The sequence below is a fragment of the Hippoglossus hippoglossus genome, chromosome 21 (assembly GCF_009819705.1).
Source record: "Hippoglossus hippoglossus isolate fHipHip1 chromosome 21, fHipHip1.pri, whole genome shotgun sequence".
Classification (NCBI taxonomy): Eukaryota; Metazoa; Chordata; class Actinopteri; order Pleuronectiformes; family Pleuronectidae; genus Hippoglossus; species Hippoglossus hippoglossus.
The window spans coordinates 8,077,985-8,334,498 of NC_047171.1; the positions used below are offsets into that span (position 1 = coordinate 8,077,985).

Below are 256,514 nucleotides of genomic sequence, written 5' to 3' on the forward strand. Positions count from 1 at the left end.
GATTCAAATTTGTGCTTGAGTCCTGTGATGCTGCCATTAGCTCCTGATAAGGGAACACCGTTGTACTGCCTCTCTTAATCTCTGACGGACACGTTTGCAGGATCAATAGTCTTTTACTTTTTTTTGGCTGCAAAGACAAGATTGATTGCCAGTAGTTGCCTCGTGCTCAATTTCTCTTCTCACGCTCCTCATTATTGTTTCACTTAGGGATTCTCTAGAGACCTTATCGGGGGGGTGGCATTAAAAACCGGCGACCCCTGTGATTTTCCTCAAACACCGCATGTTTGGAAGGAAAACCTTTCACTTCAACTTTATTCAGGTCAAGAAGTAAAAGCACCGTCCAAACATGTGGATTAAGCAGGAAGGGGGGGGGGGGGGGGGGGGGGGGTGCTGTCTGCGGGAGGCATGTGGATGACCGGGGGAAGTTGTGACTCGCGTCAGTGAGGAGGAAATAATCACAATGCTACCTTCTCATGAATTATTAAGTGCCCTGTGTCTATTTTAGCCCGTCTCAAAATGCTGCATCTCTTTCCGTGGGTCTGAGGCAGCGTGGAAGGCTTTTTTTTTTTGACAGCTGTATTAATGCTGATAAGCGAGAGTGTGTGAGCCGATCAAGTAGTGAGACAAGCGTTCGGAGCAGTAGCAGCACAGCACAGCACAGCAGCAGCAGCAGCAGCAGCAGCAGCAGCAGCGCTCTAGTCACTAGGAGCCGCGGCGGTAGAAGCAGCAGCAGCACTATCAGTCAGAGCACAGGCAGCAGCGGCAGCGGCAGCAGCAACAAACTCTCTCCTGTCTCTTTCTCTTCTTTGTGGAGTTGTTTCCTGCTCGGAGGACAAAAGCCAAGGAAGTGGGAGTGAAGTGATCCGGGGCTGATAGCTGCCATTAAAATAATACCAAAACGCAGACCTGGCTGCCCCCATGCCTATCGAATTTGTTTGCAAAATCAAATTTGCAGAGGAGGATGAGAAGCAGAAAAGCAAGCAGGATGGGGACAAGGAGAGCCTGATCGAGGAGAGCTGCACGCCTCCAGCCAAGGACTTGGCCGGGTTTGCTAACTCCTGCTCCCTCCATGGGATTAACCACATCTTTGTGTCTGGTCGCCTGGGCATCCGGCAGACTCTCTGGGCTCTCGCCTTTTTGACTTCCCTGGCACTGTTTCTGTACCAAGCAGCTAAGTGTGCCATCTCTTACCTGGAGCACCCTCATGTCACAGCTCTCAACGAGGAGGCAACCCCCGAGATGGTTTTCCCTGCTGTGACCATCTGCAACATCAACCGCTTTCGCTTCTCCGCACTCACTGATGCCGACATCTACCACCTGGCAAACTTGACAGGTCTGCCCCCCAAAAACAGGGATGGGCACAAACCCACTGATTTAATGTATCCTGCCCCTGATATGCAGGACATCTTCAACAGGACGGGACATCAGCTAGAAGAGATGCTCATGAGCTGCAATTTCAGCGGACAGAACTGCTCGGCCGAGGACTTCTCTGTGGTGAGTGGAAAAGTTTCTCAAAGTTCACATGATCTGATTTCTCCTGCACCGTCATTGGTTCCATCAAAGCTTTAGTTGACAGAACAAGTCTTGTATAAGTAAAAATTCAAAAATGTTAACATTCAGCTGAAGCATGTGTGCATAACTTTACAAGGTTGAGCTGGTTGATACAAAACTACAGAGGAGCATGAAAGTAGAATGAACACTCACGCAAGAGGGATTGAAATTCTCTCTGTGCCTGCACTCATCTCCCGGGTCCATGTGGTTCCCACGATACATTTCTACATGCAACATTCATGGCTTCGGCTCAGTCATTGAGCTGAATCTCTCTTCAACCTAAGTTCTTTGCAGCAACAGTGTTGCTCTCCAGCCGAGTGTTTCAGCCTGAACCAGAATCTATTATGTCAAAGAACAAAGGCTACTCCCAAGCCAGAGAAACAGAGAGCTGTCATATGTGGTCGTACACTTTTCCCAGGCAAACTGTGCTTTAATGCTGCCTCACACTCTGTTTGCTCAGAGTGCATCATGGCAACAAAATTGTCATCGAAAATAGCAGAGTCTCGTCTTCCTCTCTTTTCCCTCTCTCCCTGTTGCTCCCCCTCTCGCTCTTTCTGTCATTGCAGAGCAGCTGCCTCTCTCTCTCACTCTCTCTCTCTCTCTGAGCTCTTGTACCTTTCAGGAGAGAAGGAGTAATGCCTCTTCAACGTTGTATTTCAATCTTGCTGCTGTTAAGATTAAATATTTAAAGACAGACATACATGATTTTTGCATTAGCCAGATTGACTAAAAGGAATGAAACAATCTCCATCAGAGGGAAGATGTGTGTCTCTGTGTGTGTGTGTCTGTGTGTATGTGTGTGTTTGAGAGAGAGAGAGAGAGAGAGAAAGACAGCGAGAAAGAGGGAGCAAGGGATCAGGTGAAAGAGGGAGAGTTTGTGCCTGTGTTCTGTGCACTATTTATTAAAGGCACTGTCCTTGCAGGAGATGGATTTCCCCATCTCTCCTACAGGAAAAGGAATATGCAATTGCTTTTGTGATGATAAAGTGCAGGTGTCAAGTCTTAATAGGGTATGTTGAACATTGATATGCTCACCTTCCTGAGACCTAAAGATTCTGTCTTATCACATGGATGGCACTACATTACCTGTGATCTGCCAAATTAGACCAGAAAAGAGACGCATCACGGCCTCTGGTTCGGTTTCTCTAACGACAGACCGATGTATTTATTTCTCCCAGTTGTCTTCAAAGGCAGCCTCTCACATGCGGGACATCAAATCACCTGTGACATGAGAATGGATCCCCCCTCCAAGAAATTCTCAGTTGCTCTCTCAGGCTCCTCAGGGGAGCCAGAAAATCCAAAAAGCAACTCCATGACTCGAAAAGTTTATAATGTGCTTCGAGCAAGTTTGACAGCAATGTCCTCTGACACTTTGACACTCGGCCCTCCCTGAGTACATTAATTAGCGGGCAATTCTGACATCCAGGAAATGTCTGTCCCGTGTCAGTGCATGAAACGTCCGGTAGCTCTCCGTGGACGGTAGGTGACTTCATCACAGATTAGGATCCCGTTTAAAGTTCCCTAAGCTGCTGTTTTGTCTCAGTCGGCGATGTGATCTGCATTTTCTGGGGCTGTCAGTTAGATTTGTTACAGGCTACTTGCTGCCGCCGTGCATGACAAATCACTTAGTCTGCGGATGCACTTCTGGGAGTGCATGGGGAGGAAGCACTGGGAGTCCTGGGAACAGAATGTAAGAGTCGCGGTGCAAATGAAACACGCAACTGTTTGTGTTTGCATACGTGTGTGTCGTATCTTTAAATCCCACATCATTTAGTACAGCAAAGAAAAGCCAATATTACAGGTGTTGTGCTATCAATCACGTATCATGTACAAGCCCACATACAAAACCCTCTGTCATTTTTCCTTCCTTCCACATCGGCTTCTTGTAATGTGTTTTCTTTCCATTGATCAATCTGGGAGATGATGAAATATAATTGAAATATTATAGACATTATAGATTTTCTGTAAATGGACCATGTTGGGGGGGGGGGGCATTAGATCTCAGGTTTGCATTTTGCCGTCTTTTACTCGTAACTGATTGCTTATAATTTAATGAATCATTGCATTTGAATGTGATATGAAGAAATGTTTTATGCTTTAAATACTTCAATTTCAAGAGATACATGTATGGGTTTTTATACGTATATTTAAAATGTATTAGTTTATTCCCACTATGCATTCAGTCACAGTTCAAAAGGCTTAAATGAATACTTACAGCGCCAAAATCGTCTGGCTGCTCTAATTTAAGGCAGGAAAATACAGAAACCACACAGCAGTGAAATTTGTTTTCCTCTCTTCAGCATGCTGGACTAGCGTGATTATTTGACGTCGGTAATAAGGCCATTCTTTATAATTAAAGATTACATTATTGACTTGAATTAATCACAGAAGATAAAGCTGATTCAACAAGCCATGAATAAATAGATTAATATTTTTCTCCTAGTCTGACTCTGAATAATTGTTCATCTATTGTGCGGTGCTGTCGCTGAGATGAGCAGTGAGCCCTTTGGCTTTTTTCTTTTTAAACAGAGCTCTGAATTGGTTTGCTCTGACTCTCAGCTGTGTTTGCTGCTGCATTATCAGATTTTGCTCTCAGCAAGGACAGATCCCTTCTGCATATATTCATGGAGATAGCTAAACAGCTATAGGGAAGCATGTGAGGTGATCTATAAAAACACGGGTTAACGGGGACAACAGTGAGCAGCTCTCCGCCTGCAGTCTGTCATTGTACCGAAGCCCCTATTGTGTGTTTTATAGATAATTGAATGTTTAATAGTATAAGTCACGGATGATGTTGACCCTGCTCAGCTGTGAAATCTAAAACTACATTTATGTGAATCAATACTTTGAATAAATGGCACAAAAAGAGACATTATTGAGATGATCTCAACAAATATTCTGCCCTTGTGTGGTTCATGTGGGGAAGAAAAAAACATTTGGTGAGCAAAGGAAAAATATTGCACTCATACGGAGATGAGTCACCGAAACTACATGTCGGCTACGGTTTCCAGCTTTATTTCCACTGGGAAACAAGTTTTGCATTTGGCTGGCATGTTGACACATGCACACGGCAGAGGGTGCAAGGTCACACTATTTGTCACGTCTCTTACCCGGGCCTGCCGTGGTGTGTAAGATGTGGTTTTTCGAGCCGATGCGTCTGTAAAAAGATACAAGAGTGTGGTCCTCCCTGTTATGTGCAGATGACTGTGAGAGTGACATCCACTTCCCCAGTGAGTCAAAGCCTGTACATCCCTTAATAGTGCACCCACCCACCAACACACACACACTCGTATACACGTACACACACAAACACACACTGACACGTCTCGCACAGCCATCCTCCTTCCCCCTGGTGGAGAGCGAGGAGTGTGGGAGCGTGAAAGTGACTGGCTATCTGGACTGGCTTCGTCTCCAACAGGCTGTCAATTACCCGTCTGCAGTTCCACTGCTGTGGGTGTCCCTGCAGCTTAGCATGCCGTCTGATATCTGATCCTCACACCCAACCCTGAGGCCAGCGCCGTGCATTGCTACACCACATCCCATAAAACAAACAAAATACCTGCTCCTTTTCTCTATTTGACCCTTCTTTACCCTTCCTAATATGCAAAAAAAACTGAAACTGATTCCATATCTTGTCTACACCATGAAGGCAAAAGGTGGACTGCTGCTTTCACAAGCCACTTTCTTCCCTCTCTACTGCTTCCCCAGCTTCTCCTCCTCCTCCTCCTCCAGCGTATCAGAGGAAGATGAATTACGGTGCAGTTGGTCGGCTGCTCCTCCTGATATGCATCACCACTGTCTAATCAGATGAAACCCACCTGTGACCAGCCGCTGGATAACACCAATATGCAAACAGTTTATATCTGGGGGAAGATTTACCTTTTCTATCACTCCCTGAGCCGGTTTTAAAACCCCTCACCGTGCCACGCTTTGCAGCGCTGGGTTTGATGAGGGGAATCTGTGGCTAAGGCATGGCTTTTAACTCAACGATAAAGGCTTCCGATGTTGTGGTACAGCTAAACCCCCTCCCCCCCTCTCTAACCCCTGGGAGTCTTTTACTCACACAGACATTTGTCTCTTTCTGACAAGTCATACACCAGGCCGTCGGTAGTGTTAATGTGGCTGCACACACACACAAACATGTGTATTCAGAGTGTGTAGAGTGTAGATGGAATGCTTCCCCATACAAACACACACAGGTTTCATCACAGATTGAGAGAGCCGGGCTTGCAAGATTGATCATGACTCCTGACTGGGTGCCCCTCCCTCTCAGAGGGATCAATACATCCTTCAGTCAGATTGCTTCCCTGCCCTTCCTACTCCGAGCCTGGTGTGACTAATTATCCTGTGCCTGTGTTTTGGGCCCGGTCTCAGCTGCATTTGTTAATGCCGCCAGAGTTAGTGAAGAATTTGATCTTTAGAACAAGATATCTGTTTGTTTTAGCGTATATCCAGCCCAAATCAATCAATATACACTGTCTACCTTTTCCCTAAAGGGCGCTGAAATTATCGAGCAGCGCGAGATGACTCACAGCCTGGTCTCTGCACGGAGGGATGGGGAGGAATGAGTGTTTTGATGGAGTGAAGTCAAATTTAAAGTCGGATCCGAAAGTCAAAATGGAGGTTTTTTCATACGGGAGTTGATCGATGTCTAGCAGTGCGAGAAATGTATGTTTTCCCCAAAGCAGCTCTGCCTGAGTTAGGATCTACCTAATAAAGAACAAACAGGAATAGATGAAGAATGCATTTATTTGCCTGATTAGATTTACTCTAATAAAAGAAGTGTATATGTCGCAGGATTGTTTTTTCCTCCTCGATATAAATGTTTCTGATGTTCTCCTACAGCAACAGAGCTATTAAATGGTTGTGAGGGGGTCATTTTCAAAGTTGCTATATTATCAGTGTGAAAGGTTTCAGTTGCAGCTCCTTTGCTTCGGTGACCCAAATACACCCAGCTAAAGCCACTGCCCACAGTACTGCTGTCCGTACCCTGCTTTAAGACCGACTCATTAACCAGTGGATGTAGCAAAAGACTTTGATCTCTTTTCTGGTGAAGCTAAGAAATTATTTTAGTAGAGAACATGCATTTTTCTTAAAAATATAATTGACTCAAACTTCATTTAGCCTTTTTTTTCCCTTTAAATTGTACGTGCGTTCGCCGTGCAGATAGCTACGATTATACGAAAGCCTTCGGCCAAGCACACTTTCCTTCTGAGTTCCAATGTGAGCTTTTTATTTTGTCATGTTTCCCAGTCTCTGAATACATTAGTGGAAAATTCCTCTGAAAAATTAACCAAGCTTGCTTTTAGACCAGCGCCACATAATGGGTTCGTGCTTGTTCATTCCTCGTGCTCGTAAGGTTTAATTACTTTGGGGGAGATAGAGCATGCTGGAGATGGACAAAAAAATAGAGACACCTTACGGTGTAATTCAGTTCCATGCAGGAGTGCAAAAAAATAGATACCGAAACAACGATAATGAAATGCTCCGGGTAGTGACATAAACTGATACAAAGAAAAGTCAGCGTGCTTTCTTCTGCGTTTATTACTCTTTATTGACTCCGACTGCACAGAAGTAACTCATAGACGGAGGGCACATTCCAGATCATGGACTTGAGCCACTAAATTAGAGGTGTCAAACGAGAGAGCAATGTGTGGGATGATTTTGAGTTCAAACCAGAATTACTTACTTTAAAAGCTTAATGTCGTCTTGCAGCCAGTTTGTAAATTTAAACTAATTGGCAAAAAAAAAAATCTCTGCAAATATTACCCAGCTGTCAAAAGTGAAGATTAAAGATTTTAAATGAGGAAATGTCAGTAAGATAACCAACAATACCAGGGTTAACGTGAATGAGAGAAAAGCGGTTAGCTAGCAGTGTAATGTCACGCTTCAATGAAGCTGCTGTGGGCCGAGCGGTCTGCAGAATACAATAGAGAGAGGGGGGGGGGGGGGAGCAGCAGTGGTGACTTTATAAGTTAAATCAAGGGTGTCTGCAAGATTATTTGAGTCATTCACCTTCAAAAAGGTGAACTGAGCTGAGCTTGACCCAACATTTATAGTAATAGTGTGCTGGTTTATTGTTACGACCAAATGGAGGCAAAACTGAAGTAAAATACATTTCTAATTAAAAGTCAGTTGATATAATCCAGAGAAAAGCTCAAGAGACTCACTGTTAATTCACATCTGTGGATATTTCAGATTTTCATCAAACAACACCTCACATTGCACTGCTCCGTGTCCCCACTCGTTGTTTGCCACCCCCTGTGTATCTGATGTTTTCAATAGATTTGAAATGTAGAAATCATGGCCGTGGATGAAAATGTCAGTTGGCTCCAACTCCGCCGATGGAAATAGCATAGAGCAGAAATGTCATAGTGAATATTTACCCCTGGCGTAGTCTGAACATGAGGGTCTCGTCTGTCCGCTTGGCTGGACACTTGGCCTTTATTCTGAATTATATCTTGTCACACACTTGGCTGTGGCCCTTGCTGTTTTTCTTTAGTTTTTTTTTTTTATCTGAGTTTGTAACCACACACATTTCACATAATGTTGTCTCAACAAACGTGCTTTTTAACATCCATTTTCTGTCTCTCTTTCCTCTCTCTTTCCTCTCTCTCTTTCCTCTCTCTCTCTCTGGGCACTCCTGGCTACGGTTAATGAAAACAGGGTTTGAGCTACAGTACATAAACACTAAAGTGTCATGACAGGTGTGATATTTTGTCTGGATCTGTATGGTTTTTTAGGGTGAACCACCATGAGCAGGCCGTCCTCATGATGATGTTTGGCATACCTTGTAGCTTCCTCTCGGGAGATGCATGCCATGATTTGTCAAATGGCTCTGAGGTTGGGTCAGCAGCAAACGTACCAAATGCTTTTTTTTCTCCTCCCTTCCTGCGTAATGTTTGTACAGACGGAAAAACCCTGACATTCTAAATTGCTTAATAATGCACACAGAGCTTATGGAACAATATGCTATGATAGAAAGCGTTAAATAATTCAAACTAATGCCTTCCTAATGTTGCAAGCTCCTACTGGGCGTCTTTGAGGCCAGTGGCTGTGGAAGGGATCTTGGTTATGTCTTTACACTGTTTGGTAAAGCTTAGAGGAATCAATGTTGGGTTAAGAATTTCCATCAAAATTGAATTTACATCGTCTTTTTACCATTGCTGTTCGAGAGCTACTGCACTGTTGCAGATAATGCTTATAGCCTTAGTCAGAGCCTCTTTAATCACAATATGACCAACAAAATTAGAAGAGTTTATCCTGAGCAAGAAGTCCTGGTTGTTCAGTTGGCTACACTTCTAATAAGGCTGAACAATTTGAGAAAATACATGATTTTTCTGACCAATATATTATTATTTTATATTATTATTTTTATTTTTCCGCATGAACAAGACTAATTTGTATGCAGAGTGTTTTATACCCTTGGTGTTATTATGGTGCAGAATTAAGTTTATGTTCATCTTATGTTTTTTATCTGCAGTGAAGCTGTTGTGCATCCATTATCAACTGTATTCTGGGTTTTTTTACACTGGATTTATAGTTAATGTTTTTCACAAAATAAAACCGAATATGCTTTATTACTGCTCATATCTAACTTTAAAATCTTTACTTAACCAGTGTTATCTCAGAGGTCTGTTAAAAGATCTACACAATTTTCTAACCTGAGTTATTTTCAAAATAAAAGCTTTGTAATTATGCTCGGTATAAAGCATTGCAGCTACAAAATAAATGTGCTATTACTTTGTAGATAAATTACTAAAGAGTAAGTGATTTCTGTCACCAGGATGGAGATCAGCGCCCACAACACTCGTGAATGTCTGTGTCAGTCCAAAATGGAGAAATACGAATAATGAAATGATCACAATGATCTGGTGGGACAGATATTATTGCTGGAGGGCCAGTTTTTTATCAGAGGATGTAGAAGAAGAGGATTTCAACTCGGTCTGTAGACTGACTGTTAAGGCCCAGCCCCCACTGACTGCAAGGCGCTGGCCAATGAGATGAACGCTTCACGAGATATATACGTTCCACATACAGACTGACACTTCAGCTCCTGTTGTTGATACCTCACAACCTTCTCTCTAAAATCATTCCTAAAATAAACCAATAGCTCACATTTGATAGCTTTAAGGCTAAAATTACCCTAAAATATTCCAATAAGTCACAACATGAAGAAGTGGTTTTATTTTGATTGATAAAATCTGCACAGTGGCCCACGTATGGTAACGACAAACTGCTGTTGAGTCACATCAGACAGTGTTGTTTTCATTTGGGCTGGCAACAATGTTGACAGCGCCGCTCTGCATCAGCTGGAGCTGACATTAGCTTCACAGACTGACAGGAGACGCTGTTTTTTTACAGCTCCGCGTTCTGAGGGTCCTGATTCAAAGCTTTTAAGGTGATGAAACAAAGATATTGTTTGCTCCAAATTTCCCCGCGCAGATTCCAGCAGCTCTGCTTGTTTCTGTCTCCGACACTCGACAACCCACCGATTTTTAGATTAGTAGCTTAGCCGTGAGCTGCTAATCTGAAATTGGTGTCACCTACATTTTTTGTGGGTGTTTGTATCTTTTTTTTGAAGAGCAAGAGAAACCCACAACTCGCCACGAAAAATATAAGCCTTGTTTTGGCATATACAGAGAGCAGCATAGAGAAAGTGTATTTCAACAGATTTGTGCTTTATAGTTTCACTACTTTACTTATGATTACATATGACGATGCATAAACTGCTGTCTTTCAAACTGGGATTTAGATTAAAAAACAATCAATCATTCAAATCTATTGCAACGCGGTTTCATCCCGTTCTTCACTGTTTGTCTTCTCCCTCTACATGTGTCTGGTTTTACAACTATCAATCTTTTTTTCACTCTGAGATTTCAATTTGCACATTCACACTTCACAAACTGAAATACAGAGCATTACTTTCTTTACACATACACGCTGCAACATTCTAAGAGTCTACATGCAAACCTCCACTGCAGTGTAAGTGTACCTTTTCCCTCAACCTCCCGTTCTCCAGCATTTTCCCCTCCTCTCGGAAACGTTCACGCCTTGCTTGGATAACATGTGGACAGTAAATCTTTCACCTGATGTTGGCAGCTTTGTTGCCAGGCTCTGTCCACCCTGACAAAACACTTGACCTTCAGGAGCAGTGAAATGTCAGCTGATTTAGCACACCCAGTTTGAATTGCCACCACTTATTTTGTCATCCGAGCATTTCATTTTGCTTAGGAGGCGTCAGAGCAAATCCATTACGGCGAGATGAGCTTGCATGAAGGGGGAGAATCACGCGCGACAGAATTTGTGATATAATTTGCACATACAAAGCTTTCACTTTATACCCGGGTCCCTCATTCTATGCAATTTTAAAGAATTTGAACATAGATGAATATCCATTATAGGGGCCTAGCAATTTTTGGGTGAAAAAACATTTTCGAAACATCACAGATCGTAGATCACAAACCTGTGAGGTGGCACTCGTGCTGAAAATCAAGATTTTATCCCAAACGACGAGGAGGGAGGCCGTGATGCACCGAGGTCCTGAAAAAGTAAATATGATATTGTGCATTGCTTTATCATCATACTTGTATAGTGCAATGTTTCATTTATATTTAGAAAAAAGTCTTCCTCTTCAGCTCATCTCTTTTTTTCCTCTTTATTTTTAATTCATGCGTCCCCCTTCGGTAGCTCAGTAGCTTTTTGTCCAGTGTAACATCTGTCATGCCTTATTTACCCACATCCCTTTTGTCCCCTCCTCGCGTGATCGCCCAGCCACACCGGGCGTTTGTTTGTTTAAACAAGCGCAAACTGTAGTCATGTTCCCCAATGGTGTTGTCAAGATTAATTACGTGTTTTCCTAATGCATGCTAATGAGAAAGTTGTGTGCATTTGATTGTCAATAACGTGAAATACGGGCCTGCTCCCTAAATGCTGGCTCCGTTCAATAACCTATTAAAGTTGAATCACAGATAACTTGGCGCGCATCAGGAAAGCAATCTGAAATTTGTGCTGACATTGATCCAGCAGGAAGGAGACCTATTGCTCCGATTAACACTGTTGCCCCAGGAGAGAAGTACCTTGGCCATTAATAGCCCACTGTCCTAGATTTTACTTAGACCATATAAAATACTTTTATTTATGAGGCGTATAGGGGTAAAACATCATGGACATGGTAGAATGGTCCTAACTTTTTTCCTGCTCCTCTGGAAGCTGTGTTGTTGATCACAGGGTGTTTCATTTCCAGGTTTTACTCTAGCGCACACTACTTTTAATCTGTTAATGTAACGTAGTTTGCAGAGTGCACACTATGCTACAATGATTACTCTGGTGCACATAGATAAATCTAAACTGCACTTATGATAGCCGACAGTGTTGTACCTTAAGGTGTGTGTGTGTGTGTAACAGATAGAGAGGGAGAGAGAGGGAGAGAGGGAGAGAGAAAAATGTGTTGGGGGATATTTTGATGCAGTACTTTATGGGGCGGCACAGTGTTGCAGTGGTTAGCATTGTAACCTCACAGCAAGAAAGTTCCTGGTTCAATTCCTGGGTCGGGTGGGGTATTTGTGTAAAGGTTAGGGTTAGTGGGTACTCCAGCTTCCTCCCACAGTTCCACAGGCATTCAGAGTAGGGTTTGGTTAATTGAAGACCATAAGTGTGAATAGTTGTTTCTCCAGTCCTGCACGGGTCCATTTTTGCAAAACCGCATAGCTCCATACGGGAACTGAACCGTTACCCTCTATTCAAATAGGGACCTGCCTGGACCTGTTAGTAAGTCCCGCTCATTATTAAACAGATATGCTACATAAATACTCACGCTCATCAAATGGGTGTTGGCCTCCTTGTCCTCTCGTTTTGGTGGCTGAGTTGTGTTCTTGAAAAGAAGTATCTGTGAATTGTTGCAGCACCTGATGCTCCTTGCAGCTGTTTTGCTTTGTTTCCTCAGTGACGACGTACCCAGCTTGTGGCTTTTAAAAGCTAATGCATTGTGTCTTCTTTTTACGAGCAGTAAAGCCACTGAGGACATATTCACCACTAGAAGCAGTATCCGTGAAATTATACAAATATATCTTTTACCCATTACCCAATTTTTTCCCTGGTCACTTGGTGCAGGATTCAACTCTGTTTGTCCCCCTGACCCTCAAAGAATAAGAGGTGTTGATGATGGATGGATAGATGTTCGTGCTCTACATCTTGTTTGTCTGAGAAAATTGTTCTCATAGTCGCAATGGGGGAATGTATCTACTAATTGATGTAATTCTAGTCAAAGTAGTGTCAGACATTATTGCAAAGTAGAAAGTAATAATAATAATAATAAAAGTAATAAATGTCATCATTGTCATGTCTGCACATTATGGTAAAAAATCCTCTTAACCTCCTTCTGGTAAAGTAATAACTGCCTCTTCTCTCTTCGATTAAATTAATCCTTTTCTTTTTCAGCTTTTTCCAGCCTGGTCCCTCTGCGTGTGCTAAATGAACTGTATTTTTTCTAACTCATCCGCCAACTGCTAAACCCCCATGACAATTGCAGCTCTTTCTTGTTGTTGATGTCTCACCAACGGTTCCTGATCTGGAGGATGTGGCATTTGAGGTGCCCTTAACACCAGAATGAGCAATTTGAAGTCAGGGGGTTTGGATCCCCAGTCACTTTGGGTGTCATCTCAGAACCAGCTATTGGGTGTCTTGACACATTTTTAACCGTGCACAAGAACATCTGTAAAATGCCATGGACCCTTTCTAAGCGTGCCAATTATTTGAATACCAGATGCCTGCGTGCTGCTGTAGTTTAATGCCAACTCATGGGAGGCTTCTATAATTAGACCTACTCAAACCGTGATTGTCTGATCTTACTGCGAAATGAAAAGCATATAACATGCATCACGACCGGAAAAGACAAATAGCTCATCCATTAAACAGCCCCCGAGGAAGTTGGAGGGAGAAAATGACAGATCTTTTCAAAATTGCGGTCTCATCCATTTAATTATAAACACTGTGATAAGGGCATCTCCTCAGAATAAATATGACCAGTAATGAGGTATGGCATTGCTGTTTATCTGTGTCCTTGACATTCACTTTGAGAATAAAGAAAAGGGGTAATAGCATCCTTCTAAACAGATCTTGAAAGTCCACGCGAAGGGATAAATGTCAGTGGGCTTCACTCACAAATCACAGTTTTTCCTCCTTCTCTGACCTTCACTATATGTTCTCTACAGAGAATTAGCAACATATTAATAAATAACTCTATACTATGATGAAAGTGATCCCCGGAGACACGCTGAATATGCCCTCAAACTCATAATTAATTGTTTAGTTTAGGTAATGATAATTAATTAATTAGCATGACATTGAGAAACTGGATATATTAGCGAGCTTCAACGCGAGCTGAACAAGCCTGAGTCTGCGGCACAGGCCACATAAATCCATTGTGTATTTGAATATCAGCGTAATCTAATTGGTGTCATCATATCTCTCTTGGCAAGAGCTTCGCCTAAGGATACCATTTGGCTGCTCCGCTGGAAGTGTACTGTGAACAGATCAATAGATGTAGTGGGCATGATTATGTTACGATTATACACTGGAGAGAGCCTTGTAAAGCCCGGAGAAAGGTGATTTGAAGAGAGGTACCACACCTCTTGGCACAGTTCCTGCGGCTGGGGAAAGCTCAGTGGGGAACAGAGTGGTCAGTGAGATTGGCTGAGGCCCCGGCTTCAGGACCAGCTGGCTCGAGAGCGAAATTGCAGCCTCCCCCCTTGTTTCCACCTGGCGTATGCCGCTCAAGTGTTCCAATTCAAGCCATTATTTGCTTCATTTACTTTCTGTCTAACGCAGCATGCAAGTGAGCCGACTGCCGGCTCCTATAGCACGATCTGCATGCTTATGTCTAAAATAAGAGTTGCACTTATTCAACCAATACATCCCGGATAATTAGCATGAGAAGGATGTTTTTTTAAGCAGCATACCAATGAGAACGACTTGTCAACACGAATTTCACCCTTCAAATTTCCTTTCAAATATGAGCACAACAAAGCCAGTTTTTTTTTTTATTCCAATGCTTCTGAATAATTGAACTTACCACTCCCAGAATTCAGTTGTGATGTGCAAAATAAATCAGCGCCGATCCTCATCGAGCTCTCAATGATACTCGGAAGAGGTCACCTTTAACCGGGCCTCTTTCTATTGCAGGTTATGCAAGACTTTGGCCTGATCTCATCAGACATTGCCTGTGTACAGAGTGGATGCCACTGAATAAATAAAACCCTCACCCTTCCACACAGCAGCGTAAGACGCCAGGATTAGCATCTCATTAGACCCTTCGTGTGCTCGTGGTTTGTGGATAAAGGGGTGAGAAATGGAGCAAAAGAGGGACTGTGTTAGGTCCTTTTCCTAAGAGGGCAGAGATTTGGGCTGCTGGATACTGTGAGCTTGTTATGAGGCATGATCACCTGCTCTGTTACACAAACTGCATCATTACAGAATACTGTGGCAGAGACGGTAGTGGGGGTACAAGCAATCTCACAGAAGCAAAAATTCACCCCTGTGATTGTTAAAAACTGTAAGATAATTGCTAAAAAAGAATCCTGGCACCCAGTAAAAACGGTGTAATGGAGAGAATACTTGCACTGGAAAAACTTGGTGACAGACTGCTCCTGAGATAAATTGGCTTCAGCAAAAGTGTCTCCTGCTGGTGACCAGTCTGTGTTATCTGTGCAATGAACATGCAATTTCCCCTTGATTGTGTTCCCCACGGACAAGTAAACACATTCAGCAGAGCAGTAAACTACAAAAGACAAGAGCCTGAAAGACCGTAGTAATAATCTGCCTGCAGAGACGGACTCCAACGTTAATATAGGGACATTATGAGGATTTCAGATCGTCAGGTGGCAGTAAACGTGTGATCCTCGGTGGAGTATCTGTTTATTTAGATAAAGCCCCGAAATACAAAGCAAAATAAAAATAAAAACTTTATATCCACACTGATTTCCTTGATGTCTCAGAGAGATGTTGGCATACCCGACTGATATGAATGAAATATGAAATGTCTGGATTGCCTGCACAGCCCAGACTGTCCCGCACCAGCACCTCAATTTAGCTGCACAAACAGCACTTTGCAGCACTGGATGTCCGGGTTAATGCTGCAGCCTTGCATGGGACAAAGTTTAAAAGGGAGGTTAATGTAGGTATGTAAATGCCATCCTCAGGTGTGCTGTTCGGCAAGTTGAGCCAGAGCGTTGTTATTCCCGTACGGATTGTGAAACATACATTTCCATATCTTGGGTGAAACCATATCCCTTCCTTTTAAAGATGCCCTAAATGGAGGCTGCAGTGTGTATTTTGATTGAAATGGCAGCGTTTTGTGTTTTCCTCTGGCTGGTGATAGTCCCATAATCTCTTTCCAACTCGGAAGACCGTTCCTCGTTAGTGCGCGGCGCTATCAGAGAGATCTTCACGTCACTATGAGCGGTGCAGGAACTCACACTGAGAATTTTACTGAAGGTAAAACGCCTCGCCTCGCCATCATGACATGTAGGCAATGTCTGAAATTAACTTTTTAGTTCACTGCCAAGGGCTGTAAACTAAAAGATTATACCTGCCAAGAATACTGGCCCCTTATCAGCCAAAATATTTTTATTCCAGGGAAATATATTACCCTGTACGCTCTGAGCCTTTTTTGGAACCGACTCAGCTATACTGCATGTGCATGAGTTTTAATACTCGGTCACATATTCATTTGTTTACATATTTATTTAGCATTAATCTTCTAATGTGTCACATCTGATATGTATCATTGTGGACTCGGGAGATGGCATTCATTTAATCAACTATCCAGACAATTGTACTTGATGATCGCTGAACACTTGGCTTCCAGTTGTTTGAAATGTCTCATGAGTGGATTTCATTGTGAGGCATACCCCCCCCCCCCCCCCACCACCACCACCCCCACCACCACCACCACCCCCCCTTCCTGCTGAAAGGTTAGAAAAGCTTTTCTATTCAGGCATCTTGTGAACAGTCTATTAAAGGTTTTTGAAGCTGGTGCAAAAGGGCAAACATGACATGGATGTAAGCAAAAACACAAACTGTAGCAGGTGTGGATGCCGTGGACCACTGTGTGTGTGTTGATAAAAACATATGCACTGTGATTTAAACATTAAAGGGCATAAACACTTTTACCAGAGAGCAAATAACAAAACACTGGAACCTTTAAAGCTGTAAAAAACACATTTTGACACGATTTTCATTTCATATGTTGCAAAAAGAGAAATGAAAGGCCTGTGAAAATATACAGCCAAATAGTCCCCCTGCTAAAATACAACATATTTACACATACACCAGCTTCTCAGACAAAGTGAGGACCACACCACCTTCTCTGCCCACAGTAAGGAGGCCCCAGCTGTGACTTATCGGTTGGAACAACCACAACAAAAATGATGCATCGCTGTGCTTGAGTCACGTCCATTTTTGGGGTCAGAGAGACATAGTAGAAACCAAGTGAGCAAAACTGAAAGTCACATGGACTGACAGGTAGCCCGTTCATTGGACAGATTTGGTGGCTTGTCATCCTGCATCATCGGCACCTGCAGGGGGGAAATCAAAACACAGTCTATTTTGTTGAGTGACAGAGAGTCTGTGCTCTGTGCTTTTATTTATTTTCCGTGGTGGTCACCACTGAAGTCACAGGGAAACGGATGGCAGTAGGTGTTATTAAAGGAGTGCTGCAAATGGACTTCATGCGTCAGGAATAATGACAACCATACAAAGCTCGCAACTTCGACATTGAAGACTGAATCCTGAGTCCTCACAACAGACACGGGAATAACAAATGACCAGTGTCGTCATCTTCTTTGGACCAAACCATCCAAAGGAATCCAGGAAAATAACCTAGAAACCTCAGGGGGAGTCGCATGTGAGGGATCACTCTCTCAGGACGGACAGAAGTGCAATAGATGTCATGTGCAACACAGCACATCAACAAAATTATTTATTTTATTTTCAATTACAACATTGATGAGAGACGCCAGTGTCTAACATAGATGGAGAGGTGCATCACTTTTTAAGGATTTATACAAAAGAAAATGTCGTGATGAAGGGAGCAGCAATGATAATTGTAATGATAGGGGTATTGTCCTAGTTTAAGGAATGATAATTAAGTAGTCCAACCTCAATCCTTACCTTAGACCTTTGACAAATGGTGATAACTAATTAAAAATAACCCCAAATTTGTTATACTTAAACAGTCTCTACGTTGAAGATGCTGATGTTTATTTCTCAGAAATTATATATTTATATACACACATTAGGCAAAGTCGAACACTCTAAACAACCCGAGTAACTCCTCCTGTGAAATATTGAGAAGCGTGTCTGGGAACTACCGCACCAGCACTCTCCCCACGCCGGAGAGACATCCGCAGCAGTGATTTACTCCCTGTTTTTTATTTTATATTTTATCCAGCCGATCATCTATCTCAGCCAGGCACACGGAGCTGGGATTTGCCCTCTGTATTCATTCTTCCAGATTACAACAGGTTCAGCAGCCTGTCCGCCGCCCACCATTCAGCTGAAACCTTTTGTGAGGCCTGTGGGACGATCCTGAGATGTTGCTGCAGGTTTAATCCCCACTATGTGAGAAATGACGTTCTCCTGCGCTCCCTCCTGCAACTTTGATCAAGCCCTAATGTGATTAGGCAGTGACCCTGACATGACTGGTCCCAGAACTTGTTAAAGATGCCGGTTGGGGAGGGGGTTGGGTGCTCTGATCTGACCAGTAAACCAAGAGAAGAAAGGAATTATTCTGAAGGTTGCAGCTGTGCCTTGTGGGTAATAAAGGTTTCATGTATTCGTTTTACACCGGCAAAAAATGCGATCTATAATGACCTGACATTTCTTTTTTAAAACTAGCCAAGAAGCTCATGATTTGAATGTTAACCAGGGTTCGACTTGATGTAAGGTGCAGTCTGCTAGGAGGAAGCTTCCTTTGAATCCTACGGGATCTTGCCTCCTCTCAGTTAAGTCTTCATGGTATATTTATGTAAATCTACCACTGCTTTAGTTACAGAGCAAAATGGTTGTAAACACATGCTGTCATTGCAGTGCATCTGCCGGAATAACAGTCGCGACGGGCACATGAGACCCCCCCCCCCCCCCCCCCCACAGACACCTCTTGTTCAGCATCATGCGCTGAGCCTGTTTACTGTGTCGTGCACTGGACTGCTCCCATATGCGCCGCACATTATTCCTGCCGTCAACTCGCTGATGATGTGTGGGGTGAAACGCGGTGCCTTAACTACAGAGGCCAAATGTGTCAAGTCTCGATATGTTAACTTCACTCTAATGGACTTTATCAGCCATAGTGCAGAAAGTCATGGAGATTAGAGTGAGAGGGAGTGGATGTTTGATTATTCTTTGCCTTCTGTTCGGTTCCCCGCACCATGCAAGCAATTGCTGGGGATACTCAGAATGCCTTTTGGAATCTGTTGAACATGGCTTCATACTTTTCTTTTCCAGGTGCCTACATTTTGTGTGCTGATACAGAGGCTGGCCACAGCTCTGTAATCCTCACTTGTAATAAGCCCACGGTGATTTAAGGCTTTGTTTTCTCTGTATGGAGCCCAAGGGTTTCCCAAACAATACATGTATGATGGAATATGCAAATGGGCATGTTCAATCACGAAAGAACATGCCCTACAAGTACAGAAATACATTTTTAAATGTACACCGTGCTTTTAATAAGTATTTCAGTCAGCTACTTGCTTGAGGATCCGCCTACGTGTTGCGTATTCCTTGCTTGCTTTGGCAACCCAAAAGGGACAATGTCAAACAAGAGACAGAATGTGAAAGATGTCCTGTACAATTGGCAGTGAGATGGAAAAAGAAGCTGCACCACAAGGGATCCTTTGCCATTAGTCTGAACGAGGGAGCTGGTGTGGAATGGAAATGGGCTGATTTGCAGACGTGATGGTGCTTTGGATCAAGAAAGATGTGTCGGGCCACTTGCATTGTTGATTTCATCCAGCGTTCTGACCGAGCATGAAAAAAGTAAACATGATATTATTTGGCAGGAAAACATAAATGGGGCTCTAACAAAGCCTCATAATTTACTGACACCGCATAATTACATTTGATAAAGTTTACCCTAACATCAGGGTTTTACTTTCAAATTGAATCTTATAATGGTGTTTCTGTGACTCTATATAGGTATGTGAAGCTGCCTGACAAGAGAAAAAACAAACAGCTCAACAGAGATAAATCACTCATTTGCACTGATTAACTACTGTGCAGATACTGTTATGGTTATTTTTGTTCTGGGGGGGGATACATTTACTGTGAAATTGACTCTTAAACACTAAGTGTTATCTGCAGATACGTTGACATGCCTCAGTTAAATGAGCCTAATTAAGATATCCAGAGTTTTCATTTTATAGAGAATGAAAAATGATTAGAGGGGAAAAACATCTACACACTTATCTCTTTTGCAATTTGTTTATATTTAGTGTAAAGGTGATAAAGCATGTATTTTCATGGTGTTTTTTTTAAATTTATTTCGCTGTAAAAATTCTTTATTTACACTCGCTATCTAATCAGTGTTATTTGGAAAACAAATGCATCCATTCTTTTTACAGATCTTTCATTTTAAATGTATAAGTGACACAGGTGACGTGTTTATCACTTTCCTGTAAATAAGAAATCTTATTTTTATGTATGTGTTTTATAAACTTTGTGTTAACACCCAGACATAGTCACGTGTATCGTTGTGCTAACTTACCCAAGTCCAGTGTAGTTTGAACTACGCTGTATATGTTTATAGCCTCACAAAGATTTTGACACGTTTGTCTTTGGAAATTGAGAAGAATGACAGAATAAAACCCTGCATGTCGGCTCGCTCCGGGGCCATGATGATACATTTACCACAAAGGTCAGAATACATGTGCACTGAAAAGCTGTTGGTTTGACAGCAGAGATGTTACAGTCACTTTGTGCTGCACCTGATGGTATGTAGACTCAAAACTGTAGCGACTGATATATTTGCAGATCCTTAATGGCAGCAAAAACCCAGACTGAGTTAGAACTGAAGACTTGTCTGTATTTGTTCAGCTCTTGGAGGAAAATAATGAGCATTTTCAGCCTTTATTATGTGTTTACGGATTTGTCTATACATTCACGATCTGTCTATGAATTTAAAGATTTGTCTCAGTTGAGATATACAAATTCAATATACTTGGAAATATGAATACAGATTTAGAGATTTGTATGTTTGAGAGAAAACAAGTTAAGGAACTGGTCGTATGTCGCATTAAGACGTATTTTAACCCAAGCCTTGATCCAAAAAACCAAACCAAATAATCCAGGACTATAGGGACCTCAGAGGTTATTTTATTTGGAGGACTTGATGAAAAATTAGAATGAGTTTGAACTGTAACTCGAACTATAGCTCGGTTGACTCGCAGTGAGCAATCAACCGTTGTAGCAGCTGAGAAGTGACATTTTTCCAACAGGATTTAAATTAAAGCTAAGAATAGCACATCACTGAAAAATCCATTCATCAGTCAATCATCAATACTGCTTATCGTTTTGAGAGTCACCCGGGAGCTGGAGCCAATCCCAGCGGACATTGGGGGAGAGGCGGAGGGCTCTCTGGACAGGTCGCCAATCCATCACAGGGCTGACGTATGGAAACAACCATTCTCACTCACATTCACAACTCAAGGCAATTTAGAGTCTCTAATTAACATGCATGTGTTTGGGCTGAGGGAGGAAGCAGGTGCACTCAGAGGTAACCGGGAGAACACACTACACACAGAAAGGACCCTGCCAGCCTGCGTAACCTCAACCTAATCACACGTCCCAGATCAGCACAAAATTACAAATTATCTTCAAAGAAATTATTTAGTTTATTTGGACAAAAGCTGTCATCGGGTTCCATCAACTCTTACCTTGCTACAACAAAGAGCAGAGACCCTGCCTGCCTCACTGCATTTGGATTTTACAAGCGTTATCCGAGGCCGTGTTGGGTCGAACAGGAACATGAACCAACACAGCTGACTGATGGACTCATTTATAAAACAGTGCGTAGGATTCATACTAAAAGTTTAAAATACTAAAAGCACGCAACCCTGAAGGCAATGTTCACTTTATAAATCACAGTCCACCTGGAAACGTGCGTCCATGGATCTGCCTCATATTCCGCCTTCTACACGCCCACATTCAACCAGAAATGGTCAATGCAAATCACCTCATGAATATTAAATGATCCTGCTGACCAATGGGTTTCTATGGTGAGTCACGGCATCAAGCGATGAAAAGAAGGAGCGCAACTTTCTGACACCTACATGGAGGAGCTTGTTAGTGAGGTGGAGGTGAAGAAAGACCGACTGTCTGGGGGCCACAGCAGTGATGTCATTATTAAAGAAAATACACTGGTACACTGCTGCTGCTCCTGTTAATACAGTGAGAGAGAGTGAGTACGATAGAAGGTACGGTGCCTGGAACTAAATCAAATCTAATTCAAAGGTGGTGGCAAAAAGATTATAGCTTCACACTGTCAGAATGTGAGGGAACTTCTTGTATCGCCTGTACGGATTTTAATAATCTAAAAGTAAAGGATTTTTTAAATTCAGAGACAGCTGTGATATCCCCTATCTATAACATTTAACAGAATTATGTTTTCAAAATGATTAAAAGAGGCTCTACATAGAAAAGTAAATATTATACATATACAGTGTTAATCATACCACACACATACCTGTCGGCCTCCGTCGGGTGGATCTGTGTAATACTGGACTCAGATCAGCACAAAGATATAAGATCACAGATCTATAGAATCTATATCAGCTCAGGGTCATCATCATCTTGGGACAGGAAATTCCAGTGCGCTCTGTGCGCCTGATGGTACAGTCACGTTCACTGCAGCGATTTTAAACACACACGGAAAATAAAGTCGTACTTGATGATACACACACACATGGTTAGAAGATATTATTAAAAACTAAAAGAAGAATAAATGAAAAGAAGATCACCAGTTCAAAGTGTCTCTGTTAGTAAGTGCGTGTTGTACTGTAGTGTTTATTTTGCAGCTCATCTCCCAGAGTTCAATTGTCAACTGTTTGCTATGAACAGAGGCTTTTATGTAATGTTTTCTCTATTGCTCCTGTAGAGCCATTCAATGAACAGAACAGCTTCAGGCATATTTCAAACCTTCACTAAAGAAAATACACAAAACCTGAAGCTCCTCTGACATGCGGTGATGAAGACCCTCTGAACGGGACTTTTCCTTGAAAAGGATATTTAAAACGATAAATAGTGTTGTACAGAACATTAGAACATTTATATATATATTCTATGAAATTATAAAATATATACTTGCATCCTAAGTACAGCTTGGCTAAAAGGACTTGTGATCATAAAGGGAAAGGTTAACTTTAGGGTTATCCACACTGTTTTGCATTGATGCTTAGATTCCTGGCCTGTACGTGAGTCACGTGGCTTTTCCTCAAAGTGGCTTTGTCTGTCAAAGATAGAAAGGAGCACGAGGGAGCAGTTATTTTTAAGAGATGGTAGCAGATTATTGGAATTAGAAACGCTATAACTCTCCTTATGTTAATTGAGTTGAGTCGAGGTTCTGTGCTTTCGTTAAGAACTATACTGATTTCTCATGCGTAGAGCCGGGGCCAGAGTGGACAGATAACATTCACTGGATTTAATACTTATCCAAACTTGTGTGATGAGTTTCCAGAAATTTGAAGATTTCTTAAGCATATATATATTAATATTTACTCACATTGGATTTCATATGTCATAAAGTCACAATAAAAGTATAAATGTGTCTCCAGATTTGAGGAAAATTGCAGCAATCAGGGTACTGAGGGTTTCCCTGAGCCTTGAGTTGTGTGTTTCAGCCACTGCTGCAGTTCCAGCTGCTGACTGTGTTGATAAGCAAGTCAAACCAATGCACTAAACAACAACTAACTTCCTTTTCCCCTCACTTAATATCTTCATGTTTCCTCCTCCACGCCACCGTGCCACTTTCCTTTTCCTGTGCCCTGCAACGCTTCACAGTTTGAAACTCCTGCCTCATAGAACGTAAAAAAAAAAAGAAAAGGCCAAAAGAAAAGCTACGTTGCATCAGTTTGACTATACTGTGCCATATTGATTATCGATAGTAAGCATTCCTCATATGGTGTTAGTCATCTCTTTACCTTGGACAAACTTCTATCTCAACACTTTTTCTCTTCTTTCCTGCAACGCTTTTACTTTACACGTTGGATCTCTCAACTCGAAAGTGGAGCACAAAGCCTTCCACTCTACCCAGAATAGAAAACAAGTACTGTAGTTTACATCCCACACAGAGTGGGTCAGGCATCCCACCTTCTCCTGTGTTGGCCTTTGGTTAGTCCTCTTCTTCAACATTACATACATACACACATACAGTACCTGCTGTCCTCTCAACTGCATCAAGGAGTACATGCAGTACATCAACAGAGACCTCGAAGTAGATCCAAGACAGTGTCCTCCCCAAGGGAAGTCAATCAAAGCCTCCCAGTGGTGTTCCATTTGTCCAGGCCCAGCTGATCATTTTCCCTCTAATACCCCCGGTACCGGCAGCTCGGAGGCTGATCAATGTTGCTGAAAACCGAAAACTGTCTGGCAGCGGTGGGGGAAGTGAAAAACACACTGAATTGATGACTTTGTAAATGGGAGCCAGGGTAGACTCTGTGACACCCACGGTTTCCCCCCCTCAAAACCCATTCTCCGTCGTCCTCATCACAAACGAATTAGCAATTCAGAGCGTGGCCCTGGGGTTGCCGAGTGTTTATGTGGATGCCCGGTGTGATGAAGGCTCACATTTGTTTCCTGTCACTGACCTGTCACTCACTCGGCCATTACAGGCTGAAGGCAACACTGATTTTAACCTCAAATAGTCGGAAAGATGTTGGCTGTGACCAAACAGAGGAGGACGGAGAGAGGGAAAACAGACGAGAGGAGAAATGTTTACCAAGCCCTTACGCTTCCCCTAATCATCCACACACGCACGCACGCGCACGCACGCGCGCGCTCAAGCTCAAACAAAACCAATGTTATACCATCAAAGCTTTCAGGGAGCACTGCCCTTCACAAAAGTGGTGAGCTGGCACACCGCGTCTCACAGTAGATTACATGGTGAGAGACAGGCTCCCTGTTCTTAAACATTATTATATGGGATCGATATTCCTAATTAGCACTTCTAAAGGAGCGGAAAAGTATTTGTCAGATTTTCAGATTATATTTTCCGATGCACAGATCAATTAGCTGTTTGAAGCGTCGTCTCTTGTGATACGGTAATTCTCACCCTTGTAGTCGGCCGGAAGGTGCAGCGCTGTCTTTTAAAAGGAAACCTAACTTAGTAACTTTGCTTTGACTTTGAGTCGCAAGGTGTGGCGGAGACTCGAGGCGAGCATCTCCTGTTGTGTGATGCAGATTAGCAGCGACTCAATAGCATTTAATGCTGCACGTCCCACTGATTCAAAATACCAACAGCAGGTGCTAAATGAGATTCAGTGCAAGGAACGCCAGTAGGTTGATGAAGGTGTAAATAACGCCTTGTTATGCAAAGGGGGGGTTTTATATTCAGCCTTCACAGAATTACTGTAAGCTTTGGGTCTGACACTATCTGCCAAATGCATGGACATTTGCCAGGTGCATAAATTCAAAAATGGGGTTTAAGATTATTTGTCAGCTAAATCTGTCTTACATTTTCATTCATTTTTAAAATTTTTATGACACGATTATTGATGTTAAAAGAATTTTATTATAATAATAATAAATCATAATTACTCCATCAGTCAATTTCATCTTTAACGTAGTCCTTTTCTGTGTTTTTTCAAATTTCTAAGTGAAATATGCTCAAAACACTAACCTGCACACACCAGTGTCAACACATTTGCCATGTTTTCCAATCAATGCATCGTTGTTGTGTCAAATCAATATCAAAATGAATTTGACCCACTATAGTTTCACATCCATATCTCCTGCTTATAACTCACATTCAAGACAACAATGCACGTATCAAGCTAGCACACACAGACACACAGGTAGGTGCCCCTGCTGAGGCAGCTGACAGTGTGCTTACTTTTCGTTTTCATGGTTGTGAAAAAAAACCTCCAGCCCTAATACCAAGTGAATGGACAATCAACAATAGGGAGAGAGAAATAAACAGATTTTTCAAAGAGGAGAAAGTTTCTAAGAGGGAGAGAGAGTCTGCTGAGCACATACAGGAGAAAATATTATCATCTCTTATACCTCAAAGAAATGGAAATTTGACTATTTACACAATAGCATATGATTATGTATTTTAACTGTAGTTAAACTGTAGCAATAATAAAAAATAAATAATATTAAGGTTATTTTAATATCGCTATGCTGCAACACCCTTAATAATTGTTAATAGTCATGTTTGTTGTTAACATCCATTCTTGCATGATAGCAATCCTCTTCTTTTTTGCCATTATGGAAACATTCCTGGATTTTTTATCTCCACCACTTTCTTTGAAAAAGCAAGAAACCATTGGCAGGACTGTGAATAACATCAGCCCAGTTGTTTGTAGGTGCAAGAGATGCAAAGAAAACTATTTCTCTATAGTTCTGTGTTTAAAAACGTTGCATTTTAAAGTAACATATTTTATTCTTCCTATATTTTAATTTCAAGAGTAGCGAGTGGATCAGCAGGAAAAGGAGCAGTCTACCTTTCTGTTGCCGCCAGACCAGGTGGAGTTTTGAATGTGATTGATCGGGACTGGAGATGACAGCCTGGCAGTGACATTAAGGACATTAAGTCAATGGAGGGAATGTCTACCGGTGATGTTTATTGGGAAATTATAGCTGAAATATGTTTTGCTTGGGCAGCAGCTATGGAGACAAAGCCAGGAAGCAGATCATTTTTTTGGGGGGCTAGGAATCCAGGCGGCGGATTTAATCCCTTAACTGTGAAAAGCCAAATTAGCCGTCCACTTAGAGCCAAATAATGACAGCTGATTTTTAGATGCAAGATGTAATTACTCCAATGAACTGTAGAACGATAATGTTACAAAGATAAAAAGCAACAAAGATGGGGTGGATTGAGAGGCCAAATAAACAATTTATAGAGGTCAAATAAAACATATATACACATACATAGATGTAATATATGAATGGGTGAATGGCAAAAACTTGTCATGTTAATGGCTTTGAATGGTCGTCAAGACTAGAAAAGCGTTATATAAATAAAGACCATTTACCATTTAAAACTAGAGCTGAAGAAAACTGCAGCAGAGTCAAGAGACAGGTTTTTTTTAAGTGCGAGCGACACCATTCACATTTGATAAATTATTAAACTGAGCACTTTTATGAAACAATCTGTTCTGATTCCTTAAAAAACACACAACCTCAACAAAAGCCTTTCCTGAGCAAGACCAGAGCCACAGAGCCGGAGCCACTCAACACACCTCTTAACAGTAAGTCGTTATATCTTTTCATACACCACCAATGTTGGATTAGTCAATACCAGAAAATACAAAAATTATGAGACTGATTATATATAATATTACAGTATTTTAAGGTATATAATCTCACATTTTTTTTATCATTTACCTTTTCTTAAATAGCTGATTGGTGGAATCGTCCATGGATCAATAAACTATAGGAAAACTCAGTCGTACATCCTGCAATTTGATGTTCATACCTATAACCTGTTCTTACACGTTGCAATAACAGAGGCTTTTACTTGAGTTTCCCGGTTAAGCTTCCTGATAAAGGAGAATTACTGCATGCAGATTTATTTATTTATTCTTACAACGCTAACTAACCACTCACGTAAATTAATAGCATTCGGTGCATGTGGGCTGTGATAAAGCGTAATGATGCTGGCTGCATAAAACCGGCTAATCAGCATGTTATTTGCCACCACATTTTTTATTCACCAGTTCCATATAGGATAACAGCTCATTGTGGCTGCGTCGTCTTATTAAATTCAATAGTGGTCGCGAGTCAGCTCGGGTTTTATATATGTGGTGTTTGTCCATTGCTGACCCTAATTATTTAAATGTAGCATTAATCCTCCGAATCCGGGGGATTGTGAAGCTGAATTAGGGTCAGCCAGAGGTTAATGATGGTCAGAATTATCTGGGTGGTTCTCAACAGACGCTTTTCCATTTAGTACAGCCGCTGTTGTTCGTGTCCTGCTCTGCTCATGTTTGTGGGACCCGTTTTAAAAAATTGTATTGAAATATTCCCCGGTACATATATAGACCCACTGTCGAATGGTTCTTTTATTTGACTTTTTATGTTTGTCCAACAGTACCGGCCATACAGTGGCCCCATCAGAAAGGGCTGTTTAATAATACAGATCCCAGTGGTTTAAGAGTCAAGGTTTGACTGCTTTTGATTTCTGTCAAAGGACTGTAAGTGTCGGCCTTTCAGTGTGGTGCTATAGCCCAATCAATAAGAACTTGGGTGGCCACTTACATGTTCTGCATGAAAGCGTTCGCTCGGGTGCAGTTCTTTGCAAACAAAACACTGAGGAAATTGAGTGAAATGAATAGTGGAAAAAAAAACAATGACGCTACTTTAAGTGTTGAAAATACTAATTCAATACCTCTTGAAAGCTTTTGATGTCGTTTTGATGTGAGTTTTTCTTCAGGCTAAACAAGAATCTCTTCACATAGATTACTGGAAAGAAGTCGGGATGTGAAGTGCTGCTTATACAGTCATATTCTAAATAATCACAGTTCTGTTCTCTGGTGAAGTAACTGGTTGTCTCCTCTTCTACAGCCTTAAAGTCTGAATGTGTCGGGATGCAGCATAGACTGTATATAAAGATGGACGACATGACAGATCCTTAAAATTGAAGCCAAGGCGTCTCGATCGCCACCTGCTGTTCATCTCATCCATGTTAGTGGATTGGACAAAATAAAAACTGTATAATGTATAGAGCGAGTACATTTTTTCTCAAAGATGGTTTCTGTCATGTGAGGTAGTTCTTATCACACTTGTGTATTTTCAAGTGCTATTTTTCTGGTGAACGTCATGATTGACGGCTGAAACTGACGCATTATTGGTCAAGCGTGTGGATCGGTGGGGCCTTGCTACCACGGCTCCATCCCCAAGATACTTTCCTCCAACTCTGACTCCTAATGCACAAAATAGCAGCGTTCATATCAGGGATATTTTGGCTTCATATGTGGACAGTGGGAGGATGTTGAGACATGTCGTCCATCTTTAAATACACTTCGTAGTTCAGACTGAATTATCTCAAGAACTATTAGACGGCATTGAAATTGAATACAGACATTCAAGGTCCCCATAAGATGAACCGTAATGCAGCTGGTAATTCTCCAGTATTTACCTTCAAAGACCTTCAAATTTATTGATGATGAAGTGGTGAAGTATTGAATTATTGGTGATAATGATATTCCCATTAGCCTGTGCTTTTGCGCTAATTAGCAAACATCATCATTGAAACAGGTTACACCAAGATTCACACGGATGGCGTCCATCTTTATATTCAGTGTATGGGATGCACCTCATCATAAAACACAATGGTGATGGGAATACTAAACACAGCTAATCAAGATCATCCACTTCCAGTGTGCAGTTCATACGTTTCTGAATAACCCCACAGAAATGACTTGTAATGAATCCTAAATGAGACTCTCCACACTTAAATCCGCAGCACAACTTATAAGCGTATGCGTCCAAAAGTTTGAGACCAATTCCCTTCCACTTTTTCTGTAAACACAACCTACAAAAAAACATTGACTTCACAAACGGTTTGTCATCAAGGTTTCGTCTTTTAAACTGTGAGAAACCAAAGTTGTGTTTGAACTCGGATGCTTTCAGCTGTTGCTCGCGGTCGTGTTTCTCTGGCATATCATTACCTTCTTTCATGTGTGTTTTCGCTTCTCGTCGAGCCTACACTTGTTGTTGTCTTGTTGTCTCAGCCCTGCACTCAGTGTTTTTTGCCCTGATTTAAACAGAATAAAAACAATAATTCAACGGCTCAAATATTCAGACAAAAGTATAGATCATACAGCCATTTTGTCAAGAGAGAAGTTGCTGAAAATGACATAGCAATTTGTAACTGAATCATTTTTCTCCATCTCTAACATGGTGATGTTTTAGGAAAACTCTGTTTATCAGGTCAGTGCACACCGAGTGCACTCACCATGCTCGGAATGGGTGAAGGAGGCTGAAGCATCACCTGTGTGTGATCCTAATGAGATCAGGCAGCCTGACAGGGAGGGCTTTAACTTAATTAATAACATTTCATGGCTTAGCTGGCATACATGTAGTATGAGAAGCCCTGCAGCTCTCATCAGGTCTAACATGAAGGCACTGGTAGCCCGTGACTCGGCATAAGCAGTATCTAAGGAGGAGTGCATGGGGCCCAGGGGTGCACTTGATTTGGTCATCAACATAATGAGGTAATTTTAAACAGATTGCCACTGAGAGAGATAATAGGCACATCATCAATGTGCCGGCCTGACCTTTACTAACAAAGCATAAAACTGTCTTGCTCCGGCTTGACGTTCATGTTCTCAGGGTAGTAACCTTTGGTTTCCAGACGTTTTTTACTTATTTGATCTATTTAGAAATTATAGCAAATAATATATATTGATTAGTATTTTCTTTCCAGTCATGACACATGATTATTTCTTTATTATTATGATGTAACAGAGCAGTAAATGCAAACAGAAAAGCCATACAACTGAAATTAAAACCAAATTGATTCCCAGTTGCCATTTACACGTGGACAGACTGGTTTAAAAGAGATGTTATGACAGATTGCTACATGTTTTAAATAATGTTATTGTTTTTATATTAATTCTATAAGTGAAACCCTTTATGTATTTTAGAAAATACAGGTGTCTATCCTGACATAGTTTTAATTTTAATTTCTATTTAATGTTTTCAAATTGCAACTGTATCAATATGCAGGAAAGCTTCAGAATAACAGCCTCATAAGTAACTCTAGTACTTCTTAAGTCAAACGGAGTTCAGCACCAAAATGTGTCAACATGTTTCAATCGACCACACAGTTATGGACCCACCTCCCAAATGAACTTTCATTTTCACTATCAATCTTTTAAAAATACTTACATGTTTAAAATGTGCTCGGATCCTCTTTGCACTGCAGCTGCTGTACATTTTAACGGTGGAACTAGTGCAAGCCAGATATTTACTTGGTGCTAACTGACAGTCTCAAATAGAAACGGTGTCTTGACTGATGTTCTCATCTAACCTTCCTACTCAATGAGAAACGTAGCACTCTATCTGTGGTCAGTGAAAAACTGCGGAGTGCTTTCGGGCAGATATGTCACCTGTGCACTGTCGAGTCTCTGCAGGGCTTAGACTGATCTGGTGGAGCCGCAGGATTTCATTTTCAGGATCCTTGTGATTTTATGTATCTTATTTATTTATTTAATTTGACCTCATGTGCACTCTCCTGACAGTGTTACCAAACTGGATCAATTAAACACAGTTTGAAATTGATCCGCCAATGAAGCAGCTCATCCTGGACCTTTTGGCTTTGTGATTGATCTCCGTACTGACCGTACTGATTTCAATCAGCATCACATCATGTCAAATAATTTTCAAATGCACAGCATAACTAATCAAATTGCCAGAAGCACAAATATAATAACACAGCATAACGGTCCACATGCATCACAGGTCGTTACGATGCCTGCTATCAACGTCTCAGTCATTAGTCATCATAGACAAATGTTCACTGTTTCTGGCAACAGACATTAGAGATGGAGAACAGCAGAATGTACAATCCATCCATTCTTCTTCCAACAGTGAAGAGTGTTTTCTTTTCTTTCTTTGCCTAATTAAACCTTTTAGTTTAAGTCTCAAGAGATGTAACCATTAAAGCTTCTTTTGTGTAAATATGACTGAATTCTTTTGCATACAAATCCTAAATTCTTTTAAGCATTATGTTACATCTGAGATGTAATTACCTGCCATCATTTTGTCCCACAGGTAGGGAATTTAGTATTGCTCTTGCAAACTTGAAAAAACATTGTTGTTTTTTTTTTAAATGTTTTTAATATCGATGTGTTTGTTAGATTAATGTCTGCTCCTCTCAGACCATGTCAACAGTACAGTAGATCACATCATGGGGAGAGGCACTGCAGATTAAAAATGTCAATTTCAAACGTCACAGTCTGCTCCATGATATACAGCCCGGCCCGAGGAACGCACCCAGGAATCTGAACAAGGACTCGTGTGCTTGAATGTCACAGAGAAAACACCTGCTCCAGCCACAATCATGTGCACACGCACACACACCCAGGACGTGACTGCCCTGACTCCTGGTGACATTACTACACACCCTAATCTCGGCCAGGGTTCACCCAGTGTGCTGCGTGCTTCAGACTGAATAATGTTTCTTCATCTTCTGCCTTCTAAGCCAGGCTGGCCTTTGACTTGTTTACAGAGATTAAAGATGTGATGTTGAAACATGCGCTGGATCAAACAGCGGCTCTGCCGAGGCGTAACAAATGTCAGCATGATGAAGGTGAGGACTCTAATGTTGTATTATCTCTGCTACATTGTTTAGCAGATACGAGAGGGGGGAAGCAGGTGTGATGAATGTCCAGCAGAGACACACGCACGTTTCTACCTGTCTTCACCTGTCTGTGGTGGGGGGGGCAGCAATCTATTTAGCCTGGGGGGTGGGGGGCGATGAGGGGGGGGGGGGGTTGGGTCAGGCAATCCAATCTGAAGACGTTTGCTGGTTGACAGGGTGGAAGCAGTGAACAGACGTGGCACAGTTTGGCCCTGGGAGATTTCCGTCTGACACTGCCAGGGAGGATAGACAGGAGCGGGTCGAGGACAAAATGGGAAGGTCAGCGCAGGACGGGCAGGTGTCACCTGATGCATTGTGGGTTAACAGTCTCTGAATGATGTCGCCATCGGCTCAGGAGACAACCGAGACATCTATGAGACAAGGCTGAATCCCACTCGTCTTCTCTGCATTCCTCTGATGTTATGCAACTCTTGTCTTTTCTATATTTGTTGATTAATGACATATTTAACACATTATTCTATAAAATGAAGACAAGAAATAATCACAAACAATTAAAGAAACCATTGGATTTAATGAAGTGATGTAAAATAGCCTTTAAAGATTTAAATCACCAGCTCAATACAAGTCTTCGAGTCCTGTTGTTCATCGAACCTCCAAAATAAGACATATGAGCTTTTTTTTATATGAAGAAACCTGTGGATTGTGGGTTTTTTATGGTTCATAAAAAAGTAAACATTAACTGCAGTTCTGTGAGGGGACACAAACTCCAGGCTCCTGTGTGAAAACCAAACAAGACAAACTCACTTCCTGCCAGGCCACATATAGGACACACTAATTCCTGCACTGGCACAGAACATTGGATTATAATGGGATAGAAAAGAATTGCATCAATAAAAGCTTGACACTGTTTGTTTCCCCTTTCTTGTTTTGTAGTTTTATTAGCCAACCCTCATGATATTTCCTTAAAGGACTTGTTTGATATTTGCTAAAGATTTGTTTTCTTGCCTAAAGTCTCCGCTTGTTGCTTAGCAACCTCACAGAAATGGCAAAAAGTCACTGTTCCCTGACAAGAAAGAGTCCAGCACCTAACCTAACCAAGTGTTTAACTGACCTGATCTTAGTCTCCCCCTACTTAACCCACAATCTTAATTATAGTTTGGAACATTTTGGCATTGGACATAAAAAGTACCATCACAGAATCATCCAATTATCACTGTCCTTGTCTGGTGATGGGTTTGGAGCCACCTCAGCCTGACGACAATTTGTTTTCTTCTCTGTCACGATACTTCCCGCTTCTCTCAAGCGTCATATCTCATACTGCAGATCCTTGTCAACTAAACATAGGTCCTATCTGTGTCTTTTGAACAAATGACAAATGCTGTTGTTTTTCTCACGGCACAGCGTCATACAACAATAAATAATAGTTTCCATCAGTGAAATAATAAAAGATGAATTTCCCCAGTCCACAGCTAATATTTAAAAAAAAATCCATCCATCACAAAGGTTGTATGAGTCAACAGTCCGTCAAGTACGGTAAATTGCTTTTTCAGACACTTCAGTTTTAGATAATGAATCCCAGATACAGACGTGTGTGTGCTTAAAACTCCCTCCTCCATTATGTAGCCAGGCTAATACCACACTGGAAAAAATAAAGATTATGAGATCGTGTTGGTGTCAGGTTTCTCAGAGAAAAATCTGGCTTCGGTTTATAGATGTAAAATAATTATAATAAAGCACACTGACCCTTTCTCTGACCCTCTTTTTTAAAAAGGCTGTTCTGCTGACAGGCTCTAATTAACATTAGCCAGCTGACCAGTGTCTTCTGGGAAGCAGAGAACAATCCTGGCCGGGCTGTAGTCCTGTAAAACACAGCAAAAAGCCAGGGGTTCATCTGTTCAGCCCCCCCTCCCTCGCCGCTGCTCACCCTCACCCTCTCGCTCGAGTGAAAAAGACAGCTGGAAAAGATGCTCATTGATGCGCCTATTAGAGATGCTTTCTCTCTGTTTTTACATTTAATCTCTTCGCTCCATATTTACAGTCACGTCGCTGACTGACAGCTCGCAGCGAGTACTTAAGGATGCAGAGGAAGTGGGCAAGTTCAAATGGGCTCGGATGGAGGGAGTGACACGCTGGTGATTTCACAGCCTGTTGAGTGGTGGTGGTTGAAATGGTGGTTCCCGGCACATGATCATTATCAGGAGAGATATTTAGGAATAGTTTAGAGAATGAACATCATGCAGCAATTCATGTCAGTTTGGCAAGTAGTTATTGAGATGTTCTCGGCACCTGTTGTTTTCTGTGTAAGCCCACACACCAGCAGCAATCTAGACTCTGTCCCACGTCTGACAGTAGGTTATGTCTTATTTAGTTTTCTACCTTACTTGCGCTCACTATTTTGAGTGCACAAGTGTGTTTACACTGACAACTCGAATGCTACATCCCTCCGCCAAGGTCCAACAGTCCCCTTATGAAACCCCTTTATAATTCAGTAGATCCAGATTTTTATTCAGATCATAAATATCAGTCTCCTAAATATGCCATATTTTCTACATCTATGAATTGTTCCCTGAGAAATCAGGTAAAAAGTTGAAAGGTCCCTATCTCACAAAGAAGGTGAACAAGAAAGTCGCCCCCTGATCCAGAGCCACACCAAAGTTTTATGGGTTGTTCCCTTTTCCCCTCCACGAAATGTCATGGAAATCAATTGAGCAGTTTTTGCTTAATCCAGTTGACCAACAAACATCAAACACATCATTGTGTCTGTTATCCTGCAATCAGGATTATGCAAAAACTAATGGATGGATTACAATGAAACCTGGTGGACAGATGTGGTATCTGTTAGGGAATAACCATTTAAAATTTGGTGAGGATTCGGATGAGAGGACGGATCAAGTAATTTTTTTCCACAGTTTTTAACATTGGGAGAAAGGGCTGCTTTTCTTTTTTTACATTTTCTTGATTTCTCAGAATAATTCATGGATCTTGATGTATAATCAGCTTTTCTATGTTTTTTCTTATCTTTTTTCTGTCAACTGTCTGTACTACAGAGATCAGAGAGAGCAACAATACACAATGCAGCCCTTAAGGCCCTTGTGTTCGCAAGACAAATACAGAAGTAGTTTAAAATTAAAACCTCCCTTATTTTGTACATTTTAACACTATAATTAAGACGTCAAAGCTCCAGACTGTTTTCAAAGCAAAGGCTGGAGATCAATGAACGTGGTCCAGTCTCTTTTCCCTCTGAAGTTTGATTTATTAAAACTGAGAAACATGTAAAGATGTAAGAAACGATCCTTTTCACCTCGTTTCTGGCTAAAGGTTTGGTAGTTCTGGTTTACCACAGAAATCCTCTCTATGTGGTTTTCATGCTGTTAACTTCTGTTAACCCTTACTCACATAGGCAGTCGTATCAGTGTCACCTTGGTGTCTAGATATCTCTGAATAGCAGCTGAAGCACAATGAGCTCTGTGGATCCTTTTCCCTTAACTACATGTCTGTGATATTTCTTTATACTTTTTCTTTCTCAAATGCTAAAGTCCAGAGTGAGTTTTGTAATCTTTGATTGGCTCAGATTTTCCCCGTCAAGGTCAACACTGCAGCTCATCTCAAGGCGTACAGTGTTTTCCCTGCCTCCCTGAGATAAATTCAGCTTCTGTGAGAATACCAAGTAAAAACGATTCCCCATACCCTCTGCGATTTGTGTAGTGCCTACAAGTACTCCTTCCGCACTCGCCATTTTTCACGGAAAAAAATCAATCAGCTGCATCAGGGGGGCTCATTTCCATCATCACTTCATTGACTTTCTCCCGGGCTAAATTTTATTTTACAACCACCTAGTGATACAGCTGGAGGCCGGCAGGATCACGGTACGTCTTAATGAGCTTGGGCGTGCGTGCGCTTCTGTGTGCACTTCTTCCTCATTTAGCCTTGTTAGCTGACATTTGGTGAAGGCGCTCACATGTTGCTGACAAAAGCATCCTTAGTAATGCACTTGCTAGGTGAGGCACGTATGGATCTGTCCTTGATCTCTGCAGCTCAGAGGCCTGATCATCACACAGGCGGTCAGGAGAACAAACCAGGTGACACAGGAGCTCCCTGCTGAGATCTGGTGCTGATTTAGCTACTTTATGAAAGTCTTTCATGTTGCTGCTCATGACAGGAGCGGTGGAGCTGGATAAAGGATAAAACTACAGAAGTGTCTATGTCGTTTTATAGTTCATGTTTATGAATGAGAGACCGTATTTCAGTACATACACTGAAACTGAATACTGCACTATACTACACAAAATTAGTAACTGATGTACATTAATATCACTGATTCAACTCATGAGTGAAAGACATCAGGTACAAAAACAGAGATAGAAACTTGCTGTATGTTTTATTTACGTATATTGTTCTTTTGTAAATTATTTAAGGACTTACAGGCCTAATGAATTCTACATGTAGGTATTGACATTTAATTAATACAATTATCAGACGGCCCAATTTTTAACACAATCCCCAAAGTAAGGTCCTTATTTCAAATTATATATTTATTTCAACCTTTGAAAGTTAAATTACATTTTTTATTATTACCATTGATTACCAATACTTTAGTATTATTATTACAGAGAATTAATGCAATGTGGTGAATAACCCCAAAACATTACAATTATTTGATTCATATCCATGTATTATATCTACATGTTAGTGCCTCGTTTGTGAACGAGAGGCTCTAATACAGAGGAAATGTTTGTTTTGCAAATGATCTGCAGTAGTAGTGTGGGCAGGGTGTGAAACACTCTAGTGAGGGAAAGGCAGCAGGACACGTGTGAAACGAATCAGGGCTGGAAAGACCATCACAGGCGGGAAAAGTCAAAAACAGCAACTCAGACAATGATAAATGAACAAGGAAAGACATTTTTTTATTATATCTGAGATTAAGCAGGAATGAAGTCACTCGAGGTGCAAATGGTGACTTGCAGAAGCAGAAACATTTCCTGAGTAAAACTGTCTTTACTCTGGAGGCAGCTGGGGTCATCTAATATTCCCCCGTCTTAACTCAGATTCGTCCTTGTAGCCACTGAAGTCGTCCTCGCTTTTTGATGTTGACCTTATTCCCAGTAACTGTGATGTGATCCAACATGACATTCAAGTATATCCCCTGGACCACCGAATGGCTCTTAGTGCTCATCGTGTTCAGAAGATGCCTCGCTCTCTCGTTCCCTCCGCTATCCTACGGGGAACGATCCGATCGTCTTGGGCTTTTCCAAATGGCCGTTATAGGTTTTTGCACTGGCAGCAGGAGCACCACTGCAGCGCTGCTCCTCAGGTCGTCAGGTAGAAGGGAAAAGGGTGAACGAATGTCACCGAAGAGAACAAACATGTCCGATTTTTTTAAATATACATCCGCTCAGTTGAAGAAAGGGACACCGAAGTGCACCGAAGGACGACGTGATTTCCTACAGTGCTGGAGTGTGTTTAACAATCCGAACATTTAAATATCCTGACCAGCACAGCCACGGCCTCTCCCAGGGGATGTGACCCACACTAATGGAAATCAATAAAACCGCTGGCATTTCAAATGTGCCTTGATGAGATGTGTGAAGTAACCAAGAGAAAAGGAATACATTGATCCAAAGAATAAATTGATACAGGCTGAAGTGATAAGCCGCTCGCTGCTGTTGTGTAATGTTTGTCAGAGGGCTCCGGCCGAGAGCTCACACAGAGCTGATGCCACAGAAGTAATCACAGGTACATAACACCAGCGGGAACAAAAGACAAAGCATCAGGGCAGGATTCTGTGAAACGTTAGTGTGTGATGTTACTTGCCAAGGTGCAGATCTTAAATCGAACTTAGGTGGGTGTTGGATGTGCTTTAGAAGGTTGCCCCATGAGAACAGCAGTGAAAAATGTTCTTTGCCGAAGGAAAGAAAGAGAGAGAAAATATGTGTTTTTACCGCTTTTGTCATAGATGCGCAGTTCAAAGGTGAACGGTCTCCTCGCCGCCGTCGTGATTTTATAACAAATAACATTCTCGACAAGCCAAAACACGAAAATACAACATTTCACTAGTTTTTTTTCCCTTTATGTAACACCAGTGATTTACAGTGCAATGCACATTTATCATGCTCATTTATTTTTCAAATGAATGTGTCCTGAAGGCATGCCTGCATCAGAATCTGTTGGTTTTGAATTCCCATTTGGAAATATGCTGAATGAAAAGAGGACTAATATATACAATACAGTCACAATTCTTTGTTTTGCTCTGATAAAACCTTTTTTCTCCGAGTATACTGTAAATACGCTGATGGCTGATTATATTAGCAGTCACTCCTAATTATTGAAAACTGCTCTTATCAGCATGTTGCAGGGTCTGAATCAGATAACAGGGATTAATGGATTTCATTAGCTCGCTGATAAACTAATAGACATCGTGCTTCGCTGCATAAATATGTGCACATCGTTCCCCGTAGTCTTCGGGCTGGAGAAACCGAGAATGGCAGGCTTGTTGAAAGTGCTTTGATAGAAAAATTACACCGCGCCCCTGTGAACAATGGAACAAATGCACTATAAAGCTAAATGTGTAGGTTGTGCAGTTGGTTGAAGAGAATGAAGTCAAAGCACAAAGCTGCCCATTTGGCAGACAGACAGCTGCTGCTGCAGCTCCCAGCAGCTTTCTGTTAGACTCTGCTTTTGACAGCCAGGGATAAGTGGCCATTAAAGTCTCATGATCACTTAATACACCTGTCATTAGCCATCAACTGTGCATTAACACTGCCAGCCGGGGCTCGCCACACACGGAGAAATACAGTCTTGCCACAATTAAAAACTAAAACACAGTCCCACATTTTGCCAATTTGTCTGGTCTAGTGCTCTCTTAAGTGCTCTCAGGTAAGGTAAAATAAATTTGTATGTTCAGGACTTCCCACATAAGTGAGAATCCAACGATAGTGAATTCACATTCAGTCGGCTCGACTTAACATATTCAGCATTCGTCGTTTGAGGACACAAATTTGTCTTTATGCTTGAAAAAAGGACGACGAAATCATTAAGCAACAGTTTTCAGCGCTGATTTGTGGACACGCAAACGAGGAATGAGTCGTAGACCACAAACCTCACCACTGCTACAACATGCATTCATTCCTTCAGACAACCGCTGAATACTGTTATCAACATCAGGACTAGGAATGGGTTCTTCTTTACCTCAAGTACGATTCATCATTAAAATGACTCAAAATGATTGGACCCATATTTTATATTTTGTTCATTTGTGTAGATCCAAACGTTTTCAAATCCTGACAAATCCACAATTTTAGTCAAGGTAACAAGATGTTTCTGTTACACTGCTAGCTACTTAGCCAGTTAGCTAGTCAGCTAATACTGTTTGTATTGTATCACATAATGTGAATAAATGTGAGAAGTAATAACGTGAATAAATCTTTAACATGCTACGTCCTGTGTCAACATGTTTCGCACAAAGCTCGCCTCAGGTCGATTCTCCTCAGCAATGGTGGTGAAGACAAAAACTCCCATGATGCCAAGCGTCTGCAGGACGTTACATATTGTACATTTAAATTGAATTATATGAATCATTTGTTACGTCCTTTCAAAACAAGATTATGAAAAAAATTTCCTCTGACCTTATTGCAATCGGATTTTGTTAAATTTAGCTAAATCCACACAGTAAAACCTTTGGGCAAATATCGAAAGTTATAGAGAATGAACAACCTGGCTGCCGTTCTCTGGTAAAAGCAGTGGAGACGACTCTGTCTGCTTTTTCCCTTTCCACCTCTTCCCGTCTCCTGTCTAAAGAACATATTGATGCCTCTGTTGTTGTTGTTGTTGTTTCATCAGGTGCAAAAATTGCTCCTCAGAACATCAATACACTTCAGTCACATTTTAAGATGAGAACAGTCTCATTTGCCCAATTTTCAGTTTGTAGATGCATTGGAAAGAGCTCCTGAAGTTTACTCCTCCTAGATCTGTTTGTTTCAAAATGGACACAGACAGAACCACGGGGGGGACGGGGGGGTTCAGGACAGTGGACATATTTTCATATCTACAAATCTCATTTTTATGAAGAGTCTCAGCGACTCTGATCCTGTAGCTGTCCTGATTCTGACATTTGGATGAAGTTGTCTGTGTCGTAAACACAGTATTGACTGGGCCGTCCAGAATCTCAGACATTCTGATGCATGGCTGCGGTTTTTATTGCAGATCTGCTCTGTAAAGACAACAGGCAGTTTCCATCTAAACTGTCTTTTCTCTCATTTTGCTCCATAAGAATAAACACAATGGACAATAGAGCCGGGGCCTTGGCCAGTCATTTCAGTGTTATCATTAATAGAGTCATTAAAAGAATAGGAGGCTCAGAATGTATAAATGGATGTTCTGGTAATTGTTTTTGTTGCCCGAGGCGCGGGATGCGGATTTGTTTAGTTGGTCTGTTTGTTTCCCTCAGTATCAAAGCTAAGAGTTGCCCATTTTCTGCATGAATATACTGTTTTTGAAAAGCACAAGGATCGGCCCATTTTAATTAGGTCCAAAAGTCCAAAACACGCCACCTCTCCTGCCAACATTCGTAACTCTTCCTCTTGTTCTGTCAGAAACCGATATGCAAAATAGAAAGGGCCCATCTAACTGCTGATCCAAACTCCACAGAGTCTCTTAACATTTGGCAGTGGTACAGATGCTGTAAATTAAAAAAATTGCTAAAACGAGCCATGAGTTATTAATTTCCGATGGTTTCTGGCCGCGCTATTGTCAAAGTTTCAGGAACTTTCCCCCCCAGCTTGACAAAACACAATGACCGTCTGTGCTGCAGTATATTTGATGTGGCGTATTTCAATTTGTCGTCTGGGAAGGATAATAATTTACTGAGTGTGTGGGATTTGTGGGAAGGGAATTTAAATACGTGGAATTGAGCTGCTAACACAATGGAAATAAGACCCAACCCAAATAAAAAAAAGCACCACATACAAAGGAAAGACTTTATTAATTTATTTTACATGGTTTAATGAATTGGTGATTTTAAGGAGATGGACCTTTTGATGTTTTCTCGCTCTTTCTGCTGATTGTTATAATCATAATGCCAATCAGTGACTGCAGTAAAAAACCTCTCTGCATTTTCATTTTCCTGTTTCTCATGTGGAGCCCTGCAGGGGAGTTTGTTGAATACTGGGCTGAAGCCTAAATGGTGGTGGTGGGGTCAAGTGGAGGTCGACATCAAAAGCTGTGTGTAAGTGCAGGTCAGTTGTTTTGTGCTGTTAATGACGATTGTGTTGAGGTTGCTGTAGGCCCAGAGTACGAGCCGCCCTTGTGCGTATTGCACTGTTTCTAATTAGAGCCGTGGACTAAACTGCAGTGAGATGTGGTTTCTTGATGAATATGAATATGCTTGTTTCTGGTTTTTTTACACGCTTGCTAAGATTTATGCCCATGTGGGATATTTCGTGTTTCTTTTCCGCCTCGGGGTATTGGACAGCTGGTTCTCCAACAGTCTTGTCAGTTTGCAGGCCAATGAGCTGCACCATATCTTCGCCGGTGTCTCCTCTCGCCGCAGTTTCACCGAAACAAATATGGAAATGAAGGTTGTCTGGGGTGTGTGGGCGCCGTGTGGGCGCCGCTCCTGCCAGGGGGGTAGCATTGGTACTTAATGTAGCTGCCGTTAGCTCGTCTTCCCTCTCTCCCTTTGGTCCGCCTTACCTCCACCACCCAAAGCCCCATCACCGCCACCACCGCCACCCAGTGCTGAGTGATGTCAGACAGTCAGGGATGCTGGATGCTGAAGGAGAGCACAACGGCAGCAGGCGGCAGAGATAAGCCCCCCCCCCATACCTCCACAGATTAAACAGCAGGATTAACCTCTCTACTCCACCACTGCCACAACGATGTCTTTCACCCCCTTATCTACACCCACCTCCCCCTTTTCTCCTCCAACATTTGCCACCATACATTTGTACAGTTGTCATGATGTGGGAAATTGCTTTTTAACCCTATGTGGCTTTACCCTGTCCTTGGCAAATGAAACATAAGAAAATGGAGCGGGCCCTGTCGGGGTGGGGGGGGAGGGGCTGAATTGTTTCCCCACAAATGCTTGTGGTCTTGTCTTAACGTCGTGACTTGAAATAGCATGTCTGCAGAAATAAGGAGAAAAGTAAACCTTGTCTTCCTCTTCTTTTCTTTTCACTTCCCAGATTTAATAACTTGGCGATTCAGTTGCAACATTTGAGTTATTCATGTTCAAGAAAATAAGAGAAAGCAGAAGCACCAATAAATACTCCAACAGATAATGTCCTCAGCTGTGCCACCCTGAAGCAACACTCGGCAAGTGATTTGCAGATATTTATTCATTTCGTGCTCGAGTGTTCAAGGTTCCAACACACGATTCTGACTATACGAGCTCAGATCTCAGGTTTCAGGGTTATTGGACAGCAATCAAAAAAACATATATATTTTACGACTTCAGTAAAATGAAATGACATACAGTATATTTCCATAAATTGTTTGACCCACCATCGCCTCAGCTGGTATCCAATCAGGAGTGAATACATTTCAGCTATCTTTGCCCAAGGCTTTTTTTGCAATTATATAAAAACTGCAATTTAAAACACCTTAGTTTTGTTTCTTTTGCTATTTGTATTCTTATACATTTTCTAATCTAGCCTCTGGGAGCAGGATTGAGTTGTCTGGGCGCATTTTCCAGGACAAATTGGATTGAATTAGAATTTTCTCCCGTTTGCATGAACAGTTTCAAATAAAAGGTACTTGGCAGTTCACTGAAGAAATTATTCTTTGTAAACAGCACAATGCGTCAAGTGAACAGTCCGTCTTCACACCTTTAGGCTTTTGTTTGGCAGGAAACAACCATAATCAATCATATTGAATGTTTTGCTCAGGCCAAGATGGACCGAATGTAGATGCTCGGCTCTCCAAATCAGCCAATTAGCATAGCATCCCTCTGCCTTAGGTACCTGCGATAAGAGGCTACTGACCAAGTGAGCTATGACATTCCATTGATCCAGAAAATTGCTGCAGAGCCAGCCTTGAAATTAGTTTAAATTGCTGAATCAAAAAACGTTTTCCTGGATTCTGGCAAGGCCAGCGTAAACCTTAGGCCTCTAATCCCCAGACTGATGTGGAAAGTTGTCGCGGATCGTGTCGGCCACCGTCACGACTGATGGGGGAATCTGGTTTCTGTGTGACAGAGAGAGGCACATGCAAGCAACCGGGATTTGACTTGGATGGCACTTATGGCTACCAGGGTCGTGACTTGGTTTCAAATCTGCAGGCTTTGGGAATTTCCAGTGTGACCTACCTCTGGCTTTGTGCTTTTCAATTCAATTACACGCCAACACTTTACTCTGGGACACTGTCGGATCTCAAGCTCTCTTGGATGTGAGTAGAGTCATAAATCTGAGCGTTGATGCACAGTTCAAGGATTGTGGGGAATAATTTACCATCAGTCGGGTGCCTCATTTTGTCCTCTTTCGATACTCAAAATAGCTACGAACAGCAGCATTGGAGTTGTAGATTGACAGAAGGAGGGATCAGGCAGGAATGTGTCAACTCTAAACGCCCTTAATGTGGAATAAGTTCTGGTAAGAGGATCACTGCAGCAAACACAGCAGTGGATTTAAGTCAAATATATTCTGTTACAAGCATAATCACTCCTCCTCCCAGAGCCAGCGCTTGACCGAGAAAACTACCTGTAGTGTAGGAAATTGTAGATCACGTTTTTTTGCTTTTTCGGACAAGAAAATTAACTCAGGCTCACGGTGATGGGAATATTAGTGTGTCAAACTCAGAGGGAAGTTGTAATTTGAATTTTGAGGACTCGCCCACACATTGGATGGCACATTATATTTTTCTCACATCTTTCCCAGGTGAGAGCGCTTGAGGATGAACACCGCTGGTGCACAGCAGTATGTTGAAACCAGTTCGTACAGTGGAGTTATATGGTTAAAATACAACACTGTCCACCCTCTGCGGAACACCACTGCAGCCCACTCCTCATTTATTTAATGTGTCTGTCAGTTATTTGTTGGCAGGATTATGCAAAAACTACTAAACTGATTTCTACCAAACTTGGTGAAGGGGCGGGGCCTGGGTCTGGGCCCGGGAAGCCATTACATTTTGGTAGATGCACAATCAGGGGTGGACGCCAGGTGGATATGTGCTCTACTAAGTGCCAGTCTAGCTTCTTTATTTATTTATTGTTAAAGTGGACCGTTGACGATTTAGTTTCACATTTAAATCATTTCCTTTGTCTCCACCACAGAGTTTGGAAAAACCAGAAGCCATTTTATCTGCCTCTTTGATGGGGCAGTATTTGCCTCGCCCCTGTTCTTGGGTTTATTTTTTACCTCCCACTAAGTCAGCAAATGTAAAACTGTCCTTTTTTAACTTGGTCTTTTTTGCCTGGTGGAAAAAAGTTAAACTCTAAGTAGGTGAAGCTTTAAGTATTGTACATAATCCCTCTTACGTCTGACAGGAATAAGAAACTCGGCCTAAAGACCACTCACCGGATTTTTAAGTTGGTGTGTGAAAATCCAGCAGGATAAGAGAATGCCCCACTGGATACAGCGGGATTAGTATATCTATTGATTTGTGTCATCGTGAGGGACATGCAGTATATTACAAGCACATTAGAAGACAGTATCTCTCCACATTAAAATGTAAAGCAAGGGGAATGGGCAAATAAGGCACTTCAAACAGCTGCTTAGCAGCTTTACTGATTTGCTGAATGTGTTGCTTCCCAACAGGTGGGTAATACTGTGTTCTCATTAGAGCTGAACATCAAAGCCACAAACGCAAAACTCCACGTATAGTAACTCATAAGTGCTGAGGACGTTCACAGATAAAACATTTAAAGCTTCAGATCACATGATGGGCTGAAATGGCATCTTAGTGACCAGTGCTGTAACTCTTGCAGTCATCAGGGCTTTGTCATTTTTAAAATCTCCCACTGGGGAGCAGAAGCCACGAGGCCTGACGGTGTGTCGACTCTGCAGTGTGTTGACTCAGTACCGTATGTCACACCAGCACAGATGCTGAACTAGAGCAAAAATAGCCATGATGGCATGGTCAATGTCCAGCAAAGCTAAATAATTACTCTCCTCATCCCAGTGTTCCCTATGGCCTGAAAACCTTTTTCATGGGCGACTAACACAGCTCACACCAGCACATTCTACTGTGAAAGGTGAAAAAAATACAAGTTAATACAAAAATTCATATGTGGTGAAATAAAATCCCACGCATAGCTAAATCATGAGCTGCCGATCTTCAGCTTGTCCCTAATAGAATTAATACCCCAGCATTAAAACACAGCTCACACACTTCAGGCAGTTGCCCAGTGGCTTGTAATTGATTTATAACTCCGCCACTGATAATCCTGAACACACGGTGCAAGCAGAAAAGCCCAAATGTTGAGTAATACAATAAAGTTTTAAATGACGTTTTGATTTATGTCGTTACGAAAGTGGATGACCATCGACGATATATAAAGATAGATGACATGTGTCTTTATCACCCCCTGGTGGCTTGCTGTAATATAGAACATAATCCATCCTCCACGTTAGCAGATGGGACAGGGGCCAAAGTAAAAAGTCAAAATACACATCAAATACATTTTTCTCAAAGATGGTTTCTGTCATTTTAGGTACTTCTTATCACTGCACAGGCTCTGCCTCCAGACGACATCATGGGCACAAGATATCAGCATTCAAATTCTACATATTTGGTCCAAAGCTCTGCACAGCGGGAGGAAGTGGAAACACGTCCTCCGTCTTTATCAACAGTCTCTGTTGATGACCCACAGCAGGTTGTCGGTGCGATAACCAAACTGAGCGAACTCAATGTATCTCTGCCTGGTTAAGAATGAGGTTTGTAGTTTTATAAGCAAGGTCAGACTGTGGGGGGAGAGATGTGAGGATGGAAATGTGAGCTCTTTCATATCATGCCGTACCCACAGCCTCAGATAGGCCGAGCTCCTGTGGTGACACCGTGTGTCTCTCTGAGCTCAACGTTAAATCGTATCTGAGTGATATTGACAGGACATCTGTTAAACTGGACTGCTGGAGGAACCCTTTCAGTGGGCCTGAGAGCAGCAGGCTGCGGGAACAGATGATGGATGTGTCTTCAGACTCTGCGCTAAAGATGAAACACAAAGACAAGACATTATCACGGTTTCCAGACCTTAACCAACCCCCATGGGGATCTAGGTTTTTGTGTGAAGTTACTATCAAATCTGAATGAATCGGAGGAACAGACTGGATGTGGAGAACAGCCTGATTATAGCTGTGGTTACTCTACAGTCACGTTGGGTTTGTCTCATTAAAGCGATGCAAGATTCGCAATACTGAGTCTCCCCCTACAGGTGGGATGCGTAATTTACTGACGCAAATACATTTGCGGTCCGAGCATGATGTGTATCGGATCACATCGAATTGTTTGACTAACTTGCTAAACCTCTATCGAAATGGATTTACCTGGCTACTGATGATAAACTTCATGACTTCACTAACACAGCTCTACATCAAGCAAGCAGAACAACACAACGCAAAGCAAACAAGCAAGAAATGTGACTTACTTGTCCAATAACAACAAGGCCAGGTCAGAATCCGTCCTGCATCTTTTGGCTTCTTTTAGCTCTGGCCAACAATGTTGTTCGGATTCTTACTCTTACTGACTTTCACCCGACGATGTCCTCTGCGGTTTCTTCTGTGGCTCTGCCATGATGTCCACACTGAGAATGTCGAGCTAATTGTCTCTTGCAGCGCTTGTTGTTTGTGTGCGACGTTTGCCGTAAAGCAGGTCATACAAAGTGTGGTTCCAGGCGGCCCTGTGGCAATGACACGTTCTATTCTCCCTATTATAAGTGGGTGTACCATAAAAATGAATTTGAAGCTGTTATTTTCATGTGTAAAAACTACCTAGTGTTGCTTTAAAGAGAGACGAAGCTAGACGGTTAATATATGTTTTTTCTTCCATTGTTAATTCTTTAGGTTTTTAGATAACTTGCTGTGTTGATAATGTTGTCAGCAACGGCTCAAAGTAACTTTATTTCTCTTTTGTTGTTGACAAGTGGAGCCTTACTGATATGAGAATAACTAGGGTGCCACTGGGAAGGACAACTGCATGAGCACCAAATTGACTGGAAAGTCAGCGATCTGACTAACCTTGAATCTTTTTTTCAGTCACTTCCTTTTTTTTAGCTTGAAAAAATATTTGAAGGCTGTTGCAATTTTCTGTTTTTATGTTGCTTTGACGGCTCTATATGTTAACGGCTTGAAGGTCTACGTCCCCGAAGGAAGACAAACTACAGGTGACAAACTCTCCGAACCCGTTGGGCGTTGTGTTGGGTTTGAACATCATCTTGTAAAAAAGCAACTGGAGTAGCTCAGGTTTTTACCCTTGAAGGACAGAGGCGTACAGCCACAACACGGTGTGGTACATAATATTTATAACAGAGAATCTTAAAGATCACTCTCGAAGGCTGAGCTGTACGGTCTAACAGCAACATAATACCTGTTCCTGTGAGTTCTATCATGCTAGTTAGATTTGTTTTTAATTTGTTATTAGATTTCCAATCATGATGATACTGATATTTATGGTAAAGCATTAGTCTAAAGCCTATTTTAAAGCCAGACTTTCTTTTTGAACGGTTCCCCTCCATTAATAAAATAAAAATTCCCTCCACACGACCGTCGTTTAACAATATATTTCCGACCAAATGAGAACACAAAACGACCACAAGCCTGCTGGGCCAGCAGGTGGCAATGAAGTGTCCATCAACGATCTGAGAAGCTCAGTGAGCTCAGGTCAAAGTCATACAGACTTAAAACGTTGTTTGCCTGTGAAAGAGTGCAGAGTAAAAGTTTGTTTTGCTAAATAACTTCATTCGTGTGGACCGGGTCTAAATGATCAAGTAACATCTGGTTCATCAGCATGATCAGATTCTTCCATCTCAGTCTAAACTGCATGAAAACCAACAAGTCTAATGTTCACATTCTTTTTTTCAATGCATGCAAATAGTTCCTTATCTCCACCATCAAACCAGCTAATGGTTGCAAAGATCTACTTAAGAAAAACAAACCCAAGTCGTGTTTTTGTTATATTTATATAAAGGACAACAGAGGAAATAAGTCTTGTAGATTTGTGTGATTTGATTCTTTTCATAATGTTAAAACCCTGAGCTAAAATCACCTTCTTTCAGTGTTTAATGTCAGTTGTGTGAAAATCTGCTTATCTCATAATTAAACGTCAAAGAATTACAAATGAAGTTATCAGAACGCAGCGTCTCCGAGATAAAAACAGTAGCGTGTGATTTCCATTTGATAGAAGCTGTGGCATTGATTCAGCAGCACTTGAGTGCGTGTCCCAGCGGAGGGCAAATAGAAGAAAGTAATACACAGCTTTGAAGAAGAGCAAGTGTGGACCATGCAAACAGGCAGAATATATCATGTTAGGGCCAGTCATAATGACAAAAGACGAAGAAGAAAAAAAAGCATACCTTTTAGTTTCATTCAGCAAAGCCGCTCCGTCGTTAAATAGTTGCTGTGCCAGGACCTCCTGGGAAATTAAAAACATATTGTGCCACAATTTCCCTGCGACTCCCGGGATCCCAGGGGAGAGTGCTTTTAAAATTTCTAATAAAGGAGACTTCAAATTACAGAGAGGGGACCTGGCATTAATTAAACTGGGGATTTCTGTAGGGTCAACGTCTCATATTTATCTGTTTACAGCCTTGGTTTGGTCTTCGGTAAAGACTGTTAAGAGTATTGAGGTCACAGCTCATGGGTAAAACAAACATGTGGGTGTTCACAAGTATGATACAGAGATGATTTATGTGTTACAATAAACTAAAATCATAAGGTGATAAAAAATGTGTTGCAGTGGAGAGGGGGGGGGGTGACACAGTTCTATTATTTCTCTTCTTTGACATTTCATTAAGGAGCTTTTAACTGTAGGAAAAGTACTGGTTGCTTTTTTAATTGTCAGACTTTAATGTCGTCACCTCAGTTGTCAGATTAACCTTTTCCATAAGAGTGTGTGTGTAGAGGATGTGTGATTTAACAAGGTTTCTCTCGCTCTGCGAAATGACCTGCACCACTTTGAATCCACCATTATTTCTGCTGCACCAACCTACAGGTGATCACTCACCAACACTCTGCAAACGCCAGTAAATTACTGTCCCAGCACTGCAGACTGCTGTGAATCTTTTTTATTTAGTGTATTAAACATGCAGCGGATGCAGACTGGTTTGCAGGCAGCACAGAGAGGATATATACTGTGTTGGATCCGACTAATAATCTACTTCCTGTTATAAACGGTGCATGTTTTTTTGGCCCACTGGTCATGGAAAATAAACTCAAAAATGATATTTAGTTCCCTTTAGACGATTTCAAATTATTTTAGTGATCCATACTCCTGTAGTTCCACTGTCGTATCAAAATCCTCTAGTACCACTCATCCCACTAAAGACCAATAATGTTTTTAGGGGTAGTTATTGTCTTCAGAATCCTTATCTTTGAATCATCAGATATGTTGTCTTTTCCTTTTCCTATTGAACTCTGCAATTGTAAAACACTCATGTTCCGCACCTAGCTCATCATTTTCATTCCTCCATGAATCTACTTGTGTTTACGTTCAATCTTAATGTAAAAGTTTCAATAACGGACAACTCTGCAAAAACCTCTCACTACATTCAGTTACATTTTAAAGCTGCTCTGATCAATATTGTTTGTTTCAATGGATTTAATGAAAAAAGTGTCGGGTCTTTTTTTGCTGAGACAAACCAAAGACTTTATATAAAGATGGACAACATGACAGCCCCAAAAGATGAAGCCAAATCATCTTGATCACCCCCTGGTGGTGGGCTGCAGTACAGACCACAAACCCTGCCTCCTCCATGTTAGTGAATAGGGAATGGGCCACACTAAAAATTCAAACTCTGGCTCTGACTGGTGTTAGAATTGCAAGATGGCAGCTCCGCATATCTGAGATATGTTGGCTTCATTTTGCTCATTGAGAGGAGGTGGAAATGCATTGTCCATCTTCATTTAGAGTCTTTGTGACAAACACGTCGAGTATTAGCACCCAGTTCTGTTTGTTTTGGTTTTATGCCTCACAACTCAGCCGTCCTCCTTCACTGTCCCCACTGTCATGAGACCTCGCGGCAGGAGGCTGTTTGGACCTGTACACGTCCTGCCCATCACCAAAATACACTCGAACTCTGTGACAAGCTGGTGAGAGAAGCTTTTAGCAGATATGGAGCTCGACATTGTTTGGGCCCCGCTTTCATCTTATTGTGTGTGTGCGTGCGTGCGTGTGTGTGTGTGTGTGTGCGTGGATGAAAATACAAGGATTTAGCCTGGACTTTGTTTTACATCATAACTAGTGATCCCAATCAGTAATTTCCTGTGTTCCCACAGCGTTGCCCCACTGGAGGCTTTAGTCAGTCTGGTTTTATAGATTTCCTGATGAACTACCATGAATTCAGAAATTTAAAGCCTCCTGCATGGCTTATTTTAAATTATATGGCTGAGTAAATAATTGATTTAAAAAATCTAAATAGAAACTAAATCAAAACATTGTGTTTCCATGTTGTCGAGTATTTCAGGTTGTAAACGTTGAGACGAATCAGATATGTACTGCATTCTCAAATGTCACTTTTAAACAATCAGTGTTGTCTCGCAGAAACAAAACAATGGAGAGTCTGTCTCTCGGCACACAGCAGAGTGGCCAGAGACGAAGGACGTGGCTACATGGGCCTCAGTTATGGTACAAACCATGGTTGCATGACTTTAATTATATTGTCTGTTTGGCAGAGCAGTGGCACATCAATCTTATCTGCTCAGCTGCTTGCGACAATCCCAAACCCCAACAAAACCCTCTCAGCTGACACATGACCCACAGAGGTACAGCAGATATGATGCTCTGCGCTCTGCTGTTATAAAATGAAAACATTTATATTATTCCACGGCATATAATGTGAGGGGATAAAGTGATCATGGTGTCCATCTGGCCATCCGTAAAACAATTTCATTTCTGGAGCAGAACTCAAAAAACATTGACAGTTTTTCATAAAATTTCATAGTTATGTTATTCATGTAGTTAAATGATGCCTCTTGATATTTTGGATTTGTTGGGGGGGATACGTCATCTCCTCATCAACAAACAGTTTTTCCAAATTATTTATTTATAGATTTAGATTTTCATACAAATAAGGTAAAAGAACACAAGACGGCAGATATTTTTTCGAAAGGGATATTTTCCCCATTTTTTTAACATGTACATACAGATACACCGAAACCAGAGTTTTTGAAAATCTTCACTTCTGTAAAAACCTCTGTTTTAGTGATGCAGTTTGAATGTGGACAAAAGGTAAAAGTACATTTTACTAACTATCCACATTAGTTAGGACAGGGCGTTTATCTATACATAAGAGAAACTTGGCTACAGCAGAAAAATTAGGACAAATACATGTGACCAGTTTCATTTCCTCCTGAGTACAGTATTGTTGATAAAGTTGCATCAGGATTTTACTGCAGGATAATAAAGTTGCAATTTTCGATGTGTTCCTTTGACAGTAACGAATGTCCTGCTTGTGTTGTTTAGCATAACAGATTGGACCTAAACAATGTTTGATCCTTCCTAATTGACGATAAGGCCAAACCTTATCTCCATCTCAGCAAACAGCGGGGTAGAGCCAAGTAGGAGTGATGGATGGCCCCTCCTAGCTTCTCGTGTTGTTTGTTTCATCCCTCGCTGTGTTTAAAAATGACCCTTCAAAACAGTACCAAGGGGGGAAACTAGTGTTCTCGGCTGTGCTGAAGGAGGACATGCTTGCTTGGGTGATCCTTTACAAGGGCTTTTACAAGGGCCTTTCTTGGCACCAAGGCAACCCTTCAAACAAAAAATATCTGTAACCCTTTGGGTAGGTTCGGTTGATGGCTTTCCATCCTTACGAGTACGAGTGCTCGCTGGCAGAGATGGAAGCGCCACGGGAATGCACTGACATTGATTTCTTCATCCCAATGCACACGCTGATGTATTGACTGCCATGCCAATCAGTTAGAGACATTCTGTTTGCCGCTGTTTGGTGGAGCTGAAAGACAGTGAACAGAGTTTTAGCAGGCCGAGCCACAGAGTCAAACGCCGTATTCATTTCATTTGGCCGCAGCAGCGCAGTCTCCCGCTTTTTCTGTTTTCTTTCCGACAATTTTCTGCCTGTGAAATGTTGCCTGAGTCAGTTTAGAGAAGAAGTCTTGACTTTCTGTTCAAGCCATGATGGCAACCATTGTGATTATGCTGAGGGGTGTCTGAGTGCAAACAGTGCGGCCCGTTCTTCTCTGTTGCACTTACTGTCATTCACATGCAGTCAGCGGCTCGTGTGCAAAACGTCGAGGAAGCGCCATGGAGCGCTTTCTGTGCAGTCGGATGATTCTTCCCTCTTCTATCCTCATAATGCAGGAGACTTTGAAATCGTGATTAAGTCGTCTCAATGGTGTCTCCTCGCGCTAATGATAAGTAATGCACCGTGCAGAATTCCCAGCCCGCAGGACGTTCAGACGTCTGAGGTCTTCAGAGGTACATTTTGCAGCTTGTTGTCACCGCGCACCTAAAATAAACATGCTCCGCTTCTGACATCTGTCAAAGTGAATTATAGATCCCGAGAAGAAGTCACAATTCCTCTTCTTGCTTTACAGCCTTGTTTTTTTTTCTAATAATAAATCATGTGTTTTTTTACTGCATGGCTGGAATCTGACTTAAACAACACGTGTTCTAGAGGCAGAATTCACGAGGAAAACACTGCAGCTGCTTCCTCACCTCAAGGTAATAGAGCAGATAGTGTGTGTGTGTGTGGGGGGGGGGGGGGGGGGGTTAGGGGGTTAGGAAACAAATAACCTTGTAGCAAGAGAAATATTAATGCATATATCAAAATGCAAATGATAAATTAATTATATGTACTCGATCATGACCCTGAATCTTTTAAAGCCTTGTAATTGAAATAGTTTGTTATCAATTCAAATTGCAGTGATCCCCAGTGGTGATAGATATGTAAAGTGTTTGGATTATATCATCTCACTTTCCACCTGCAGCAGCACTCATCGCTGGACGTATTCAGGTTGGCTTTGTGTCTGTTAAATGCAGGGAAATTGCCCCGACTTGGGTTAATGGAACTGAGTCACAGCTCTGGACAAGGTCAAAGTCGAGGCCACCACCTTTGGAATTGATTTGACACAGATTCAAGCACGTGGAGCTAATGTGTGTTTAAAAAATGCATGCCTTTTGATATTTTTATATCGTAAATGTTGGAGCCACAGTCACCTGTGACACGGTGAAGAAATAAACACATTTATCTCTTTACTCGTGGGAGAGACATTTTATTAATACCTCCATCTGCAAGACAGACAAAAAAAAAAGTGTTTATCTGTTTATTTTGAAAAAAAGATGTATCTGCAGCCTTATGGATGACAAAAATAAATAAATGTAACTGTTGACTTAGAGTTTTCAGTCTCTAAAAAAACATTTGCTTTTCTCTTATTTCTGCAAACGTTGAGAAAGGTGTGTGTGTGTGTATATATATATATATATATATATTTAAACTTCTCAATATAACATATATATACATTATTCTAATTTGTTCTTAACACCAGGGGGATATATAAAGTCAGAAGGAAAACATCACACAAGTTGTAACAAACAATATAAACTTGAAACCTATTGATTTACATGATTTTTTTTTTTTACATGTTCCTGATTCATTGATAAAAACAAACTAGCTACATGTCACATTCAGTTACACGTTAATAACCAAAAGCCATATCTGCCCAGTCAAGGTGAAAAGACTATGATGCTCTGTGAGGCTGTGAAATGAAACTGAACTAAGTTAAATGGATTTTAAAAAGTCTACTTTTCAAGATAAAGTGTTTATCTTGTCGTAGGCATGAAGATGTAAAGACATCAAGTCATTAGAGAGATTTAATGATATAGTGTTGGATGAGCAAAGATGTGATGCAGAGAGATGAAGGTAATACAACCGTTCTGTTCTGTTTTGTGTTGAGTATGAAAGTATTAAGTGTTTATAACACGAAGCACCTGAATCATTATCACTGTCACTGTCTTCATGTGACTCGTGTTGATGTTTGCTAATCAGCACAGAGCTGCAGACGAGACTGATGGGAATAACATTATCATCGTTATAATAATCTCTCATTATATATATTATATATTTTATTTTATTTATTACCTATATCAGCCAGCCACCAGGTGGCGATCCAGACGCATTGACTTCACTTTTCACGTCATCCATCTTTATATACAGTCTGTAGTTTTGACAATGGCGATGGACTAACTGACCAACCACATTGACATATTGAGCAAAGTCTCATGATTTATTCTATTAAATCTGGTAAATCTTGTGACTTCGGTGTCACACTGTCACAGAAGAGTTAAGGTCAAAGTCATGTGAGGATGTGACCCTGTGACCACCTTTCATTGAATGTGTGTTGGTCTCTGGTCTCACTCGGAGGCTCTGGCTGTATAAGAACAAACAAACTTCAGTGTAGGTAAACTTGGAGGAGAGGAAATGCACATTGACAGTCCGGGCTGAGACCACAGGAAGCCTTCCTATATTTTGAGGCCCCATCACGAGCGAGTCCTTTAACTGACAGTCAGAGCCCAGGCAACAGGCACAGCAACATCAACGCCTTCTAATCCACACTGAGCTCCGTGGCCTCTGATGCAGGATATCAAAAGTGCCTGTTATATTCATAGAAAATTAAAATTTAAAAGTGAGGCGGCTGTGTCATCAACTTCTGAAGGCTTCTCGAGCACATGCAGTAACCTTGTTAGCAAGGTGTTAAATTTATCTTTTGAAAACTGTTCTATAAAACATTAACATGGAGCTTGAACAGCATACATATTCCACAAATATACAAGGATGGAGAGATTTTTCAAGAAACTTATAATAAAATCCAAATAGATAAATGACTGCAGGCTTGTCCTTGAAGTTTGGGAGCCTCGGATGCTTCCTGGAAGGCGTCCTGTGGTCTCATGATCCCCATTTGGCAGAACTGGAGTCCACATGCCAAACATCTGGGCAGGTGGCATGCAGCCACCGGGCTAATGGCAGTCCAGATATCTGCTCCTGTCTTTGATGTGCAGATGGGTATTACTGAGGTCCTCTGCCCTCACTCTTAACAACCTGGTATAAAAAGGAAAGGGGCATCAAAATCATCTATAATCTGAATCGGCCTCCATTGGCGAACAGTAGGGGTTGCAACAACATTGCTAGTTGAGCCTCAGGCTCACAGAGACGGAGACGAGTGAACCAGACACACTTTTTTAGTGAAGAAGAGTAATTACACAGCAGAGTTACATTTTTTTGCAAGGGTGTTTAGTTTAAATGAAATGTGTCGTCGACAATGCAGGGATGCGTTTGTCTGCGATGTGCGGGTGGGTCAGTGGTTGAACTATCTTGTGGACTTTTTTTGTTCAGGAAAAGAATAAGCACAAGACAGTGAGTTTATAATGTGAGAAATGTCACCACTTAAAATGTAAATATTAATTCACTGAAATTAATCACCCACTCTATCAGTCCCCTGCAGATACAGTGCGCGCTGCAGGAATGTGGTGATTTTGTCCGGTGGAACGTTTCTTACACTGCGACTTTGATCAGTCAGTCAAGGACGGGAACAGTGGGTCCGGGCTTTTCAATTCCTCTTCGATCTGCCGCTCCTTTGTGGCATCGCTGCATTATCGCCTTTTCCTAATTCAAACATTTGGGAGGATTGTGATTAGAGGCCAAATGAAACTGGGTGTGTTTAGGTGTGCAGTTTAAACCTCTGTCTCACCCACACTTCCTTAGGCTCTGGCTCTAGATCCAGCTTAGTCTAATGGACTGTGAGATCTGCTTTTGACTCAAAACACGCTCTTTCGCATGAGCAAAAGCACTAATCAGACTTGTTTACTTGGATGATTTATGTAGCATGAAAAACACAAATCCCCGCGCTCATAAATGTTACACGGTTGAGAGGCAAATATTGTTTCAGTGTTGCACTCAGCGAAAGGAAAAGGTTTGGATAAGTGAGTCAATAAGTTGGTAAGTAAGTGCACTTATTGCACCATCTTGTGAAGAAAGCAAGTGTTGCATGTCGTTGGGAGTCCCAGGACAACAGACATGTTGCAATGTGGAACAGATGGAGAAAGAAAAACATAAATTTTTTATTATCTTGTCATATTTGCTAAAAGAAAACATGCAATTTCAATCATTTGTATGTGTCGATTAATGCATACGTATGAATAATATGTCACTGAATGACAAGAGCTAGCAGCTGACTTTTATGTGTATCTGTATTTCTCCCATATCCCTGAAGGGATGTCATATTTTATAGTTATGATTCATGTCAGGAGATAGTGGATCCTGCGCTTTTCCTCTCCACAAGTTTCATCAACCTGAACATGTGGCTTCAATCCAACAGATATCATTTCCCCCCGCAGTTCCCCTGCAAAAGAATAAAAAACAACAGCAAAGCAGGTGTCTCAGTTATGATGAATACTAAATAAAAGGTTGGCCAGGGAACTGTGACGGCTTCTCTTCAGTGGCGTTGCAAGCGCTTCAGGGCGGGTGCCAGCGCCTGAGAGAGAGGGACGCAGTGTGGTTTGCAAGACTGAGAGCTTAGGAAATTAAATCCTGTGTTAATGACAGAGGTACCTTAATTAAACCTGAATATCTAAATGACCGGAGGAAAACAAAGTCGACAGTAAGACAAATGCCTGAGGCGGGACTGTTTGCTGGTGCGGTGCCCAGGGCGGATTTCTCCTCGGCTGTATCAGTGTCTGCCATGCAGAATGACTGATCAGACCTGTGGGCAAAATGAGGTGAATTGTAAAGCACACTTGGCTCTTGTGTGGCAGAGGCAATATGCTCCTCTGATATCATGAGAGCAGCATTATATCTTACATTCAGCATGACTGTACTGTATCCCCCCCCTCCTTTGAGGCATGACCTTAAGCTCTGTAGTGGAATAAACAGCCCGGCAATGTTCCCAAACCACCCAGTTCACACAACATAAATACGAAATACAATGTGAATATAAGTGTGGGGTGTGGTAGAAACCAGTACCAAGCCTACACCAAAACATAACAAAAATTTAAAACATACAAAATCTTTAATACAGTTTATATATTAGTATGAAAGAGAAACAGACATGGACATATATTAGTAGAACAAAAAAATACAGAGATGGAAGAATATGTGCAATAAATACAGTATGAGTAACAGAATCTAAAAGAGCTCATTGTCCTTGCAAATCAAATGTTGAAGCAGCAGAGCATTTGTAAGTCTCTGACACAGAGGAATTCAGTAAATGTAAGTCATCTTCATCCCTTTTTCCAGCCAAGAAGTCGTCTTTAGAAACTAAAAGCCACGACCCCGGGCTCGATATGTAGACAAATCCAATAGTTACAGAGTCCAACATCTTCGGCGTAAAGTACAGTAGAATAAACTGTGTTGGTGTTTCTCCAGATTAGCAGCCAAGTGGAGATATTACAGAGGATTGAGTTGATTTTAGGTGGATCGTCTCAAGGCCGAACTCTAAGGAAGGCACAGTGGCTCTCCTGGTGTTTCAAGGTTTTCACGGAGAGTCCTGAAAAGCTGCCTCGAGACATGCTCTGATCTGCAGATAATGAGCCGATGTGAGAGTACAGCAGGAGATCCTCTGGAGGGTTCACCGTGAGCGAGTGGGTGGGTTTGTGATGTTTCTAACACGCGACCATACACGTAGGAGACACCGCCAAGATGTCAAGAGAGCGTTGGTGATGACGGCGTCGATGTGCTGTAAACAAAAACACGTGATCGCCGCAGCTGAGATCCTTCTGCCTGCTGCACCACCTCTGTGTGTGTTTCTGTGTGTTCGTGTCTGAAAACGACCAATGTCGCACACGTCTCACATCACACACCAGGGCTATTACCAATTGTCTTGAGGGGTTAAGTCTAAAAATCACAGGTTGACTCACTTAAACCAAGAGAGATGGATCATGGCAGCTGCAGTATTTCCCCCTCTGGAGCATAATTAACATGCCATGTTCTGTTTGGCTTTTTAGATCAAGAATTACTTGACCATTTTTGTTGGAGCCGGGCACAAGCTCCAGCTGCTGGAAATGAATCATCTCAATTACACGTAAAGACTGATTTGGGACCTGCCTCTCCACGGTGATCCAAATGAATTATCCCCATTATGACAGTAGTTTCTAATCACACTTATAAAACAGTGGCTTTATGGGCCCGTAGCCGTGCTGTTAGTGCACAGTGCGCTCAAAGGAAGCTTTCACATCTCAGTCCTGGATGGGGCGCACAGTTCTATTCATGTGTTGCTGCATTGTGCTGAAGAGTCTGTCCATTTTCAACCTCAACCTTTCTTTTTTTTTTTTTTTAAGAGCATCTCTCACTGCTCCATTAGCTGAGTACGCTCGGATGTGCGGGGAATAGCAGCATGAGAGGAGGAAAAAAAAAAAAAAGGGGAATACTAACATTTGAAGAGATAGAGGTTTGCTGAGTGCAGTGTTCTGACTTTGGTGCTCCACTTATTTTTGACGCTCCGTTGCAGGAAACCGGAAAGAGGGCAGCGGGGGGAGAGAGAGGAGATGAGTCAGAACTCCTACACTAATGACTGAAACAAGCCCTGCAGGTTTACATCCCAGATCATCGTTTTAATGTATGGTATTTAGCGGAATATAGGGGGACGCGTAAAACCATAACCCACACAACGGTCAGGACAATAAAACCTACCTCAGACTTTAATCCGGAAAATGGGGATGTAAAATGAATAGGTTATACTTTTTCTTATTATTAATCAGAGGGTCTGCGGGGAGCGCTCATTACTCACCCGGCATTCATTTACATGTCTTGTGACAGTTCGAGGAAATCACCCCTTATTTATTAAACATGTTATTCCAGCCGGCAGCGAGAGCGAGACAAACCGTGATGACACCCCGCTGATTACACAGTATTTACCTCACTTGAATGACTGTAATAAACTAACATGGAGATCTCGCCACTCAGTTGTGTAATGAAGGCTGGAATTCATATACAATAACTGTAATGTGTTGAATGGCACTCCAGAGTACGTGTCCCCGCCGCCGCCGCCGCCACCGCCACGTTTCTTCAGGGGCCGACATTGAGACGGCTGGGTTAATGGTGCAAAACTTGTGTGCCTCACATTCCAGTCTGCGTGTGTGGGGGCCTCCTCTGTTTAGTCAGACTGTTATTCGCTCATTATATCTAAAAGGAGAAGGGGGGGGGGGGTTAGGATGTTAGTCAGATTTGTATTTACTCCCTGCTGTCTGTATGCAGAGATTTCAAAGTGCTGACCGACGATAAAAGTAATCTGCTTGACATTTGATTGAGGATTATTTATGAATTATGCAGCTTAACTGTGATGCACGAGAAGATGAAAGATTTAGCAGTGACTTCTTATCACTCCGTGGCAGTTTCTCAGACACGACTGTGAGTTAACACATCGCCGTCATTCTTCTTGTCTAATCTCGAGCTAAACAATGCGCGGAACATCTGCGACCTCGCTTTTAGCCTTGTGCCTGACGTCTGAAGATTCCTGACGGTTTTTTAAGAGGGATGGGTTTTTTATGTAGTTTTTGTTTGAGGGGAAAACACAGGGAGGTATCACACGTCTAATACAATGCAGTGGCCCAATAAGACATCCTATCTTAAGCTGTTTTCAGAGCCCCGGAGAGTCGTGGAGATTCTCAGGTCAGACATCTGCAGGGCTTTAGGTGTGGGGGGGGTTCAGTGTGTGCAGGCAGGACGTAACGCATCAATTCCACTGTGAAGATCACGTGATTTTTGTTTACAGCAAATCAACACCAGGATCTCCTGCTGTGTTCTCACATGGGCTCATTTGGACGTCATGCACAGTTTTTACTGCGGGGCTGGCCAGAGAAACTCCTGATAATGTTCAGAGCTTCTGACTTGGAGATTTGTGTTCCCACATACAGCCCCTCCAGAGAATCTGGAGTTCAATGCGTGGCTAAAGCAGATAACTTTATTTTTCCCTTTTTTTTTTTCTTTTTTTTTTAAACTCCTTCCTCACATTCTTGTTCTTCGCTGCAGATAGGGAACCGAAGATAAAGACATCACATCGTATTTGTGTTTACCTTCTAATGCCCGTCGGCAGCAACGGTTATGACTGAGCCGAGGTGTCTCCTCGAGTCCTTTTCAAGTCCGCTATGTGGCTCTCCTTTCACCGTTATGTCTGTGTCTTGTCCTCCAGTGCAGGTCGGGCATAGAAATGATGACACTGTCCCAGAGGCATTATGTAAGATTTATATACTGTTGTGCCGTCGCTGATTTATTCATTTGTTTGGTTGTTCGTCGAGGACATTTCAGCATCAAAATACAGTCACCTGTCCGTACAGTGCAGATTAAGAGCAGACGAGATGAGGCTCCATGTTTCTCTTTGCTGTTTGACCATTTGAAAACATCGGCACATGTGTAAGGGAAGAGAAATGTGAACGAGGATCCTCTTAGCTGCGATGTGAATGTGCCTTTGTGGCGGAGAAGAAAGGAATGTTTTCTCTCATTCTCCCTCATGCTCACGGCTTGTGTTGAAACTAAATTATGGTCAATTTACTCTCCTGTGTATGTGCCATAAGTAGTTAGTGCCCTTTTTCCGAAAACAAGAAAAACACATCACTATATATTCTCCATCTTTTTTTAATGTTTAGGAAGTTGAAAAAATAAATAATGGTTGACAGAAAGATTATTTCTCTGATTGGCAGCCTTGTGTCACAAACCCTTGGTCCTTAGAAAACATCCAGAAATCTGAATATGTAAATATTCAGATTCGGGGGGGGGGTGGGTGTAAATGAAGCCATTAAATCAAGGAACGCTCCGTCTCACCCCTAAACCTGCGTGAGCCGGCCTTAATGGTTCTCAACTGCCAATCAGCGCTCCCGCATATTCTACCACCCTCCGCAAATGAATTCAAATCCTCGGTCGTCGTACTCTGAAAAGCTTCCCGATGACATGCAGGCTCTCTGGAAATGGATGTCCTCCGGAGAGGCACTCAAGTGATTCCTGCACGTTATTGAAAGGGAAAAGTGCCACGGGACTGTAAGGTCACAGTCATAAAGAGTTCACCTCACCAGGGCTTATGTATTACATGGTAACGTATTGGTTTCTTAATGCGTTTAGCATGGGGAGACAAAGAATGAGGAGAGGCACTTTGGAAAGAAAGACATAATTAAGTGACATTTAAGACAGTTAAGTTATGAATAGTAAGATACAATAACATAGATAAGGGTTTCATCTCTTATACTTTCACTGGAGAGTCGAGTCGAGATGAGCTAACTGTTTTTATGTCGCCCGGAGTCACAGATTTGTCACAGTGTGAACAGAAGACACCCTCTATTCTTCGACCCTTGATTTGAATGGGCAAACATATATTCAACAATAATTTTTAAAGGTTTTACGAGAACAAAAAACCTAAAGGAGAGAAACCATCTTCCAAGACAGATCCAGTAGATCATATATTAAATGTAAGTAGCAGACAGAAGTAGCACTCGCACCGGGAATGAAATAGAGACCCCTGTTCTTCCCTCTTTTGATCCTGTGTGTATCCTGTATGGTGCAATCTATTTATTCTCTAAAGTCGTGAGGGCAAAACCGATACTAACAAGGGAGAATTTCTGCTTCGCACCTTCCTTACACGATGCTCAACACCACCCGAGAGTCGCTCGCTTGTCAAGTTAAACTTTGAGACTTTGGAGGCAGGGACAGTGGCTGATGCTCCCCTCCTTCGATCGGTCACGTTAACCCTTCCAGTTCCCACGCTAAGGGCCCAGTCACACATACAAGAATGTGAAGCGAATATCGCGTGTCAAAGTTCACCAAAGTTGAACACCACCGTGAAGCCATGCTGCGATTCGCCTCGCCACAGAAAGCGAATGTGTTTATATCCTCCTGGCTCTCACAGATTGAACGGAAGGCGGCGGTTTGCCTCTGAAATATTTACGTGTGACCGGGCCCCAAACTCTGATCTTCTAACCTTCTTCCCCTTTTTGCAAGAATTGTAAACTTCTGTCGCTTGCAGAGTAGAAATGCTCCTTGGTGAGTAATAGTTTTGCTCTCGCGCTGGTGTGGTTTCTCTACGTGTGCATATTTTGAGACTAATGAACGCCATCATCCTGTCAAGTGCCCATCGTGTACAGTGCACACAGCAGACTGCACATGGCAGCCTCATTACACTTTATCCAGGGAGGGAGAAACCAACCGCTTATCTTATTCTGAAATATTGTCCCTCTCTGCAGCTGCATCAGCGAAGGTGTTGGAACCACATTTCAACATGGGGCGCCTCTGTCAGACTGACCTGAACCTGACACTTGCTCCTCAGTGTTCACCAGCTCTACTCACTAATTGTGCCAGGTAGCATACACTGGGGGTTCGGAGGGGTTTGATGGCAGGGTAACGAAATGGTCCAAACAATAGTCCTGTTTCAAAGACAACTTTTCAACATGTCACAGTAGAAAAGCTTCAGTGTTAATAATCAAATTATTTATGGTATAAATGGTTAAAGGATTGTATTTCTACAGCGCTTATCTTGTCTTTAACCGCCATTCAAAGAGCTTTACACTACGAGTCATATTCATGCACATATTCACACATACATGATGATCATAGCTCTAAGGCCTATTGTATAATAGATACACTATTACCACATTAATCATCATTGATCATCACCATTGACAATCAATTAGGCTAATTGATGCATAGCGGGCACTATTCCTGAGGTTTGGAAGCTTCGGGGGTTAGTTTCTTCTCCCAGTTAGAAATTTAGCCTTGACTTGAAACTTGTAATAACAGAAATAAAATATGTCATATTCTCGAACATACTGTGTAATACCGTGCTCTGTGTGTTGTGAGGTGCAGTAAATGAGAGGGTTTCAGTCAAAATGTTTGTGCTCTGGCAGAATCATGCCGAACTGGAGCACATGTTTTGATCTCTTTTTTCATTACCATCTGAAAATCTCTCACACGTTGTGTCGCACATTGTCGAGCTCAATATGACAACAAAGCCAACAATGCTGCAGTAAGTGCAACAATAAGAAGCACTTGTGTGCAACTTGAAATACTCTGAGGGCTACAATACCTCCTTTCATTTGGTTGGTAACTACCACGCTGCTGCGTCTCAGCTTGTCAACAGCGGTGCCAAGTCCCCACTTGGGAATTTCCTGCGTCAGTCCCGTTACCTTCGCTAAATTCGGTGCAAGATGTAACAAAGGAGAAAACGCTCCATCTATCACATTGCAGATGCAGGAAGTGAGAGTGCGTGTGGAAGCTGAGAAATAAACCAGGGGAGGCTCTGCCAACAGGCATTTCCTGCGTGAGATGATGGGAAAACTTCCCAGAGCTCTCCGGGGACATTATTTGTGAGAGTTGCCAACGTCCTCCAGAGCCCCAAAGTTTTAGAGCGTATAACCCGTGCACTTGGTCGAGGTGTTTTGAGCGTTTCTAAAGTGAAATCCTCTTTTGCCTCTGTTGCCTGCTCCATCAGATAAAGTCTGCCTGCCGAGGCTTAAGTGTGTCAATGAACAGGGAGGGGAGGATCAATGATAAGTGCAGCTTACCTTCTCAACTGCTCCGCACCAGCCAAATAGAGATTAAACCATTTCAAACCTAATAGCACATGTCAGTCAAAAGTCACCCCCCACCCCCACCCCCTCACTCTCTCCCCTCTGCACTCTATCTATAATTGTCGAACTCCGCAGGCTGGAAAGATGCTGCAATTTACCTAAAAAAAACAACAATCAGAACAAACCGAACAAATTTTCAACATGAAGCCCCCTTTGTAGCACATCAGAGCCCGAGCTGAGATCTCTAATTGTATCGGCTGCTTCTCTGAATCCTCCGCACTTTGAAGGGTACTGTATGTAATGCGTTCAAAAAAACTCACCCCAGATCAAAGACGCTGACGTCTGTTATTACGTTGAATGCAGCTGCCTGTCTAAACAGCAGCTTTGTAAATGCTGGTCCATTTCTTGCTCTAATCACTGTTGTGGACAATGCAAAATCACTCACTGTGATCCAGGGAATTACTCGACTGAAACCCACAGCCGGCGCTTTGATTTGTTGTTCAGCGGCCTCAGATGCGAATACACCCTGTGGTCTGTAAATGAGAGCTTGTGTTGTTCAACCAGTGTCCCTTATTTAGACATCACAGTGCTCATTAGGTGGATCAAGCTGATATCAAAGACAGAACACAGACGGACGTCGGTGTTGTGGAGAAGCGGGGACTGTCACTGTGGCTCTTTAATGATACATCTGCCGTCTTCTCAGCTTCTTTGTTGTTTCACTGTCCATTTCTCCAGCGCTGCGTCCATGTGACTTCCTCTTTAATACCATCATCACCGCCCTCTTTTATTTGATGTTTGGACATTTTTTCATGCAGGTACACAGTAGTTGTTCAGGGGATCTGTTTGGCAAAACACTTGGACTAACTTGGATGGAGGTTTGCTGTTGTGTAAACAGCCTAAACTCTGTATCTGAATCCCCACAAGCTAATGTGTGTAAGTATGGTCCTTGGCAGTAACATTACAGTAACAGCTACTGTGGGCGCTAAGCTATTTAGCTCCACATGCTGCTCACTGCAACTATATTTCAGAAGATAGATTTGAAATGCTTCAACATGGTGAGAAATCCAAAATTAAAGGTTCAGTGTGTAGAATTTAGTGACATCTAGTGGGGAAGTTGCATGTTGCAGCTGAATACCCCCTAACCTCACCCTCCCCTTCCAAACATGAAAGAGAACCTGTGGTAGCCTTCAAATATTTCCAGTCTGGGCTACTGTAAAAAACATGGCGGCCTCCGTAGAGACGACCTGCTTCCGATGTAAATATAAAGTATTTAGATACAAAGGGCTCATTCTAGGGTAAAGAAAACAACAATTTGTACAATTTAGAATAAACACACTAATGAAAACATCACTAGGATTATTTTAGATTCAATGTTTGCCAATAGATCCCTTTCACCTAAATCTTACACACTGATCTGCAATGCCTGATTACTATCGCTAAGCTCTGATTGGACCATTCCTGGTCAACTCTATGAGGAAGTTTAGCGAGCTGCACCAAACCACACAAACACATAGATATCAGGTCCTTTTTTTATCAAGTTCTATTAATTTTTCCCTTAGTAATTGGTGAAAATGTAAAAACAAAATGCCCCTTTCTCGCAATGTTAAAGAAAGTTATTAAAACAGTTCCTGTATTTGCCTCTTTGTCCAGATCTGTGCCAACATTTAATTGGTTCTTTCTTGGCTATGTCCCATCCTTCCACAAGTTTTGTGGAAATCCCTTCATTAGTTTTTGCATAATCCTGCTACTAACAAATAAACCAATAAACAAGCCAAAGACGGGTAGAAACATAACCTACTTGGAGGAGGTAACTAACATCAGCAGAATTGTGTTTTTTTGGGTGTAAAGACTTCAATTACCTTGGCGGATCCCAGGTTGTGCCTTTAAAACACAGAGGAGGAAACAAATAAACGACTTGTGGGATGGATATTTTCTGCAGTGCAGAAGTTTAGACGAGAGACGGTAAACAAAGAGATGATGTGTCACCCGCAGAGACGGCTCCCTCCGATAGGTGGTAATGTGATAACTCATTTAAAAAGCCTCTCTTCCTCTTATTGTCTTTTGTTTTCTTTGAAGGAAGATTAAAGAGTCTCTTGTGCTATTTGATATTTCAGCGTGTCGGTGGTACTATTGAGCAGCATTGTGCAGGGTTCATGCGGTGGGCGCTGGGAATTCATTCAAATGCAGCTTATCAAAGTCCGTGAGGGGACTGAGCCAGCAGACTGCATCCGGAGGTGTTGTGGGAATAATGTTCTGCAACTAGCACAGACTCGGTTTGTTTATTCATCTGTTTTTTTTGTTCCATATCTCTGCCTTCATTTCAATGCACCGCCAGCACAAGCCTGTGTCATTCGGCAAGTGGACTTTGTCATGTTTATGGTGATTGTCCTGATTTGAATCTCTACTCTTTCAGGTTTACACCAGATATGGGAAATGCTACACTTTTAATGGCAACAAAACCACATCCAGGAAAACCAAGCAGGGCGGAATGGGAAATGGTCTGGAGATCATGCTGGATATACAGCAGGATGAGTATCTGCCCATCTGGAGAGAGACAAGTAAGCCTCAAAACTATTTGTCCATTGTAATCCTATCCTACGCTACGGCAGAGATACCTCCACTGGGGTTTGAATGAAAAAATAACCTGCCTCTATTTCTCTGGGACACGCACTGTAAATAATGCAGTTTTTGATTGCATCCCTGACACCTGAAAATTGTGATTTGTAAAAGGAAATTCCTGAACAAAATATACCACCGCAGACACTGCTTGTCACATAAAATTATTCCCTGCTGGCTTATTTTTCAAACCTGACTGAAATATGGTTCGCAGTTAACATCAAACTGAGTCCAGGCTGTCAGATGAGGCAGCAATCTGAAATTCCCTTGTACTCTCACCTTATGCAACGCTCCTGTGCTCTTGTTTCATCCCGAAGATGAGACGTCCCTGGAGGCCGGCATACGAGTTCAGATCCACAGTCAAGACGAGCCTCCCTACATCCACCAGCTGGGCTTCGGCGTCTCTCCGGGCTTCCAGACCTTTGTTTCATGTCAGGAGCAGAGGGTAGGTCTTCTTCATCAAATGCACACCTGCCTCCCTGTCTCCCTTCCCCCACCAGCAGATTACTGCTCTTCCTGAAAACCGTTCACCCCTGATGGTTGAGGCCGGGGGTCTAATAAATCTCTGTGTGCTTAGCTGACCTACCTGCCCCAGCCCTGGGGGAACTGCCGCTCCACCAGCAAGGAGAAGTTTCCCAGGATACGACACGTACAGCATCAGCGCCTGTGTTTGCTCTGCGAGGACCAACGAGGTCCTGCGAGTCTGCAACTGCAGAATGGTGCACATGCCTGGTAAGATCATCCCCCACCTACTCTGAGCCCCAGAATATTTGAATTTGTGCACATGAATTACAAATGCACTCAATTTAGTATATAATCATGTAGTACTAGTATTAGTTGTATCCATGCTCTCAAATTATGTCTTGTTACTATAACAACTGGAAAAACAGGGAAGCACTAGAACGACACTCAGGAGAGAACATATCTCCACCCAGGCCGGAAAAAATCCGTCACACGATCCTGAGTTCGTCTCTAATTATGCATTCGTACCAAAATGTAATGTTTTCTTGTCAGGCCTGTGCCCCGTCCCTGTAACCAGTTCGATGGAAAACGGTTGAGTAATTATTGCGTAAACCTGCTAATAAAGAATAAAGAATGGCACCCAGAGAGTGCATATCTCCCCAAGGCCCAGCAGTCCCCTTATTAAAACCACATTTAAATTCACTACATCCAGATATATTTTATTTGGGGATCTGCACCAAATTCAAGATTCATGAATTATTCTCAGGAAAATCAACAAAAAATGTTAAAAAAAAAGCACCCAATGTCAACAACGTTTAATGATGTGAAAAGAAATTGTGCATCCACTCAAACTGAATACAGGGTCATGGCCCGACCCTCCAAAGTTTGGAGTAGTTTTTGCATCATCTTGCAAACAAACACACACGCAGATGAAAACTTGGTGGATGTAATAATAAACGTAGGAACACAGATCCTGTGGCAACCTTAAGGTCATGAAATAGCATTTTCACTGCGACAAATCTTATATTTGGAGATTTAACAAATTCTCCATCAGTCAGTGGCTTCCTGGTTTTCCCTGTTTTAACAGTGTGTGGTCTTGTGTTATTGAAAAAGCAGCTGGCCCACTATTTGCATGATATTACCCACTGAGCAGATCAAGTTGGCCCACTTGAAAAATTCCTACACAGATATAATTTGTGCTGCCACATGGCTGACCCCGGTGCTTGATATCTGCAGTGGGATGTTCCTCAGCAGTGCTGCCAGCGACACATCAAACTCTAATCAAAATTAGTTAGGTTATTTTTTTATTTTTTTTGGCTTATTTATCTCAGCAGTTTGTGAATTACTCTGTTGTGGTATTCATGTGGCAGAAAGCAATCAGAGTCTAATCTATGTTTAAATAATCAGGTTTGATTTCATCTTTAGGGAAATGGAAACATAAATTGGCCCAGTTTAGTATAAGGAATTAGTGACAGTATTTGATATTAAAATATAACTGCATGAATGGGTGAGTGGATTCCTCTTTCACTTTGAACACAGACTGAAATAAATGCAGAAAATTTGCTATAACATGAAAAACATAAAATTATTGAAGAAGTGACGTATGTTTGAATATATATATTACTATATATATGTATATTACTGAAATATGATTCAACCATTTATTCAATCATGATAATTGGCATCGTAGAAAGCCAACACACGCGTCATTTTTAATCCTGCAGTTGTCTCTGTTTAGCTTGTTTGTAAAGTGAGTCTGGCAACACAAAGTTAGATGTCTGGACACGGTGTGTCATCATGGCCAGAGTACATGAAGTCAGAGAGTTTTGAATCACTGAATTCACGCTGTTTGACTGACGTGTCTAACGAGTCGCCATGTTTAGAGACGTAGCGTTTGAAGTGAAGCATGAAACCTACAATGAACGCATGACTCACTCCCATTTCCATATTTACACAGTGCACCGGACATTTGCGGCTCTATTTAGCACAGCTAGAAATAAGAAGATAAATGGAAAACACACTGTCAAATGTTTGATCGAAGGTAGTTTTGATATTGTTGAGTTTTAACAAAGGAAAATCTCTTTACAAGGCATTACCATATATATATACACACACAAGTGTGTGTGTGTGTGTGTGTGTGTTTGTGTGATGTGTGTGTGTGTGTGTGTGTGTGTGTGTGTGTGTGTGTTGTGTGTGTGTGGGTGTGTGTGTGTGTGTGTGTGTGTGTGTGTGTATTTTTATACTCATATTGTATACCATAACTGCCTATATGCTTCTAAGAGTCTTTATATGCATTTGTATACGTGCACAAGTACAGTTTACATCGTTCAATCATCCTGCACCACTGCACTTTACTCAAATACATTTCTTTACTCAATATATTTCCATCTGAAGTGAAAGGTGTATCTAATGTACATAATCTCTTCCCTTTTTTATTCTATTTTATACTTTCACGTGTTCTCTTGTCTACCTCATTCTGCTGCTGTAATTAGTTCTTCTCCTGTCATGTGATCAGTGAAGTTTAACTTGACGTGACTTAACTTAATGTATCGTCTGATGTGTGTCACATTCGTGCAAACCCAGCCTCCCAACATTATACATCGGATCCAAGTCAGTAAGAACATTTTTCAAACGTATGAGACAGTTTAAAAAAAGGACAGTAAAGGGGGAAACTTTGGAATGAATAGATAGTGAGGATGTTCAAGGAGCAGAGGTGTTTATGGGGCGGCAGAACCACTTTACCTCCCAAGATGATGTATTACATCAGATAAGATATTTATTATATCAGATATATTAAACGCTGAAGCTTTTCCAGGCCATTTGCCCATTGTAGCTTTAGGAGAGGTCCTCGGTCATGTAGCCGGGCGCTCGCATTCGTTGACTGCAATTATCAGCAGTGAATACATTTACTGTTGCATATAAGTGCACTGAAATTCCTTCAGTGGGTTCCAGGGAGCAATTGCTTCTAAAGCTCGCCCAGGGAGCACGAGGCCGAACCGAGAATTGAAAATCTTTTCACAGCCTCGATGTGACAACACAGTGTCAATGGAAAATCAAAAGACCAATGCCTTATACAATTTACAGTACAGATCTTCTTTCTCCTCTGTGGAGCGGTGTTAGATCGCTGCTACAGATTTGTGTTACTCAGATTTATACATTAATAACGTTTGTTTTTTGAGGCGACAGCTCAAATGTTTGTAATTCGTTTTTTCCGTTTCTGTATTGCACTCACTTACATAATCCAGCAGCTGTTTACAGTCGACTCGACATGGCAGCAGATTCTCATTAACGTGCATGAGCGTGAAACCACACAGTCGGCTGCTTCTCGTTTTTCAGCCTGTTTGACTTCTGTCGTTGTCTTTTCATAGCTTTGTTGTGTGTTTGTTTTCTTGCCATTTACAACAACTGAACCAAGTTATGTTGTTCTCAGGTCACAGTTACCTTCGCCAAGGAGGTTATGTTTCACCCCTGTCCGTTTGCTGGCTGGTTATTTTTTGTCAACAGGATTAGCATCCAATCAATCAAATTAAATTTGTAGAGCCTATATTCACAAATCACAATGTGCCTCATAATGTTTAATGTGGTGCTACATCCTCTACTACCAAAAAATACCCCCAAAAATACCTTTTAACATTTCTGATTGATGGATTTATTTACTAATTTATTTATTTATTTAAGGATTATGCAAAATAACGTTCACGTATATTTATATCATATTATATTATACAAACAAAGGGGCAGATCCAGGATTTTTTTATTAGGGTCTTTAACATTGCACGATTTTTGAAATTTTCACCAATTTCCCAGGTAATGATACATATTTAATATTTAACTTTGTTGAAACTCTCCCGATAGACATCGATAGGGTCATCTGTAAAAAATAAGATGTCTGTCGCCCTCGCAAGACTGTAATAATAAAACCTGTCTGTCACTAACTGACCTACCTGCCTGTGCAAGTGAGTCACGGAAAAAGTCGGCTTCTAGCTGTTGTTAGTCAGGGCACATTCATTTGTTTTGGGGGTGTAGCTTTGAGGAGAGGACCAAGGAGAGGGGGTGGGTTTGTATTGGTTGCATATTTACGGAATAGCCTGCTCTTGCTAGCTTTTCCAGGATTACCAACCCGAGCTTTAAGGGAACTGTTAGGCCTTGGCGGAGGTATGTGCTCTACTGGGTGCTATTCTTTTGTTTTTCTTTCATTCGTTTGTTATTACCTCCTTCTTGAAGATGATGTTTTCAGAGACATGTTTATACACATGTTATTGTTTGTTAACTGGGTATCACATAATCAAAATTTACTAAAATGTAAGTTCAGACCAAGGAGCAAGCCGTCACAGTTGGAAGTGGGGTTCACCAGCATGTGGCCGATAATAAAATAATAAAACATTTGATGCTTTCGCACATAACTCCTGCACTCTGAGTCATAGAAGCAAAACTGTGTTTCCCCCGATTTTTCAGTTCCAGATAAATATTTTAGTGTTCCACCCTATTTCTATATTTGGATGACCACCCAAAAAAACACTATTAAGTTGTTCTTGCTCTTGATATGTAGACAGCATACACAGACACTCCACTGCTTCGGCCTCCACACTCAAAATATAAAAGAAATATCTCTTCTTCTTTTTGTTCACTCAGTAATGTTTCACGATAATTTATTTAGCTTTAAAGCAATGCATTTTTACTTTTTAAGAAAATGTCTAAGCACAAAAATTATAGAGAAAGACAAAATGAGTGTAAAAGTGCTGAAAGACTCATGAGATATTATTTCTCTGAGTATTAATTAACGTTTCTTAGTGACGGGGACGGAGTCGTCCACAAAACATTAACTCACGGACATTTCACACACAGACAAACACACCTCTGCCAATTAATAGTGCTTCTGATGAATACCTGCCATTAATGGTGAGTCCAATACGTGTGTCTGCAATAAAGTGACTCATTGATTGGTTTTTAAAGACTTTCTAAATATGCCTCGCGGGTGGAGCCACCATGCTCCATTTCTCAGTGCAATCAAGGACAGACGTCCAAGATGGTCCAGTCTCTCTGCATGGAAGTCGTCCTCTGCTTGTGTCTGCCTTCATTTGGAGATGAATGATAAGCTGCAGAATGTTGTTCACAGCCGCGGCTCCTCATCGCAGCAGACACGGGTCACTGATCATTTTGTTTCTGATTGATCAGACTCATTTTCTGTTCTCCCTCCCCAGGAACCGCAGATATCTGCCCGCCCAGTAAAATCTACTGTGTTGACAAAGCACTCGGTAAGAAACAATCTCCCTTCATTTCTTTTCTCATTACAATAGATAGGAAATGGAAACACAATCAGTAAAAATGATAAGGATTTTTTTTTCTTCTGTCATACAAATACCTGCAGGTAGACGAGATATTTTGAAATGACTTTTCCTCAGTGTCATTTAGTCACTTTCATGCGTGATGGCTGTGCCGCCACTATTGTTGAACTGTTCATAATTAACCGACGCTCCATCGCTGCAGATCTGCTCCCCCCCCCCCCCCCCCCCCCCCCCCCCCTCTCCACCCTCAGCCCTTTGACTCCAGCCTCACTCCGCTCCACCTCATCCTGAATGAACCAAGGGGCCTTAGTTTCAAAGGCATTACAGTCGCAGTAAAAAGGGACATTTTTATGGGGATGGCAGACATATAAGTACAATTATCATCTCTCGGCCAAATAAGCCAGAAATTTAATTATGCCGCTCTTTGCTGAATTCAGACCCCATTTAGAATATGGCTGAGTGAAATCTTAGATATATCTTACAAGAAAGAGTGGCTCGCATTCATGTTCTGATTCATTACTGAATCAAATAATGTGGATAAATTCCCCTTCAATGAAAGGTAATAGATTAAAATATCATTTATATATTTATATTCTTCTTACATCAGACTGAGCACGAATAGGTGTCATCGTGCTCATGCGTACAAATAATCTTATGGTTCGAGTTATAAAAAACATAAATCATCAAATTATAATTACTTGCTTACACTGCCTGTTTGTTGTTTGGGCTGAATGCATTGAGAATTTGAAAAGAGAGATATAAAAAAAAATCTATTTACCCTCCTGTGTACATAGTGTTGCTTTAGAATAAGGATTATGAATGAATTTCCTACTGTGTAAGCAGTTCATGTCTGCATGGTAATTGGTTGAAAGCTAAGTTTGCCGAGCCCTCAGCATCACTTTACTGCACTTCATTGTTTATCCTCGGAGCAAATGCTGTAATTAAATTACTGTTACTACAGTTACTGCCCAATAAAGACTGACATTACCTGACATTTTGTGAAACATATTGTCCATGAAATGATTTTGTAAACTAATTCATTCTTTATGAACTATAATTAATTTGTTACATCACAATTATCAATACACTTCACTGCTAGTCATTTCCTGGCCATGGAATTACATTTAAAGTGCTGTCGAGTGTAGGATTTAAGTGGATCTATTGGCAGAAGTGGAAAATAATACTCATGATTACTATGTTATTTGTGTGTAATCACCCACCATTAAGAATGATTGTGCTTTTGTTACCTTAGAATGAGCTCCTCTCTACATAAGCACCAAGTCCACCATGTTGCACTGTCTTCTTTCAACACTAGAATAATGTACAAACCCAGCATTGGCTCTATAGAGGCCGTTTGGCTTTCCTGTGTTACCTGAATAACCCCTGAAGATTCTCCAGCATCCCTCTAACGTCCTTCGGGGGCCATACAAAATAATTGAACGCATATATTGTACTAATCGCTCTGATGCAATGGCTGCAAGCTCCTGAAAACTCTCACCAAATGCCTGAAGGAGTTTTGCAAACTCACAAGCATATTCTATTACTCTTTCAGAGTAAGAAAATACACAGTGGTGCTACCATTACAGTGGCACCTCTCTTCAATATACAATTCAGCAGTGATGCCAGACACAAAAAATGACTAGTTGTGTTTTCTAAGTTATTTTTCCTGCAGAATTATTCAGTGTTTTCTTCTCAATATCTTGAAAAAGAATCCTGCAACGTTCTTTGAGCCAACTGGATCAGTCACTTGTTAGTTGCAATCTGCAACCTCACCACAAGATGTCATTAGATCCTATACACTGAATCTTTATTGATGCTGAGGGCGGACACAAAATATTCTCTATCTGCTTCTCTTACTGAACATAGCCTCCTCATTTTATCCTTCATAAAAAAGAACAATACAAACTGTACTGTACTTATTTGTACTCTAACATTATATATACCCTACGTACTGTTGCCATGGTAACTCTTAGTCTAATTTACTTCATGCATATATTTAGTTAGTGGATTAAGCTGTTGACCGGCTTGGCCTCATGTTAAAAATCACACCTACAACCAATTAGAAACATTTGCACAGAAATATTGTTTGTGATCAGGGTATGAACTATATTAACTTTAAAGCTATATTTTATAAATATACATAAACTTTACAATGGTTCAAATGATAGTGTGATTTGAAAAAAGTATAATATAGAGACAAACAGATAATTATCACCTGACCGCACTGACCCACTGCTTCAGATGTAAGCATCTTTTAGCCAACTGTTTTGGTTTAATAGATGACAACATAATTATTTCGGTTCAAGCTTCTCTGCTGCAAGCACCAAACGCCACATTGACAAAGTTAGCAACTACCCGATTCTTTTTGTTCCTGAAAAGGGGGTGGAGACCAAAACAGAGCTCAAAAGACGAATAGCTGATCAGAAAAATGACTCCAAATGAATGCTGATGCTGCTCAGTATCTGCGGGATGAGTAAACATTTACTAACAACCATAAAAACTGAGATAACATGTACAGAGTTTACAGCTTGTTCTGCTGCCCCCAGGGAGCTATAAACCTTCCCCACTCCTGTCAGACACTCATTCTCCACATATTTTTCTTCGATGAAGATGGTTGTTTTTTTCTATAGACTCTGTGGTAGGTTTCTCGTGACTACAACATATCAGCACTGAAACTGACCCATTTAATATCTGTAAAATCACTTTTTCCATTGTGCTGCAGCACAGCAACAGAAGAACACCGGGGAAAGCTGTCCATGCGAGACGCCCTGTAATCTTACCCGCTACGGTAAAGAGCTCTCCATGGTTAAAATCCCCAGCAAGGGCTCGGCTCGCTATCTCTCCAGGAAATACGACAAGACGGAGGACTACATCAGGTACAACAGGGAACCGCCAACACGACTAAACTCACTTATGAGCAGTGGTGTTCAATAAAAAGGCTCATAAACTATGACCTCCAGTCTGTGATCACAAACAAACAAAACCATAAATATAAACAACAATCAATCACACAAGCATCAAGCGTTTATATTTAGTTCGGTAATAGGAAGCTGATTGTCAGACACCAGAATATACGGTTTAATTTTTTTCATTTAATCTTAAAATGGTAAATACTGATTTTCTCCTCTTTTTGTCTGATTTTCAAGAGATTTGGTGGGGGGGGGGGTTATGGACCTAGGACAAAGGGACAGGACCAGAAGTTTTTAGTGCTTTCTCCAACATTTGAATAAAAAATTTAAAACTACTAATTTTAGGTGATTTTAGTGCCACCATTGGGACAGAGCTCCTGCTTTCGAGGGCCTTCAAAACTGTGTGTTTGTACATTTTACATAAAATGGGGATGATGAATAAATAAAATCCAACACAACGATAACATAATTTTCACTGAGTGATTCCTAATCTTTTAGCTGACCCTGCTACCTTCCTAGTTCCAATATCACAGAAAAAAAATTATATTTAAAAAAAGTCATGGTCTCATACCCCAATTGTTGAATGAATACTAAAATGGTCCAAAGAGGATGCACCTTTTCAGTTTTGTACACCCCTGTAAACCAAAATACTCTCCTGACACAATATAATAATAATAGTTAGATTTGCAGATTTGGGACTAAACTGTAGTGTCCTCCGTAAGGACAAACCACTACTAATGTAACATAACACAATCATCAAAATGTTTAGCGTGTAAGTTTATTCTTGACCTTTAAAGTAGTAGGATGTTATAATCGTAACCCTATGTCTGCTCACTTTATTTTGTGGGGCTTATTCAGCATCTGCCCTGACTCTGCACTAGCAAGTGAACACCAGCTGATGACAGCTATGAAATGCAGCTAAGATTATATTAATTTGGTTCTAAGGTGTAATGAACATCATAACTCCCCCCACTTGCAGGGCTTTAACTTTTTATCCGTTCTTCAATACATCTTACGAAGCGTTTGCTCATATTTTGGTTCAATGAATTCAGTGCACTAACAATGTGCTTATACTCTAATTCCTGTCTGCGCCTAATCATCGGGGGTACGTGCTATAACGCAAAGACTCCTAAACCAAAGAGCTGATGATGCTTCTCACACTTAATATTGCCAGACTTTCTAAATCCAAAGAGATCAGAGTCGGGGGAAGTGACGGAGCACGCTGTCAGTGCTTCTTTCTGCTCGTCTCAGTTTAAACCCTGAAACACCTCATTATCTCACGGTCGCTGGTTGGGTCTGTGCAAAGCGCTGTCGGCCTGACAATCCCATCATTGCAATTTACAGCGAGCATAAAGATGACTTGGTGTGGTATTTCTTTTTCCAAAATAATGTGTTAGATTTGTAGAAAATGTTTTTTTTTGTTTTCTGCTCCATTCACTCTCCACTTGTTTTTTCCAGAGACAACTTCCTGGTCTTGGACATCTTCTTTGAAGCGCTGAACTATGAAACAATTGAGCAGAAGAAAGCCTACGATGTTGCAGGTTTATTAGGTAAGATTCCTGTTTGACAGTTTCCTGAATATCAGGTAGACTCGCTGGTGCAGAAAGGTGTTGTTATTATAGCAGCGGCACTCACTTTCCGTCGCAATTAGCAGGCAAACAATGTGTCCATTGTGCTTTTCCTTAAGTACTCTTTCTTTCCAGGTGACATCGGGGGACAGATGGGCTTATTCATCGGAGCCAGCATCCTGACAATCTTAGAAATCCTGGATTATATATATGAGGTACTGTCCCCACACGACAGCCGGTCACAATATGAATTCAGACCCACAGTCGCTGATGATTAATAATAATTAGCAGCTATTGTCCTGCACAGTCGCTATTTACAAAACACATTAGTGCTCCATCATTTATTCAAGTTTTCCTCAATATCGACTTTGTTTGTTTTTTGTGTAAATGTTAATCGCTGAGCGTGTTCGTGTGCGTGTCAGTGTTCTCTCCAGATGTAATCCTCAGAATGTTACCACTTATTATACATGTGAGAAGTTTCATTTGATTTCCAGGCAGGAGAAGCTAATATCCGCTCACTCAGGTGTGTGTTGAGGACACATGCCACTAACTCCTGCCTCAGCTGATTCCTCTTAAAGCCTGCTGCCTGCTGACTGCCTCACATGTATGAATAAAGCCCAGTCAAAGGTGGTGGTGGTGGTGGGGGGGGGTGACTTTAATGCAGATTTCCTAGTGAATAAACTTCTAACTCTGCTGCGTCCCTTATCTCCCTCCCTCGTCTCTGCTCTTCCTCCGGGGGAATCCAGGGGATCAAGCAGCGGCTACGGCGTCTGCTGCGGCCGCCGAAAGAGGAGAAGAAGAGCAAGCCGCAGACCAGCACTGTAGCAACAGTGGGCCTGGAGGAAATGAAAGCAAAGGTGCAGCACGTGCATATTGTACCACGACAAATGATTGCTTTGTTTTCATGCCTCAACTTTCCCTGCGTCACTGTAGCTGCTGTGGCTGCATAAAAAAATGATGAGGAGAAAAAAAATCCAGTGAAAAGCTAATTAATGTTTTTCCACTCCTGAAATAATGAAGAGTGTAATGCTCCTAATTAATCTCCCCTGGAGCTCGCAGTTGTCTTACACAACTTTATCTCCGATGCTTATTTCGTATTATTAGATTTCATGTCTCACATCTAACCACAGCTCCATAGAACAAAACAGGGTTTTTCATTTTTAATCAAGTCCGCCAGAGGCACTAAAAAGGCAATCTGTTTATTACCATTCAATTATTACAGCCCTGATTCAGTTAAGCTTTAAGACTTTGGCTCAGATCAAATTTCACTGTTCAGTTTAGTAGTCGCCACACAATTAGCTCAGAATACGAGCAGAGAAAAACCCAGTATCATTTCAAAAATGTGTTAGCAATGAAAATGAAAATGACAAATTAATTCTGTTAAGATTCAGATAGGACAGAATTACCCTCTCTGTTAATGTAAAATACACAGTAATATATCTGTGTGTGTGTGTGTGTGTGTGTGTGTGTGTGTGTGTGTGTGTGTGTGTGTGTGCGTGTGTGTGTGCGCGTGCGTGTGTGTGTGTGCGCGTGCGTGCGTATAACCCTATAACCCATGGAGAGAGAGAATAGAAGTCTACGTCCCAAAATGTTGAGATATGGTTATTTTAAAACACAAAAAGTTTTCTTCTCTAAAAGTCGACTGTCTACCTCCCTCCAGCAGGAACCTCATGACGTGACTCGGACTCACCCAGAGGGGGCGTACGCCAACACGATTCTCCCCAATCACCACCTCCCTCACCACCATCACACTGGGCACCACGGCGTGTTTGAGGACTTCGCTTGCTAGAGCCCAACCATCGTTTCCAGTCCTGGTGACAACAAAAGATATGAGCTGCCTGTGAGATTCATCACAGAGCCTCGGCGTCTTCGCCATTCCTTTGCTGTCACCAGTGAAGAGCTACAGCCAAAGTCAGACAGCTGAGCTGTGCTGCTAACAAACCACTTGTATGTGCAGTATGTAGGCACAAAATGGACACAGCTTTTTTTCTGTCCTCTCTTTCTTTCTCTCCTTCTCTCTCCCTCCCCCTCTCTGGATGGGACCCCTCTCAGCATTGTCCTGCTTCACGTAAGAAGTCCAGGCGATTTGTGATTTCAGGACCAGTTTTCGGTACATGATCACTTCAAGGGAACAAGCGGAGGACTGCATGTCACCTTGATCCAGTTTATAATCAAAAAAAAAAGGGAAATATGATTTATTTATTCAGCTAACGTCTGAATCCCTCCGTCATCTCTTCTTAAACTATTCCTCCTCTTTCTTGGATTAGAAAACACACTGTATCATACCGATTCATCTCACATTATAAATTATGTAATTATTTAAAGAGAAACTATTATCTATATGTTCTATATTGTATACGAGATGGGAATACTTGAGTAAGCAAATCTTCTTCGTGTTAAATCCATCAAAAAGTACGAGGGGGGGGATAGAACGTGCTAGAAGCATCTTTCCACATGATACACTTTGTCTGGTTGTGGTTGAGGTGGTAGACAGTAGCACTGTACTTGTACATAAAGTCCAACTTTAAAATGAGAAAGTTCTAAAAGTTCTGTTTGAATCGTTGTTGTTTATATTCAGTTGATATATGACTTAGGTAAGTTTAATTTTAGTCATTTATACATTTTAGGGAAAAGACTTTTGTACAACAATAGGAATCACGATTGTAGCAATTTCTGTACACTTAAAATCTGCAGATATGTCAGACTGCCACGCATCAGTAAGTTTGCCGGGGTGACAAAAAAAAAACGACTGTACGGATCATGTCTATTATTCACCTTCTGTTTATGTGTTACCTGAACATTTTAACATACAAGTCGGCTGCATATGGACGAGGAACGGGTGATAGTTTCCGTTATAACTTATTCCAATCATTTCTCACTTTGGCTAGCATCATAACTTTAAGCTGACTGAAGCAATAAGAAATATATTTTTTTGCCAAGTCATCTTCCTCAGCCGTGGGCCAGAACCACTGTAAAAGCGTAGCAGCCATTTACAGTGTCGACCTGGCATCTGTGTGTGTTTGTCTGCATGTGCACTTTAACATTTTGCACACAAGACTGAGCACATTGGACCGACGCCGCTCGGCCGAGCTGAGCCATGAAAGGAGGCGGTTGTAGAATCAGAATAGTTAGAAAGGAAGCTCGGAGAGTTTTATTGCAGCCGAACAGTTTCTATCTTCTATAATAAATCTAGTTCCACGGCCGCAGAGAGGAGTGTTGTGCAAACAGTAAACTCTGGAGGCTGAAATATTCTTATTGGTTTACTTAAGGCTAAAAGGGCGAGACAAGGACGCCACGAATTTTAAGAGCACAAGGTTCACAAAGTGTGAATAAAAAAAGAAACCTTGCATTTATTCAGTCATTATAATAGTTGTTATCATGATGGAAGGTCGGCTTGTTCTCAAGCAGCTGTTTTCCACCGCATGAAGTGAACACCCTCTAACAATGAGCATCAGGTCACCAGGTCTTTTAAGAACTTGTGATGATTTGGTTCAGGGTTTGAGTGGATTTTCACTTTTAAAAGGCAACAATAACAACTATACTATTGTAATCTATGTGTAAATGGCTGTGAGGAAGACAACAATGAAAGAAGTGATGAAGAAAGTAAGACAACGACCAGCACAAGCCCGTTTTTCTGTTGTCCTGCTTCATATAGATGCAGTAGTGAAATGAAAGTTGCTGTTGTTGCGTTTGTTGTTGTGATGTGACAAAACATCTGATTGATCATTTATAATCATCAGCTCAGCAAAACCTAAAGCCAGAGGTAAACACTTCCAGTTTATTTGTGCGTTTGCAGCAACTAGAAGCATTTGTGTGAGCGTAATTCTTCACATACTTGCTGTGCATTCCACTAGAGGGCACACCACATAACTTAGACCCATAGACTGTATATAAAGATGGAGCATCAGTGTGATAAGATCTACCTTAAAATGACATAAACATATTTATTTGGCAAGTAATTTGACTTTTTACTTTGGTCCATGTCCCACCCATTAACATGGAGGAGGCGGGATTTATGACCTATACTGCAGCCAGCCACCAGGTGGTGATTGAGATGTTTTGGCTTCACTTTTTGGGAGCAGTTTCGTCATCCATCTTTATTTACAGTCTATGCTAAGACCCTGAACTTTAGGATTTGATCACATACTGCCCCTACTCTGCCCCTACTGGTCATGTGTGTAACAGTTGCAGAATTCGCAAGGCAGCCATGATGCACACTCAGAGTTAGACCAAGTATATCTCTGTCCTAAAAGTAAATTACTTTAGCGCGATTGTTAAAATTTGTTTCAGGAACTATTCCCCAAAAAGCGACGAGTAAAAGTGGAAGTAACAATTAGCTAGCACTGAAGTTCTAAGCCTAGCTGGTCTTAGTAGCTAAACTAGCCTGTCAACAAGTCAAAGTTTTGTAAGTTTATCTTTGTTGAGTTCCTCTCCACTCAGAACCATGTGAAAAATGTTCAGTTCGATGATCTCTGACCTGCAAAATGTGAAAAATGTTGCTCTGAGTGTAATTTCTGTTGTTTCACCATTCATTTATATATTTGACAATGTTTGGAAAACTGCTGACTCAGCTGTCACATAGGACTGCATGTGCTAAATGACAAGAGGGATGTTTTTTCCTCGGTTGAGACCTTCATACGTAGCATGCAGGCAGCTAATTTGCTAAAGTGCAGCAGTTTGTGTGAAAACCGACGTCAGCTGCTTGTTTTGGTTCAAAGAAGTGAGCGAAAAGCGACATTTTAACCTTAGCGAACTGATGGTAGCAGACAATCCACTCTTAGCAAATTCATAAAATGCTTCATGTCACAGGATATCATGTTGACTAAGATAATATAAATAAGTTTCTGTTAATTGGACTGTTGATTTCTGTTTCCACAATATCGCCATAGATCACATTTGCTCACAGTGAGATTCCAGACTCCTCCATCTGTCAAATCCCTTCCTCCCATCAAGTAATCATGGGCTATACATGGCTGTTTAATATTCATAATCATGTGTCACTTTGACATTTTCAAAAGGTTCCCAATCACAGTCCCTGATGGCACGCTGTACAGGCTATGCATAACAATCTTCTCCTCTGTCATCAATAATTGTAGCTATCCTCAGACAAGTCGCACGGGGGCTGGTGTGTTGAGATGAATACGAGGCTGAATTATCACTGTAGAGTCGTGTTTGAATGGTTCGGCCGGGAGCCGGTGGAAAAGGGATTTTATTTTTTTTACCCTCACGAGGCTGTGTTTATGTGCACTGTAAAACACGGCCGGGAGTTATTCTGTATCCGAAAGCATGGAAAATCACAGATAAGTCGATTGGAGGGAGTTGGTGCTACAACGGCAGTGTGTGTGAGGTGCCACAGGAGCGAGCGGCTCTGTAGCAGACGGGACAACGTCCCTGCTTGATAACATGTAGCTCACATTCCTGAGATTCCTCCAGCCTCTGCTCTATTTCCATTCTCGCTCAGCTCCTTAAGGCCGCCCTTTATACGGCTCTGTGACATTCAGCCTGTGCTCGCTTATTGCATTATCCATAGAAATCAATTTACTGCAACCAGCCACAGATTATATGTTTTGAATATCTCGTTATTTTGTCCTGTATTTTGGGGGGGGGGGGGGGTTTCCAGCTGAATATGTTTTAGCCGAGCCCTGAGGGGTCATCTGAGAAGAGAAAAATATAAAGTGCAGGGTGATGCAAGCGGTTGTCAGGAATTTATAATTTCATCCCATATCTGACAGAAATGGAAATGGACCATCACTGCAGTAACAAGGAAAGCTTACATTTTGTACAGAAGTTGTGATCTTGTGATTATTCCCTCTGTTAGGACACGTTTTATAAATGTTACATATGGTAAATACGATGACTATTAAAGTTTAGATAAAAACCACTGCTTCCTAAATCAGAGCCTAGTTCACTGTGTAACTCCATGTTATTATTTATTTACTTTAGAACACGTTTTCACACATTTTAAGGTACTTCCACCTGTAATTTTGTGATATTAAAAAAGGATTTAAAAGATTTCAAGGGGGAGTTTAGGGGCAACTCATAGAGGGTATTTCAAAATAAGTGATTTATTAACCTCTTCTTTCTCTCTGTAGAAAATTTTTAATACCCTCCAGGTAAACCCAAATTTTGAAAACAAATCTCTACATTTTCTAGTCCCAGTTTCTTGAGCACTTGAAACGCCTGTGTCGCCGTGTGGGAGGAGAAAGTCCTGGGATCGAACGTAAAACGAAGTACAAAATAATGACTCACAATTAACTCCCGGCTGCTCTGTAGTTATGTGGTTTTACTGCATGCCTCGGGGTAGTGCATACAGACCCCTGAAATAACTAAAGCTGTAATTAAGGTTTCAACGTTTTCCCTGTTTTTTAACCCGGCCCCAGACGTCGGGAATACCTCGGCTCTGACAGGAGAAGGAATGTTAACTGCAGCCGCACTTGAGCACATGCTGAGAACAAGAAGGAGATGAACGGATCGTCTGAATCCAAATATGATTTCTAATGTTCACCGGGCTGCTCTCCTCCGCCACGAGCAGCCAGCACTGGTCAAGGAGCACACAGACGGCAAACATGCTCTTCTGCTGACACCTAAAGGACAAAGTGGATTTTGTAGCTGCAGTGTAAAATCCACTATTTTCTAATAACAAAAACAGGATATTTTTATATTCAAATATTCTTTATTTAAAAATTACAATAATTCACAGTTCATTTGGGAATTACAGCACACAATAAAAAACGTACAGCGTGAACTTAAACATATTGCTTTGGTTATATTAGTACCCATATATGCTTCAAATAATGTAAACCAATGGGTCAGAACATCGATGGAAATTAGAAACAGGAGCTCATGTATTTGCCTACTTTTTGAAAAGATTAACTTGATTCAAAGTGTAAAGTAAAAAAACACATTGTAAATTGTCTTCATGGTGAAACGACATGATTTTTCAAAGCACAAAACACAAGAGGATACAGCATATGATTGATTGTGTCAACAAGGAAATAAAATATTGCTGTGTAAATAAAGCTAAAAAAGCCGTAAAAATTGGGTCTATAAAATATTTATACATGTACAGAGGACGTCATGGAAGCCTCTGATAGTGCAGACGTGTTCAAAATCTGCTAAATGCATAGAGAAATAAGTTACAGACAAAATACTCAGCGACGGTGGCTGTGTTAACTACACAGGGTGAAGAATCTGCCCCTCAACCTCAGGCCTCTCACGTCTACAGAAGGCAAAGACGACGCAGTTCACCAACGACTTCATGTTCACAAATCTCTGCCTTTCACAGTGGTTTCTTTTTTTGGAAGATGCAGGTCTTTTTTCTATTCTGCACATTATTAATGTCGTACTCTTGAAAATCACGCCGGACGCTCTCGCTGTCAGCTGGAGCGCGGCCGCGGTGAAAGACTTATCTCGTCAAGATAGAGATGCGTCATGAATATAAAGGAATTTTTATATATATAGAAATGCAAAAAGTCAGCACCAACTGACTGCGGTCTGTGTTCACATGGCAGAAAATACAGCAAACACTGCTTCTGATCACCACTGTGGATGTAGTGTGTGCTTTGAAATACGATTACAGTTAAAGTGACTCACCTTAATCTTTATCTATTTCAAAGTTAATTTGATGACAAAAAGTGTCTAGTGTCTTCAAAATACATTAAAGTTCTTGTCAAAGTGATTACAGTGTATTTACTTAGCGTTAAAGTATGAGTCCTAAATTAATGTAACATCAGGAACAGTATCGTAAAATACACATTTGCTGTACTTGCAGCAAATATCTTTGACAGTAAAAGTCCTGTCCTCCATCAGACATCGGTCCAGGCCTGCTTTCAGTAATATTGCACAAAATGATAGAACATCAGAACTGTCTGGTGTTAAGTACCCGCTGTGTGGTAACGTGGAAAAAGGCCTCCATTGGATTGTATTGCAACTAGGAGAAAGTAGCCAGTAAATGGAGGACAATGACACCGTTCAATAACTTACAAAGTCTTAAACTCTTTTCAGTGTCTTTTGGTGACACAGAAGAAATCTTTCATACATTCGTAACTTCAGTCATTTCTAAACTAATTAAATTCAGTTTTTAAGTACCGCTTACTTCAATGAGGACTCTTGAATAAATGAATCGCCCGGGCAATCACTTCAGACATTTTAGCAAGATGATTTTACCCCCATTATTCATAATCATCCTTTGACTCTACGAGTAAAAAATGGTATGCAACATCAAAAGATTTCAAAGAGGAAAACTAAACGTACTCTGTTGGCGAATTATGACGACATCTAAGGACATTTGATACTTTTCAGGAAGCCTTTTCCTGCTTTGAGGCACATGTACAACCTGTGGACGCTTGGGATCATGATATTTCCAAGTCACCTGTAATATGTATAGTTTTTAATCAACTACCCATTCAATTCAAAGCTATGTAACAGTCTCTATCCTCAGTGAAAGTGAGTATCTCCCACTTATGTTTAAAACTACTATTGATGTAAAAATAGCAAAATTCTGATGAAAAACATCCGATGTGCAACATCCGAATGATTAATAAAATAATTTCAAAACAGCCAGCATATGAAAACGTCAGTGTCAAGGCACATACACAAACATGTGCTTTTAAGAATACTCAAATCAGTAAATATCAAAAGCTCAACGCTTCAGTGCCCTTCCATGAAAGGGCAAACAAACCGTGGCGCAATGGGCCTTTTTCACGGTGGACATTTTGAAATGTCACGGTGCAAAAAAGCACTGGTGTAAATAATAAGTGGAACGATGGCTGAATTCCATTTAGCTGCTTCAGTTCCGGGGGACCTGGTGTCGTACGTGCTGACTCACTGTCACACAGACTTAGTCTTACTGGGACAGATGAATAGAACAGCAGCAGAGTTGATGATCAGTTATATCAGTACCTTTACTTCTCCTACACTGAGAGAAGAAAAGTGTTTCACCAACTTAAAAGTAATTTGATAGGCAAAACATAAATTAATTAAGTTTGTTCAAATTAAAGTTAACAAGTTATTTTCACATGATTCACAAGTTTAATTTGAACAAACTCAATTAATTTGCTTGCTACCAATCTACACTTTTTTAAAGTTGGTAAACTATTTTCTTTTCACAGTGTACTTTAACAACAAAATGTCTGCTATGAAAAAGGCCGAAATATTACCATGTATCTATTACAGCTATACTCTAACTCCATTAAAAAATATCTTTGACATCAAAATCAGATTAACATTCTGTGAATAGAAAAAAACATTGCTGCTCGTACTTCTGATGCCACTGAGATGCAATAACCCACTAAAGCTTTCTGCTATTTTGAACTCATTGTATTAGTTCACTTGGTTTAATCCTCCAACCCCAAACAAAACCACGAGCAGCTGTACCGTGCACACTAATTCAGCCAAGCCTCTTGTGAGTCTTTATTCCAGGAGTTGGTGGATTAAACCAAGGTTAAAGTCCCTCTGAATATTGGAATTTCACTGGACTCTGGAAAGTAAAGTGACTCAAATCGCATATGGCGCCGTCCACTGGAGGTTTGGAGGACACCTTCACCATGACAACAGGAAAAGCTAACCGTACCTCTAGGCTCTGCTGCTTTGATTTTCTGCCCTCTAGTGGTAAAAAAAATTGCTCGACGCACATTTTAAAATCGTCAGAGTAGCAAAAGCATTTTGGTTCTAGGTACTCATCTGTACGGATAAGTATTGTAAACATTTGTATATTTTAAAAAAAAATGAAAACAAGTTTATGAATGTACTGCATCGGTACTAATTACCTAAAAACTCTAACAAACCAAATAACCCTTGATGCACAAGATAGAGAACGTCAGACGAGGTCACATACAGTTCATGACCACATCTCCAAACATGGGCTGTGTTTCGGGCAAAGCAAATTTACGGGTGGTTCCCATGTTCCGCCCATATTCTAGCTTGCATCAAAACGCTGTCGGAAAAAAAGACACAGCTTTTAATGTCTGTTTAAAGAAGTGCAGGAGCAGACAGTTCAGTGGAAAATTTCAAGTGCTGTTTCCTTGTTCTTGCTCAAACAGCAGCATGGCGAGCTGCGAGCGAGAGCCGAGACCTTCCAAGTTACTCTGAACACATCTGTGATAGATGTCCTCGCTGAGTCTCGGGTTGCAAGTTTGGTAGCGGTACTGCTGGTGCAATGCTGGCTCTACTGCCCTGAATACGTGCAGACCCGAGTACTTCACGAACATGTCGTAGATGTCCGTTGTCTCTAGAATCTCCTCATTCTCCTGGACGTCCGACACCATTCGTGTGCGCGTTGACATGTAGTCGGAGTTGTAAAAACAGGATTCTTCAAATGACAGGCGGTCGAAGTGGCCCGCGTCCTTGATCAGATCGACTGTGGCCGGATGCGGTTGGTTGTGATAGGCCACGTCAGGATTGTAGTCCTGGAAATGGATGGGGAAGAACACCTGCCAGTTGTTTATGGAATTCATGCGACAGCGGTTCAGAAATTCAGTATTGATATTTGTGTTGACGCCAGCCAAGAAGAACAGCGTGTCAACTGGGTGCTTCTTCGAGATGATGTCCATGAACTTGATCTGGGATGGTGTTTCAGTCTTGACACTTATCCATGGTATTTTCACTGTGGGATATTTGCGTTCATAAGTATTAATCTGAGCCTTTACACTAGCAAATATATCATTCTGATTCACCTGTTGCGCCTCCACTGGGTCATAAATAAATAAGAATGTTAGGATAGCATTTTCACTTGTCTCAAAGGCATTTGAGGCAAAGACTTCAAGGAAATGCTGGACAAAGCCCTGGTCCTTCAGAGTAAGAGGTATTATGATGTGAACTCTTGTGGCTTCAGTGACATAGGGCATGGGAATTATCTCTATTTGGCTTAAAGGTCGCACCAGATGAACCCTCTTAGTGATAGAACGGCTGTGACCTTTCTGGTTTACAACCTCCAGCTGAAGGTCCAAGGTGTACTCCATGCCCCGGACGGGGTCGAAGCGCCTGTAGCCGTTAATTAGCTGCTGCTTCTTCAGGTGTAAAACAGGCTTGTACTTCTTGTTCAGCTCTCCTACGGCCGTGTCAATGACATCAGCCACATCCATGCGGTCAACGCCACGCAGCTCACACTTGGGAGAGCCATCAATGCACAAATATGTCTCCTCCTCTGTAAAGTATTCCCACTTCAACACTTCAAACCGGGATTTGGGCTCAAAAGGTGGATTGATCCCCACTGGCCACTGGGAGCTTCGGTTGCCATCAAAAGCAACAACACTCACGTTCTTTATTTCGGCCTGTGGCAAAACAAAAAGTGTAGAGCAATTTACAGTTAACAACCTGTTATTCACAAAATAACAGAACGCTAAAATCTGGAGCTACAATAGTGGAGGCCAATGAGAAAAGAGAGGCCAGGTGTTTATTTTTGACTGAACTAAAGGTGATTTGTGACTCTTGAATATCAGCTTACCTGCAGTTTAGCAATCTCATCGTAAGTCTTCTGCAGTTCAATCTCAGTGAAGTATCTATGCAGCCGGTACATCTGTTCAGGGTCAGAAACTGGATGGACGGTCAGAGCGTTCTTGAAATGTTCGTTCTGCTCTTTACTTGGATCAGAGTTTTTTCCCAACTCGTAGTGTTGGTACTGACGCCCCTGAGAAGAAACAGAGAGATCCTTTCATGAGCTGTCTCAAATCTGGCATAACAAAAAGATGACCTAGGTTATTTCAAGCTTAGTTGTTGTACTGCCTGTGCGACTTCCATTCAAATAGACATTACATGTGATCCGGGAAGCGTCTGGCTCAGTTCCACTCCAAACAGGCTGGTTTCAAACCATAATTACAAAGTGACGAAAGAACTGAGATTCATTTTTTGAGAACAGAACACTATTGTTATACGATTACAGATTAATTTAGTAATTTTCAGGAACTACAGTTGTTCTGGGAATATGAGCTATATTTTAATTAATTCCACCACAGGGTATATTTGTAAACTGATCACTGTTGCCTCAGGTGAAAAAAGCAACAGTTAAGAATTTAGAGGTGAAACCTACAAACTGGCTGACACTGGCGGCAGAATCCCACTTAAAGACCCGGTAATTTAAACTGAAAACACAGTAACCACCTAAGGAGCTTGAGTGATTAAAAAAGTGAATCCAATCTGATCAAGCTATTAAAAGAACAAGGAACGGAGACGCTGCTTAACTGAGCAATGAGGCCACTCTTGCAAATGTTTGCCCACAGCTTACAGCCTGTCATGGTGCACTTGGTGAAGCCTTGTCTGTGCCTAATTGTCAGCAACGTTCTCTCTGAACAGAAACATCGATGACTGGCTCTGTGTTCAAGCTCTCTCACCCTTACCAGGCCTTTTAACTTTCCCCTTGCTTATCTGCGGGGCTCTTCTGGCTCAGGGATGTTAACGTAACCATGCAAGTCACTCTCAATTCAGAAACAAGATGGTTTCCTGCTCTGGGTCACGGCCAAGGAGGAGAAAATGGAGGCAAAAGGCATCATAACACCTATGAAATAAATATCTAGACCTGTGTTTATAATGTGTCATGAGTATAGTTACATTTTGTGGTAGTTTTCTGCAACGATGCATTGTAGACGACAAACTGTAGCATGGAGACGTGAAAACTGCTGAATGCAGCAAACAGTCACCTCAAAGGGGCACTGGGGCAGATCAAGGTGCTACTGAGCTTGTTTGACCTTAAATGCTAATGACATTACAGGAGCACAGCATGTTGACCCACAGGGGATTTTCACACCATTGAACCTAAGCAAGACTGAACTCAGCTGTGCTCTGCTTCGCCTGTTTACTCGCTGATGGGATCAATGGAAAAGGGAAAAACAATGAAAGGGTAAAGGGTATTAGCAATCCACTCTGTTATATAAATACCACCTCTGTGCTAACATGGTAATTAGAGTTTTATATAGCCTGTCTGTCAGTTTTAAGTGCAGTCCCAGAGGCAAAGCATGATTTCCTCCATGACCGTTTAGTTTCTGTTCAAGAAGGACAACCTGTGCAGTAATGTGTCACACAGCTGTTCTGAATGACAGTGTTAGAGCAGTTCTTCTTTGTAGCTGCTCATAATTTTAACTATGTTACGAGGCAAAGAAACAGTTTTGTCAAATTAAAAAAAATATATGTATCAACTAGAATGGCAAATTACACACACTCATAGAAATCAGTCGCAGAAACATGCCAGATTTTTTTTTTACCAAGATCCATGAAATTAACCAACATGGTGAAAAATGCATTATCTTGCAATATTAAAGAAAGTGATCAAAATTCCCCTGCCACCTGATATCGGATCTGCACCAAAATAATAACAATACCACATCCTCCCACCAAGTGTGATGGTAATCCTGTAATTTGAGTAATCTTTCTTACAAACAAACAAACGGACAGGGGTCAAACCATGATCTCCTGGGCTGAGGTAATGAAAAGACACAATCTGTACTCGTGGTGAGGATTACAGTCGACCTACCTCATATTCACCGACACAGTTTGTGCTGGTGTAATCGATGATGCATCTCCCGAGCCACTCGTCAGGCCTGGCGCTCAGGATATCGTTCCTACAGTTTTCCAAGAAGGGCTGGAGCCGCAGGAGCAAGGAACGCGACAGGAGGTACCCAAACCCCCCGTAGCAATACTTCCCTTCCATCTCCCCACCGATGAACTCCTCAGGACTGCCCATGTAAAGCTCCCTCTCCATACTCAGGTGATCAACCAGGGTCTTGATCCGGTCAGCCTCCGTGTAGGTGTCGTCTTGGACGAAGTAAAACCAGTCGTATTCATTGATGTAGTGGTCTAAAATATATCTGATGGTCTGAAACATGTTCCAGATCAGTCTCTCGTCTCCATGAGAAACCACAAACATGCCGTGGGGAATTTTGCGGTTGCGCATGCCGGTGAAGAAGATGACAGAGTCCAGGTGATGGCTGATGGTGCGATTGACGGCTACGCCCATGGTGTTGATGGTGTTTTTGGATGTCAGGACCCCGACAAACAGACGCTCACGCATCCCCAACTCTGTGCTTATGTACCTCGCCCTGAAAGAAACATCAAAACAGCTACTGATTAAGACAAATGTCCACCAACATGTCTGTGAAGCGTCTCAGTGGTCCAGGTCATGGTATCTTCATCCAGGAGGCTTCTTCAGCTCTGAGCTTCAGAACTGAAGAAGCCTCTCGGATGTGAGGTACGTAAACTTGTACAACTTCTGAAGATTCCACCAACAATGCTCCACCTTACTGTCACATCAATCGACATTATTTTCACAATTTTGTCTCTATAACTTTCAGGTTTAGTTCATTGATTGGTCTTAAAATAAATGGGAATAACAATTGACTGAAAATCCTAGTTTATCGAATGAGAAAGAGCCAGAAATCTGATGTCATGGAAATTGTTGACGTTTTCAAATATCCTCATAGATACACAAGACTAACAAGAAAAACCAAAGGCTCTGTTGAGGTAAACATGTAAGAACTCGTCAATCAAACATGACCTAACCTAACTTTAATTTGTTTGTTACACTCTACATTGCATCAGTCAGAGCTCTACTTAGAGATATAGATATCTCAATTAGTGGATTGAAAGAAAGCTAATGGGTGAATGAATGTGTATTTTGTGTCAGCTGTACCTCCTACTGTACAAACTGCTGCCTGGCATGGATTGAAAAGGGGGTTTGACACTTACACCTCTGACCTCAGCAGAACTTCTCTAAGAGGAAAAGAGTTTCTCAGAAATGTTGTGAAATGCAACCACTCTGGTTGTGAGGGCTAACATTTACACAAGGGATCTATCCAGGAAATCTTGGACGTGTTTGCTGGTTTACAAAGAAAATGTTGAGTCAGGTCTTCAGCATGAAGTGTGGGAGTAAAATATGTACTGGATATTATTTCAATGGCAGCGAATGTTAGCTGAGCAGAAGACTTTCTGCAGTCATTTGACGGAGGCCAATGACATGTCATACAAAAGAAGGGAAAAAAAGCCTTTGGTAAATAAAAACTTAGTTAGCTTTGTTTTACTAGATTTATATATTATGTTGTATTAAACTTATATTGTGTCATCTTATTAGTTGTATTTACTTCATGTGGTAATATATTTAGTTATTCTTATCATTTAGTTTTTTTAATGTTTTATTACATGTTGTTTGTTGTTTAGAAACAGTCATTCTCGTCATTTAGTTTATAATTATTGAGATGTATTATAGTAAGTTAGTTAGCTTTACATATAATGTTGTGTTAAACTTATTTATTCATGTCATTTACTTCTAATTTACTCTATTCATCATGTGAAGTTTGAATGATTATGTTGTGTTGTTTGTTGTGTTACATTAGTTGTATTGTGCTTGGTTATAATTGTCATTTACTTCTAACTGATGATCTTTATGTGTGAAGTCATAACTTGACATGACTACCAGGGTCACCTGTACACCCAGTGAGATGTGGACTCACACACACACACTGATTCATCATCCTCAGTAGTTACACAGCGGCCTGCTGCACTGTAACACACAACACTGAGTACACGTGTGTATTCAGTCATGTGTATATAGTGTTATCCGTGTATTCAGTGTCTAGTGTGTATTTACAGTGTGCTGACCAGGGGACCCACACTGACCTGAACACTTTCTTGGGGGCGCCCTGCTGGACTTGTTTATAAGGGACGATCCTGGGTTCGAACTGCTCCTCGGACTCCCCCTCGCTGAGGCTGGAGATGGAGTTGGGCTTCCGGGCTCCTTTGAGTTGTCCGTCCTGCGCCGCGGTCACGTCCTCCGCCTCCGTCCCGTCCACGCGACACGCTTCGTCCGTCCAGTTCACGCTCAGCAGACTCAACGTGAACCCCAGAGAGATGCCGATGATCACCGGGCCGACAGACCGCAGCACCGACATCAACGCCGAAAACCTCATCTTGTGCGTCGGGCTCCTGTCTTCGTCAGCCCCGGGTAGCCTCCGAAACAGCCCGAAGAAGAAGCCTCTGGTCCCGGACAGGTCAACCACACATCGAGTCCGAGGCCGAGCAGCCGTCTCCACTTTCCACTTCAGGAAAAAGATGCGGCGTCTTCCTTGAAGTTTACGCAGGGTTGTTACGTGTCAGTGCCGCGGCTTCATGGCTCCTCCCCGGCAGGACGCTGGCGGAAGACAAGGGTCTAGTTCCAGGAAGTGTGGATGGATGCGGGCTGCGCAGGGCGGAGGGATATTCAACGATACTTAACGAGGGGAAATGTGAACTTGAACGTAACCAAAGTCCCTGTGTCCTTCCGAGGCCCCGGTTCGTTTATACTGTCACATCTAGATACTGTATTTCTCTCTGTGGTGATTTATTTTTTACAGATCAGGAAATAACAACATGGACAAATTCAAACCAGTCATTAAACCATTATATGTGTTAGTATATATAAAATAAGATAAAATAAGATAATCCTTTATTAGTCCGACAATGGGGACATTTGCAATATTACAGCAGCAAGAGCCAAAAATAGGCATCAGTAAGTAATAATAAGTCACATGCAATACTTAAGTGTAAGGATAATAATACTTAAGTGTAATGCTGTTGACACAAATTCCTGTTTTTGTCTTTTTTACACTTTCAGATTGCTGCAACCCTTAAAGGTTCAGTGTGTCGAATTTAGTGACATCTAGTGGTGAAGTTGCATGTTGCAGCTGAATACCCCTCACCTAACCTCCCCTTCAAAACATGAAAGAGAACCTGTGGTAGCCTTCAATTGGTATCAAAACTCAGAAGGTGTTTAGTTTGTCCAGTTTGGACTACTGTAAAAAAAAACATGGCGACCTCCGTAGAGAGGACCCCCTCCTGATGTAAATATAAAGTATGTAGATATAAAGGGCCCATTCTAGGGTAAAGAAAACAACAATTCGTACAATTTAGATGGTGGTTTAGGGTCCTATCAGTGAAAACATCACAGGATTATTTTATATTTAATTTCTGCCAATAGATCCCTTTCATCTAAATCTGGACCTAAACAGTTATTACATTCTTTCCATTGTCATTGGATATGTATGTGCTAGTAATGTACAATATTTGCAACATACACTACTGCATCCTTAAGTCTTAAAAAAAGTAATATTCTAACATTGCCCTTGCTTTTTTTTCCTATTTCTCAAAGTTGTCACTTTATGGCACTGTCATCAATATTTTGCATCTTCTTTGGTCTTCATAAAAATTCTGTTTACTTTTGTTTGTTTATGTTTAATTTATCTTAACTTTGTAAGGGTATGTATATGTTTAGTTAGGATAAGATTAAATTTATTATGCAAGAAAGGTTTGTGCCAAAGATGCTCAGTAGACATACAGTAGTACATATAGATTCATGTTTATACTTTCTGTACTTACATAAATAAGATGACAATAGAAATATACAATGTGTAGAACAGACGTGCAAATAGCTGTATGTAATATCAGTTTCCCAGAGAGTTTCGCCGTCTCTCTCTGCAGCTGCTCCATGTGCATTTCAGTGATGATCAACTTTCAGCCCATCCATCATACTGTTCCCTATCAGCCTCGGTGTTATTCACCCAGGTGTCAGGAGCACTGTGCTTTATGGTCTTCTCAGTCAATGCTTCAAACAGAACTTTCGACGTCTTAAAAAAAAAGAAAACTCCCTGCCTCTGATCTCACGCAGTTCACTAAGACCTCCATCATCCCCCCTGCCTGAGCCCCTGATCCACACACACTGAGCAACATCAACAGCAGAATATAAGAGAACTCCTCATTAGGCATTTACAGGTCTCAACACTGGTGCATTTGCAGAATTGGCACGTTTTAATGCTCTCTATTCAGCTGTATTAATTAAGTCAAGTATTTGTGATTGGCAGTTTGAATAGGATAAAAGGGGATGAATCAATAAGACCTTTGTGCTGGTGAGATGGTGCAATGTATTACAAGCTGGTTTACTTTCTTTGTATGCATTACATGAAGTCACAGCTTTACATGTATGGTGTTTGAACATGCGTTTATAGACAAGAACACCCTCAAATGCATTTATATTTCTAAATGTGAAGGGGAACCTGTGACTATTACAAGCCTGATTTTTTCTTGCATAATGTCATCACTTTTATGCCCCTTTTACACTGGAATGGAAATATTGAACTACTTTTTGGGACCCTATGATTGTCTTTTACATCTTCCAGTGAAATTAGTAGTTTTATCCCCCCATTTATTCAGGTGTCAAGTAAATATTCGTTCTCTTGTGCCCCCTAGTGGTGATCTAGACACACACCTCAATTCGTTTTTATTCAGATTGATGAAATATGATATAGGGTTAGGGTTGAGCAAATAGCCACATCTTACAATAATTTACGTTTGCTTACATGCACTAATGAATACATAATTTAATTTTACATGAAATAGCCAAATGATGCTGAGCAATTTTTGTGTCTGACCCATATGTGTAAAAGTATCTTCCTTCTTCATTTTGGAGAAGGCTCCTTTGAAGACATACAAGATGAATCATCTATGTCATCAAAGCTCATTTGATGCCTTTATCCAGCTCCAGCTTGATCCTGTAGAAGATAGTCTAGGTCCTCATCATTAGAGATTTCAGACTCAGAATCAAGACCCAGAATTGCCTCCTCATTTTCCACATGTTCTTCATGCACCATCTTTATGGCCATTTCAACCGTAAGTCTGAAATGATTGTGACCAGCAATACTAACACTCTGGATAACAAAAATTAAAAGCATATTTTCAAATGCATATCAATCAGTCTATTAAGTATATACTGTTATATTTCGAGTTTTATTTTTATTTTCATCCCCCAGGCCATAAGACTTTTAAACTCCTCCAATCTGTCATAACTCTGCACCTTAGCATATTTGCACTATTGCATATTTGCACTATTGCACACACTTGCATTATTGTTTTTCTTTTTTTCTTTAGGTGTATATATATATTTTAGATATGTATATTTTATTTTAAATTTTAAATTTTGATTGAGCATTGTTATAAGAGAGCCTGTGACCCAAGCTTTTCATTGCAAGCGACTGCTTAATGTTATCGTTGTGCATATGACAGTAAACTCTTGAATCTTGAATCTTGATCTAGCTATGGTTAGCATTGCTGTTAGTATTGTACAAATTTCTCTTTCTCACTAGTAATGGTTTGTAAAATAAGACTTACATGCATCAGCTGTGTGAAATGAATGGTAGGTGTTCCGTAGTGAACACCTGCCATTCAGAAAACACATTTATCTTCACAAGACAGTTATTTCCTTCATAAAAAAAAGTTGAAAAGAAGTTGATTCATTTATTAATTCTGCTAAGAAACTAAGTCAGTGCCCCTGTCTCCCACGTTTGTCGCGAACCCTTGAACGCAGCAGTGTAGGTGTCCTTACAGCTGCCTGAGAAGAAACAGCAAATGTCAGCAGCATTAGCAGCAGCGCCACGTCAGTCCTTCAATCTTTGGACTTGTTCGTTACACGCTGAGTTGTGGTGAGCCTCTGTCTTCGCGCGTCTTCATGCTGTAGCCGCCTGCGCCTCCGTCCCGTGTGTTTTCAGACGTAGTTGTCGCAGCCGGCGGTCATGGAGTGTCGTGTGCTGTCCATTCAGAGTCACGTTGTCAGGGGATACGTCGGGAACAAGTCGGCATCATTTCCTCTGCAGGTAAGAACTGGAAACTGCTGCTGGGGGGGGGGGGACCAGTTCAGTCTGTGTTCCTGGGGAGGAAAACCACACAGAAAACCGTGAAGGGTGTAAAGTTCCACTTCCTGCTTCGAGAGAGGGGTCATGCATTTAATATAACGGTGTATTAAACAACACTTCCCCTGCTGCTTTAAACATCAAAGGCCATTTCCTAATGTTTCCTTTCATCCACTAATCTTAATCGTGTTATGGCTGTAAAATAGCTCAGCTTTCAGCAAATGTGCTGTTTTGTAAAAGAGGAAAATGCCCCTTTGCAAACAGCATGTTCACCATATGGTTACAGTCAGGTTGTCTTTTACTATTTCAACTACTCCTCAACCGGGGAAGCTACAGGTAGCAAACAATCAAAACGAGAAAGACCAGTAATATGTATGGATCTCACTCTCAAATACATGAATCTATGAGTCCAGGCAGATGATAATAGTGTAATAATGTGGGGAATGTGGAAAAATAGTCAACTTCATGCCCATGTCACAATGTTTCCTGTTTTGCTAAAATGACCCTAATGCAACTGTCATCTTCACCATAGAGGTCATGTGGGGACAAAGAAAATCAGAAGGCTAACAACATGTTATTTCTAAACTGTATTTGTAATTTTCCCACCCCTTCTCTATGTTTCTGACCCTTAGTTTGGCAATCAATGGTCTAAAACATGCAAAAAAGCAGAAATGGAACAAAAACCGAAAGTGGATGATGCAACTCTCAGTAATTCGTCTGAGATTCATTCCTGTGGAAACAGCTTGCTGTTTCCACAGGAATGAATCTCAGACGCTGCTCTGTTTAACTCTTTAACTGCTTTATTTCTCTTTTGTCAGGTGCTGGGCTTTGAAGTGGACTCTATCAACTCCGTCCAGTTCTCCAATCACACAGGTTGGCTGAGTGATTTCATGCATCCACCACAGATTCTCAGCACTTGGTTGTAATGCACTGTAAATGACAGGAACACACCAAACAGTAAAAGAGCAGAGGACAAATACTAGAAGCTCTTATAACCAGTGCAGGTTAGGAAATCTTTGTCATCCATGACAATGATCAGAAATAGATACATGTTAGAAGCAATGATTGTTTTTTTAGGAGTTACACAACTTGTAGGAGTCGGAAACAATGAAGACAAACAAAACCTTTTGATCACAGGAAGACTCCACTGTGAACCCTAATGAGGCCTCTTACGTGTCGGGGCAAAGGCGCAATGTGCAGGGTTACTCACTGTCATTGTAATTTGCCTTGGCTGTGTAAAAACCTTTTGATCAGACTCTGTGAAATACAGTCACATCAGTGTGGTTAATTCAGAAAGTTAAACCCTCTCTTCACAAAACTACAGAGTCCAGACAGAGCAGGTCCGTTTGAGTATGTTGTGTGATATAGATACTGTTGTGAATCATTTACTTTTTCATTTTGGATAGTTATAACAGTTAAAGAACAGCTGACGCATAGTTCAACACTTGAGCCGTCAAAAATCTGCTCTGTAAGGAGACTACAATAGATAAAATACCTTTTACAATGAGTCTCAAATATATGTTATAATAATGTTACAGTGTTCAGTGAGGACCAATATACAGAGATGTGAACTGTTGCCTCATTGTTTAGATGCATTGTGACAGAAGTTCATGTTAATTAAACCTATATAAGTGGATATTATCTTAGGCTATAATTTAAATAGATAGTAAATGGCATAAAATCATTACAATGCAGATATTTAACATATACCATTATCCAACTGTACACGAGGTAGATTATCATACAGTTAACTGACTTGTATTTATATGTGTGATGGTCTGGATTTTAAAACCTCTTGTATTACTTCTCTGTCCCTTGTTCATAAAGTAAAGAAGTTTTGAGTAGGCAGAAGTCGTTTCTGTCAATCCTGTCAATCATATGTCGAGGTTGATGAAAGACGGAGATCTTTACCTCCTGCCTGTTAGTTTACAATAATCAGTAACTCTATGGTCATCATCCCACAGATATACAGTGTTAGTCATTTTGAGTAGTCGGGCAGTAAAAATGTCAACGTAAAAAAAAAACACGTGAAACTTTATTTCTCAGGATTATGATCCGAGACCCATGTGCCAAAGTATGTGAAGAATGTGCTTTCACCACAGGTGCAGGAAACATATACGCACATGATTTAAACATCAGCTCCTCTGACTGGGAGAACTGCTCAGTGTTGAGCAATCTTGTGAGAAAATTACACAAGTGTGACAGCTGCAGTCCTCCTTCGAGTTCATTCTAGTTTGAGTAAACAACATTAATATTCATAAAGTTTTACTTTCAGTGGAGGCATTAATGTACTTCCCCTCTAACTACAACGAATGCCTCTACTTGTGAGCTGTGAGTTTGCTGTAATTTAGTAATATGCTTTAAGTTTCCTCTGCAGTAGGAGCAGCTTTTCAGGATCTGTTCTAGGTTAAGGTTGAGAGGGGGACACCAACAGCGGGAAGCTAGCAACCAGGACACAGGCATCCCATTGAGTCGGTTTGAAGGCCCCGTTTGGCCCTGGACAGCACACAGTGGAGGGACCTCAGCAAAGGGAGAGTGGGGGATGGGAAGACAGAGCAAAGAGGGGAATGTTTTCTTAGATTTCTAAAATTTCATCACAGCTGGGATGGTACAGTGAAGCTGTGTTTGTATTATACAAAAGGTTTTGTGTCACGGTTTCCCACTGACCCTCAAAAATATGAAAACATCTTAAGTTTTCAAAATTCAAAGTCTTTGACCTGTGAAAAAGCTTGAATCCTTAAATCTACATTTGACTCATAACAATGTTACACTAACATTTTATTTTTGCTGATGCTTTTGCACATTTCTGCTCTTTTGAATGTGTAATAGTGTTTTTACTGAAATTGAAACAGCATTAAGAATTTCCAAATGTCCTATATCTCCTGAATGTCAGGCTACTCCCACTGGAAGGGACAAGTGCTCACAGCAGAGGAGCTGAACGAACTGTATGAGGGCATCAAGCTCAACGAGGTGAACCACTATGACTACATCCTCACAGGTGAGTCAACGCATGATAACGTCGATCATGAGCAGCTGCACTTTATATGATGATGAAGCACTAAACTCTGCTCACAGCGGCCTGACTTACAGCGACATGTAGCACAACATGTCGAACAAACTCAGCACTCGGTTTTCACCTCTGTCCATTTGTTTGTAAGCAAGATTTCACAAAAAGTACTTGGCGGATTACCACAAAACTTTCTCACAGAATGATTTATGGATCTTGATTTTTAAAAACAGATGTTTAGGGGACTGAAATGAACGAGTGTGTGTTGATCGTGTATGTAGATGCAAATAAAAATCTTGATCTAGTAAATTTAAATGTGGTTTCATTAGGGCACTGTTGGTCCTTGGGGGAGGTATGAGCTCTACTGAGTGCTTAGTTTTTGATGTGTTGACACATAAACATGTATTAAAATATGGATACAGAATCTGAATATTGTCTTCTATGGTCTGAAATTATACTTAAATTTAGACATGGTGGAGAGAGGTTTGGTCATCAATACATTGAAAATCACACCTCAAACTCTTCATAAATCAGTTGCACTGCAACTTACTAGAGTTCTGGATTTTGTTTTATGTCAATAGAGTTGACATTGGAATATGTTTTAAATGCAAAAATGTACAATAAGTCAACTAGACTTAATTTTCCTTTCTGCTTTCTTACTCAAGGTTACAGCAGGGACACGTCCTTCCTGGGAACGGTGGTTGATATTATTCAGGAGCTGAAGAAAGCCAATCCGAGCCTTGTATATGGTAAGTGTGAAATTGGGTTTTTCAAATGAGAAGGAAGGATGTTACTTTTCTGAAAACATTTTTTGATCAATGTTCTTCCAAATCTGAATTTGAGTTTCATTCTCCACAGTTTGTGATCCTGTTATGGGTGACCAAGGTGCTATGGTAAACAGTGAATTCCCATACATTTTTCTTCCACATCATTGATAACACTTGTATCTGTGTGTTCTTTTGAGGCACACATTTCAAAAACACTTTATTCAGTCTCTAAAACTAACTTCCAGGAATCATAATAATTTGTGGTCATGCAGCGTTTCTCTAACAGAGGATGATTTTTTTCCAGTATGTTCCAGAGGACCTTTTGCCAGTCTACAAAGACAAAGTAGTGCCTTTGGCTGACATCCTCACTCCCAACCAGTTCGAAGCAGAGTGAGTGCACCTTTTAACATCATCGCTGAAGAAAGTACAGAATTAACAATGCAATCTAGCACTCTTTTTACATCCTGAAAGCTCAGCCTGTAAAAGTGAATTATGGTGCTAATTTGGCAGTTTGGTTATTTCTGTCTGTCATTACTATTACATCTGAATACTATTTGTTTTTCCACAGGCTATTAACTGGGAGGAAAATTAAAACAGAGGCAGACGCTCTTGAGGTAAATATCATGACCAACTCCAGTTTCGCTGCATTGGGATTTAATTAACCAAGAAGCACAATTTTTTAGAAAATGAGACCGTATATATTTTTCAGGTGATGGAGCTTCTTCATAAAATGGGGCCAGACATTGTGGTCCTCACTAGTACAGACCTGCCCTCAAAACATGGGGACCAGTTCCTTGTGGCCCTTGGGAGCCAAAAAATAGGTAAAGTGCCAGAACAATTGTCTCCCAAAAGAGTTCTGCCTTTTAGCCATTAAGGAGAAATTAGATTTGGAACTTAGTGTTCTTAGCAGAGAACATTATTTTACGTACTTGATGAAGGTAAACAAGGCAAAACTATGTAATTAATGGGGATGAGATGCTATTTAGCATAATAGCACAATGAAGTTCAACTTCATAACAAGCCACGCATGCGTAGTGCTGTTTAACCACTGCCCCTGCCCTCTCGATATCACTCCGCCGTCTGTCTTCCTCACTGCAGTGAAACCAGATGGGACCAAGACCACTCAGAACATCTGCATGGACATCCCCAAAGTCGATGCTGTATTTGTGGGGACAGGAGACCTTTTTGCCGCCATGTTGCTTGCCTGGACTCACCTTCATCCCAAGGACCTAAAGGTCTGCAACACATTTGTCTTTTCAGTCAAACAGCTAAAGGAATCACATCAATCTTGTTACACTGTGTAATGAATAAGTTCAACCTCAATGTAAACAAGTCTCTCTTCTGTTTTTCACAGGCTGCCTGTGAAAAGACCGTGTCAGTGATGCACCATGTCATTAAGAGGACCATTGCTTACGCCAATGGTAGATCACTGTCTCTCTTCTTGGATATGATTGTTGTTATTATTGTTTACCTGAAGGAACAGTGTTTGCTTCCTTTTGCTGTAAATACGTTTTAAGTCAAACAGTAGTAATCTCTGCCACTATTGTGATTCATGATGTGGTCTCTAGTAGTATCTCAAAGAAATAATGTTCACACGCAGATTATGATAATCCACATTGTTTGTCCTCTCACAGATTCGTTTTTTTTTCTATAGTGAGGTATCTATTACAAGTAAATAACATTTTGAGGAAGCCAAATAAGTAATGTAATAACTGTTTTCATATATAACTTTTTACAGTGTTTACAGAGACCAGGATTTAAATGTGACTGCAAGGTTGACCCCAGGGTTTTTGCAGAGTATTAAAAAGTCTTAAAAAAGTCAAATCTTAATTTTATTTTAGGCCTTGGAAATTATGTCACCATATACAAATGCATGTTGGCAGGTCTTAATAATGTGAAGGCCCATTTAAAATTACTTACATCACAATTTAAAATCAATTGTTTTAGACATTTGAGGCACTCATAGTCTGTAATTTCTCCATGTTTTTTTTTTTTTTCAATGATACAGATATTAACACGCTAAATAAAACTACAAACAATACCAACGTGGAACTGATAATGTATAGTCTACAAACTTTTATCTCAGAACACTGATATTTGCTGTCTCTGTCTGTACTTTGTGAGATATCTTGGCATTTTGAGTGTTATTCTGTACTAAGCCACTTCACCTTATCTTCAATTATGAGGGAGTATAAATATTTCTGGGTCTCTGATATGAAACCTGCAGAGACCCTGGACCAGTAAGTCAGTCCAAAACCCTGGTGTTTTACTTAAGCCTCTCTTTTATTCTTTCAGAGATCGCTGGTCCCGGGAAAAGGCCCAGTCCTGCACAACTGGAGCTGAGGATGGTTCAGAGCAAAGCCGACATCGAGAATCCTGCCATCGTAGTGGAAGCAAAGGTTTTAGAAAAGTCCTCTCACTGAAGGCAGTAGCATTGTGTGTGTGAACATTCACATCGTGCTGGTACGAATCAGTTTAGAATCTGGGCGCTCCGCCAGACACATGTAGGATTTTCACATCAAAGACTGTAACATGTCTCTGCCTTACTCTCTGAGGGAGTACAACTATGTTTTGGGGTCAGTAGGATTTGTTGTATGCACATACTGGAATCACTGCCATGTGTCTGTACTATGGCCTTTTTAGATGGTACCCACTTTGATCAAGATTATTTTGTGCGATTAAAACATTTCATCTTGTTTAAAGGTTCAGTGTGTAAGATTTAGTGACATCTAGTGGTGAAGTGTCATGTTGCAGCTGAAAACCCCTGCCCTCACCCTCCCCTTCCAAACATGAAAGAGAACCTGTGGAAGCCATCAGTTGTCATAAAAGCTCAAAAGGTGTTTAGTTTGTCCAGTCTGGGCTACTGTAACAAAAATGGTGGCCTCCATAGAGCGGACCAGCTCCTGATATAAATATAAAGTATTTAAATATAAAGGGCCCATTCTGGGGTAATGAAAACAACAATTCGTACAATTAAATGAAACACACTAGTGAAAACAACACAAGGATTATTTTATATTCAGTTTCGGCCAAAAGATCCCTTTAACCTAAATCTTACACACTGAACCTTTAAGCTGAGGAGAAAATACACAACTCCAGTGTCTACTTGCTTTCGTTAGGATAGTGAGTCAGCCCTCATAACGTGTACTTAAAGTGTGATGCTCACAAGGCATTATAAGCACAGCCGTGTACTATAATATATTATCAAAAACATGTGTTAAGTCAGAAGTAATACACAATGCAGAAGCAAAGAGGTCTCTGTCCCCTGGTGGGGAAAGAAAAAATGGTAAATATACCAACCATTCTAATCATAGTGATGATGTCAATGTCATTTTACCGCATTGTGACTTTTCTGAAATCGTGATAAAGATATGAACGCATGCAGTGTGCTTATATTGCACTTGGGTGTTTATCATGCACTTTAAGTCCTTATACATTTAAGATTTGATGCATTACAAACTAATCAGCCAAAATATTAACAGTTACGTGATTTCAAACTTATTTTTGTAGTGTAATTTCTTTTCCATGGTTACCTATTAAAATACAGTGTCTGTAATTGCTGAGATATGTAATGTAACTTCCATCTCATGCAATGAGTATGCAGTCTTTAAAGTTTTAATTAACCCAAATTATGTGACTTTGTTTTGTTTTAGAGAATTCGTCACTTTACTGATATTCATGAATCTAGTTGTCTTAAGATTTTTTCAAACTGTTTTTCACCTCCTTTTTTAAATTATGCAATGCTTTCTTGAACTAGCGGATGTGTAACATGTTAGTTTCATGTCTTAAGCATCTCAAATTGAGGTATTTGCACAGATAATCTTAAAAATATTTACTAGTTATTTTCATGTTTGACTATTTGTCATATCTCAAGAAAAGAGTCGGTTATGTGAGACCACGCTGTGTAATAGCCTTAACAGGGTTAGGACGGAGCAAAAAAACATTGGTTGTGAATGTTTTTTGTGACCCGATAGTTGATCACCAACAACACATAATATTAGAAAGTCAAGTGCCAAACCTTGAACTGTTGCTTTGATCTAGATGAATATAAGAACAAGAATAATAAATGATTAATCTTTTACTGAAACTGTGTTTGATATCCATCAATTATCTATCACACTTATCTTTTGAGGGGTGGGGAGCTGGAGCTAATCCCAGCATGTACTGATGATTAATACTATTTGATAATTATTATTATTTAATCATTGATAGGTTTCATGATTACTCTCCTGGGGGTGCGGTGTTTCTTTTTACTGACACCTTTTTGCTTTAAGTGTAATAGATGCAGAAATATAATCCTCAAATCAGGTTCACTTTGAATAGTGCTAATGATATTGGGTGGTGGGGCTGGGGGCATCAATCTGGAATTAAAAATGTGTCTGGATTGACTATAAATGTTCTGAATTAGAACATACTATAAGAATTACAATGGTACAAATTACTACTTGTTTAGTATTTTATTGCTACTCTGTTTTCTTTTTGTTCTTTTTCTAAATGATAGTGTCTCTGAAAAAGTAATGAAATAAAAGCATAAGAAATGAAGAATAAAGACAAACAAGTCAGTGTGCGTTAGTTGTGCTGCCAGGTACTTACTACAGACAGGTGACACAGCTCTGTTTTCTCAACACTAATCCACAGTATGAACAGCCAGCATTAACCCAAATAACCAGACAGGACGAATATGTCTGCCCATCTGCATTCTGAACACACCAAACCAAGTTAAAATGTGTGCATCTTTTTTGTGGCCAGTATCCACAATGTAATGTGAACGGTTTAGCTGTGAAATTAAAGGGATGGTTTTGTTGTAGTGACCGGTTGGTGTCTTATGCTGTTAATTCCAAATGCCATATGTTATCAGCCATCACACCAGACTGCTCTCGCAGGAGGCCCCAGAGGGTTTTTACCTGAACAACACGATACTGTTCTCACAGCTGTGGTCTCCAAGACAACTTCAGCTGCAACTATGCATATGCACCAGCAGAGGGCTAAAGAGGGCTAAAGTTACATCAAGCAAACATGCAGCTACTCAAGGACTGACACGTCTTAAGTGACACTGTTGTGCAAGGTTGTACAGATTCAGCAGAAAGGAATTTATTTAAAATAAAACAGAACTTTTCACATGCAAAGTTAAGACAAATATACACTATGCGCTGACAGTAAAACCCCAAGTGCAATTAAAGTGTGATTTAAGTTATTTAAGTGTGTTAGAATCATTTTTAATCACACTGCTGAAGCAGAACAAGATTAGATAAGATAGGAGATAAGATAGGAGATAAGATAAGAGATAAGATAAGATAATCCTTTATTAGTCCCTCAATGGGGAAATTTGCAATATTTCAGCAGCAAGAATCAAAAATAGTAAGCAATTATAAGTAACATGCAATACTTAAGTTTAAGGAAATATAAAAAATATAGGAAAATATGAATTGAATAAAAACTAATATATACAGTGTAAAATCAAACTGCCAGAGGTTATAAATGACTAGTTGCTTTTAAATGATGTTTGAATCCAGATGACATTATATTAGCTGGCTTCTTGCCTTTGATATCTATGTTTTTATTATTTTCATATATTTGTATATACATTATATATTTTCATTTATTTTAATCAACCACTTTGTAACGGCTTCTTTGAAAAGTGCAAAAATAAATAATAATGAGGAGGAGGAGGACAATTTATAATAAAGTCAGTGAATATCGGTGTATTAAACTGCAAACTGTTACCTGAGGATAACATACAGTTCATTTCTGCACAAGGGAAATTTTGCAATACAAAAATAAAAGTTGACTATGAAATAATTCTCTATAAATGAAATACCACCCCATGTGAACTGATGTAGAATAACAGGAGTAATTGGGATAATATTCTTTCAACAGTACTTATATTTGTTGTTCTTGGATCAAAGACAAATTAAAAATGACAGGTTGTTTTATTTGTGTGAGAATGAATGAAGGGGCCGGACCGGATGTGGAGCGCACTACCTTCAGATGGGCTTCGAGGAAATGTGGGGCTTTAACCGACAAACAATAGCGGTCTCGCAAATCGCATCACCTCAAGTCGTTTTTATTGCGTTTGAGGAAGCGGACGAAGTGAGAAGAGCTCAGTAGCAGAGTCGCTTTACTCCGCCGAAGAACGGAAAGCTGCGGGAAAACCCACCGGAAGAAACACAAATCCACCGACTCCTGCGCGAATACGTTTCAGGTGAGCCCACAGCACCGTTACTGACACTGACCGCTAACGCTAGCTGGCTAACTAGCTTAGCATGACGTTAGCGAGCGCCTCCGGGTCGGTTAAGTGTTTACTGTATGTGTATATGAGGGGAACGCGGTTGTTGTTAGCTAGTGAACACTCCGGCTAACCGACTTTATCCTCCTCCGGGAATATAAATGTGACTTTAACCGCAGCGGGCTAGCTAAGTTAGCACGCTGCCCGTGCACCATTAGCAGGTGGCCCCGTCCTTCCAGACCTGCTCGGTGGAGTTGCTCAGTAACACCGGGTCTAGGCTGGTGTCAGTGAGCGGTATCTGGTGCACCGTCGCCGGCAGCAGTGGTTCGACAGGCTGGGTCGTGTTATTTCCCCAGGGTTTGAGGTGTAAAGCGCAGTTTGCTGGCAACTTTTGACTTCAGCACGCTCGCTAGCTTATTATGACATGTGTCAAGAGATAAGCGCAGTCACTGGACGTGCTGGGGCTGTGTGGTGATATGGAGCCATGCCCGCACTGATTGCATGTTAATATCCACTGAGTGTTTGACATGAACTGAAACACTACACTCTGGGCTGTGCTGGAGTTGATGCTGGGTTCATTTAAAAAAAAAAAAAAAAACTACTTTTACGCTGCGAGACCCCTTTGCGCCGCTGTACGTCGTGTGCGCCAGCTGGCTCCGTGTTGACCTGCGTCGTACCACTTACACACTCACACTCTCTCACACACACGCACACACACACACTCACAAAGTCGCCTGACGTAAGGTTACTGGAGTTCATTCAAGTCTGCGGCTCAGAGCCAGCACTAACATTAGGCTTGCAACTCAGTTTAACCCAGAAAGGCGAAGGAGAGCTAGACACAGGCAAGTGCCATACCCTGATCATTCCCGTGTTAATGGTTTTTAATGTCGATCATTGTAATGCTGAGACTGGTGGTGCTCTGGGAAGGAGGCAAGCAGTGGTCTTACAAAACCAATATTGGTCGTTAAAGAGGAAACTGCAGAATGCCTGAGGTTTGCACACAGGTAGGACTGCTGCGTTACTGGGCTTTACTAAGAGTTCATCAGTCAGCCAGTTGTCTCAATTGCAGTCTTTAATTTTCTTTTTTAATCACGACTAATTGACTGTCTAATGTTTTCAGAATTAGTGAAATTAATTTACTGTAAGTACAAACCCAGTGTCTGCTGCAGTTTCCCCTCAGGAATAAGCCATGTCAGTATTGTTTTATTGCAGTTTTTGCAGGAGGGTTCAAACTACATTGGTCTTACAAACTGCACAGTAACAATACAAACAAATCATTTCTCAGTAAGACATGCACGTGTGGCATTGGTGGCCAAATTCCATGCTGAAGTTTTTTTGGGGGGGTAATCTTTCCCTCCTCTTGATGAGGGTCAAGGTTAGAGAAGCCTGAACCTTATTAAGCCCTATTGTGATTTGTGAATATGGGCTATACCATTTGGTTCAAAGCATTTTCCTCAAATCTTCGCAGGTGGTATATCTGAGCCATACATTTCATACAAATACAGGGTTGGTGTAAAGTCCAGTGACGTGTCTGTTTACACGTGGTGAACTATTGAACTCTTATCTTTCCATCAAGCCAAAGTATGGCCCTCTAGGACTTTGAGACATACAGAGATTCAGAGATATGCTTATATCTGAGCAGTTCCATCATTCACTTTAATCCCTCACCAGGGACATATTGTTTTATGAGCTTCTCAAGCATTTTGTGACAATCTGGTTAATTTCATAGTAACTTTGACATTTCATGTTCAACATAGAGGTTTAACAGGTAGTTTCACCTTTTTACTTCCTACTTTTAGGCCTCTACCTTTCCAAGCCAAGTGCAATCTGCCAGACTGCACATTTTCTAGGCCAAACCTAGTGCGACAGGTACCAGACTAGTTGTACATTTGGCTACAGTGATCATCAGGAAGGAGAGTTATCAAGATTAACAAATAAAGTTTGTGACACAGCAACAAAATACCAGTAAGTTTATAACAAATTAGGTGAAGGGGTGCGTATGCTCTCTCTCTCTCCTTCTCCCCCCCCCCCTTGCATTTCTTCACTTTTCAACAATAGATCATCATTACAATAATTGATGGCTGTAATAAAAGGCAAACTCAGAATAGATGGCGTTGGCAGTATCCGCAATGGTGAGCTCACTCACATACACGTGAGCTGCAGCAGTTCAGTGTGGTAGCTGTCATACACAGGTCCGTCAACTTATTCCTGCTTGTTCTATCATGGCTGCTCAAGTTGACCGTTCTCGGCAGGACATCAGTGCTTCTGAAGGACTATCCGCCACATGTGGTCCTCAATTTCAAATCCCATTCTTCAAAATTATTTTGAACAACTACATTTTTTCATCTTTGGAGAGTGGGATATTATTGCAACACATTACTTTGACATCACAGTGAGACAATCAGTTTATCTATTTACTATCTTTTTTATCTTATCTGCCAAAACTAGTATTTAACCACTTAAATCTCTTCTGGTGTTGCATCATATTTCATAGCTTCCTGACCTTTGTAGGCTTGTTCATGGGGCTGGTTGATATGTCAAGATAAAAAAAAAGAAAGAAAGAAAATCGTATCAGTCGATATCAATAATTATCACGATATATTTCACATTTCTATTTCTCTAAATAATGTTTTAAAGACTGATTTTTGTACCTGAGTAAAGGCTGTGGTTTAAAACTTCTTTATGAACAGAGAATCACAAACATTTGATAAATGTTAAACATTTTACAAATATGAGGTAGGTCAATGTTCTTTACCTCCCCACTGTGCTTACACAATGCACTGTGCTTTGAAACATGAATGACCTTCGTTGTCCAGCTATCACAATGTATTTTTATCTCTTTGCATATTTGCCTTTAATGTCCACTGGCACGCCCTCGGGTCTGTACTCTAACCTTTGACCTATTTGCTGGACAGTTTATTTCTGCATCTCTCTGCCGCCTTGTGTGAGCCTCATTTGACATTATCTCTTTGCATGAATCCAAAGGCTTTTGTCTACTTGCCCACCAGCTCCATTTATCATCTTTGTGTGACTGAGTAATGTAGATATGTCGTGAACGATATTCAGTACCTAAGGTTCTCGCAGTGGGAGTGAGGATAGTGGATCTCTGATTTCCAGGCATTGGGTTAGTTCATCCCTTATTATACTTGGCCAACGAGATTCAAAGCACAGCTTGGAAGTGGCTGTTTCAAGGAAACTACTGACTCTCTGTCTAAGGTCATCCTGCCTGTCTATTGATTTGTGTTACCAACAGTTCATAGTTATCCAATAGATCCTTTAGTGTCTCCATTAGTAACTCAACCTCCTCCTCAGCTCCTATCTCCTGTGGTGTCCCTCAAGGTTTCACACTTGGTCCAATCCTCTCTTCCATCTACCTGCTTCCACTAGACCACATTAAGTTACTTTAATCGGATCACAGAATCTTATTAGTGACATTTCTCATCATCTTGGTCATTTGGCATCCTCAGTTAAATGAAAACACTTTTATTATTTAGCCTTTCAATGTGCCTAAATTGTTGTGTTGTGTAGTATTATGATTGTAGTTATTATTGTTATCACTGCTTTTCTGTTACCACTTTTTTTTAAAAAGCACTTTGGATCAACAAAAATGTGTTTTAAAGTACCATGTAAATAAAGTTGAAGTGGGCCAATGGCAAGATGAGGCATGAAATTCACCACTATGATTGGGCCCCTTTTAGCGTGATGGATACCATTAGCGTAACAGAAGCCAATCTGCTAACTCTACCTTGTTCGGCAGAGCCCAGCCTTCTTATTGGTTAATGTTAATGAAAAGTGACACATCCAGGGTGCCCATGGCTGCCTAATAAGCACTAATCTGATCCATTGGATTAGAGGATGGGAATGCATGTAAGACACCGCTTATGTGCGAGACACTGCTCATGTGTGTCTCCCTCCTTCGAGAAGTGAGCCATCTTTCAGTCTATCTGGCGTTCATTAGTACGCTCTCAGAAGAACCCCCGGTGACATTCAGGAGTTTTTGACATTTTCTTTTTTGCACTTGCGCTCAATGTAGAGCCACTGTTATTGGTCATTTTCTGGGTGATTGGAAATATTTTTGGTCGTCAGTGAACGACCCAGCAAGATCTGGGATCTGGCTGTGTTCTTGCTGTCATCATCATAATCTCTCTTTCCTTCTGTGGGATTATCATGGCTATGAGGCAGGACAGCCTGTGAATATCCACTGCTCTCTGCAGGCCCTTCTTTATGTTTTTATTCTGGCTTTGATTTGGGAGGATACCAGTAGCCAAAATGCTGAACCAGAGTGCTGTGATGATCTTTACTGGGATCTGTGGGGCATTGGTTCTCATGGCAATGGCCTACTATGTCTACTGGTAAGTTAAACACGAGAGAGATGGTTCGTCTTGTGGTCACAGCAGATGAGGATGGCTCATACTGGATTAATTAGAACTTGTAAAAGAGATAGAAGTCAGGTAATTACTAAAGGGCATAACTCAGCCCTTCACTGTGCAGAGCAGAAGTTGCAAATAATACTCAATATGTAGAATTAAAACAACAAGGTCCTGCTACCTGCCAAGATGTGGTGAAACTTTTTCAACATTTAGCTGGCATCTGTTAATGTAGATTTCAACAGCCTTTTCTCATACAAGAGAGTCCTTGCAACCCATGTTTATTTGTTGGCACAGAAGCTGTGTTCAGGTGTGTTCCGGTTAAGGAAAGTAGAAGCAGCTGTCCTTCCTTAAGCAGCTTTAACCCAGGCAGCGTCTCTAATCTTTCCTTCAGGCTGTGTGGGGCCACAAGTGGATGTCCACAGACTCTTTTGACTGTCAAACTCAATGTTTGTTGCACTGGACGACTTCTATCACAAACCAAGTGTATGTTTTTTCTGGACTCCCTGTATTTTAATGCAAAGACATTTGTGGTCTTTACTAGAGAAATACCTCTGGTATGGTTAAACAACCACACTGCAGTAAATGTTGATTCGATTGGTTGGTGAGATGATGTGATGACGTCAAGGTGTTTTAAGCCTTGTTTTGGTTATTATTGGGACCTTAGTGTTAGCATTTTATTAAAATATTTTTTTCCCGCAGACTCTTAACACTGAACTACTAACCCACATAGCTGAAATAGAACACTGATCCAATCAGTTATATTTGTGCTATTATTTTTATATATATATATATATTTAAATGTTTCTATTTTTCTTTGGATGTTTCTAGCTTTTTTTATGGATATTTTTTATTTTAATAACTGACGTCAGTTATTATCAGGCAGAGACAAGAGAACTCCGAATTTCATTGCATTGATAACTTGTTTATTTCTGCATATGACATTAATGTCTTTGAACCTTTGACGCTTTGAACCTTGAACCTATGCAGCAACGCATAATAAAGGTCAACAGGCTGTGTAAAAGAGGCCACGAAGTGCTTGTTGTCACAGCAAATGTTGGTTATGGAACTTCTCTATTAAGCTTCACTATTGCTACAAGGTAAATGTGCAACAGTCTAACTCTCCACCACCTGGACTCCCACTAGGAACAAAGGTCAAATCTCACACATTATGCAGCGACAATGACTTGCCTGATAATCAGAAACACCAGCATGCGTAACAGTATTTTAACACATCTTGTCCAAACTCCACATAATTAGAAACATTTGTATGTTTGTTGGCTCAAGAAAACCAACTGACATTCTGTGGATGTTCATGTATGACTTTTATCCCTTCACATTCAGGCCAATTAGTTTTTTCTATTATTGCGTAGCAGTGTTAGTAGAAGGATTGGTGACACAGGATAAGACTTGTTGCAGACAACAAATTGGCCGCGTGTCAACTATGTCTCAAAATTACATTACTACATTCTTAGGTTATTTGGTTTGCTTAATTTGTTAAATGAAAGGTAGGTTGTTAAAGGCATACAAACCAATAAAAGTTCATGTAAACATATTGCGGTTACTTGGAAAATTACTTGTAATTTGGATTGTGAGTTTCCAGTTGGTTGATAATGTTGGGTAGATAAAGCACCTTCTTCAACTGTTCATATAGTTATATGTGAAGGATGGCAACCGGATATCTGCTCTTGTACGAAACATGTTAGACAATTGTTTGTTTTTATAGATGAACTTGTGAAAAAAAATTAGATAATATATAAAGAAACCAGACAGCCGTCAACCCGAAAATCGCCCTGTACACAATACAGTGTCTGTGGCGGAAGACTGACATGAGTGCCGCACAGGGACATATTGTCACTGTCTCTCCCTTGTTGTACAGATTGCAGCCTGCTGTAAAAAGCAAACACCAGAAGGCCTCTTTTTTATTCTGATTTGCTGACACAGTTATAGCAGTGAATGCAGGTGACTGTCCATATGTTGTTGGTGCTCGTACTGCACAGTTAATCTGGTTACAATCGGGAGCAAGAGCATTTAGCATCCACAGTGAATTGGGTCATTAAGTCCAATATTAATGCACTGCTATTAAATCCGGAATGTGGAGCTTTTACATGTAAATGAACGTCTGCTTCATTTCCAAACCGATGATAAATCCTGCCTTTGACAGGTATGTTTTCTTGCGCTACCAGAAGGGGGAGACAGAAGTTACCCCCTGCAGGTTTCAATTTTATGTTTTGGTGAATCGAATCAAGTGCTCCTTGTCCACAGATGAAATGTCTCATAACAGATTAAAAAAAGAAGGTTAACATCAACCAACGTTCTCCACACAGATCTGAAGAAACAACATATCAGGAAGATTAGAAACTTTTTTAATCGTCACTTCAAACAAAAAGATTTGACATTTCAGTTGCTACTCTTATGACGACAGTGGTTAAACAAGCAGAGCTGCTTTGTTGGCCATATGTCATGTAATGTGAGATGTTCTTGAGAAAAGTGAGCACCTGGGCTTTTTGATAAATCATTAACTGTTATCTGGGGCAGTTGCCAACTTTTTACCCACACTATCTCTGCTTATTCATCGTCCGCCTGTCCCAGCATGCTTTGCTCAAACACCCTAAACTGGTCTCTAGTCTGACGAATGCAGTCACATCCTTACAAAGGGACCATTAAATATTTCCAGATCATCTGTTCCATGAACCTGAAGCTCCAATAAGGAAACTCCCACAGGCCCAGACAGAACTGTAAAACTCCACACTGGTACCATTACAATCACTGGCCGCATGTAGTGCAGTGCCCTGCATCTTAGACTGCAACAATTCACCACATTTTCCAGATCAATTAATCCGTTAATGACATTTGAGATGTTGTAATGAACAAATGCACACAGAAGCTGAACTATGCAGAAATTGTGTTTACTCTGCATCTTGTAAAATTCCTTTTTATAATCTAGTAAAATGCAATTAGCTCTAACAAATCTACAACAGTGCTAAACTAATGGATTTTAGGCACCTCTTTAGCCATTAAAATATGCTCTTAGAAATCCTGTCACAGCAATTACCTTTTGGATTCATGTTGACTTTCCACCCACACTGAGAATGATGGAGGATATTTCGGTTCTCCTGGGTCATTATCTAACAAAGTTCAAACTGGCTGAGCAAACAAGCACAGCATACATTATTAAAATCACTGTAATGACACTGAAATGTTGCTTTATTTTTGGTTTTATGTCACTTTGGCTCCTGATAACTCAACCTCTGTTCTGCTTCTATCACAGGACAGTAATATTGGCCGACGGACCGTGTAAACGCGGCTTGTAAAAGGATCCCACCGTGGTAAGAGACACTGAGATGTATTTTAATTTCTGAGAACTTTTTCATCTGCAGAATAATTATTTTCACCCTCATGCTCTTTCGTTCTCTGTCTCCCACTGATGATGTCCTCGTTGCTGTGCTCTCTCTCTCAGGTTGGTCGTAGTGTATAGAGAGGAGCCTACTCCACCCTCCAGGCTCCTCAGCCATGGCTCTTCTGGACTACCTGAAGAGCCTGTTTATCCTGCAGTTGCTGATGGGCTTTGTGTTTGTGGTGAGCGGCCTCATCATAAACTTCATCCAGCTCTGCACCTGCATCCTCTGGCCCATCAACAAACAGCTCTACCGCAGAATCAACTGCCGGCTCTCCTACTCACTCTGGAGTCGTGAGTAGATGATACCTATTCTGTTGTAAAATATAGTTTTATATTTTGGATAACATAAAGAAGGAAAGAGGCACCATGCAGTCTATTCACACTTGACTTGGCCCCCTGTCAAATGTACCTAGCTTTGAGTGAGATAAACATTAGTCCTCTGCAGCTTCATCCTCCACAATGTCACCAGGCTCCAACTGACGTCATCTGTCTGCCATATTGATACTGGCCAGACAGTGTACTGTGGGTTTATCAGAGCTTTTTTGCCACAAATGGCTTCCTGAATGGGTTAATGAGAGCTGCCGAGGCTCAGCTACACATTACTATAGCACCAAAATAATAATCTAAAAAAAGCTGAAACACTAATTCAGCTTGCTGATAATTATCTGAGGATATTATGATATAGATCACTGTGTTATAATTCAACAAAACTGGTAGACATATACTGTAAGAAAAATGCTTTGGTTCAGTAATTTTAGTGTAGTTCTTATTTTAGTTTTTTCTTTTAGTTGCCAAGTGTTTTCTTGTACCTGCTGAATGCACATGAAGTCTTGTGCTGTGTGCAGAGCTGGTGATGCTGCTGGAATGGTGGTCAGGCACAGATTGCACCCTATACACCGAACAGGCTACGGTGGACATGTTTGGCAAAGAGCATGCCATCATCATCCTCAACCACAACTTTGAAATCGACTTCCTCTGTGGCTGGACCATGTGTGAAAGATATGGCATCTTAGGGGTTAGTATAGTAACATAGTATGACTCAGAGTTTCAAACACACATCTTTGCACAACTTTTTTGCCATATGCCGCTCTTGATGACTTCAATCCATTTTGTGAGAGATCCATGCTTTTGTAATAAAAACCTAAACCTGTCCTTTGTCTCTAGAGTTCAAAAGTGCTGGCCAAACACGAGCTGCTGAAGGTTCCTCTGATTGGCTGGACCTGGTACTTCCTAGAAATAGTCTTCTGCAAAAGAAAGTGGGAGGAGGACAAACATACTGTCTTCAAGGGACTGAGCAGACTCAAAGATTATCCTGAATATATGTGGGTAAGTACACACACATGTAGTGGATCTGTCTTCTGACGTGTGTAAGAGTTTAAGCAGCACTTTGGATTTCTTTTTTTTTTTTTCTCTCTTTTCTTTTCAAGCTCCCACACAACCTTTTGCATGAATACCATATCAGTGAACTCTAGCTCAGTTGCTCAATAAAGTTTCAGAAATATCCTCTGGGTATAGACTTCTTATGAAGAAACAGACATGTAGCTGCCTGAGCACAACATTTCAGTGAAGTGCAGATATGAGTCTTTCCATTTACAAATCTAAAAGCACTATGTGGATAAAGTGGGGTCTGACAGTAAGTCAAGTCATATTTATTTACATAGCAAATTAAAAACCAGAGTTGAGCCAACGTCTTGAGTGAAGTTCGTCAAGTTCAGTTCTCATTTACCAGACCTCATTTACCAGTGAACATGATGTATCACCAGCACCCATAGGGAATCTAATTAAACCTGGCACCAACGTTCACTTGGACACAAGGATAAACTGATTACAATTTGGAGGTCAAGGGTCAAGGGGACCTCACAAAACCCTTTATTCCCCTCATGAACATGTTATCTTTAGAAAGCCAAGAGAGAATCCTCTCCAGTTTGGCAAAAAATGCTCACGTAGACAAGGATTGTGCTCAAAAGTCAAGGTCACAGTAGCCTCACAACATTTTGACCAGATGTCACTTGGACTTGGTATGGAGGTATACAACCTCAGGATGGTAATTTGAGGTTTCCTATAAACAAGTTTGACTAATCTGACTGACTGCTATTGTTCTCAAATCTCAGCTGTTCTTATAGGGAACACAGTGTTATTAATACCAATGGAAACAATAGCTAAAAGTACACAGATAAGATCAGAGTTGTGATAAACTGTCAGTGGTTGAGTTTTCACAGAGAAGATATATTCTTCCCTTTCTAAATGCAAGGATATTCAGTCACTGTCCTTTTGACCCAGTTTTTTTTATACATACATTGATCTTGGCAATGCACAGATATCATGTTCTGTGTGTGTGCACCAGCTGTGTTTGAAATGCATCGACGGTAGGGAGCGGGTTTATTGTTTTTTTCTGTTAAACTTCATGAACTGGACTTTCCACAGAGCACAGTGTGAGGGAGCTTTCATCCTGCTTGGTGATGCAAAGCAGATCTTTTCTCTTGAAATAAGTGTTTTACATTCAAACGTGGTGAGGACAGCACTCACTGGTCGTTGTAGGTCATTGCTGAAGGTGTGAAGCACCTTGTGTTACAGATATTCAGAATAACTCCACCGGTTCCCCAGCTGAGATTAGGCTGATCAGCAGTTGATCTAATTACCTCTTAAGTTGAGCATCCGGCAACTGCTAATGACATAGTTTGTTTTGTGGTCAGATAAACCAAGTCAACAGCCTTTGGTTGAGCTGAGTCGGTCCCATACTATTACCTGGGATGTGAGATGGGGTCATTCAGTTCACCTCACAGATCTTAATGACATTTCTTGTGCTGATTTGGTCAAATAAGACATTTCATGTGTCCCAGACCCTAACCAAGGGAGAAACAGGCTAACCAAGTTTAAACTTTTTAGGCGACTCTGTGACTTTGACTAGCGATACCAAATGGTTATGAGTGATTGTATAAGTTTAAGTTGAATTGCAAAAACCTCTGTTTTGAAATTTGCCATTTTCACCAAAGTTGCTTTATAATGTCATGAAGACCTACAAAAAGACTTGTCGTGGCTGAGATGTCATTACTTATCTGAAGTAATTCTACAAAACAAAAACAGGGTTTTTCATTTTTAATCAAGTCCGCCAGAGGCACTAAAAAGGCAATCTGTTTATTACCATTCAATTATTACAGCCCTGATTCAGTTAAGCTTTAAGACTTTGGCTCAGATCAAATTTCACTGTTCAGTTTAGTAGTCGCCACACAATTAGCTCAGAATACGAGCAGAGAAAAACCCAGTATCATTTCAAAAATGTGTTAGCAATAGAAATGAAAATGACAAATTAATTCTGTTAAGATTCAGATAGGACAGAATTACCCTCTCTGTTAATGTAAAATACACAGTTGTGTGTGTGTGTGTGTGTGTGTGTGTGTGTGTGTGTGTGTAACACCTCTCTCCTACCTTCAGTTTCTTCTGTATTGCGAGGGAACCCGTTTTACAGAGAAGAAACACCAAATCAGTATGGAGATTGCAGAGAGCAAAGGTCTCCCCAAGCTCAAATACCATCTACTACCCCGAACCAAAGGATTTACCACAACACTGCAGTGTCTTAAGGGCACAGGTACTTTATAGAAATACACAAACACAGTTCATCATGTTTAAAACACATGTTTTTGGTTCTTAATGTGATTTTGTTTTTCTTCACTTTCTTACAGTAACTGCTGTGTACGACGTGACTCTCAACTTCAAAGATAACCAAACCCCCACTCTCCTGGGCATCGTCAACGGCAAGCAATACAAATCTGACCTGAGTGTGAGGTGAGTGTCACCTTCGCCCTCCATTTACCTCAGAATGACCTGTTATTGTAACGATGATGCATCACACTGCCAGCTGTGCCGAGTCTCTTCGAGTGGAAGATGATGAATGTAGTTTAAATCTCGTGACCTCCCTCCAATCACATTTTCGTCCTATAACATTGAAACAGACAGTGAGTGTGCTCGGGATGTTGGCAGGCTTCCCAGCGTGTTTATGGTTTCAGAACAGTAACGCTAATGGGCAGAGCACGCCTACTGAGTGTAGAACAGGTCAGGAGATGGAAATAGATTAGGAGGGCTCCTGTTATTGTTATGAGTTATTGTTAGTAGAGTCCTCTAGTGGTGAGACACTGCCATAACAGAATGATATTCGTCACGTTGGCTGGATTTTTTTTTTTACACTGCACATGTCTGTAATCGGGGAAAACGAGCGTTAACCATGCGTGTCAGGGACAGGGTGACACAAAAAACTCGGTTTGGACACAAAAAACATAATGCCTGTCTGATTCGGGTCAGACTTAGTTACAGAAAGATACGGGATTGGGAGAAGTGGTGATAAAAAAACCTGTTTCATGTTTGGAGGTCAAATGGTTTGTAATAATATCCATATCTGTGTTGTTGTGTTTGCTTGAGTTTGTGTTCTCCCAGGATTTAGGTGGTTGCTTGTTGACGGTGCTCTAAACATAAATGACCTACACCCAGTGTGTCGTCCTTTGTATTTGTCTCGGTTGTTCTTTATGCGCACATTTCTAACTGTCATTGCTAAAATTTTAATGAGGCTGAAACCAAATGTGATTCAGATCTACAGTGTATAGTTATTTACTCTTTCCCATCCAGACGGTTCCCTGTGGAGGAAATACCAGATGATGAGAAGGAGTGTGCCAATTGGCTGCACAAGCTCTACCAGGAGAAGGTAAAACTGACATTTAAGACTTAATATAGGATTAAAATGACAAAGAATGCACTAAAATGGTGTAGCAGGGATTCCAGGTTCAAGTCCTTATTGTGCTCAACAGAAGAAAGCGGCACAATCAAGCCACAGTTAAAGCCACATGTTCATAAACAAACATCAGAGAAGTTATGCACATTCTCTTGAGTTGTAAAATGTTAGAGTTAAAACAAGTGGTTTTTGAATAATATGTAAACACACAAGCCCAGAAGTCCCTCCCAATACTATCCATTAAACTTGTTTTATCATTTATTAGTCTGAACAGTGACTGTATGTGCATATTTAAATATGGTTACTGTTTTTCATGTCATACATGATTACTTAATGTTTTTCTTCTCTGACGCAGGATGCCTTACAGGAACACTACAGCAAGGAAGGCAAGTTCCCCGGACCCACAATAATCCCACCTCGTCGACTATGGACGCTGCTGAACTTCCTGTTTTGGGCCACCCTGCTGCTGTCGCCCCTCATCAATTTTGCTTGTGGAGTGGTCGTCAGCGGTTCCCCCCTCCTCATCATTGGCTTCATCTTATTCCTCATCATAGGTAACACATGTATGGTATATCTTCCACATGAAGATCGAGACTGTGGCTCTTTACCTGGAAAAAGAAAAGTTAAATTCAAGGTTTTGAATTTATGTTTTATTTAACATTTCATCATCTCTCCTTGTTCACTCCACCTCTTTTTTTGTCTTTTCTCTCTCCCCAGCTTCCATAGCTATCCGACGCCTCATCGGGGTTACGGAGGTGAAGAAAACAGGCTCCAGTTATGGAAACCAGGAGGCCAAGAAACAAAACTAAAGTGCGTCACCCCCTTAACCCCAAACACCTCCCACCCCCCTCCTCCCGTGTACGGCCGTCTCTGTGTGGCCGTCCCGCGGTGTCTCACCCCTACCCAACTACTTTCTCCTCCTACCGTCGAGTCTGTTGGTAGGTCGCGGAGGAGAAAACAAAATAGAGACCAGAGTTAGAAATTTGAATAGCACCTGAGTGAGAGAGAAAGAGCATGGAAGGTCTGGGGGGGTGGGTCAAACTCTCTGGTGTAACACAAAACAAAATGGAGGGGGAGACACAGCATCGTACCCTGCTGCATCTTTCTTAATCCAGCTCGTCCCCATCCCGGCCACATTAAAATCCTGTTTAACACCCAAGGTCGAGCTCCTAACCTGTCACATGGACAGCCAGTCCGCCCATCGTCTGCTCTTGCACTACCTACCTCCAAATCCAGTCATGGTCATCAGCCAAACAGGGTGTGGGGGTGTGCTCAGAACACAGAACACAAATGAATCCACATTTTTTCATCTCAACCATCCAGGGGCAGTGTGTCACTGCAACATCTGTGACATGCAGGATGTCTCCCTTGGTTTTTTCACCGAGTGGAAGTGGGAACCAGTAACCTCGGGCCCATCCTGGTCCCCCTAAAGGGTCGATTCACCCAAATCACAAAATACATACCCCATTTCAACTTTCACATATCTAGCAATGCAGATAGTTCTGGTTTTTATACAGGCAAAGTCTGCGATTTCCACTATCATGCTGAAAAATGGAGGTGACTAAAAATATGTTCATGATGTTCAAATTGTTGTTGAAGTATATTTGACAAAGGTAAGAGCAGAACACTTTCTTGGATAATAATTGATAGTTTTCATTGGAAACTATGTTTTAAATGTAAAGAAAAGTGAATTCATTATCTGATTATCCAAGTACTTTGGCAGATAGTTTCTGTGAAGAGACATTTCACTTGAGTTTTTCAAATATGATTTGATTTCATTTAAGCACCGTTGGTCACATTCAGTTTGCCTTTTTTTGTATCAGGGCAGGAGCAGAAGACTCAGAGCATGGAACTCAAAACTATATTATTCCACATCATCTCCAGGGCTGAAGTGGGAAAAATATCAATTTTTTATTTGAATCTTGTGATGTTGGTGAATCAACCCGTTAACTTCCTGGTGTGAAAACCTACCATCGATTACAGTGGTCATGTGCAGCCCGCAGCACCAACACCCACACATTCATTCACTCCTATTTTCATTTGATTTACACAGACAGAAATCTGCATACATGTTATCATTCATCTTCTTAACATGCCGTGATCAGCTGTCCCTGAAAGCTTGCTGGTCATTCACCCAGAATTCCCAGTCTGAACACTGAGGCACTTCAACCTACTACTAGCACTCTGATGCCTGTTAAAATGCAGCTCACGCCGCTCTGGTTGATGTGACTGATCTGCTGCTGAGTGGTGGTTGATTCCAGAGAAAGGTCACGGACTGTCTCCATGAAGCCTCGCAGCTGTTAGCACATTATTTAGCTTTCCTGATATAGAACTGATATTTTAACCTTTGCCTTAAATCAAGCTTGCTCAGGCGAGGGATTTGCTTATTTGCCGGCCCCTTTAAAACAGCACCCGCCTCTTCCCTCTGTTATGTTTGAAATACCAACCCTCTCTCCCTGCCATTACCGCAGTGCATGGGGGGGGAAGTGCATTCATTTGGTTAAAAAATGAATGAATAATTGAGAACTCTGTTAGTCTTTTAAAGTGGAGAGTGAGGAAGGTGTTGGGTTTGTTTAAGGCTGCACTCCGTGTGCAACTTTGTTTCTCTGGATATCAGCACAGCGACACCTGGTCATCGCTGCTGCATTTACATTTCTACACATTTTAGAATCACTCATCCCAGAGTTGGTTGTTTTTAACTCTAACATACAACATGCGCTACATTTCCTGGTCCTCAAATTCAAACAATGGTAGCAAAACACGAGGGGATATTCTGTGTCCTGCTCTCTCTCCTCCCCTCCGCCCTGCTGTGCCACATGTAGTATCTCACATTTCTCTTTTCAGTTTCTGTTTTTCCCCGTCACTCGTCAGCAGCGATATGTTGTGTCCTTTCTGTAGAGCTCTCTCAACCCAGACAGACTTCATGCAAAGCCTTAATAGACAGTGCTGCTTAGTTTTTTTTTTGTGTGAAAATGTAGAAGCTAACTGAGCCCCTGTTGTAGTGAAGGATCAACATGTGAAAAATGTCCTCAGTATAGTAAGCAAGTTTCTGGGATTAGCTGTCAAGTGACTTGTTCTTAAGTTTTAAGATAACGAAATAACGAGAACTGAGAATGGATAAAGTAACGTTCGTAATTTAACAACTTTTTTGTACACAAAGATACTTGGAGTTGCTTTTACCTCAAATTCTTGTGAAAAGCTTTAGGATCTTAGCCAATTTTTCTTTTTCTTTGAAGAAATCTCCACAAATGTGCAGCATCAAATGCAAATGCACTTCAGTCCATCCTGTCATTCAAACTCATTTTCAACAGCAGTTCAAACCAGTAGAAAAGTTTTTGCTTTGGATGTTTTTTTTTACAGTGCACTTAAAGTATTTAGAGTCCTTCACTTTTTTAACTTGGCAGCTTTATGCTAAAATCATTGAAATGTTTCCACCAGGACAAGGACACAAATTTTAGAATTTTTTTTCCTGCAAATTTATTGAAAAAGAGAAACTGAAATATCACATTGACATAAATTTTGCGGACACGTTTCTATGTCACTTAAATTTTGGCTCAGATGTTTCTACAACTTGAATTCACATGCGGTAAACTCCACTGATTTGGTCTCGCACAAACCAAGTTATGAGGTCAAAGGAACTTCTCTGGGTGGAGGGAAAGCTGAGGAAGATCCTGAGTGCTCAGGACCTCAGACTGTACCTTAGGTTTGTCTTCCTTCAGGACAATGACCCCAAACTGACAGACGAGACGAAACAGGTGTGATTTAGGGACGATTCTGTTAATCTGCTTGAGAGAGACATGCAGAGTTCTGACATGAAGATGTGTGGACAGACCTGAAAATGGCCGTGCACTGACAGTCCCCATCCAACCTGACAGAGATGGAGAGGTGTGAATAACCCAGAAGACTTGAGGCTCTGATCGCTGCCAAAGATGCAATTGTAGGAACTACAACTTCTAAATACTTTCTAAATGTGATATTTCAGTTTTCCTTCTTTAATACATATGCAAAACTTCCTTAACTCTGTTTTTCACTTTGTCATTATGGAATATTGATTGTAGGGGGATCTGAGGAAACATGATTTAAATGTTTTTAGCTTCAAGCTGTAACATAATGTGAAAAAGTTGAAGGTGTCGAATTGTGACGCTTTACTTTTCTTTTTTTCTTTTCTGATTTTTCTCCTGGAATCAATTAACATTAGAAATTGACTGATTTTTAAATTCAAAGATATTTCTGTTAGAGGCTCCTCTTGTGGCAGTTTTTCTGTTTTCTAAGGCGGTTTTTATGTTTTCTTCAAACAAAAACACTTAAACATTAAAGGATTTCATCACTAAGCAACACTTACTCTTGACTTCTTTGGATTTGTGAGTTTCTCTGTTTGCACTGCAGTTAAAGTGAGAGGAAAGTAGGTTTTCCACCCTCCATGTTTTATCTTCATCCTCAGCAGCCATTTTCACAGAGACACACTGGCATCCTCCTCCTCCTCCTTGTGATCATGACACAGCCATAACCTTCCATTAAGACACTGTAAAGTCACTAATGTTGTGATGCTATGTAGAAACTAAACTGAAAATATGTACATAAGTTAAATGATGAATGTCACATTCACTTTTAGAACTTGTAGAGTTGTATGTAGCAGTTGTTTTGCAGTAGACCCGAATGAGACAAACCAACAGGACATGTCGGATCCACTCACAGAAATGTGACGGCATAAACATGTACATAATGTAAATGATGCCGTGACATTCAGTTTCAGAAACGGCCGAGATGCTCTTCTGTTATTTTGCAATAGCGCTTTCGAATGACACGGCCGTGCATTCAGGCTACAACCAAATGTAAACCAGTGTTGAAAAGCTACAGAGCGAGAGTCAAACGGAGCCGGCCTCACGGGAGCAGTTTACAAAGTCATCTGCAGAGGTTGTTCTACTCATCGCTGTCTCACCTGTCAGGTCTGGAGCTGTGAATACCTTCAGCGATGCCTCTAATTAAAACGAGAAGGCTGTAGTCACAGACGATGCTCACCGGGCATTTTTCACTGACTTTGTAATTAATCATGGTTTCTTACTGTAGTCATTACTTTTTGCATGATGTGCATCATTGCACAGTCACTGAATCAAGTTAATTCTGACTCAGGGACTCTTTTAAAGACTGGCAATGCAACAGCTGTGGCATTAACTGAATTTGAATCTGAATAAAAGGCTTTCTGAGGAAGCTCAAAGACTGTGGCTCTTTTGTCAACATGTATGTGTGTGTGTATATATATATATATATGTGTGTGTATGTATATATATGTATGTGTGTGTATGTATGTATATATATATATATATATATATATATATATATATATATATATGTATATATATATATGTATATATATGTATGTATATATATATATATATATATATATATATATATATATATACATAGCTATGTGCAAATAGCTTGACTTGAAGTTCATGAAAACTTTTAAGACAACTTTAAACATTCATAATGAAATAAGCAACAATTAAGTTAAGTTTCTAAAATAAGAGTTTAACTGATGTAATTTTGAGCCAAGAACTTTCTATGTCTCTTCTTCCAGTTTGTTCACCCTCAAAATCACATATTGGCTTCAAATATAAATTTATTGTACAATTGAAAATGAATAGTAAATTATTGTGAATAGTTTTGATAAGAAATGAATAATATACATGTAGAATTTAGGTTTGCCTACAAAAATATGTACAAAGATATGACATTACAGAACTGTAATTCAACTCATCAATGAAAACTGATAGAAATCAGTCTACAAATCTCCTAATAAATCCATAAATGATAATGAATTAAGCGCAGTAACAAGGATTTACTCCAAGTAGTTGGTACTCACTGACTTTTTTTGACCTGGCAGGGTCGAGGCTCAACGACTAGAATGTGAATAGTTCACTGAAGCATCAACACACACAGCTATTAAATGGAATATGTTCAGTATTGTTTCTCATAGGAAGAAGAGGACACAACAAAAAGTGACGCTCAGATGTTTCAGTAAAACAACAAACACACACGTCTGCTTATAACCGAGCATGATCGTTTATTTTGTTCTTAGGGGCCTTATGGACATTTTTCCCTCTTCACACTAGTGAGAAGAACACAGAGAAGAAATGTACCTTCATGTCTTCCTTATTTCTTTATGGTCACATCAGCTGCCACAGAGGCAGGGAGTGGACAGTAGAGGGAGCTGTTGAGCTGTTAGATGACAGTGATATTCAGCAGGTACTGAGAGGGTGGTCTGTGGAGGGCTGCTTGGTAACACACAGGTTCCTTCCTGGAGAGGAGTGGACACAGACTCCAGCTCTAACCCACACGTGTTTGTGCAGAAGATGAGGACACAGAGGTGTTGTGGGAAATGTGAAAGACTGGAGTCTCCAGAACAAGAGAGAGGGGAAAAGAAACGGGTAGAAACCAAATGATTGTGCAGGCGGTTAAAAGTGCACTCTCACAGCTTATGTCCACTGCCCTTTATGTGGATAAAACTCTGCTATTGTATAGATAAATAAAGCTTCTCTAAACCCTTTTGAAAGAGAATTGTGAGATGGGAACGTCTAAATCCTAAATAATCTTTGGCTACGCTCTGACCTGGATTATCTAACCGCTGAAAATGTGATGAAACCTCGCTCACTCTTGTGTAAGAAATAAAAATTCACAAACATCAAGTTACCAGCTTGTCTCAGAGGGAAGATAACACATTTGTTATGTAGTTTCTTAAACAGGACAGCCTTTGACTCTGCTGCCTATGACAGTAGGTGTTTAGTTTAACCAGGCTTAGAGGTAATGATGTCTGATCTACTGTTTAGCCAGTAGCCAGTCAGATTTAGCCTCAGCGTCCCCTCTGGTTTGGCTTTTAACGTTTATGCGATTAAAAGGTCGAAACACCTGACACCTGACCCCTGACAGAAATTAAATATGATGGTTACACAACTGCTCCTCTCTCTCTCTCTCTCTCTTCCCCCCCCCATCTCTCTTCTCTCCCCTTTTTGCCAACCGCCTCTCCTCTCTTCCCCATTTTCCTCCGCTCACCCCAACCAGTCGAGGCAGATGTCTGCCCACACTGAGTCTGGTTCTGTTGGAGGTTTCTTCCTGTTAATGAGGGAGTTTTTTCCGCCTTAATATGTTATTATTTGGCCTTTAAAATTGAACTCAATTGAAAACCCATTTATTTTTCTTTATTCCTTTTTTTTTGCCATAGATTTTGAGAAGCACTTCGTAACCTTGTCTAGATAAGTGACATACAAATAAAGTTATTATTAAAAGATCATATGACTCATGATGTGTGAGTGACAGCAGGTATACAACACTGACACTGACTGGTCTCTGTCCTCACTCGTCCATCTCATGTACCTGAATGTTGTGAGTCCATCTCCAGATGCAGAATTAAACTTACAGAAAGACCAGAGTTGACTCTCAAGTCAACAGAAATTGTAGCTACAATTATTATTTAAGTGACAACTGTTTGTGTGAGAAATATTTTCTAAATTATTTTTTTTTTAAACCCAGAGAATCTCCTTTGATTCCTTATTCCTCAAATTCTGATTGAGAACATGTCATTTTGGGAACAGCTAGATAAGTCATTCTTGGGGATAAAGTCTTTACTGCATCCAACATCACAGCTCATTAGGGGGCAGTGTCGTATCCACGTAAACAGTCACTGTGTTGTTGTCCACTTGAGACACTCCCATTGAGTTGTTGTATGTTGAGGAAGATTGAGAATATTATTGAAATGAAAACAAAAGTGGAACAAATTAGATTTAAAGGCTCTGAACACCAACACAAACATGACCTGAGCGCTGACTTTTAATTTTTCCTCCCTGTCTCCAAAAACTTCTCACCCATCCAAGAAAAGAAGAGTAAAGTGTTAATCAAGGTCGCCACTCAAACCATGCCGACCAAAAACTAAAATAACAAACTATTTATATTCATATTAAGGCACAAACATATATAAGAATATAATGTTGAATCATATTTCTTTTTATAAAAATATTTTAGAGAATCCCGTGATGTGATGTTAATGTTTGAGAGATACAGTATTAGATTGTATGATGTAGAAACTATAACATGTCCACTACATGTAACATAACCAACTAAAAGGATAAAAACTGTAATAATCTTAATAATAATAATAATCTTATTATTATTATTATTATAGTAACAACAATAATCATAGTAAACATTAACAATAGACATTATTTATTTATATAGCATCTTTTAAAACAGTTAAGGTGTTTTAAACATTTACAATGAAAAATTGAAGACAAACAATAAGAAATTATTTAAAAGCAATTTGAAGATATCACAGCAATAAAGCAAAGATACAGATTTTTTTTTTTACAGATGAGACAAGATAAAATAAAACATTATTAAATTATTAAAATAGACAGTAAGATGAGCACTAGGAGAAAGCTAACTTTAAAAGGTGTCTTTAAGAGAGATTTAAAGAGGACGAGACAGATCTGCTCACGGAGAACTAACCTTGGTTAGACTCTGAATAAACATTACAGAATTACATCTGTTGCATTACTTCCTCCTGACGAAGATTAATCTGTTTTGTTTCTTTTACATGAAAAAAACTAAAAGTAAATCAGATAAAAGGTCATTTTCTTCCACCGTGAATTAATAACAGAATTCTATTTCGTATTTTGGTCAGTTTGAATCCGTATATTAGAGGATTCATGAGCGGAGGAATGAGGAGAAATTCTATAGCGATGAAGTTTTGAAGGCCCTGAGGCAAATCTGTGGAGCCAAACCGCATGTACATCAAATCAAAAACTATCACAACAAGGAACGTGATCATAGAAATCAAATGGGGCAGACACGTCTGCATGAACTTTCTACTGTCGTCTTTGGACCTCACGCAAGTTCTAATAAGATGCATGTACGTCCAAATGATGAAAACTCCATGAAAGCAATAGATTAAAATTATAAAAGATGCAACTGCCTCGTTTGAAAATGTGTCGGCTTCAGAGCAGGCGAGTTTAACGATGACCCAGTTCACACAAAAGAGTTTCTGTAAGTTTGTGCCACACAGCTTCAGTCTGGACGTTAGCCCGACATTGATGGAGAAAACACAGAAAGGTGTGAGCCAGGAGAAACACACCAGCTGAGAGAGCCTCCTCTTGGACATCAGAGAGTGATAGTGCAGCGGTCGACATATAGCCAGGTACCTGTCATAGGCCATAACTGCTAGATTGGACAACTCACAGCAGGCAAACGAGTACATGACAAAAGCCTGGAGGAGACATCCTGCATAGGAGATTTCCTGAACAGGCGACAGCAGATCTAGAAGAAATTTAGGGTAGAAACCTGTGGTCCCGTAAAGTCCATTAAAACAAAAACTGCACAACAAGATGTACATCGGTTCATGCAGGTCTTCATCTAAGATAATGATGGCGATGAGAGAGATGTTGAAAAACAGAATCATACAGTAATACAGTAAAGTGAGTGAGAAGAGCGTTATTCTGTAACTAAATGACTCGTTGAAACCGACCAGAATGAAATTTCTAACGATAGAAACATTTTCCATGATCAGATAAAATAATCATCACACCTCTCTCTTCAGACTCTACAATTCCTGTGTCGTATCATCCGTGGTGACAGAGTAGGAGGGTTGAAGTGTGATGTGGTCACATCCCTTAAAAAGTCTCGACCTCCCTCTACACCTTCTATTAATAACAGCTTCGGCAACAACAACAAAACTAATGGGAATAAAAAAAAGTTTTTTGTTGAGCAAGTGTAGAAGTGAACAAAACACAAAGCTAGTTTGACAACATGAGATAAGATAAGATAAGATGAGATAAGATAAGATAAGATAAGATAAGATAAGATAAGATGAGGCTTTATTAGTCCCACAGTGAGGAAAGTTGCAATTGAATAAAATTAATTAAAGTTAAAGTCAAATAAGTTGTGTTTTCATTCAGTCTTACTCATGAAACACATTGTGTGTAACAGTGAGGTATATTAATGAAGATTTATTTTAAATGCAGCATTTCAATACTGATCAGTGGAATAGTGTGAAACAATGGCAGCAAAGTTTGTTATATTACCACACTGATACTCAGTGTTATTAAAGAGCTGAGCTTTAAATTCAAAATTTTATTTGTTTTACACCAACAACACACGACTCATATTAGCTACTGTATACACTTTCATACATGGCTAGAGTTCCTGATTATGTTTAATATTATGACCATAGAGTGTAAGTAAAGATGGACGACATGACGGCCCCTTTAAAAGTGAAGCCGAAAGAATCTTGATCGCCCCTGGTGGCTGCAACCACAGAATTTTGTTTAAGTGTTAATTTTTAGACTAAGTTTAGTTTTTATTAGTTATTTTAACGTTTATGCGATTAAAAGGCCAAAACACCTGACACCTGCCCCCCCTCTCTATCTCCCCTCTTTACAAACTGCCTCTCCCCTTCCCCATTTTCCTCCGCTCACCCCAACCAGTCGAGGCAGATGTCCGCCCACACCGGGTCTGGTTCTGCTGGAGGTTTCTTCCCGTTAGCCTCCACAGTCGCCGCCTTAATATGTTATGATTTGACCTTTAAAATTGAACTCAATTGAAAACCTTTTATTTGTATTCAGTTGGCTCTGAACACCAACACAATAATAATAAGATTATTATTATTATAGTAATAACAATAATCATAGTAAACATTAAAAATAGACATTATTTATATAGCACTTTCAAAACACAGTTATAAAGTGTTTTAAACATTTACAATGAAAAATTGAAGACAAACAATTTGAAGATATCACAGTAGTAAAGCAAAGATACAGATTTTTTTTTTTACAGATGAGACAAGAGTAAAAACAAGGTAAAATAAAACATTATTAAATTATCAAATAGGTCCTCTGCCGGGAATGTGGAATGGTGAGCTGAGGACCTCAGGTTACGACCAGGCACACATAGTGTGAAAAGATCTGAAATGTAATTAGGTGCAAGTCCAGAAAGGGCCTTTAAAGTCAGCAATAAACTCTTAAAATCAATTCTACAATTTACTGAAAGCCAATGAGGAGAAGTTAATGCATTGATATGCTACATAACGCTTTTGTAGCAAACACGTATTTGAATTGAATTGGATTTGTATTGCGCCAAATCACAACATAAATTATATCAAGCCACTTTACATAGTAATGTCAGGATCTTACAATATTCAGTTTATACTGAGGTATGCAGTCCTCATTGGGAACAACCTGAATCATCCTGACGTGACCCAAACATCATCTTAAAGCAAACACACTGAATTCTTTAAACATGAGCCTTGAACTAACCTTAGTTAGACTCTGAATAAACATTACAGAATTACATCTGTTGCATTACTTCCTCCTGACGAAGATTAATCAGTTTTGTTGCTTTTACATGAAAAAACTAAAAGTAAATCAGATAAAAGGTCATTTTCTTCCACCGTGAATTAATAACAGAATTCTATTTCGTATTTTGGTCAGTTTGAATCCGTATATTAGAGGATTCATGAGCGGAGGAATGAGGAGAAATTCTATAGCGATGAAGTTTTGAAGGCCCTGGGGCAAATCTGTGGAGCCAAACCGCATGTACATCAAATCAAAAACTATCACAACAAGGAACGTGATCATAGAAATCAAATGGGGCACACACGTCTGCATGAACTTTCTACTGTCGTCTTTGGACCTCACGCAAGTTCTAATAAGATGCATGTACGTCCAAATGATGAAAAACCCATGAAAGCAATAGATTAAAATTATAATATATGAAACTGCCTCGTTTGAAAATGTGTCGGCTTCAGAGCAGGCGAGTTTAACGATGACCCAGTTCACACAAAAGAGTTTCTGTAAGTTTGTGCCACACAGCTTCAGTCTGGACGTTAGCCCGACATTGATGGAGAAAATACAGAAAGGTGTGAGCCAGGAGAAACACACCAGCTGAGAGAGCCTCCTCTTGGACATCAGAGAGTGATAGTGCAGCGGTCGACATATAGCCAGGTACCTGTCATAGGCCATAACTGCTAGAATGGACAACTCACAGCAGGCAAACGAGTACATGACAAGAGCCTGGAGGAGACATCCTGCATAGGAGATTTCCTGAACAGGCGACAGCAGATCTAGAAGAAATTTAGGATAGAAACCTGTGGTCCCGTAAAGTCCATTAAAACAAAAACTGCACAACAAGATGTACATCGGTTCATGCAGGTTTTCATCTAAGATAATGATGGCAATGAGAGAGATGTTGAAAAACAGAATCATACAGTAATACAGTAAAGTGAGTGAGAAGAGCGTTATTCTGTAACTAAATGACTCGTTGAAACCGACCAGAATGAAATTTCTAACGATAGAAACATTTTCCATGATCAGATAAAATAATCATCACACCTCTCTCTTCAGACTCTACAATTCCTGTGTCGTATCATCCGTGGTGACAGAGTAGGAGGGTTGAAGTGTGATGTGGTCACATCCCTTAAAAAGTCTCGACCTCCCTCTACACCTTCTATTAATAACAGCTTCGGCAACAACAACAAAACTAATGGGAATAAAAAAAAGTTTTTTGTTGAGCAAGTGTAGAAGTGAACAAAACACAAAGCTAGTTTGACAACATGAGTTAAGATAAGATAAGATAAGATAAGATAAGATAAGTCTTTATTAGTCCCACAATGAGGAAGGTTGCAATTGAATAAAATAACTTAAAGTCAAATAAGTTGTGTTTTCATTCAGTCTTACTCATGAAACACATTGTGTGTAACAGTGAGGTATATTAATTAAGATTTATTTTAAATGCAGCATTTCAATACTGATCAGTGGAATAGTGTGAAACCATGGCAGCAAAGTTTGTTATATTACCACACTGATACTCAGTGTTATTAAAGAGCTGAGCTTTAAATTCAAATTTTAATTTGTTTTACACCAACAACACACGACTCATATTAGCTACTGTATACACTTTCATACATGGCTAGAGTTCCTGATTATGTTTAATATTATGACCATAGAGTGTAAGTAAAGATGGACGACATGACGGCCCCTTTAAAAGTGAAGCCGAAAGAATCTTGATCGCCCCCTAGTGGCTGTAACCACTGAATTTTGTTTAAGTGTTAATTTTTACAGTAAGTTTAGTTTTTATTAGTTATTTTAACGTTTATGCGATTAAAAGGCCGAAACACCTGACACCTGCTCTCTCTCTCTCCCCTTCCCCATTTCCCTCCGTTCACCCCAACCAGTCGAGGCAGATGTCTGCCCACACTGAGTCTGGTTCTGTTGGAGGTTTCTTCCCGTGAATGAGGGAGTTTTTTCCTCCTCAATATGTTATGATTTGACCTTTAAAATTGAACTGAATTGAAAACCTTTTATTTTTATTCATTCATTTTTTTTGCCATAGATTTTGAGAAGCACTTTGTAACCTTGTCTAGATAAGTGACATACAAATAAAGTTATTATTAAAAGATCATATGACTCATGATGTGTGAGTGACAGCAGGTATACAACACTGACACTGACTTGTCTCTGTCCTCACTCGTCCATCTCATGTACCTGAATGTTGTGAGTCCATCTCCAGATGCAGAATTAAACTTACAGAAAGACCAGAGTTGACTCTCAATTCAACAGAAATACAATTATTATTAAAGTGACACAAATGTTTGTGTGAGAAATATTGTTTTCTAAATTCTTTTTCCTAAGTCCTGAATTATTTTTTTTGAACCAAGAGAATCTCCTTTGATTTCTTATTCCTCAAATTGTGATTGAGAACCCATCATTTTGGGAACAGCTAGATAAGTCATTCTTGGGGATGAAGTCTTTACTGCATCCAACATCACAGCTCATTAGGGGGCAGTGTCGTATCCACGTAAACAGTCACTGTGTTGTTGTCCACTTGAGACACTCCCATTGAGTTGTTCTTTGTTGAGGAAGATTGAGAATATTATTGAAATGAAAACAAAAGTGGAACAAATTTGATTTAAAGGCTCTGAACACCAACACAAACATGACCTGAGCACTGACTTTTCATTTTTCCTCCCTGTCTCCAAAAACTTCAGTTTTATCTTTGTTCAACTGAGGAAAAGAAGAGTAAAGTGTTAATCAAGGTCGCACCTCAAACCATGCCGACCAAAAACTCAAATATTAAACTATTTATATTCATATTAAGGTACAAACAAAATCTCCACTCCTAGAATATAATGTTGAAGCAAATTTATTTTGATAAAAATATTTTAGAGAATCTCCTGATGTGATGTCAATGTTTGAGAGATACAGTATTAGATTGCATGATGTAGAAACTGTAACATGTCCACTACATGTAACATAACCAACTAAAAGGATAAAAACTGTAATAATCTTAATAATAATAATAATATTATTATAGTTATAACAATATTCATAGTAAACATTAAAAATAGACATTATTTATTTATATATCACCTTTCAAAAGACAGTTATAAAGTGTTTTAAACATTTACAATGAAAAATTGAAGACAAATAATAAGAAACTATTTAAAAGCAATTTGAAGATATCACAGCAATAAAGCAAAGATCCAGATTTTTTTTTTTTACAAATGAGACAAGAGTAAAAACAAGATAAAATAAAACATTATTATACTATTAAAAAAGACAGTACGATGAGCACTAGGAGAAAGCTAACTTTAAAAGGTGTCTTTAAGAGAGATTCAGACAGATCTGCTCACGGAGCCCTGACAGAAAAGGTCCGGTCCCCTGAGGTCCTCTGCCTCCGCTGAGGACCTCAGGTTACGACCAGGCACACATAGTGTGAAAAGATCTGACATGTAATTAGGTGCAAGTCCAGAAAGGGCCTTTAAAGTCAGCAATAAAATCTTAAAATCAATTCTACAATTTACTGAAAGCCAATGAGGAGAAGTTAATGCATTGATATGCTACATAACGCTTTTGTAGCAAACACGTATTTGAATTGAATTGGATTTGTATTGCGCCAAATCACAACATAAATTATATCAAGCCACTTTACATAGTAATGTCAAGATCTTACAATATTCAGTTTATACTGAGGTATGCAGTCCTCATTGGGAACAACCTGAATCATCCTGACGTGACCCAAACATCATCTTAAAGCAAACACACTGAATTCTTTAAACATGAGCCTTGAACTAACCTTAGTTAGACTCTGAATAAACATTACAGAATTACATCTGTTGCATTACTTCCTCCTGACGAAGATTAATCAGTTTTGTTGCTTTTACATGAAAAAACTAAAAGTAAATCAGATAAAAGGTCATTTTCTTCCACCGTGAATTAATAACAGAATTCTATTTCGTATTTTGGTCAGTTTGAATCCGTATATTAGAGGATTCATGAGCGGAGGAATGAGGAGAAATTCTATAGCGATGAAGTTTTGAAGGCCCTGAGGCAAATCTGTGGAGCCAAACCGCATGTACATCAAATCAAAAACTATCACAACAATGAACGTGATCATAGAAATAAAATGGGGCAGACACGTCTGCATGAACTTTCTACTGTCGTCTTTGGACCTCACACAAGTTCTAATAAGATGCATGTATGTCCAAATGATGAAAACTCCATGAAAGAAATAGATTAAAATTATAATATATGAAACTGCCTCGTTTGAAAATGTGTCGGCTTCAGAGCAGGCGAGTTTAACGATGACCCAGTTCACACAAAAGAGTTTCTGTAAGTTTGTGCCACACAGCTTCAGTCTGGACGTTAGCCCGACATTGATGGAGAAAATACAGAAAGGTGTGAGCCAGGAGAAACACACCAGCTGAGAGAGCCTCCTCTTGGACATCAGAGAGTGATAGTGCAGCGGTCGACATATAGCCAGGTACCTGTCATAGGCCATAACTGCTAGAATGGACATCTCACAGCAGGCAAACGAGTACATGACAAGAGCCTGGAGGAGACATCCTGCATAGGAGATTTCCTGAACAGGCGACAGCAGATCTAGAAGAAATTTAGGGTAGAAACCTGTGGTCCCGTAAAGTCCATTAAAACAAAAACTGCACAACAAGATGTACATCGGTTCATGCAGGTCTTCATCTAAGATAATGATGGCAATGAGAGAGATGTTGAAAAACAGAATCATACAGTAATACAGTAAAGTGAGTGAGAAGAGCGTTATTCTGTAACTAAATGACTCGTTGAAACCGACCAGAATGAAATTTCTAATGATAGAAACATTTTCCATGATCAGATAAAATAATCATCACACCTCTCTCTTCAGACTCTACAATTCCTGTGTTGTATCATCCGTGGTGACAGAGTAGGAGGGTTGAAGTGTGATGTGGTCACATCCCTTAAAAAGTCTCACCCTCCCTCTACACCTTCTATTAATAACAGCTTCGGCAACAACAACAAAACTAATGGGAATAAAAAAAAAATCTCTGTTGAGCAAGTGTAGAAGTGAACAAAACACAAAGCTAGTTTGACAACATTAGATAAGATAAGATAAGATAAGATAAGATAAGATAAGTCTTTATTAGTCCCACAATGAGGACATTTGGAATTTAACAAAATAATATAAAGTTTAAGTCAAATAAGTTTTGTTTTCATTAAGTCTTACTCATGAAAACACATTGTGTGTAACAGTGAGGTATATTAATTAAGATTGCTAACATTTTAGATGCAGCATTTCAACACTGATCAGTGGAATAGTGTGAAACAAAGGTGGCAAATTTGTTATATTACCACATGCATGTGTGATACTCAGTGTTATTAAAGAGCTGAGCATTAAATTCAAATTTTAATTTGACCAGATAATAAGACCAGAGTTGACTCTCAATTCAACAGAAATACAATTATTATTAAAGTGACACAAATGTTTGTGTGAGAAATATTGTTTTCTAAATTCTTTTTCCTAAGTCCTGAATTATTTTTTTTAAACCAAGAGAATCTCCTTTGATTTCTTATTCCTCAAATTGTGATTGAGAACCCGTCATTTTGGGAACAGCTAGATAAGTCATTCTTGGGGATAAAGTCTTTACTGCATCCAACATCACAGCTCATTAGGGGGCAGTGTCGTATCCACGTAAACAGTCACTGTGTTGTTGTCCACTTGAGACACTCCCATTGAGTTGTTCTTTGTTGAGGAAGATTGAGAATATTATTGAAATGAAAACAAAAGTGGAACAAATTTGATTTAAAGGCTCTGAACACCAACACAATAGTAATAATACGATTATTATTATTATAGTAATAACAATATTCATAGTAAACGTCAAAAATAGACATTATTTATATAGCACTTTCAAAACACAGTTATAAAATGTTTTAAACATTTACAATGAAAAATTTAAGACAAACAATTTGAAGATATCACAGTAGTAAAGCAAAGATACAGATTTTTTTTTTACAGATGAGACAAGAGTAAAAACAAGATAAAATAAAACATTATTAAATTATCAAATAGGTCCTCTGCCGGGAATGTGGAATGGTGAGCTGAGGACCTCAGGTTACGACCAGGCACACATAGTGTGAAAAGATCTGACATGTAATTAGGTGCAAGTCCAGAAAGGGCCTTTAAAGTCAGCAATAAACACTTAAAATCAATTCTACAATTTACTGAAAGCCAATGAGGAGAAGTTAATGCATTGATATGCTACATAACGCTTTTGTAGCAAACACGTATTTGAATTGAATTGGATTTGTATTGCGCCAAATCACAACATAAATTATATCAAGCCACTTTACATAGTAATGTCAAGATCTTACAATATTCAGTTTATACTGAGGTATGCAGTCCTCATTGGGAACAACCTGAATCATCCTGACGTGACCCAAACATCATCTTAAAGCAAACACACTGAATTCTTTAAACATGAGCCTTGAACTAACCTTAGTTAGACTCTGAATAAACATTACAGAATTACATCTGTTGCATTACTTCCTCTTAGATTAATCTGTTTCGTTTCATTTACATGAAAAAAACAAAAAGTAAATCAGATAAAAGGTCATTTTCTTCCACCGTGAATTAATAACAGAATTCTATTTCGTATTTTGGTCAGTTTGAATCCGTATATTAGAGGATTCATGAGCGGAGGAATGAGGAGAAATTCTATAGCGATGAAGTTTTGAAGGCCCTGAGGCAAATCTGTGGAGCCAAACCGCATGTACATCACATCAAAAACTATCACAACAAGGAACGTGATCATAGAAATCAAATGGGGCACACACGTCTGCATGAACTTGACCCTGCCGTCTTTGGACTTTACGCTGTTTGTAATCAGATGCATGTACGTCCAAACGACGAAAAACCCGTGACACACGTAAATGATAATGGTTGCATATGAGAGGATATTATTTGAAAGGGTGTCGGCTTCAGAGCAGGCGAGTTTATATATGACCCAGTTCACACAAAAGAGTTTTGGGATTTTCGAGCCACATAACCTGAGTCTGGACGTCAGTATAACACTGATGGAGAAAATACAGAAAGGTGTGAGCCAGGAGAAACACACCAGCTGAGAGAGCCTCCTCTTGGACATCAGAGAGTGATAGTGCAGCGGTCGACATATAGCCAGGTACCTGTCATAGGCCATAACTGCTAGATTGGACATCTCACAGCAGGCAAACGAGTACATGACAAAAGCCTGGAGGAGACATCCTGCATAGGAGATTTCCTGAACAGGCGACAGCAGATCTAGAAGAAATTTAGGGTAGAAACCTGTGGTCCCGTAAAGTCCATTAAAACAAAAACTGCACAACAAGATGTACATCGGTTCATGCAAGTTTTCATCTGAGATAATGATGGCGATGAGAGAGATGTTGAAAAACAGAATCATACAGTAATACAGTAAAGTGATCGAGAAGATGGCAAGCTTGTAGTTCATCGTCTCATTTATCCCAGAGAGGGTGAAAACTCTCACAACAGAAACATTATCCATGATCAGAGAAATAAATCTTCAAAATGTTACCTTTCCAATGTTACATCAAACAGTGAGAGATCACAGACGGAGGCCTTACACTGAGCTGCCTGGTCTGACTCGCTCCTCCTTCCACACCATCTTTTAAAAACAACTTCGACGACGATGATGCATCAGGGAATTCAAACTCTGGTGTCACAATCAGTAACCTGATCCTTCTATTTACTTTATTTTGCAAAAACAAGTATTTAAACAGTAATATTTGAAGTTTAACCATAATTACTGACAAACTATCAGAATTTCAAACAGCAGTGTTTAATAACCTATTAAATTACCAGACATTTTTTTAATTTGTAACTATGAGATAAAACAATTGCATTATTATGTAACTAATTACGAGAAAAGGATTATCAGTATCACAGACTCCTCACAATAATAAAGGCCCCATTGGTTGTTCGTTCAAATGTCTAAAACAATTCATGTTCACACGCTTCATGGACAAATTAAATCAATGGAAATGCAGCAGGGAAATAGAAAAGGAAACTGTTGATTTAAATGCCTGATTTAATATGTCCAGTAAACTTAGCTTCTGCCTTTTCCTTTTATGCTGTTTTCAGACATAATTGCCAGAAAATGTGCGGAAAATGGGCTCTGGACATTTTCCAGAATTTGTATTTCACCTATTAGGATCGCTGCAGGAAATTTTCCAGGTCAGTTATGATAAATGGTCTGTATTTATATACATACTCATCTAGTCTTTATGACTATGGAGGGTTTTCTGGGCCAAAACTATATATATAAATACATAAATAATTGTATAAAAGGATAAATAAAAGGATAAATAAATAAATACATACATTAATAAATGTATAAATAAAGGTGAAGTTTGCCAAGTTACTTTTCTAAATTATTCCTCATGTATGTTGTGTTGTTTCCAGTTTTATTTTAATACTCACATCTCATCTCGTTTCAGGTCATTTGCTGTTCCTCCCTGATTACCTGCCCCCGCCCTTAATGTGCAATTACCTCTCCTTGTTTGCTTTTTGCTCTGGAGTGTGGATACCATCGGTCGGGTCGGGTTTCAACAAAGCTTTTGAAATGATGTTAGGGTTTGGGTCAGGTTCGGTCTCGTTAGCTGGACTATAAACTTGATATTTTTACACTGTAGTTTTCTGCAATTATAGAAAACAAGCAAATACAGTACAGCCTCAGTGCAGCTTATATTAACTGCATTCGGCTCCTGCTGGGTTCAGACACACAAAACAAAACACTGCCTCTTGGGCTCGGATAGGTTTCTCTCTTCAGACGGAGCAATGTGGCCTGAACCACTTTCTAGTTTGAACATCTAGGTCAGTGGAACTCTGTTGTCAGTCAGTCACAGGCTCTGTCCGAAGTCACCCACTCATTCACTAACCCCTACTTCACTAGATAGGGTCATATATATGTATAGAGGATATATATAGTGAACTTATCAGCAAAAGAAAACGTGTGTTTCCTACAGTGACAAGTACAAAATATCTGTTTTAAATTAAGTCACCATGGGCTCCATGTATGCTCATGATAATGACACATTCACTAGCTTTATAAAAATGTGGGCACACATGTATGTCATTGTTTTTAGATTACTGACAAATGTTTATATTTTCTATCGGTAGATTCAGTCAGTGCAGTTGGTTCGTTTTTAAAACTGCAGTTAAAACTTTAAGTATCTGCAGAAAGTTAGTTAGTTATACATATAAATGTCCACAAACAAGTGTATCAGATGCAATAAAAGGATGTTTTGACCCGTCTTAGGTAACAGACACACTTCCAAGAGTTCCAGTATGTTGTTAAGTATATAACATTTATAAATATGTATAACATGGCACATTGTGGGTTAACAAATACTGTAAACTTGCACATTACAATATATCTTCGTCAACATATATTTATCAGGCATGTAAACATTCTGCAGACATTTTAATTAAATTCTTAATCCAGAGATCAGTGATGAATATTCAATCAGTGCAGTTGGTCATTTTCCTCCCTCACGAACTAAACGCAGAATTCTGTTTCGTATTTTGTTCAGTTTAAATCCGTATATTAGAGGATTTACAAAAGGCGAAATGAGGAGAAATTCGAGAGAGATGAAGTTTTGAAGGTCCTGAGGCAAACCTGTGAAACCGAATCTCATGAACATCAGATCAAAAGTCGTTGTGACTGCGAAAGTGAGTAAGGAGGTCAAATGGGGCACACACGTCTGCATGAACTTTCTACTGTCGTCTTTGGACCTCACGCAAGTTCTAATAAGATGCATGTACGACCAAATGATGAAAAACCCATGAAAGCAATAGATTAAAATTATACAATATGCAATTGCCTGGTTTGAAAATGTGTCGGCTTCAGAGCAGGCGAGTTTAACGATGACCCAGTTCACACAAAAGAGTTTCTGTAAGTTATTGCCACACAGCTTCAGTCTGGACGTTAGCCCGACATTGATGGAGAAAATACAGAAAGGTGTGAGCCAGGAGAAACACACCAGCTGAGAGAGCCTCCTCTTGGACATCAGAGAGTGATAGTGCAGCGGTCGGCATATAGCCAGGTACCTGTCATAGGCCATAACTGCTAGAATGGACAACTCACAGCAGGCAAACGAGTACATGACAAAAGCCTGGAGGAGACATCCTGCATAGGAGATTTCAGGAGCAGGCGACAGCAGATCTAGAAGAAATTTAGGATAGAAACCTGTGGTCCCGTAAAGTCCATTAAAACAAAAACTGCACAACAAGATGTACATCGGTTCATGCAGGTTTTCATCTAAGATAATGATGGCAATGAGAGAGATGTTGAAAAACAGAATCATACAGTAATACAGTAAAGTGAGTGAGAAGAGCGTTATTCTGTAACTAAATGACTCGTTGAAACCGACCAGAATGAAATTTCTAACGATAGAAACATTTTCCATGATCAGATAAAATAATCATCACACCTCTCTCTTCAGACTCTACAATTCCTGTGTCGTATCATCCGTGGTGACAGAGTAGGAGGGTTGAAGTGTGATGTGGTCACATCCCTTAAAAAGTCTCGACCTCCCTCTACACCTTCTATTAATAACAGCTTCGGCAACAACAACAAAACTAATGGGAATTAAAAAAAGTTTTTTGTTGAGCAAGTGTAGAAGTGAACAAAACACAAAGCTAGTTTGACAGCATGAGATAAGATAAGATGAGATAAGATAAGATAAGATAAGATAAGATAAGATAAGTCTTTATTAGTCCCACAATGAGGACATTTGCGATTTAACAAAATAACATAAGTTATATACTGTAACTTAAAGTTAAAGTCAAATACATTTTGTTTTCATTCAGTCTTACTCATGAAAACACATTGTGTGTAACAGTGAGGTATATTAATTAAGATTTATTTTAAATGCTGCATATCAATACTGATCAGTGCAATAGTGTGAAACCATGGCCCCCGTTCTTCCTGGAGCAAAAACCCCTTCCACTTGGTTCGGTCCAGTGACCTCATCTATGACATCATACCATAAAACCAGGAAATGCTGAGTGGCCTCCTCCTGCACGGTGTATCTGAACTGAGGAACACACAATTTAGTAGTGTTCAAACATGCCACACAAGAAGGTAACTGAAACTGACTTTGTGTTACTTGAATCTACTCATGTGTTTTAATGTGAAATGTTTAAGTGCTAACACAAACAAACCTCTCATAATAACTGTGCATTCACAATTTCATCTGCTGCCCAGAAGGCCCAGAGTTGTGAATAAGTTGTTATGATTTCGGTGTGTTCATGTACTTTTAAGTTGAAATCTATAAAAAAATAAAAATATTAATATGTTTAGAGGGCTTTTGTTTGCATTACAAACTATTATTTAGAGCTGACTGTAAAACATGTCCATCGGTTTATGAGTGATGACAATAAAACGTGGCTGGAATAGAGTTAAAGCCACATTATGTTAGGTTGAAGCACACAGCAGAGTATAGGAGGAGCAGCAGAACAGGTGTTAATGTTTGGGCTCCTGCATAGAGGTGAACCACTGCATCGATGCAGTGATTGAACATTTCAGCTACGTTCATTGTTTTGGCAGTTTTCCACCGCTGCTTCAGGACAGACACTCATTAAAAGCTTCCTCCTCACTCCTGTGACCTGCGATCACTTTACACTTTAACATTAAACACCATCACTGGTCACAAGTTATTAGGACACACATAAACCCTGCGACACAACACGAGATGTAACGTGGCCAAACAGTCAGGACATCAGGGTAAAGTGAGCGGAATGATCCAGAGTCATGATCCCACATCATCGATTAATAACTAAATACATGTGGTTATCAGTTCCTGCAGATTATGGCGCAGCCTGTGTTTTAACTTTATTGTTGCAGAAGAAGCGACTCCCCGTTTATCCAGGAACATATCAGTTCTAACTGTGAGTGATAAGAAAACATCAGAGTCACACACACACATACACAGACACTAGGGCTGTACCATATGACAAAAAATTATTGAAATATTTGAAAGTAGAGTATCGGTTGTCATAAAAACTCAAAAGGTGTTAAGTTTGGAACATGACGGCCTCTGTAGAGGGGACCCACTCCTGATGTAAATATATAGAATATACAAATAAAGGGTAAAGAATATAATTTGTACAATGTAGATGATTACAAGTGAAAAAATCACTAGTATTATTTTATATTCAATAAATCCCTTTCACATAAATCTTACACACTGAACCTTTAATAATAAATCCACATAATATTGTACTGTAAGTTAGTGGTGCAGTGGCTCTATTGGACAGATCACTGTATGTACATTTAATATAAATGAGGTGAATGGAGTTGAAACAGTGTTTGAAAAAAGAATCATTCAGATATTATCATGTGGGAATGACAACAACCAAACATAACATCTGCAGCCAGTTCTCAGAATGAACAACTGTCGCCCTGATGTCAGCTCTGCTTCTGTCGACTCAAGTTTAAATCAACCTTAGTGCAAATTGACCTATCGATGATTTCAGAAATGCTTAGTGGGACAATGTTTATTTATGAAGGTCAACAGAATTACATGTGAACCTGCCTCAATGCTTAACACACTCATTCTTATCAGTGTTGCTGTGTGCTTTACCAATTTGTGTCTACAAAAACAGAACACAAATATTGCATTACTAAGTTTTTTTTTTGTGTCAGTTTTAAACCTTTATAATGTTCATTGTAGGGAGAATGATATTTTATATGGCCATGAAATCATGTACATTTTGTGAATAAAGTAGAAAGCAAACACATAAATCAGTTCAAAACAAGATAAATGAAGCAGACACATTTGCATAACCCTGCTCCTGTTTTCTGTGGAAGTCAGACATGTTATGATCATACTGAAAATACAGAATATAAGAGCAAATGTTAATAAAAGGGTCAAAACACAAAGGATAATTTAAAAAGCTTTATTTTCTATGGAGGCAGAATAAGCTGTATCAGAAACAGTATATGTGAGGCACATAACCATGATCCTGATGCTGTTATTTTACACATTAACATCAGAATTAAAGGTATAAGCCAAGTAAAACAAATAGGCCACAGACTGTTTGTGTCATGACAGATTGATAATCCAGAGGTTAGAGTTTGGTAACTGTGCTGTAAAATGTGTATCTCTGATTTTAACACTTTTCTAAAAAAACAAATAACAAGGCAGATGATCATATTTATCAACTTTCTTTCTACTGATCACACGTCAGTACTTCCTTAAAAAAACCTGCACAATTCTGTGTCGTATCTGCTTCAGTTTGAGACCGTATATGAGGGGATTGAGGATCGGAGGAACGATCAGAAATTCTATTGCCATAAAATTCTTGACACCTTGCGGTATCGTACTCGTGCCAAATCTCACGTACATCAAATCAAAAAGCATACTAATGACAAAGGTATTCAAACATAGTAAATGAGGGAGACAGGTTTGCATGAACTTGCTTCTGTTCTCACCAGAGTGAAGGCAATTTCTGATCACATACATATAAGACCAAAAAATAAAGGCTACATGGAGTAAACAAACAGTGTAATTAAAAGCTGGAACAATGACACTTGCTAATGGAGGAGTACAAGCAAGTCTATTCACCAAATAATTAATACAGTAGATTTTTGGAATATGTGAGCCACATATTTTGGTTATTGCTGTTGTTATAGTGCTCACCAGCACCAGATAGTGGGGTACAAGCCAAGCAAAAAACACAAACATGCCTATTTTTCCCTTCGTCATCACTGAGTGGTATATCAGAGGCTGACAGATAGCCACATATCTGTCATAGGCCATTAATAAGAGAATAGAGAAATCTGCACAGACTGAAGAGTGCAACACAAAACCCTGCAGGAGGCATCCACTGTAAGAGATGACATGAGAGGGAGACAGGAGGTCGCTGAGGAACTTTGGATAAAAGCCTGCAGTCCCATACAGTCCGTTGATGCACAGATTACAGAGGAAGATGTACATGGGTTCGTGAAGGTTTTTGTCCATGATGATGGTCACGATGATGGTCACGTTTACCAGCCAGATCACACAGTAACACAACAAAGTGAGGATGAAGAGGGTGACTCTGTAGTGCGCTGTGCCACTCAACCCCGACAGAGTGAACATAGAAACTACTGAAACATTATCCATCATGATGAAAGTTTTCTCTCACATTATTAGAAAACAACGACATCCACTATCTCATGTGTCCATCGCTGACTTACCTGAACTATCTTTCTTTCATCGGCTTATATAATTTACTGGCGGCAACAGATAATGTGTTTGTGAACATTGGAATTGAAACAGTCCAATCAGTGAGCTGGAATAAACTGGAGACGACCGACTAAATTACCACACACACACACAAAAAGAATACGCAGTATTTTTCCACAGTAAACCTAACCTCATTAAAAAAAAAAAGAAAAAAAAAAATGATGAACTCTGTGAGAGGCTCTAATCCCCCCCCCCCTATTCAATCTTATGTTATACTGCATTTTGTTGTATGGGTTTATGCTCCATGTTAAGTGCTGTATTATTACTAGTTTAAATCACCTGCAGTTGAGTTAGATTAAACTCATGTTGAGTTTTATACACAGGTTCAGTCCTCCAAGGTCTTTTCTATACATATACGCACAAAATGAAAATTATACTGCATGCTACCAGCGAGCAACAGTTTTGGCTCAGCAGTTTATCTTAAAGGGGACATAGCATGCCCATTTTTACCACAAGTTGATATGGTTCCTTGGGGTCTTAATGAAATGTCTGTAACATACTTTGGTCAAAATACCACAAGGATCATTTAAAACAGCACCCTTTTTACCCTGTATAAAACAGCCCTCCACAGAGTGACCTGTTTTGAGTGCCTGTTCCTTTAAATGCTAATGAGCCAGCTCCCCCCTCCCCCCTCTCCCCCCATGATTTTAAACGATATAAATTACATATTTTATGTGATATAAATTATCAAATATGCATCCCATACTTTGTATTCCCCTTCTGTTGTCCTGGAGTTTTAATTTTCCCAATCACATAATTAAATGTCCCCCTCTGCCCATCCACTACAAGCACACAAGCAGACAGACAGAGAGAGAAAGAGAGGTGGGGGGGGGGGGGGCTATGAAGACCATCATTTACCCCCGAACCCCGACATTCAACGGGTACAACAACAAGCGGAGAAAGCAGAATCGCGGGCTGACCTTATATAGACAGTCTATGGGGCTGACCAGCGCGGAGAAATGCACGTCCCGTGTGAACAGCCAGGCGGCTGCGCGCTTGAGAACGGCGCTGCGCTGCCTCGCTGCGGCGCTTCCGCGTCCGGTGTACCCCGGCGTAACGAGTGGGGGGGCTCTGTGTGTTTGTGCCAGTGTAACAGTAGTGCTGAACACTGCGGAAGTCTTCCACACTGCTGGCTGTGTGGCGTTGACACAAATTCCAGCTCACGCATGGGAGAGCGAGCGGTCGCGCCCGAGCAGCTGCTGCAGCCTCCCAGTCCCAACGATCCAGACAAATGCCACATGTGAGTGAATCGCGGGCTGACCAGCGGAGAAATGCTCGTCCCGTGTGAACAGCCAGGCGGCTGCGTGCTTGAGAACGGCGCTGCGCTGCCTCGCAGCCTCGCTGCCTCCGGTGTAAACCCGGTGTAACGAGTGTGGGGGGTGGGCCAAGACCATGTAGGGAGACTTCCAGTTCCTTGTTACGACACAAAACCCAGGAAGCTCAATCGAGTCACTCAAGCATGACGTTTCTGACTTAGAGGAACTATAACAAAACGCGCGAGTGTTTTTTTCCCAGAGTTTTGGGGTTGGTAGACATGCCAGATACCCACATTAACGTGTAGAAGCACTAACAAAGTGGAATTTGCATGCTATGTCCCCTTTAATAATAATTATAAGAATACATTTTATTTATAGAGTGCATTTCACAGTACTCAAAGACACTTTACAAATTTTTAAATATACATAAAAAGCTACACACTAAAAACATAGAGCACACAACATACATCACACATTAAAAGCCGTCATGTTCATGTTTTTGTTTCAGAGACAATACCGGAATGAATATATATATGTTTATACAAATAAAGAATAAGTCCAGAGAGGCAGCACTATTGTTAAAATCTCCCAAAAGGAGCAAAGCTAATTATTTGACATTATTTGGATAAACTAACTTTATAAACTATTTAACTAAGTTAAAAAAACTTTGTACACATTTTATTTGGTCCAACAACAGATGCCTTTGTGCAGGATGAAGGGCTACTGGAGATGGTGCAAGGTCAACAGAATTACATGTGAACCTGCCTCAATGCTTAACACACTCATTCTTATCAGTGTTGCTGTGTGCTTTACCAATTTGTGTCTACAAAAACAGAACACAAATATTGCATTACTAAGTTTTTTATTTGTGTCAGTTTTAAACCTTTATAATGTTCATTGTAGGGAGAATGATATTTTATATGGCCATGAAATCATGTACATTTTGTGAATAAAGTAGAAAGCAAACACATAAATCAGTTCAAAACAAGATAAATGAAGCAGACACATTTGCATAACCCTGCTCCTGTTTTCTGTGGAAGTCAGACATGTTATGATCATACTGAAAATACAGAATATAAGAGCAAATGTTAATAAAAGGGTCAAAACACAAAGGATAATTTAAAAAGCTTTATTTTCTATGGAGGCAGAATAAGCTGTATCAGAAACAGTATATGTGAGGCACATAACCGTGATCCTGATGCTGTTATTTTACACATTAACATCAGAATTAAAGGTATAAGCCAAGTAAAACAAATAGGCCACAGACTGTTTGTGTCATGACAGATTGATAATCCAGAGGTTAGAGTTTGGTAACTGTGCTGTAAAATGTGTATCTCTGATTTTAACACTTTTCTAAAAAAACAAATAACAAGGCAGATGATCATATTTATCAACTTTCTTTCTACTGATCACACGTCAGTACTTCCTTAAAAAAACCTGCACAATTCTGTTTCGTATCTGCGTCAGTTTGAGACCGTATATGAGGGGATTGAGGATCGGAGGAACGATCAGAAATTCTATTGCCATAAAATTCTTGACACCTTGCGGTATCGTACTCGTGCCAAATCTCACGTACATCAAATCAAAAAGCATACTAATGACAAAGGTATTCAAACATAGTAAATGAGGGAGACAGGTTTGCATGAACTTGCTTCTGTTCTCACCAGAGTGAAGGCAATTTCTGATCACATACATATAAGACCAAAAAATAAAGGCTACATGGAGTAAACAAACAGTGTAATTAAAAGCTGGAACAATGACACTTGCTAACGGAGGAGTACAAGCAAGTCTATTCACCAAATAATTAATACAGTAGATTTTTGGAATATGTGAGCCACATATTTTGGTTATTGCTGTTGTTATAGTGCCCACCAGCACCAGATAGTGGGGTACAAGCCAAGCAAAAAACACAAACATGCCTATTTTTCCCTTCGTCATCACTGAGTGGTATATCAGAGGCTGACAGATAGCCACATATCTGTCATAGGCCATTAATAAGAGAATAGAGAAATCTGCACAGACTGAAGAGTGCAACACAAAACCCTGCAGGAGGCATCCACTGTAAGAGATGACATGAGAGGGAGACAGGAGGTCGCTGAGGAACTTTGGATAAAAGCCTGCAGTCCCATACAGTCCGTTGATGCACAGATTACAGAGGAAGATGTACATGGGTTCGTGAAGGTTTTTGTCCATGATGATGGTCACGATGATGGTCACGTTTACCAGCCAGATCACACAGTAACACAACAAAGTGAGGATGAAGAGGGTGACTCTGTAGTGCGCTGTGCCACTCAACCCCGACAGAGTGAACATAGAAACTACTGAAACATTATCCATCATGATGAAAGTTTTCTCTCACATTATTAGAAAACAACGACATCCACTATCTCATGTGTCCATCGCTGACTTACCTGAACTATCTTTCTTTCATCGGCTTATATAATTTACTGGCGGCAACAGATAATGTGTTTGTGAACATTGGAATTGAAACAGTCCAATCAGTGAGCTGGAATAAACTGGAGACGACCGACTAAATTACCACACACACACACAAAAAGAATACGCAGTATTTTTCCACAGTAAACCTAACCTCATTAAAAAAAAAAAGAAAAAAAAAAATGATGAACTCTGTGAGAGGCTCTAATCCCCCCCCCCCTATTCAATCTTATGTTATACTGCATTTTGTTGTATGGGTTTATGCTCCATGTTAAGTGCTGTATTATTACTAGTTTAAATCACCTGCAGTTGAGTTAGATTAAACTCATGTTGAGTTTTATACACAGGTTCAGTCCTCCAAGGTCTTTTCTATACATATACGCACAAAATGAAAATTATACTGCATGCTACCAGCGAGCAACAGTTTTGGCTCAGCAGTTTATCTTAAAGGGGACATAGCATGCCCATTTTTACCACAAGTTGATATGGTTCCTTGGGGTCTTAATGAAATGTCTGTAACATACTTTGGTCAAAATACCACAAGGATCATTTAAAACAGCACCCTTTTTACCCTGTATAAAACAGCCCTCCACAGAGTGACCTGTTTTGAGTGCCTGTTCCTTTAAATGCTAATGAGCCAGCTCCCCCCTCCCCCCTCTCCCCCCATGATTTTAAACGATATAAATTACATATTTTATGTGATATAAATTATCAAATATGCATCCCATACTTTGTATTCCCCTTCTGTTGTCCTGGAGTTTTAATTTTCCCAATCACATAATTAAATGTCCCCCTCTGCCCATCCACTACAAGCACACAAGCAGACAGACAGAGAGAGAAAGAGAGGTGGGGGGGGGGGGGGCTATGAAGACCATCATTTACCCCCGAACCCCGACATTCAACGGGTACAACAACAAGCGGAGAAAGCAGAATCGCGGGCTGACCTTATATATACAGTCTATGGGGCTGACCAGCGGAGAAATGCACGTCCCGTGTGAACAGCCAGGCGGCTGCGCGCTTGAGAACGGCGCTGCGCTGCCTCGCTGCGGCGCTTCCGCGTCCGGTGTACCCCGGCGTAACGAGTGGGGGGGCTCTGTGTGTTTGTGCCAGTGTAACAGTAGTGCTGAACACTGCGGAAGTCTTCCACACTGCTGGCTGTGTGGCGTTGACACAAATTCCAGCTCACGCATGGGAGAGCGAGCGGTCGCGCCCGAGCAGCTGCTGCAGCCTCCCAGTCCCAACGATCCAGACAAATGCCACATGTGAGTGAATCGCGGGCTGACCAGCGGAGAAATGCTCGTCCCGTGTGAACAGCCAGGCGGCTGCGTGCTTGAGAACGGCGCTGCGCTGCCTCGCAGCCTCGCTGCCTCCGGTGTAAACCCGGTGTAACGAGTGTGGGGGGTGGGCCAAGACCATGTAGGGAGACTTCCAGTTCCTTGTTACGACACAAAACCCAGGAAGCTCAATCGAGTCACTCAAGCATGACGTTTCTGACTTAGAGGAACTATAACAAAACGCGCGAGTGTTTTTTTCCCAGAGTTTTGGGGTTGGTAGACATGCCAGATACCCACATTAACGTGTAGAAGCACTAACAAAGTGGAATTTGCATGCTATGTCCCCTTTAATAATAATTATAAGAATACATTTTATTTATAGAGTGCATTTCACAGTACTCAAAGACACTTTACAAATTTTTAAATATACATAAAAAGCTACACACTAAAAACATAGAGCACACAACATACATCACACATTAAAAGCCGTCATGTTCATGTTTTTGTTTCAGAGACAATACCGGAATGAATATATATATGTTTATACAAATAAAGAATAAGTCCAGAGAGGCAGCACTATTGTTAAAATCTCCCAAAAGGAGCAAAGCTAATTATTTGACATTATTTGGATAAACTAACTTTATAAACTATTTAACTAAGTTAAAAAAACTTTGTACACATTTTATTTGGTCCAACAACAGATGCCTTTGTGCAGGATGAAGGGCTACTGGAGATGGTGCAAGGTCAACAGAATTACATGTGAACCTGCCTCAATGCTTAACACACTCATTCTTATCAGTGTTGCTGTGTGCTTTACCAATTTGTGTCTACAAAAACAGAACACAAATATTGCATTACTAAGTTTTTTATTTGTGTCAGTTTTAAACCTTTATAATGTTCATTGTAGGGAGAATGATATTTTATATGGCCATGAAATCATGTACATTTTGTGAATAAAGTAGAAAGCAAACACATAAATCAGTTCAAAACAAGATAAATGAAGCAGACACATTTGCATAACCCTGCTCCTGTTTTCTGTGGAAGTCAGACATGTTATGATCATACTGAAAATACAGAATATAAGAGCAAATGTTAATAAAAGGGTCAAAACACAAAGGATAATTTAAAAAGCTTTATTTTCTATGGAGGCAGAATAAGCTGTATTAGAAACAGTATATGTGAGGCACATAACCGTGATCCTGATGCTGTTATTTTACACATTAACATCAGAATTAAAGGTATAAGCCAAGTAAAACAAATAGGCCACAGACTGTTTGTGTCATGACAGATTGATAATCCAGAGGTTAGAGTTTGGTAACTGTGCTGTAAAATGTGTATCTCTGATTTTAACACTTTTCTAAAAAAACAAATAACAAGGCAGATGATCATATTTATCAACTTTCTTTCTACTGATCACACGTCAGTACTTCCTTAAAAAAAACCTGCACAATTCTGTTTCGTATCTGCGTCAGTTTGAGACCGTATATGAGGGGATTGAGGATCGGAGGAACGATCAGAAATTCTATTGCCATAAAATTCTTGACACCTTGCGGTATCGTACTCGTGCCAAATCTCACGTACATCAAATCAAAAAGCATACTAATGACAAAGGTATTCAAACATAGTAAATGAGGGAGACAGGTTTGCATGAACTTGCTTCTGTTCTCACCAGAGTGAAGGCAATTTCTGATCACATACATATAAGACCAAAAAATAAAGGCTACATGGAGTAAACAAACAGTGTAATTAAAAGCTGGAACAATGACACTTGCTAACGGAGGAGTACAAGCAAGTCTATTCACCAAATAATTAATACAGTAGATTTTTGGAATATGTGAGCCACATATTTTGGTTATTGCTGTTGTTATAGTGCCCACCAGCACCAGATAGTGGGGTACAAGCCAAGCAAAAAACACAAACATGCCTATTTTTCCCTTCGTCATCACTGAGTGGTATATCAGAGGCTGACAGATAGCCACATATCTGTCATAGGCCATTAATAAGAGAATAGAGAAATCTGCACAGACTGAAGAGTGCAACACAAAACCCTGCAGGAGGCATCCACTGTAAGAGATGACATGAGAGGGAGACAGGAGGTCGCTGAGGAACTTTGGATAAAAGCCTGCAGTCCCATACAGTCCGTTGATGCACAGATTACAGAGGAAGATGTACATGGGTTCGTGAAGGTTTTTGTCCACGATGATGGTCACGATGATGGTCACGTTTACCAGCCAGATCACACAGTAACACAACAAAGTGAGGATGAAGAGGGTGACTCTGTAGTGCGCTGTGCCACTCAACCCCGACAGAGTGAACATAGAAACTACTGAAACATTATTCATCATGATGGATTATTATTAGAAAACAACGACATCCACTATCTCATGTGTCCATCGCTGACTTACCTGAACTGTTTTTCTTTCATCGGCTTATATCATTTACTGGCGGCAACAGATAATGTGTTTGTGAACATGGGAATTGAAACAGTCCAATCAGTGAGCTGGAATAAACTGGAGACGACCGACTAAATCACCACACACACACACACAAAAATAATACGCAGTATTTTCCACAGTAAACCTAACCTCATTCAAAAAAAGAAGAAAAAAAAACTGATGAACTCTGTGAGAGGCTCTAGCCCCAAAAAGGAGCAAAGCTAATTATTTGACATTATTTGGATAAACTGACTTTAAAAACAATTTAACTAAGTTAAAAAAAACATTGTACACATTTTATTTGGTCCAACAACAGATGCCTTTGTGCAGGATGAAGGGCTACTGGAGATGGTGCAATGCATTTTGTCATATTGACTCCCAGAGAGAAACAGCCCATTAATTGTATATAGATTAGTTCTGTGTGGTGCATTCAGTGTGCGTGGTGAGGGTGTCAAAGTTAAAAGACAGAGGCACAAGTTTAAATCAACTTTCGTGCAAATTTACCTATCGATTATTTCAGAAATGCATAGTGGGACAACGTTTATTGATGAAGGTCAACGAAATTACATGTGAACCTGCCTCAATGCTTAACACACTCATTTACTGTACAACACTGGATTCTTATCAGTGTTGCTCTCTGGTTTATGTTTTAGATCATTAACGTTACAGATTTATGTCACAGGTTTGTCAGATGAGATAATTATTTATTGATACTGACATACACGTATTATACATCATGCTACACAATTTGTGTCTAAAAAGACAGCACACAAACATTGCAGTGTTATGTTTTTTTATTTATGTCTAAATAAAGGATTGGCACTTTAACACATGACAAAGATATGAATATATTTAATCCAGTCCAAGGATGTCCACACCACATAATGTCCATTTGAATACTTGAATTCATTTAATTTAATATTTTGGGACCATTAAGCACGTGACCACTACTCTGTCACAGTCTGTAACACTTTACAGTTGTGTGTATGATCTCCTTCCTTATTGCAATGATTAGAAAATGGACAAAGGAAAGGAAACTGTTACAATATATACATTATAAAAAGATACTGTATATACAGGCTGTATTGACAGACAAGAAGCAGGTGACATGTGACATGTAGTGTGTTGTAATTGTATTCTATTTTCCTTTAGTTACATTTTGAGGGTTAATTCAGGTGATTTTATGGCACCAGCCCGAGGTTCTGTACACTAATGAGTTCCCATTGTCTGTGTTGATGAAATCACAGTCATGAAATAAGGTGGTGTGGTTCTCACTGATTTTCGCTTATAGCGTGGTATCATCCGTATAATGTGTCGTCTGATCTCTGGTAACTTCAGCCCGTACACGAGAGGATTCAGAACTGGAGGAATGACGACAAATTCCAGCGACAGAATCACAGCCACGAATGGGTTGAGCTCATCGGGATCATACCGGCTCAAGGCGATGTCACAAAACCCTGCGATGGAGTAAATCACGAACGAAACTATGTGTGGCAGACAGCTCTGTAATACTTTCCCTTTGAATTCTGCAGATTTATTCCAGCAAACAACCACAATTCGTAAATAGGTGAAGAGCACAAACAAAAGAGGAAGGAAAACTATGCTTATGGTTAAAAGCATTCCTACGGCGTTGTTGACTGAGGTGGGGACACATGATAATTTCACAACATTCCAGTTGGCACAATACACTCTTTGTATCTCATTACCACAAAGAGGGAGCTTGGTGGACAGAGAGATGATCACTGTGAGGAACAAATTAGGAAAAAACCAAGCAATTACTAATAAGTTAAAAACTGTTCTAGAAGTCATTTGTCTGTGATAATGCAAAGGCTGACACACAGCGACGTATCTATCATAAGCCATGATGCCCAGAATGGTCATCTCACAGCAACCGTACGTGTAAATAACATAAGTCTGAATGAAACAGGCTGGACGTGAGATTAAGTGAGAGTCAGACACGAGGTCCATGAGGAATCTGGGGAAGAAACCAGTGGAGCCGTACAGAGAGTTGACAGACAACAAGGCAATGAACATGTACATGGGCTGGTGCAGCGACCTCTTCCGTGAGATCACAAGTATTATGACCAGATTGGCAGAGACGATGAAGCTGTAGAGCAGGAGGGAAAAGACAAAGGCAACATAGTAGTAGCTTCCGATGTTCACAAACATGGTAAACCTGAAGTAAAAGGAATCCGTGCCATTTTCCATTTTCACCCACACTAAATCAGCAACAAAGAATTCAGGAGATTCGTCTTCGCTGTTTGACGAACTCTGGTTCCTGCTTCTAGAAAACAATGACAGCATCTGTTAGGGTTTCAGCAGTTGTGATGATCAAGTGGTAAATACATAAAGAGACTAATTGAAACGTAATGTCACACAGCTGTGGTCATACATACCGTAGTTTCACTGTGTTACTGAACTCGATCACCTGGAGGTCTGCTCTACATTTAGTTCTGGGTTGGATCTGTTGACACACACGAGTGTGGCTGATAAGGAGGAGACAAGAGAATTTTAAGGGACTCTGTGTCGTCACAGCTTTTTACTCTGGATAATTCTGATGGTGAGATTGTCATCCCTCCCTCCCTCCATCCATCCATCCCTCCCTCCATCCCTCCATCCATCGATCCATTATCTATACTGCTAATCCTTTGAGGGTTGTGGGGGCTGGTGCCAACTCCTGCGGACACTAAGCCGGACGATTATCATTGTAATATATGAATGTATTACTCGACTTAATGCATCTTAAAATTTGTATGGGCCATGAATGCATCACTTGTCAAAACGATGCTATGTTCTGTGCTGATTCTGGTTCACCTTCACTTTAACCCAGCATCTAAGGGCTTTCACACCTGCCTTGTTTGGTGCAGACCATCAGACTTTCCAGTTAGGCCAAGACCACAATAGCAGAAGTGAAAGGAGCCTTGGAACACGATCCAGACCAACGGACCAAAATGTAGGATAGTTCAGACTTTTGGAGCAATAACAGAAAGTTGAGACAGCATTAAACAATAGAAGAAGAAAAATAAGTGGGCGTGGCATGCAGGTTACTTGTCTTTGATGATATAATGACAAGCGAAAATGACAAGAATGTTCATTCGGTGCACTCAAGCTCCTGTGAAGTACTGCACCTGGAGTTGATGCTGGTTATGATACTATAGTGGCAACAAAATGAATGTCATGAACGTATTCATTCATTTTCTCCCTTGGAACAAAAAGACTACTACCCTTTTAATGACAGCTTGCTAACGTCAGACAATCACTCATCTACAAATCCATCAAAGTCAAGTATTGTTTAAACCAGCACATGTAGATGATAAAGACAAGTCATACGAGCATCATACAAAAACTTTTACAGGGCAACACGAAACCAAAATTAACCTGATAACCTGAACCTTGGTTCTGACCTTGGATACAGAGTTTCAGGTGAAAACGCCCTCATTTCTTGACAGTTTAGAAACTTCCCCACAATGCATTAAGATTTGTGATAACACAGTATGGATATATTTTATTCAGGCTTCGGCGTTTTACCTCTGCTATTAATATTTCCTAATGAGAGGCATTTAGAGGAACAATGTACCCTGAGCGTTGTATTTCATTGTCTTGTTTGCAGTATTGTCAAATTTGCTTGTGTTTTGTGTATTTGCATGTTTCCTTAAGTTGCAGTGTGTTGACCTGTCAGGGCCACCGTACTATGGACATTGGGAAGCTTACTGTGCCTCTGTTCTGACTACATTATACACAGAGACAGGTCTGTTGCAAATAATGTTGATGGTTTTCATTGTTTTGTTTCTGGGTTTTGTGGTTTGGAGTCAGTTACCAACCAGACCGATAATATGAATAAACATTTGACAGTTGAAGTTAATGAACATTATCATAAGAAAATAAACATGCTAATGTTTGGGCTCCTGCATAGAGGTGAACGACTCTGCATCGATGCAGTGACTGAACATAATGATTCATGTTTTCAGCTACGTTCATTGTTTTAGCAGTTTTCCACCGCTGAATAATTACAACCAGCGCCGCTTCAGAATCAAGACAGACGCTCATTAAAGGTCCGGTCGTCCTGCATCAGAGTCTCTGAGAGTCTGGTTCCTCCTCACTCCCCTCTGACCTGCGCTCACTTTACACTTTAACATTAAACACTATCACTGGTCACAAGTTATTAGGACACGTACATGACTGACGTTTACTTTGTGTTTGTTTGATTCTCTAGAGTTTATGAGACACATGTTTAAACCTTCTACACAACACGAGATGCGCACAGTCAGGACATCAGGGTTAATGTGACCGGAACGATCCCGAGTCATGATCCAACATCATCGATCAATAACTAAATACATGTGGTTATCAGTTTGTGTGTGAAGAGGGACAGAGACGAGCAGACATACACACACACACAGACACGTTTGTACAGCTTTCTTAGTGAGGACACCCATTGGCATAATGCATTCACTAGCCCCTAACCCTAACCATCCAAACTAAATGCCTAACCCTTAACCTAACCTAAACCTAATTCTAACCCTAAAACAAAGTCTTAACCCCCAAACAGTCCATAAAAGGGGGGTCACAAAGTGAGGACCGCCCGAAATGTCCTCACTCCGTAGGTTGTAGACTTAAACTGGTCCTCACAAAGACGGCTGTACAAGAGCACACACACACACAATCCTGCAGACAGAAGAGAAGTTCTTCCTGCAGATTATCAGTGTTTTAACTTCATTGTTGCAGAAGAAGTGACGCACCGTTTATCCAGGAACATACATATATTTACCTATCGATGATTTCAGAAATGCTTAGTGGGACAATGTTTATTTATGAAGGTCAACTGAATTACACGTGAACCTGCCTCAATGCTTTAACACACTCATTTACTGTACAAAACTGGATTCTTATCAGTGTTGCTCTCTGGTCTCGTTTTAGATTTATGTCACAGGTTTGTCAGATGACATAATTATTTATTGATACGGACGTAGACACATTATACATCATGCTACACAATTTGTGCCCTAAAAAACCGACACATACATTGCATTGTTATGTTTTTTTTATTTGTGTCAGTTTTAAACCTTCATAGTTTTCATTGTATGGAGATGGATATTTTATATGTCCATGAAATCATGTACATTTTGTAAAATGTTATGTAAATCAAACATAAATCAGTTAAAAACGAAATAAATGAAAAAGACATATTTGCATAACCTTGCTGCTGTTTTCTAGGGAAGTAAGACATGTTATGATCATACTGAAAATACAGAATATAAGAGCAAATCTTAATTAAAGGGTCAAAACACAAAATATAATTTAAAAAAGCTGTAATAGCCTGATTTTCTATGGAGGCAGAATAAGATGTATCAGAAACAGTATATGTGATTCTGATGCTGTTATTGTACACATTAACATTCAAATTAAAGGTATAAACCAAGTAAAAAAAAATAGGTCACAGACTCTTTGTGTTGTCATTACAATGTCGTAATCTAGAGGTTAGAGCCTGGAAACTGTGCTATAAAATGTTTTTCTCTGATTGTAACAAGAATCCAGCATTCAGGTGATCGTATTTAATCCAGTCCAAGGATGTCCACACCACATAATCTCCATTTAAGTATTTGAATTAATTTCATTCAATATTTTGAGACAATTAAGCACGTGACCACTACTCTGTCACAGTCTGTAACACTTTGCAATAAGGAAGGAAATCATACACACAACGGAAATTATAAAAAAAATGGACAAAGGAAAGGAAACTGTTACAATATTTACATTATAAAAAGATACTGTATATACAGGCTGTATTGACAGACAAGAAGCAGGTGATATGTGACATGTAGTGTGTTGTAATTGTATTCTATTTTCCTTTAGTTACATTTTGAGGGTTAATTCAGGTGATTTTATGGCACCAGCCCGAGGTTCTGTACACTAATGAGTTCCCATTGTCTGTGTTGATGAAATCACAGTCATGAAATAAGCTGTGGTGTGGTTCTAACTGATTTTCGCTTATAGCGTGGTATCATCCGTATAATGTGTCGTTTGATCTCTGGTAACTTCAGCCCGTACACGAGAGGATTCAGAACTGGAGGAATGACGACAAATTCCAGCGACAGAATCACAGCCACGAATGGGTTGAGCTCATCAGGATCATACCGGCTCAAGGCGATGTCACAAAACCCTGCGATGGAGTAAATCACGAACGAAACTATGTGTGGCAGACAGCTCTGTAATACTTTCCCTTTGAATTCTGCAGATTTCTTCCAGCAAACAACCACAATTCGTAAATAGGTGAAGAGCACAAACAAAAGAGGAAGGAAAACTATGCTTATGGTTAAAAGCATTCCTACGGCGTTGTTGACTGAGGTGGGGACACATGATAATTTCACAACATTCCAGTTGGCACAATACACTTTTTGTATCTCATTACCACAAAGAGGGAGCTTGGTGGACAGAGAGATGACCGCTGTCATGAAAAAGTTTGGAAAAAACCAAGCAATTACTAATAAGTTAAAAACTGTTCTAGAAGTCATTTGTCTGTGATAATGCAAAGGCTGACACACAGCGACGAATCTATCATAAGCCATGATGCCCAGAATGGTCATCTCATAGCCAGCGTACGTGTAAATAACATAAGTCTGAATGAAACAGGCTGGACGTGAGATCAAGTGAGAGTCAGACACGAGGTCCATGAGGAATCTGGGGAAGAAACCAGTGGAGCCGTACAGAGAGTTGACAGACAACAAGGCAATGAACATGTACATGGGCTGGTGCAGCGACCTCTTCCGTGAGATCACAAGTATTATGACCAGATTGGCAGAGACGATGAAGCTGTAGAGCAGGAGGGAAAAGACAAAGGCAACATAGTAGTAGCTTCCGATGTTCACAAACATGGTAAACTTAAAGTAAAAGGAATCCGTGCCGTTTTCCATTTTCACCCACACTAAATCAGCAACAAAGAATTCAGTAGATTCGTCTTCGCTGTTTGACGAACTCTGGTTCCTGCTTCTAGAAAGCAATGATAGCATCTGTTAGGGTTTCAGCAGTTGTGATGATCAAGTGGTAAATACATAAAGAGACTAATTGAAACGTAATGTCACACAGCTGTGGTCATACATACCATAGTTTCACTGCGTTACTGAACTCGATCACCTGGAGGTCTGCTCTACATTTAGTTCTGGGTTGGATCTGTTGACACACCCGAGTGTGGCTGATAAGGAGGAGACAAGAGAATTTTTAAGGACTCTGTTGTGTCGTCATAGCTTTTTACTCTGGATAATTCTGATGGTGAGATTGTCATCCCCTCCCTCCCTCCATCCATCCATCCCTCCATCCATCGATCCATTATCTATACTGCTAATCCTTTGAGGGTTGTGGGGGCTGGTGCCAACTCCTGCGGACACTAAGCCGGACGATTATCCTCTGTAATATATGAATGTATTACTCGACTTAATGCATCTTAAAATTTGTATGGTACATGAATGCATCACTTGTCAAAACGATGCTATGTTCTGTGCTGATTCTGGTTCACCTTCACTTTAAACCAGCATCTAAGGGCTTTCACACCTGCCTTGTTTGGTGCAGACCATCAGACTTTCCAGTTTAGTCCAAAACCACAATAGCAGAAGTGAAAGGAGCCTTGGAACACGATCCAGACCAACGGACCAAAATGTAGGATAGTTCAGACTTTTGGAGCAATAACAGAAAGTTGAGACAGCATTAAACAATAGAAGAAGAAAAATAAGTGGGCGTGGCATGCAGGTTACTTGTCTTTGATGATATAATGACAAGCGAAAACGACAAGAATGTTCATTCGGTGCACTCAAGCTCGTGTGAAGTACTGCACCTGGAGTTGATGCTGGTTATGATACTATAGTGGCAACAAAATGAATGTCATGAACGTATTCATTCATTTTCTCCCTTGGAACAAAAAGACTACTACCCTTTTAATGACAGCTTGCTAACGTCAGACAATCACTCATCTACAAATCCATCAAAGTCAAGTATTGTTTAAACCAGCACATGTAGAGGATAAAGGACAAGTCATACGAGCATCATACAAAAACTTTTAATGGGCAACACAAAACCAAAATTAACCTGATAACCTGAACCTTGGTTCTGACCTTGGATACAGAGTTTCAGGTGAAAACGCCCCTCATTTCTTGACAGTTTAGAAACTTCCCCACAATGCATTAAGATTTGTGATAACACAGTATGGATATATTTTATTCAGGCTTCGGGCGTTTTACCTCTGCTATTAATATTTCCTAATGAGAGGCATTTAGAGGAACAATGTACCCTGAGCGTTGTATTTCATTGTCTTGTTTGCAGTATAGTCAAATTTGCTTGTGTTTTGTGTATTTGCATGTTTCCTTAAGTTGCAGTGTGTTGACCTGTCAGGGCCACCGTACTATGGACATTGGGAAGCTTACTGTTCCTCTGTTCTGACTACATTATACACAGAGACAGGTCTGTTGCAAATAATGTTGATGGTTTTCATTGTTTTGTTTCTGGGTTTTGTGGTTTGGAGTCAGTTACCAACCAGACCGATAATATGAATAAACATTTGACAGTTGAACTTAATGAACATTATCATAAGAAAATAAACATGCTAATGTTTGGGCTCCTGCATAGAGGTGAACGACTCTGAATCGATGCAGTGACTGAACATAATGATTCATGTTTTCAGCTACGTTCATTGTTTTAGCAGTTTTCCACCGCTGAATAATTATAACCAGCGCTGCTTCAGAATCAAGACAGACGCTCATTAAAGGTCTGGTCGTCCTGCATCAGAGTCTCTGAGAGTCTGGCTTCCTCCTCACTCCCCTCTGACCTGCGCTCACTTTACACTTTAACATTAAACACTATCACTGGTCACAAGTTATTATGGCACGTACAGGACTGACGTTTACTTTGTGTTTGTTTGATTCTCTAGAGTTTATGAGACACATGTTTAAACCTTCTACACAACACGAGATGCGCACAGTCAGGACATCAGGGTTAATGTGACCGGAACGATCCCGAGTCATGATCCAACATCATCGATCAATAACTAAATACATGTGGTTATCAGTTCGTGTGTGAAGAGGGACAGAGACGAGCAGACATACACACACACACAGACACGTTTGTACAGCTTTCTTAGTGAGGACACCCATTGGCATAATGCATTCACTAGCCCCTAACCCTAACCATCCAAACTAAATGCCTAACCCTTAACCTAACCTAAACCTATTTATAACCCTAAAACAAAGTCTTAACCCCCAAACAGTCCATAAAAGGGGGGTCACAAAGTGAGAACCGCCCGAAATGTCCTCACTCCGTAGGTTGTAGACTTAAACTGGTCCTCACAAAGACGGCTGTACAAGAACACACACACACACACTCCTGCAGACAGAAGAGAAGTTCTTCCTGCAGATTATCAGTGTTTTAACTTCATTGTTGCAGAAGAAGTGACGCACCGTTTATCCAGGAACATACATATATTTACCTATCGATGATTTCAGAAATGCATAGTGGGACAATGTTTATTCATGAAGGTCAACAGAATGACACGTGAACCTGCCTCAATGCTTTAACACACTCATTTACTGTACAAAACTGGATTCTTATCAGTGTTGCTCTCTGGTCTCGTTTTAGATTTATGTCAAAGGTTTGTCAGATGACATAATTATTTATTGATACAGACGTAGACGCATTATACATCATGCTACACAATTTGTGTCTAAAAAACCGACACATACATTGCATTGTTATGTTTTTTTATTTGTGTCAGTTTTAAACCTTCATAGTTTTCATTGTAGGGAGATGGATATTTTATTTGGCCATGAAGTCATGTACATTTTGTAAAATGTTATGTAAATCAAACATATAAATCAGTTAAAAACGAAATAAATGAAGCAGACATATTTGTATAACCCTGCTCCTGTTTTCTGTGGAAGTCAGACATGTTATGATCATACTGAAAATACAGAATATAAGAGCAAATCTTAATTAAAGGGTCAAAACACAAAATATAATTAAAAAAAGCTGTAATAGCCTGATTTTCTATGGAGGCAGAATAAGCTGTATCACAAACAGTATATGTGATCCTGATGCTGTTATTGTACACATTAACATTCAAATTAAAGGTATAAGCCAAGTAAAAGAAAAATAGGTCACAGACTCTTTGTGTTGTCATTACAATGTCGTAATTTAGAGGTTAGAGTCTGGAAACTGAGCTGTAAAATGTGTTTCTCTGATTGTAACAAGAATCCAGCATTCAGGTGATCGTAGTTTAATCCAGTCCAAGGATGTCCACACCACATAATCTACATTTGAGCATTTGAATTCATTCATTTAATATTTTGAGACCATTAAGCACGTGACCACTACTCTGTCACAGTCTGTAACACTTTGCAATAAGGAAGGAAATCATACACACAACTGTAATGATTAGAAAATGGACAAAGGATAAGGAAACTGTTACAATATATACATTATAAAAAGATACTGTATATACAGGCTGTATTGACAGACAAGAAGCAGGTGATATGTGACATGTAGTGTGTTGTAATTGTATTCTATTTTCCTTTAGTTACATTTTGAGGGTTAATTCAGGTGATTTTATGGCACCAGCCCGAGGTTCTGTACACTAATGAGTTCCCATTGTCTGTGTTGATGAAATCACAGTCATGAAATAAGCTGTGGTGTGGTTCTAACTGATTTTCGCTTATAGCGTGGTATCATCCGTATAATGTGTCGTCTGATCTCTGGTAACTTCAGCCCGTACACGAGAGGATTCAGAACTGGAGGAATGACGACAAATTCCAGCGACAGAATCACAGCCACGAATGGGTTGAGCTCATCGGGATCATACCGGCTCAAGGCGATGTCACAAAACCCTGCGATGGAGTAAATCACAAACGAAACTATGTGTGGCAGACAGCTCTGTAATACTTTCCCTTTGAATTCTGCAGATTTCTTCCAGCAAACAACCACAATTCGTAAATAGGTGTAGAGCACAAAGAAAAGAGGAAGGAAAACTATGCCTATGGATAAAAGCATTCCTACGGCGTTGTTGACTGAGGTGGGGACACATGATAATTTCACAACATTCCAGTTGGCACAATACACTCTTTGTATCTCATTACCACAAAGAGGGAGCTTGGCGGACAGAGAGATGACCACTGTGGGGACAAAGGTTGGAAAAAACCAAGCAATTACTATCAAGATAAAAACTGTTTTAGAACTCATTTGTCTGTGATAATGCAAAGGCTGACACACAGCGACGTATCTATCATAAGCCATGATGCCCAGAATGGACATCTCATAGCAAGCGTACGTGTAAATAACATAGATCTGAGTGAAACAGGCTGGACGTGAGATCAAGTGAGAGTCAGACACGAGGTCCATGAGGAATCTGGGGAAGAAACCAGTGGAGCCGTACAGAGAGTTGACAGACAACAAGGCAATGAACATGTACATGGGCTGGTGCAGCGACCTCTTCCGTGAGATCACAAGTATTATGACCAGATTGGCAGAGACGATGAAGCTGTAGAGCAGGAGGGAAAAGACAAAGGCAACATAGTAGTAGCTTCCGATGTTCACAAACATGGTAAACTTAAAGTAAAAGGAATCCGTGCCGTTTTCCATTTTCACCCACACTAAATCAGCAACAAAGAATTCAGTAGATGCGTCTTCGCTGTTTGACGAACTCTGGTTCCTGCTTCTAGAAAACAATGACAGCATCTGTTAGGGTTTAAGCAGTTGTGATGATCAAGTGGTAAATACATAAAGAGACTAATTGAAACGTAATGTCACACAGCTGTGGTCATACATACCATAGTTTCACTGTGTTACTGAACTCGATCACCTGGAGGTCTGCTCTACATTTAGTTCTGGGTTGGATCTGTTGACACACATGAGTGTGGCTGATAAGGAGGAGACAAGAGAATTTCAAGGGACTCTGTGTCGTCACAGCTTTTTACTCTGGATAATTCTGATGGTGAGATTGTCATCCCTCCCTCCCTCCATCCATCCATCCATCCATCCATTATCTACAGTGCATCCGGAAAGTATTCACAGCGCTTCACTTTTTCCACATTTTGTTATGTTACAGCATTATTCCAAAATGGATTCAATTAATTTTTTTCCTCAAAATTCTACACACAATACCCCATAATGACAAAGTGTTAAAAAAGTTTAAAATGTTTGCAAATTTATTAAAAATAAAGAACGAAAATATAACATGTACATAAGTATTCACAGCCTTTGCTCAATACTTTGTTGAAGCACCTTTGGCAGCAATTACAGCCTCAAGTCTTTTTGAGTATGATGCTACAAGCTTGGCACACCTATTTTTGGGCGGTTTCTCCCATTCTTCTTTGCAGGACCTCTCAAGCTCCATCAGGTTGGATGGGGAGTGTCGGTGCACAGCCATTTTCAGATCTCTCCAGAGATGTTCAATCGGGTTCAAGTCTGGGCTCTGGCTGGGCCACTCAAGGACATTCACAGAGTTGTCCCGAAGACACTCCTTTGTTATCTTGGCTGTATGCTTAGGGTCGTTGTCCTGTTGGAAGATGAACCTTCGCCCCAGTCTGAGATCCAGAGCGCTCTGGAGCAGGTTTTCATCAAGGATGTCTCTGTACATTGCTGCATTCATCTTTCCCTCGATCCTGACTAGTCTCCCAGTTCCTGCCGCTGAAAAAACATCCCCACAGCATGATGCTGCCACCACCATGCTTCACTGTAGGGATGGTATTGGCCAGGTGATGAGCGGTGCCTGGTTTCCTCCAGACATGACGCTTGGCATTCAGGCCAAAGAGTTCGATCTTTGTTTCATCAGACCAGAGAATTTTGTTTCTCATGGTCTGAGAGTCCTTCAGGTGCCTTTTGGCAAACTCCAGGCGGGCTGTCATGTGCCTTTTACTGAGGAGTGGCTTCCGTCTGGCCACTCTACCATACAGGCCTGATTGGTGGAGTGCTGCAGAGATGGTTGTCCTTCTGGAAGGTTCTCCTCTCTTCACAGTGCAACGCTGGAGCTCTGTCAGAGTGACCATCGGGTTCTTGGTCACCTCCCTGACTAAGGCCCTTCTCCCCCAATCGCTCAGTTTGGCCGGGCGGCCAGCTCTAGGAAGAGTCCTGGTGGTTCCAAACTTCTTCCATTTACGGATGATGGAGGCCTCTGTGCTCATTGGGACCTTCAATGCTGCAGACATTTTTCTGTACCCTTCCCCAGATCTGTGCCTTGATACAATCCTGTCTCGGAGGTCTACAGACAGTTCCTTGGACTTCATGGCTTGGTTTGTGCTCTGACATGCACTGTCAACTGTGGGACCTTATATAGAAAGGTGTGAGCCTTTCCAAATCCTGTCCAATCAACTAAATTTAACACAGGTGGAGTCCAATCAAGTTTTAGAAACTTCTCAAGGATGATCAGTGGATACAGGATGCACCTGAGCTCAATTTTGAGTGTCATGGCAGAGGCTGTGAATACTTATGTACATGTGGTTTTTTCGTTTTTTATTTTTAATAAATTTGCAAAAGTTTCAAAAAACCTTTTTCCACGTTATCATTATGGGGTATTGTGTGTAGAATTTTGAGGAAAAAAATTAATTTAATCCATTTTGGAATAAGGCTGTAACATAACAAAATGTGGAAAAAGTGAAGCGCTGTGAATACTTTCCGGATGCACTGTATACTGCTAATCCTGTGATGGTTGTGGGGGCTGGTGCCAGTTGTAGCTGAAACTAAGCGGGACGATTATCCTTGTAATATATAAATGTATTACTCGACTTAATGCATCTTAAAATTTCTATGGGCCATGAATGCATCACTTGTCAAAACGATGCTATGTTCTGTGCTGATTCTGGTTCACCTTCACTTTAAACCAGCATCTAACACGGAGTTGTCAAAGGTAATAGTAAGGTCATGGGTGGGAGAGCCTTTCCCTGGAAGGAAAAGTGGTTTTGTCTTAATAACAGGAGTGAAAGGAGCCTTAGGAGCCTCAGACCAAAGGACCAAAATGTAGGATAGTTCGGACCTTTGGATTATTAACAGAAAGTTGAGACAGCATTAAACAATAGAAGATAACATGAACATGAACCTTGGACACCCTCATTTCTTGCAGTGTGTTGAATTCTCAGGGCCACTGTACTATGGACATTGCGAAGCTTACTATGCCTCTGTTCTGACTACATTATACAAAGAGACAAGGTCTGTTGCAAATAATTGTTGATGGTTTTCATTGTTTTGTTTCTGGGTTTTGTGGTTTGCAGTCAGTAACCAACCAGATCAATTAAGACCGTTACTAAGAATAAAGATATGACAGTTGAATTTACTGAACATTATCAAAATACAATAAACATTGAAGTGGTTTTAATGTTTTTAATTCCAGTTTTGGTCAGTAAGAAAGATACTGACTTCAGGGTCTGTAAGTATCGACTATTAATAACTGCATGTACTCTATGTGAGTCTTTGAAAACCAACAACCACAGGGTTTCCTATGAGTGAAGAAATTTGACAGCTTTTGGCATAAACAAGTAAATTTAATGTAAAATGAAAATAACAACACTGTTTCAAATATATTTAAAAAGATTGTGTTTAGCATGTCGTCCCATGTGGTGAGTGTACAATGACCATTGGATCATCATTAGTTAGCTGTAGCCAGCCCTGTTCCCTGAGGCCTTGTTGTTTTTCACTGACAGACACCAGGGTCGCCACAGTAATGAAACCCACAACATGAGCCTCATCCGCATTGGGCCTCTGAAGGTAAAGAAAATATACAAGTCAGTATGGAGAATTTTAATTTGGATATATTTTATTATTGTGATTACAGAAATACACAAGCACACGTGTTCGCTTAGGTCATTTTGGGGGAAATTACAAAGACATACATAGCATTTTTAGACTTATCCTATTCACAACAAAAATAACCTAATCAAATTGTGGAGTTTGACCGTTGAACTGTAGAAAATTATAAAAAAAACTAGACACATTAGCGTCGGCTCATTGTAAGTTACCACAGTTTGCTAGCCGGCGATGTCTTCATCCTGCAAACACATCTTGCCTGGAAATGTTTAAATTCTATAAGAATGATGAGATGGAGACAGATGTGATACTTTAATGCCGTTGACTTAAACATAGCAAAATAACACATACTGTATGTGTGTGTGTAACATGTTTTGTTGGGTTCATCGACCTATTTTTTTTTTATTATCAGACATAAATATTCAGTCAACAGTTCCTCAAGCATGTCCTCAAAGAATTGAACAGGTTCCACCACTGATCTGTCTTCAGGCAACACAAGAGCACAGGCTTGTTTCAATATGTAATGTTGGGCCTCCTTCAATAATGTTTGTTAATTAATGTATTGATGTTCATCAATACATTGTACTAATGTCTGTTAGCTCTTATTGATGCACTATTATTGCACCCATTTAGTTTCACATACAGAAGCCTGAGGCCAGAAAAACATGTCCCTTAGTCACCAAAAGCAGTTTCTACAAAAAGAACATGACTCTTTTATTTCTGTAGGTTTGATGAATGTTCAATATAACTTTGTAAATACTGTACTACTTTGTCATGTAATCAAATTACAAATGTAGAAATATTCGCTGACATGCAGGATAGGAGCAGACTTTAAACACCTCATCCTCCACCTCTCACATCTTATTTGTATGTTAAAGCTTTGACACATACACTAACACAAATTAAAAAAAACAATGACTATAATGATAAATTCAAATGTATTATTTGTTGATGAGTTGTCACAAACACAAATCAACCATAGTCAAATACCTACTGCATATCAAACCTTCAGTCTCAGTTTAAGTCTTTGACCTGCCATCATGCACAAAGATATGAATCTCTTTCTAACTTTAGTCAGGATCAGCCCATAGATAATAGGGTTGAGTAGAGGGGGGATCATGAGAAACTGTATGGCCATAAAGTTCTTTAGACTCTGCGGCACAGACGATGATCCATACCTCGAGTACATGGTGTCAAAAAGTAAAGCAGCAGTGACATTAAGCAAACACAACAAATGTGGCACACATGTCTGCGTAAACTTCCTTACGCTCTCTTTGGATTTTAAAGCCGACCTCACCACTTGCACATATGAATTTAAGATGAAGAGGACGTGCCCTATATAGACAGAAATCACAATCAGTCCGACAATATCGTTCGACGATGTTGAACTGCAAGCAAGTTTGACAATAGCCCAATTCTCACAGTAGAGTTTTTGTATGTGAGAGCCACACAGTCTCAGTGTGGATGACATAGCTACAATCATTATGTCACAGGAGAGAGGAATGAGCCAGGACACACACACTAACAAAGCAGTCCTCCGCACAGACATGTAGTAGTGATACTTCAGTGGCAGACATATGGCCACATATCGGTCATAGGCCATCAGAGCTAAAATAGAGAAATCATTTTTTGCAAAGGAGTATATCACAAAGATCTGCAGAAGGCATCCCGCATACGATATCACCTGAATATCAGACAGAAGATCAAAGGCAAACTTTGGATAAAAGCATGTCGTCCCATAGATCCCATTGATGCACAAAGAACACAAACAAATATACATGGGTTCATGTAGATTTCGATCCAGTGCTATGATTAGAATGAGAGACACATTTACCATCAGAATAGCACAATAAGACAATAAAGTGAGAGAGAAAAGTGTTGCCCTGTAGTTGACTGTTGCATTGAAGCCAGACAGTGAAAATACAACGATACCAGCAGGATTGATCATATCGTCAGTATTCTGTATGTTCAGTCGCCTTGGTGTTGCACACGAATTTATATTTCGTAGGGGACAGCCCCTATTCACATGTCGGCGTATGATAGAGAGTTAGAGTCCTGACGTCACATCGAGCTGAGGAAACTTAGTGTCTTAATGAGCATTTCTTTCATCCTGCTTTCTAAAGAAAGCCTTTTTGTCAAGCTTATTTCCCATTTTTCACACAAATTGACAGCTGCAGTTTTACAGTTTGTGATTTTAAGAGAGTATATCAAAATACAAAAAACATGAGTGGTTATTAAAACGCACCAGTGTGTCAGGGCTGGGACTGATGTTCTCATAATTTGGTTTCTTCCATGTCCATTATATTCATTACCCCTCTCTTCCAAGTGATATTTTTAGCCTTTTAATTGGCACCTTAAAATGAAGAAAAAATCTGAGCACATGAAGACAAGCGACCGCTGAGGCTGATGAGTATGTCATTCAGTTTAATGATTTAACTGACGCATCACAGCAGGAAGGTCATCAGTTCAAATCTCAGCTTGGTCAGGTCTGCAAGGGTTTCCCCCGGGTACTCCGGCTTCCTCAGTCCAAACACATGCAGAGTGGGGTGACACTACAGGTTGATTGGATCTGTTGGTGTGAATGAGAGTTTAAGTGGTTGTTTGTCCCTGTGTCGATAAGGAAAACACATTCACAGTTGTTGCATTGATCATTGTTAAACTATATAAACTGTGGGCATGTACCAGGGAGGGTAAATTGGCAACGCAGAGTCTAGTTGGTCAATTGCTCTCCCTGGATATAAAGGCAGCAGGAGAGCAGAGACTGACACGGACAGGACACGCCACTGGAGCCAAGGTTATATACTGGCCAATTTATGTTTGCTCCTGTGTCAATCAATAAAATATGCAAAAAAGTAAGTGGTTCGTGTCTGGCTGTTGTTGCAAGACCCTTGCCACAGTGGCGGCCAACGTGGGGCCCAACATAGCCGGCAAATGTTCAGACTCACAGCAGCTCCAGTCAGTGGCTGCTCTGGCCCAAATGGTTGAGGAATCATGGCTATGCAAAGGGAGCAAGAGGAGGGGAGGAGACGCCAGGTAGAGGCGTAGCAGCGGACTCAGCTGCTGGAACATCACATGGCCAGGTCAGGGTCTGTGTCACATCTGCCACGATACGACGCTGGCGGGAGAAGCCCAGGCATTGCTTGGGGGGACTGAGGTGACGTCGACAGAGTGGGCTTCCAGCCCCTGTTTCTGGTCCCTTGTCGATGGTGATGTCAACACAAACCCCTGTTCCTGTCCCTGTTCCCGCGTTGGCGATGAGGCAGATGCCCATGCCTTTTCCTTGTCTGCTGTCGGTGGCGGTGCCCACCTGCCCGGCTCCCTGAGAGACTTGGCGTGCGGCTGCACCAACCTGCTCAGCCCTGCCTGTAGGCCAGCTTCCTCTCCCAGCCTCATGTGGAGGGGGGCGGGTAGGTCAGGCCGCATGGCTGCCTGTTTTGAGTTCGATGATGGGGGGTATGTGGGTGTGGAGGTGGCTCAGAGAGCATCTCCAGCTGTACCAGGGAAGGTAAATTGGCAGAGATGAGTCTAGGAGGCCAATTACTCTTCCTGGATATAAAGGCAGCAGGAGACCTTCTTCTTCTTTTATTCTACCACTGAAACGATGATCGTTACTCTAGTGAGGCGATGATTAATATTGTTCTTGTGCATCCACGGCAGCATGTAACTAGGCCCATTTGCACTTTTGGAATTGTGAAAAAACAAGCACATGACTGCACTAGACTTGGCATCTTTCCATTCATTTTGTCTCAGTGAGATAATAGGTAGGACTGTGAAAGGAGGGAGAAAGTCATTGGCGTCGTAACGTCCAAAAACATTATAAGCATATAAGCATCATAGTCAGACACCTTTAGGGCCCTTGGTGAAATTGAAATAATATTGAAGCCAGTCAGACGTTGAATTTGAGATATCGACATAATATTGCTGTTGTGTTTCTGCATAGCAGCTTTAAACGCCTAAAACTGGGTGCAGGTACAACTGGACCTTTTATGAGCAGCTTGACATGGTAGAAAGTGCATTTCCTCCATAAAATGTGCCAAATAAATAGAGTTTATTATATTACAAAGTGCAGATAGTCACCAGAAAATGCCAAAATCCACTGTTGTATGCTGAGCTGGTGCCAGAAGGTGACACTGACAACTTTTACTCTTAGTTCACCAGACAGTAAACTAACATAGTTAAGTCACGGTCCCATGAACTGACAGAATATACAATAAAGATAAGATTGGAATTGGTGAAATTCCTCTATAATGGACTATTTTAATTTCTCAGATAAGATCAGCACTGTCATAAGAGTTTAGCTGGCAATTAAAAAATAGTAGCTTTGTCTTAAGTTCAGAGAGCATTTTGAGGAACTTTGGGGGCCCCAGGCAAAAGGATCCTGGGGGGCCCTATATCAAACCAAACTTCTAAAAGCTTTTGGCAGAAAGTGAGTGGACTGTTGCCTCATTGGTCTTTGACCTTGTTGTTGCAGCTTCCTGTACATAGATCATAGGATTGAAGGTGTTTCTCACTAAATTAATGTTGCTGTAGATCAACCGTTTCTCGGGCGCCTGAGGCAAATGCCTGCGCTGTCGACCCTGTTGCAATGTTCAGGTTACTGATACTAATCAGTACTATTTACTGCATATAAAAGGGCAAATATTTAGTTTTTGGCCTGTCATTTCTAAATACCAGATATCCAAACACGGAAAACAAATGTACTCTGTTTGTCTGGGACTTTGTTTCCAGTCTCTAACACCAGTGACCATCTCTCAGTGTAAAGGGTGTTTGTGCACAGTTGCATCTGCATGGAGACCACTTGTCTCCGGCCATAACAGGCCATAAATTGATGTCAAGGGGATAAAAAGGTCCAGTGGACTAATGACCCCGAGGCCTAATCATCATGTTTACTCTGTACTTGCATCAAGATTGATGAGAGTTACATCAGCTGGTATTTCATCAATAACAGAGTAGTCTCATGTGTGTGGACGGAGCACATCAGGCCCTCTCAGGGGAAATGTGAAGGTTGATGCCCCTTAGTGTCTCCAGCCATTGTTTACCCAAAAAAAACTTTTAATGAAAGTGTTTGTGTGCCACTTAGACACTGGACGGGTCAAAGACAGATGTCGCACAGTGTAACCTGAATGCATCATGCTATTGTTTACAATGTAATAATGGGAAAGTTTATGTCATGTTTTTCAGACTATGTCTCAAATTCCTTCATGCATAAATCCAAACAAACAGCCATTATGATTAGTCACAATGCTTTGTATGTTTTTACATCTTTGAACAGCACAGGATGATAAAGTAACAATGTCTTAAAGGGATAGTTCACCCAATAATTAAAATTCACTTCTTATCTACTCATCACTATGCCGATTGGGGGGGGGGGGGGTGTTTGAGTCCACAAAACACAAAAAAAAATTGAAGTAAATGGCGACCACTTCTTCAGACGATCACTTTGATCACCCCCTTTCAATCTACATGTTACAGACATGGAGTTTAAAAGACGTGTCGGCCATTGAGGGTTTAACAGAACACGGTAGCACATTGTGTAAATGTAACTTCATACAAGGTGTTGTTATGTGATTGGTCCTCTGGTGTTACATTGATGCATTGTTAGATGTATTGGGGCAATTGTTTACAGTCAGTATGGGCCTAACTCAGTCATTTCACACTAATATATGCTCAGCTCAGTAAAGGCCTCTGAAGCTCTTTAGTTTTCAGATTATCTCTTTTTCTTTGTTGCATTTCTTTTTGTCTCTCTTTGCTCCTTTCCTGCACTTTTACGACCTCATCATCTTCCTTTCAATCCTCTTTCCTCTCAACATTTTATTAATCAGCTCCCGCAGGATTTGGCTCCACTGTCCACTGCTGAAAAATATTTTTTTTTAAAAAGGAGGATTGAATTAACAGTTTTTTTATACAATGTTTTCTCTGACATGTACAGTTGTTTTTGGCAAACAATTTTAGACGATAGCGATTTTAACCCTGATCGAGAATGCAGCTCTCCTGGGACATCCTGTAGGCCTGATAGTCTAGGACACACACACACACACACACACACACACACACACACACACACACAGGCCTCATCACATTAACCTAAAATATGTACAACCCTCTGCATCTTTGACCATTTACAACCTCCTAACAACATCCTCTAACTCTCTAGCTTTTAACACTTTCCCTCCCATGTACTGACCCCTTCCTGTCACCATAGTTTCATTAGGATTTAACTTCCATTGAGAAGCCACCAAGTCCCATCTTATTCTAGTTTACCAATCCAAATTTAAATATGTTATGTTAAATGTTTCTTTTGCTTCCTTTTTTGTGAGATATGGAGCTGGTCAGGTCAGTGCCCATTAGTGCTACAACGTAGTCCTAGTTTTTTATTATTTTCCTATTTCATTTTCAAACAGACAAGTTTTCAAAATAGAAATCTGTCAGACAGCAGATGATATGTTAAATTTGTGCAGGTACAGACATATGTAAAATAACATGGCAGTGCCTGCAGCTTAATTTCATAAAGAGACAATTCAACAAACATGTAGTGTGTACTTTTTAACAGTTAACACTTACCAACACTTGATAATTCCCCTGCAACTTATTTCAGAGTTAAAGACAGTTTGTGATGTTTGATATTAAAGAGGGTGGAATGCAGTGAGCATTGGAAGTCATCAGCTGATAAATCCAAGGAAATACTAGAGATGAAGTTCTTCAGACATGCTGCATGTGAAGGAGTGAGGAGAGACTGAAGCATCTGTCATGGTGAGGAACTCAACCCAGTTCTAACAGAAGCCACGAGAATACTCTCCTGTGTCGATGACGAGTCCCCACAGGCGGCTCTAGCCCGTTTTGTTCCTCAGAGCCAGCTGAGCCTCCCGCTCTGTCACGTAAAGTTACTTTACGTTACGAAAGCACGTTATAAAAGAGGAGGGAGGAAAGATTAATAATGAATTTATAATGAAAAAAAAACATCTATAAAGAGGAAAAATAAAACATTTACGTTACGTTACTTTACGTTACGTTACGTTACGTTACGTTACTTTACGTTACTAAACATTACATTACGTTACTTTACGTTACATTATGTTACTTTACGTTACTTTAGGTATAAAGAGATTTATAAAACTGACATCTTTAATGTTCTTGGCAGTGTGCAGTTCAGGAAAGTGTCTGATAAAGCTCACAAACAAATAGACACCCTGTCTTCCTGGTTGGCCTGAGACAGATCCCAGTTTACCAGTTTTCTAGTTCAAGTTTACATTTCAAGACATTTTTGCTGGGAGCAGTTTCCATTTAAAAATCAATCTTTGGATGCAAAGAGTTTTTCACTTGAGCCCCCGCTCCCCAAAATGTCTGTGCACGGCCCTGAGGAAACCAGTGGGTACAGTAGGAGTCTTTGCTTAAGACATGAACGTTGTTGTGTAATTACAGGGCAGTTATCTAATCTGTCATAATTGAATATTCACTTTCATGATGTGGTGTGAATGTACAATTCAAAGAGGTATAAAGATGTTATAATATCAAATCCAACCCACCAGACACAGTGGTGGTCCAGACGCTTGACGCAGGATCCACAGGTTCGACAGTGTCCGGCCCGCGGGGGGTCGCATTGTTTCGCACACAGAGCATCTGCTCCACTTTTCTGTCAGGGCAGGAGGAGAGGAGGAGGAGGCCGCTGATTGGATGGATCCATTAAGATGTGTAGAGTCCTTGTTAACCTCCTCACTCTGGCTGTGATAGGAGGTGGTGTGATTTACAAAATCAATCTTTTTTTATGTTACAAAACAGAGCATTGCACATTTCACAATCAAAGGAACTGTAGAAAACAAAATAAATGTTCTACATCATCTATTCAGCATGTTTATCTGCTTTTCTTCCTCTAAATAAATGTATCATCCAGTTTCCACTGGCAAATGTAAAAAAAAAACTGATCTCACCAGGCACATGGAGAGCTTTGCTTTTTTGACAGATTATAGATGTAAAACATACTTATTATTCATCTGTGGATGAAATAATTGTCAGCACATCACTGTACCGCTTATGTTCTTTTTAGATTCCAATAAAGTGACTTCTATTATGTCTTCTGTTGAGCGGCCTAAAACAGAAATGTCTAAAACAAAGACGGGAGACCTTTGGTTAAAATAAATGTCAGTACAAAGTTTATGATCTAATAGTCCTACATGACCATAGTCATAGGTCAGAACAGGGCAGTTAAAAGCTAATTACCAGACCATTGTATGTATTTCTAGTTGTGGCCACCGGAGGGCAGGTTTTTTCCATGTGATCAACTGAAAATACGGTGATGCAGTGATCAAAACTTTATATTCAACTGAAATATGACATCCTTAAGGAAGCCCATTCCCGCCACTTTGATGAAGAAAATACAAATCCTGTATCTCATAATTATGACTTACTATCTCATTATTATGAGATACTGACTGCAGGGTCTGTCTGCGGGAGTGTGTGTGTGTGTATGCTCGTCTCTGTCCCACTTCACACAAACTGATAATCACATGTATTTTTTTGTTATTAATCGATGATGACGGATCATGACTCCGGATCGTTCCCTCACTTTAACCCTGATGTCCTGACTGTGCGCGTCACTTTACGTCTCGTGTTGTGTGAAGCAGGGAAATGCGTGCACACGGTGTTTACATGTGTTTAACATGTGTCTCATGAACTCAAACAAACACAAAGTAAACGTCAGTCCTGTACGTGTCCTAATAAGGATAATTATGACTTAGTATTATGAGATAGTAAGTCATAATTATGAGAAAGTAAGTCTTATTATGTTATAATTTGGCTCTTAAAATTGAACTGAACTAAATACATTTTATTAAATGAATTACCATGGATTTTTTGTGTAAAGCACTTTGTCACCTTGATTAGATAAGTGCTATACAAATAAAGTTATTATTATTATTTAATTATATAAATAACACAATTTGGGGCAAAAACTGAAGTTGCCTTTTCTCAAAACTCGACCTGCTGTTTCTAACAGTATATTCAATGAATGGAGAAAACTGTAAAGTAAATGTCACAGTGTAAAGTTAACTTTGTCTCATAAAGCTCGGTCCAGCAGACAACTGCATGTAGTAGCACATTGAGGTACATATTAAAGAAACATCACATTTCTCCAAATGCAGAGTAGAAAAGATGGGATTCGTCTTCTTGCAGGCACCCACTTACCTCCACCAGCAGATGGCGCTATGGGATTTCTTATTTGATACCAAACTGGATCAGACAGGAAGGTTAGACATTCATGAGGTTTAGAGGGCAGCATTATTAATTAACACAGGCAATTAGCATGAAGGGTAATTAGTATTAAGGATCTTCAGGTTTCCACTGGTATTATGTGTAATGTCTAGCTTTTTATGCCCCTTAGCAGTTTTAAACAGGTGCTTCTGCATCAGTGTAGATCAGTGCATCAGTGTTTCTTCTGCTTTTGTACAGTTAATCTGCAGGAAAGATGTGTTCTCAGGCCTCTTCAACATTAAAGGTTCAGTGTGTAAGATTTAGGTGAAAGGGATCTATTGGCAGAAATTAAATATAAAATATCCTGATGTTTTCACTAGTGTGTTTCATCTCAATTGTATGAATTGTTTTCTTTACCCCAGAATGAGCTCTTTGTATTACATACAGAGGCCGCCATGTTTTTTACAGTAGCCCAGACTGGACAAACTAAACACCTTTTGAGTTTTTATGACAACTGAAGGCTACCTCAGGTTGTCTTTAATGTTTGGAGGGGGGGGGGGGGGGGGGGGGGGAATATTAAGCTGCAACATTCAACTTCACCTCTAGATGTCACTGAATTCTACAACTGAACCTTTGAATGAGATTTCTCCTCTTTCGTTTGTGTGCTTGTGCGTGTCAGTCTGTAGAGGGCGCTGTAAAATCACAAACTAATCCAGTATGTTCAGACACTTCACGTTTTATTTTCTTAATAAACTTGGAGGGCTGTTGGCAGAAAGTTGTGTTGCTCAGAGTGAGGCAATTGTGGCCAACACCACAGCAAGGCACTGCTCTCAGCTACTTACTTTATGTTTTCCTATATTTCCTTGTTGTGTGCTAAGATCAGTAATGCTATGCGTGTTGTTGTGTAAGGGAAACACAAATCCTGGTGTAATTTTGTTACTGATTACATTTTCTAGGAAGAATTGTGTGGTGTTCACACAGCAACCACATTCCCTGCTTCACAAGCTTTCCTGTGTCGTTGCTAATGTGTTTAAATCATGTGTTCTGACTCTGCATGAAAAGTATTTCTGCTGACATGCCTTAACGTTGAGGTGGTTAGTGAAAGAAATAAAGAGCCAGCTCAGCTAAGGTGTTGAGAAAAACCTTACAGGGCAATGTTAAGTGAGATGTGAAGGTGAATCCCTGCTTGTGTGCTGCCACATCCATTTAAAAACAAATACCAGGCGTGTGCTGACAAAAATTACAAACCTTATCGCTTTTATTCAAACTGTACATGTACAACAGGCTTATCTCGATAAAAAACAAGTAAAAAAGACAAAAAAAACATGAGTATCCCCATAAATACAATATGCCTTTACAAAAACAGTCTGTGTTTACTTGGTAGGTTGCATATGTTCTGATAAAAATACACACAAACACACTCATATTCCTTCTGAAAACTAGCACAACACAAACAGGTCAGTCTGGTATCGTTGACACTGGAAGATCTCAGCGCACACAATGTGTTTGCCTTGTTAGGTAGAAGCATGATGGAGGACAGACAGATCCTACATGCTAATTTTAACCAGGGTTTGAGGTATGTAAGTACATTCACATGGGAAATGTGACATTCCTTGTATGCAGACTGCTTTAACAGTATGATGATTGGTACATAGTGTGTTTCTGGTGTTAGTATGTGTGGATATGAGACACAGCTTTAGAGATTAAAAACCAAGTCTATAAGGTCAAACTGTTGCAGGATCTTTCCACCATTTACATCACTGTGCGATGTATGTAGAGAAAATGTGACGTACATCAAGAATCAAAAGCTTCTGGAAATCATATCCTGCTTTACAGCCGACAGCCTTGACAAAAACACATTTTTTCTGCTCGGGTTTCCAAACACAGCTCCCTTTTTATGATTCCGTTCAAATGTGCTGCGTTCAACAGTGGATTACTTTTTCTGCTGGAGTTTCCATTGAAATTTCAAAAGCTACTCAGGTTACAGAAAATGAATGAACGACGTTCAATCTTGACATACACCTCTGGGTTGTGCTATTTTAATGGTAAAGGCATTTGGTGGAGAGAATTCCTGCTCTTCTATCAAAAGCTTTACAGTAACTTTAGAAATTGTTTTTGCATTAGCTTGTTAACTAATTGAGGTGACGTGAACGTTCAGTTTTTACCAATAAAGAAATCAGGTCAGTTGTAACAATCAACCTCTGCTGCGTAGTCTGTCACCACTGTGCTTTCTCCAAACACAAAAATACCCCCACATAGGACTGGGTTTACATGGAGAGAAAATACATGTGTGCATGTGTGCGGACACTAAAATAATGATTCATTAAAAAAAGTCTGTTTGTGAAAACCATTCAACACTTCGTAGTGAAATAACATTAAAATAAGGTGGATTCAGTAACAGTGGGCCGAAATGCAGGAGTGAATGTGTACAGTCATCTTTATCCAGGATAAAATAACATGGAAAATGCGTAGCAAACCGTTTTAACTCTGAAGGATTATAACTGGATCCTTGAAACGGTGCTTTGGATGTCTTAAAAGCTTAAAAAGCCTTTTTGATGGGAGACCACACACAGAGACAAACAATGAGCTGTTGTGTCTCCATTACAGAGAGTGGAAGCCTGTGCTTGTGTGTTTGTGTGTGTGTGCACATGTGTGGTCTCTTTATATTCGGGTCATCCTGCGGTGGATCAGTCATTTGTAACACTTGTAACCTTTAGCTGTGCAAACCAATACATAACTTCATTCAGCTTCAGATTGAACATTCAATACACGAGCAAATATTCAGTCTGAGAATTTACAAATAAAAAAAAGTAGAAAATGGAGGAAAAAAGGAGTTTGGATCTCTGGGCAACCATTTGGCACAAGATGGGTCGATGCATTATTCCTCAGATTAAAAACCGGTCAGATTGTACTCTGCAATATTTAACAGTATTAAAGCATTTCAGTCCTTAGCTAAAAGCAGAGTAGGCTACTTTATAATCTACATGGTATGGTCCCAGCTCCCCTGATGAATGAAGTCACAGTCAGAGAGTGTGTGGCTGCTGTAGGGATCAAACCCACTGTGTGACCTTTCTGCTGCAGCATGGACAGACTGCCACACTGCATGACCCATCAGTCTCTTCCTTTACGCTCACCAGAGTAGACAGGAAGTACATTCAAATTGTAATATCAAGGATATAATCAATAATAAAGTAAGGGAATTTCATATTTAAAGTAACTTCGCCAGTCTGACATCACAGTTCAGGGACCGGTGCGGCCATTGAAACCAGTTCTATAATCCAAAAAGATGCAAAAGCCAGGAGTGAGGGCTGTCTGATGACGACAATAAAAAAAAAAGAGAACAAAAAGGAAATATATCGAAAATTCATCCAACTTCTACCGAATATCAGAGTTTGTTTGAGTCCAACAACATGAACTGGCGCCAGGACCTGATAACACAAAAATCCGATCGAAAGAAAACATGTCCAAAATAGCAATTTAAAGAAAGAAAGCTATTTTTTTTTTTTTTATCATCGTGGTTGTTAGATCCATAACTCCCAGGCCCTGTGCCTCTCCATCCTTCACCTCTACACCGTTGTCTCCCCGTGGCTCCCGTTGCTCAGGCGCTTGTAGAACCTCCGCCAGGACTGGAGGGTCTTCCCGGACCAGACCCAGAACCCCGAGGTGATCCCGACTATCATGGTCATCAGGTATTTGATCATGAACACGGTGAAGTCCGGGGTCATGGGGGCGAAGTTGTGGACCGGACAGGGCACGGCGAAGCGCTTGCAGGTCTGCATGTGCCAGGTCCGCTCCCAGTGCTCCCTGAAGGCCTGCTCGTAGAAGTAACAGGCGATCACGATGGTGGCTGGTACCGTGTAGAGCACGCTGAACACCCCGATCCGCACCATCAGCTTCTCCAGCTTCTCCGTCTTGGTGCCGTCGTGCTTCATGATCGTGCGGATGCGGAACAGCGACACGAAACCCGCCAGGAGGAAGGACGTGCCGATGAACAGGTAGACGAACAGCGGGGCCAGGACGAAGCCGCGGAGGGCGTCCACGTTGAAGATCCCGACGAAGCACACCCCGGTCAGGACATCGCCGTCCACCTGACCCATGGCGAGGATGGTGATGGTCTTGATGGCCGGGACAGCCCATGCGGCCAGGTGGAAGTACTGGGAGTTGGCTTCTATCGCCTCATGTCCCCACTTCATCCCGGCGGAGAGGAACCACGTCAGGGACAAAATCACCCACCAGATGGAGCTGGCCATACCAAAAAAGTACAGCACCATGAAGAGGATGGTGCAGCCCTCCTTCTTGGTCCCCTGGGCCACGGTTCTGTAGCCTTCATCCTTGAATTTATCCACACAGACGACTTTATCCTCCAGGAAGAACCCGGCAGCGTAGGCCACCGCCACCATGAAGTAGCAGCCGGACAGGAAGATGATGGGCCGCTCGGGGTATCTGAACCGCCGCATGTCCACTAAATAAGTGAGCACTGTGAAGAGGGTACTCACGCAGCACAGGATGGACCAGATACCGACCCACAGGCGGCCGAACTTCACCTCGTCCTCTCGGAAGTACATGATCCCGGTGGGTTTATTGGGCTCACACGGGGCCCCGCAGTCTTTGACCCCCATGAAGCGGTAACCCAGATAGGTAGGTACCTCCAGCTGCAGCGGGCAGGAAAACTGGTGGTACTGGTTGTGCTGGGCGGGCGTTGGGTTCGGTCGGTGTGGGGGGAGGGTCACTGGCCTCGAGCGCGTAGGGAGAAGACGACGAGGACGGGCTGCTGGGTTCGGATGTGTTCTGGCCCACGCAGATCTCCCCGGCACCGTGGACGGGGAAGCCTCGCAGCGGAGCCGCTCCGGCCACTGGAAGCCGAATTTGTTCATCCAGGGCTTTCACATCCCTGCCGTGCACGCTCGCACAGGGACCGACATGGGGGGATGGCCTGCTCCAGCACGGTGCAGACGGGCGCGTACATGGAGCAGAGGAAGAACTTGAGATCCGCGGAGCACTGGACCTTCACCAGCGGGTAGAACTGGTGCACCTCCAGCCCGGCGTCCTCCTGGTTCGTGTGGCCCAGGAGGTTCGGCATGATTGTCTGGTTGTAGGCGATGTCGGTGCACAGCGGGATGGAGATGGGCTGACAGAACCCGTGCTCCGGGATGGATATGCCACTCTCGCTGTTGTAGTGTTGAGCCGCGGTGGGTGAGAAGCACAGCCCGCACAGCAGCCACATGATCCGCAGGGAAACGGAGCCAGTGGTGGACCTGGCCGCCGCCATAGTTGAGGAGGAGGGGGGGGGGAGGGAGAGGAAAAAAAAAACTTTGATCCAAGTAGGGCGACTTGAAAACGGCTGAAAAGCGACGAAAACCTGCAGCAAACGTCCCAACCCTGCGCCTGTAGTCCAAAACCACCGACTCGCGGTGTCCCCGCTCGACTTTTGCTCGTATTTCACGCAGATAAATCCAAGTGAAACGTTCGTCGTGTCATGACTTCTTGATGGTCTTTGTAAGTGACTCCAAGCAGTCCACTCTCTCAGCCAGCCCGCGGGGGAAAACCGCACTTTAACTCCCGCTTTCTCGACGCGACGCCGAACCCGAGTTAGTCCCACGCGTCCGGGGCTTTGCGGCGGCGACTTTGACGCAAACTAGCGACGGATTAAAACGCGAAAAAACGCATATTTCCACGGTTTTCTCGACTTGACTTCATGCGGCGCGTCGGTTCACATGCTGAGCGGTTGAAGTCCGGAGGACTCGCTCCCTCCGCACTCCGCTCGGATTCCACCGGTTTCCAGGCGCCCCCCCCGCCGCCATTGGCCAGACCCCCGACAGCACGCAGGGGCTCCTTGAAACCGGCGACGCGTCTCGGCCAATCGCAGCGTTTGTTTTCCTGCAGGACTCGTTCCTGATTGGCCCTCGCCGCTCATCGCTGGAAAATATGTTACTGTAATTACATTAGAGCAGAAGTTTGACAAACATAATCACTTTTCTGTTTGGGTGTTTCAACTCAATTGGCCTGCAGGCGTCACTTATGTAGAGCATTTACAATAATCACATGTAACACAAACAAGTCTAGTTACTTCCCCTTCTTTCATTGATGAAAATTAAAAGGATATAAACCCTTAACAGCAGGAGGATAACACCACATTAACACATTTGTCAGATTATTTCTTTACCTTATTTCTTTACTTTTGCTTTGCCAACATTGATGTAAAGTTACATTTTATACTGAAAGTACAGTTGAAGAATTTCCATATAGTTTGCCTTATGTAAGCTATTTAAATTTGATAGATTACACAAAGAAGTGTATTAACTTTATTTTCTAACATTTATTAAAAGGGAAATACATAAATATTACCTTTACACATTTGTTACTTGTCGGATTATTTCTTAATTTTCTTTCATAACTTTTTGCTGTGCTGATATAAACCCAGTTACTTTTTTAAAAACATAACTGATGTAACACATATTTGATGCAACAAGTCTGCTTGTATTAAATGTAAAAAACGAAAGAAAACTCATCCCCCCCATACAGTAGATGTTTATTGGAAACACTGGACACTACATAGGTTAAGTTTTTATTTCAAACATATTTAGTTTAAAAATGAAAATACCTTCAAAAGCAAATAAGAAAAAGGCACAGCAAACAAGTGAACTTTAAGAAATCATTTTTAAAATAAATATATCATGTCTGAAAAGGAGGAAGTTAATACTTATAGAGTCCTACCCCCATAAATACAGTCCCCTAGTTCCAGTCCTCTGTCTACATTTCATAGGTTGTCGGCAATTCCAATTCTAACAAAGTTTGTTCAATTGCTAACAGGCATCTGTAATTACTCAAGCCACTTTTGTATCAGATGTACAGTATCTTTGCCAAACAATGCATTTCAACTCCAAACCTCTCTCACATCACTGAAAACACTTCATACATGTCTCAAAATAAGCTCGTTGGACCATAGCACTGGCAACACTGACTTCAATAACACTAAAAGGGAGCATGACATAAACGATGAACTTTTGTTTTAGTTAGTTTAGTTTTTATGATTTTTCACATAAAACAAACGCTATCAAAGTGTTTCATTTCTAATGCCAGTCCAAATAATTTTTTTGTAATGGAACAGCAGAAAAAAGCACATTTTCCATTACTTATTTCTTCTTTTCTATTCTTTCATCTGTCATCTTCTACATATGTGACCACACACAGCACTATTTCGTGTCCTCAGTTCACAACAAAAAGTTGTTTGAGTCTGTTTAGTTTCCAGCTTTTTTCCATCTCCACTTTTTTAATGTGCAGCTTGGAAGCTGAGTTCTCTCCATCTCCTCACAGAATATCTGCACACACAGTCACTCAGTGTTTGCAGGTAAACATATACTGCAGCATGGTGAGCGAAACCATGACAAAAATGCCATGGAACCCAAAGGGATTCCAGCATCTCAACCACTCGATCACAGTAAGTACATATTTCATTTTTCTCCTTATAGTGACTTATTGCAAACAATCATTGTTGTCAATATGGGGCTCCTGCTTCGATCTGTATAATCGTGGGAATAAAGAGCAGCAGCAGCCAACACTGCAGAAATTTGCACAGGGCCTCAGAGTGTGGGGGGTGTGGGCGGTTCCTGGTGGTCTCGCTGCATTTGGTGTGTTTCTACCCCGAGTGGAATAAAGAGGGTGGGGGTAGGTTAGTGTGGGGGAAGGGACAGGAAGAAGAGAGAAGGTCAAAGAGGGCAGGGGGGTGGGGGGGAGAGAAGAAGGCAGAGCAGGAAGAGAAGCTGAAACTAAAGGAAAAGTTGGTCGAGTTCCCCGCTGTAATCTGGCCTATATAGGCGAGTTAGACTCAAATAGGCCAGTGGGCCGGTATAGATTTCTGAAGAAGCACAGAAAGATAGTCATCCAGAAACTCGCAGGTCAAATGCCATTCCCTGTCCTCTAGGATCTATTTGTGCCGCCTGAGACACAGCTGACCATAGTACTAGTAAAAAAACTAGAAAAGTGGGTTGGACCTTCTCAGACCATCCTCCAGGACAGGGACTACTTTGTCTCATTTGGTAACATGAGCATATCAACACGGCACACTCATTTCCCTTTACATGCTTGCATTGGGACATATCATGAACGAAACACGAAACAAAACACTATACACATTCTCAGTTCTTTGTTCTAATATATGCTTCTCGCGCAGTTTAAAATGTTACTGCTCATCTAGGATATAGGGAGCAGTGTACATCTCTGGCCCTCTGTTACCATTTGAACTCACTCGGGTCATCAATCTACTTTACATTCCCAGACTAAACTAAACATGAAGACGTAGCATTTAATCATGTGTTCCACATTACTGGAACAAACCTCTAAAATATGTAAACCTGGCTCCAACTTCAAACCCAGGTTAAAAAGTCCTTGGATCGCCACTGGCTTTGGGTTGACTCATAAATTCTATTAACTATATTTATCTATTAGAAACGCATTTTTAGGAAAAGCATCAATGTATATTTTACATATAAATTGCAACAACATCCATGGAGCAACAAAAGTGCCACGCACAGCCCATCCTATAACTGTAAAAGTAATAAATAATCAATAAATATTGTTAAATTCTCTTTTTTATGTCTATTTTAAGCTTCTAATTTACAATAAATTACCTTTGTGTTTCAATGTCTTATCCTACATGTCTTCTATATGCTATGTTAAACACTTTTCATTGTCTTTTTTGTATGAAATCTGTCACTTTGCATTTTGCTATCTTAGCTGGAAATGCTAAGACCAGTTAAGAATGAATGTGTGACTGTAAGTATGACAAATTTATGATCAGGGTGTAGCCCATCTCTCTGGGACTGGATCCAGCCTCTGCAACAACAGAAGTGGGCGGATTGCAAACTGCTAACAAGGGAAATGAGAAGATGATCTACGGCTGCCCAAGGTGTCCACACTGTTGATAGACTCCATCTGTCAGCTGTATTACATCCAGCTGAGGTCAAGGATGTTAAGTTATTCCCCAACACCAAAACTGAAATCTAGTAAAACATGCACAACAATTTTAAGTGGCCAGTTTCAAAAGAATGTAGACAGATAAAGGCATTTTTTTTCTTGAGTGATGTCGGAGATAAAATCTGTTTAAAATCTTTACTGGCAAGTTGCAGCAGGATAACCTAATTTGTTATCCGTGCTTTTTCCATCTATCTACCCAAGTGGGTTTCTAATAGAATCAATCCACGCTGACCTAACTTCATCACACCCAGCACTGAAAGCAGATTGTATTGATGAGCAAAAGAGGAGGAGGTTCGTCCCTCCACATTATCAATGTGATTTCTGGCGTGGGCACGTTGTTGTCTATTTAGAAAAAGCTTTTCCAGTCGACATCATCAGGGTCTTCAGTTGTTCGGAGACACGCTGCAGCTCGCAGCTGTGGATGTCAAATCTATGGCTTAAAATAGACATTATGAATCAAATATAGACACCAGAATATAGAAACAAATACTAAGGCTAATACTGCAAGCTTCAGACAACTCAATAATTAGTCTGAGGCATAATTACATTTGGTTTCACGAGTTGGTTTGAGCCTCTGATGGACAGCTGTGTAGCCTAATAATTAAAGACTCAAGCTATTAGAGTTATTGATGGATATTGATAGATGTTGTTAGTATACTGTGATTTCCCAGGAGAGTATTTTTCAAACGCCATCTAATCAGCGTCACCGCTCAAAGACACCACAATGTTAAACACTGGAATGAATGAACGGATGGAGGCGCATATTTCCACATTTCCTAAACATGTTTGCACCAGTGGGGCAATAAATCAGTCTAATTGTTTATCCACTGTTTATACAGATTTGCTGTTGACCTAATTAGGGATTTTGAGCAAAGTGGACATTAAAATGAATTAGTTCAACAAATGTTCACATTTTGGTCTCACATAAAGTTCACTGCCTCAAACATTAGTTCACATATGATGATGAGTGTTTTCCATGGAGTGTTGCATATATTTACATAGATATATTTATATAGATTTTGGAAAATTGGTTCTATTCATTTCTCATACTGCAGTCCTCCTCAAAAGGATCAGTATATACAGTGAACTCTTCTCATCACAAAACACAGTTTACCAGACGCAAACAACAGTTCGAGCTTCTACTCTGAGGTCTGTGCACAGAAATGTTATGTAAAACTTTACGATTTACGTGATTCATCTAGAAGTTCAACTGTAGAAAAAACTGGCTTCACCTACAGGAGCCTAACTTTGGCTGGAGGCCTCAGACGCTAATCGGGGACAGTTGACTTGAAGGATGAGCGATGATTATTTGTAGAGATGATCCGACAACATTTTTCCCTTCACAATAGTGATTGCAATATCTGGACATCGGAGGACACAGAGGTCCGATCCAATTCATTTGAAAGAACATCAAACTTAAATAACATATTTTAACAGCTGTATTCTACTAACTAACTTCCATGTGATGCTTCTTCAAACGCTTTATGAGATTGCTCGTCTTGTTTTTGGCAACACTGATGCCACCTCTTAAAACTGAAGTCTTGCACACAGTACATGTCCCCATTGTACTTGTGGGAATTGCCAGTGTGGAATATTTCAAAATTGCTGACGTTGCAAACAAACAGCTTTAGCGAGCTAGTTTTGACTAATGCTACGCTACCAGAAATCACTTCTTATTAATTCTTTCCCAAAAACAGGACTTGCCAGTGGCAGTACAACGTGACTGCTTGGAGCAGAGAGGAAGTAAAAATCAGGGAACAGCCGTTACAGTTTTATCTGGGTTAAACTTTTATAGGCTACTTAAAATACGTGGTATCTGATTGGCGCATAGATTTATATACTCACCAGTGCCTGACCTAGTGTTTACGGCATCATCGGAGGCATTTCGGTGTTGGAGTTTCATGGTAAAACCTCTGAAGCCATGTTGACTATTGCTGTCTGTTGTGTGAATGCTGTTATACACTCACCAGCATGTAAAAGCATACACTTTGAATAAATTTACAAGTGGGTGTAGCAATCTGTCTCTCTCCCCCTGTGCCTAACACACACACACACACACACACACACACACACACACACACACACACACACACACACACACACACACACACACACACACACACACACACACACACACACACACACACACACTCCCTGCTCGTTCCTGTCTGTGGTGTAAACGCAGCAGTTGGTAGGCACACCGGGTCAAATGGACGCACTCCATCGCAGCTAACTGAAGCTGTTTGTTTGTGTGTGTGAGAGTATGTTTGTGGATACTGTCTGCAGTGGTCAAGCACATGCGGGGCAGTCCAGCAGGTTTTCCAGACAGTCAGTCACTGTTTGGACTATGGTCTGCTGCAGCTGGACATCTGCTGGAGAGGAAAGGAAGAAGACGGAAAAAAAAATTAGATTTACAGTAGGCCGAGGTGAAATAAACACAAAAAAAACGATTTTGATGGTTGGGACTGTACTTGCTCAGTTCGAGGGCAGCAAGGAGTGTGACCACCGCGCAAAGTATGCAAGCTACCATGTGAAACCCAATACTGAACAACTATTTAGATGTGGAGCTGAGGTGGAAAAACACGGGGCCTTTTAGTTTGGTCAGAGGAGGTTGTCAAATTTGAGGAGGGCTTAAAGGACATGTTGGCTGACCAAGTTGGTCTAACCAGCACGTTAAGTGTTTCTGGGGAGCGAGCATTAGTTTAACACGCTGTGCTGGTGTTTGTTCACGCTTGACCCATGTTTTTCCATGTGTGATTCCGCATGTTGTGCAGTGATTATGCAAGTTATGTGTTTCTAATGTGTAAGCCCTGGGTATATATACATGATAAACAGTAAAACTTCATCATCATTAATGATCATAAATTGTTTTTTGAAAAACACTTTTTATCATATTTGTTGGAATCCCCCTTCACATTTTAGTAGCCATCAATAAATAAAGTCCTCATTTCATAGTTGGTCAAATTTATGCTGGCGTACCTGTCTTTCACCAACCGTCCTGCCTACTCACACCCTGCCTGTGCTCTGACTGTGCATGACAGGAGTCTTCCGCTGGAGAGACAAACACAGCTGAAACACAGACAATGGTCAGAAGTTGGCGAGCAGGTCACGGAAAAGTCGGCTTCTAGCAGTTGTCAGCCGTTGCATGTTCACGGTGGGATGTATCTATTGCATATTTTCACAGTGCAGCCTGCTCTTAGCTTTTCCAGGATTACCAACTCTAGCTTTAAGCGGCTTTCAGACACACACTGAACTCTGGATATGCTCCTGAAATTATCCAGAGGGGCTGAATGTGAGAATGCAAACATCAGAGTCAGTTGCCCCAGACAATAAGTGAGCCCATGTGATAATATAGCAGTATAGGATTCGCTGTGAGTGAGTGGATGTGTTGATGACATTTCACAATTTAAGAATACAAATATCTCAGGATAAAAAAGAGAAGCCATACATGTTAAAGACACCAAAGAATATGACAACATGGAAAGACGAGATTCAAGAGCTTTTATTGAAGGACTGACACTGGTGTTGATGTGCTGTCAACAAAACACTTTCCACAGCACAATTTGTACATCATGTCCTGCATCCTGCAAACTCTACCCAGATGTCACTCCTCGCCTGAATGCTCCGGAGATTTTCCTTTTTTGAACATGTCGTACAATCTCCCGCTGTGCTCTGCAGATGTGAAAGGCAAAGTCCAGAGAAAGTCCGTACCCAATTGTCTGGTCATTTTCCAGAGTTCATGTCTGAAAACAACGACATCTACATTCATTGATAACATGTAGTTTACATGACATCTGATAATTTTCAAAATCCTATATCATAATGTGTCTTTCTTTACTTGAGTGTTAAAAATCAACATAACATGAAAATTATCTCCCGAGTGACCTGGTGGTTAAAAAACAGTTTTTATTTTTAAATAATGTACAGTTATATTTTTCTTGTGTGGTTTAACATGAAACGTCTGCAGGTGTGGTGCAGATACTTCACTGAAAAGCCAGAAAAACCCCCATTTTCTGGATTTTCTTTGGGCCCTGTCCATACTACGTCACTATAAAACCACTAAGCCTCGAACAGTTACTCTTAAACTGTTTACTGTGTAATTAAAAGTTGCCAGCTGCACTCTGTCCCGTCAAATTCGAGTGAAAGTGTGTGACTGGACATTCTGAATGCATACTTTGATCCTTTCTGCTTCATCTATGGCTGCGTGAGATTAGAGGATGAGTGAGTGAAGATGAGTGGTGGATGTCGAATATCGCAGTTTAAATCGGTATGTAAAATGCATAAAACATACAAATTCTTATATTATTCTCATTTGTCTTTTATTCATCATGCTGGACTTCATTGAGTTGTCTCTTACCTAGTGTTCTTATGCTGTTTGTGTGTGTCATGTGTTGGTATATATAGCCCTATAGAAGTATGTGTGAGAGACTTGCCTGAATGGGGGGAGGGGAGATCAACCTTAAGAAGTCAGCATAGAGAGGGAGAGAGAGAGAGGAATGCAGGCAGCTGGTTTGTGTCTGTCAGTGCCACACAGAGAGCCTACAGTACTGGACTACTCACACACACACACACACACACACACATGCACACTCTCTCACACACACGTACACACACACACACACAGCGCAGCGATGAAAGAATGATTTATTTGGACCAACAGAGTGTGTGTTCGGTCCAGTGGCAGGCGGCAGGAAGCTCACTGGCCGATGTCTCAACTACTCGGAGGAAAAACTGTGTGAGAGTAAAAATCAGTGCAGCACGTCACAAAAAGCTGTTTGATGCAACAGACATGAAATGCAGTCATATCAAACAGAGTCGGGGTCGGGGGGGTGCATGGGCCCTTGTTTTATTTATGTCACTGACACGCATCAGTGGACTGCTCAGCATTCTCAAACTATTTATTTTTAATATATCAGCATACATTTTTCAATGGTTCATTGTCTGTACCTAAGTGCATTGCATGGATTTAAAGTAAACCAATGACCTTTTTTTTAGTGAGACCGTGTTAAAGAGGCATTGATTCAACTTCGTGATAATTTTGGTGGATTTTGTGTGTGGTGCTGTTGAACTGTTTCTGTTATTTAGCCTCCTCTTGTTGATTTGGTAGGGGTGGACCAAATAATCCCTGTTATCATAACACAATACAATTCAACAACTCCACAAACTGCAACCTCCAAAGTGATCATAGTTAAACCAACAGCTCTTTAACACACTTAATGCAGTTATATCAGACAGCATTGGTTTTATTCAGGCGATCCTAATATACTGACTGTTGAGTGAATACTGTTGGTATGAGTAATAGTATTAGACAGAATATATTTCACAATGTAAAACATTACATGCAACTGTCATTTCACCTGACACCAACTGTGGCGCTCTCTCACCTCACTGTCTTGCCAAATTAGCATGTTCACACGGGTGTCACGGAGCCGAATAGAACCTGTGTCTACTTTAGTCATTTGACCCGGGATTCAATGCAGATTCAATACATTTCCATTGCAGTGGTAGTGGGGGCTTTTGACCAGTGGCTTCAAAAATCAGTCCCCTAAATATGCCAGATTTTTTTTATCAAGATCCATTTTTGCATAATTCTGCTGAAAAATGAACAAACAAATGAACAAGGAAAACATAACCTCCCTCTACCTCCTTCAATAAAGTCCTAATTAACATGAATCACATGACACGTAGATACATGGTGAAGAAGTAGCAGCACAATGTGAGATGCGTAAGTGAGCTCAGTGCAGGTCTCAAATGTTGAGGAGCAGTAGCCTGCAGGTCTGAGCTCTGATATTGATACTGTCAGCCAGATGGAAGAAAACGGTTTGTGCGCTGGGTGGCGAGATCATCATGTGGTCCTTCCACACAGACGACGTGTGTGGTGAATGTTCTCAATGGCGGGGAGATCTCTGCCAACGGTCTACTCTGCTGTTCTCGCTGATCTCCGGAGAGACCTGCGGTTGTGAGCACAGAGCTGCCAAACCAGAGATGCAACCAGTCAGATGTTCTCGATAGTGTGTCAAGGGGATAGCTGGGGAGGAAAGCCTGGTCCTGGCCAAAGTTCTTCAGCCCCCTGAGAAAGAAGAGGTGGATAGTTTGAGCCACCGTGTCTGAGTGAACAGGTCAGTCAGTAATGTACACTGAGCACCAAGGTACTTGGAACTGCTGACCCTCCCAGCAGGGACGTGGTCGCCTCCTGCAGCTTCCTATAACCTGCCATCATAGGTCGAAGGCTTTTGTCATCACACCCACTCACTAGGTTTTCAACAACAGTCCGGCTCCAAGTCACTCACCAACAGTGAGGAGGTCAGGGTGGGGGAGGTGGGGTTACCAGTTCTCACCATCCAACGCCTTTTCATCATGAAGCCAAGGAAGCTGCTGCAGAGGGAGGTGTCAAGTCTCAGCCCAGCGCTCTCAGTGTAGACTCATCTAAACTTAAACTATGCATTCATTGCCTCTGCCAAGGACGTTTTCTCTTCTGTCCATTTGTTTGTTTGTTGTTTGGTTGGTTGGTTGGCTTGTGTGCAGGATTATACTCAAATACTAACTTCTATGAAACTTATTGTTAGGATGGGACATGTGGAATCTCTCCAAAAGTCTAGTTGCTCGGTGCAGTACACGTCATACTGCCTCCTCCATGTCAGTGAATGGGACATGGACCAAACTAATTATACCTCAAATAATTTTTTTTCATAAACTGTCTGTATTTTTTGCCATATCCAAGTCCTCATTTTTGAGTATTTGGGGTTTTAAAAACATTTTGGCACAGACCCTTCTTTAATATTGCAAGATCTTACTTTTTTTTTTTTTACATTTCACCAATTTCCCAGGATTCCCGGCTCTTGATTGATAAAATCAGACATTTTCAGGGGAGTGGACTGAGTGTGACCTGATATAGCTTGATTTATTTGAACAGATACATGTACTTTAGTGATTCCAAACTTTGGCATTCCCAAAGAAATGTTCTCTGACTGGGAATTGAACCCAGGCCGCGGCAGTGAAAGCGTTGAATCCCAGGGTTTGGGTGTCGGCATGTGCTCTTCTGGGCACCAGTCAAGTTTGTTTTATTGTTATTATTACACTTTGTGATGTAACCCATGACCGGGTCACTGTTACATGCTGATGGGTCTCTAAACATCTGCCAGTTTATATTCTCAAAACAGTCACCACTCAACATTGGACAGTCACGAAGAATTGGTTTGACCTGTTTGAGTCCTTCTTTGTGGGCTCGGAGCAGCAGAATGAAGATAGGATCTGCATTCTCAGAGGCCAGGAGGGGAAGGGTTGTATAGCAGTGACCCAGCGTGCATTCACCTCCGGTAGGTATGTTAGAAAAGCCGGGCCTGCTGAAACTGAAAGCTGACTTAACATGGGCATTCTAAACGCTACTGATACTATCATACAGTTCATGCATGGCGTTGCTTTGTCTGCTTGTGGAGGAATAGAGTTACAGAAATAGAGCTGAACTCTTGGGGGAGGTAGAGGAGTGTTGTCTTTCAAGTTATGAGCTATTGAAAACTGGTTGTTTGAACAGCAGAGTTATGCACGTCATGTTGGAAATTAATCCGAGTGCTTAATTGTCAAAGGAGTAAGTCTTACCCAGAAACACTCTTTCCTGTGTTCTGCATAGAGGTATGAATAGATGAGAGTGTGTTCTGTTGAAGATCAGTTGGAATAGACTAAAGCAATATTAAGACATGCATTAAACCCACAAGCAGTTTGGGAACATCATGGGAAACTTATCGTGAAATTAATCTGCAAGTAACCATAGCAATAATGCGGAAGCTGACTAATAGAGTGGTTTTAACAGACTGAGTTAGGCAACACAGTAAATCTCTGATCTCTGTCATTTTCTTGACATCACACAATAGACCTTAATTTCCCTTCCCCCACATCACACACACACACACACACACACAAAGTCTTGGGAGTCATGTGCTAATTGATGCAAACTAGTGGAGGAGGTGAGGCAACAATGGCTGCCCCCGCCAAGCTTCACACAGAGCTTTTCTGCCTGCGTGGTTCGTATTCAGTGAACTCTACATGTTCCGAACGTGTGCTTCAGGTCAAGAGAAGAAAAAGAGATCGAAGTCAAGAAAACAGATGAGGAGAAGAAAAAAAAAAGAAAAGCGTACGAGCAGAAGGAGGAAAGAAAAGTGGAGAAGGAAGAGGATTAGGAGGAGGGGGAGGCCCCCTGGGGTCTCAGGTCAGACACACAGCTGTGGTCATCACCTTTCACTGCAGGGGACTCCCTCCCTCCCTCCCCCCCCCCCCCCCTCTCTCTCTCTCTCTCTCACACACACACTTCACTGTGATCATCGCTCTCTGTAGGAGCTTGACCTGAGCCAGATGGTCACTGCTCTCTTTTTTTTTACGACTCTGTCATGTCCACACTAAGCCAGCGTTTTTCACACCTAAGAAATACTGCTCTTCAAATACACTCTCCTAGAGTGGATACGTTTCAAAACACCGAGCTTGCATTGTGGTGTGAATGAGGGAAACAATGCCAAATCAATTATGTATCAATAACATGCCTTTACAGGGAGTTGGGTATTAAGTAAGGCAATTTTCTGTTGCCTCAAACTCTTTGTGATTGTTCATTCTGAATCCTGTAGAGATCAGACAGGGATTTTATCATTACCCTCTTTTTACACTTTATACTGTTAAAAAAAAGAAGCAACACCCGTTCAGTTTGAAGCATTAAACACTGATCTTGAACTACTAAAAACTCATATGTGCAAAAACAATGATCCCTTTAAAGCTGTATGTTCAGTATATTCTATTTTACATTCATATTGTAATGAAGTGATTAGAATTTTTAAAAGTTTCTGCACCTATTCTTATCATCAATCTCAGGCTCTTCCTCACGGATGAAGCAGATCTCACGGTGGCTGACGCTGTCTCCCTCTGCTGTATCCCTGCCTGTCCCTTCACTTTCCCGGTTTCAGATCAAGACACTGAACCCTTTATGTTAACCCTCATTGTAAACCTGTCATGGGCAACTGCTTGAATTGTGTGAAGGAAAGTAATGTGAAACCCAAATACCCAAATGCAATATCCGATCCATGCACTGTAGTTTTACACACACAAAAAACGTCCCCTGTAAATGTATAGGAGCCTGTGATATTTAGTGTGTGGTTTATACTTTTACTTTCCACAAGTTGCATCTGAATGGCGTTGGATGTGCACACGTACATGTAATGCTGCTTTGTGCAAGTGGTCGATGGAGTCCTCCATGGTTCACTGTATGTTAACATGGGCATTATTGTTTTAGGTTTTATACTTTTATTGCTGTATGTGTATTGTGCATGTTTTTTCGCACATGGATGGACGTCAGCCATATGACATTATGTTATGTTTACATATTTCTACCATGGTTATAATATAATTTTGGTGAGTCAAGCTTGATTTAGTGTTACATCTTGTATTTTACAGTTAATTAAAATTTTTACAGTTGCATGTTCAGATCAGTCACGGCTAAATTAATTAGTTCTTCTGTGTCTCTGAAGTATAATACGTGTAGTTTTTCACAAGGTCAAACTTACATCGAAGGGAGCTCCCCTTGTTTGTCAGTGTGTTTGTGTGTGTGTGTGCGTGCGTGCGTGCGTGCGTGTGAAAAGATCAAACCAAATTACACAGTACCTAAAATATTTTTTATCAAGCTTTAGACATGTGTTTCCAATGTTCTTTAAATACACTCCCCGCACGCATGGACACACACACACACAAACACACACAAGTGCAGTTCTTCCACTGCCAGATAGTTGAAATCAAACCCCTCCCTTGTTGTTGTCTGGGAGACAAAGTTCAATTTTTCTGCTTTTGGCATCAGACTGCACATGATTTAAGAAATGGAAAATCAGAACAGTAATTGCCAAAGCGACTATCTGTGCAATGATTAAGCTGGATCGTTCACATGTCGCAGAAGATTTTTAGAAGAGCCAGCTCTCAAGAACAAACGAAAAATAAAGTTTTCGTTTTTGTAATTGGAAATTAGTATTATTATCTTTTGTCATTTGTAGGAATGTGTAGTGCCCTCACTACAAAAGTTAGGAAAACAGGTAGGATTTTAGATCTAAAAAGTCTAGCAGATAATGTAAAATAAGTAACTTTAGAATACAATAACTTTTAGAAAACCTTTTCCAACATTTACAAGTCAATTACTCAAAAGTACCTCCAATATTACCAGTATTTTACTCACAAGATCTCACAAGCTCAAACTCTTTATTGATACCAGATGCTGGGTCATTTACAGGAGAGGAAAAAAACTGTTGAAGTAATGTGCTTTTGAAGTAAAACATTGTTAGTGAATGTGTAAAAAAGCTGTCTCTGAATGTATCCAAGGATTTGCAGAAACAAGTGTATTGAATCTAAAGATTTGCACGAATCGTGAACTGATATTTTCTTGCGCAGTTGCAAACATAGCCCTGTGTGTGTGTTACTCCTCAGAACACTGTGGTCAATCCAACCAGCCTCTTAGCCTGGCTGTGTCTCTGTGGCCTGGCTACAACCTCGTATGGTTTTACACACACACACACACACACACACACACACACACACACACACACACACACACACACACACACACACACACACACACACACACACACACACTGCAGTCTTGTAAACCCAGGTTCTGTTGTTTCCAGCAGCAGCAGATCTTTATAAGGGCATGGACAGGGGAATACTGGCAGCTCAGGTCACGACATGGGGTTACCAAGTGAGTGTGAGTGAGTAAGTGTAGGATATATGTGTGATTTTGATTGAACTGCATCCAACATTATGCTTGTAAGAACAGCTTGAACTTGGTTTGCTGCATGATCATTCAGCCCCTATTTGTATTTAAAGGACTACACCAGACTGTTCCATATTTAAAGCGCTTCACTACTAACGTTATATGTTGCCTTACTCTTTTTAAAGACCTGACATCTGTTCTACACCAGTGGTTCTCAAATTTTTGCACTTCAAGGACCCCTAAATTTATACAAACTAGACTGCAGACCCTTTCACAAGATTTTAGTTTTTAGGTGTTTTAGTACAGGAAGTGTATCACATTCAGGAACATACATTCTCTCAAACTGCTTTCAGACATGCACTGAGCGCCGGACAGACTTTCTCCAGCCAGACCCTTGTGCAAAACTCTGGAGAATACCCAGATAAGCCTGTGTGAGAAAACAGCAGGAGATTGTCTGCAGGATTCACAGCAGATAAGTTGATGACATTTCTGACACGCGACAGATGCAAAAATGAAAAACAAAAAGACTATAAATATCTATGGATGAAAAAGAGGTGCCATACATGTAGAATATACCAACTAAGATGTCAAGAGCTTTTGGTGATAAAGGCAGACCCCAGTGTCGATGTGTTGTAAACAAAAACACATGATCTCCGCCGCAGAATTAATACATTACATCCCGTCTCTTCCTGCTGCGCCAGACCCGCGCCTGGAATCCTATGGAGATTTCTTTGTTGTTGTGAACGTGGCTGAACAGAGAATCTCCTGCTTCATTATTCATGTGTGAGAGGAAAACTCTGGAGAAAGTTTGGACCTACTCAAATGGACATTCTCCATTCTCAAGTTTATTTCTGAAAATGGCTTCAGTGTGTTACTTTTTATTTGAATGAAAAAATTCTCCTTTCTGCCGGAAACTCCCTAGAACCCCAGAAGGACCCTTAGGGGTTCCCAGACTCCACGTTGGGAACCCCTGTTCTACACAGTTTGAGACTAATTGAGATTTCAACTTGTTTAAGAAGTCAGACATCTGACAGTCTGTTAATAAAAACATTTTCAATTTAACACGATCATTTTGGCGTCTATGTTTGATTTTAGCTGTTTTTTCATGATGCAAAAAAACTCAGATCTTGGCCACTTATTCATGGAATTCCAAAATGTATTAACTCTTCTGGTGAAAAATGTTACTATCGTCACTAAACTGTACTGTAAAGCGCTTTGAGTGGTCATCAAGACTAGAAAAGCATTATATAAATACAAACTGACAGAAATCCAATATGATCCTGATGGTTCGAACATATGCAAACATAACATCATGTGTCTTGTAAGAGGAACTGACCTTTATGACACTGACATTTGTTTGTGTGATGAAAACTGAATATTAGATGAGCAAAGAAAAGGAGCACACACTCGAAAAAGAGCCGCGAAGCCACTGCCAGCAGCTGGGATCCTTTAATGTCTCATGTTCAGCTCCAAGAAGGCAAAAAAATATTAGACTCTCGGCGTTCCCAGCCCTTTTCCCCCCCTTTTTCTCTTTTCTTTTCCTGTTTTACTGCAGGCTGTAAAAGTTGGAGCCAAAATCTGCTGGACACTTTTATATAGAAAACACTAAAACGGCAAACAAGAGCTGATCACGAACATGGGGGAAAGGAAAGGAATGGAAAAAAGGAAAGGAAAGGAAAGGTTGTTTTATGTGTCTGTATTCCCTTGCCCCCTACCCGAACCTTAACCATCACGACGAAATGCTTAAAACCTAATTCTTACCCTAAAAGCAACCTTCAAACAGCACCTTGAAAAAGTGAGGAGAGGCCAAAATGTCCTCACTTCCAAAGTGTTGCCACTCCTCGAAGGGAAAGTTCACCCAAAACAAAAAATGCACTCATTATCCGCAAAACACTTTTGTAGTTTCAGGGGTAAACAGCGTTTCAGCCAAATCCAATTCAATCTAAGTCAATTGTGACCACTTCTCCCAACGGAAAAAAACAACAGCAAAACAAAATAACAGGCCTCCAAACTGCTCCTGTGGTGTCATTCAAGAATCGGTCACCATTTACTTCAATCGTATTGGATTTGCGTGCAACACTGTTTACCCCTCAAACTCTCAAAGTGCTTTTCGGACTCAAACACTTCACCCCACCCCTCCATCAGCATAGTGGTGAGAAGATAATGAGTGAATTTTCATTTTTCATAGACCCTTTAAGGTCTATGCTCAAACTGCTCCTCACAATGATATAACTACAAGTAAAAAAAGATGCTCATTGAGCCTCAAGGCATTACATCTGGGAAAAAATGTCTCTTCCTCTCTTAATAGAGACTGCGAACTAAAAAAGTGTCTGTTTAATTAAAATAGACCTCATAAAGACAACCATATTTTATACCACATCTGAAGAGCAGCTCTGAGTGAGACCTCTGCTGGTTAAACACACACCTGTGGAACCCACCCACACACACACACATACACATACAACAGGCTACATTAACCTTGCTGTAATAACACCCTTCATGGAAGTAGGCTAAACAAACCTGTAATAAAGATATATACAGTTATCTCCTCGCTGTAATTTTGGCCTTAAAGGCACTAAAAGTTAAGTAGTAGGGATACTTTTAAATATAATGCAATTTAACTTCATACAGTGCAGTAAACAGAAACATTTATTAAGTCCAATATTTGGTCTGACAACCATTTGCCTTTAAAACAGCTCTAGCTTGCGTATGAACACTTGTGCACAGCTTGAAAGCTTCTCGTCAGGTTTTTTTGACACAGGCATCTTGGACAACTGCTTCCTCTGTGGATTTAGTCCATCTCGGGGTCTTCTGTCGCTTCCTGTAATCTCTGACTGCCTCCTTGAAGTTGTGATCGACGCTCTGTGGAGGCCGCACCAGCTGTTGCAGGACCATGTGCCTCTTGTCTCTGAAGAAGGTTTTTTTTTCCTGCTCGTTTTCCTGCTGCAGAATGAATTCAGGACTGATCAGACCCCTTCCTGACGGCAGTGTCTGAGGATGGATGAGACTCTAAACATCCACGATGCAAGTTTCAAGTTTCATTTGTCATATGTAAGTTAGTACAGGGTCAACAGTACAATGAAAAGTTTTGAACAAGACGGACAGGTCAGCTCAGTAATGCAATAAGAGCAATGTCATAGAGAATATAAAGCAAGAATAATAGAGGAGACAATTTAAACAAATAAATAAAAAAGAGTTTAATATTAAAAAAATCTAATACGATGCTATATACATTCATTACAGGATGCAAGATAGATAGATAGATAGATAGATAGATGGATAGACAGACAGACAGACAGACAGACAGACAGACAGACAGACAGACAGATAGATAGATAGATAGATAGATAGATAGATAGATAGATAGATAGATAGATAGATAGATAGATAGATACATTATTGTTCCTGAGGGAAATTTAGGGTAAGTAGGAAAGTGTAAAATACAAGTTATAAGTGTATACTGTATAAGTATATGTATAAATAAGTCATTGCATTGTATTCAGTGGTGAGTAAACAGTGCAAACAAGCAGGTATCAGAAATGCAGGGGATATATACTATGTACTTGTTTGAAAATATTTTATATGTCATATCATTTTGAGTGAAAAGGCGTTAAAATTGTGTTTTAGTGCTACAATAATAAGAAATTCCGGCTTTAAGTGAATAATAATAATAATACAAAATTCCTCCTGCACTGGAATATTCCCCAGAGTGAGACCTCCTCCTTGACACCAGCGCCTCTCCTGCCGGAGCTCCGTGGCAGCAGCGGGCAACAGGTGAGGCAGCGCGCAGCAGTTTGTCCCTGCGCGGATTCCGTCACACAGCTTCACAACAAACACAACTGTCACACTCAACTTCTGCTCGTTCTGCGCAGCCCTGATTTGAACCACACCAAACATGTCGTAGCTCCGTGCTTTCTGCAGTGACGCGCAGTTATCCCGGGCTCGTTCGGCGCCGCCGCATCTCACGCGTCTCCTTCCCAGAGTTCACCACGGGCACGTCGGTAAGTTTTAGTTAGCGTCTTTAGTTAGCGTTAGCATGGAGCTAGTTCGATGCTCGGTGTGTTAGCTTATTAGCTCTACCCTCAAAATGCAGCGACGACACAGGACTTCTGTGCTTTTATTTTTTAGCAGGAGGTAAACAAGTGCCGCATGGGGAAATGTAACAACACTGACAGCTGGATGTTGAAGTTATTTCGTTTCTCTCCGTGGCCCGAGCACGTCTGTTGTTTCTGATCTGTCCGATCCGTTCTGAAAGGCTTTATTTACTGTGCTCAAACACATCAATAGTCGCAGCGTTGACACAATCTGTCAACGCACAGTGGTTGAGTGAACGAGGGAAAAACAAGCAACCCTGGAGTGATTCTGTTGGCAGCTCTGTGTCCATGTGACGTGCTTTCCCACAGACACGGGAACAGATCAGTGTTATTACTGTGTAGATGGTCAAGCCTTTTACATACATGTGCGCACGTCGCGATTGCAAAACTCTTTGAGTTGTTGGGACAGCAGCGGTGTTACATATAATTAGTTTTCAGTTAAGATAAAAAGAAACCACTCCCCTGTAGGCACATTAGAAACTAATGGTTTAGTGTTTGGCAATATGGCTGAAATTGATATTGTAATTGTGACAGTTCATACTTGATCGTGGAAACAGAAGGTGGACGATTTAATCGTTTTCCACATACATAAGTTTTCTCAAGTTAACCACGAAAGTTTTCTGTGGATGAACAGTTTCCGACAGCTTTAGTGGACATCCAATATGATTCAGTCTTGGTTATTCAAATTCAGTTTGCACACTGTGTCCATTGTGGAAGACATTGGATCAACATGTTTTTGTCAAACCTATTACAGTTTCTATAAACGCCCAACGTAACATGTAACATTACATATCTCTAACTCTAGGGTTAGTATTTGACAAAATATCCCATGTGATCCATGTTATATCCCCCATGATGTTCCTTTAAGGACAAATAGGTCTGGGTTCTTGTGGGGGAAGTCATGGTTTCTGAACACAGTGATGAAGATGGCACACACAGGAAGCTAAAAAGGGAACATTGAGTTATGTTTTGGTTAACTAAAATGAAGTGGAAGCAGATTTTGCCTGGATGGCTGAGTATCAATTTGATGATGACGATGCTTTGCAAAACAGTCTGAGCTATAGTTAACATATATATTTTAAATAATTTAAATCAGGATCAGATTTATTCCCAGAAGGTGGGGAAATTAGGGCCAAAGATTATGCAGCAAGTAGTGTAAGGAAAAAGACAAAGGTAAAATACAATACAACGCTAACATGGTGAAGAACATTACTCTGATCCTGACCCAGAGGAGAACCAACTTACATAAACAATTCCTGTCTTTATTGTAAATGTCAGTCTTTATGTCAAGTTAAGAAATGAAGTGAATACTTCCTCTTATGTTTTGTCAACTAGGCAAGCATCTGAGGCCAGGACCACAGAGGCGTCAATAGCAGGACAGAGGATTCACTTGTTTCCTCCAAACGGATGTGTTGTTCTCAGTGAAAAGACGACGCAGAGCTATGATAGAAATGCTAGTAAAGATGTCATCAATGTCCAGTGGAATGGAGCATCTGAAGTGATGGAGAACAGAGAGGAGAGGTAAATATAACACACACAGTCTTGTTCCTCTCCTGTTTATTTTGCATCCTGAACCTTTTTCTACTGTAAGCATTTTGAATAAAAATCCAAGATGCCCACAATATTGTGTTTCCCCTAGGTAGAATCTAGATTGGATATAAGATTAGGTTAACCAGTACATTCATCTTACTGGTAAGCTTAAGTAACTTCTCTGGTATATTAGTGTTTGGTTCAGTAAGAGCATTGTTGCTGTTCAGTCATGTGTAGTTCTCCTCCCACAACACATAACTTCTTGTCAGGGCCTGCAGATGTGAACATGCACCTACTGGTTTAATAACACATTAAATGGAATTCAATCCAACTTTCTAAGAACTCGTATTTGTCTTATTCAAGTACAACTAATGAATTAGAAGAAGCTCTTTCATTTTCTGAGACCTTGGTGGTGGTTACCATGCTCAGAATTTAGTGCTGGACAGTAGGGCTCCACTATTAATCGTGTTCAAATCGGGATCTCAGTTTACATGCATTCTCAATTCTAACTGACATCGATTCTGCAGCGTTTTAATTAGGGACAAAATCATAAGCTTATCTTGGCTTTCTCCTTCAACTAGCGCTGTTTCAGTAATACCCCATGTGATACAGAGTAGCAGAAAACCGGCTGTGATTCACAGACAGTGGCAAAAAGTTTGTGTAAAGGACAAATAAATAAACAACAATGGATTTAACTTAGAGGAAATCCTGCTGTTAACGGGAGAGAATCATGATCTCAATTCTAAGGATGAATTGTGAAACTCTGCTGGAAAGAGGTTTTGCACAGAATGATCTAATATGAGACTGATACATTTGTTGTGTTTTATTACAGGCCTGCATATGAGCAGGTCCCCACACCTCCAGAGCGAGGACTTCTCCACATCTGGCAGTCAGCGGGGCCCATTGAGGAGCTCTCTCTAGGGAGAGTGCTGCTTTCCAGGCCTGTTCTGCAGGTCACCCTGGGAGAACACCATGGACTCCTGCTGACACAGGGTGAGTGAGTATTTGTGGTGAAGTGCAGCTGGGAAATTAAGAGCTATCACGTGAGGGCTCACATCATCATATTATGGATACAAATTCTCATATCTAGATATGGTTTTTCATGGTTCTCATTTCTAAATGCATGAACACATGAGCACATTGAGATTTTGAATAATGTCTAGTAGGGTCATCTAAAGTGGTGAATGTGACTTGCATGCTTAAACAGGTGACAAATTATTTTGGAAATGTCGTAACACGGTGACAATTAGATAAGTAATCTTGTTGTTATCCTCCAGGCAGTCAGGTGTATTCTTTCGGGGAGCTGCTATGGAGGGATCTGAGCATCCCGTTGTCTGCTCCGGTGCTGGAGGAGTCGCTGCTGGGGAAGTCGGTTGTGCGTGTGGCAGCCGGCGGCTTCCACTGTGGAGCGCTGAGTGAGCAGGGCAATGTGTACATGTGGGGGGAGAACACTGCAGGACAGTGTGGCCTGACTGAGAAGGGCACTGTCACAAACATCACAGGTTGGTTAACACATTCCCAACTAAAACCCGACCGATACCAATATTGGGGAGAAAAAGATTTCCAATATTATGTATTGACCTATATATATAGTAATACATTTGTCAATGAAGTTTTCACTCTCAAACCTTTATGACAAGGAATAGTAATTAGTGTTGAATGTGTTTCAGGGCAACATAGATAGATTATACAAAGATCAAAAATAGGTTTCTATAGTTTTGGTGTAAATTCCCTTCAAATTGCATTGAGACGCTGAATGTGTATGTGTGTGATGATCATGCCTTGTGGTAGTTTCAGAGCCATGCCTGGTCAGTGTCGTGGACAGTGAGGTCGTTCCTCCAGCGGTGGTTCGGGTCATGGATCTGGCCTGTGGACGGGAGCACAGCCTGGCTCTGTCGTCCCAGAATGAGTTGTGGGCCTGGGGCAGTGGCTGCCAACTCGGCCTGGTCACAAACAACTTCCCTGTGTGGAGACCACAGAAGGTAAGTTTGTGTAAGGTTAGTGAATTTCAGGAGCCTAGTCAGATGTCAAAAAGTCAGAATATAAAGCATTTACTCAACCCTATAATGCAAATTGAATAAATACTGTTTTATTTATTTTATTTTATTTTTATTGGCGAGTATTTACCATTTGTTTAACTGAGCATACATGCTGTCAACTCTTCTAAAACTCAATGTACTGTTTGATGGGGACTTGATGTTTTTGTTGAGCTGTGTGCATGTGAGCATTTCAAAAAACCTTTTAACCTAATTATCCAAATCTATATTATTATCTGTGTTCCAGGTGGAGCACTTGGCTGGCAGACATGTAATTCAGGTACTTTGTCTCCGTGATATCTTCACTGATACGTTTAAAATACAATAACTATGTTCCACTTCCACAAACATCAGCTCTGTTATATTCCTGCAGGTGGCTTGTGGTGCCTACCACAGCCTGGCCCTGGTTCGCAGTTTACTTCCTCAGAACAACAATACCCTGAGGCCCCCTGAGAAGAAGGAGCGGGGCCAGTCACCTCACAGCTCAGTGACAGAGAGGGAGGAATCGTTAACAGCTGATGATGCTCACTACTGTCCGCTGGGGGTGGAGCTGTCTGAAGTTTTGATAGGGGAGGTAAAAATACTCCAAGAGGAGGAAATCAAACAAAATCATGTGATCAATAAATACATTCAAAATGGATACGATACAAATATTGTAGAAAATAGTGCAGAAATTCTCACTACAAGTTAAATCTAGCCTCAACAACAAGGAAGGAAAACAATCACATCATCTAGAGGCTACAAAATATTTTTTTGTTCTTGTGATCTGGTATCATGGGATCTTTGATGGGATTTTTCAGCTGCTATAACCTTACATCATACTGTTTCTGTCTGCTCATGTCTATATGCTTTTAAAAGGTTCAGTTGTTAAAGCACCGGTTGTTGCCCCTGTCTGCTTTGCATTCACAGACCACTCCCAGGAGAAGAGGTCCCAGACGACGGCTCCATCCTGTGGGGAGGTCAGCTGGCAGCAGCCCTGGCTCTGGCTCATTCCCATATTCTGGAGATGGAAAATCCAGCACTGCACAGTACAGTGTTATATAACTTATGAGTTTCTCTCTTTTATCCCTCTATTTTTTATTTTTTACGTCTTTGCCCTCTGCTTTTAATATTTTTCTCTTTCTGTTGTTTCTCTCTTTTTGGTCTCCCTGCATTACAAAACTTCAGGAAGTTACCGGAGTTAGACGGACACGCCGATCATCTAACTCAGACTGACGGCCGCCCCGTGTCCCACCCTTTGCCTTGCTGGGGGGCCAATAAGAACTCAGCTTTTCCTGATGAGATGGAGCTCCAGAACATCCTGCAGAAACTCTCTGGTCACTCGTTAGAGACGCAGCCCATCAACGGGCCGGGAGACACTGACTCACTGAGCAGTCACACGTCAGGTTTGTTATGTATCTGTTTGTTTGAGTCATTGTTCATTACTTTGTTCTGACATGAGATCATTTATTCTTTCATTTATGTCTTTATCCTTTTCTATTCTTATTCAGAAATCTATTGCGTTGTTGATTCTTCCTCTGTCACTCTTTGCTTGCTTATTTGTCTCTTTTTGCTCCATCTTGGGCACTTTCTAATTCCTTATGTATTCATTCTTTTGCTGTAATTGTTTGTTTTGTACCTTGACATGTGTGACTTTGTTCCTCTGCCCCTTCACCTTTCTCTCCAGATGACAGCTGTGTTTCCTCAACTCCTTCCACGGATCTTCTCATTTCCAGGTACAAAGACGAATCGCCAATAAAAAGTCAAACCACCAAGTATGATTTCACTGACAGTAAAACGCATTGTTTGGTCAATAATGTTGAAATACACTATCAATCTTTATAGTGATTATTTGTTACTAAAACAACAGGATCCTCATCTACCTTCTTCTGATTCCGTGTCACTTATCTGTCAAAATACTCTGCACGCAATGAAAACTGTTCAAATGAATGAGACAATGCTGGAATGTTAAGCCATTCAGATACACACCCTGAATATTTGTGCTCTGATTCTGACCTGATCCCGCTCTCACCTCCAGTGTATTATCAGCCTGATCTTCTCCCCGACAGTAACAGTGGAGTGTCTGGGCCGTACTCCTCCTCCCCTGTGTGTTTGGAAGAAGTTCGGCTCTGTCTAGAGGCGGAGAAGAAGGGGCTGCAGGGGCAGAAGAGCTCCAGTCTTACAAATATACATCAGAAGGGGAAAACGGCAGGAAACAGGAGATGCTCACTGCCTGGAACACCCACCCATGGTAGGAATGGTAGGGTGTGAACAACTTGACTATAGGTTTTGGAAATATGCTTATTCACTGTCAAGAGTCAGAAAGGAAGGTTGATACCCTAATCTCTAAGTATGAAACAGGAAAGTTAGCTCAGAATATAGACTGGAAGAAGCTGTTCACCAAGAAATATGTTACTCCATGTAAAACATGCTAGTTGGTAAGCAAATTAAAATACTTAAACCTACTTAAAAGATGCTGGTATGAGTATTTGTTTGAGACAAGCTAAGCTAACTCCTAGCACTAGGTTCACATTCCGTGCACAGATCGGCGAGAGGATCTTATCATCAGCAAGAAAGCAAACCTGTATCCTCATTGAAGTTGATGCTGCAGCAACGGAGTCACACCTGCCACAACAACAAAAAACACAACTTGAATGAACAGCAAAAGCCAATGATCAGAAACTGTGAATTTTATCATCATATTGGATTTTATCATAGGATCATGTGTTTTTTCTTTAAGGGTCCCCACGGCGACGGCGGCCATGTCCCTGCAAGCCATCCTCTGCTAGTCGGACCCAGGCTGCAGCATCAGAGGATGCAGGAGACGGGTTGCCGTCTCTGGAGACAGAAGTGTGGAGCTGGGGCCGCGGGTCTGAGGGGCAACTGGGTCATGGAGATCAGCTTGCTAGGTCTGGACATACAAACACACTTATAATATATCCTGGCTTTTAAAAATGTTCTCAGCCAGAGAAAACAAAACAAAACATAGAAGATATAAACTGTTTGTATCAGTTTCTACTGGTTCAGTGTGAGAAGCACATTAAGTACTTAGGATAAATCACTTAATAAAAGACAGCAGATACAGTTTGATTATAAATCAATTCTCATTTTGCAGTGAGAATAACAATGTAATAGTCTGCATGTAATACATATGTTTTTCTGATTTGAAAACCCATTCTTAGGACATAGAATAGTAGTTGTAAATGACTAATTTGTATCTTACTACATAAAACCTTTGTATTACTCAGATGTTAAACACTATATTACCTTTGTTTTATGATATAATACTGAAATTAATGACGTAAAATATACTTTGACTTGCAAAGATACAACAAAGAAATAATCCATAAGACTTAACACTGTATGTTTGTCTCTTTCTCTGCGTGTGTCCAGACTCCAGCCTCTGTGTATCAAGTCTTTGACAGGCGAGGAAGTGATTAAAGTTTCTGCAGGATCCCACCATTCACTGGCTCTCAGTGCTCAGTGCACGGTAACAGACACACACTTCTGTATGTTATGACTCTCATTGACCTACCACAATTTTCTAATTTTCATAACGTTAGCATAAAATTGGTCCAAGCAAACATTGAAGCACACGAGCACACTCAGACACACTATAATGTGCGTTGCAGGTGTATTCATGGGGCAGCAACATGTGTGGACAGCTGGGCCATGTCAACAGCCCTGTCACGGTTCCTCAGCAGGCGAAGGTACAGCAGTCTGTCAGCCAGTCCTGTTCTTTCACTCATTCATACTTTCTGCCATATAATCAATCACATGCTTATGTCTGTATTCTGTCATTTAATAAATGTCCTGATAGCCCACTGTTTTGTCTCTGGCGGGACTCTGTAGCTGTCTGACGGTCTCCGGATTTGGGACGTGTCAGCCGGTCAGAGCCACTCCCTTCTGCTGGCTGACGGAGATTGTGTCCAGCCGATCCTGTTGTACTGCGGCCAGCATCAAGAGTCTTTATCAGCGCGGAGGGAGACGTCACACCAGAGTCAACGGTCATGCCAGAGGTCACCCAGCAGGGCGGAGATTTATTCAGTCAGACCCACCCTGCTCCCCTTGTGCATGGAGGTTTGTACGTTAAAAACACACTGAATTTTTTTTGTGTTTGCTTTCAATGGTATAATTACAAAGCATTAAGCAATGCCATGAACCACTCAGCTAATACTTTACACCCATTGGCATATATACAATGCTACTATATGCTGCACTTCTTCTATCACACACTACCGGTACAGCTGTCAGGGGCAATCAGGGTTCAGTATCTTTCCCTAGGACACTTTGGTATGTAGACTAGAGGAGCCAGGGATCAACCCACGACCTTCGGGTTAGAACAAGAAACAAGCCTGGAACAGTTTTTATTAATGACAAAAACAAAGACATGTGTCTTGCTAATGTTACTGCAATCTTAGAATGGGCAGAGATAGATGATCATCCCACATTCCTAACACTAATTCTATACACACAGAAGCCTCTCCTACCTTCTTCTATCTGTAGGCTCCAGGTGATATTAAGAAAAACACGATCATGCCGTCCGTTTATTAACGACATTAGTTTCTTCTCCGTCTCTGTGTAGATGGGTTACATTAGCAGTGTGTCCTGTGGTGGGCAGAGCTGTGCGGTGTTGGCAGACCAGAATGTCATGGGCTTCATCTCAGCGATCCACGAGCTGGCCTCCAGAGAGAGACACTTCTACTGCTGGTTGAGCAACACCAGGAAGCTGCTCCTCACCCCGCTACGCAACAGAGGTGAGACAGACTTCTGTGTCTCCACCTCTGACCCCTTCTGGTGGTGGTTTTGATAAGGGGAGTTGATGGGAGCCTGGAGCCAATCCCAGCTGACAGTGGGTGCAAGGACTTAGATCACCAGTCAATCACAGAGCTGACAAAAAAACACAAACATTCCTGCTGACATTCACACCTACAGACAATTTAGTTTCCAGTTAATCTAACCATCCATGAGGAGAACATGCAAACACACAGAAAAGCCCTGGTGGTTCCGGGGTTTGAACTCAGCACCTTCTTGCTGTGAGGCAGCCATCAAAATATAACAAATGATATGTGAAATAATGAATGCATTTGTGTCTCCTCCACAGAGGGTGCGTGCCCCACGTTAGGTGAGCCGTGCACTCATCTCTTCTTCTCTCTCTGTGAGAGTTTTGTTCGCCTGAGCATCCTGATTGGCCGACACGCCACGTCGCTCAGCTACTTCCTGCATGATGTGCAGGGCGCTGATGTCAAGTCCCTTCCCCTGCTGACACATACTGATGACTTCCTAGTCATTTATAAAGAGTAAGGTTCACCCTTTTTTGTATTATTCTGCTTATATTTGCTTTTCAAAATTTACATTTTTTTCTTTCATCTGTAACGGTTATTCTATGTTTATGTTCCCATTTGTTTACTCCTTATTTCTGTGTTAAATCTAATGTCAGTCAAATCGATTGCATGGTGTTTTCACTTGTTCTCAGTCTCTGCTTATCATGTTTTTCCCACTTTCCCTCTTATTGTTATATTGTTCCTCTCATTTACTTTGTGCTCATCCCACTTTATTTAGCATAGAATAACTGCCATTTGTTGTAACCTAAATGTATCATCTCTCAGACAACACACAGCGTTACGATGGCAAATACCAATGCTTTAAGTCCCCCTGTAATAACAGACACCACATACAATATCTGCACTGACTGCACTCCAGGCTTGGGCATTCAAGTCAGTTCTTCTTGCCTACACAGTTGGCAAACATTTCACAGCACAAACCAGGAAGGTGACTTGCAGAGCAAATAAAGTTAAACATCACGAAGTTTCTGTTGACACTAGATAGTGCAAGAAGTGAAGGACTGTAAAAAGGTTGTTAAAAAAAAAAGTTTATATCTTTGATGTGAGCCCCAGAGTAGAAGTTGGTTTCACCAAGGTCATCCATTTGGCATTCTTCCACTTTATCTAGTGTTTGACTTCAAATGAAAATCCCTGATAAAATGTCTCTATCTCTTCAGGTATTGTTTTGCACTTGGAAACTTCCACGTGATGGGGGGATTCCAGTCACTCCATAAACTCTCACTGTAAGCTCCTTATTCTTCAGACAAACAGACTCCGCAATCTCAGTAATTAGACCTGCGAGAGCCACTGCAGAGAGTCACAGCAACAGTTTATTTTTGTCTAAAAACCACCTTAATGTTTCCATGAATAGATGTTGATGATCAAGCTTTCATAAAGTAAATGGATTAGCTTCCATTAACTAAAAAAAGACATATATTTATTATTCAATAGATAAATATACTGCAGATAACTAAGTCTTGAGAGAATCCTATTTCTCTGTCCAGTGAGGTTTTAGGTTCTCAGCAGAGCCTGCTCGCCCGGCTGTGTGTTCCAGATCAGTCCGTCAGTGGTGATACTGATCTGGTTTCGTTGCTGTACTGGCCTCTGCAGCAGCTCCACCAATACAGCCGAGTTCTGCTCAAACTGGGATCCTGTTACGATGTGGTGAGGATGAACCTCTCTCCTCTTGCTTCATGCCTCTTTCTGTTTGCTTTTTCTCACAGTTACTCTTTTGAGCTTCCTTTTCCCATCTCTTTCACTTTCTTCTTTTTATTCCTCTCTGTATTTCCCATGATTGAGTAACTGTGGATATATTGTCAGTTATTACACCACAACTCTGTGTGTTCTGACTTTTTCTCCCCCCCTAGTTAACTGAGGAGTATCAATGCCTCCATCAGGGCTGCAGACACTATGAGTCCCTGTCTTTGTCCCTGCTGAGGAGGAAGAAAGAAGCTGAAACCACATTTCTCTTCTGGAAGAGCCACTCTGGAAAAAATACAGTGAGCACGAAACCCAGGTTTTGTTATTATAACCTTCTTTACTCTACTGGTTTGATGAGAAACCCATCAGAGATTTTTACATTTCTGAAAAGACCTGCAAAAGACGTTTTTCACAGGGATAAGGATGTTTCTGTTCACAAGATAAAGGAAATGTTTGATTAAAAAAACAGAGGCGTCTTTCATAGAAACCGTGTACAGGGCTATTTCTGGGAAATGTAATTGAAAGTTCACCGAACTGGTAGAATCATAGCTCGACAGCTAATCAATCAAAAAGGTTTGCAATTTAACCCTGATATTGTGAATTATGAAATTAAGGGATTTATTGTTGCCACCAACTGTTTTTCCAAAGTAGAAAACATTTAGCAGTTTCGCTTCATTGAGTTTGCCGGACTTTCTTACGGAGCTGTGGATGCATGTTTGTTTTTCAGGAGGTTCTGCGTCTCCCGCAGCGTCGCGTCGTGTGTGAAAGCAGCAACAGATCCCTCACTCTGCAGAAGGCCGGGCGGTTCTCTAACCACTGGTTCATACTGTTCAACGATGCCTTGGTGCACACACAGGTACACATGCAAACACTCATGCAAACACACATGCAAACACAGATAGTTTGCCCAACAAAAGTTACTGTGTAAATATGATTAGCCAGCATTGCAATACAGTCAAGTATAATGAACCCATCTGTCCAACTTTTTAAATGATTTAAACTTGTAAACAGTAACAAAAAACTGCTTAAACATCAGAGAAAATCCACAGGCTCTTTGTCAGCCTTGCTCAGACCAGACAAAGCTTTATGTCTGGCCTCCTTGTGCTTCTTATCATCTACATCTTTTAAATGTGTACATTGTGTCTTTCGTTCACTCAGAATGCCATTCCCTCTCAAAACTTTGTAAGTATTTCTGACACCAGTTTATTCAACTTCACCTCCCACCAACCAGTAGCCACCCTGAGCTTTGTGCTGCAGCAGCATACTGTAGCTGGGCTGGCCTCTGTTCACTTCTCACACTCTTGCGAGGGTCACGTGGTTTTAGCGAGCGAATATATGAATATTAACACAGAACGTTGTGTAATGTTAAAGGGGCTCTTTGCCCAAACACCATTAAATTTTTACTACTTCCAGATGGTTTCAGTTTGATCCGCAGAAATCTGCAGATACTTGTTAAACACTCAGAAAATGTGACACAAAGCTAAAAACTAATGGAGTTTAGTGCAACAGCCCTCCTACCTTCATGAAGGGTACAAGGTGTCTAATATGTAATCTGATCATTTAAAAAAAATTAATATTCATATTTGACTTAATTGAATATTGTGGATGTTGTGATCTTTAGCATTACAAATGACCTGTGTTAAAATGTATTTGTGTTATGCATGATATTTTGTTCTGATGGCTGATTCTGTCTAAACTGTAGCTGCTGCAAAACAAACTGCACTGTGTGTGTGTGTATTTGACTTTAGCTGCGTTTGTAACATTAGCGTTAGTCAGTTTGTGGTGAAAGGAATGCAACTTACTGCTGCACTCCAGCTTTCGAAAGCATGTAATCCAGGACATAACCACATCTGCAGCTTTGAACAGGATGAGGCCGGATTGTGTACAGTTTGCTACTGAACCCTTGTGTGTTTGGTGTGGGGTGGTGTGTTGATAAACTGCAGGTAGTGGTGAAACCTTCCCTGCTTCTCTCTCCTGTTTGTGGTTTGGGTTTATGTGTTGTGTTGTAGATTTCTGATGCATTTTAGATATTTAAAAGCATTTTTCCTACTTAGTTTATTAGGTAAACTTTATTAAGCTATGTTTTTGTGCATTACCAATAAATAATTTTACCCATTATGGTTGCTCATCATCACACATTGGGACTTTTTAGGTTTCCTACCTTCCTGTAGTTCTTTTCAGGTTAAATCAACTTGAACAGACTTCAAACTAACTTTAGCTAATCGGAAAATTGAATGTGTACTGTGAGAAATAATAGCAATCATTTTTATATGGTCAGGTTTTGTCTCGACCACAAAAGTGTTGTGGAAACATTAATAATAAACCACGAAGGTCATGTTCCATTGAGGGAATTACTGACAAATATGAGTTTCTTTTTAACAGATTCAGGAAGTGGTACACAGTGACAGCTCATTCATCTCATTTAAGATCCCTCACATGCATATACTGTAGAGTAAAACTGAGAATGCAAGGTTTTGTGGTACTTCCTTTATCAAACTACAGTGAGCCGCAGATGCACACTCATGAAATTTCTGAAGATACTCGTTTTGCAATCGCAGAGAGTTTCATATCCGGAGTGTGGGAATTTTTCAGGTCCACATACAGAAAGATTAACCCGTACTCTCCTTCTGTCTGTCTGTCTGTCTGTCTGTCTGTCTGTCTGTCTGTCTGTCTGTCCCTCCCTGCAGTTCTCCACACATCACGTCTACCCTCTGACCTGTCTGTGGGTGAAACCAGTTACTGAAGACACCAGGGGACTGTGAGTTTGTTGTTCCTCAAAATCCAAATTATGAATGTTAAACCTCACATAACTGATGCACATAGATATATAATGTAATGTTATAGCACCAGATTTGTTTGCTGATGCCGCAACAACGTCTAGGTCTGAATAGATTTTCTTTTAAATCCTGGATTTTGAGTTTACTGAAGCTCACTCTGGTCAAGAAAGCAGCAAATATCTCCTCAGAGGTGTGAAGATATAAACCTGCCGGAAACAAATTATCAAAACATATTCTGTCATTTTGCTGTCTATGTTAATGAATTGGACTTCACTCTCAGATCTTTCTCATAAAAAAACTGTTGAGTGTATATGTTGAAGTTAATCTTTGTCCTTGTCTTGTGTGTCTTCAGCTATGCCATAAAAATAACATGTCCAGAAGAGAGTTTCACCCTGGTTGCCTCAACACCACAGGAAAAGGTACATTTATGGTTTGTTAATATCATACAAACACATTCTCCTGGCATACATTCATGCCAAGAGTTTATGCATGTAGAAAGAACTGCAGATTAAGAAAAAAAAACATCTATCTATCTATATATATATATATATATATATATAACATTTTTTCCCCTCTGCAGAACAAGTGGCTACGATCTCTAAACCAGGCGGTAGATCAGGTGCTGGGTGGTGGAGGTCAGGGCTCATCGCCTGGGGTGACGGCAATATCTCGTACAGCCACCTACACGTTCACTGGAGAAGGAAGTTTTAAAGACGCCCATTACACCGGGGGCTGGCTGGCAGGACGAGTTCATGGCAGGTTAGGGAGGACGTTTGTTCACTGTCTCCCACAGGGTGGGAATTTTGTTGTGGTGGGAGGCATGTTACGTGACTAATGAGGCAGTTTAGCGGAGGAGAATGCAACCAAGGTTATAGCTATAGTTAACAGATGTCCCCTACATGCCTCACATGCAGGCTATTGGTGGATGCTGCAAACAGTGAAGCTACTAATGACAACTCAGTTAGTGCAACAAACAGAACACAGACAGGTGTATGGCCAAGAATGAGTTTGTCTAAAATGACGTGTTATGCTGAAACTGAGTGATTTATCTACCTGGGCAGGACACCCAAGTAGCCTTGGGAAATTGTTTGTCTGTCTGTGTGTGCGTGCATGGGCCCATTTAATCTCCGTCACTAGAGCTTAAATGTTATGTAATGCTTATGGGTGTATTCATGAAATGTCTTTTCAAGTGGGTGTCCTTTGTTTTTTTTGTTCCCAGCTCATATCTACATTGCACGACACAATGATAACATCAATTTGAATTCATTAAAACATGCAGAACCAGTCGTGTAAGATAGTGTGAGGATGGACACAGCATCTTTAGTTCAGCCCTCAAACTAGTTGAGATTTGTGGTGCAAGGAGATTGGGAATTAATGAGCTATCAGTGTATCTGCACGGGATGAGTTCAGAGTACAGTGCATTTGGTTAATTCAGACTTTGTTAGAATAAAGAGTCAAGTTGACTCTTCCTGGTAGAAACTAATTAAATTACCACAGGATGTAATACTGGCTGTGTAAATAGTGTATGCAAATGGTAAGACACAATTTTTTCTTACAGAGGAACCATGAAGTGGCCGGATGGACAAACTTACACTGGGAACTTTAAGAACGGACTGGAGGACGGGTCAGTACATTAACATGGTGTAGTAGAAAGGAGCTGCTTGAAATGCTATTAATTTTCAACATGAATCATATCTCGAGCCTTAAGGAGATATGTGAATGGAACATAAAATATTTATGAACTTGTAGAAATAAATAATGTCAACATGATACAGAAATAATGTTGGGTAGCCAACTTGAATAACAATTTAAACATTTAGTTAGCAGATTCACTAAAAACTGATTTTTGCTATTTACAAATACAATTGTCTGATTAAGCGGTAAAGTTTAAACTATTGCTGCAACATTCCTGTATACTTTTTATTTCTCTTGTAGCTATGGGGAGAGTGTAATGCCTAACAAAGTGCTGAATAAGCCAGACGGCTACCAAGGACAATGGAGAGATGGCAAGATCCAAGGTTTCGGCAAGTACAAGTCAGTGCACTGTTTTCTGTTGACTTTTTACTAAGTGTAGCATATGACAACTGAGCTGCAGTGTAGATAATTTATTAACATAAAGCTGGGTTTAGACTGCAGGAGAGAAGAAAAAAAACTATTTTGAAATCGGCATCTGGAACATAAGGAGCATCTTCACAAATATTCTTCTCTATAATCGTAAAATCTACAAGATTGCCTGTATGAGGAGACAATTACTTTTTCACTTTATTGTGGATCACTTTCTAGATACTTCTCATCCTGTTTAATGTTTGTAATCATCAGTAATTTGGGACCGAACAAGTCACCAGAATTGGGGCTGGGGTGCTACATCACCTCTTTATGTTATTTTCTTTTCAATCAGTGACCTGTGTGAGAAATGACAGAATCCTGGCCGTCATGGTGTATTTTTCTAAATATGACCACTCTCTGCGGGGCTGCATTCATGCCTCTGTGTGTTCTGCCCAGGTATGCCAGTGGCCAGGTGTACGAGGGCTGTTTCTATGAAGGGCAGCGGCAGGGTTACGGCATGCTGAGCTCGGGTAAACAGGCCAGGACCTCCTCCAGCGTTTTCATTGGACAGTGGGTCCAGGACAGGAAGACAGGATATGGAGTCTACGATGACATCACCAGGTCTGATTAATTCCTTTGCTGCAAACCAGAAGAAAGCTTTTCAGCATTTAAAAGTTGGAAATTCATATTTACCAGTTGTGGTGCACATCCCCTCCATGACGCACACATGATGTTTCCTCTAAGGTTTTCTACAAGGAGCCTTAAAAACCCTGGAGAGTGAACTTTATTCTTGTTTTCCTGTATAATAATAATAATAATAATAATAATAATAATTATAATAAGTACCCCCCCCCCCCCCCTATTTTTATGGTTCCATTAAATCGTCCTCCAGTGACATTGTTGTTCAATCTTCAGAATATCAGCTCTTAAAGACAAAAATGGCTTCACAATTTCAGAACATTCTGTCTTGAAAAATGTATTTGTGGGCGGATGAATAATTACTTGAGTTCATTTTTATTATCAATTATAGATGTACTTGTCAGCCCAAAATATTTCAGTGGGAAGTGAAAATAATTTCTGCAAACAGGCAGTTTTCCATATAGTCATTTGTCATTCTGACTGTACTGAAAAGTGTGCAGTGAATTAATTTAAATTTCATTTGCAAAGACACACTGCTGTCATTAGTGACCAATCTCATGTGTTTTTCCCAGAGGTGAGAAGTATATGGGTATGTGGCTGGACGACCAGAGAAATGGCCAGGCTGTAGTCGTCACCCAGTACGGTATGTACTATGAAGGGACCTTCAAAGAGAACAAGATGATTGTAAGTTCAAGAGGCTCTTTACACATGTCCGTGTGTGTTTGTGTCCTGTTCTTGTTGCTAATTGAAATATGGAGTTTTTCCTTTGTTCTGACTGTAATAGATAGATATGGTCCAGCATGGTACATAGGGTTGCAAAGGGGCGGAAAATTTCCGGAAACTTTCCATGGGAAGTTAAGCTTGGGAATTTTGGAAATTTTTACACTTTTTTTGCAAATGTTAGCTTATAACAGGTAACTTAAATGTAGTTGAAAACAAGACTAGGCGAGCCTAGCTCAGCTGGAACCTGGATGCAGCTAGTTGGGAACATTGTCTGCCAGAAATGTAAACCTATGACTTTCTGTTGTTTTTTAACGTCTTTGTCATTACCTAGCATATTGATTACTTGTTACACTGAAGCCATGTTCATTTTAATACCAAGTTTATTTGTATACAGTCGGCTAACTTTTTACAGCAGTGAGAGTAGGATGTATGTATGTCCACACAAAAGTACACCATCACCTTGATTACTCGCGGCTGTTGGGGTCCATCAAAAAAGCGCAAGTTGGGCTACTCATCAAAAATAAAAGTAATTACCGCAAATTAAAGGCTGAGCAATAAAAACGTCATTCAAAACTCTATTTTAAAGATGTATGGAATGCAGCACACGCTGTGTTTCTTTGAAAAGGATGTAGCTAGCTATTGTAAACCAAATTGACAGAATTAATGGATTGTTTTATTTTTCTCTCCACCCGACATGATCAAATGCGTCAAATTAAAGTCCGAAGTCCTCTTGTCCGAGAAAGCACGCAGTATCCATTTTGGGGCATTTTAGTTAACAAATGTGAATTTATAAATGAATATTAGTTCAAAAAATGTAACAAATGTAATATATGGACACAATCCTAATGATTGCATATTTGTGATATGACTGCATAAAGTTTGACTTTTTATTTTTTATCAGGGTCCAGGGCTGTTGGTGTCAGATGACGACACAGCTTTCCATGGGGAATTTGCTGATGACTGGACTGTCAATGGGAAGGTAGAAAGAATATCTGGCTTCTTCATCTGTGTGTTCCGGCTTTATGTCCCTCATTCTCTCTCAAAAGTTGTGTGTTTTAAATCTAATTACCTTTACAACTTGTTTTAAGGCTACATGAAGATGTTTTTTCATCTCTCAGTACTTAAATCCTTACCTATGTAGAACATGACAGATGTTAGTGAAGTTATTACGGAGGTCTTCACACAACGTCTCCTCCCTTGTTCTTCCTCAGGGTGTTTTGTCCCTGGCTAACGGTGACTGTCTGGAGGGACTGTTCAGTGGAGAGTGGAGCACAGGGCTGAAAGTGGTTGGAACTTACACCAAACCAGCGGCTGATGAACCTGACAATAAAGAGAGAAACAGCCTGTTGTGAGTATTAAATTGAATCGTCTGAAAAACAGCAATTAACCTGTATCCTGAACTGATTTCAGTCTCTCTGTTGAGCAGCCACGTCTGACCTCTGCAGACTGTTGTGTGCTTTTCTGTGTATGTGAGGATTAAAGTGAGGCTGTTGGATGTTATCAAAAATATAACAGGATATTATACTTTCAGTATGAATTTGTATCATGCCGAGGAAGAGGTTATTTTTTTAATTTTACAATGTGTGAAACTCTGTGTTCATGTGCAGCAGGTTGGGTCAGTATCTGGTGCCGTCAGCTCAGAGGTGGGGCTGTGTGTTTACTGAGTGCTGGAGTCGACTGGGCTGTGCTGCAGCTGGGAGAGGAGAGAGGACTATAGCCTGGGAGAACATCGCAGTCACAATAACAACTGCACAACGACACAGGTAAATATATCAACACACGCTGAAGCAAATATAAGTGCATACTCACATAAATGAATATGTATCTCGGTGCGTGTTTTTGTGTCTGTAGTCCAAACCTCAGTAGGTCTCAGAGTAAAGCATTGGAGAGTTTGGAGTTTATTCCCCAGCAAGGAGAAGCTGTCACCACTGCAAACTTTGACAACATACGAAGATATCTCATCAAGGTACGAGTGAACTTTCTGCATCCCTGTCTTTGTAATGATCGGTACATTGAACAATTGTACAATAGAAACGTATCAACCCTCAGACCATTTACAATGTTGTTTAACATTAGCTACAACAAAGTAATAATGTCCCTTGATATATAAATATATATGTTTTTTTCCTAAAATCTAAGGCAGGCTATCAAAATGTCTCTAGTCTTTGGGTTATCCTTTACTTTTCCATCTCCTCAAACTGACCTGTAACTGTAAAACTTTGTATGGACAAGACATCAGTGGGATGCCACATTGCTGAAGAATGAGACATTATGAGTATGTTGTTAACTGTTGTAACAGCTGGTGTACAGTGAGGATTATGGCTTTGGTTGATAAACAGCTGCAGGTCATGATGATTTACAGTCACTGGAAACAGTTAATTGCAGGATTTTAAGAAGTTAGACGTCAGAACGACATGCTGATAAAAACTGCTATCTGATACTTTATGTGTTTTTTGTCACTGATAAATCACTTGACATTGAATAATTGATATTGACATAGAAAATATAATTATCATTGTCTGTGTGTGGTTGTATTTCAGGCATGTGAGACTCCCATCCACCCTCTGGGCTGGCTGGTGGAGACGTTGATAACAGTCTACAGGATGACTTATGTTGGAGTGGGATCCAACCGCAGGCTGCTGAGACAGGCTGTCCAGGAGGTCCAGGCTTACCTCACCCATTTCTTCAGCCTTGTCAGGTACAGTTAGCCCCTGAGGTCTCTCCTTTGTTTGCCTCTTAGGCCAACTCATTTGGCTCAGGTATGAAAAGAGGGCTGTCGTCTTCTCACCAGCTCGTGCTGTGATATGTTTGTAGTGGGAGGCAAAGACGAGAAAGAGTCACTGCACTGACTCAAGGTTCTGACTCAAGGTTCAGACGAAAACAGAGCACACACACGGTTCGAATTAAAATGATTTATTAAACAATTTACATGAACCACTCAGGGTCATGTGAAAAATCTGTGCAATCACGATGTTGCTGAAAACCTAATAAAGCAAACCAAACAGAGAGTGAGAAAAGGCCAATTTTACAGGATTTACCAGGTCAGATGAATCTCCTCTTACTGATGACCTCATCTCTTCTTGGATTCTTCCTGGAAAAGGGAGAATAAACAAGACCAAACTTTCTCTCCCTTCTGACAATTTACTCATCCCCCTGTCCTTCCTCCTCCGTGTCCTGGAAACTGGTCAACCAGTAGCAATACAATTTTTTTCCACAAAATGGAACATATTACACATGTAGAATAAGAATCACAAATGTCTTGGATTATTTATTCCCTTGTACTCCAGAAGGTATTTCTATTCTTTTCTTTTTCTATTCCAAGTTTGGCTCATTCAGATAGAAAATATGGCCACACTCACTACCCTGTCCGTGCTCTCACTCCGAATGACCAGTCTTCAGCCGGTGAGACATACACTGCTGGAATAAAGATGGTAGCTAGAAGTTAGCCTGCGAGTCAAGGAAACGTCGTCTTCTAGCAGTTGTCAGGCGGTGCGCGTTCATATGGACGTAGCTTTGACGAGAGGTCCGATGGGAGGGGGTCGGATGAACTGGTTGCATTTTTTTGTATAGCCTGGTCTTGCTAGCTTTTCCAGGATTACCAACCCTAGCTATTAGTCAACCTGATATCAACCTGGGCCTGAGAAGGAAATGAGATCTACTGTCCTTTTGTTCTTTCACAAAGTAACTGCGCTAAGGTTTTTTTTTTCAGCATACTAACAGCTGTTTTATTGCTCCCTTACATCTGTTCTGTTCAGTTGTTTATTCCTCATTATTCTCTGACGCCCTGGTGCTGCATGTATCTATAAGTGTTGCGGCAGTCAACCGATACCAGCTGTTTTTCTTTTTGTTGCTTATTTTTACACATTTGACAGCTGACATGCTGTGCATCATGGGAAGCTGCCGTCTCTTCAAAATGACAGCAGAGGGAGTGCGGACGTCCTGTCTGGTGTACACAATTCCTCCATTCCCAGTGCTCTTCCTCACATCTCTGCTCTCTCACATCACCTGCTGGGAGGAACTAAGATGTGAGGAAGTGACATGAGTTAGGGAAGCGAGGACCCATCCATTATCTATACCGCTTATCCTTTGAGGGTCACAGGGGGGAGCTGGAGCCAGTCCCAGCTGACATTGGGCGAGAGGCGAGGTTCAGGACAGGTCACTATTCCATCACAGGGCTGACATGCGTGAGACAAACCACCATTCACTGTGGGAGGAAGCCAGAGTACCTGGAGGAAAACATACCTCTTCTTGCTGTTATGTTAGTGAAATTAGAAAACTGCCTAAGTGAACCAAGCCAAGCAGCAGGGAGGTAGAATGACTTGTAAATTGTTATTGCTGCTCCTTTCATCTCTGTAAGACATTTTCTTTTGTGTAAATACATATAACATTGATACACCCCTCCATTTACAGTATGTTAGAAACTGTCTTTTCTCATGAATCTATTGCACTTCTGTCCGTCCTGGGACAAGGACCCCCCCCCCACATGGGACTCTCTCTGAGGTGTCTATGTTTTTTTCCCCTGACCTTTTTGGTCCTTTTTCCTCACTCTTGATGTGGGTTAAGGGCAGAATTAGTCAGATCTGCCCTATAGGGTTAGGGTTTGACTGTATTGATATTATCAGTATTGTGAGGATTGATATTTCAGTCCACAGCTGATCATTTTCAAGCACAACAAAAAACAATACGGCAACGACAGAAACAACACCAGTAGAGTATGTTGTCATGATAAATAACCCTGAGGCAAAAAAGACCAAGGGTGAAATCCAAAATACATTACACTGTCTTAAACAGTTTATCTTAGATACTGTAGTTCAGCATAAGAAATACACTTTACAAAAATATGTTTTTCGTCTGCAGGTTTCTTTTTCCCGGGTTACCTGATGATGGCTGCATCATCCCAGACCCCCCTGCCTCTCCATCCAAAAGCAGACACAACTCTAACACAGAAGGGTGAGTGTAAACACACACGCATACAGTCTATGACCCAGCCACATTTCCTAGTCAGCTCATCCATCTCTGTTATACAGGCTGTATGTTAAACCTTCATCTGTCTTTCCCTCCACCTTTGTTCTCCAGCGTTGTGGTGGTGAGCTGCTCGTCTCTGCTCCTCCCGTTGCTGCTCCCTCGACTCTACCCTCCTCTCTTTACCCTGTATTCCCTGCAGGAGGAGCCGGAAGAGGCCCAGTACTGGGAACGCATCATCCGACTCAACAAGCAGCCCGACCAGTCCCTGCTCAGCTTCCTGGGAGTGCAGGAGTATGTACATGCAAAACACACACACATACAGACATTTATATGTAGTGTGTCCTTTCATTGAAGCATAGCACTTTACTGAGTTTGCAAAATATATTTGTCTTATTTGCTGGAGTGGTCATATATATTTTTTCCTCTTGTAGGAAGTTCTGGCCAGTGTGGATGTCAATTCTAGGAGAAAAAAAGCAGGTCAGATTCCAACTGTCTGTTTTCCTCTAATAGATTAACTCTGAGCCCAACCTAAAGTTAGAATGTGTGTTTTTTCACAGTTGCATCTGTTGTAATGTCCTCTTAAACACTTTTTCTCTGCTTCTGTCTCAGATTGTGTCCAGCAGTAAAGATGCCTGCTTTGTTTCCGCTGTAGAGACACTCCAACAAATCAGGTAGCTCCCATGTTAACTAACATGACATACAGGTGACATCAAAAGACCAAATTAATACAGTATATATATCCTGTTTATCTTAATATTGTGTGATTATAAGATCTCAGTGTGTGTTTCAGATCACAGTTCACATCAAACTTAATACAACAGAGGTTATTTGTGGTTTTAGGATAAAGTTGCTAGGTTACATTTAAATTCATTCTTGAGATTAGAAGAAGGGAAATTCATGAAGGGACAGAGACTGTTGAGACACTATTCTACCAAAGGTCCCATTTTATAACTCATCATCAGTACATGAGAAAATCCAAGTGTCCCCTGAACTAATGTGACCTGATGTGGCAGATTATTCCTACACTAATCATACAGCATTGACAACATTTAAAGTTCATGTGTTAGTATGTAATCAATGAATTAAATATTTGCCTTCCTGCACATGCAGCACCACTTTCACTCCTTCAGATAAACTCTTGGTCATCCAGAAAACGTTTGAGGAGTTGACCCAGGAAGTGAAACCTATGCTGGAGGGTAATTTCCTGTGGTGCATGGATGACTTGCTCCCCCTCTTCCTCTACGTGGTCCTCAGAGCGAGGTGTGTAATGTCCCACTCACACACCTTGTTAGTAGATGTAGACGTTGCTGTGTAACTGGCTGGTGGTTTTAGTATCAGGCTACATCCATACTAATATGTTTTAATTTGAAAGCAGTCCATGCTGCATTTTAACGGTAATAATCCCAGTCCATACTAAAACACCTGGAAGCATATATCACGTGACCATTCACATACACTGTGCATGTGCATCCAGGTGTAAACAGGAGGCATATTGTCTACTCTGCAGTTGGTTTCTTATTTACTGAAAATACTACGAACAAGAAACACGAAGTAAGATGAGGGATTTTTCTTCTTGGACCAACAATAAGGTGGAACTGTTCCTGTAATGTCTTCACTGCTGGTCCTTTTTTTCTTGGAATAGAAAGTGTTTCTGTTAAAAAGCTCAAAACTAGATTCATCCCAGGGAAGTTGTTTTGCACAAAATGTGTAAAATATAATGGTTAATTACAGTGACACATGGTGTGACTGGTTGTTAAAACATGTTGTCTGCTCTGTTCTCCAGGATCAGGAATTTAGGAGCTGAGGTCAGTCTGATAGAAGATCTGATGGATCCCAACGTTCAGCATGGAGAGATGGGTCTTATGTTCACAACACTTAAGGTGACAACACACACACACACACACACACACACACACACACACACACACACACACACACACACACACACACACACACACACACACACACACACACACACACACACACACACACACACACACACACACACACACACACACATTTGAATCTTCTCCATCACAAGTATTTTTGAAAATGGTTTATGTAGTTAAACCAGCCTCTTACACGTTGTCTGCAGGATTTTAAACATGTCCACTTGTCTCTGCTGCAGGCCTGCTACATCCAGATCCAACATGAGTCCACTTTGTAGGAGGACGCCCCACAGTCCAACCAGACCCAGAAACTGCAGTGGTGACTCAGTGCTGCATTCACAGGAGCTTCCAGAACAAACCAGTAAAACCAGCGGTGTTTCACTGGTGGCCACTAGGAGGCTGCAATGAGGCTGCACAGACGGAACAGAGGGAGGAGACAGTGTTACACCTTTACCTGATGTCAACACACAGGAAATGATGTCTGACACCTCAGTCACTGTTCATCCTTACGTTACATTGCGACACTCCAGTGTTCTTTCTCTGCTATTGAAGACAGTGTGCATAGGAAAGTAAAGCATCGCCCTCTTGTGGACATGTTAGAAACCTGCATCATTGTCTCGATAACGTGGCTGTAAGTGGCTACTGTGGATCTCCAGCAACACTTTTTTGTAATACACCAGCTGAGCTTATAAATTTTTTTTGTAATTTACAATATTTTCCAAAAGTGTAATTTATTAGACTAGACTGGAATTTGCCTGTGAGGTGTTGTATGTCAAATTTGTCCTGTAAATGTGTCACATTTCCAGGAAAAGGGAACTAACTAATTTAGTCTGAAACATGACCACATTTTAAAGGGAAAATCACAGGTTAATAACGAATAATAATTTAATTATGCTTCTAATGGCTCAGCATTAATGATAGCAAATTAACAGTGCATTTACCACAGTAAATACACTGTTGGGCTGGTCCAAATTTAATTAAGTTTACCTATAGGTACCTATTTAAACTGTGTGTAGTGGTTGATTGAGTGTAGCAACTACTGTTTTATAAAAAATCAGCAGTTGAGAACTGACAGAAGCTTTTCATACTGTCGGCTGGTACGCGTTTTTTGAAACTGAAAATATTTTCTTGCACTTCAGTATGTTTTTATCATTTTATATGGTGGCGTGAGTGCTGCATTTTGATTGCGTTTCACTGATATCAGAGCATCCACATGAGACACAGAGGGAGTTAAATACATCAGAGTTCGACTCACCTCCGGGGCAGAGATCAAACCTTAGGCTCACCAGTCAGCAGCTGCGGCAGCTCAAGAACAAACTGGACGAAAAGTTTGTCTTTTCTGATTAAATGAACTTTACGAATCGGCTTACTTATTTTCTCTGTGTGAAAACAGAGAGAATTGCCTTTGGCACTACATGACTCAGTTGTGTTTTTATATTTTCATCCTCACAACTCAAATAAAATCACTTGGTCCGAAAGCTCTGAGTGATAGTAAGGGAAAAAAATCTCTTGTAACAGTCAGTTTATTATATGCTAATAACTTGCATAGAGGTCAAAGATCCCCCTGTTGTAACCTCGCCTCTCGCTTCCTTGAGAGTGGTGTGTACAGTTGGGATATATCTTTTCAGTGCAGGAGAGGTAGTTCACACTAAACAGACTTCCAGTTTTCTGGGACTGTTTAAATTATTTGTAGTCATTTATTTTTTTCTTGTGCTACACATCTGATCTGTGTGTGTGAAGGAGTTCAGATATTCATCACTAATATACAACTGACTGGTAGGACAGTAATAAGTCACTACAGCGGGAAATGATCTGTACTTAATATTAGGGGAAACCTTAACGTTTATTTCAAGGTTTGTTGTGCTGCGAGGTGTATGTGTGGTGTGTGTGTGATTGAGCGCATTACGAACAAATCTGACAAGGAACTATTTTAATGTTGCACTGACAGAATTGTTAGATTGAACAGTATAAATCCCATTTCATCAGCTACTGCACATGTCTTCCATGAACGTCTATCACTGTGTGTGTTTTAATGCAGATGTAGAATTAACTATTTTTATATTTCATACCTTATAATCTCACTTACAAATGATTTCAATAACATACATTGTTCCTCTGAATCCATCTGTATATGTTTGTGAAGTCCCAGATCGTCACAACATCAAGTTGGACTGTAAATCAGAATGAAAATAATTATTTTGGGCATTTATTGTTAGAATGTGATTTTAATATATTACAAATAATTTATAGCAAAGAAAGAATTTATTTTCTGCTAAATTTCCCACAACCTCCCCTGCATTTTCAGACACAGTCAAGTAACATATTGTTAAAGATATAGACCCAGTGTCATGAAACAGCAGCTACATTCCGCGTACAGCATGTCCTGCCATCCTGTTACTGACCGTTGATGAACGAGTGAATACAACACGATGAATGAGTGTTGTATTGATGTCAGGAATAAAACTGTAAAAAGCTCAGGTTGAATGCAGCATGAAACATTTTGCCAAAATAACAAGCAAGCAGCTGCTGGGTTCAAAATAAAATTATCTTCTAATTTCAATTTTTTTTTCGATTTCTACCATTTCACGTTGAAGTGTGTTCGTACTGTATTTATTCCTACTCACATCTTTTGCAGAATGTAACATGTATGTCGAGGCACAGTCAGTTCAATGTTTTTGTTATTGCTATTCAAATCCCTGGTTTGTTATATATCTAATGTAGATGTAGCATCAAAGGAGGAATGATAAAATAGCGCCTGGGTGACGACTCAGTCCTCCATTAATACCAGGTTAAAGAACAATCCAATGTATTACAAGTCTCAAAACTACAAATGAGTATATTTCAGGACTGTCGGCTAATTTGTGTAAAGTATGTCAGGTAGACGTGCTTCACTGCACAGCAGAAAAATCTGCCTTCACAGGTCTGAAATATGATAATTCATCATACTGAGTATTTCCCATTTTCATTTTTATTGATTACATCATCGTCTTATATGAAGCTGCAGTTTGAGCAGGAAATGTCTCACGGTGAATTCTGGCTAAAACGAAATCAAACCAATCAAAATAAAATAATAAATGATAACAAATGATGTGGTGCATGAATTGTAATACATTTTCCAAAACATGTTACGGTGCTGGATTTCTTGGAGGTTTCTTGAAGGCTGTAAACTGAATTAATGACTAGTGTTTCTAGTTTCAATTTTCTTTGAGACTTCATAAGTTGGTGATCAGGGGACCTGACTCTAGAACATTTATTAATTTTTGATGGATAAATTAACTATCATAGGAAATAAATAAATGTGTTTACTCAAAAAAGGACAATAAATTTGGGTTCATTCTGAAAAAAAAAAAGTCTCTTGATGAAAATGATTTATTTTTATATCGTAATGCTTGGATGCAGGACTACACACTGGAACACTTTGTCTGTTCTATTGAAGAGTGAAACTGGATTTTATTATTTACACATTCAGTATACTCCTGGGACATATCAAAATATCTTTTATCTGTTGTTCACCTGTGGGCTCAAAACATCATTATTTCCCCCAACATATGCCCTCATGTCTGTACCATAGACTGGTCTGTACATTGAAGTTGCGTTCAGTTAGTATCAGCTGCCTCACATTTACTTACTGTGGTTCATTTGTCCGACCACAATTAAAATGAATTTATTGCCAAGATATTAAAAGTGCAATATATCTCGTTATTTGGCTTGAATTGACTATTTCTTATGACAAAACTATCTGACAAAATAGAGTCTATGAAATCAGTCTCCATCTTCATCCATTTACAGCCTATAGGAAGAACTGAATTGAATAACTTTGTTTTCACCATTTTTTTGTAAAGCACTTTGCAACCTTGTTAAGATAAGTGCTATACAAATAAAGTTATTTTTAATATTTTAACCGAACAGTGATGTCTTTTCTCTCAGGTCATGTATCATTTAAAACCGTAATTCTCAGTGTACTACCACAATTTTTAACAGATTATATTTTTTAATGAAAGGTGTCAGGTGAGCTACAATCGTCAGAACAAGAACAAAGGGTTGTCTCTCTTCTCTGTCACTAATGGATGGATGGTTGGATGGATACATGGGTTGATAGATGAATGTATGGATGAATGGATGGGTGGAAGGGAACGTAGGTACACGTGTATAAGATTGTAACAACTATATTATGTGATATAATCTTAAATATTTAGCACTACAGTAGTATCGTGCTAGAGTATACACGTAGTATATCTCATTTCAGGAACCATGACCCATTTCGTCCACCGTCTCACGGGGGCAGTAAAACCCGGGTGCTCGAGCCGAACCCCAGTGACGTCAGCACCACGTAAATTCCCTGCCTGGCGGCCTGATCGTTCTTTCGCCTCTCTCGCGCTGCTCGGTCGGCAGGTCTGCTCTCTGTCTCTGGACGACTCAACACCTCCACAGCCAAAATGATCATCTACAAGGACATCATCACCGGTGAGTCCCCGCCGTGCCTCCGCTCTCTCGCGGCGACCCGGTAGCATCTCTGCCGCGGCGGTTATTTACCCCTTTTACCGTTGTTGGAAAACGGGGAGAGTCGGCGACGCTAACTAGCTAGCTAACGCGTGTTATCTTGATGCTAGCCAGACGTGGCCTCCTGCTCTCCTCCCCTCCCCCACCCATCCCCACAGGAAAAAAAACTGGAAACTTCGCGGTTTACAATGAAGGCCGACGAGTCCTGTCGAGTGTTCGCCACTTTGTTTAGCCGGCTACGGGCGCTGTGGAGGCCGGGCGGAGTTGTAGCACAGGCCGCGGCTCGGCTACCGTCAAGTTGGCTCAAAGTAGGAACGTGTGACTCCCCTGCCTCGGGTTGTACCGGGAGGCCTCGGCGGGGCTGATGTGGTCCAACGCACAAATGCAGCGTCAGTCATGCCGGTGGGGGGACGTGGTTTATGGGGCCTCCCGGCGTCATGTGGCCGCTCTTTTCGCTAACGAGCGAGATTCTTTTCAGAGTTAGCTCGGCCGGCGTTACTTCGGTAACGTGTCCCCGCTCCCTCTGTCTTTGTTTCACCGGCAAAAGGGAAAAAAGGTCCCGTGTGTTTATTCCTTTACTTAAACCCGCGTGTATGTGGCCGAGACGGGGGGGGAAACGTCCTTTCTGGTCCCAAGTGTCCTAACAGTGTTTCTTCCGCCAGGTGACGAGATGTTCTCTGATGCCTTTCCCATCAAAGAAGTCGAAGGCGGTTTCATGTACGAAGTTGAAGGAAAGGTGAGTCACCGATATCGATTCAGTCGCTTCTCAAGTTAACAAAATAAGACACTAGCCTCGTGGTAAAACCTGAGGTCTGCTCGTTTCAACCAGACTTTTAGGTGTTTTGATCAACTTTTTAACCATTTACGTTCTTTCCCCTAAATGTGTGTTGTGAAGTTTTCCAACTATGGAAATGATGAGTCAATAATGTCCCTGCCTTGGTACATAGCTAGATGGGGTGTTTCTCTTCCACACAGTGAATATAAGTCTTGTTTATTGTAGCTGCTTTCAGACATACATTAAACCCTAGAGATAGAGTTTCTCTCTCTCTAACGGGCTGTGTGAACGCAAATGAGGTGACCACCAAGAGCTACTACCAGATTTAGACTAGAAACCTACAGTGAAATGCTGAACATTGCTCTGTATTATTAAAGAAGTTAGGATTGCGGGTGGAATCGTGGGTTTGTCGAGCTCTGGCACAAACGCGTCTCCCCATACATTTTCTGTGGCCTCAGATCAATATAAGAGTACAGTTATTGTTGACAGTCTTGTACTAAGAAGCGAGTTATGCACACCCAGGATATCTTTCAGATACTCAGGTGAACATAACCTCACAATCAGGCTATGTCACATGAAGCTGGTTATAAACTTTGTAAGTCAACCCAGGTTTGCCTCAAGATCTGAGCGCATGCACATAAAAGGGGCGGTGTTTACACCGTATCACCAACACAGACTAGTGAACTGGTGGCATATATATATCAATCTGTTATTTACTAACATTACCTGTCGAACTGAACTGAAGAAGCCTCTTGGATGAGAGATGAAACATTTCACTTAATCACATGATGTAGCCTCTATAGTGGGCTTAAGTTTGACACACTGTCTGCACTGACTCTGAGGACACACTGTGGTGACAGGGTGCATCTAGAAACGAGGGATTGAGATGTACTGGGTGTGTTAGCGGATTGACTTAACCAACCAGACATTGTTTTAAATTTTCCCTATCCTTTTGAGGAGAGTGCGTAACTGTAGTGTCATTTTGGTGAGGGCTGACTGTTGGAGTTTCACAGAGGGGAAGGGAGGGATGGGGGCTGTCACAAGGTAAATCTGTAAACTATTCCACATTCCAAATAAATGTTTAATTTCATAGGATAAACCTACTTGAAGGAGAGGATACAACTATGTCCGATTATCCTACTGCTATGTCCAATGTCGAACCAGCAAATCAGATATCAGGAAATTCTGACGGGGTGAAGAAATAAATGTGATTGGCCGATTTTAATTGTCAAAGAATAAAGTTTACCAATTGGGTGGGCAGAGTAGCAATTTGGATGGGCAATGCCCACTTGTAAATCCAGGCGCGGTTGATCTCTAATCTCCAATTTAACTTTCTACGGAGCAGGTTAGCTGTTCAACATAAGTTACCATGGTGATTTACCCCAATACAAAGTGAGGGGCCTTCATAGGACTGGAAAACCTGAAGTTACTTCGATGAACCAAAATCCTACTTCGTAGTAGTAAACGGATGAGTTTCGAAATGCTGCTGGCCAGGCTTAAACTCTAGGTCAGTGTTTTAGTCTGGACAGGCTGAAACTGAGATTGTTGGAAATTGTGACTGACACAAAAAACTGCTTGCCGATTGGGTCTTCTTGGTCACAAGTTGATCTACCAGGCTCCTATCACACAAGAAAACAACCATTGTTAGCCTTGGCCAATAGTGTAGAATGCTACATGAACATTCAATTACAAGCCTTGCTAACACCTGTTGTGCAGTTAAATTCTGCATTATACAATAATAGAACCACTTGCATATCTGTTGGGCAATCTGCAACAATGTCCAGCAGGACGCGAGTGTGTATGTGAGTGGTCACCTGATGTGCGTTTTCAGCCTTGTTAATATGGACTGGGATTAAACTTGATGCGAAGCCACAGCAGAAACCATCTTTAAAATACTTTTTTGATGACCCACGTCGTCCATCCCAATATACAGTCCATATATAAAATCCATACCTACTTGCGTAAATCTTTTTTTTTTTTTAATGGAACGAGTGAAGGTATCCTTGCCTGCCTAACCATCTATCCTATTCTCATGAATAACTGTGCTCCCTTCTCATTTCCAGAGAGTCTGCAGGACAGATTCAATCGATGATAGTCTCCTCGGGGCCAACCCTTCTGCAGAAGAGATGTGTGAGTCTAGTGACTCCGCAACTTCAAGCGGTGTGGACATCATCCTCAACCACAAACTGCAACAGACGACTTATGATAGGAAGCAGTACTTGAAACACATTAAGGAATATATGAAGGAGTGAGTATTGGCGTCTTCTAAGGTCACTTGCTGTGGAGAGAATTATTTTCTGTGTTCCCTCGTAACTATGTTGCATCATACTCTGAAAACAAAACACTTTACACCCAGAAGAAGACGCTATACAGTGTTTCCTCCCAGACTTTTAGCAGTGAGGGCCGGCTGATTATAACCATATCAGGGCTGCTTCCCCTTGGGCGGTTCTCTGGTCTTATCACTCACATGTAGAGCTTATCTATATAATAACCTTGTTAATTAGTATTTGGATCAGCAAGAATTGCGAAGCTTAGTTATGATAATCCTAGAACCTGAGGGAAAAGAAACGGCACCCACAAACACAGACTGACTCCACATGTATGGAGAGCAGGAGAAGATTTGGAATTAAGCTGTTTTTTATAGAATCAGTTCTACATGTGAGTGATTGAAAACATCAGAGGAGCAGAGTCACTTGTTGACCTGCGCAGAGCAATGCGCCTCAGCACAGGGGCACTGATTTGTTTTAATTCGTGATGTATATCAATAGCGACTGATGTGACATAAATTGCACGGTTGATTTTTCCATATCGCCCATCCCTATATGGGGTCCATGTTGGCAGTTAAACAAAAGAAGAAAGACTAACAACTTATACATAACCATTCTTTTTTCATTTATCGCAAGTCATATTGTCATCGCAATTTTCAACGTTTTCGTATATCGCATCTTTTCCTAATATCGTACAGCCATACTTTACACTAAGGTTGGGCAATATGACATAATTTTCCAATCGGGAGAGAGAAATGAGCAAGCAGAGCCAGGACGGAATGAATGAAAATATATAATTTAGTATGAGAAGTGCTTGTCGTTTGTTCATTATACGCTTTCGTGAACTCTCGAGGCGGCAGACCATTATTAAATATAATAATAAATCGGCAAAAAAAACAAGCGAGAGTTCTTCCTGCAGAGTGTTTATAATTTTGTGAATCGTAAGTATTATGAGACGAGTTCAGCATATCATGAAAATGAAGAGGTGAGTGCTCTCTGGGCCCTTGTTACATCTTGACATTGCAAAGATTGTTCACAATTTTACTGTATTTGTGTTTTACAGGCTTAAGACCAAGCTGGAAAAGGACAAACCAGAGAAAGTGGATGAGTTCACAAAAGGCATGCAACTGGTTGTCCAGAGGATTGTTAAAAACATTAAGAACTACGAGGTAAATATAGAGACATTGTTTTCATATATGAAAATGTAACACATTGTTTCTTATGTGTTAAGTTCTTTCAATAATGGATGAACCTGAGTTGGGTAAAGGAAGGTATTTTGACGGCAGTGGAACATTGTGAACAATCATTTGTACCTACTTGTTTTAAAGCAGTCACACGGGATAACTGGTCACTTAGATATACAGTTATTGTCAGTGTTGAAAGGATTACATTTTCCTCCTATGAATTACACTGCACCCAACAGACATGATGCGGCTGTTCTCAATATAATCAGAATGAAGGAAAAATCTATTTCGATATGACCTACTACATATGAAGCGTTTCATTAGGCTTTTTGAGTCTAATATGTTCTTATACTTGTATTTGCAATAGAAACCTTGTATAATTCAAAGCCAGTTGCACTTGCACAGCTGAAGAAAAGAGAATTTCTTTAGAACCCTGTTTTTAAGTGCATTAATAGTGGTATGATAATATATATTTTTTTAAACATGTCAATTGTAAACCAGCCCTTCATATTCCTGATTATCGTCTTAATAACATCCCCATTGATTGTTGATAATTGAGTCTTATTTTGTCTTTCTCCCCTTGCAGTTTTATACTGGAGAGTCCATGAACCCAGACGGCTTGGTGGCACTGCTGGATTACCGCGAGGATGGCATTACACCATTCATGCTTTTCTTCAAAGATGGTCTGGAGGTTGAGAAATTTGTAAGTAGTTGCATTAGCATGTATTTTTGACACTACTGGAAAAGAATCGGGTTCAAAAAAGGTTCAACGTTTTTAGTTGGAATTAACATAATTACAAGTCTCTGATGCAATAGATTAAGTCAAAAGATCTAGCCTCTAAATTGTCACATACATTTTTTGTGTGGGTAATTTAAATGTAATAAGGAGTTGCACAGTTTTGTTTGTAGTGTTGTGTATTTTTCTGGCTCCAGAACCAACAATACTACAACCAGGCCTTGAAATGTTTGTCCTATTTTAACGTCGCAGTAGGTGGATTAATGATTGTGAGAAATATAGGTAGATGCAGCTCTTGGTTGATGTGTAATCCTTTTATTTGTTTTGTTTTTCTTGCAGTAAATGACCTGGATATACATTTCAATTGGCTGCTGCTTCCTAAACGGCCCCAGGAGCAGACCGAAGATCAGTATTTTGCATCATGCCTGAACAGAAACATTCTTACACATACACAATTTCTTTATAAATTTGTGTTATAGTCCACAGTACCACTCCCAAGGCAAGGTGATCCAAACAGACATCAGATTTTAATAACTTCTTTTTGGCTTTCGCAGTGTCTTGATTTTTTTTTTTTGTCTCACGTTTTGTTATTTGAAAATAAAAGGCAGGACATTGAGCAAAGCTCTGACGAACTGAAAGATGCTATTTTCTTCCTATGCATACTGTTTTAGCAATGATCCATACAGATTGACCTCGTCATCGGCCCTCTGTGTTTATGGTTGCATCAAATTAAATTCCATCTACAATAAAGACTTGATTTGAAAATAAAAATGAGTACCACCACTTTTTCTATTCTGTTGTTGTGGTGTTTTGAGTGAACTTTCGCCTCCCTACACTTGAACAGCCAAAGGTACAGGTTAGTAAATGCACAGTGACCACTGACCTGTAGGAATGGTTCCTTCGAAGGTGCCCGAGCAGATCATTGGAATTTGAAGAAGAAATGTTTCCAATTCATGTCGAAAATTAAGTTAAATCAATTCAACTTATTTATTCACTTTCAATCTACTTCTAATTCAGTTTATTGACTTCACTTGCTGTCTGAAATATGATAATTGATGGATGACTGCTTAGCATCACATGTTCTCAGTGCTGTAAAAATCATTGTGTATATCAGTTGCATGTATAAATATACAAATGACACTTGAATCATATATTAGATCTTTTAATGAATGTATTCAATCTGAAAATCGCTACTGATGTACATTGTATAATCTATTGAACAAAATTACACAACAGTCAATGGAAAACACAATCACCAACCCGTTGAGGGCTGGATTCAAAACCACACCGACAATCATAGTAAAAACATGAAATTACAGGTTGATCCAACTTGCGTGAATTTCATCACGGCAACTCAATGTGTCTCACAACCTGCAGAAGAATCAGTCAGGAAGGATAAGGAGAGAACTGTCTGTGGCCAGCACATGTGAAACCATTCCTTTTTGGGGGTTGTCTTGCTTTTGTCTCTCCAATGCACCTGTTGTCACTTTCAGTTGCACCAAAGCAGGGGAAATTGAATCACAATCACTTGTGCTTCCTAAATAGAGAGATTCATGTCCCTGATGTTTAACTCACTTGGTGTTATACTGTGACGATAAGGTGTTTTATTATTTTTAAGTGTATTTCTAATGCATAAATACTGGGCTTGGAATGTGATCCTGTTGTGTGACCTTTGACAGATTTGAAAAGTAACAGCACAGCTCCTGACCCTTCCACCTTGCTGAAATAAATCCAAATTAGATTGGAACTGCTTGCAGATGGACAGACTTCACAGAATACAATACTTCTTGTTGAATGTATTTTTAACTGTAATAATCCAGTGTCTTGGCGATGCAAGTATCATGAGTAAAGTAGTGACACAAAATGATCACAAGAGGGCGCCATTTGCTTTCATTGTGTGGCATCTGGTCCATAAAGGCAGTGTAGAAACGAGGAAAACAGTGGCCTAGCAGTTAGAAGGATAAAGTGAAATCAGGAGTTGAGTTTTTGCTCAGTATCCATGAGAACCTCCTTGTAGGTTCATAAAGGAAAGTTGAATAAATAATTATTAGTTGTGGTAGTAGTAGTGGTTGTAGTAATATAAGTGACTAATGCTTTGTTTCACTTCACAACCCACACAGTAATGTGTCTCAGTCATTAGGAGCATGTGACGTCTCCATAGCATAGATGTGTTCCACGCACAGCAGATGTCAGTGCCACCAACAAACAGCCTGATGTCACACCTTCCCCCGGGTGCCATCACAGATCAGCGCCTGTGCTGTAATGTGAGCAGGTATCAATTATTGATTTATGCTCCTGTTACTGTGACATCACCTGCATGAGTGTGACAGAGACAATGAGCCACATCTGATCCTTATTTCACTAATTATTGATTATGGACAGATACACATTAACTAGATAAATTGAAAATAGCTGTCAGATGCAACTAATAGTGATAATAGCTTATAGAGCACTTTCCAGTGTGATAAATGGCACGTAGGTTCAGGAATACGCCTCCTAAAAAAAGTATGATTTTAACAAAGACACAGACTCAGACGGCCTTATTTCCTCAGGTTATTGTCAGCCTTGAACCAGGCAGTGACAGCAAGCCCTTGTCCAAAGATGGCAATAAATAGGGAGTTAAGAGATCAGAGATACAGCCTGAGGCCAGGCCAGGCAGAGAAGTCTTCAATACAATCTTAAAATCAATCCTAGAAAAAACCCAGAGCCAATTAATCATATACAGATTTTTACTAAAACTAGAAGGGCTTTCATGAAAATATTGGGTCTTTAAAAAAAGAGAGGTGAAATATAGAGAAAGATAAAACAGAGGAATTAACAGGTGTCATATATCATATAGAATAAAGCAAACACAAAAAATCATTACAGATGAGATGTGGGTGCCATTTCTTTGCAGTATTAATCAGGTGGTTGCTCTTTTTGTTTTACGGATTGAAACTTTACAGTCGTCGCCTGAAGCTGCTCTGGTTGATCCCCTGCAGCTCTGCAGCCTCTGCATGTGTTTACATGAGAGGCCGAGCAGCAAGGCCGATCAAATATTTAAATAGAGACCTTGCATAATGAAAGACAGCACAGTTAAAATCTGGTTCCTTATTTGCTCTCTTTCCAAGATTTATAAAACCTGATTGTAAAGACTCTCTCTGAAAAATAATTGAATTGAGAAACAGCAAGGAGTTCCTGGGTGTTTGATGGTGATTTGACTTACAAGGGAAGTGTCCTTTAAAATCTCAGAGATTCTACTGCGTTTTCATATTGTGTTTTAAATTTAAAATAATATAAAAAAAATTGTGACTATACTTCTCTCATACTTCTCGATCATGCTGTTTTGTTTTCACTCCATCTTCTAAAAAATCTAAGGTCATACGGTGATTATGATTTTACACATTTCTATCAGTTTTATTTTTATTATTTTACTCCTTGAACTTATCTTTTTATTTTTTTACAGATGTTATAATTTTTTTTATTCTATTACCTCTTTTAATGTCTTTTCCTCTTTTATTCTTCTCTTTTCCTTTGCTTGAAAATCCCTCTCCAGCACATTGAATCTTCCTCTTTGTACAAAAAGTGCTCTATAAATAAAACCGCCTTGCTCTTTTGTTAACAATATCCAGGAGACATTTGACATTTTAAATTGAATCTTGCCGAATCACCTCTTAAATCACTCTGTCAAACATGGCCGCTTCAGTCACCACGTGGATCTTGTGAGAAACTAGTGTGATATTGTTAAACCTTAAGTTTGATGTTGTACATACACCTGAATCGAGGTGTGTTACTAAAAACCAACACACCAGTTTGTGTTTGTGACATTCTGCTCATCTGCACAGTAAGAACCAACTGAGGTCTGAGCTGCAGGTCAGCAGGTTCAGGTTGGCAGAGCTTCCAACACACACACACACACATTTTGGTTGTATGCCCACATCTCAGCTGTGTTTGCCGCAGAGAGGAGACACAGACAGGGGGAGCACAGGGAGAATACGAAGCAAGAAAGAAAAAGATATAATCTCATCACATTGACCCTCTTACTTCTCTGTCTGAGAATGTACCTTTGATGGTTTGGCTAGCGTCCGATTTTTAATAAGAAGACTTTGGCTGGTGCAGTTATTTACCATCGTAACACTGATATATACACAAATACATTGAGTTTGTTTTGGTCACAAAGATGAGAGGATGTCTGCTGTCAGGACTCTTCCTGCAACATTTTCCATCTGGGTAGGAAACAGTCTGTTGTGTGAACCTCCAGCTGCAGTTTGAAGTGCAAACTGACATTTCTCACCTTAATCCTGTCCGGGACCTTTCTGCCGTCTCCAGACAGCCTTGACTGTTTCCTCCTCTTCGCCTGATCCTTGTGTAAACATCACCATTAACCTGCGTGTGTGTGTTTTGTATTTCTGTGCACACATCTCCTGTACATTATGTGTTGGTACGTTTGAAAGTGGTCCGGAGGAATGTGGGCTGGTGCTTGTGAGAGATTTAGAGGAATGTGTCTAAACATATATACTCTGTGTGTGAGGGTGTGTGTGTGTGTGTGTGTTTGTCTGAGTGTGTGTATTTATTTAAACAGTTGGTCTGGGCCCACACTGTTTTGGATGTGATTTTGTACAGGATGCAGTTTATTTCAGGCTGTGGGTGTGTCATCACATATACATCATATCACAACACATAGAAATTGTCAAAATAAAAACCAATGTGCAGCAGTGTCATTCTCCAAATGCACACGTGTATCATGTTGTGCTCTCCTCTACTCAAACTGTTTTCAGACATGCACAGAAGTCTGGAGGTTTTCCCGCTGAAAAAACCTGTAACTTATCGTCTGTAATTTCAACTTTAAGTTCAAGCGTAAATATCTTCCGAAAAGGAACCAGCAGGAATCTGTGCAATGACATTTCTTCACCTGGACAGTCTCAGTTTAAAACTTCATCATAAACAATGTATAAGACTTGCAGTTTATAATGAAGTGAAAAGGTTGCACTCAGTGACCTGCCACCACCTTGAACCAGACTCCTGGTCTTAATGCTTACATACCAACAGGCAGAGGAAGTCAGGGCTCTGTAGAAATGGAAAGGTCACATCCACCATGTGATGCTGTGGCTGGTGGCCTGACCCAAACTCATCATGATGACTCGTCAGGCGGCTGGTGAATGAACCGATACACACGTGTGTGTAACAATAACAAGAGACGGCATCAGACAAAATATTTGTAAAACAATTACTTTAATTTATCACATGCACAAACAATTACTTTGTATCTTTTAAATGTTTTTTGAAATGAAAGACAGAGCATTTTACCTACAGGATGAGCTGTGGACGGCCACTGCTCGGCAAATATTTAATATTTTAGTTTATTCATCTCAAAATATCGAGATGAGATCAATTCAAGAGAAATGATTCTGACCAAGACCTTCTGCTGAGCTCGATGGCTTCTCAGAGTTTTCTCTAGAATTGAATTCGATCACTAACAAGCCAATACAGTTTATTTTATCTCAAGAAGCTCATTATTTGGGACTAATTAAGATTATAGTGGAGGGAGACTTTTTAAGAGATTTTAGGATCTTAAATGAGGATCAGAGACAAGAGGAAAAGGCGATATTTAAGGGAAAGAAATTGTTTAAATCTCTAATTGATTTTTAAATTGAGACAAGTTATGTTAAGGAGAAAAGGGCAAGACAAAGAAAAGATCTTATTTGGATTTTCCTTTCCTCTGGCTGTGTAGGCGCCACCTCGGTGAGAACATGAAGGGAGGGCGCAGATGTGGCTGAGAGCACCTTTGTTTTGCTCTGAGTTACTGGTGCAGTATTATTGTTCAGCCTATGTAGTAACCTCTATGTTAAGGGGAGGGTGACGTTTTTTATTTAATGCTGATTTAAGGCATGAGACAGAGGTTGTCCACCTTATACGTCAGACAGTCTAACTCAATGTCCTCCCTTCGTCTTTTCACCATGTTACTTCCTGTCACCAATGACCACAAATCAGGTTAGATAAGGAACGACAATTTCATTTAAAGCCCCCTGACGGTTATTGAATAAAACCTGTGAAACATGCACACCAGCTCGTCTCAGGGACAGAGACACACAAAATAAAAGCAGATTAAATGGAAAAATTGTTAACTACAGGGTCACACAATGTATTTCCAAGTTAAGTCAAGAATTTGAGCACACAAGGTAACTGGATTTAGATACCGTAAATGTGTGTGTGTGTGTGTGTGTGTGTGTGTGTGTGTGTGTGTGTGTGTGTGTGTGTGTGTGTGTGTGTGTGTGTGTGTGTGTGTGTGTGTGTATGCCTGCGAGTATAGACGTTTTTTTCCTCTCTTTATTAAAGAGCGTTGTCTTTTCATTTTGAGAGCAGGACTTATTCAGATTTTATGCTTTCACTCAAACATCCTGCTTGTGCTTAGATTTGCTCTACATGAGCTCAATCTGTGCGCTTGCACTCAAGATATTTTGTTGCTTGGACAGATTACAGGCGCTCCAGCTTTAGCTCTTCTCCTCATGCTCATGCTGCATCGGCCTGTGGGAAACGTCTGCGCTCGGATTATTTCTTCTTTTCTGTTAAAGCATTACAGAATCTGTACGTGAAATAAGTCCTGCTATCAAACTGAAAGACCACGCTCTTAAATAAAGAGACGAAAACTTAAGAGAGAGGCTTTGGTTGTGAAGGGCAATGCTGATCAATGTTGGCTTAGATCTATTGGTTTTCTCATATTTTATTCCATTAGTATTTCAAACATATTTGCTAATTATTTATTTGGTTATTTTATTCACGGTGCATCAGTGTTTGCGCACGTTTTCTTCGTGTCACACGTTAAAAACTTAAAGAAAGACATGAAAGACAGAAAAGAAAGGTTCTGGTCATCTGGTGGCTGTGCATTAATTAGCTGTTCCCACGCCACGTCCTCACAACAGCTACTTTCAGTGATCACTGGTGGTGTTGTGTGTCCCTCCCAGAGGACACAGATCGCCTACACAAGCTCACGCAAACACACACATGCAGAGAGTACCTTGTGAGCGTCTGGATCAGAGCCAGGTTCGTGAGCAGTGTCATCTACACGATAGTCTGCGGCCACAAAAGCTTATTGTCTGTTGGAGTGAAACTAAAGCACCTCAAGATACCTTTGGCTAGTTTGTATCAAAACAAGGTAATTTACCTTTAAATGTTTTTAGAGTAAATGTCTGCTGTGATCCACGTGGGAACGCTAAAAACCTGGTATAAATGATGCCCTTTCGAGTCGAATTTCAAATTGAGGGCTTCCGGACACTGGGATGACACCAGTGTGCTGTAGGACTTCTTTCATTTCCCTGTTAAGTGTCAGTCGAGCATTTCCCAGGAGACGTACCGTAACACATCAGGCCAAAGCTCATTAATTAGTCACGCTACTCTTTTTCGTCGGTGCCAAGGCCTGATGGGAAACTGTTACTTGAGTTTACATTCTTGAGCAGCGTGTTTGTGTGTTTCCACCCACTGTCCCACATCCAAAAACACACCAGACCAACTGGAGTTCCCCACACACTCCTCAGAGGTTCTCCTTCTGTTGTCATCTGGGAAATTAAAAGAAAAAACAAACTACAGGAGCGAGGAGCCTTGGAGGGCTCCAAGGCTCCTCGCTCCTGTAGTTTGTTGTATTTCTCTTGGAACTGGACGACAGATACTTTCCCAGGGAGTGTTTTTACGCCTGTGGTCACATGCTGTTGTGGTTTTTGACTAAGGGAGAATGATGGGCTACGGTTAACACATCGTGTGTTTATGCAGTGTTTCCAGGAAGAGTCGTCTACCACAAACTCCTGAGTGGAGTTTAAAGGTGAACATTCATCAAGTCTGTCCAGAGGAAGAGAAACATGTCAGCTGCTACTGACAAGATTTACATCGGCCACTCAAAGCAAAAGCTTGGAGCACAATCACGACTTTTAGTAAAGGATCCGCTGCCGTGAAGGTTACAAATTAAAGGGTCCCTTCACCCATATTAGAAAAATGTTATTGTTACCAGAACTTTCCACACATGCACAGTTTGGATTGAACCCGCTGAAAACTGACATCCTGTGGAAAACTAAAATAGCTCTGTCTTTCAGCTCATTATACAGCAATGATGACATCATTACATTATGTGACGTGCAATGCAAAATGTGGTAACAGCAGGAAGTGGTGGCAGGAGATTTCCATTATCTGCCAGCGGGACATAGTGCTGGGTTAGAAACAAATATTCTCTGATTAAAATGTATCTTCAATTTAAATGATCTGATATCGATTCATAAAAAGGACGGAACCATCACACTCAGGTCACCATTGGGGAAATAAGTTTTGTTTGTGGTGCTGCCTTCAGGTCAAAAAAACCAAAACACTGCACAGAGGACAACCAAGCCAAAGTCTCCAGGAGTTCCCAGGTTGTTAATTTACTAAAGCAAACCGGCTGTTGAACTTGTTTTTCGACATTTTTCAAATGAATGACACCTGTATCATTACAAATAATCCTCAGTCTTGTGTTTAGTTGCAGCATCGTCCGTTTACAGCTTCCTTACTGCAACTCATCACCTGCATGTGTGTTTCCGCGCAGACGTACAAAAGTTCTGTGGTGCTAGTCTGGGCTACGTTGTAGCACTGAACAGATTTTTACTAAAACTAGAAGGGCTTTCATGAAAATATTGGGTCTTTAAAAAAAGAGAGGTGAAATATAGAGAAAGATAAAACAGAGGAATTAACAGGTGTCATATATCATATAGAATAAAGCAAACACAAAAAATCATTACAGATGAGATGTGGGTGCCATTTCTTTGCAGTATTAATCAGGTGGTTGCTCTTTTTGTTTTACGGATTGAAACTTTACAGTCGTCGCCTGAAGCTGCTCTGGTTGATCCCCTGCAGCTCTGCAGCCTCTGCATGTGTTTACATGAGAGGCCGAGCAGCAAGGCCGATCAAATATTTAAATAGAGACCTTGCATAATGAAAGACAGCACAGTTAAAATCTGGTTCCTTATTTGCTCTCTTTCCAAGATTTATAAAACCTGATTGTAAAGACTCTCTCTGAAAAATAATTGAATTGAGAAACAGCAAGGAGTTCCTGGGTGTTTGATGGTGATTTGACTTACAAGGGAAGTGTCCTTTAAAATCTCAGAGATTCTACTGCGTTTTCATATTGTGTTTTAAATTTAAAATAATATAAAAAAAATTGTGACTATACTTCTCTCATACTTCTCGATCATGCTGTTTTGTTTTCACTCCATCTTCTAAAAAATCTAAGGTCATACGGTGATTATGATTTTACACATTTCTATCAGTTTTATTTTTATTATTTTACTCCTTGAACTTATCTTTTTATTTTTTTACAGATGTTATAATTTTTTTTATTCTATTACCTCTTTTAATGTCTTTTCCTCTTTTATTCTTCTCTTTTCCTTTGCTTGAAAATCCCTCTCCAGCACATTGAATCTTCCTCTTTGTACAAAAAGTGCTCTATAAATAAAACCGCCTTGCTCTTTTGTTAACAATATCCAGGAGACATTTGACATTTTAAATTGAATCTTGCCGAATCACCTCTTAAATCACTCTGTCAAACATGGCCGCTTCAGTCACCACGTGGATCTTGTGAGAAACTAGTGTGATATTGTTAAACCTTAAGTTTGATGTTGTACATACACCTGAATCGAGGTGTGTTACTAAAAACCAACACACCAGTTTGTGTTTGTGACATTCTGCTCATCTGCACAGTAAGAACCAACTGAGGTCTGAGCTGCAGGTCAGCAGGTTCAGGTTGGCAGAGCTTCCAACACACACACACACACATTTTGGTTGTATGCCCACATCTCAGCTGTGTTTGCCGCAGAGAGGAGACACAGACAGGGGGAGCACAGGGAGAATACGAAGCAAGAAAGAAAAAGATATAATCTCATCACATTGACCCTCTTACTTCTCTGTCTGAGAATGTACCTTTGATGGTTTGGCTAGCGTCCGATTTTTAATAAGAAGACTTTGGCTGGTGCAGTTATTTACCATCGTAACACTGATATATACACAAATACATTGAGTTTGTTTTGGTCACAAAGATGAGAGGATGTCTGCTGTCAGGACTCTTCCTGCAACATTTTCCATCTGGGTAGGAAACAGTCTGTTGTGTGAACCTCCAGCTGCAGTTTGAAGTGCAAACTGACATTTCTCACCTTAATCCTGTCCGGGACCTTTCTGCCGTCTCCAGACAGCCTTGACTGTTTCCTCCTCTTCGCCTGATCCTTGTGTAAACATCACCATTAACCTGCGTGTGTGTGTTTTGTATTTCTGTGCACACATCTCCTGTACATTATGTGTTGGTACGTTTGAAAGTGGTCCGGAGGAATGTGGGCTGGTGCTTGTGAGAGATTTAGAGGAATGTGTCTAAACATATATACTCTGTGTGTGAGGGTGTGTGTGTGTGTGTGTGTTTGTCTGAGTGTGTGTATTTATTTAAACAGTTGGTCTGGGCCCACACTGTTTTGGATGTGATTTTGTACAGGATGCAGTTTATTTCAGGCTGTGGGTGTGTCATCACATATACATCATATCACAACACATAGAAATTGTCAAAATAAAAACCAATGTGCAGCAGTGTCATTCTCCAAATGCACACGTGTATCATGTTGTGCTCTCCTCTACTCAAACTGTTTTCAGACATGCACAGAAGTCTGGAGGTTTTCCCGCTGAAAAAACCTGTAACTTATCGTCTGTAATTTCAACTTTAAGTTCAAGCGTAAATATCTTCCGAAAAGGAACCAGCAGGAATCTGTGCAATGACATTTCTTCACCTGGACAGTCTCAGTTTAAAACTTCATCATAAACAATGTATAAGACTTGCAGTTTATAATGAAGTGAAAAGGTTGCACTCAGTGACCTGCCACCACCTTGAACCAGACTCCTGGTCTTAATGCTTACATACCAACAGGCAGAGGAAGTCAGGGCTCTGTAGAAATGGAAAGGTCACATCCACCATGTGATGCTGTGGCTGGTGGCCTGACCCAAACTCATCATGATGACTCGTCAGGCGGCTGGTGAATGAACCGATACACACGTGTGTGTAACAATAACAAGAGACGGCATCAGACAAAATATTTGTAAAACAATTACTTTAATTTATCACATGCACAAACAATTACTTTGTATCTTTTAAATGTTTTTTGAAATGAAAGACAGAGCATTTTACCTACAGGATGAGCTGTGGACGGCCACTGCTCGGCAAATATTTAATATTTTAGTTTATTCATCTCAAAATATCGAGATGAGATCAATTCAAGAGAAATGATTCTGACCAAGACCTTCTGCTGAGCTCGATGGCTTCTCAGAGTTTTCTCTAGAATTGAATTCGATCACTAACAAGCCAATACAGTTTATTTTATCTCAAGAAGCTCATTATTTGGGACTAATTAAGATTATAGTGGAGGGAGACTTTTTAAGAGATTTTAGGATCTTAAATGAGGATCAGAGACAAGAGGAAAAGGCGATATTTAAGGGAAAGAAATTGTTTAAATCTCTAATTGATTTTTAAATTGAGACAAGTTATGTTAAGGAGAAAAGGGCAAGACAAAGAAAAGATCTTATTTGGATTTTCCTTTCCTCTGGCTGTGTAGGCGCCACCTCGGTGAGAACATGAAGGGAGGGCGCAGATGTGGCTGAGAGCACCTTTGTTTTGCTCTGAGTTACTGGTGCAGTATTATTGTTCAGCCTATGTAGTAACCTCTATGTTAAGGGGAGGGTGACGTTTTTTATTTAATGCTGATTTAAGGCATGAGACAGAGGTTGTCCACCTTATACGTCAGACAGTCTAACTCAATGTCCTCCCTTCGTCTTTTCACCATGTTACTTCCTGTCACCAATGACCACAAATCAGGTTAGATAAGGAACGACAATTTCATTTAAAGCCCCCTGACGGTTATTGAATAAAACCTGTGAAACATGCACACCAGCTCGTCTCAGGGACAGAGACACACAAAATAAAAGCAGATTAAATGGAAAAATTGTTAACTACAGGGTCACACAATGTATTTCCAAGTTAAGTCAAGAATTTGAGCACACAAGGTAACTGGATTTAGATACCGTAAATGTGTGTGTGTGTGTGTGTGTGTGTGTGTGTGTGTGTGTGTGTGTGTGTGTGTGTGTGTGTGTGTGTGTGTCTGTGTGTGTGTGTGTGTGTGTGTGTATGCCTGCGAGTATAGACGTTTTTTTCCTCTCTTTATTAAAGAGCGTTGTCTTTTCATTTTGAGAGCAGGACTTATTCAGATTTTATGCTTTCACTCAAACATCCTGCTTGTGCTTAGATTTGCTCTACATGAGCTCAATCTGTGCGCTTGCACTCAAGATATTTTGTTGCTTGGACAGATTACAGGCGCTCCAGCTTTAGCTCTTCTCCTCATGCTCATGCTGCATCGGCCTGTGGGAAACGTCTGCGCTCGGATTATTTCTTCTTTTCTGTTAAAGCATTACAGAATCTGTACGTGAAATAAGTCCTGCTATCAAACTGAAAGACCACGCTCTTAAATAAAGAGACGAAAACTTAAGAGAGAGGCTTTGGTTGTGAAGGGCAATGCTGATCAATGTTGGCTTAGATCTATTGGTTTTCTCATATTTTATTCCATTAGTATTTCAAACATATTTGCTAATTATTTATTTGGTTATTTTATTCACGGTGCATCAGTGTTTGCGCACGTTTTCTTCGTGTCACACGTTAAAAACTTAAAGAAAGACATGAAAGACAGAAAAGAAAGGTTCTGGTCATCTGGTGGCTGTGCATTAATTAGCTGTTCCCACGCCACGTCCTCACAACAGCTACTTTCAGTGATCACTGGTGGTGTTGTGTGTCCCTCCCAGAGGACACAGATCGCCTACACAAGCTCACGCAAACACACACATGCAGAGAGTACCTTGTGAGCGTCTGGATCAGAGCCAGGTTCGTGAGCAGTGTCATCTACACGATAGTCTGCGGCCACAAAAGCTTATTGTCTGTTGGAGTGAAACTAAAGCACCTCAAGATACCTTTGGCTAGTTTGTATCAAAACAAGGTAATTTACCTTTAAATGTTTTTAGAGTAAATGTCTGCTGTGATCCACGTGGGAACGCTAAAAACCTGGTATAAATGATGCCCTTTCGAGTCGAATTTCAAATTGAGGGCTTCCGGACACTGGGATGACACCAGTGTGCTGTAGGACTTCTTTCATTTCCCTGTTAAGTGTCAGTCGAGCATTTCCCAGGAGACGTACCGTAACACATCAGGCCAAAGCTCATTAATTAGTCACGCTACTCTTTTTCGTCGGTGCCAAGGCCTGATGGGAAACTGTTACTTGAGTTTACATTCTTGAGCAGCGTGTTTGTGTGTTTCCACCCACTGTCCCACATCCAAAAACACACCAGACCAACTGGAGTTCCCCACACACTCCTCAGAGGTTCTCCTTCTGTTGTCATCTGGGAAATTAAAAGAAAAAACAAACTACAGGAGCGAGGAGCCTTGGAGGGCTCCAAGGCTCCTCGCTCCTGTAGTTTGTTGTATTTCTCTTGGAACTGGACGACAGATACTTTCCCAGGGAGTGTTTTTACGCCTGTGGTCACATGCTGTTGTGGTTTTTGACTAAGGGAGAATGATGGGCTACGGTTAACACATCGTGTGTTTATGCAGTGTTTCCAGGAAGAGTCGTCTACCACAAACTCCTGAGTGGAGTTTAAAGGTGAACATTCATCAAGTCTGTCCAGAGGAAGAGAAACATGTCAGCTGCTACTGACAAGATTTACATCGGCCACTCAAAGCAAAAGCTTGGAGCACAATCACGACTTTTAGTAAAGGATCCGCTGCCGTGAAGGTTACAAATTAAAGGGTCCCTTCACCCATATTAGAAAAATGTTATTGTTACCAGAACTTTCCACACATGCACAGTTTGGATTGAACCCGCTGAAAACTGACATCCTGTGGAAAACTAAAATAGCTCTGTCTTTCAGCTCATTATACAGCAATGATGACATCATTACATTATGTGACGTGCAATGCAAAATGTGGTAACAGCAGGAAGTGGTGGCAGGAGATTTCCATTATCTGCCAGCGGGACATAGTGCTGGGTTAGAAACAAATATTCTCTGATTAAAATGTATCTTCAATTTAAATGATCTGATATCGATTCATAAAAAGGACGGAACCATCACACTCAGGTCACCATTGGGGAAATAAGTTTTGTTTGTGGTGCTGCCTTCAGGTCAAAAAAACCAAAACACTGCACAGAGGACAACCAAGCCAAAGTCTCCAGGAGTTCCCAGGTTGTTAATTTACTAAAGCAAACCGGCTGTTGAACTTGTTTTTCGACATTTTTCAAATGAATGACACCTGTATCATTACAAATAATCCTCAGTCTTGTGTTTAGTTGCAGCATCGTCCGTTTACAGCTTCCTTACTGCAACTCATCACCTGCATGTGTGTTTCCGCGCAGACGTACAAAAGTTCTGTGGTGCTAGTCTGGGCTACGTTGTAGCACTGAACGGGCCCGAGCACACACAACTCGGGACCTGTTGCGGTTGGTGGAGAGAGCGATCGGCGACCGGGCACACGGCTCCGCGTTGCATGTGTTTTGCACACTGCGGGAAGGATAAACGCTTCACTTCCTGCGTCTGTCACGCGACGTCGATCCTTGTCTACTAATTGCGCATTACGGTCCACGCAATCAATTGCAGATCACCTGTGAGAATTACATGTAAATCGAATGATAGTTGTAAAACAAAGCTTACTTTCATTAACGTCCGTCCGTCTGTCCGTCAAAAAATTTTTTAAATACGGACAGACAGACGGACGAAAAAATTTAATTTAAAATCCGTCCGTCTGTTCGTCCAAAAAAAAATACAAATACGGATTGAATTTACGAAGTACTTCCTGTTTTATGGCGAATCAGTGGGTGGCGCTATGACAGTGAGGAAATATTGACACAGAGCTGTTCAGGCTTGGACTCTGATCACGAGACAGAAGTTTGGCGGTGATAGGACAATGCACACTGGAGTTATGACAACATCATGTCCTTTGGCGAAGGATGATCCTTCGCCGCACCTCAACATTTACACGGTTTGAGGAAATGTCACAATTCTGACCATGGACCTATGACTTGACTGAGCTCTTTTGAGCTGTATATTGTAAAGCAGCCAGGAGCAGTTCATCAAAGTATAAAACCTGTCACTTCCTGTCGCCAGCAGGGGGGGCTTTGACGACGAGTTAATATTGACACATGGATCTGATCAGGGAGGGACTGTGAATGTGTAAACATTGAGGTTCGGCGAAGGTTCATACTTCGCCAAAGGAGACGATGTTGTCATAACTCAACTGTGCATTGTCCTATCATTACCAAACTTCTGTCTCATGATCAGAGTCCAAGCCTGAACAGCTCTATGTGTCAATATTTCCTCAGTGTCATAGCGCCACCTACTGAATCGCCATGAAACAGGAAGTACTTTGTGAATCCACACTGCATTATCCAACCGGCCCCCAAATGCTGACCTATGATCACAATCCTGACCTGAACAGCTCCATATATTAATATTAGTGCAGGGTCATAGCGCCACCTACTGATTAGTGTGAAAATTAAGTTGTTTTCCAATTGACACAAAATTGCTCACGCTACATCAGAGCCCCTACTTGAACAGATCTATTAGTCTGTATGTAATAATAGTGATCGCGCCACCTACTGGCAACAGGAAGTAAGCTTTGTTTTACAACTATCATTCGATTTACATAAAATGTGTGATGTGCAATTGATAGCGTGGACCGTAATGAGCAATTAGCAGGCAAGGATCGACATCGCGTGCCGCAGTGCGCAAAACGCATGCAACGCGGAGACGTGCGCTTGGTCATTGATCGCTCTCTCCACTAACCGCAACATGCTTCGAAATGCGTGTGCTCGGGCCCGTTAGTGCTACAACGTAGCCCTAGTTATTATTATTATAGCAAGGTTTGGTTGAATTTCCTATCGTGAGACGCTCTTTAAAACTTGGAGCAGTGTAGATCCAGGCCTGCTCACAAATGTGTTTTTGTCTGGCACCACACCCAGGATAAATGTTGAGTATTTGCTCCACTCCATCCATCACTTTCAAGTTGAGGGGACACAAATTGGTAGTTTGTTTTTTTTGCCCAACGGACTATATGCACACTATTTGTTTTTGCACAGTCCCTTTAACCACTATATACATTTTAACTGTCTACCTCAGTATTTATGGATATATGTGTATGATGCCTTTGATGAATGTGCATTTATTTAAATTGCTTAGACTTTTTATTATTATCTTTTTCTTACTTTGTTTGTATTAGCTTGAGGTTAAGGTCAAGGGAGAGGTGGCGGGTTAGGTCTGTGGCTGTTAGGGTTTGGGGGTTTCGGTCAGGGGTCGAGACCAAACTCTTGTGTGGGACAAAAAGAAGAAAAAGTTGGGTCGAAAAATATACATTACAGTGAATGTGAGGGATAGTGGCATAAACAATATAAAACAGTTTCTAAATAATAAGTAATAAAGTAGAATATATGAAAAAAAGATCAGCCCCATCTTTTTATGAATCATTGCTTTGGTTCTAACACCAGCTAAATCAAGTACAAGAGGAGCTGTGTGTGTGTGTTTGTGTGTGCATGTGCGTATGTGTGTTGACCCGGCTTGCTGTGGGTTGGCCTCACCTGCGAGCAGCAGTCGGTTGCACAGAGACTCAGTCACCACACTGCACACACACACACACACACACACACACACACACACAAGCCTAAAAAGCAGCAATGTGATTGTGTTTGAATCTGCAGATCCACACGTGTAGGATGCCACCGAACCCTGCTGTGAGCATTTTACTGTATGCATGTGTGTGTATGTGTGTTGGCTTTGGCTGTCTGAATAAGGGAATCAGCACTCAAACAGTTTTGGACTATTCTGCGGCAGGTCCCGGTCGTCAGGATGAGCACATCTTCCATCGTGTTTATCCAAAACACACATAGACACATTCAATTTCCCATGATAAATATAATATATATATATATATATACATAATCGTTACTGCTGATGATGTTTCAATTTGACGTCCGGCTCGTGTGTTGTCTTACTCATTTGACTACAGTTTGTGTACATGTGCCAAGCTTTTGCATATTCAAGATAAAAAACCTTAGAGGAGGAATATTCAACTGATTCAAGATCAAATAATAATGGGTCACATTAAAATGCAGACATCAGACTCTTAAGTTTTCCTGCGGGCGTCTCATCAGGGGCATTAACGTGGAGGACAAACCAGGTGGAACTTTAAAATGTCCATTGATGTGCTGCATTAGAGACACAGTGGAAGCCAGTGCCTGTATTCCACCAGTAAATTTAGTTCTCTTAATTTTTTTTAATTCACCACAAAATAACATTGATGCATATATCATTTGTTTTGGGATTGTGTTGAAATGTGAGAAACGTCACAGCAAACACACAGAGACGGCAGATTCTATTTTTTACCAATATCACAAAAACTGTTTTGTGTTTATTCATGAAAATGTGAAAAATGTGTTATTAGCTTCTGGTTAAAATACAAGTTTGATAAGATTCCTAACTCTCCAGAAATAAAATAAACTATTAACGGAGAACTGCTGAGTGTGTGATGAGTCTCACATGTATAAATGTTGGATTGTTTCAGCATCACTCTGCTGTGCATTTCTGCTGCCTGTTGCATGACCCCTCATCCCCACGTGTCAGTGCATGTGCATGTGAGATGTGTGTGTACACCTTTGCCTTTATCCATATACTGTAAGTGTGTACATGTGTGTGTGTTTGCCCTCTGCCCCACGTTCTTGTGCCCTCTGGGGTTTTCAGGCTCGCAGCCTTTGTGCATCTTTTGTACAGAGCAGCTTTGTTCCCTGATGGTTAGTCAGTCAAACAGCAGCAGTTAGCTGCTAAACCAGCGCGCTTGGTTTTGTGCCTCGACACGGGGGGACAATGTGAAGCGAGCGGCTACATAACCACCAGAAGACTGAAACAAAGAAGTGCTGGGAGCACTAATCGTCAGGACAAAGAGGGACAAGCAGCCCTTCTCCTGCAGGGGCCAGGTGATGGGTTTCCCCAAAGAGACATGTTTGGGGTTGGCAGGCCTTAATAGACCATAGCCACATGGCGTCCATTTTCCTCTGACATCATGCTCAGGGAGGGTTATGAACAGAATAATGATGTAATGCTGTTATCAAGGTTTATAAAGGACATAAATACAGAGAATCAGACAAAGTCTTTGGTTAGTTACTGAAAAGACAACGAATAGACATGAGATTTGAGCTATTTGTTGCATTTTCAGATGCTGATCAGAATGAAAACAGAGCTTCAGAGGAAAAGCCATGTGAATATGGTCTATGGCAGCTTTACTTTTGTAATATATGTTTAATCTAGTTCAAACCGTCATGAATAAGGATTTTTTACATTTCTATTTTTCTGCATTGTTGCGCTGCGTTGGCCCCAGCCTTCACCTCTGCTTGGGTGTGGTGTGTTGTACACTTGTGGAGAATCTGCTCTCAGCCTTGGTTGTCTTGTAAAAAATGTCAGTGACTTGAATATTTCCAGCATTGCTCATGTTCTGAGGAAGGCCTCGCTGCTACAGACATGTCAATCCAATCCAGTGTTCACAGTTCATGCACTGTCTGAGTGACATACCAGACAGGAAGTTACTTCATACAGTGAAGGATGATGTCATGTTCCAGTGCCGGCTCAACGATTCATTGTGTTTCTCAAGCTTTGCTTTGAAAGTGAGTTTGACTCTTTATAAAAGGTTAACAAGGTGCACTAAATGGATTTAATGAATCATTTATTAACGTTTTATAGATCACTCATAAGACATTAATGAAAAAAAACTCTAAATGGACACTTTGCCCAAATGTTTAGAATCTTAATTCAGTAGATGGTCTTCACCAAATGGACTGTTTGACCACTTTGAACATTGGGATGACAAAACATTCATATAGGGATTGTTAATTCTAAACATTTACTACACTCAAGATAAGTCATAAAGAGAATGTAGTGCACACACACACACACACACACACACACACACACACACACACACACACACACACACACGTCTGCATCTTCATCTGTCAAAAGACGGATGAGGGAGAGGCAGCGATACTGACTGTGAGTATTGGATGGATTATGTATGAGGTCACCGTGAGAGCAGGTGAACCTCCATCGATGTCAGTCTGAAGTCATGTTGTCATGTTGTCAGTCAGTCTGCTGTTGCCACTGAGGAAACAGCAGGTTGACCTTCAAGGTGACTCCAGTCTCTGCCACGAGCAAGTGTGCACGTCCACACCTTGTGTTGTGTTATTATTCATGCATGTGGGTGTGTGTTTGCGTATCACTCCGGGTTGAGATGACCTTTCTGGACCACAGGAACTTTCAGGAATCCAAGAAGCCTACTAGGAATTCAGGAAATTTACCTGCAATTATATCACAGGAGTCGATGTGGTGTAGTTTACGAGTTTGCAGAATTGAAAATCACCATCAACTGAACAGGTTAATTCTGAGATATCTGCTTCTGTGAAGTATAGCTGCTGCCATCATGTGTAATACATGTGAGGGCAGATGAGAGGAAGAGAGGCTTAACTATATTAATTCATTCAGCTTTATCTCTGGTTTTGTCTGACAGACGTGCCTGTTTTTCATTAAAACATTGCTTCCAGCAGGTGTTGTTGTTCAACACTGCAAACTTCCATAGGGGTCACATCAGGGTAGAACAGGGCACCTCCGTCTGTCTCATTTCATCTCACAAGACGATGTGACCTTTCCATAGGTGATATTTTAAAGGTATATGACGGCATTAGTAGTCGTGTTGATCACATGATCGAATATAGACAAATAAAACACGACAGCCCCAAAACTCAGCGACAAACCACCCAAGAACATTTTAGAAACTTCTCCTCTTACAAATTTATATAATTAGAACATTTCTTGTGTGTCTTCACATCATTTGTATCTGTAAGTACTTATACTGCAGTTGATCGGTCATTATTATGTTTGTGTGACAGGTTTTTGTTTGCAGTGGCTTACTTTAGATTATTACTTTTTTATTATTCATTTATCAAAACTGCTGGAGTGTAGAGAGCATGCAGACACACACACAAACACACACTTTTTGACAGGAGGTGATGTATTTTGTTGTTATGTTTTTATTCTACAAGTATCACCAGTGTATTCCCCCTGTAGGGACGTTTACCCCAGTTTACCTGAACTAGTTTATTTGTCTCCTGAGACTGACAGAGTGAGTAGTGAGGTGCAGACCCGGTGCAAACACAGCACAGAGCTATGTGACCCACTTTGAGTGCCAGACTTAAGGATTGCCTTGAGATATTTGTGTGTGTGTGTGTGTGTGTGTGTGTGTGTGTGTGTGTGTGTGTGTGTGTGTGTGTGTGTGTGTGTGTGTGTGTGTTTGGTTAAGAACATTTCATTTAAAGGGCTTTTGAGGGTTCAGACTTTGTGTTAGGTTTGGAGTTGTGTTCAGGTGAGGATTAGGATTGTGGTTGGACATATATGCCTTGTCTACACTACTGTGGATATTATTTTGAATGGATATTTACCCCTTCAATTTTTAAAAGAATCTCAGTCCACACGACCTTCGTTTGAAAAATATCTCCATCCAAAACACAAACGCAAATGCTCAAAACAAGCATACCAGGCCAGTAGGTGGGGATACAATGTACATCAACGATCTGTCAAATACCAGAGAGGAACATTGAGAGCATGCTTGTTTACCTTGGGCCGTAGTAACTTCGTAACCACAACAATAGCAGCTTTGTTCGTAGTTATTTGACATCTGTTTCATCACCTTTCTGGCGCGTGGCCTAAAGTGCTATGATATACACAAAGCAACGGTAAGTTGTGACGTCATCGTTTCCCAAACACTCCCTTTTACGTGTAAACACAGAAAAACAGAAACCAGGGTTTAGAAAATCTGCACTTTGGAGGATATTTGTAAAGATTTCAGTTCTAAGGCCATTTGCATGTGGACGAGAGGCTCCAATGCTTGTTTTGCAAAATAGTAAAAGTGTTTATGTTTAGGGTAGTGGCCATTTTGTGTCATGAGTATAAAAAGATAAACATGCATGTCTGTGTTTTCCCATTTTTCACCCCCTCCTCCCTTTGTATGATTCACTGTTGTTATTTCCTTCCTGTGAGTCACCATGGAAACTTTGTTTTGGAGAAACCAGAAACCATATCAATTATTAAAGTTTGCATTGTGTTCTCTTCAGAATGTAGCCAATCATTAACCATTTAATAAGTGACTCAGTTCACCAAAGCAACGGTGGCTGCTCTCAGCCACAGTGACCTTCATGTTACTGCACTGATCACTTTTCTACTGTTTCCTCAACACGCGCTTTTTAATGTTAATGTTCTTATATGTGAAGATAATGAAGGCCTTTCATTACACAGCAGGTACCAGTCAGTGCCCCCCCTCGTCTGAGTAAATGGACTGAAGCAGATTATTGTTGAGAAGAATATGGTTTCAACAAATGTCACAGGGTGAAGATCGACCTGATAAAAACAAAAACAAAATACTTTAAACAAGAGTATAAACCTGTGAATTCAGAACACAAAAAAAATCCAATGAATCAAGTTACATTAAACATTTACAAACCTTCTCAGTATTTAGTCACAGTGGATGATGTTTTTGTGATCACATGGTGTTGAAATAATCGCAGAAATGAGTTCCTGACTGGGAAAATTCTTGGATCCACGAAAACAAATTGTATGGGTTCTTCTTGACCCATTCGGTTTCCTTCCACCAAGTTCCGTTGTTATCTGTCCATTCGTTTTGTGTAATCCTATTAACAAACAAATAAATGCAGACAAAAAACACCCCAAAACATCCTTACATGTATTACAACCTCTGTGGTTAACTGCAGTTATCGTGATACTTACGAGTTCTCGCGTCAACAGTAACTAGGAGGATATCAGACGACATTTAGGCTAAGAACACTGTGTAGATGATGTCGTTTGGAGTCAAATTTGAATGTTGCGGCTTCCAGATTCTTGAATGACACCACACGAGTGGTCTAGAGGCATTTTATGTTTAGTTTTTTCATGTTTGAAGAATCGGTCACCAATTACTTCAATTGTATATGATTTGGCTGCAACGCTGTTTACCCCTGAGACTCCTGAAGTGTTTTGTGGACTCAAACACTTCACCCACTCCTCCATCGGCACAGTGGTGAGTAGATAATGAGTGAATTTTCATTCAGAACTATCCCTTTAAGAATGTTAGAAAGTGGAAGATTGTGTTTTGTTGTGGCAGAAATCAAGTCGTGATAATTAAAAGGTGCATGTTACACTTGCTGTGTAATCCTAGGTGCAGTCATGTGTAAATATTTTAAGAGGCAGGTTTCCCTCTTTCTGTGTCGAAGTCCCTCAAGCTGCCCGTGTATTTGGATTTAGAAAAAACAAGCAAAAAAAAAACAACCTACAGCTGGAAGCCATCTTAACTTTTCCTGGGCACTGCCAGAGACCTGTGCCAATGTTGTTTCAGGACAGCAGCACTGAGGGACTCAACACAGACTGAGCATGTGTTGCCGTGTGTTTTATTTCAGGGGTGCATGTGTGTGTGTGTGTGTGTGTGTGTGTGTGTGTGTGTGTGTGTGTGTGTGTGTGTGTGTGTGTGTGTGTGTGTTTTAGTGTTTTCATAGAGTTACAGATGAAGCTCTGTCAGGCCCGGCCGGCTGCATCGAGGCTGGTGGGAGCGGGTCAGCAGGGAGCGAGGCGAGCAAATGAGCGAGGCGATGAAAAGCAAAGAAGGAGGCTTGTTTGGGACGTATGTTTTCCTACAGAGCTTATTTTCTTCGTGTCACACCCTCGCACGCCGACTTCAAACATTTCCTTCCCAGCTCAGCCACCCCGCCCTCGTCTCTCTTTACCTGAATTCAACTCTCAGGTTTCGGGTTTATTTTGTTAGCGTTCACTTCTGTTTGTGCTCGTCTCGTGCAGTGGTTTAACTACATGTTTCTGCTCCGTGTGCTCAGCATGAACCATAATTAGGGGGGGCAGGTTTCAGGTATACAAGCCAGAATATAGGTCGATTTACTCTACGCTCCAAAACGGGGCTACTGTTGAGGAGGTTTCAAACAGTGGAGATGCTTCGACAACAGAGCTGTGCACTGCACCAGTTAACGTCCTTATCCCTGCAATGCACTCGTGCATGACTGCTGACTTTAACGGGCTTCCCTGATTCGAGGTTGCCATCTCAGGTATTTCCCCTGTTAAAGTCGACGACAGCTGCTGTGTCACACGTGTGTCGACGGTAACGTGTCTGTCTGCCATCCTGCATACTTTTATGCAGGATGATCACCTGGAGGAGCAGTAAACAGCCTCCCCCACCCCTGTGTCTGTGTTCTCAGGTCTTACAAAGAGCGACAGTATGTAGGTCAACTATACTTACATCCCTGTCGGTACTCGCACGTTGTGTTATTCCTTCACATGTAAAATTGAAAACACTGTGTTTGAGTGGGCGGACGACTCCTGCACATCTGGTTTCTACTTTTCGACTTTCCGTGTGCCAAAATGAACCTGCTGCATATTTGTGTTGCCTTTTTCAACTTTTGTGTTGCATTGACTTAATTTTGGACGAGAATGGCGGCTTCTCTCTCCCCTGATGGAAAACATCACCAGGTTGAGTGAAGCTGTAAAGAATAAATTGCAAGGAGGCAGGAAAACAAAACCACTGTGCCGAGCGACTAAATATACACCAGGCAACATAAACACGTGACAATGGTTGGAAACTTTTTTTACAATATAGTGCATGCAGTATATTTAAGTTTTTATTCATCCTACAAAACCAGATTGGCACTCAGAAGAACGTTTACCTCCGCCAAGGCCCAACAATCCAATCAATTTATTTGTCATAAAACATAGTTAAATGAAAATATTCCTGTAACTGCCCCTTAATCTGCATCAGCACCAAAAGGACCAGACCCCGCCCCACAAACTTGTGTGGTGGAAATTGTATTTTTAGTTTCTAAATAATGCTGCAAATGAAATAACCAACCAAACAACCAATCAATCAATCAACCAATCAATCAATCAAACAAACAAACAGGTGAGTGGTTTACACTGATTTCATCTAGAGCTGTAACGACCTACAATCTAATTATAAAAGAGACACATCAGCCAATCTTTTCTGCATCACACATCTAAGAGAGATGATTTCCCCTCTGTTCTGATGTAGACTTGTTTTCATCAGTTTTTCCATTGACATTTGATTCCAAGGTCACATTTTGGTGTCTCTCACCTACATGGGCTTGTCAAGAGAAATCCTTTTGCAGAAGTTTCCCAAAGACACAGGACAGGCATCACTTTCAGTCTAGACTTTAAAGTGAGAACAGAAAAGTGAACAAAAGGAGATGTTTTCTTACTGCGCTGGCTCCCGTCTCTAGTCTCCTTCATTCATGAACATTTCCTTCTTGCTTTACAATGACTCTTTTCTCCCATGCAGTACTACTCCAGTCTACTCTTTCTCTCTCTCACACAAACACACACACACACACACA

At 40.8% G+C, this 256,514-nt stretch overlaps 19 protein-coding genes and 1 long non-coding RNA gene across 25 annotated transcripts; 5 read left to right on the plus strand and 15 right to left on the minus strand.

The window, feature by feature from the left end:
- The first annotated feature begins 918 nt into the window (after positions 1-918).
- On the plus strand, positions 919-78,713 carry asic4a (acid-sensing (proton-gated) ion channel family member 4a). The gene is given in 11 exon segments (XM_034574620.1): positions 919-1,494; positions 66,141-66,285; positions 66,661-66,788; positions 66,921-66,979; positions 66,981-67,075; positions 72,007-72,060; positions 74,813-74,966; positions 76,458-76,549; positions 76,703-76,782; positions 77,314-77,424; positions 78,231-78,713. Coding segments are annotated over 11 exon segments (1,620 nt in total). The 3' UTR covers positions 78,357-78,713.
- A 4,507-nt stretch (positions 78,714-83,220) lies between these two features.
- chpfa (chondroitin polymerizing factor a) lies at positions 83,221-92,835 on the minus strand. The gene is made up of 4 exons (XM_034574437.1): positions 92,168-92,835; positions 90,030-90,594; positions 88,011-88,193; positions 83,221-87,837 (listed from the first exon to the last, which is right to left on the minus strand). Exons 1-4 carry the CDS (start codon positions 92,455-92,457, stop codon positions 86,575-86,577), a joined length of 2,301 nt encoding a protein of 766 aa, XP_034430328.1. The 5' UTR covers positions 92,458-92,835; the 3' UTR covers positions 83,221-86,574.
- Positions 92,836-95,903: 3,068 nt separating this feature from the next.
- LOC117755086 (pyridoxal kinase-like) lies at positions 95,904-104,063 on the plus strand. Its single transcript, XM_034574598.1, has 11 exons — positions 95,904-96,168; positions 97,023-97,077; positions 99,098-99,202; positions 99,877-99,960; positions 100,070-100,104; positions 100,283-100,368; positions 100,547-100,592; positions 100,688-100,799; positions 101,077-101,213; positions 101,333-101,399; positions 102,274-104,063. The coding sequence occupies exons 1-11, from the start codon at positions 96,088-96,090 to the stop codon at positions 102,399-102,401; spliced, it is 936 nt and encodes a 311-aa protein (XP_034430489.1). The 5' UTR covers positions 95,904-96,087; the 3' UTR covers positions 102,402-104,063.
- A 1,868-nt stretch (positions 104,064-105,931) lies between these two features.
- agpat3 (1-acylglycerol-3-phosphate O-acyltransferase 3) lies at positions 105,932-120,063 on the plus strand. 2 transcript variants are annotated; one of them, XM_034574041.1, is made up of 10 exons: positions 105,932-106,180; positions 113,843-113,900; positions 114,032-114,262; positions 114,817-114,986; positions 115,136-115,297; positions 117,404-117,557; positions 117,652-117,754; positions 118,589-118,664; positions 119,047-119,245; positions 119,409-120,063. In XM_034574041.1, exons 3-10 carry the CDS (start codon positions 114,085-114,087, stop codon positions 119,498-119,500), a joined length of 1,134 nt encoding a protein of 377 aa, XP_034429932.1. In that variant the 5' UTR covers positions 105,932-106,180; positions 113,843-113,900; positions 114,032-114,084; the 3' UTR covers positions 119,501-120,063. The 2 variants fall into 2 exon arrangements, with proteins under 2 accessions (XP_034429932.1, XP_034429933.1); XM_034574042.1 differs by lacking the exon at positions 105,932-106,180 and adding an exon at positions 106,959-107,046 and having other exon boundaries at positions 119,409-120,062.
- A 7,248-nt stretch (positions 120,064-127,311) lies between these two features.
- On the minus strand, positions 127,312-128,241 carry LOC117754818 (olfactory receptor 13-like). The gene has a single exon (XM_034574101.1). It carries the CDS (start codon positions 128,239-128,241, stop codon positions 127,312-127,314), a length of 930 nt encoding a protein of 309 aa, XP_034429992.1.
- A 1,870-nt stretch (positions 128,242-130,111) lies between these two features.
- Positions 130,112-131,041, minus strand: LOC117754819 (olfactory receptor 11H6-like). Its single transcript, XM_034574102.1, has one exon. It carries the CDS (start codon positions 131,039-131,041, stop codon positions 130,112-130,114), a length of 930 nt encoding a protein of 309 aa, XP_034429993.1.
- A 2,887-nt stretch (positions 131,042-133,928) lies between these two features.
- LOC117754889 (olfactory receptor 6N1-like) lies at positions 133,929-134,858 on the minus strand. The gene has a single exon (XM_034574232.1). The coding sequence runs from the start codon at positions 134,856-134,858 to the stop codon at positions 133,929-133,931; it is 930 nt and encodes a 309-aa protein (XP_034430123.1).
- A 1,762-nt stretch (positions 134,859-136,620) lies between these two features.
- LOC117754886 (olfactory receptor 142-like) lies at positions 136,621-137,556 on the minus strand. Its single transcript, XM_034574222.1, has one exon. The coding sequence runs from the start codon at positions 137,548-137,550 to the stop codon at positions 136,621-136,623; it is 930 nt and encodes a 309-aa protein (XP_034430113.1). The 5' UTR covers positions 137,551-137,556.
- A 1,987-nt stretch (positions 137,557-139,543) lies between these two features.
- LOC117754870 (olfactory receptor 11H6-like) lies at positions 139,544-140,473 on the minus strand. Its single transcript, XM_034574209.1, has one exon. It carries the CDS (start codon positions 140,471-140,473, stop codon positions 139,544-139,546), a length of 930 nt encoding a protein of 309 aa, XP_034430100.1.
- A 2,781-nt stretch (positions 140,474-143,254) lies between these two features.
- On the minus strand, positions 143,255-144,178 carry LOC117754954 (olfactory receptor 52E8-like). The gene has a single exon (XM_034574319.1). The coding sequence runs from the start codon at positions 144,176-144,178 to the stop codon at positions 143,255-143,257; it is 924 nt and encodes a 307-aa protein (XP_034430210.1).
- A 2,792-nt stretch (positions 144,179-146,970) lies between these two features.
- Positions 146,971-147,894, minus strand: LOC117754955 (olfactory receptor 52E8-like). Its single transcript, XM_034574320.1, has one exon. The coding sequence runs from the start codon at positions 147,892-147,894 to the stop codon at positions 146,971-146,973; it is 924 nt and encodes a 307-aa protein (XP_034430211.1).
- A 2,776-nt stretch (positions 147,895-150,670) lies between these two features.
- LOC117754956 (olfactory receptor 52E8-like) lies at positions 150,671-151,609 on the minus strand. Its single transcript, XM_034574322.1, has one exon. The coding sequence runs from the start codon at positions 151,607-151,609 to the stop codon at positions 150,671-150,673; it is 939 nt and encodes a 312-aa protein (XP_034430213.1).
- Positions 151,610-152,908: 1,299 nt separating this feature from the next.
- On the minus strand, positions 152,909-153,907 carry LOC117754957 (olfactory receptor 6N2-like). The gene has a single exon (XM_034574323.1). The coding sequence runs from the start codon at positions 153,905-153,907 to the stop codon at positions 152,909-152,911; it is 999 nt and encodes a 332-aa protein (XP_034430214.1).
- A 3,740-nt stretch (positions 153,908-157,647) lies between these two features.
- Positions 157,648-158,645, minus strand: LOC117754958 (olfactory receptor 10A6-like). Its single transcript, XM_034574324.1, has one exon. The coding sequence runs from the start codon at positions 158,608-158,610 to the stop codon at positions 157,648-157,650; it is 963 nt and encodes a 320-aa protein (XP_034430215.1). The 5' UTR covers positions 158,611-158,645.
- A 3,352-nt stretch (positions 158,646-161,997) lies between these two features.
- LOC117754903 (olfactory receptor 142-like) lies at positions 161,998-163,317 on the minus strand. The gene has a single exon (XM_034574251.1). The coding sequence runs from the start codon at positions 163,310-163,312 to the stop codon at positions 162,350-162,352; it is 963 nt and encodes a 320-aa protein (XP_034430142.1). The 5' UTR covers positions 163,313-163,317; the 3' UTR covers positions 161,998-162,349.
- A 4,151-nt stretch (positions 163,318-167,468) lies between these two features.
- Positions 167,469-168,416, minus strand: LOC117754882 (olfactory receptor 10J5-like). The gene has a single exon (XM_034574219.1). It carries the CDS (start codon positions 168,414-168,416, stop codon positions 167,469-167,471), a length of 948 nt encoding a protein of 315 aa, XP_034430110.1.
- An 8,474-nt stretch (positions 168,417-176,890) lies between these two features.
- LOC117754665 (frizzled-7-A-like) lies at positions 176,891-181,360 on the minus strand. Its single transcript, XM_034573731.1, is given in 4 exon segments — positions 176,891-180,381; positions 180,383-180,480; positions 180,483-180,528; positions 180,531-181,360. Coding segments are annotated over 4 exon segments (1,698 nt in total). The 5' UTR covers positions 180,921-181,360; the 3' UTR covers positions 176,891-179,217.
- Positions 181,361-199,150: 17,790 nt separating this feature from the next.
- LOC117754666 (alsin-like) lies at positions 199,151-223,504 on the plus strand. Of its 5 annotated transcripts, none has more exons than XM_034573733.1 (41): positions 199,151-199,357; positions 200,786-200,971; positions 201,813-201,973; positions 202,258-202,482; positions 202,772-202,962; positions 203,264-203,296; positions 203,390-203,590; positions 203,926-204,044; positions 204,184-204,401; positions 204,683-204,731; positions 205,065-205,255; positions 205,736-205,904; positions 206,389-206,485; positions 206,628-206,705; positions 206,848-207,075; positions 207,581-207,752; positions 208,100-208,295; positions 208,997-209,062; positions 209,324-209,483; positions 209,687-209,818; positions 210,247-210,375; positions 210,678-210,701; positions 212,207-212,277; positions 212,649-212,715; positions 212,877-213,055; positions 213,855-213,920; positions 214,232-214,330; positions 214,799-214,963; positions 215,554-215,665; positions 216,606-216,683; positions 216,916-217,052; positions 217,315-217,467; positions 217,556-217,670; positions 218,245-218,402; positions 220,562-220,654; positions 220,781-220,960; positions 221,101-221,146; positions 221,279-221,340; positions 221,780-221,929; positions 222,453-222,549; positions 222,798-223,504. In XM_034573733.1, exons 2-41 carry the CDS (start codon positions 200,952-200,954, stop codon positions 222,834-222,836), a joined length of 4,926 nt encoding a protein of 1,641 aa, XP_034429624.1. In that variant the 5' UTR covers positions 199,151-199,357; positions 200,786-200,951; the 3' UTR covers positions 222,837-223,504. The 5 variants fall into 5 exon arrangements, with proteins under 5 accessions (XP_034429624.1, XP_034429623.1, XP_034429625.1 ...); XM_034573732.1 differs by having other exon boundaries at positions 199,152-199,357; positions 217,312-217,467; XM_034573734.1 differs by having other exon boundaries at positions 199,152-199,357; positions 205,065-205,246; positions 217,312-217,467.
- A 396-nt stretch (positions 223,505-223,900) lies between these two features.
- LOC117754667 lies at positions 223,901-224,612 on the minus strand. Its single transcript, XR_004612477.1, has 2 exons — positions 224,394-224,612; positions 223,901-224,331 (listed from the first exon to the last, which is right to left on the minus strand). It is a non-coding gene; the product is annotated as an uncharacterized LOC117754667 (long non-coding RNA).
- A 2,255-nt stretch (positions 224,613-226,867) lies between these two features.
- On the plus strand, positions 226,868-232,805 carry tpt1 (tumor protein, translationally-controlled 1). The gene is made up of 6 exons (XM_034573738.1): positions 226,868-227,022; positions 227,721-227,794; positions 229,897-230,081; positions 231,164-231,269; positions 231,871-231,987; positions 232,360-232,805. Exons 1-6 carry the CDS (start codon positions 226,995-226,997, stop codon positions 232,360-232,362), a joined length of 513 nt encoding a protein of 170 aa, XP_034429629.1. The 5' UTR covers positions 226,868-226,994; the 3' UTR covers positions 232,363-232,805.
- Positions 232,806-256,514: the final 23,709 nt, after the last annotated feature.

What these genes read in the sequence shown, in the direction of transcription:
- LOC117754666 (XM_034573732.1), top strand. Translation starts at nt 200,952, where the DNA reads ATGGAGAACAGAGAGGAGAG. An exon ending in ATGCCTTGGTGCACACACAG is followed by an intron (nt 210,376 to 210,677) that starts GTACACATGCAA and finishes TCGTTCACTCAG; the next exon opens with AATGCCATTCCCTCTCAAAA. An exon ending in TTATGTTCACAACACTTAAG is followed by an intron (nt 222,550 to 222,797) that starts GTGACAACACAC and finishes TCTCTGCTGCAG; the next exon opens with GCCTGCTACATCCAGATCCA.
- LOC117754819 (XM_034574102.1), bottom strand. Translation starts at nt 131,041, where the DNA reads ATGGAAAATGTTTCTATCGTTAGAAATTTCATTCTGGTCGGTTTCAAC.
- LOC117754870 (XM_034574209.1), bottom strand. Translation starts at nt 140,473, where the DNA reads ATGGAAAATGTTTCTATCGTTAGAAATTTCATTCTGGTCGGTTTCAAC.
- LOC117754956 (XM_034574322.1), bottom strand. Translation starts at nt 151,609, where the DNA reads ATGATGAATAATGTTTCAGTAGTTTCTATGTTCACTCTGTCGGGGTTG.
- LOC117754957 (XM_034574323.1), bottom strand. Translation starts at nt 153,907, where the DNA reads ATGGAAAATGGCACGGATTCCTTTTACTTCAGGTTTACCATGTTTGTG.
- LOC117754958 (XM_034574324.1), bottom strand. Translation starts at nt 158,610, where the DNA reads ATGGAAAACGGCACGGATTCCTTTTACTTTAAGTTTACCATGTTTGTG.
- LOC117754954 (XM_034574319.1), bottom strand. Translation starts at nt 144,178, where the DNA reads ATGATGGATAATGTTTCAGTAGTTTCTATGTTCACTCTGTCGGGGTTG.
- LOC117755086 (XM_034574598.1), top strand. Translation starts at nt 96,088, where the DNA reads ATGGAGTGTCGTGTGCTGTCCATTCAGAGTCACGTTGTCAGGGGATAC. An exon ending in CGGCATCATTTCCTCTGCAG is followed by an intron (nt 96,169 to 97,022) that starts GTAAGAACTGGA and finishes CTCTTTTGTCAG; the next exon opens with GTGCTGGGCTTTGAAGTGGA. An exon ending in CCCAACCAGTTCGAAGCAGA is followed by an intron (nt 100,369 to 100,546) that starts GTGAGTGCACCT and finishes GTTTTTCCACAG; the next exon opens with GCTATTAACTGGGAGGAAAA.
- LOC117754882 (XM_034574219.1), bottom strand. Translation starts at nt 168,416, where the DNA reads ATGATCAATCCTGCTGGTATCGTTGTATTTTCACTGTCTGGCTTCAAT.
- chpfa (XM_034574437.1), bottom strand. Translation starts at nt 92,457, where the DNA reads ATGAGGTTTTCGGCGTTGATGTCGGTGCTGCGGTCTGTCGGCCCGGTG. An exon ending in GCCCCCAAGAAAGTGTTCAG is followed by an intron (nt 90,595 to 92,167) that starts GTCAGTGTGGGT and finishes TGTTTCTTTCAG; the next exon opens with GGCGAGGTACATAAGCACAG. An exon ending in ACTGTGTCGGTGAATATGAG is followed by an intron (nt 88,194 to 90,029) that starts GTAGGTCGACTG and finishes GTTTCTTCTCAG; the next exon opens with GGGCGTCAGTACCAACACTA.
- agpat3 (XM_034574041.1), top strand. Translation starts at nt 114,085, where the DNA reads ATGGCTCTTCTGGACTACCTGAAGAGCCTGTTTATCCTGCAGTTGCTG. An exon ending in GCAGTGTCTTAAGGGCACAG is followed by an intron (nt 117,558 to 117,651) that starts GTACTTTATAGA and finishes ACTTTCTTACAG; the next exon opens with TAACTGCTGTGTACGACGTG. An exon ending in ACAAGCTCTACCAGGAGAAG is followed by an intron (nt 118,665 to 119,046) that starts GTAAAACTGACA and finishes TCTCTGACGCAG; the next exon opens with GATGCCTTACAGGAACACTA.
- LOC117754955 (XM_034574320.1), bottom strand. Translation starts at nt 147,894, where the DNA reads ATGATGGATAATGTTTCAGTAGTTTCTATGTTCACTCTGTCGGGGTTG.
- tpt1 (XM_034573738.1), top strand. Translation starts at nt 226,995, where the DNA reads ATGATCATCTACAAGGACATCATCACCG. An exon ending in TGTACGAAGTTGAAGGAAAG is followed by an intron (nt 227,795 to 229,896) that starts GTGAGTCACCGA and finishes TCTCATTTCCAG; the next exon opens with AGAGTCTGCAGGACAGATTC. An exon ending in AAAACATTAAGAACTACGAG is followed by an intron (nt 231,270 to 231,870) that starts GTAAATATAGAG and finishes CTCCCCTTGCAG; the next exon opens with TTTTATACTGGAGAGTCCAT.
- LOC117754886 (XM_034574222.1), bottom strand. Translation starts at nt 137,550, where the DNA reads ATGGATAATGTTTCTGTTGTGAGAGTTTTCACCCTCTCTGGGATAAAT.
- LOC117754818 (XM_034574101.1), bottom strand. Translation starts at nt 128,241, where the DNA reads ATGGAAAATGTTTCTATCGTTAGAAATTTCATTCTGGTCGGTTTCAAC.
- LOC117754903 (XM_034574251.1), bottom strand. Translation starts at nt 163,312, where the DNA reads ATGGAAAACGGCACGGATTCCTTTTACTTTAAGTTTACCATGTTTGTG.
- LOC117754889 (XM_034574232.1), bottom strand. Translation starts at nt 134,858, where the DNA reads ATGGAAAATGTTTCTATCATTAGAAATTTCATTCTGGTCGGTTTCAAC.